Source organism: Cygnus olor, chromosome 2, assembly GCF_009769625.2.
Source record: "Cygnus olor isolate bCygOlo1 chromosome 2, bCygOlo1.pri.v2, whole genome shotgun sequence".
In the NCBI taxonomy this organism is placed as follows: Eukaryota; Metazoa; Chordata; class Aves; order Anseriformes; family Anatidae; genus Cygnus; species Cygnus olor.
Window position 1 is genome coordinate 6480013 of NC_049170.1, and position 288358 is coordinate 6768370.

Here is a 288358-nt window from a genome sequence, read left to right on the forward strand (position 1 = left end):
AACATCTCTCCCAGCCCGTTTTTACCTGCTGCAAAGCCTCCTCCAGGCTGATGGAAGCAGAGCTGCATGAGCACCAAGCTCGTGGTCCGTCTGGAATCCTCCCCAGACTTTCAAGTTGTCAAACTAACATTTGCATCAATTTAATTTTCACATGACTCATCACTAAATGATTCAGTCTCTCTCTGAGCAGCCTTCAAATAGCACTGACCTTTCTTTCAAAGCTTGACCTCAGGTGGGGATTTAGAGGAGGAACATGAGAGTGATTCAAACGCAGATGCCAGGGTCAGGCAGCTTGCAAAGGAAGGGAGCTGTCACTGCACAGGAGATGTTCATGATGCATGGTTTCCTGCTGCCTTGTATCAGTTTCCATAAAGGACAGAGATATGGCAGGAAAGTTATTGCAAGACAACAAAAACGTGGTCATAGGACCCTAATGCTAAGATGGAAACGTGTCTTTGAGGTGAGATCTACGAGTTGTGTGAGACTCACCCAAGTCCTGTGAAGTCTCTTTGCACAGAGCTCTCTTTTCTACCTGGAGCAAGCTGGGACCCACTGGTGTTAAATTTCAGGAGATGACACTATTGAGGAGTATTTGTGAGGGGCACACGCACTCTTTTCTGAAAGCATAGAGGTCTACCTTTTTTCTCTGTTAGTTTCTGTAGCCTTTTGCTTTGCCTTTAGACACATTTCTGTGGCACATAATGACTGAGCGATCACCCCAGCACTTGGTCAAATTGAAGACTGGTGCCTGCTAAGGTTGCTTGTAAAACCTCTCTGTCCCCACTGCTTCCAGAGGAGCACAGGCATAGCAGCCCTTGGGTTGATGGGGAATGCAAAAGCCAAATGTGGTGCTAATATTTGTGCATTCGTAGGGAGGAGGGTGAAAATCTGGTGGGAGACATACTCCAAAGCAGGAATCTGCCCACAACCTGGGTAAGATGTGCCAAGTCTGGAGGCATCTACTGACCTTCCAAAGCTAGTCAGGGAGCAAACATCTTCAGTAGGTGGTCCCTATGTTGTTGACACATGTCCCAAAGCGCTTAAATCGTTCCAGACAAGGTTGGGCTCAGCCTGGCAGTAACTCCTGAGTGCAGTGTGCAGGACTTAACTCAGCAGCAGCTAATGGGGAATCAAACAGCAGTTTCAAAGAGATCATCTGGCAAAAGACCTGCAGACAGGTCTACATGCAAGGGTGGCCCCTGCAGATCATCCTCCCCATCCTCTTCCCTCGTATTTGTCGCATAGTCCAGAGTAACAAAGGAACAGTGGCTGCTTCTGAGCATCTGCTTCTTTGCACCATCCCAACAGGATCAGAGGAAAACTCAGGTTGGAAGGGACCGCAGGAGGTCACCTGCTCCAGCCCTCCTCTGCTCTCCCAGTCGGCTTCTTGGGCGAAATTAAAGCCATGCCAGGAGTAAGGAAGACCTGCTGGTTTGAGGAAGTTCCCACCAAGATGGCCACCTTGGGCTCACCTCACTAAGCAAAGTGAAGTGTTCTTTGTTCTGAAGGTGGGGTGCCAGCCCCAATTCCCAGCATGGTACCTTCCTCCCCTTCTTTTCATGTACACACAATCATCAGCATCCTCTCCACCATGAAATCCTACTTTTCCATCTCTTGTATCCCCCCAAATACTTGTACATCTCAGGTCTTTGGCTTACGTCAGTTTTGGGAGCCATCAGCAGCTTCCCAAGCTCCCTGCCCTCCTACAGTCAAGAAGGGCACAAGCCTGACATGGAGTGTCCTGGCTTCTCCTGAAGGCTTATTTTTTTAGTAACTCTTCATTTTCAGAGATTATTGGCTTGCTTTTATCATGAAAGCTGCCCCTGGCGATATTCGTCCTTTCTTTGTGAGAAAAACATCCCGGGCCCGAAGTTATATAAGTGTCACATGGGTTTAAGGCATTTTTTCCCCACTCACTCATAAGTGTCAACTAGAGTTTCTTATCCACAGGCAGGGAGTCCAGGAGCAGTTTGTGTCTCTTTGGCTCCAGTATCTCATCACGGGGCACTTTTCACTTCAGAAATCTCTCTTCCCTTCTCAGGCTACTCCTCAAGTCAGGAGAAAGACTGTGAACTGATGTCTGAAGGGGGTCAGCACAGCAAGCAGCTTGTTTTCTTTTCCCTCTCCACAAAGCTGGAAGTCGGGAGTGTTTATAAGACAGAAAGATGCAAGCTGCTGACCCTTTCATCTCACATTTCGTTGTGAAGGATTTGAACCGTGCACTTAACAAGCAGGACACCAAGAAAAGTCCCAGTTGCTAAAAACCTCATAGCTGTGAGAGCCCCCTTGTTTGTGGAGTGATAGGACAGGATTCAAAGATAAAGACTCTTTATCAGGGGGTGTAGTGACAGGACAAGGAGTAATGGCTTTAAACTAAAAGAGAGTAGATTTAGATTAGATATTAGGAAGAAGTTCTGTACTATGAAGGAGGTGAGGCCCTGTCCCAGGCTGCCCAGAGGAGCTGTGGGTGCCCCGTCCCTGGCAGTGCCCAAGGCCAGGCTGGATGGGACTGGGAGCAGCCTGGGCTGGTGGGAGGGATCCCTGCCCATGGCAGGGGGAGGCCCTTAAGGCCCCTTCCATCCCACACCATTTTTTGATTCTTTGAAAGATGTATAAATAAGTATGAAAAAATGCTGGGAAAGAGATAGCAGAAGTTGGAGAAAGAAAGAGAGTGCCAGGCTGTCCTCATGCTGGGGAGGTGAGCCAGCCATCAGCAGCACAAGCGGACCTGAGCTGGAAAAGCTCAGTCTTCGTCCTTATCTTTGTTGTGGGCACCTTCCTCCACGCTGCCAGAAGTTCCTAGCAGCTATGGTCAAAGCCATAACAGCATGCAAGGATGGTCCCTGTCTACTCCAGACACACCCTCTGTACCAAAATCCAGGGTATTTGCTATGATTTAGCCTTAGACCATGAAAGACTCTCCCAGAGCTTTAGGACACCTCTCCAACCCCTTCCCCTGGATGGCTTTGTGGGAAGAGACAGTGGAGAAGTTTCCATGATTAACTCAAGGCTGGAGCCCCGAAGATTTCTAGTCATTAGGGCCAGCTTTATGAATCTGTGCTAATATATTAGCCTCCTAATGTACCCATCTACATTAATGGTCCTGATTTATATCAGTGTTGAAATGACTTTGTTTCACTGTGTTAGCCTGAACACAACAGATCCTGAAACATTAAGATCTCTTAAGGAGAGGACACTTCATCATTTAGCTTGCTACTAAGACACTTTTTCTAATATTCCATCAACATTAAAAATCTTTAAAATGGCCATGAAACTCAGATATAGAAACAAGAAAAGTAGTGTGAAGTCGTGTTGGGTCCTGACAAGTTCTGGATAACTGCAAGCAAGATTTTTGCTCAAATTTCACACAAACTGTGCAAAATAAGATGGAAAGATGTCCTCCCATTTTCATTTTTTTTTCTGACCAGAAATGATTCAGTTTCTTACAGTTTTAAGAAAAACACTTTCAGATGTAAAGCATGGTATTTGGACAAATGTCTCTTACACCTCTGGAACATGTCTTGCTGATCTATAAACTGCTCCCTTGATTCAGCCACAAATTTCAGCTATAGCTTTATCTAGGTCTCTTTATCCCCATATTACAAGAGTTTGATTCACTTCTTTCCCACCCATAAAATTTGTCTGAATACATGCAGTATCACAGAAACATAACTGCTGTCATACAAGAGGAGACTTTCCAGAGCTGAGATTTGTGCTCTTGCTTTCATTTTCTTTGAAGTACTTGAAGTGTATTATTTTACAGTGTTGTTAGCAGAGAAGTGTAGCACCTAAAATAAGAGTCTGAGCTGTGGACACGTTGATATTAAGGATTTAGCCAATGCACTTAATCCTTATAGCAGGGTGTGATATACTTCCTGGGTTTAGTTGAAAGAAATTTGTTGTTTGATTTTGTTGGTGGTGGTTGGTTGATTTGTTGTTTTTTTGTTTGTTTTTCTGATTCTTAGATCTTTTACAACAGCTTTACAGCCCACCCCCAGGCTCTTTTGATGAGAACTGCCACTGATCAGCACTGATAATGCAGTAAAAGAGGGACTTGATGGACATCTTCATATCTCTATCATCCAAATGCTGACGGGAACGCTTCCAGATCAATTGTATTGCTGTGTATGAAACCATCTGAAATACAATATTTTGATATACAGATTTTTTTTTCATAGGCTTGAGCAATGTATCTTGCTCAATATAAACTCAGAAAGAGGGGATAAATGCCTCCTCCAAAACCAAAAGAAAACCAAAAGAAACAGACCCCTTGGGTACCTACAGATTAGATGGCAGCTGAGTTATGGCTTTGAGAGCCTTGGTTATGTTGAAATTTGGTATTTGCTTTAAGGCTTTTGGTTAAAGTTTCAAGAGATTGAAATCCCCAATTCATTTTATTTCTCTAGAAGATATTCATGGATCATTAATACATTCAGTTTATTTAATAGACAATAATAGCATTACAACAGGAAAAGAAGGGGAAAAATCAGTACAATAATTTGGTTAAGTGGCTGAGCCTGCATGATGGGGCTGGGAGTTCTGGGTTTCATTGACCCCATGTGTGACCTTGAGACAGCTGTGTCCGACTATTCATTTGCCTTCTGAATAACAACCTGCATTACAGGGGTGATGCAAACTCACTGTTCCGCCTAGGAAGACCCCAAAGAGCATCTCATGAATGGTACCTCCCTCCCCTGGAGGAGCTGGCAGAGGATCAAGGCTAAACATCCCACCAGGACATCATCAGGGTGTGATACGCAGTCCTGCTCCCTGCCAGGGCATCATTGTGCCTGGCAGGTTTGGGTGAAGCAAAGGTGGGATATGGGAGTAACCAGAGAGATAAGCTTGCACTTTGAGCTTCTCTCTCTCAGAGCTTCATTAGCACACAGTAATGTTCATTAAAACCAATGACCACCCAGTTCAAGCCCCACTATTTCTTCATTTCCATTTCTTTAGTAAACTTGCAGCATCACCATTGAACATTTCATTAATATACGGCCATAGGTGACCTGGACTTGATCGATTACCTAACCAGGTATCATGCCTCATCGCCTACCTAATTGCATCCCTAAAAGAAATGGCACTTGGTCCTGTAATGTCCTATTTAAAAGTAATACAGTTGTGCTGGAAAGCTGTTAATGGTGCTGTGCCACATTTCAAAACAACACAGTGGCTAAAAACTCATTCAGGAGGAAGGCACTGATGTTAGGTAATGAAAGGAGAAGTGATGTAAATCCTCTGTGTGTGCTCTTCTAATTGTTTAATGCATGAAAATGGACAAACGCTTGTCAAGTGTTTCTTTGTTTCAAAGACAGAGCTGGTAATGCACGGGAGGATGGGTTGGCTGCTGCTGGCGTGGGCTGGCCCACTCCCGATGGGGTCACCACACTTCTGGCAGTTTTTACATCAGCAGCGAGTCTGGCTCTACAATTATGCCTCTTCTGAGGAGCTAATTGCATGCTTCGTATCAGGCCCTGCCTCTCCAGAGCAGTCTTCGGTACCGATTCCTAAATAAAAGTGCATCTCAGAGGAGTTTGATTCGGGAGGCTGCAGGCATGATGCGGATGACCTGCTTAGGTCCTTAACATGAGCACAGTGACAGCAAAAACACCAGGTGCCTTGCCATGCTAGGATGATCCAGACTGCCTGCATCGAGCACCTCCCGATGTTTGCCACCACCCGCCTGCGCAGGATGGGTATATTTTGGTGCTGGTGACCTGGGGGGCTGACAAATGGGAGATCAGGTTTCTAAGAAGCAAGAACAGACTCCATCCTACAGCTGCTCTATGCCAGCCCGTAGCTTCTCCATTCTAGCCCTGCCACAGGCCATGGGTACGCCAAGAGTAGGACTTTCTCCATGTCCAGCTCCAGAGGTGGAGTTGGGATGTCTAGGATGCACCATACCTAGGACAGAGAAACAGAGCTTGAGAGTATCACTCGCAGGCAGACAGACCTGCTCTGGTCTCTCATCTCAGGAGTATTCCTGAGTTTTTCAGCCAACAACTGTCTCATATAAAAGGAATAAGTCATGCCTGAAGGAGGACCGGCCATGAGGTGAGACTCAGCAGCTCCCCAGGGTCACCTGGGCCAGAGCATCACCCATCACTTTGCGGCTAGGATGCCCTTCCCTGAAGCCTAACTTTATTTTTCTTTGCTGGCAAAATACAGCAATTTCTTCCAGCTCTGCCCCCACAGACATTCCCCACCCTCCTAGATTAGAAATTCATAGAGCACACAATAGGACCGTGATTGCTATTTTCCACATTCTGCTCATCGTTTTCTTTAGTCACACCTCTGTGATGTTTAATAAGTCCTTATTGAATTTGACAGCAGTCGTATGCCAGAAGCACAGACACAGCATTAGTCATATTTCCTCTACTCTGGAGTAATCCAATAATGGCTAGGTAATTAAAGCCTGCCCCTTACTAACATGTTGGGCTTCATGCTTTTTCTTTTGTATATTCAAAATCTAGTCTTTTTTTTTCCCTGCAGATCAGCCCTGCCAGAATTGCACAGAACCTTGTGAGCTGTGTGGTGAAGGCAGTGCCAGAACATCAAGGAACAAGGAAAGAGCAAGTAAAACGAGAGCAAAAGAGGAAAAAAAGGAAGAAAAGAAAGATTGAGGGAGAAGTGAGAGGGGACTACCTGCAAGCCACAGGCACCCCAGGCCTTTGCCTGGTGCCTTGTTTTAGACTTCTGCAAAGTCACCCCGAAAGTGAAGGAGCAACACGCACCCCATGGTGCAAGGTAACATTGCAGTAGGACACACAGGCACATCAGGCAACGTGAAATAAGAGTGCTTTAGAAAAGATGCTGATCTGTACACCAAAATCCTTTTTTTTGAGTGTTGAGCTTTTACTTCACATCTGAAGAGAAGCAGCTATGAGGCAAGACAATTACATCTGCTGGTAAACCCATGATATTTGAACCTTTTTCTCACCGGTGCTCCTCATGGATTTCCTTTCTCATTTTGTTCTCCCTCGTCCTCTTTTACCTTGACTTTCTTTTGAAAGCCAAGGACAGCACTTTCATATGCCAATGCTTAAAATTAGGACATAAGCACACTTTAAAATAAATATCAGGTCAACAGCACAACTATATTATCATTAAGACTGACAGCAAACTAATGCTGTCCACATAAGGTGGTTTCTAACCATTTCAGGTATGAGGTACGAGAGTGAGGACCTGGTCGCACAGAGTGACCCTCAAAAGCCAGATAATTGGGGTATTTATCTAAATGTACCAAGTGGCTTTAAGACTTTTCTTGGGAGCCCTGATACATTGGCTTTCCCTAAGGGAAGGATCAGTGTGCCAAGGGTGCAGCGCTGTCCTCTGGCCGTGGGCAATAGCATCATGAACCTCCTGGGCTCCAGGCTGTTCTGTGGATGAGATATCTTTTTCACATTAGATGTTTGCTGATGAGAGCTCTGGGGACCCAAACATCATGGCAACATCCTGAGCTGGAGCTCCACTTGTTGATCCTGCTCTTTTCCTGCACTCTCATTTGCAGTGCCTGCTACAACAGCACAAACAGGGGTTAAAACCAGGATAATGCCAGAACCTGAAAGCCAGTTCAGGAGTGACTTAGCAACATTGGCAGGAGATGGAAATATAAACTATGAAGGAGGTAAGGTGGGTCAAGGAGCCAAGCACGGTTGACCATGAGTGCAGATCCACTTTCACCTATAAAAAATGCTTAAATGTGCCAACCCACTCAAAGAAGAGTAGCAGTAGCAGCCAGGAATACAACACTTGTAAAAACAGGTGCACTTTCTCTGACCCCCCTTTCACATAATACTGAACTTTCAGCCTAAATAATGCCTTGAAGGCCAAAATCCCTTTCACATAGCTAAAGTTGGGTATATGTTTCTGTATCCTGATGCTTCAGGGCTTTTTGCAACCCAAATATAGCTGAAGAGAGCTAATATTAGTGCTTTAATTTTTCAAAGTCTTGGCCGTCAAGCCCAATATATTAGTGTTTATATTGTTAAATGTCTACCCTAAATTATATAGGTGGTGCACCATGAGTGACTCAATGTTTTCATTTCCTGCCTTCTTAAGTCTAAGGAGGCAAATTTCCTTTTTATGAAGAGCCCCCTTTGAAGTCATTGAGACTACTTGTGTGAATAAATGTTTGTAGGATCATGCCTTGAAACCGTAAGTCTTTTGGGTAGGAGCCTCATCCTCTCACATGTACACAAAAGGCAGTAAACAAGTACATAATTCTGCGAAATTATACATTATAGCCAAGGCCTCTGCTCTGCCATGTGGACTCATTTGGAGCTATACTTTGCTCCATTAAAAAGAGTGTGTCTACTCAATAGCTAATGCTACATTGGTAGAAACTGAATATTTCATCCTGTGGTTGCAGATGTTATTGCGAAATCAGAACGAGAGGGACTTCATATTTGGGGTGAAACCCTCTAGCAAGACCATTCTTTCCTGAACTTCAAGGCACATTCAGTGTGTCTGTACTGGTAAATTAAGCAGTATGAGATCTGCTTACTACAAATGGTACAGGGGCTTACACTAATGTTTCTCTTTACCTCTAGACTGGCTGGTTTTATCCAGATTTCTCAGGGAGAGAAGTGCCTGGCTCACACCATCACCCCTCCCACGCCCAGAAGAATGCTGGGGGGCACAGGACAAGCCTGTGACAGAAACTGTGCCAAACTCTGGACATCCTGGATGCTGTTGGCCCCACACCAAGCCCCATCTTCATCCTTTGCATATTCCGAGCACGCTTTCTGCTGCCTTGGAGCCCCCCACAGCAGGTCCCGCAGCCCCCTGCCCAGCTCAGCAGCCCACTCCCTGAATAACAAAGGGGGGTGCTGACACCCTCAGAGCAGGGCATGGGGCTGCTACATTGCCATGGGGTATTGCCCTTGGGCATATCTTGCCTTATCTCCACCAAACTGTGGAGATGTTTGCTGCCAGCTGCCTGGAGGAGGTTGCTGGTGAGCCCTGTGAGGGCGAGAGCAACTCCTTTGGGGAACTGAGCAGGATTAAACCACCTCTCTCCCATGCCCCAGTTTAAAAATAAAATTGTGCTCCCTTTTTATAAGCCCACTCCTTCTTGCGAGTTCCCAGAGATCTCTGAAAGGTCACGCAAGCTGCAATAACAGTCTTTAGTAACAGCAAAATGCTTCTTTTCAAGCATTCGTGTGATGTGTCGGACATTGCTTACTAAAACATTCACCTAGCGGCGATGAAAACACCCCCTCAGACACACACACACACACCACGGATAAAAGCTCTTTCCAATTGCAGCAGGAAATGTGACATTTCAAACAGGACAGACGAGGGCAAGAATAATCCCTGGTGAAGAACAAACCTGTAGGGACTGAGAGGGGAGTGGGCAACCGCGCTGCTCTTTTCCAGCCTCGGTGCCAATATTCACATTTTCGTGGTTTAATCAACAGCCCTTCAACAAGCCCCCACCATTCCCCTTCTCCCACGGAGCAAATACAAAGTGGAGAAAAACCTGTGCTGGGACAAAGGGACAAAATCAGTTTTACAGTTGTTTGATAACAAATGTATCTTAAATATTGTGTACGTTAAACTCATGGCTTGCTGTCCACTCCCCCAGCCTGTCACAGTCCCTCCAGGAATTAACAAGGATGTAAATTCAGATCTTCAGCTCAGTGTATGATCACCAGGACCACCTACAAGCAATGCCATAGCACTTGTCGAAAGACACATCAAATGACGCATCGAGACATGAGCCCACAGTCAATAAATTACTCATCTCTAATTTTAAAATCCCATTTCCCTTTTCCCCTCCACCAACCACTCTTTCTCAGGCATGTGTTGGCTGCAGCATTTACCTGGATCATAATTATATGGTAATTATTCCTTATCCTACCCCATATGCAGACACAGCCCTCGGTGACACCAAAACTTCATAGAATCATAGAATCATAGAATACCCCGAGTCGGAAGGGACCCATAAGGATCATCAAGTCCAACTCTTGGCACCGCACAGGTCTGCCCAAAAGTTTAGACCATGTGACTAAGTGTACAGTCCAATCTCTTCTTAAATTCAGACAGGGTTGGTGCAGTGACTACTTCACTGGGGAGCCTGTTCCAGTGCGTGACCACCCTCTCGGTGAAGAACCTCTTCCTGATGTCCAGCCTAAACTTCCCCTGCCTCAGCTTCACACCATTCCCACGGGTCCTGTCACTGGTGATAACAGAGAATAGGTCATCTGCCTCTCCACCCCCTCTCGGGAGGAAGTTGCAGACTGCGATGAGGTCCCCCCTCAGCCTCCTCTTCTCCAGGCAGAACAGGCCCAGTGACCTCAGCCGCTCCTCATACATCTCACCCTCTAGGCCCTTCACCATCTTCGTCGCCCTCCTCTGGACACTCTCCAACAGTTTAATGTCCTTTTTGTACCGTGGTGCCCAGAACTGCACACAGTGCTTGAGGTGAGGCCGCACCAGCGCAGAGTAGAGCGGGACAATCCCTTCCCTCAACCGACTAGCGAAGCCGTGCTTGATGCACCCCAGGATACGGTTGGCCCTCCTGGCTGCCAGGGCACACTGCTGGCTCATATTCAACTTGCTGTCAACCACAACCCCCAGATCCCTCTCTGCAGGGCTGCTCTCCACCGTCTCATCGCCCAGTCTGTACGTATAGCCAGGGTTGCCCCGTCCCAGGTGCAGGACCCGGCACTTGCTTTTGTTAAACTTCATGTGGTTGGTAAACTTGGCACCATTAGGTGGGCCCAAGGTCCAGAAAAGTCCACCATGGAACGTTGATCATCACATTGACATCTCACTGTTCCCTGAGGCTTGAACACACTGAAATTGGGGCAGTCATCAGCACCAGTCACAACCAAAGACACCTTCCTGCAGGGAAAAAGCTTAAGGTGTCACCCTGGCAGGGTGAGGCACCTTCTGCCCTGCCCTTCGGGCATCCCAAGATGTAGGATATTCGTCTTGGACTTGTCCCATGCAGAAGAGCTGGGTTGGCTGCGTGAGCCAGCACAGGCTCAGACCTTGGGGACAGAAGTGTTTTTGGGATGCTAGCGTGGAAAACACAGGTCCCTGGGATATTTGCATCCCACCTTGCCCATTTTGCTCCTTGTCCACCCATGGCACCAGCAAACTTTGCAAGGGACATAGCTTGGTGGAAAAAGAAAGGAAATGGTGCCTTAAGACCCCATTTAAGGTGGTGGCATCACCCCCCCCAGTGTCACCTCGTGCTTCCCTCGCCCCCCTTCCCTCTTCACCTTGCCAGTGCTTTGCCTTTCTCAAGCTTCTCAGTCCAGTGTCCAGCTGCACTCGAGGAACGAATTTGTCATCTGGGGGAGGAGGGGGTGGGAAGGGTGGGGGGAGAGAGGAAATAAAAAAAGGAAGGAAAGAAAAAAAAAGTAATTTACTGTGAAGCACTGGCTGAAAATCATTTTCTGAACCACTGCACAATTTTAATCAGGCGACCATACTGTATCCAATCAAGGGAGAATTTGCGAGGGGAGCAGGGGGGGCGTTCACCGTGGTCTTCCCCAGAGGACTGTAAATCCAAGCTCTGCTCGGGAAGACAAGATGTCTTGGGCTTCGCAGCCTGCCCAAACTTAATTTGCACTAGAATTACATGGCCATTACTAATGTATACAGTGACTCGAAATGATTACTTTGCTATTAGTAAGAGCAAGGCGCTGGCTTTCGTGATGGCAGCTTCCAACAGAGGGGGAGCACCAGGGGGCGAGAACAAAGCCAGGCGGCTGTGCTGAGCCTGGAGGGGGGTGAGGAAGAGCGTGGGGATGAAGAAGGCCATGGGGATGGAGACGGCCAAGCTCGGGGGGAGTCTGGCACGGCAAAGGGCATGGGAATGGCTGGACTCAGTGTTTAACATGCTTAGCATATCTTGCATTAAATTTATATATATATATATAACCTGGCTATAAATATATAATTAATATATATTAATACACATATTTATATTATATATATATAATTAAATATATATATATATATAGCACCTGGCTTAATCTTGGGCTCACCGAAGTTTTACCATGAGCACCAAAGCTAGGGAAAGCAGAGAAGATTTAGCAGGAGAGCTCAAGTCCCACCTCTTCCTATACCCCAATGGTGACTGTGTCCCCCCAGTAGTGGGAAGCTGGGGTTCAAAGCCCTGCTTGCATATTGACCTCTCATATCCATTTCTGCTTTTTATGGACATTGCTTTTGCAAGAAGGACATGGCCTGCCTTGGACACCCTGTCCCTGGCAAGGGTTCAAAATGGGCAACTCCACAGATGGAGAGAGTGATGCTCTTCTACTGGCAAGAATTATTCTAAGGGCAGGAACATCAGCTTCTCTCCTGAAACCACCTACTCACTACAGCACAGATCTCAGGTAATGAAAACATAACCCTGGAGGCAAAGCTCCCTCTCGCAGCCACACACAGACCCTGGCTCCACACGAGCACACCCTTCGCATCCCCACCTGCAGGAATCTCCCCACGCACTTAAACACCTGAAGATGAAAGAGGCTGGGGAAATTTTGCTGCAACCTTTTTGCTGTTCCTGCACAACCACTGTTACAATTGCTCGGCAGACTACAGGGTGCCTGCAACAAAGCAGAAAGGAAAGGTTAAGAAGTTGTCACCCACGCTAATGTGCACAAAGCAATCGCTCTGCTCGCTCTCTGGCCCTGACAGGTACTCGCAGGGCTTCCAAGTGCCCCTGGCAGGGTGTGGGGACAGCGGGTGGCTCCGGGGAGACATACCCCATCACCAGCACATCTCTGCAGGTATCACAAGGGACCTGCTGACGGCACAGGGACACGGTTTGGCATCCCCCCTCCAGCAGCACCATAGGTTAGGTCAGCTTTGTCGCCTTGCTTTCACAACCTCATTGTAGCTTACCTTGCATCTTACAGGGCTCAGGTATTGCAAATGAATCCAAGCCCACGTCCACTTTCACAGCCACACTAATTCAGCTATGGTTTCATTTCACTATGCTTTCTGTCCCAATGCAGCTCCCCAGGTGCTCAGGCATGGCCAGCCTGTTCCTGGGGCAATGCACTGCCAAAGAGCATCAGCTGGGTCACAAAACAGCCATGCAGGGAGGAATGCATATTTTTCCAAAGGGGAGTAAAATAAGGCTGGACTACTAGAAAATGGGTATTTTTTAATCTGGACCTGAAGAAGAATCCACGTGTGATTTTAACCAGACTGAGATGTGTTGCCTTCGTTGGCTCTCCCCACTACTTTATAACGACTGTGCAGAGTTGTATCCCCCAGCAGGTGCTCAGTGACCACTGAGCAAACACCAGCTCCTAGTGCAGACTATGGCTCCCGTCCATCACAAAAGTGGTGGACCCAGCCTGATCCAATCTGCACGACTCACACAATGCCAGGGAGATGGGCTGGTCCTCCTCTGGATGGATGCACCATGAGAGGAGGAGATGGGGCTTGATTCTGAAGGGTCGCAGCTCCCAGTCCCAGCCGCGCTCAACGCTGAGCCCTGCTCCATCAGCTGCTAGAGAAGGTTTGCAAGGGCCTTTTTTTGTTGTCCCAGAAAACATTTATTCCTGGCACAAACCAAACTTACCTTTGTGAGCAGCCAACCACCTCCACTCTGCTTCTGAAGCAGAGCTGGAAGCACTTTGTTCCAAAAATGTTTTCTGCTTCTCTTCCCACCTGCCGAAGGCGCCGGCAGGGAAGCTGGGATGCCAGCCACTGTACCTCTTAAACCGACACCAAAAGCCTTGCATTCAGCAGTTTGAAGCGAGTATTTTGGGAATATTATGTCGCCACAGCCATTAATTTTTCACATGGCAGGTGGGAAACCTGCCCTGTTTGAAGGGCATAGTGGGAACTGCCAATTGCTCTGTAGTATTTTACACCATGGGAAAGGGGGGGACGTTTGTAGCCAGTGCTGAGCATCCATCCCAGGGCATCCATGCAGACAGTTCAGATATTTGAAGGAAATACTCAAATCTCTCATTCGGTCTTTTCTTCCAAGGCACGGCAAAGGCAGATAAGCCATTAATTGCACAGGCAGATGGCTATTAGGAAGCATATGAGAACTGGCTACACCAGCACTGTGTAGGTGGAGTTGATTAGATGGACCTGAATCAGAAAAAAAAAATAGAAAAAAAAAAAAGAGGAACATTTCCTACAACCCCGCCGATACTGGCTGATCTGCTTTGCTGCATGGTGAGAAAAGCTTTTCCTGTGTAACTGCAGGAGAAGACAATTCAAAATAACAGCAAAATTGCTCTTCACTTACCCATTGAGCCAGGTTACTAGTAAGAGTGCTTTGGGGTTTATACATAATTCCACCACAGCTTCACTGCCAGGCAACAAAACATGGGGACAGGATGAGGACAGAAGGATTTGCTTCACACCAGCTGCCATGGGTTTAACAGCACCAAGGGATTGGGTTGGCTTGGCAGCACCTCAGGGTCCCTCGGGCCCAGCCCCTGCCCCAGCAGGGCCACCCCGAGCAGCGTGCCCAGGCCCGTGGCCAGGCGGCTTTTGGAGCTCTCCAAGGAGGAGACCCCACAGCCTCTGGGCTGCCTGGGGGTCAGGGGAACCTCCTGGGCTCCAGGCTGGGCCTATGGCCTCCTGTCCTGGCACTGAGCACCACTGAAAGGAGCCTGGGTCCGTCCTCATTACACCCTCCCTTTAAGTGCAAACACAAAAAGAGTCCCAGGCGTTAGAGTACCAGAGGTGCCCACTGCTCTGGAAGCTGCCACCAAGCCCTAATGTCCCTCCCTGTTCCTCTGCCATTGCCTCTTTAAGGTGTGTATTTTGGGTGATGAACTCCTCAAGAGCCTACTGGGGGCCCGAGGCCTTCAAATTCACCAGGGAAGGCCCCAAGCCAGGCTGCTTCCCCCACAAGCAGCCCCAGGGGACAGCAAGGCCCAAATCGGCTGCTTTGGCAGTGTTGACATAAGGTGGAGGTTTCCACTTGCAAGATCGGTGGCTTCAAGGCCGTGAACTGAATAAAAGGGCCTGTGACAGGACTTCTGCTTGGATGTCTCACAAAACCAGGTGGCATACTGGCCTCTGATGGTTTTCCATGAAGGGGTTATCTAGCCAGTTCCATGAAAACGCTCATGACTGAAAACCCTCAGTGAAACCCAGTGCCCACCTCCCACAGCAGTCATTGCTGGAAGGTTTGCACCTTCCACAAATCCTGGTTTTTCTATCTACCTGTCTCCATTTATTCTACATCCAAGTGTCTCTGTCAGGGAGATGATTCCAGTAACTGAAAGGACACAAAGCTGGGTGTTGTAGAAACTGAAGCTCTTTTATGGGTTTCAACCCAAATTTCTGGGTGTGTAGGTTCTCCCCTTCCAGTTGTCACCTGCTGTATCCAATACATATTACATTTTCAGGACAGGGACTGTTTCTCCACAGGTTAGTACAGCCCTTAGCACAACTAGCTAATGAGACCCATTTTTTTTCCACTGAAGTGCAAATTGAAAATTGTAAAACAGCGCTCCGAAGCGAGCCAACCACACAAAAAATAAAGAGCAGAACTTAAAACTGCTCAATAAGATGCTTTTATAGATGCAAAGCAATATTATTGCAAGGCTACGGAGTTAAATCCTCACCTAGAATGAGATTCATGAAGAAGCTGGACTCAAAATTGTCTTTGGAGCAGATACTCAATTTGGCTGGTCAATCTAAAAGCACTTTAAAACATTGTCAAAACCCTTATCCATGAAAAATCATTAGCTCCATCCTGCACTGCTGTCAGTATAACATTTCAAACAACAATTCATTTTAAATGGATAGCATAGTATATCACAAGCAGAAAGAAAGTTATTATGGGCCAGATATACTCGATTCATATCCCCCACTATTTCTGGCCACCGAGGCCGACACTGCAGAAGCAGCCTGCCACCAAAAGGCCAGACACCAACAGCACACTGAGCTGGGACGGTGGCTGCAAACCCAAGCAGCACCAGCCCTGGTGAAGACAGGACCTGAGAGCCCTTGAGCACAGCAGCAGCTCTCACTGTGGTGTTTTAGACAGCATCGTCCTATTTACCACCACTTTCCCCGAGTCAAGATTAGGAGCAACAATCAGGAGTAGGTAGTCAGTGGAATATCAGAAAATTACTGTATCAGGCCACAGCCAGTCTAGCTGTCAACTTCCCTCACAAGTCAAGTTATTTAGCTTTAGAAACAAACATATTGAAATAGTGGAGGAATGAAGGAGTCTTCTCTGTTTCTGGAATTCCTGGCACGTAGGTGCATCAAGGGGTTCACATCATCACTAGAGATGCACAGCTGCAAGTGATCAAGCACGCAAAGGGAGTGACAGGTGGACGCAGACACAAGCACTGTTCTCATGAAGAATCTTGAAGCAATTTCTTGTGGAGGTGGCTCAAATTGGTGTTGAGTCAGCCCCCACACCCCCTTGCCATTACTTGTCCTGTATTTCTCGGTAAAAGAGAACGCATTTGTTTTGTTACATGCTAGACTCCACAATTACCTCAGGCAACATAGCCAGCCGAAGACGTGCAGGTGACCATATCCTTCAGCACGTGAACCTTGGTGTACAAACCTTTGACATATGAGCCACCATGGACGTGGTGACACAGTTCATCACCTGCTGCCACCCTCCAAGGAAAGCTGAGGAACACCAACCGTGCTGAAACAGCTAAAAATTACACAGGGAGTCGATGCGGTAAACCACAAGGCATGATAATTATGGTAGTTGGGGCTTGCAGGAATTCAGTGGGGCACAGAAGAACCAAGGAGGTATTGGGTTAGGGGGCAGCTGGTCTCCATAGCTGGCCTCTGTCAGGTGAGCCACCCTCAGCACTTCTCCTGCTGCCATAACAGCAAGCTGGCAGCAGAACAGGGAGATAAGAGTTCTTCACATACAACTGGTGCTGTCCAAACACAGGTTTTTGCCACAGTTGGACACGTACCTGTAGCACTGAGATCTGTTTCAGCTGTAGCTAGGTGTGTGTGAGCATCTGTACCTCTCTGTCCTCTCAGCTGAAAAATTCAGTGACAGAGGAAGAGGAAAGTGGAAGGTGGAATTAAAACCATAAATAACTTGGGTAACGTTGAAACGAGGAAGTTGATGCAAAAAGCAATGACCAAGTACCTTTTCCACAGAAGCTGATGCCACCACAGCACCAGAAGGCAGTTCTAAGGGCTGCCTGGACTCCTGTGAAGCACATGCAAGGCCCCCAGAACACACACGAAGCAGCAGGCAGTTTGTTCTTCCAGGCAGTAACACTGACATCTATATCCCACACAGTGAGAGGTGGCTTGTTGTTTTGCAGTTTACTGTTTTGTTACATTCAGTAAGATTAACAACCAAAATTCTGGGCTAAAATTGAAATGAGCAAACATTTTGTCAGGACTTCGCCCAATCTGTCTCTAATTTATGTGGGTAGTAAGCTTTTACGATGTCCTTAGCTAGGCACACTTCTCTGCTTTTAAATGTCTGGATTTTGTAAATGGGTTCTTGGCAAACACAGAAGTATCATGGGAACCATAACGACATTACAGCGATCTGCTTTTGGATCGTACAACTGAACTGAGATGAAGGAAACTATACAGTTTTTAAAACATACACGTCAATGATTCACAACAGCCAAATAATGTTCCTGATTCATCCTTTAAGGAAACAACCCAATTCAGCCTGGCATCACGAGACCCTTCTCAGAAATTATTAGTTCTCACAATAAAACTATTAAAGGTATTTTTACTGCACAACTCCAAATTTATATAGATGCTTTTCATTAAAAAAAATATTCTAAATATTGACTTTTTTACTCTCTCTTTCCAGACATAAAATCTCACAGGATACAAGTCACACTAATTTATGGCTGAAGCTAAGATGCATACGCAAGAAAACAGTGCAAAACTAATGAAAAAATTTATTAAAATCTCCCAAGAAGGTGAAAATCAGAGCAACTTCAGCTGCAGCTGGAACAGAAGTGGAAATGCATTTATAGTCAATCTGCTTTCATGTTGCAAAGCTGACAGACCAAAGCCTATGATGCTGGGCAAAAAGCCAGCGAGTGACCACCACAAATGAAAAGAGCAGCGTTAACCTCTCATATCAAACAATGAGCAACAAAACACATCTATCCAAACTTAGTGGTAAAAGTGAAATATCTTACATTAATTTACGAAGACCTAATCTACGCTGGCAGCAACTTGTGTAAACTCTGCCTCAGCTGTTTTGGTTTGCTTTTTTAAATTTGCAGTATTCTACGGGAAGAAGCCTGTTGCAGATGACAACAGTTGACAGCTACTGACATGCTACGGTATCCAAAGCATGCAAGGTCAGCAGAGGTAAGAGACAATGTGTTTTGTTTACCACAACTAACTAAAGACTGTAAGGGATTCAGATTATGCCTTACAAGCCTCTACTAAATGTGTTAAGTATTTCTAAACTAACTTAATTTTAAAAAATCCCAGAAACTACCCCCATTTCTACAGCATCATTCTGAAAGACAATTGCAGGCTGAATTACATTTAGACATGTTCCCGCTATACTCCCAAGGTGTCTACTGTCTATTTTTATAATATTCCTAGAAGGGATTCCGTACAAACCCCAAGTCTGACGTCCAGCTTGGAAAATAGCACAAAGCCTTTTCTGGAGGTCCTGTAATCTATTCATGCCAAAAAGGGGTCATTTTCATTTCCCACATCTAAATACTGCAGCAAGCCATGTGTGGGCATCGTGTTACACAAGAATGAACATTATTCCAAACCCATCATCTTCCAAATGTTTCTTTATTGTTTTCACAATTCAGAAAAGGATCATTTATAAAGCCCTGGTTTTTGTTTGCCTTCAGCTCCCCTCTCAAAGTACAAACACCAAGCATCTTCCTAAAGAAGTACTCAGCCAGCTTTCCCCTCTCTAGCTGCTGTTTGTTTTTCCTGCAGTAGTTCTTCCTCCTTCTTCTTGTGAAGCTTTAGGAGATATTCATCAGGCTCAATTCCTGCCTCCTTTAACTCTGACATGGCTTTCTCCAACCGGTGCAACGTACGGGCACTCTGCACTTTTCGAGTAGTGATGTACAAGGTAAATTCCTTGAAGCCTATCAGTTTACAGGTGTCCACCTCACAGATATTTTTAACATCTCTGGTTTTGTCCACCTGGGGGAAGAAAACTAAACCTGCCATTTTTTCCAGCTCTTCAATGTTTACTTGGAACTCAGTCAGCTGGTGACTGAAGCCTATGGGATCATTTGGCACCACAAAAGCCCCCAGCACCAAGGGTTCTGTCGAAGTTCTGGTCCGTCTGGCAAGGATCACCTTGTAGAGGTGGGATGGCACAGCTACGTCATCCTTTCCTATTACCTGTCAAAAGAAAAGACACAGATCTTATCAACTGAGGGGAAAAGAGAAGTGAGACCTATCCTACTACCTCTAAAAAGGTGTCACAACACATAACTACACATTGAAATCACGTGCAACGTTATCAGACCAGAAGCTGAGGTGGAAAAGCACAATTTCACTGCAGCTCCTCATATAGCTGGTCAGGACTGGACTAGTCATTCTACATCTGAATCTCTTTCTCAGACAGAAGAAGCAGGGCAGAGAACAGTTCACTGCAGGGTTGTTTGGCCACCGTTGGTAGAAGACTCTCCCAGAAAGTTCTCTGCATTTCTCACACCACCGCTGACTTTACATTGCACTATTAAAAGCAACGATGCAGACAAAAGGCCAAAGGATTAGCCAGTCATTGTCTACATATTTGTAAAGATCCAGAGCAAGGAGCTCTGGTAGGAGAATGAATTCAACTTAAATCTCCCAACCACTTGCAAACCAGAGCAAGTTCAGTTACAGCTGAAACTGAACTGGAACCGAATCTGAAAAACATATTTGGAAACAGGGAGTCAGCCAAGACCCCAGCTCCCTAATCCTCTGGTGCTGATCTGTAAGTGTAGCTGACATGAAGGCATGGTAGAGGTTCTTGTCATGCTGCGTCACATTGTTAACACTTTGAGCGCTGTGTTTAATAACGCTGGATCTATACGTTTTACATGAATCCTGATCTGACTGCTCCAAATCATGTACCTTTTAGCACCCATTTCAAATCAGCTCTAGCTTACCTTCTGACAGTCATTTTTCATATCTCTAATACCCTTACACAGGCTGTTTTTACAAGCTGTATTACCTAAGGAAATACGTTTTTGAGAGGCTCTGGATATGAAGTACATTCGGTGACTCAGTATCCTGAAGGAAGTCTATCCAAAGAAAATGCATAATTTGATGAATCTACTTCTTCCATGAATTCACTATGATTCAACTTAAGAGCTTGTATGTATTAGATTTCCTGCTGTGTCACTCAGATCCGGATCCAGGAATTTAACTGAAGCACCAGGAGGGGATGATCAGGAATCTGACGTCACATAAAGCCCACTGTAAACTCACACACGTATGTACACAGAAGATATCCCACCATGTCTCAAAAATTAGGGAAGATACCTATGATCAAAAGTGTAATCTCTCCAGTATTCAAAAAGTGATGCTCATGCATGCATTGTTAGGCTTTTCTTTTTTTCCTGCAGTGTTGCTGAACTGGGTCTGCCGTGCCGACAAAGTACAACAGGCTCACGCAGGGGAAGTTTCAGTTTTGCATAGCCATTCTGTATAATCACCCTTCCAAAATTCATGCTTTTATTCTAATGGCAACAGAAGAAAAAGATACAGACTCCCTGCAAGAACTACAAAGGCATCTTGTTTTTACATCAAATCCAGTAATTTGGTAGTATTTCCAGTACTTGCAATACCTGCAGAAGCAAAGACTGCCTATTTGATTTCTGACAGCTTTTGTTAGATGCAGTTAAAACACAATTTCAGAGAAAGCAGGCATTTATTTCGCTGCCACAACTGATCACATTAATTGCAAGTATTTTACAAGCTAAGTTGGTATATCAGTTCAGACATGCTTTGTCGATTTATATATACAGTATAACTCAACCACAGAAGAAATATTTCCTGTGCATGCTTTATTCTGATAGTAGTCAGTACTTCTGCAAAAGGAAACACATTTTTTAAATTAAAATTTGACTGTGGGTACTGAAACAAAGTTCACTTCAGTCTATTCCAACCATTAACTATTTTCAGTTACAAATTCTTTCAGTGCTGGACGGGCGTCTTCTACCTCTGATGCCAGTCCTTTCAGTCTTACTGGTTAGACTGAAACCAGAGAAAAGCACCTTTAGGAGAAAGGCAAACCTCTAAATACAGAGAATTTATTTCATGCTTTGTACAGCAATGTAGTAGTAACCTTACTACTGTCTCTGGCAAATGTGCTCTTAAGATTTCTTTACTCTGTTACCAAAAACAGAGTATGTCCTCCCCTCCCCTATACTAGGCTATTTAACAGCATTGCTGTAGTTTACACTTTTCTACAGAAATGATCTTGCTTGTGCCACCAACACTCTGCTAAATAAAGCTCTGCCTAAACATCTAGCAGTGATTGAAAACGGAAAGCAATAAATAAATGCCTTATGCCAAAGTTACTTTCCTTTTCTACGACAGATGTCTTGATAGGGAAATGAGAGCTCCCGAGTGTCAAAGCACTTTACATTTAGCATTCAGTGTGGGTGAAACCACAGTTACAGCTCCTCAGGATCGACTGCATAAATAATCAAAACCAACTGACGTACAGGTAATTTTAAAATACACTGAAAACTACGCTTCGACCCACTGTTATACCTGGTGGGCTACACTGAATTACAAAAACGAGGAGTGTCGGAGTGTAACCTGCTTGAGATAGCTGGCACTCAAACCCGGGAGCACATGCGATGTGTTGGGGGTGGGAGGGAGGGAGCTAAGCAGCATGAAAAGCCCCGAGGGAGAAAGGAGGAGGGCATTCATATTTCCATATTCACCTGAGCACAAGCAGTGACTGATGCTGTTGAAGGCTGGAGCTCTTTTTTTCCCGGTGGAGAAGGGAGCTTGCAGAGCCTGTGTTGCAGTCCCACCTCCTGCACGCTGGCAGGGCAGGGCAGAGGAGAAAGAAGGGGCTGTGCACAGCTGCGCTGCACCCTGAAGCTGCTGTGGCCTCCCCTGAGAAGGCAATACTGAGAATAAACCGTGCTCCCCAGATTCCCCTGGGCCAACAACCCCTCCTCAACATCATTCCTGTGCCTGCACTGCCTTCTCCAGGGCTCTTCGCAACCTTTTTCCTACTATAAATACCTGCATAACACCTTGGTCCTCCTTAGCTTTGTCCTCTCCCCTCCTCAACACCTCCCACACACAAACACACACCAGCATCCTCTGCCTGTTGTGTAAAAGACCAGAGGAAGGGTGAACATGTAGCTGGAGCTGCTGGGAGTACCTCCAATTAGGGGATATATATGGCATATGTAAAACAAACAGGTGAATGTGTGTGAGCGAGCTAGCAGAGGGAACAGGGGATTGAGGCTGAGGACTGAGTGGGTGGAGAGAAAGGCGAGGGAATGAACAGAGCTGCACAAAGACGGGTTAGGTATGAAATGGAAACGCTGAATGCCTGGAGTGGGTGTTAAGGGAAAACAGACCCTGTGCTTATGCGATATCATGCCCCCCCAAATATATATATATTCTATGCAAAATAATGCACATTTATGCATTGTATATGAAGTAAAGAGGAAAAGAAGGAAAGAGAGGACTAGTTCCAGAAAAAGGAAGGGTTGGCCTTTTGAGAAAAGCAGTTCTAAAGAACTCAGCTCAGTACAGGCAATGGCCATACGTGTAATTTATGTACCACTTCAGTTCCACGCAAGCTCTCTTTTGAGGATTTAAACAAAATTTAAGTAGTGCACAGGTTTTATACCGTATCCTCTGAGTAGCAATAAACTATTTCTGCAATTACTTTGCTGAGTTCTAAAACCGTTAAAGTGATCAAGACAAATTCCAGCCTGCCAAATGGCCAGAGTCCACGGCAGCGTCCTCTCCTTACACAAAATGGGGTGTAAAAGCTCTGCCACCAGCTCATTCTGCAGGTAGGAAATACCACCAAAGGAAAACGGAGGGTGCCCCATTTCTCTGACAGACTAAATATGCCTGACAAAGATTTTTCTGCACTTTAACACTTACATGAACCACACACAGGATGCATCACCAGTCAGCTCTGCTGCCAATATGATACAGTGATTCCTGTTAAAAAAAGAAGTGCAGTTCTGTAGCACGCCATAATATTTCCATCATTATGCTCTGTGATATACCACAATTTGCCTTTCTCTGGGAGTTGACACAGAAGCTGCAGATGAATGAATCCATATCACTGGCCCAGACACAGCCCAGCAGCCAGGGAACGAAGCAATGTGTGATTCTGCAGAAGTGAAGTTTGCAACAGAAGCAATTGGTAAGAAAAACTAACTCAACAAGTCATTTCCTAATGCCACCTAGAGGAATTTCCTACCTAACTACAGCAGCCTGAGTCACTAACCCGACCTGTGCCATCCCGTTTATACCAATGCATGCCTAACAGAGGCAGGGAACATATGTCCCTAATGCAAAAAAAGGGAAAATGGGTTAAGATTATCCATACAGAAGCTGACTTTGATTTGTGCTAGTCTATCCACAGGCAGCAGACGATCTTTTAGCAATCAATGCCTGCAACAGCTATCTGTCCCAGTTGGAAAAGAGCAACAGTTTTTAATAGTGTATGTGACTCAGAAATATCGCACGAACTAATACAACAATCTAGAAAATACAGCCATGGCATATTGAAAATCACTGCTGTCCCACATGCTTTCGCACCTTGCTGAGAGCAGGCCAGACGGAAAGTTTTCTCTATTCCTGTAAACTTTTGCTAAATCTTTCAGATTGTCAACAACCTCATGACAAGGAAAAAAATGCACTCTACCTAAAAGTCCTCTTTTTACAGCAGTAGAAGTACTCCTTTCCCATCATCGTTTGGGATACTGATGTGAAATTTCAGATATGACTTCACTTTTTTTACTTGTATTTGTTCAACATACAAATGTTCACTGCCCTTTTCGGAGCCGCTTATTCCGTTATAGTTTGCTTTGTTCTTGTTTTGCTTGGTGATTTGGTGCTGGCTATAACTAAACTGGCGTCATCTAATAATGCAACTTTATGACAATGTCATTTTCAGCATAGTGTTTATTGTTTGTTTTTTTCTTTTTTTATCATTATTGATATTGACATTCCACAAGTGTGTATAAATTTGTTATACTCAATGTTATGCCCAATTAAACATGGACAGCAGTCACAAGGACGGGCCATTAAAATGCACACAATTCCTGACATTTAGAGATACTTATATACTGCTAAAACGACAAATATAACAGCAGTTATCCAAACATAAACAGCTCACGTGGACAGACAAAGATGAGGGCAGGAACAACAAGATTTCTTAAAACAGAGAGAATTTAGTGAACTTTGATAAATTCAGTCTCATACCTAAGTCACTGGATGAGGATTCTTCCTAAACTTGTCTTTTTGCATAATATTTTTTGCATAACTATTCTTGCTTGCAGTTTCTTCAATTAGAGGAAGGACAAATTTGATAATACCTGCAGAGCCATTAGGTATCACAATAAAGAATGAAGGCATTTGCTAACGGCATCCAGGGTAAATTTAAGCATATGGCATTAAATAATGTCACCTTCATGGGGATAATTAGATAAAGACAGGAAAAAGCAGTCCCTAAAAATCATAGTTTGGGTTTTATGAGAAAGAAAATTCCATTCTTATATAAACTGTTTAATGGCAGAATACCTGAAAGATTGTATTAGAACAGTAGCAGAACTGTTATTCTTATTAGACATTTTAAAACAAGCTTTATCATATCTTCGTTTTACATTGTACTTGTTACAGCTGCCCAGAGCAGTAAAAGCCTTATCTTCTTTTGAAAGGGTAGGAATCATTTTTAAAAGTAAGGACTCATGAATGTGAAAGTAGTATTTTGCCACCTAGTGACTAGAAAATGAAAATCAACCACGAAGAGAATTAGCAGAAGGGACTAGCCTTTTATCAGCGAGTGCCAGCTCTCGGCTGGCAATTATCTGAGATTCTTGTAGAACCTGGTAAACAGAAATCATGTTCAGTCATGACTTAACTGCCAGCACTCGCTGAAGAGTCCTTGCATCAGAGGGTACCATCACAAAGACATTAAAACGATAACTGCAGATTTTCCCTCTGCACTCCAGTAACCATTTCTTCCATCCCACTCTGTCTTTAATAACCCGATTTTAGAACAAAGCCATGCTGCAAGCCTGGATGGACTGAAAACAGCACACGTACAATTCTCCAGGTAACAACACTTCTACATCTGGCCATTAATGAAATTAAGACGCCTGTCACATTTCTTGAAGTAAAAAGGGCATTCCTGTCACCCAAAATACGACTGCATCTCTCTCTGAAGAGAGGCTTGTTTCATTTTAGCTGTAACTTACAGCATGACACTGACCAGGCCCATCAGATGTTTTATTGTAGGTCGTATTCCTCCTGCTGATACGACCCCATGTTTGACAGTCAGGAACTCATTATAATTTGATATTGAATTCTATATAGAAGCAGACAATCTGGCAATGTAAAAAAATCCCGTTCCTATCAGTATAATTTGTTTACTTGATTGTTGTGACAGCTTTAACCGCCTTCACTCCAATTCCTTCTGGATTTGTGTTAGGCAGCACTGATTCTGCTGATAGTGTTTTTTCCCCAGTATTTGGGAGAACTCCATCAGATAGCACTGAGAAGAACTGAATGTTGTGAAGGCAGTTCTGGTAATGCAGAAAATAGAAAACATTACAGATAAAAACATATTAACGAACTGTTACAAAAATGCACAACTAAGTTCTCCAAATGTATGTATTTCTGAAAAATTTGTTATGGCCGTTTTGCTATTCCAAATCTTTGGCAATCTTAAAAAATAAATGAAAAAAAGAAACAAGAGATGGTAAAAAAGCTGTGCCTAAAAACACAATTACAGCATTAAAGGACACCCTCCGCCCTATTTTTTTTCTTTATTTTAATAAAGAGGATGTCTAGAGGCATTCCAATGCCATATTTACGTGATGACAGACTACTACTCCCACAAAATCCATTTAGGTTATACTCAACACTGAATCCACTACAGCCCCTAACACCACTCTTCCTATAATAAAAGAACCTTCAGCAGGGGTACAGTGCTAAATAAAAGCAACCCCATAAATCTACCCTGCACCCTTGGTGTCTCTTCTCCTCCAATCTTAACCCAGCGTCTATTATTTTCACTTGTACATCATGTCTAAATTTAGGGCTGACAGCGCTCTGGTCATTTACACCGGCTGATCTAGTAACTACCCATTTGAAGGTAGGTTTTACGGGACATGTATAATGGACCTACATCCCCTAGGTGGCTGTGCAGCCTTGAGCACATTTGGCAAAGCCAACAAGTAGTCCCCAGGTTTATTTCTTCCTTTAACAAAGATGCCTGCTCTCCTGGCTAAGATACTATAGGGGAATCTCTACCACTTCTGAAAGTTGACTGGGGAAACCATAAAGTACCATCTTATATTTGAGAGGTGCAGTTTGCGCCCCAGGGACTTGTTTGCCACAGAAATAGATGACAAGTAAGTGTATTTTCTGCTTCAGCTGTTGTGCAACTCAGGCCCAGCTTAGAAAAGGAGCCATTCCATTTTGAAAATTAAACCACAAACATGATTCCAGTATGAGCTCACTAAAAAGTACAGGAAAATGTTGTCTTCAAGCAATAAACAAAGTGTTATCTAAACCACAGTTTCTTTCATAGGAAACCTTTCTCACATTAAATGTTTACTACAGTGGCATAGGGAATAAGAGAGCGGGAGGGTTGAGCACAATGCGGCAGAATTACTGCAAAATTTGTATTTCCAACTCCAAATCTGCTGACAGAGGAAAATCACTGAAGTGACAGTCACTGAAGAACAGCAACGTACAAAACGAGACAATGTCATTTTGATTCGATCTGGACGAAGACGAAAAACCTGCATCTGCCTCTCCAACGACACAGAACAGATTTTTCCTGTTGGCATTCTATTTTACGTATATTCTCAAAATGTATTTTTCAGATACCAAGCGTGGTCATCAATCTACTCTTTGCAATAAAAGCCACTGCTGGAGACAGATGAAATGACAGAACATATCTGAGGATACAGCAAGTTCAGCCAATAGATAGAACAACGTTGGCATCTAAGGAGTTCAAGGTTAATTCCCTTTCTGGAATTAAACAGCAAATGGTACCAGAGTCCAAGCAGGAACTGGGAACAATGCCATGACCGATGTTCTGTTTTTCCTCTATAGTGATCTAAAAATAACCTTTTTGGATGTCTGATGAGAAAAACACCAGCCTGTAAAGCCACGGATACATATTTCATCACTCCTTTAGCCAAAAAACAAGGAAACTACAATTGAAGAGATGAACTGAAGCAAATCAACGGGGACACATTCACTGTAGTACTTCTGTGTTTTCTTTTTCCACGGCTCTAGTCTTGTAGGACGAGAACAACATCAGAAAGGAGCTCAGCCTTAACAGTTACGTTGCCAGATTACACGTTGCGGGTTTCAGCACTTTGGTGTATACTACAGCACTTTCCCCTAAACAGCACATACAAAGAAAAAGGACACTTCCCACATCAGCTTCATAAGCCCAAACAATGAGGAGTAAAGGCCTTTCATTTCTAAGTCATTTGTTTGAACCTTACGGAGTTTGCTCCTGAAAAACGGTTAAGAGGTACCTTCCCATCTCGTTCAGCTGCGAACTCTTTAAGTGTTCTCGTTTTAGGGGCAGAAGCCCAGACTACCAAAATCAATGGCGATGACAGCAATTGTGTATGTTTGAAAAGAACATCTCACTGTTTTGACAGGTGGTGTTCCCTCTTCTAAGAGTACGTGTTGATGGATGGAGGGAAAAAAAAAAAGAAAACCACAAAAAAAAATCCCTTGACACTCTACTCTGAACTCTCTCCCCCTAAAGGAGGACTTCAATGGCAAACAAAGGCACTTATGCTATAAAGAAATCTCACAATAACCAAATTCTCAGCCTGCATTTATTTATGCTTAGGAGTGTACCCAAACAGGATCCAACTCAAATAACTGCATATTCAACCCAAACTAGCCCTCCCCTTCCCCCAATCAACATTTTATTTTTCCACCTGCTGACAGCATTATCTGTTCTTAAACACAGCTTAAATACAAATCAATCTATATAATGAATCTCATCCTAGGAAGCTGACTGAAGGATTTATGAATGGCCAAATGGCGAAATGAACACGTATGATCGTTCCACCCTTTTCAACTCCACACTGAACTTCACTTCATAGTTTATATTAAGACCAAAACTGATAAAACATTCGTAAAAGACCGGAGTTATCATCAAACCCAAAGATGATGAAGACATCTTGGCAACAGACAAGAACAGAACGATATGATAACCAAAGCAGCACAGACATTTTGTGCAACTATTATTCCAGCACCAGATCCTGGTATCGAGTTACTTTGAATAAAGGCAGTAAGATGCAGTGCCTGCCCTTATTTTTTTTACCTGGGGAATGCTAACATTTACATTTCAAAACCAAAATGTAGAGCCGTAATTGTTTTCCAGAAAATGTAACCTGTCCTCTTCTAAGTAAACACTTTCTCTAGAGAAAAAAAATAGATAAAGACGAGCAGTATTAAAACAAAACGGTTGATAGATGCGGTTGATAAATGATTCAACTGCTTCCTGGAAAATCATTTTACTCTATAAAATTTTCAAGTCTGCTCAGGATTTTTAGCTCTTTGCAATGTAAGACTAAGCTGCATTTTTAAGGATAAATAAATGCAGTATCTTGACAACTACAAGGAAACAAATTCCAGCAAGCTATGTGCAAACCTGGAGAACTCTTACGGTATCATTCTGCACGACAGTAAGCCAAATGTTCAGCTTGACACTGTTGAAAAGGAACATTTCCCTTCTGCTCCCAGCTACGTGGTTTTGCCACGTATCTCACAGTGTCACCGGTACGTGCCGGACTCCTCTGTGTGCTGAAGTGTCCTTCTATAGCAGCAGAAAAAAAGCCAAGGAAACAAACAAAAACAACCCGGTGTGGATGGACCTCTATTGCACTACTTCACTAAGTACCTCGTGGAAGGACGTGCCAATCAGCACCTGCACACAAGGTAAAAGGCTGCAAAGTACAACGGGCAGTAGCGAAGACAGCCCTCTCCCCTTAGGTGGCAAGGAACCAGAGCCAGACTAAAGTCACCCTTGCCACTAACTTGTCGTGTGACATTGGTCATATCCTTTAACCATGATTTACTACTTATCCCCTTGAAAATAAGCACGGTTGTCACCTTCCTCACAAAGATATGGTGAGAACTGAAGGTTGCAACTGCCACCCAACATGAAAAAGATGAATTATAATTATTGCATTTTCATGTGCGTAACATAGGGCTGCCTGGGAAACAAACAAACAAACAAAAACCAAAGCAGTGATTTCATTACAGTCAAGGTTATAGACTTGTGGGTGATATAAGGGATAGGTTTTAAAGAAGTAAACAGGTAAAAGTGAACAGGAAAAATTACATTCTGTCACGACTGAGTTCCAAGTTCAATCAAACAGAACTGAATGTGCATTTAGAACAGAGAAATAGCGCCTAAATCTTTCTGCTAAACAAGCTAGCATTGAAAGCTGAACATCTCTCCCTTTCGTCTCTCTCATACCCCTCAGCTACAGAGGCTTTTTTATAGCAAGCTTGTTCATTGCTCCTCAGAGAACTAGCTGGACAGCTGAATCACTCGTGAGCTGAAGCTGCAGTTCATCTGAGCACTTATTTTCACGGAGAAGCGTTTTTTCAAGAGGTGCAAAATATTGTATTATTTGCATTATGCTTGCTAGCATCTAACAACTGAAAGCAGCAATAATATGTCATTACAGTAGGGGCAGAATTGCATAGTAAGGTTTTCGAGGAACCTTACAGATCCTACAGATGCCTAAAAGCACGCTTACAAGAAGTCACCACAAGCAACAGTAAATTCACCTCTCAACATGATAACCTTTCCCGTTTGTTCTATCAGTGATGGTTTCTAGAGACTGTGCCTGACCAAACACCTATCCGCAGAGTATTTAAAGCAAATAATAAAATGGGGGACCAAAAGAGGTACCAGTACCATGGACAAGCAATTATACTGCATTCACCTAAAAACTACCGAACTTGAATGAAGTCTTCCAATTGACTCTGGTGTTCTTAGAGAAGGCCTTGCAACTCGGATTTTAAGTGATGCATATGGGGTACCACCAAGCAACTGCTTTTGAAATTGCTTTTAGCGGAACACAGGCACTGCAATCCCCTAAACAGGTTTGAGAAACTCACATTACCTTTTGTAGTGCTGTGTTTCTAAAAAATTCATCAGTGACTGCATAATTGCAGTCACTCTACTTAGACATTGTCATATAGAAGTCAGAATATAGTTTTACTGCAAACTGTTAAGACATTCAATAGTTCTCTCATTGTAAATAAAACAAATAATTTAAAAATTTTTAACACGTAGGCAAGATATTTCTAATGAACCAGTCCCAACTACTATTGGACATATTGTACATAGTAGGATGTTTAATTTTGTTTTATCAAGCTACAATGATATCAGGCCTGTTCTTAAATTTTAAATAGTAATTTTAAAAAAGTATAACCACTGCACAATTAACCCAGCAACGTATGTACATACCTGGTAAGTAACACTCTTCTTTCCATCATCATTTGTTTGAGGCAAGGTCAGAGGTCCAGAAACTACCCAAACATCCTCAAATCTCTCGGTCAATTCCCGACAGTACATTTCCATTCTGAAACATATTTGTCAGAATGAGTAGAGCCAGCTCGGAAAACTTAATACAACAAACTTCAAAACAGACTATGAAGGGCAAGAGGACTTCTCCACACTCACACGACTGATTCACATACCAAAGAAGGTAAATCACAGGCCCAGGTCATACTTCCCTCTCATTCCAGTTTCACTTATACAGATAGGCATGTGTTACCACACACATCTGAAAATGATTTCTGTAGCCTTGCCACCTAACTTGAAAATCTGAATTCTCAACTTAATCCCATACCTGACATCAGAAAGATAACTATTGATTAGATCAGCAAGACACTTGTTTTAAGCAGGCTGTGGCATTCTTAATTCAAATGGTTCTACCACATTACTGGGTTTGTATGCATCCCCCAAGGAATTAATGTCCTGAACAAGCAGCTCTTTCTGTAGCTCAAAGAACTTTTAGTTACTATGTGCCAATCCTACCTAAGCCTCCTTACTGCTTATTTTGATATGTAACTAATTAAAAATAAAGTAGTTGGTCCAAAAATCTTAACACTTGTTTTTGTTTTCTAAACTAACTGATTCAGTTTACAACATAAAATACTTCTCCAAATAAAATGGTTTCCGGATCACACCTTTATTACAGAAAATGGGAGATTGTAGCCACTCTGATCTAACATCCCAAGTGTTACAGAAATTACATAAAATGAGTACCTACTGGGCCTTTACTAAAGACAGAACTGTACCTCACTCAAATGGACAACAAGACCAGAAAACGAGACAGAGAACTCCAGCTAACCTGGCTGCTTGTATGGGGCAAAGTTTCACCCCCTTCTCCCTCCTGTTCCTCATACCTCTCACTTGGGCTACCTTTAGCACTCCTCACCTGTCCATAACCCTGAACAAAATCAGACTTTTTTCCTCTGATGGGTTAGTGAGTCAAAAAAGCTCACACAAATCAGAATTAGCAGGAATTAGCCCATCTTTCTTTGGTGATAGTGCGCTGCCATGTGACAAGCCAAAGCACTGACCACAGGCTAATTTTTTTTTTCTGCTGTTAGCTTTGCTTCCAAGTAGCTCAGCTCCTCTGGACGTCTCCCTGCATAGCAATACAAACACCACCTGGCACAAGGGAAGAAGGGGAATAAAGGCAGCTAGGGAACAGACTGCTGTCAGTGGCAGCAGGGACAGAGATCAGACTACAGGGACCATGAAGTTACACTCAAGACAGAAGGGAAGAAAGAAGCATGTTGGTAGGAAGAGAATGACAAACAAACAGTTAGACCACATCAAGAAACCAATCTAACAGTTTACTATCTAACAGCTTCCTGAAAGACAGTCCTGCAGTCTCCTTTCCCCCTGCTCCCCTTGCCTGCCCCAGCTGCACTGTCCTACTCCATCTTCCACATTGGCTCTAGCATTCGTCTCACCAGTTGATCCAATTTTCTAATCTGGCAGAAATGTAACAAACCAAACCAAAACGTGGATCAGTTTAACTGGGTTAGTAAATGGAGTCGACTCGCTGTAGAGTAAGGCACGTATCAGAGCTGGAACTGGGAAAGCAGCAAAAACACGCAGCTGGAGGGCAAACACCACTTTAAAAATCATCAGACTGTTAAACTGTCTGAGCTGTACTGTCTGCACCTCAAAAGACAATTCAAAAAGTGATTAAAATAAAGAAAGGAAGAGAGTACTGAAGACAGGAAGGGATACAACACACATGAAGCGCAGTATCCTTAAAACTACATATCATTTAAAAAGTGACTGACAAAACAAGTGACACAAATACCTGGCTTGTGTACTTAAACTGTGGGGATAAGGTGCTGGGGTTAGGAGAAAGTGTTAACAGCAGCTTGAACTGCAGGGCTGATAGTGCCAGGGAAAATTCCGAAATGCTCCCCATGATTTCCTGATCAGGCACCAATCCTGCTCCAGAGAAATAAGGAGGGTTTCCAGCCTAAAACTGGTACCCACACTTAGCTTTGGTACAAGGAAATTTTATGCTCAAATACTTGAGGTATTAAAACAAAACAGAAACATCTCTTAAAATGTTATAGCGTTTTATTTGTCTATAAAATAGTGTAACCTTACTGAATGCCTCATATGATTTTATATGCATTCTTGTAAAACTGGAAAGCAGGTGTGTGTTGTTGAACGATGATGCATTTCTGATATACTTTTAGTACAATACTGTACACGATTTTGCCAACCTTCCCTTGAGTGAGCCTTGTGAAATTCATCACTCTCCCCTCCTGTTTCTGAGTCTTCACATTCTTTAAGCCCTATACAGGAAGCACAGAATGAATGCTCGTTTTATTAGGCTTTTTTTCTGCTCAAGGGAATGAAAGAATAAAAACCCTACATAAAGAAAGGTAAGATTTACTTCCACTCGCTTCACCTCCCAGCTGATCCAGCCAGCATTCACAAACGACAGAGAACTTGCCTGACTGCTACTTGGAAGCCAGCACTCCAAGAAATACCTAAAAAAGACCTGGAGTAGTCACAGCTCAGCAGGGAGCACTCAGTTCTCCTATTCAAAGTGAACAGATGTCCACGTACAGAGATGGGGCTACTCTGATACTGGAAGTGCTTTTTTGGAGATGTTAAAACTAGATCTAAACCCCTTCCCTGCTCCTACTTATTCTTCCTCAGGGACAGAAATGTTAAGCCTGGTACCTTTACCCACATCAGCCAGAATAAATGATTTTATTCTAAGTAAATGCCCTGCAGGGTTTTCCTGAATAAAGAACTAAAGCAGTCATTATACTGCTCTTGCATTGTGAGTACTGTGAGTTACCTTTCAGAGAAGGTTGACATGATCTCTACAGATAGCCTGATATTCTTCATTTAGTTAGTTCCCTTATAAGCAATTGCTCACCTGTTCCAAAATCCAGCATTATTTTCATAATTCTGAGGCACAATGTTAGAGAGATAAAATGTTTCAGCCATAGCTCTCTGCATGAAGAAAGAAAATGGTATCATTTCATTGAAACATCTGAGCTGTAAACACATTTTAGAAGTTTTTGGATCAGAAGCCATTTCTAGTTTAGTTTTACCATTATCAAAATAAAAGGTCAGACAAGACCTGAGTCAGAATATCTACAAAAATGTTTTGGAATAAGAGGTGTAAAATTAAGGAGCAAACCTTGCAAATTGGATCTACATTTTTTTTTTTTTGACAGAAACACAGTATAAGAATGTCCAATTCTAGAGGTACAGTAGTAATTGTTAACATGCTAACAGACTACCAACTCTGTAATGTCTTTGGAAGCAACTAGATACTCTTTATTTTGAAGAGGACAATGCTTTCACTTATACTTTTCATTTATTTGAGTGATTAATCACCAGCTTTTTCTTTCTGTTAGAACAGAAGATAGAATATTCACCTCTATCTTACAATTTTGCAAATGCATAAGATGCAGGTAATGAAATGATGAGACCATGATATGCCAACACCTACATACCTGTTTAATTTTATGCTTTAAAAGTGTCAGAAACCTCTCTGAATTGAAGCTTACATATCTCCAGATGTAAGGGATCTGGGGCTAAACAACTCCATATATGCAGGAAAATACAGTGAAAAAAAAATCCAAAATCTTAACCCAGAATCTTCACAGGTTCTAGAGCTGTCAATGTTTTTCAGGTACTTTCATCAAAGTGAAGGTGCTGACAGAACTTTTTAGAGTAATGGGCAAACACTGCCTGCACTAATTAAACTGCGAAATTAAGGTTTTATAACCCGGTATTGGAAAGACTGTATTATCTCACTGCATTTCAAACCAGGTAGAGAATCTCTCTGTGCAGGTAGCTCATCTGCTATAACTCCACAGCTAACACAAATAACCTCCCACCAAGACGCTTCTAGTAGAAGTAAAATGACTGATTCTTTGATCTGATACATGCCAGTGTGCTGTCACCGCCCCAGAGCATACGACTCTGCAGAGCAGAAATACAAATTCAAACTGCTTCTTAATTGACAAATTGCCTGCATTAGGCACATTTCACATGAGGACCCAATAAATCCAAGGCTGCCTTGTTAGTCAGCCAAGGCATTAGGGCATGCTTTTCTTGCAACTCAAACAAATGGCAGGTGAGGACATTTTATAGACTGAAAGAAGTATGGCAAAAAGGTTCTAATTTACCTCGTACACATTGCCAGAAAGGGAAAAAAAGGTTTTTAAATCATCCAGTCAATCCTCTTGCCAATGTAGAACAGTACTTAACAGCATCTTTGCTTTACACAATCTAGCCTTAAACATTTCAGCACCTGCTGGCTGAAATGAAGTCATCTCTCCTCATCTCCCTTTGACTGAGCTTCAGAAGACACTTGAGAGGTTTGGCTGGTGAAGGTTCTCACCTTCTTTGTTCCCGTTTGAAACTCTAACTTTCACTCAATTTAGACACCTGAATTAGACTGCATGAGCATCCTACAGTGCTCAGTCAAGAACAGACCTTGTAAGTCCGAGCTCAGGTCTGTGCTTCAACAACGAGGCCATATTCCATCTCAAAACAAACAGTGAAAGGAACATCATACATTACTCTTAAGGGTCTTTTTACCCTTTCTAACCGATAAACACAAATTAGAAAAAAAAATCCTACTGTTGAAAATTTGTTATCTCCTGCTGGTGCCATGTGTCCTCGCGACCACCCGCTCCCAAGGTAGTCTTCATTGACGGCACTGAACATTAGAGGGATGTTAGGATCTGGTCTGAATTTACAGTGCCTTCGGTCTGCATTGCCTAAGAAATAACACACTAAATTGTTATCATTAAACTATCAACAACAAGACATCTCACCAAACTGCCCATGGTTAAGGATTCAACACAGTAATCTGAATATTTTTCTCCTCAGCCATACGAGACAAGAACTCTACTTACAGATCCATGCTCCAGTTCCTACATTCATTCCCACTACCCTTCCCTACTACAGACTATGTTTACTGTTTTATAGAGAAAAACAAAAGCAAAATAGTTTACCCTTATCATAGAGGTCGACTAATATTAAAGGCAAGATTGATAAAGATATAAACCAGTATAGGACAATTTTTTTTTTTTAGGACAATTAAGATTTACAAATCTTCACCGGCAGCAGTTCCATTTTTTAATGTTTGAACCACTACAAGCATTTTGTCTTTTTCCAAGTCTAGCCTGGAAGTGGAACGGCTGTATTTTATAAAGTTACCATTGGTAATAAAGCCTTTCCAGAGAACATCAAGTCATTTGTTCTTCACGTGCATAGAATTAAGTGAAGAGCTTTCCTGCCCCTCTCTGGGATTCCCCTGCTGCCTTTCGAGACATTTGGAAATGATGCACAAAAAATGACCAGGCTTAAGCCTTCTGTAGGACAGTTTTTATTTTTATTTTTGCAGAGGGTTGTGGGAGGAGTTAACTGAACTGTTCCAGAGATGGCAGCCCACACTAAGCTGCTACCTCTGCCAGGGAGCCTGTGGCTTCTTTCTAGATTTCCTGGGCATACACCTTTTTGTGTCCTTGCACTGTGCGAAGTCCCTGTCTGCTCCTTGGGAAAAAAAGTTACTTAGAGTGCGCTGCAACTCTGAGAAAACTTCATCCCAAAACTGGCCACTTCCTTGAAAAGGTGATGGCCTGAAGAGACTTGCATGAATTATTCTGGCACTGATAACCTCCAGCAAGACACCATTTTTCTTAGGAAACAGCCTTGGATCCACCCACGAACACCCATTAAAGCAAGATGTGCCAGGGAGGTAGCCAAGGGACACCCAAGGGCTGACTTGGCTGTGTTTGTGCAACAGGGACATGCAGGTGGTGGGAGAGCTTCGAGCACCATCACTGATGTCCACTTTTTTTTTTTTTTTCCAAACGCCAATATAATTCAAAGAATCTCCAGCATACTGATTTTTCTTCATAAAATTCAGGGTGTCAGGCACAATTTCACACACGCAATATAGAGGACCATTACATGTTCTCTTTTCATTCAAGCATGAACCGGGGCCTGTAGACACAAGAATCTTCCTCAAACTTGGCACTTCATAAAGTACTTTCTCTTGCAATAAAACATGAAGGGCAATTTTCAATGATTACCACTGTTAGTTGTTAAAGTTAGTCTTCTAGAGCTGACTGTGCATATACATTCAGTGATACTACTGAGTGCATACACACCCTATGCACGCTGCGCTCCATGCTCTTCACTTGGCAGCTTCTCTATCCAAGAATATCTAAGGACCACAAGAAAGAAGGGAAGGAGTGGGAAATCAGTGTATATTGGAAACCAGTGTCTGTAAGCAATTTCCTCTTCTTCACTGGCCATCTGTGCATATGCCCATGGACGTAATGTCAAAACAGAGAGGTGGTCAGAGCATCTTTATGCAGTGCAGGTAGAAGGAAGGAGCTCTCACTTTTCTTTTTTTCGGTAAAGAATGTGGTACGATACTTTAACACAGGATCGATGCTTAGGAAGCAACACTGATGATGTTAGCAGCATGCAAAGCAACAGAATTATCATTTTAAAAAAAATGACACTTCATCTCAGTATTTAAGACAAAGCACAAAGCGTAATTTATCCATTTTTCAAGTTTATTGAAGATATATCATGATTTATTCTGTCCACTGTTTTGATAAAATGGAGAATTCCTTCTGTAATTAGACCTCATTTACATTTAAAGCTAATGTCTTCCCACCGTGTTTTTTAAATGCTTAAGTTCTTAACAACACCCTTCCCCCCTTTTTTTTCTTTACATCACACAGTTTAAAACCTCCATACATGGAAGGTTTTTGTGACAAATACCCCGAACAACACAGGTATGCCCCAAATTTCACTTACAGTAGCTCTCAGATATAAGTCTTGAGCTGAACGTCTCAAGATGCTTATTTTCAATTTGCAGTTAGTTGTATCTGATCATTTGGAAAAAGTTTTAACAATTTAACTTTTAAGGCCTGCTTGAAAGTAAGCCTGGAACTACCGCTTTCTTCTCAGAAAGAAGTCAGTGATGCTACTTAGGGGTGGGTTATAAATATTTTCAGGATCATGCTTTTAATTTTGAAAGGTAATTTGAAGACAGTGATAAAGATATATTTAGAGGGCTACTGCTTTCATAAAACATTTTATAATTATACAGTTACCTCCATTACTAATAATTCACCTTATAAAAGCTGAACTAATGCTATAAACTTGATTTATAATGACTGTATACCATTCACATTTCACTCAGCACTGACAGCAAAAATCACTAAGCCTGTCTTGCATAAAGAACAGGGAAGAGACTTAGATAATGCACATCAGAAAATACAACAGAGCTGCATCAAAGTAGGTAACAACTGCAGCGAGTAGGTATGCATTATCTAGCTTTGAACAATTATAACTGTTGATGCCCTCTGCTCCACTTTTATCTCAGAAACAGAGATTCATCTTTTCTTCACATTCTGAGCAAATCTATTCAAGATCTATAGGTGAAACAGTCTGGCTATTAAAGACATTGACTCATTTGGGGCAGTGCATAAACTGACATAAACTGTCGCACAGAACTAACTACGCTAGCTAAGGAAGCAAGAACAATTTGAGGAACTTGAGCAATGAGACTGAACTTTGCAGGTCTGAATAAGGTAAGAAGCTTAATTTTCAATTTTACTTTTTACTTTCCATTCACGGTTATTAGATGGAACATGACTTAGAATGTTTACACTGATACAGCTATACTAATCTGGTGCTTTTATACTGTTTCATAAACTCACAACAGAAATTTCTCATGGAAGGTAGCTCTAGTTCTTCTTCACTCCCCTTTCACACTCAGCCCTTGGGCTGTGTCTTGCAGACCTGTCATACGTGCAATACTAGACAAATCCCAGCAATATAAGGAATACTGAAGAGACCTGTCAACCAGCAGTGACAGATCTCTTTTAATTCACTACCAACATCAGCCTTAAAACGTGACGGAACTGACATCCACCCAGAGGCCTACTGCCTCCAGAAAGATTGCAAATAGGTGGAAAAAGCTATACCTCAAGATCACTACAGGGTTTTTCTCCCAGCCTGCTCCTGGGTCCACCTCCTGTGAACTGCAAAACCCATTCTCCGTGCTGTAAATCTAAGTAAATAAACACCTACATACCCAGTGTCTTCTGTTTTGAAATATGTTCAATCACCCATCTAGGCACACGTTTTGCCTGATCATAAGACAGTGCATGATTTGTGTAACATCTGGTCTCTGTTCCAGCTTCAGGGAATCCATATTTTTCCAGCAGGGAGTCTTCTACTGGTTCTAAGGAGAAAAATAAACAGAAAATAATCCAAAGGTGAAATGTGATCAGAAACAAGACAGTAAGAAAAGCATCTTGTTGGATGTAAATATACTGTATAGGGAACTACTTGAGGTTACTGCCACAATTAAAGACAAAAATAATTAAGAAAGCAATCCAGTGAAACTTCCTTCCATCAAAAACCAGCTGTGCTTTCCATTATGCCCTCACAGGAGGATCTGAGCTCTAGGACTAACTCATTCACTGTAATGCCTGCACACATCCACTTAGCAATCACCCTGGGCTGGCCTCTACAGGAGAAACCATCAGATATTTAGGGATGCATCAGCCAAGGAGGAGTTAAGGACACAGGATATCAATCAACACACAGATTTCCCCTTTCAGAGACTCAGCCAGAAATCAGACTCCTCCTTGCAAATCACAGTGTGTTAAGTTCAAGTCCTGCTATCACTAGGAATGGTTACACTCTGCTGAATGAACTAAAACTTCACTGTAAGATTTTTTTTTAAACATTTTTATCTCATGGAGGAATATTTGCATCCACCTTACTCACTTTTAAAGCCTTCAGACTACAGAGAAATACATTCACTGCTACCAGACCCTGAGGCACCCCCAAAACCCCCTCTCTACAAACCTGAAACCCTGGGGAGAGAAGGGGGGAAAGGGATGAAATTTATTTACGGCCTACCCGAACTGTGGGTTTACAAGTAAACATATGTGTACGTGTGCATGCTGTATCTTTACACAGACATGCCAAGTGACCAGACCACGCAGGGCTGCTGCAGCTGCCCACAGGGGCAGCCATCCTGTCAGCTGCAGGCACCCGCTCCCCTCACGCGCCACTTGGCTGCGAGCGGGAAGCCGCGTTTATAACGCTATTTTCAGCCCTGAATCCCCAAATATAACATCCCTCCGCCCTCCCGTGCCCCCTTCGGGCCCTCCACGGAGGAAGCAGCCAGGAAAAAGCAGCTCCGAGTGGGAACGGAGCGGCTGCAGGGCATGGGCAGCCATGGAGAGCGCGGCCGCGCTGAGGCGGCGCCGCTCCAGCCCCGCGTTGCGCTACGGCTCCGCGGCTCCCCGCGTCCCCTCAGCCCCCGGCTCTTACCCTCCGGCAGGACCCGCTCGGGGGCCGACTCCGGCTGGCTCTGGCTCCGGAGAAGCCGCCAGGCTGCCCAGCACGACGCGGCAGCACCCGCCGCAGCCCCGCAGACGAAGCCGCCCAAAAAGCGGCGATGGCGAGGCAGAGCCGCCATGGCGGAGCGAGGGAGGATGGCGGCGCCGCGCTGCGCTACAGCGCCCCCTGTCAGCCCGCCATAGCGGCGTCGCCTCAGTACAATAACGTGCTAATAAAGGGTAAAACGGGATTTCCCCGAAAGCTTTAAAAAAAAAAAAAAAAGAGGGCTCGCCCTCACGGGGACCGCGGGGACTGCCCGGAGAGGTGTGCTTAAACCAGTCCCCAGGCAGGGGACAGTGCCGCCATTTGGTGACTGGACATAAGGTGCATCATCAGTAAATCCGACAGCATGATTAAGTTTACCCCTCACTGGCATCCAAGCCTGTAAGCATTTCCTTCTCGGCTCCAATAAAGCAGCATTTTTGTTGAAAAGTAACTGGTATAGCAATGAAAAATGCCAAAATATGAGGGCTGGGACTTCCGACCATCTCTTGCCTGGAGAAGGCCAGCCATGCTTCAATTTGAAGCTGAGCACACCTTTCTGCCTCACGTTTGTGGGATTACATTACTCACTATGCTGGTACAAGTATAATAAGCTCTTTTAAAAAAAATATTTTTCAATATTTTTCTATGTCCACCCGCCACCCCACGTTATCTTTCAGGGTATTCAGCTGAAGCTGGGGCGGGGGGGGAGGAAATAAAGGCGATGAGTGGAAGCTCCATTACGATTCCAGGTCCAACGCTTGCTCTGAGCCATACCTCACACCAAAGCCATTTCCCCACCTGTGACAGACCCCACAGCACTGTGCCAGCAGGAAATTTGCCAACAGCTGCACCAGTGAATATCCAGCCGTCCTCGCACACTGTGAGCAGGGGTGTGCTGCCCCGGATCAACCATGGCTCTAAAACCAGCTTAGGGTTTGTGTAACTTCCACTTCCAGCAAACATTAAAGTGTTAGAGGGGAGGGTTTTGTAAATCCGGTTGGAACCATTTTAAGTGATTACTGTCCCTTGCTCTGTTCTGCTTCTCTGCTCAAGCTGGCAGAAGAGAAGACACTTTAGGGCAAGGTCCTGGGATTTAGCTTAACCCGCATCACTGACGCTTGCAGCTGTATGACTGGACCTTGTATTGATACAGCTTAGTGTGCACGTAGTGTTCTATTTGAACAGTTCTCTGGGAATAGTAAGCACTGTTACCACGGTGCTACAAGGGGCAACACGCTTGAAAGGACGCAGCTATCTGAGCTAATTCCCTCTTCCCCTTAGAGGGGTTTGCAAACTATGGATCGAAGTACAGGCCTCAGCTATGCCTCTGCAGGGATTTCGTTTTGCAGCAGAGATGCCATTAAAACACCAAAAGGTTCTATAAAAAGAAAATACTTCAGATAGATGCCAAAGATATTACCAAATAGCAATGAGTTTTAACGTCGCAGAAACAACAGAAGCAATTATTTGTAATTTATTGTTTATTTTCATATACAAAAAGATAAACTTGAAATAGTTCTTTCTAGCTTTTTTCCTCCTATCTGTTGGGGTGTAGCTGCTTCACACAGGGCAAATACTACATTCATACTGGTTTATTCGGACACCCAGTGCAAAGCTGAAGCAGCAAAACTCCAACTTGGCAGATCTAATTTCAAACTTGAGACTCATTTCTAAAATACCACAGTAAAAAGGAACAAAGATCCACTGCAAATTCATGAACTATGATACAATGTTTTTTCCAAAATGTCTTCATTTCATAACTGCAATACAATGGATGTCTGCATTAGGCCTTTTTATACATACATTACATATATACTTTTGCATAATATATATATAATATACATATAAAAATCAGCACACTTCAATCCAAAAGGGGTTACAGCAACGAGCTTAACTCTCTGTATACTTTTTTAACAGGATACTTTAGTATATCTTTTGTTAACTCAGTAGTACAAGCTATCTCTGTTCTACATTTTTATAGCTACAAGAGTGAAATATAACCTACAACATTTACATTTCACATATCTTGGTATACAAACAGTACTTATTGAATTTGAGCCAAGGACCAAAAGACTCTTTAAAAATTATTTCACCATCTGATAGAGCTTCCTGTAATTTACACTCAGTTTATTCTGCAATCTTCTAAATCATTAATGTAATCTCATAGTTTGAGTTTAAATCCATTCAAACTGGAAATCCTGGAGAAACAGGTTACTGCAAACTCTTATGTATACTCTATATATACAAGTTAAGTAACACAGCGTAATAAGACTTAGCTATTTATCCTAAAACTGATATACACATATTTCACTACGCTAGACAAGTCTTAGGATTTTTATTTTATTTCTTTAAATAAAGCACAAATTTAGAAGTAGCTGGTAAAACTTACAATAAGATGGTTTAAAAAGACAAATGGTTAGGGTGAGATTTCTTTCTGCTGGTGCCAAAACATTTTCTTGTGAGTTTTGTACTATGCTGTGTTGTTTAACTGTATGTGTCTAATGTTACATGCAGAAAGCTCTTTCCACAAGAATTGACATCAAACTGTACTTAAGTCAACTTTACAGTATAAAATTTGTCAAACTTAAGGACAAATGTGAAAATATTAACAGGTGAAAGATCAGGCTTTCAACTCTATCATGAGGATCATGCAGAATTCATAAGCAGATAGTTTGAGCAGATTGACAATGGCATTGTGCGGACTTATGGCATAGAGTAGAGGTCAAGAGTGTTACTTAGTTTGCAGTAACCACCTCCTTCAATTCTGATCCACTAACACATTCACTTTTGCATCATACTTATTCCATTGGAAGGCCAACAGCATTGCAAAATGCCTGCTTCTGGGAGATTTTAATACGTTTGCGAATTATTTACAGAGATAATCATAAACCATCAATAACCGCAGAAACATTAGATGAAGAAAAAATGGGGAAAGAGAAACAATTTCTTTTCTTACTTTAAATTAATTACTATTTGAGTTAGAAAGTTACTTTTTTGGCTAAGTAAAATGAAGACTGTAGTGTGCATCAGTTACATAGATACATAAAAAAAAAATAAAAAAAAGACTTTCTTGGGGGGAGATTTATATAGTAGACTGTTAATGAAAATAATGTTTTTTTGTTGTTGTCATTTTTCTCCAGAAAAAATATCCTGAACCCAATTCTCTTTGGCAAAGTACCATTAAGGAGAAGTAATTGTGGTTGAAGGCCTGTTTTTATGAGAAGGTTCTCCGGAGAAGGTAGTTGGAAAAAAGAAAGGGCTAAACAGGTATCAGGTCTTGCCAACATGTTTCCTGATACCCAGAAATTGTTTTGATGCTTAGTCCACATTCAGGAGCTATGAGTCCTCCTCCAATTTCCTCCTCCTCATGGTTGTTGTTTTTTTATTTGGTGTTTTTTTGTTTTTAATGGGAGTGGCAATCCAGAGATGCCAGTGACTACTGAATTAGAATTTTAATTGACTAGGATGGTTACTGATTAAACTTCAGTTCCTTAGAATGGTGGAAAAGTTGAGTAAAGTATGGCCAATGCCCTCCCTTTCACAAAAAAAAAAAAAAAAAAGCTAATGAAGTCTTCCCAGAATATGCTAAAGTTTTGCAATACTAACCTTACTGGAATGTTGTATACTGAGCTTTACTGTTTTTTTAACAACTGGAAAGATTAAGAGGCCCCTGCTTCAAAATGGGCCCTGAAATGCAGATATAGTTTGAATCACATCATCTGCCCCATTAAAATACTGAAATAAAAAGGCTAACAAAGGAAGCACTTTGCAGAAAACACTTTCTTAATATATATCCAGCACAATGCCATTATAGAGCTTCAGAAAAGCCCTTTTGGTTTCAATGTTGGAAAACAAAAGTTTTGCTTTTTTCCTTCAGTCCTTGGGGATCACTTTCCATTTATATATATATAGCACATACATGTATATATGTATATGATATATATATATAAATACATAGCAAGGTTCCTGTTTGTGTATGTTACAATATTGTAGTATCAAGGAGAATCCAGATAGCAACACTGTTTAACATGAGGTTTGAGGTAATCGGTTCTTGAAATACCTGGATCACAGACTGCATCCAGAAACAACAGCTGGGCAATGAAAAGTGTTTTTTCAGACAGAAAAAACTAGTAAACGAAAATAAAAAAAAAAAAAAAAAGAAAAAGAAAAAAAAAAGCTTACAGCAGTTGCTTTTACATGGAAAAATAAAGGCACAACAGAATAGCATTACATTTCAGAACAGCTGGATGGACATAACACAAGTATGACCTCTTTCTGTGGAAGTGTCCCGACAAAAAGGATTACTGCTTACTTGATTAGGTTATTACTTCAGTCAGGGAACAGAGCTTCACCCAAAGACTAGAATATTAGAAAAGAAGTCCCATGTTAGTGAGTGAGGGTATTGACCAGGTATGTTTAGAAAGTGCTCCAGGAACACACACACTCATGGTCCCACTGAATTAGATGCCAACTCTGCCCCGGGCTTCCACAGGGCCAGGACTTCACCAAGAACAGAGAAGTAGGATTCAGAAATCACAGGAGCTTGCTCTGAATCGTTCAAGCACTAATTTCAAAAGGCACACTGTCAGAACAGCTTTCAAGTAGCACAACATATTGTTTGGTTTTAGGTTTTATTCAGTTAACTTTTACCCTGCCGGCATTGTGCTGTCGAGATTAAGAGAACCAAAGACTGGAGTGATTTTTAGGTCCAACAGGCAAAGTTAGCTTAAGTGAAAAGAAAATATTTTAAAGTTGTTTTTTTTCTTTAATACCTTTAGAATACATTGGATTGGCTACACAAATTAGGAATGCTCTTTTTCTAAGTAGGACTTTGGACGTGACAGTGTTCCTTTTCCTTAGTGCTTCTGACCCAGACAGTAAAATCTGACGCTGGGAACACAGAGCACATCTGCATGTTCTGGTGAAGTCTGATTATTGGATTATTGGTGTCACTTCAGTGAGAAGGAACTTCTGGGAAATGCTTTTATCAAGACTCTACTGGCAACAGCTCCTTACAGATCATATTGTCAATGCAGCAAACGCAGCTGCTATAAACGGATATGGCAGCGAGTTAGATCAGCCCAACTATTTGGTCTCAGTAAATTTTTAACACCCTGACTTCACAACTCACTGCAGCATCATGGCATATCTCAAAAGACACACTGTTCACACATGGATACTTGCATAATTACATGAAAAAAATTCCTGGTTAAACTGAAGATGGTCATAGAAAAGCAATAAGCATTTTTAGCAGAAGGGACGTGACATGCACAATAACCTATTAAACATATACTAAGTGCCGCCCTCAAAGCATGTCCAAGTACATCCAAACTTGCTCCTCACACTGGTTTCAGGCTAAATTTGTTCTACCCTCTAGACTTTGATGTAGTGCACACTTATTTTAAACTATATATATATATTTATTTGCTGCGCGTACACAGACCTTTCTCCCTTTTCCCTGCAGAAACATATTAGACATTACAAAAATAATTTGTGGTATAAAAGAATTCTCACACAATGTAGAATTTTTGTTTGTATATGTAACTAAAATATATATATATATATATTTCCAAAAGTAAAAAAGTCAAAATGTCCTTATTTTTCTCTATTATATAGTCTATTTTATTTACAGTGTTACCAAACAATATTCTGTATGTAAAAGTGATAGTAGTTTGTGGGACACTTCCTGCCTAGCAACTTCTCAAGGGGAGTGTGGCTTGTAGAGGACTGCAACAACAGCACTGTCACAATATTATCAACCAGCACCTTTCTCTGCCATAGCAGTTTCTTCCTGACTAAGTGAAACCAGATCTCTCACCTGCAAAACAGGTAAATTCTGACAGTCTGCCTAGAAAGCAGCACAAGAGGAATAAAACCTGTGCTCTCCAGTTTTTATGCTATGATATTAAGGGGGGTCAGCATTCCTAATGGCAAACGCCTGTTCAACCAACCTGGAAACCCCACTCCAGCAACGCCGGCATTCAGAGGACCCAAAGCTGCTCCCACTGAACTGAACAACAGAAACAGCGGTGAATCACGAGACCTAAGCAAAATGCAGTAGAGTTACTGGGGGGTACTCACGTACCTTTTCTTTGAAACAAACATAAACACAAAGACCTTGGCATTTCCATAGGTGTAACTTTACCAAGCATAGTTTATTCTGTAAGAAAATTTCAGCCAAAGAATGAGGCAGAATAAAAAAGTGCTTTTCTTTTGTCTTCACTAGAGAAAACGTCATTATCAGGACCAGCTGAAATCCTAAATCAGAATAACGAGTAGGCCAGGTATCACTTAACTGATGGTTAGACCAGTTAATAGCCTTCTCTTAAGAGTGTGCACAGATATTTCAACAGGAGCCACATACAGTTTCCAGCCTTGCTGTACTAATGCAATTGCAGTAGCAAGTCACAGCTCTATCACCTCAAGAAAGCAATTTTAGCTCCTGTGGTATTTCCAGTCTCAAAACGTAAGCTTAAACTTCCTTCACCTAGGAAACCGACCCAGCCAGTGCAATAAATTAATAAAAGGAGTGAGACCGGAGAGAGGGGAATCCTGGCTCCTCGAGTCATAGAGAATTTTTACCAGGATATTCATGGTTAATATTTACCTAAGAACTGCTATACAAGAGAAGAAGTTCAACAATAAAATTCTGCGACAAAATTTTTAAGAGCTACTTCCTCAAAATCAGAATGGGAAGTGAAATTTACTGTTTGGGAAGTAACATAAGATGTGTTGTATCCAGCATTTTCAAGGGAGTGTTAAGAGGAAAAGAGTCACAATTGCTTATTACAGCTACACCTATGGATGTGCCCTGTTGCTGACCTGGAAAAAGCTTCTGCAATACCGAACAAAACCAAAATCATGTTGTCAATGAAAGTTCAAATGCTAGATTAGCGATGAGGAAACTATTTGCTTGACAGCTCAAGTGTTTAAAGACCAGTAAGTTAATCAGAGCTTGTCTTCAGTAATAAAATAAATAAATACCAGTTAAAAGAACAACTTTAGCTAAACCAGTACAAATTTGTAAATAGGTAAAAGTTCAGGATTTCCTTCTCTGCTGCGGTAGCAAGACACACATACCAACACACATTTAAAATTTGTAACCGAGCACAAATGCATTTTGGAAATTGTTTTTAAAATCAGTTTCTGAACCCTGCTGACAAGATGATCTATAAGGAACCATTACTCCAGGTAATACAATCAACATTCGGTCAAAGTTTGTACAGTTCCCCGCAGTAAGGTAAGCTACATGTGAGAATTTTTGTTTATGCTTTCTCAGAAGAGACGACTTAAGAGACTGTCTAATAGGCTATTAAAATCATATGGCACTTTCAATAAATACTTTAAAGCTTCTCAAAGAAATCAGGATAAAAAAGCAACTGCTGTAATAAGCCTGTTTTAGCCATTACACATAATGCTGAAGGAAAAAATCCAGAACAGCAAACAGATATTGACAGTTAAAAGACAGTACAGCTTTTTTCTTTCTGCAGCAGTGTGAACCAGCTCCCATTCCTGGGGAAATGGGAGCAAGCCCACCTCGAAACAAGCATTCACTCAGTCTTAACTCCGCTCTAGACTCCACCCCAACCCTTACATCACTTCACTTCTAAAACATAGTCACATTTTCATATAAATCTCAGTGCAGAAATGTATTAGAATGTGAAAAGCGCTGATCCTGCAAACCTTTACGACCATGCTTAACGTTAAGTGAGCGATCAATGGCATGCCACCAGAAAAGCCACCCACACGCTTAATGTTCAGCATAGGCACGCTGCAGCATCAGCCCCAAAGATGTCAGCCCTCACCAGCGACATCAGCTGGGTCAAACTGGTGTCCTTCTGTCCGGTTTTGTCACGGTGTTCTCAACAGAATCACATTAAGGAACAGAAACTTCCAATCCTACACACGGAAACACAATTACATGTGTGTACATACTAATATGCAATATACATTCAGTAACTTGAAAGAATAGGTTAAGACTTTATTCAGATAGACAAATTAAGGCAATTATCTTCATGTCTCTTCGAGATAAAGGACCGTGTCCTCATTTGTGACCTCTAGGTTTTAAAGCTATATTTTTCAAGAGATATATTTCAATTTACTTTGTATTTTCTCCATATTTTCTCCAATTAGCAATTTTGTTTGCTTAGTAAATTACATTTGTGCAAGGGTCCACATTGGCAATTTAGCAGTGACAACAAGCCCAATTCATCTGTATAGTACAGACTTTTTACATGTTTTTTTTTTTTAAAGGGTGATTAGTTCAGGACTGCGTTTTGGCTTAACACAAGAAAAAATTTAGAAGTTCTGGCCATCCCATGGACATAACTTTGTCAGTCTAGCAAGACACAGAATTCATGTTATATTCAAAGACCAAAAAAAATAAGAATAAAAAATAAAAATAAAAATAAAAATAAAACAATAATAACAATAATAAAAAGATGTACTGTCCTTTCACTAAAACAGACAAAACAAAAACAAAACAAAGCAAAAAAACACAGAATGGAAACAGCCTTCACAAATAAAAGTGAATAATGCCCAGGTACCTTATATAGGCAGTTATTCTACAACTGTATACAGTTATTTACAATGGTGCTTTATAAAACAAACAAACAAAAAAATGGTAGCACTTCCTAAAAGATTTTGGAACTTTTTTTCTTTTTTTTCTTTTTTTAAAACTCCCTTGTCATAAAAGCCAACTTACATTAAAATATACTTACTACAAGACAACACAACTAACAAAATATATAATAAAACTCATACAAGTAGAAAATTCTGAGGTATTTCTGGTTTGAGGTGGTCTGTGGTCATGAAGTTTTTAATTTTTTTTTTTCAGTTTAAACCTCGGAAGCCACGTAACGTGTGTGTGTGTGTGTTTTGTGTTTTTTTTTCTTTTTTTTTTTTCTTTTAACATTGCATGTATTGCAAATTAAAAAAATATTTCAATGTTGAATCAGCAGCATTAGGAACATTCACTGACTAGAGCGAGTTTATGGCATAATAAGAGTAACGGTATTTTAGAATATGCACCACTTGAAGACAAAAGAGTTTAGTCACAGAGTAAGGAGAAAGTAGCGTCAAAGAAACCAGTCTGCGAGATGCCGTGAGAATCGCTGCTGCTGCTCAGCTGCCTCGGCAGTCTGCAGCTGTACAGTTCCTAGGCTTCTGGGATGCTACAGGAGCCATCTGCCACTGGTTCAGGTAATTTCCACCTCCCTACAACCCCAAATTAAAAAGAAAACAAAAAATTTACAGAGCCAGTTTTCACACTTTTCCTCTTTCCACCATCTGCACCGGTGGCTTGGGCTGGCAGATAATCAACCCCGAGGCCAAATTGCCTGAAATGACTCACGCTTCAAGCGAGATGCAAATTTTTTTCCTATGTTCCAGTATTTTACCAAAGTGCTTCTGAGAACGCACTTTCCCACCTCTTCCAATTATGCTGCTTAAAAGCATCCTTCCCGTTACTATCCAGAGTTGAAAAACAAAAGGTAATCATAGTTCTGCTTTTTTTCTTTAACCACCCAAGCCCCAGAAGCTGGAGGAAGGATGAACTAGCGCCTTGCTTACAGCCACTGGCTCTTTAACTCAGCTTTCTCCATACGCTGCAGCCGTTAATACTCTGCCCAGAAATGTCCTTCCTCTCCTCTAATGGTTACCTGAGAAGTAGCTCCATAGCAAATGATGTTTCCCCAAATGCTGCCAAGTCCAACGTCACTCTCCCCACCCCTATTCTACGCTCCCCCCTTCAATTCTACCACCAAGAATTAACATTCTCTGCCCAGTTACTTTTTTTCCATGTTACAATGACACCCGTTAGATCCGTAAAAGACACATCTGCTGTTTTTTTTTGAAGCTCACTTCCAAAAAGAACCCTAAAACAGAACGGAACCCAAAAACCAAAACAAAATGGGGAAAAAATCCTTTTGAGGAAGGTGTAATCTTATATAACAGTCTTAAGTTTCCTCCAAAGTTTGCAGCATTGCATTTTCTAAGATGGTAGGTGATTTTCCTTTATGTCACAGATGCTCCGCTCAGAAGACAGACCGATCAAGAGAAACCCAGAAAACTGAATAAAAAAAAAAAAACAAAAAAAAAAAAACGAACTGAAGTGAGTTTGTTGAGGTTCTGAGGTACCTGCACCTTTTCTGCATTCATTAGTCGGCACCTGAATGCTTGCTGAAATGTCCATTTTTTTAATACAGTAGAGCAATGTGCTGGTAAAATTGATCCAATCCAAAAAAATAATAATAATAATAATAACAATAATAATAAAAAGTCAAGATAAAATAGCAGCTGCATTCACGTGTTTGTTGGATTTTTGCGGTTTTGTTTTTTTGTGTGTGTTTTTCTTTAAAACTTTTTTTCTTTTCTTTTCTTTTTTTTTTTTTTTTCAAATCCACTGAGTCTGGAAAGACAAATGTGAACCAGGACTTAGATACTAGACTCTTTGGGCGGCAAGTCCACGTTGGTGACGGACGTCACGATGGAGACGAGGCAGTCCGAGGTAGTGCCGTTTACGGATTTGCGGATCTGAGCGATGCGCTCCTCGACACAGCCCGCCGAAAGCCGAGCCTCCGCATCGTGGTCCCAGCACTCTTCGATGGTCACGCAGAGCTGCGCCAAGCCCTGTGGAGAATGGAAGAAAAGCTAAGCATCATTTCTCCGTGGTACGCAAATTAGCATGAGATTAGCTTTAAAAATTGCTTTCACTCTGTTGTTTTCGTTTTCTAAGCTTCTGGTTTCTAAGGCTGTAGGGTTTGGTCATATCCAGCTTTTTTCATAGACACAAAAGTACTTTTTTTTTTTTTTAATAACAAAGTATATCACGAGATTTAGCAGTTAAAGCCTTAATAGACAAGCCATGATTCCCATGATAACACCACCAGAGCTGGCAGTTCTGTATCAGTTACTATGAAGCAGTTGTTTTGTTTGCAATCACTTCTGTAGATATCCAAAAAATACCTGAATCCAACACTGCTGGAAGAGCACTGCTCATATTTGAATCCCACTCATCCAGAAACTGGAACAGTCAACTCTATCTACACCCAGCAGCTCTCCCTGACGTCTAGGCAACGAGTTACTACACCTGAATCTAGCCCAAACAGCAGCAGTTTGGCCAAAACAGAGGCATTTAGCTTCTTACTGAAGCCCTGTGAGATTTCATGATCTGCTCACTTTCCCAGTCTGAAAAATCAGCTCTTTTATTAAAAACACTCATTTGAAATTATCTACCTCTGGGAAACCCATGCTGCATTTTACCTCATTGTCTGTTTGCCTTCACTTCTAATTAATTTTTCCTCAAAAAATTGCTCAAGTCTTGCATGCTATCTGGGTTGTGAGGAACATGTCTCCGATGGTATGGATCATTCTCTCTTCAATATCAAAGGGACTTTATTTTCCATTCTTTAATCATATTAAATGAGTCCTACTAAACAAATGCACAGCACACCACGACACATTCCCCATTTATTTGCTCCGTCTGATTTTAATCAGCCAGTTTACCCTCCAAATACAAAAAGGGACAAACATAAAGGGGAATGTGAAGGTGCCATGCAAGCCCTCATTCCCTGACTCTCTCTGCAGGAGGCCACTGTGCTAGGACAGCACCAGGGAGTGGTGAAGACATGAAGGTCACCTGCAGTTTAGTTTGTGCCTCAGGGCACCTCAATCCTGCCAGATCACTAGAAGATTTTCCTGCAATTTTTCCCTTTGAAGCTAACACATGATGCATAACCGCATCCCTTGTGCCCCTCACGCAAGAAATAACTTCCCCCGTTAACCAGGAGAGACCTACAGGGTGTTTCAGCCAATGATCCTTGAACACGGGGCGCATCTTCTTGTGAACCACCACTTCTTGCAGGTCCTCAAGGGATGGGTGCTGACCTATTTCTTCTTCGAAAGGCAGCATGTATTCATCCACCGGACCTGAAGTGCAAGCAAAGGACCGGGTTAGTACAGAAACAGCCTCTGTAGAGCCACAGCCTCCACAGAGCCACATCTTCCTCGTGCACAAGCTGTGGCTCCAGAGCAACCTCAACCCACTGCAGCAAAATAACCTAAAGAAAGGTTTCAGCACGAGCATAATTTCACTTTAGGCACTGACTAGCAAGGTCAAGCATTTACAGTGCTTGTAATCTCTTCCTTTGTCATCTGGCTTGTTCATAGATTTAAGTCAGCCCTGACAGGGTAGAGCCAGATGCACTTGTCCCAGGTACCAGCTCCTCACTGCAAAATGATTTCTGAATGCTTTCGTTATACCTGTTACGGCTGTGAACTGCTCTGGGCTCCAAGAATAAAAAAACTGTTCTGAGTGCCAGTGCAGACCCTGGACTGCAGCAATAACTTCTGATCATTGAAATGTCATTTGGCCTCTGGCAATGTGGAGATGCCCTCTTAGAAAAACGCAGCCCACCTTAACAAATGGGCTTTCTCAGGGTGCTCAGTGGCATTACTTATGATTTCTCAGTAGTGAAAAGTGACCTCTTGCAATAGTGGGAGTAATTCAAGAGGGTCTTTCCAGAATAAAATAAAAGAACCGACCACTTTAGCTGGTCATGAACTGTGACACCAAGAAAATTATGTTTAGGTAATCTGAAAAAAAAAAACAGTCACTAAAACAGCTTATTCTTGTAGACACAATGCCAGTCAGTAAAACAAACTGAAGTGCTTGTTCCAACAGATGGCACGATAATGCACATGACCTTCCATTCCTCTTCCTCAAAGAGGAATCAAGACTATAAAGAGCTGCACTGGTGATCTCCAAGCCAAACCTACTGATAGTACAACCATGCTCTCCAACTAGCCTACAACTGGAATTGAGTCAATGCTCTGTTTCTGAAGTTACACTCACTGCCTTTCAACTTCAATGAGCAAGACAAGGCCTGTCTGTCAATGAAGTCAACAATGCTGACCATAATGATGCAGCAGATCTGTTAAATAAGGTTTTGTACAATATCACTTCTGAGCTAAAAGTGCAGATAGGGTTCGGCGTAACTCTCCCTCAGCCCAAAGAAAGTCTTCCCTCCGATTTAAAGGTGCTGTGTGTGACACTTGGAGTATCCTGGCCAGCTACTTCCAAAGCAAAGTTGAAAGGGGATCATAAAAATAAAAAGCAAAAATCCACATAGATATCTGGGGGGGCTCAACTGAGAAATCTTATTGCTGCCTCTAATAGAGACCTGCAGAGTGATCCTGGGTACAACTGCTTCACCCTGCTATGCTCTTACGTCCCTGCTCCTCTGGCATTTTATCTGGTTAGACAGGAACTTTTTGAAGAACCACACTCCTAGGCTCACATCCGAATTATAATCAAGTTCCTCTGTGCTCCTACAATATTAACGTCAATGTCTGAAGTGCAGGTAAGGTACTATTAATTCACAAACTTGATATTCAGTCCAGAGCACCCATATCTACACAAGTAGAAGTTGGAGCAGGCAGCTTTGGAGATAGTACAACAAAACGACAGCTTCCCTGACCAGAGGCAAAGTCCTGCAAATAGCAAGGATGTAACCAAAAGCAGATGGGCTACTTGGACAGAAAAGATGACCCATTTTGCAGCATCATTTTAGGATAAACCCCCCTGTGAAAGGGGACACCGTGAACTTTGATGGTATTAAAAGCACTTTGAGACTTGAACACTACAAAGGTTATTATCCACAGAAAATGACAGCTTACATTATAAACGAAGCAAATGAAAAACAGGCTAGCAGCCTAATAAGAATATGCCATTGATTATTATTTTTTTAATTATTATTTATTTTTAACAAAGCCAGGCCCGTTCTCTGAGCCAGCAAACCATGCTGAAACAGAGCCGTGCCTGGGGCAGATCTTTAGTCTTACCATCAACTGCTCTACATCTGGAGACTAATTCCCACAATACCAGTCCCATTGCATACATGTCTATTCTCAGGAAGGCGTCTCGTTGGAAGTTGATTGCTCCCTCTAACACTTCAGGAGCCATATACCTCCTTGTTCCCACCTACAGAGAAAGAAACAGCTCGAGTTAAATTCCAGTTGGGTCCGTCAGCCTCCGTTGGTCAGAGATGAATGACAGCTGCTTTCATTAGCCTTAAGGCTACTTCTGCCAAATTTGTACCTCGCTCGAAAGACAACCAAAAGGGAGCTGTTTCTTCTGACACCGATTCTCATTAAGCTCACTTGAGCCTAGATAAGCTACCTGAAGGAAAAAGCCAAAGAGCATGGCTATGTGTGTCGTATACATTCAGCGTACGCTATAGGTCTAATTCAGATGCAGCGAGGCACAGCGAGTGGGGATGAAATCCTTTGCATCCCACTGCATCTTGCTCCAGCAGCACATGCTGGAGGAGAAAACGCTGCCTTTGGAGACACACACAACACCCCGAGGTCAAGCCAGACTTGGTTATTGCAGCCGCTGAAAGTTCAATTCCCTTTCTCTAAAAATACATATAGAAAAAGAAAAAAGAAAAGAAAAAAAAAAAAAGAAGAAGAGTAGAATCAATGTATCCTGAAATGGTAGGAAAAGGTGTTGGTTTCAGAGCCCTGGATAAAATCATCCGCAGGAATGGTAAAGCACAAATCCCCCCTGCCCTGACTTACCAGGGTCTGGTTTGGAAAAGACTCCCTCTCCCCACCACACAGCATGCCTGGGTGCGTTCAGCCCAGGCAGAGCCATACAAAACTTCTCAGATATTCATGGCTATGTATGGGGCAGAATCATAGCCCATGATGTAGGAGAGAGGAGAGCACAGCAAGGTGAAAAGCACGTTTTTAATATGGGAGCTGAAACGCCTTTTAATATTTTTCTTTAGGGGTTTCTCATCTGATCTTACTGCTACCTGAGGAATTGGGCAGAAGGGGAAACGTAGATGTGAGAAAGCACGGGAAATGCTGGAAAAATCCAAAGAAAGGTGGCAAAAATGAGGAAAGCTGTGAGGAGATAACCTGAGGTAAGGGTAAAAAGGGGAGATGGCATTGGAGACATGCATTCCTAAAACCCAGGAGGTGCCCGGAGGAACGGCTGCCCTTGCTGCACCCCTGCCCAGAGACACGGTGAGGGGCCACTCGCTGCAGCTCACCGGTGGAAAATCCCAAACTGATCAAAACGCAGGAAATTGTTCACACAGCGCAAAGCCAGCACGCAAAGTTCACCGTTGCGAAAGGTTACCCTGGCAGCGAGCCTGGCTGAATTCTTGAAAACAACTCTACAGTTTTAGGAGTGTTAATGTTTAATACCGAGGCAATAAAAGAGTCATCACGTTCCGTGTTTGAAGGGAGAAGTCGCTTGCCACCAGGGCCAGGACAGGTTGCACCTCTACTTGTACAGAAAGTGCCTGTATTGGAGGAAATTAAATGCACAGAAGCGACACTGCAAGGAAAAGGTGCATGGGGGGACAGGGGAGATGTCATGTTTGCACCAGCATGTAGGGGTGGGTTCCCATCACACAGGGCCAGGGGCTGAGAGCTGCGGCTGGGCTCAGGGGTGCATGCTGCTCCCGTTCTCCTTAGGTCTCACTCTCCAGGGTCACGCTAAAGGGAAAAAAAAGGTGCTTTCCCCCATATGAATTACGCAAGGAAGAGGAAAACATTCCCGTAATCTCCCTGCCTCCAGTCTGCATCTGCACAAACCGCCTCTACGCACGAGAAGCTGACTTTTTACAATGTTATTTTTAAAGATAAAGATTACCTGTCCATGAGTGTCCCCTGGAGGTTTTCCAGGTTCAAACCGTACAGCTAGACCAAAATCGGCCAGCACTGCCGTCAAGTCGTTCTTCAGCAAGACGTTTTTACTCTTGAAGTCCCTAGAGAGAGCCAAGAAGCGAGTTTAGGAGGGTTTATTACGGCACGGGTCTGAATCACAGAGCAACACACCACTTTGTAACCTCTACATTTAGCAGCCCTGGGTGGCATCAGCTCCTTCCTTCCTTCCCCAGCTGGCAAATTCAGCTGCTCCCTGCTGCTGGGTGTCCGTGAGATGCCACCAGGCAGCCCCGTGCTGCTGGGCTGGGACCAGACCTAACCCAGGGAAGGTGCTGAGGTCACTGCTGCCACCCTGACCCCGACCACGCACTTCTTGGGTGCTTTTGTTGACTGCCATCACCTGCTGGAAACAGGGGTGACCAAGGGTGGCATCGGTGCTGCACTGCCACAGCGGTGGTGTCATGGGGGTGCTGGCAAACAGTTTCTCTGAGCGCTGTGCTCACATGGTGTGAAGGTCTCCAGCCCTGCTCTCTGCAGGAGCTCACGCTCGGCAGGAGGGTGCTTTACAGCATGTTTCGGGCACATAACCCTGAGCATCCTCAAGCCCTGGGTACCGGGGGAGTGTGATCGGTCCTCGATGCGCTGCCCAGCCATGTGGCAGTGCCACCTCCTCTCCCTGCCCAGAGGGGAAGCAGGGCACAGGGACAAGCAGTGGGGCAAAGGAGGGAGAGAAAGCACAGCTTCAGGACAGGCAAGCTGCAGAAGTCCTGAGGAAATTACCAGCAAAATAAAATCCAGATAATGAGTCTCCCACCCACAGCCTGTGTAGGCCTTTGCACCACCGGATAACTCCGTATCCCTCCCATCCCCTCCAAGAGGTATCAAAGGAAGAAAGAAAGGGCTACATATTCATCCCATTTAGAATAGAATAGAATAGAATAGAACAGAACAGAACAGAACAGAACAGAACAGTTTCAGTTGGAAGAGACCTACCAAGATCACCAAGTCCAACTGCCAGACTACTTCGGGGCTAACCCAAAGCTAAAACACATCAGCATGAGCATTATCCAAATGTCTCCTAAACACTGACAGGCACGAAGCATCAACCACCTCGCTAGGAAGCCTGTTGCAGTGTCTAACTACCCTCTCAGTAAAGTTTTTCCTAATATCTAGTATGAACAGCCCCTGATGCAGCTTTGAGCTATTCCCACGTGTCATTAATACAGAGAAAATCAGGACCAAGCCTTCCTTGGGAATCAGCCACAGTCTTCTATTACACTTCTGCTTTAATTGCAGGACTGACTTCCCCTGGTTGGAAAGCAAGCAGGGGAGGGGGTGAGCCCCCACGGAGACGAGCTGCCGGGATCAGCCCACGCAGCTGACCAGTGGGTGTCAGCCTCTGCAGCGGACAGGATGGCACTGTGCTTGAAGATGACTTCAAGGGGACATTTGGGTCAGCTCTGTGCTGCAGGACTGCTGTTTCGGGGCAGCTCAGGTGAGTCTGCAGGAGCCGGGGAGGTGGGGTTGGATGGCACCGAGATGACTAACCAGCCCAGCCTCGTTCCCTGGGCTTCCCACATTTTCATCTGAAAAGGAATGTTTGGCAATATAATTAAATTACAGACCTTAGACAGCAGATGGCAATTGTCCTGTATGCTCAGCATTATAATTTCCCTATCATCAATTCACTCAGTGACCCTGCTGATTGCAGGACATTGCAGGCCTGCGCAAAATAATTAATGAGGGCAGATACAATTGTTCCGCGCTAGAGAGACCTGTCAAAATTCCTTGGGAAGAGAGAAACTGCTGGACCAGAGAAAAGAGCTGCTGCCTGTGGCCTTGGAGAAAGCATCACGTGCAAAACTCATCCTGTGTCACCCAACCCTGATTCTTAGCTTAAAACATCAGAAGGTTTGGCCAGAGTGCAGCAACATAGCAAGCTATCTGCAGCACGAAGGGCATTGCTGGCTCGGGGATTAGCACGGGGGAAGTGGGTTATTTCCCTTACAGCTGTGAAGCTTGAGAGAGGAATACAGGCAGGGACCCCCAGCAGAAATCTGCCTGCTGTGGCCACGGGGTTTCCAGGGACACAGGGCAGTCTTGTAGAGCCTGCAAAACATTTGCACATCTCTGTTACACCTGAAAACACCCCTAACCTACTACTTGCCATCTTAGAGACCGGCTGCTTCCAGGCTATAGCAGTTTGCCCACAGGCTTAGAAAGCAGCCATCGCCCAATGACACAGATAAATGACTTTGCTCTGTCAGCGGTCAGCGTTAGGGGATTACACCCTCCAGGACGGCACAGACTGTGCACGAGATTTCACAAAGCAGTGGCTCAGCTGGGACCGCACGGAAATTGTGCAGCACTCTGCCTGAGCCACACCTTTCCCAGGTGAAGTGAAATGTAAAGCAGGATCATTGTATGGGTGCTTGCTGTTCCTGTCCACCCACACTGCCCTTGGGGCATGTGACAGCTACCTGCTACATCTACACATGGAAGGCAGGGATTTCCTTTTGTGCTTCCTTTTTTCCCCCATATTTCTATAAACGTCCCCATTTTTCCTTCCTTCCACAAACACCCTGAGCTGGCAAGAGTGAACTCAATGCAAACATACCCAGGACTGGGAGAAAGGCTTGATTCAACCCACACCCAAGAGAATTCCACCAACACCATTAGTAAGGACCCTAAAATAGTTGCTAGTAAAAAAGTGGCCTGAAAAGGAGAAAATACCCTTTTCAGTGTCATCCTTGAAATCAGGGAACAAGGGAGCGAGCGGACAACAAGTGGTCGGTGCGTTAACCTTATTTAGACACCAGAGATTTTATTTTCAGCTTCCACGTGGGGGCACTTTAGCACCGACGAGCGATCCCATAACCTCCATCCTGCTGTGCCGGGGCCACTGTCCTAGGAGTTTGCTCAAAGTCTGCAGAGCAGCGACTCAGGGAGTCCTAACCTGGCCTTCCAGCATCTTCGCATGCATCGTGTTAACCCGTTCAGTGACGCCCCACCTTTAAAAAGTATTCAACACTGTTTGTTTGTTTGCAGTACAAAAGAAAAGAATGGGGTAATCCAAGGAAAATCCACTGTGTCCTGAAATCCCGCTTCTGTAGGAATGTATTCAGTTCACCCAAGTGGCACGCTCTCCATCTTTTATCATTTATTAAATGGATGGGGACACTAATGAGCACGATCTGTTGCTTTAAAGCCTTTCTGTAGCTTTTCTTTGCTCCCCACCCTCAGGAATTTTCATGCATACACCGCAGCCTTTATTTTCATGGGGACAAATGTCAGGGCCACGGGGTCAGCCCCAGGAGCAGCACAAAGGCAGCTGCAGGCTCTTTCACCAGCCCCCAGCTCCCACCAACTTTAAGGTTCGGGGGGGCCCACAGGGGCCGGGACATCCTTTTAAAAACAGAGATCATCTTGCCGTATAGGAAGACGGCCCCATTAGGTTGGATGCAGATTGCTGCAGCTGGGCACAGGGTTTAAGTCTCTCCTCGATGAAGAGCAGTGGGGGAGCACGGCTGTGGATTACCATCCGCAGCCACACAACCGTCACAAATCCCTTCGGGAAAGCTCCCCCTCCTGCCATGCTGCTGGCGAACAACTCGGTAGCGAGGGGGTTGAAAATGGATGATCTTTAAGGTCCCTTCCAACCCAAACCATTCTGTGAATCTACGAGGTTTTAGCCAGGGCAAGGGACGTGGGACTGCAGGGATGTGCAAGGGCTAAGACAAGCATTGCTGCAACAAGGATGGTTTCACCCCCTTCATTTGGGATTCCTGCTGCCCCAACTTGTGGGCAGGGAGGTCTTGGAGGCACAGCGCCCTTCCTTTGCTGTCTCTCATAAGCACCCTGGCAAGATTTGGGCACCATAAAACTACCGTGAAAAATAAATAGTAGCTATTTTCTACATTTCTACATTTTTCTCATCAAAACCAAACGCTCAAAAGCTCTGTGGGAAGACATACAGTGGAGTTATCAGTCTAACACACGTAGGGAAGAATACGGTCCAAACCTTCAGATAGCCATACAAATACATGGATTATAATGTAACTCATCAAGCACAATCCCTGCCAAGAGAGGTTCTCCAGCAACCAGGTTCCCCTTCCTCATACACATCAAAAGAAGAGCAGAGGGCAGAGGGAAGCGCCTGCCCTTCAGACATTTGCCATAAACCACCACCAAGCACACGTACTGCTTCACAAACAAGGTGCTGATTACCTACTCTTTGCCATTTCAGATGCAGGTGAAAGAATTCTTGTCTTAGCACAGGATTTTGGGGGCTAAAAGGCATTTACTTTCCAAAAGCACAATCTCCTCCTCTGTTTGACAGCATCATTTCAAAGAGGTTGCGAGTATCTGAACAGGGAACTTAAAAAGCGTCCACAAAAGATGCCATACCTGTGTGCTATAGCAGGTTTGTGCCCTTCACCCTTGCACCAAGGGACATCTTCATGTAGGTAGGACAAGCCACGGGCCATGGTTTCTGCAACATGGCAGAGCTCATTCCAACTGATGATGTTGCCCTTCAGGTAATCTGTAAGAGACCCCTATAAAACAGGACATCGCATGTTCTTAACCACAGCCTCTGCTATGGACAGATGTGTAAACTCATCAGTTTAGAAAATGGTTTTCGTCAATGCTTGAGAAACGTGAACCTTCATTTGAGAGGGAAAAATATCACTAGCAAAAGTGAAAAGGAAGGAGAAATAAAAACCAGAAGCATTTATGAGTTCTGAGCCCTTGACAGCACAGAAAGTGTCTGATCTCCAAAACAAGCCCCAAGTCTACTCATCTGCCAGGGGAGGGAAGGAAGGGACAAAATGGTCTCAAAACAGAGCAAGTCTTACAGCTTAGGAAAAGGGAGAACCTTGCATGCAAGAAGATGTTGCATGGTATCAGCTGGTGGTGGAAATGATTGACTCAGTAGGCCTTGAATTAAACAGAGGGATAATGCTGCTGGCTCAACCCCGATTTGTGCATGTTTGTTTTATTTTAAGTATTAGTCATGTTTGATAACTAAAGCAATCCATGAAAGAGGAGGTATGCCCCGAGCTTCTAAAGCAAATACAAAGCCTATCTGCAAGGGCTGGGTTGGGATCTACGTGTGCTATGAGACGGCAACCACGGCATACAGGAGCCATGGCCTTTTGTACCACCTCTCTCTCCCCAGCTCCCACCTTTCTTCATTGTGTGTTTGTGCAGGAAAGCCTTGAAAGCTAAAGGAAGGGCCTTTGAAGAAGGGGAGCAGGAGCAGCCCTCCACAACCACCAGTGGCAGACTAACTGGACCAAGGGGGAGCTTCTGGGAGAATATTAGACACCAAATGCTGCTGCTTCACGCCCAGCCAGCCCTCTGCCTTCCCCAAATGTATGTGCAATGATACGTTACCTTGTCGTGGAAAGCTGTGATCAGCCAGAGCTCTGTCTCTAGGTTTGTCCCTCTTTTCTCTGCTGCGATAAATTGCAAAAGGTTTTCATGCTTCATGCCAGGAGTATTGAAAATCTCCCTCTCGCTCTGCCAAGATTGCTTATCCTAAAGCAGGGAGAAATGCACCATCAAAGATCACTCTTCCCTTTAAAGCAAACAGCTCCTTCAGCTCAGTCAGAGCTGCTCATGTTCCTCTTAATGCCATTCTCCAGCGTGAGGATGTGATGCATCCCTTCAAAATGAGGCTGTTTTTCTAAAGGGTAGGTGCTGGAGGAAGAATGGAAGTTGCTGTTCTCGGTCTCCCTTTTCCAAAATTATCCTCGGCTATTCCTAAAGCGCATGTTTGGGTTTAGATTCCACCCCCCTGCCCAACCTCACTGAGAAATAACATTTCTCAAGATTTCCGAAGAAAGAAGGCAGAGATAAAGCCTGTGCATGCAGCACCCAGATCTGCATTGTAGCCGTAATTGTTACGACTGCAAAATCTAATCTAGGCTCTATTGAATATTTACTAGTAGGTCACAGCTGGCATGGACAGAAGATGTGCAAATCTCCTTTAGCAACGCTATGACAACAAATACAGGGAGAAAAAATTAACAAATAAGGAGGTAGCAGAGGAGCACAAAGGCATTTCAGTCATTCTTCTCTCATTTGACTTTTGATTGCTCTACTCTTTCCATTTACCATTCCTAGAGAGTCAAGTCAGAAGCATTCAAAGGTTTCCTGGAGTGGAAGACGTGAGCTGAGAGACACGCTGCAGTGCTGTGAGCTTGCACAGTACCAGGGCTGTGCCTCTCTCTGTAAGCTGAAAATTGTTTGCTAGGTTGGGGTCTGGGTTTAGGATTTGTGTGCCAGGGCAGGACACACAAAGCCAGGGATTTGGTCCTTTGTGCACTTCGGGCATTGCAGACCGGTTTTTAACAACACGGCCATTTGCAGTGATCCTGTGGATTTCAAAATGTGCTTGTTTGCCCTTCTTGCAGCAACAGCTACCGCAGGAAGCATTCGGTAATGAGGTAACACAGAGAAAAGTATAGGGGAGGGAGGGTCCTTGAACTTTTTCCCCCAGCAGAAGAGCCCAAATACATCTTTGTAATGGTCTCGAAAACACCTCCACAGGCACTCGGAGTGTCTCAGCACTGGCAGACAGCTCTGCAAGTGAGCCCCGAAGGTGATGCCCTTCTCACCTGAATAGGGAAGATTTTCACTGCCACGTAGTCGTTCATCAGCTGAGCCTTCCACACGCAGCCGAAGCGTCCCCTTGCCTTGATCTCCAAGAGCTGCAGAGGCTTTAGGCCAACCAGGGGAGAAGGAGGTGGTGGGCCGGGGTCCTGCACAAGAGAAAAACACTGTCGCAAGTTGAAGTGGGACTGTAGAACAAAGGGGGAGGAATGGAGAGGCTGTGTGTGGGGAAAGAGAAGTGAAGAAGGGGCCTGTTATCTAATCCAAATTATTGAGATGTGCTCTTCACAGCAAGAGCAGCACTAAATTCCCTATTTCGCTTTGCAGGGTATTTGTACAGAACATATATAACAACTTGTGCCTTCAAGTGTCACTCTGTGTGTCAAACCACTGCCTGTCATCCTCTTGCAAAACCTGAATTCTCCAGTGTTTTCAAAGCAACGGCTATTTTGGGCTGTAAAACACTGATGACCTCAAGGCTACCTCCTGCCAAAAGTAGGAACTTTTTCACCTTTGTGACCAAACGGCAAAATACACCTAACACCTCCAACTGCTTTGCAGTTAATTAGGAGTGCTTCCCATAGCCCTAGCAATTGGCAGTAAACAGGTCTGTCAGCATTATAAAGATAGTATCTGTCGGGAGAACAATGCAGCCCCGACATGTGGCAATGGAGCTCTGTCCTATCTACTTTCAGCTTTGAAAGGCTCCCAGCATGGTCTGTACAGGGCAGAGGAAGCTGCTGGCCCCTTCAGAAGAAACCAGAAGGCTCAGGGCACAGCAGAGCCAGCAAAGACCAGTTCTCGATGGCTTTGGGCTGTGAGGATGACCTCCTGCATGCATTCTCTGGTGGCTCATAAAAACTGAGCTTCAACAGGGAAAAAACATCTCCTCTCACCCCATAAAACTGATAGGGACTTTCTAATCTCTACAATCTCCACTCCTCCGCAAAGTTGGCTGAAATTAGGCAATGGGTTTGACGGTTTTGGAGGACGAGTTGCCACCAAGCAGGGTTGTGTAACTCCATCCCTTAGGAATTTTGGAAATGGTGATAACCCGGTCTAAACCCACCAGCCTCACAGGGGGTGCTAACACTGTCATGGGGCCGACTGTAGCGCTGACCTCATAAAGATGGAGAAGAAAAGTTAGGCCACCTGAAAAGTGTGAAATTTGAAGAAAAATGATGAAATTGTTCATGGTAAGGGTGGTGAGGCACTGGAATGGGTTGCCCAGAGGAGCTGTGGGTGCCCCATCCCCAGCAGTGCCCAAGGCCAGGCTGGATGGGGCTGGGGGCAGCCTGGGCTGGTGGGAGGGGTCCCTGCCCATGGCAGGGGTGGCACTGGGTGCGCTTTGAGGTCCCTTCCAACCCGAACCAGTTGGTATTGTAGATACACTGAGCAGCCTCTGTGCCTTCCATAATGTACAAACAGAGGGAAACGACTTGGAGAAGCCAGAAATTTCTCCTCACCTCATTGATGTCGACGTGCCCGTAGGGGGGCTTGCGGTGCCGATACATCCAGAAGGCCAGGAGGATGGCCATTGACAGGACAGCAATGGGGAGCAGAGAGTACACCAGGATGTTGAGCAGAGAGGGCGTTGGTGGCGGCGGCTCGTATATGACTGTGAGGAAAGATCAAGGAGAACATGGGGAAGGACCCTTTAGAAGCGTAACCACACCGTGAGCTACCTGTCCAGACATAACCAAATACTGTCCTTTCTTCTGCTCCAAAGTCAACAAGGCTTAGTGGCATGTCTCATCACATCCATCCACAAGGCTCCACCATTTACTCTTTTCCATACTGCTATTACCAACAGTCCAGTGGTCCAAAGCACACTTTGCAGAATGAGCTTCCCTCTGACCTTTATTTAAGATGGGCATTCTTACTGGGATACGTAAAGGCAGAAAATTTCCTCCTCTTAACCCTTCCGAAGATATGAATCGAGCAGAGCATGAAACCCCTCACGGAGTTGCTTTGCCTTGTGCAGTGATTGACAAGACGTCAGTTTTCAGTAAAGTGCTGCAGGAGCCACAATCAAATGCACTATTCCCACAGTAGTTCTTGTTCCAAATTACATCAGTGCAGTTGAGACACAAACAATGGGAATACTAAATGGAGCCATGTTGCTATGTTGGAGACAGGGAAGGAAAAAATAGCAAGACTTGCCAAATTAAACAAAAAAACTGAGAGAAAGAATATTTGCTACTAGGTTGCTACGGGTACATTAATAACAGGAGATAATAAAAACCATGTAAACAATTAAAAACCTAACAGGAAAGCCCAGGAAAATCTGATAATGGTCTCTGGGAACATCTCAGTAAATGCAGGTAGTTGATAGCAAAAGAAATCATCTTACGGAAAAGATACACCTGCTTTAATAATTTTTATTGAATGATACTTGAATGTGAGCCTACGGCAAAAAGAACCAGCACTTTTCTATTAGCCTCTAAAGCAGGACCGACTATGACTTTTTTTTCCTTGAAGTACATCCAAAACCTCACACCCATTCCCTTTTAATCCTCAGACCAACACAACACCGCGTTTCAGCCAATAAAAAGCAAAAACTCTGGATGCCCGAGGTTTTTGGAGTCTTGTGAAATGAAAATTTAAGAAGTAGGTGTCAAAATGCCTTTAAGAGATTGAGTCTTGATCCCCCTTGTGTAAGTTACACTGACCTCTTCCTTGAGAGCTTGTAAGAGCCCACTGTGAACATCCACCACCAAGAAAACCCTATCCTCACTAGTGATGGACGAAGTGTTGGTACAACACACTTTATCCAGAGTTAAATTACACTAAAAAACTGTTCTTAAAGAACCTTAGGGAATTTGGGAAGTTTGTAAGCAAATGACAAGTTGCGTCCTGTCAGATGCATTTTTGTGCTCAGCATCCAGCAACCCAAAGTAATCACAAACTGGGTCAAGGCAAAGAGACCCCCCAGTTCCTCATCCACAGCAGTCACTCACCTTCTGGGCCGGTTACTTCAGGCAAGTGGGTGAACTTCTCATTGCAATAGTTGCCCTCGCAGCAGCAGAAAAAGACTTGAGGGTTTTCTTCTGTGGCTACACACTCCTGCCTGCGTCAGGGAGGGACACGCACACCAGCAAAGAAAAACAACGTCAGCCAACTCGTGTCTTTGGGAGCAAATGCGGACATCCCACAAAATCGTCTTCTCCACATGCCTTGTCCTGCCGGCACAGCCTGGCAGGCTCTGCTTACAGGAAACCCGGCACTCACATACCCCAGTGGATAGCAGGGACCCTTGAAAAGGCCATAAAGGAAACAAATGCTTCCATATGTACTGAAGGCATTAGATGGTGAATAATAAATAACAGCAGGCTCCGCTAAGTGAATGAGAAGCAGAAAAACAACGGAGAGGTGCCTCGCATCCTGAGTCGTGCCTCTCCTGCAGCCTGTACCTATGCTACCAGGGGAGAGAGGTGTTTGAGCATGCAATTAAAGCTTGCGCCATAAAGCTCGTATGAAGAGGGCTGTGCTAAGACTGCTCTCACAGGTGTTAGCATCCCTAACTGTACGCGCTGCAAGACACCTGCAGTGCCTCTGATTGCTGAAGGCAGGAGGGAGGCTGGAAGTTTGTTGGTTTTTTTGAGTTTTATCTTCAAGTGCCATCTCCTTCCCATTTAAAAAAATCCCATACCTGTACGAAAGCCTTTAAGGAATTCAGGTTGCAGCCCTCGCGTTTCTAATTTCCCCTTTATCAAGGCAGCCTTCTTGGCGCTGTTTCCCTCCCCGTTTTGCAAGGCGTGAGGGGGCTTCCACGTGCCAGAGCAACTCCACTTCCCCCCATCCTCCCTCTCCCACAGATCAATGCAGAAGAGATGATTTCTGCAGGGCTCCAGCAGTTCTTTCTTTCTGTTTCTTAAATACCCACTTCCCTTCCCTGCCACTTTTCGCGGCGTTGCCCTCTGCTTTTAGTTATTCCACTTGCAGAGCTGCTCTCTGCAGAGAGCTGTGTCAAACTATTTCCTGAAGACCAGCTAAATTATATGCATAACTTCCTTCCTTCAACCACTCGGAGGAAGTAGCAAAACAATCATATGTGTTTGACATTATTACTCATTTATGAACCCATGCCAAGCCTCCCTTTCTGTGGTATCGCTGACTTAATGCCATGAGGAGGATGGAAAGGGCTCTCTTAAATCGTCATGCAGGGTAGTTGTCAGGACTTTATTCCTTTCAGGGGAAAAAAAAAAGGCAGCTTTAGCTGAAATGCCTCACGCCAGGCCTCAGCTGGGAAGCACTTGGTTGGTTTGGGGGCCTTTTTCTTTTTCAACTTCAAAGAAAGCAGCTATTTGAGTTATTCAAATGGACACAGATATTTCAACAAGTTAAGCAATGCTTCCAGATGCTTTTCCTTGAAATCAGATAACAAGCCATTTGGATTTAAAAGCATCGGTATTGGAGTCTTCAATAGCAAACACATCCTTTGCTAAATCTGTTGGTTAAGAAATCAAGCTAATGAGTGAAAACAGCCTGCTCCACATCTGCAATTCATTATCCCTGTCTTTCAGTTGGTGCGCGCTCAGGGCAGCCATCCAGGTACATCTGACATGTTATACTTCGCAAATATTAAAAATGATATAGTGGGAGAGAATGACACATTTTTCTATGGCAGCAAGAGCACATTTCGAGGCAGTTCACGTGCTCTTCAAGGGAATGTGAGCACGACCTCTCCGGTGGGGCTGTGTAAATAAACAAATAGCACCCGGTTGATTTTTAACCAGTCCCCTTCCTCTACAGCCTTCAATGCACATGTGCCACGTTCTGGTTTCCTTAATATAAAGAGCAGAGGAAGGAGCCCTCATCCTCAGCATCCCGACTGTTGCTGTCCTGCAGTTGTCACCTTCCTGTGACACAGTTACATGCCTGTCTTGTAACACCAAGTGCTGCTGATGTGCTGAGCCCAGAGATGCTGCAGGAGGGCCCAGCAGGGCCATGTCCTGCATGCAGGGGACACTGCAGGGAGCTCCAGGTGCATCGCCCAAGGAGCTCAGCACCCAGGAGCTCAGCATCCTGCACAAAGGTGCCGCAGATGGAGAAGGCAAGGGCAACAATACAGCACCGCTGATTGCAAAAATCATCTTTTAAGCTGTTTTTGCCATCGTGGGATGCGACGCTACCTGCATGAAAGACTGAAGAGGGCACTCAAGGGAAAAAAAAAAAAGACTCGATTTAAACAGTCCTTATTTAATTAAAGCTAACCTTTATTTCAAATGCTGCTTTCAACACTTGCAGTGTTTGCTAATTCTCAGAACATCTTTTAGCTCTGCCCTGAACTGCGACTTTGAAGAATCGGGCTGCAGGATAATGGATGCTCAACCCCAGGGCTGAGAAAAGGCTTGTGAGGAGCCCTGGAAACTTTTAACCATTGTAACGGAGCAACACGTTATGACAAAGATTAAGAAGCACTACATCCCTGCACGGAGACTCTCAGTGACAATACAAGTGTCACTGCGTACGAGAGCAGGCACTGAAAGGAGAAATCTGTTTACAGTAAACACTTCTGCTTGGAAGTAGGGAACTGGAGTGACCTTCTGTTCTCAGAAGGATTGGCATTAAAAAGACTAATGGGCCAAGAAGGATTGATTTATCAGTTAAAAATAAAAAGTTAATTTTACACAGAGCCCAACCATGCAACTGGCAAGGGAATAGGTGTGGTAGGAAAGCAAGCCTAGCGCTAATAAGAGAAGGAAGATGAGGAACTAACTCACAGCTGGGATGTGCCAAGACAATAGGCACAAAACCAGGGACACCGTGCAATGACTAAGGAAAACTTCCAGCCATCGGACAAAGCTGGTCCCAGCTAAAGCCCACAGCTTAGGACCTGGTGTCCTAAAACCTTTGGAATCAGAAGCTACAAAAATGATGCTGTGATTGCACGAAGGTGACAGCAGCTTATGCTGGTGTGATACCGAGGGAAATCCTTGAATTTTGTATTCTGATACTGCTTATTGATAGGGCTGGGCTTTGTTTGGTTGGTGCTTGTTGTTTTGTTCTCGCTTTTAACAGAAACGCTGCCTGAGCTCAGAACTACTGAGCATTGTCCTTTTGAACCGGGAAACTTCAGAGGGCTGTATTCTTTAGCTGGAGTTATTTTCCCCTCTGTAGAATTGCATTAAGGGAAATGAGAAAAGACTAGCTTATTCTCCCAGCTATTTAATGAGGCCGGAGCCTTCGTACTACAAAGCTGCTCTGCTTTTCAGCTCGCTACAGGCAGCAACACGCAAACATGAGCTTTACTTTTGCTGTCCCACTCTTTCTCCCAGCCCATCTCTTCGCTCAGCCGAAGAACAGTCAAACTTTTTGCAACATCACAAATGCCAGAATATCTCAACCTCTAAACACCCCCAGATATCTGTTTTTTCTTTTTTTTTTTTTTTTTTTTTTTTTCTAGAGAGCTCCAAATGATTCCAAGTTTTCCTTTGTATCGCCAAATGCTCTTGGAAGAACATATTGCTCTTCGTTTGATGGTACAGGACACGTTTTTCAAAGCATGCCAGAATTATCAAAGCTTTGCTAAGGGAAAGGAGAAAAAAACACCACACAACAAAAAAACTTAAAGTGCATTTTGCAGCCTCTATTTAGAAACTAAAGTGACAATTTTGAGAGCTGCATTAGCAACAGAGGTAATTACTGGGGATGAATGGGCCAATTGACTTGGACTTGCTTTCTTTTCCTTGATGCAGAAATCACAAGCTTTTGCGCTTAGAGGAACAATTAAACCTGCCTTCAGAGCAACCGGTTAGGCTTTTACCTGTCGTAACAGTTGAAGTCGTCTAACCAGCAGCCTTTCTTCACCAGCTCGATAGAGCCCGAGTTGTTTCTCCAGGAGGCGTAGCAGTGGAGCCGCTTGTCCTTCTCCCCCTCGCAGCGCTCCACGCCACTCTGGTTGGTCTTCTCCAGCTCCCAGTTGGCGTTGTAGTAAATGCATTCCCTCGTCTCCGCCTCCCCGTGGCCTGGTCCTGCAGCAAAAGTCAAAGCCCAACCACGTTCAAGCAAAATCATTCACAGATCTCAGGAGGCGCATCTCCACGGGGCTTTGGTTTGGGTGACGCACGCGTTGGTATCGAACTATGCTTGTCATAGACACGAGCTTCAGCACGGCGTGTTCTCCTTTGCCAATTTGAGGTGGAGAGCAGAGATCAGCTTGGCCTCGGCTCACACCAGGAGCCTGTGGTGAAGTCAAGAGCCCAGCACAGGCCCCCCAGGTCCCCTCTGGCCAGTGCCTCAACCACAGGTCCCTAGCACAGGGAGGCACACAGCAACCCATGCCCAGTTTTTTTTAACCACAGAAGGCCTGTTTAGGAAAGAGAACCTCCTAGGGTGCTGCTTGCCACGTGCAGGGCTGTCACACAAGGTAGTTACAGCCTCCCTCTCCACCACTATTTCAGGAAACACCATGTAAAAATAAAGGGTTTATTATGCGGGTAGGACATAACTGGAAATAGAGAATATTCATCCTGCAGAGGAGGGCCAGACCGATACCAAGTCCTCACTTAGATCCCATTTCAGGCTTATTTCGCTAAGCCTCCTCATGCTAAATGCCATGTATTTATTTCATGCCGCCTCTCCACCCGAGCAAGACCCTCAGCAAAAGCAACTCCATTCCCCGAACAACTTTGGTCACCCCACATAGACCTCTGGCCACCACAAACCAAGGGCTCTCTATGGAGAGCCTGTCTTTTTACTACATCACAACCTTGTATCAAAGAACCAAGGAGTTCTTGCAGCCCCTAAAGTGAAGCAATTCCTCCATGGCCATCAGACCGCACAGCAGAAACACAATTATAGATACATCAGTTTAAAAAAGGAGTTAAGCAAGGACATGGTGATATCCACACATGACACGTTTTGTCTTAAACGTTAGAAATCCTCTCTTCATTTGGAAATACTCTGCATCACAGCATTTTGATGATTTGTTTAAAATGAGAGGAAAGAAGGAAACCAAACACACGAGACGTGAGCAGATAGCCAGAAATAGCACCATGAAGTGCGTGGCTTTCTGAATCCTGAGATGTTCTGCAGCCATCTGCCCTTGGGATCACCCAACCAAGGCAAGGTCAGACCAGGCTGTTACACTGATGGATCGCAATCACAAAAAAAAATGTAGGTATCCCAATAAACTGTGCGGACAATTGGGTAAAAAACACAAATGGGTCCCACAGGATGGTGAAATGAAAGTGCTGTGCTCCCAGAATAGCCAGAGCTTTGCAAAACACTGAACTACGCTTCTGGCAGGAAAATTTTGCAGTGTTTTTACGACTCTGCCTTCTCCCAAGGCCGTGTGTGCAACTTTTAATGTTGGGTTTAAGGCGGTCAGGGCCACGTCTGGATGATCTAAATGCAACTTCATCTGTGATTCCTGCTCCACAAGGCAAAGCAGCCACTTCTGAAAGGTCTCTAAAAGGTGATTCAATTCAGCTTTCAGGAGACACGGAGCAGTGAGTGGTTTACAGCTGGCAGAGAAAACACCCAGCCAGGCACAGACATCAGCTCCTGACCTTGGACACTCTTTGTCACATCGCACTTACCCCATCTGAACACCCATCCACCACCAACATAAGCACACTCACCACCCTGAGCTGGAGAAGGCAGCACTGCTCCCACCCGAAAAGCTGAAGTGTGAAGATTGAAGGACTGGTCCCATGTGAACAAGGAGGGAGCCTGAACTACCTTCCCACAGCCTGCAGCTCCTGAAGCCCCCACATCTCCAGACTGTCACCAGCATCAGCTTCCAGTTTTGCAGTGCACAGTGCACTCAGGAGACGGCACCTGAGCTGGAGATGGCAACCAAGCTATTGATGCAGCCTTCTGCTGGCCACAGGCAGCAGGTAAGGAGTGCACAGCGTCACAGCACCCTGCAGCTTGGAGAAGATCTTCGAGATCATCAAGTCCAACCATCAACCTGACCTACCGAGTCCCGACACCAAACCACATCCCTTAGTGCCACGTCCACGTCTCTTAACACCTCCAGGGATGGGGACTGCACCACCTCCCTGGGCAGCCCGTTCCAGTGCCTAACCACCCTTTCCATCAAGAAATTCTTCCTAATGTCCAATCTAAACCTCTCCTGGTGCAATTTGAGACCGTTTCCTCGCGTCCTATCACTTGTCACCCGAGAAAAGATGACTTGGTACAGAGCAGAAGTGTGACTACGAGAAATGTGACCACAAGAAGACTGACCACAAGAAGTGTGACCACGGTCGCTGCGTGGGCTGGGGGTGATGTGCCCAGCCTGCTCCCGGTACTGACACACCTGACCTCAGCGATGGGTAATTCTTGTGGTACGGAGCAAACCCATCGGACTAGGAAGATCTCTTTGCATTTTGAAGAGGTGTTCGATTCTTCAATAACTCTTTTTTGGGAAGAATGTTTCATCTGCATCATGGGAGAGACTGGAAGGGAGGAGGGGTACAAGCAAGTCATAAAGCTGACTTCAGGAACTGGAAATTACATTCAAAGCACACACGAACAAGAGCTCAATTTCAATAGCACCTGCAGGTTTTATCGGCACTTGCAAAGCTCCATCTGAGTTTTCCTCTGACAAGTTGCTTACTATAATAAAAACAACCTACCAATATCCCTCAACACGGAACAGTGTCAATATTGACACTCCTTGTTAAAGCCTTGATACTTGTTCTGCCGCTACTTATGCTGTGCTTTGTTAGGGCAGATTAAGTGTTTTTGCTAAATAAGAGTTAAATCAGTAGGAAAGTGGGGGAGCATCGCCTCGTGTGCAGAGGGGTTGATGTCTTTTTATTTATAAAGGAATGAGTAAATATCTTAGCATCATTGTAATACTTAACATGGCTTCCAGCTGATACTCACTGTTACCTTCTGGTCCATTCCTCGAATCCCATTTTGTAATATCTTTCCCATCAGCCCAACCCAAATCCTGCTTCTGCACTAGACGGAAATTTCCTCTCCCTCCCCCAACCAAATCTCCCAGAAAGGAGGAGATTTAATGAACCATTTGGCTGGGAAGAAGCCCCAAAATCTAATCCCAGCTCAGCTACCGCTGTCTGTAACCTCAAGCAATATTGGGCAGCCTCTGCTTTCTCCACCTGCGCCGAGGGCCGATACAATGCACAAAGCTGTGGGGAGATTTGAGGTTTCCGCTGTGCTTTGAAAAGAGAAACTTCAGCCTGCTAAATCCTGAGCTCAGCCCAGGCTCCCTTCCCCCAAGACAGTTGTCTTTTCTGGAACAAGTTTCAGATTAAGAGTACGATCTGCTTGCAAACACGCAAAGCGAACTCTGCAAACAGCAACCGCGCCAAGAAAACGGCCTTTCGCAGTTTTTTCCCCCTATCAAAGTTGAACAAAAGCACGTACAAAGTTTGGGATAGATGACTAAATACATGTACGTTTCCCTTAACACCGCTCTTAAGGATGCTCACCTTCAGGAGACACTTTAAAAATCCCGTGTGTTTGCTACCTGCTTTCAGATCTTCTTAAAAAGCCCCTTGGTGAGCATCCCCAGCCTGCTGGGTGCCCGGAGCTGCAGGAAACCCTTCTGCTTGTGCCCGAGAAGGTCTCAGCATGAAGGACACAGCTCCAGGAGTGGCTGTTGATGTGCCCGCTGCTTCAGCTCATCAGGAAACCCTCCCACCTTGCTCTGGGATGGATCAGGCAGAGAGCAAACTTTGCAGCTGGCTGCCTTATCTGCATTCGCTGTGTTAAAACCCCCTTGCAATGGAGGGAGAGAAGGGTTAAAAATGGGTTTTGTCCCTTGGAGGGGGAGTAAGAGGAGGAAACCTCTGCTCCTGCTTCTTCAAGGCATGAAGGTCTTGCTGCCTCCTGTTTCCCCCTTCCATCACGGACACATACCCAGTTCCCCAAATCCCCATGAGGTCTGCAAGAAATGCCAGGCTGGAAGCTGCTGCGGGTGGGAGAGGTGCAGCTGAGCCGTGCCCCGCTGCTTGCTTCAAGCTGCAAGAATCAGAGGGTTTGGGCCCAAAACGGGCAAGGGAAGCACTCTTCTCCTTCCACCCGTGCACACCTGATGCAACAAGGCTTGGCTTGGAACACGGGCTTCTCTTTGTGCACAGCAGCACCGACTGGTTTTAACACCACAACCTACAAACACCCATGCAGTGAATAAAATCTCAAGTCCTGCTTGAAATCGAAGAATAACGAAGAATTAAGGCTTTGCACCAGCGGCTTAGTTTCTGGCACCCTGCTGCACCAAGCTGGAGCTTCGGGGACGATGCAGCACGGCTTCTCCCCAGCCTTCCTCGAACAGAAGCCACACACAAACATCCTCAAAGCACCACCCAGCCCAAACAACACCCAGCACCCCAACACTACGAGGACAGAGGGAGCCCACCCACCAGCACTCAAATTCAGCCGAAAAGCTGTCATCAGCCTGATTCCCTCAGGCGGATTTTCTGCTCCAAATGAGCGGAGCATCACCAGGGTTTTGCCGAGCAAGGCCCCCAGCATCCATCTGAGGCAGGTAATGATGGAAGAGGAGCCGAGGCACCGTGCGACGCGGGAGGACCACTCCTGCACCTGGGAGCCGCCAGGCGCACGGGGAGCTCATTAAACAGGGTCCTCCCGACCCGCAGGACCTCAGCCTTGGGACCTTGATGTTGATCTGAGACTCAGGCTCTGCTCTCCTCATTTGGAGCGGCCGACAGATCAACGGGGCTGTGTCATTATCCGACAGCCGCTAAATTATAGCCAGGATCCTGTGCAGCAGCGCCGGGTCTAGGTGTTAGCAGTTGCTGGGCTCCTAACTCATAATTAGATACACAGGGAATATCTTCCCCAAGGCTGAAGGCTGCTATAAATTTCAGCTCCTTATCTCTGCCTGCCCCCTTTTTAAAACCTAAAATGAAAGTATATACGAGAAGATGGGATGTGTCAAAATAGTCTGCATAAACACGGAGTGATTTCCCAGACAGTCTGTTTGCCTAACTGTCAAAACCACCGGGCTTTATACATGAAACTGTGTATGCAACTGAAGTTATTTGCAAACACTTAGTTATGTCCCTATATAGCTATTTGTACATGTAATTTTATAATATAAAATGACAGAGATTGTACACCGAATTGGGGTAATTGCCCTCTAATTTGGAGGGTAATTGCATGTAGCAATTAAGCAACTGCGGATGCATTCTTGCATGTGTGATTATGAAAGTCGGGCCCTTTGTTTGAGGTTTGGTTTTGTTTCCAAGAGCTATCCCTCAACCCACGGCACGGTTTGGTTAGGCTGGGGACTGTGAGGCTGCTGGGCGCTCACCTGGCCGCACAGCATCCTCCGGGGTGAGCCACTGCAGCGCGGGCACACGCACGCCCCTTGCCCTTGCTCAGCACCCATGGGGATGCTCACCCAGCCACCAGGGCTGCCTTTTGGCACAGGGACATCATTTGGTTGGGGAAACAACGACATGAGCAGGCGTAGAGCACACCAGGAGGCATCGGGTGCGGGAGGGAAAGGCAACGAAATAGGGCTGCTGCCCCCAGCTCTCCCTGCCCCAGACACCAGCCCTAAAGTTTCACGCAAGTCTGGAATTTAAAGGAACTCCAGGTGTTGCTGCCAGCGTTTCAGATCACGAAACCAAGCCAGGAGAAGCTTGCAACTGGAAAAGTTTGGAAAACGTTGCTCTAGAGAGACCACCCAGTTGCATCTCTGCAGAGCCTATAACGAATCCACAATTAGTACGTGGTGCTCCAGCGCGTATTCCCCGAGCGCAGTGATTTCATTCCTGCCGTCCTTAAATAATAGGTCTAAATACGTTTTTAGGCAAAGCATCAAACCAGCGATGACATCTGTGGTTAAGTACGTAACCGTGCGTGAGGATTTAAAGACTCGCTGCTCGTATCCCCCGCTCTTTCACCAAAGCTTTGACACGGCGAGGCCCCACGTACCAGAAACAAGCCAAAATTTCGCTGTGCCCCTGGGGACCCCGGGGCTGGCAGCCCAGTCCCGTGCCCACGGACACCCAGGCGCAAGCCCCAGGCTCAGCCCTTCCAGGCAGCTGGGTGTGGGAGATCCTCCAGGGCAGCGCCTTGGCTAATTAAAAATCCTGGTAAAAAATCAACTATTTCAAAACGTTTTGGCTCTTGAGCTGGCTCAGGTAAAAGCAGCCCGTGCAGCACTGAGAACATAACGCCAAGGGAGGATATTACTTTGAATTCTGTTTTCTGTCAATAGATTTGGCATATCCCACGATAAAAGAGCTTCAAGTTTTCTAGTCAATCAATGGCTGTTAATCTATTATCTCAGCATCTATTGCCATGGTAACCTGCAATGATGCCATTGACAACCAGTCTCAAAAGGACAGGAGGCTTTAAGTCATTTTCTTTTAAAATTAAAAAAGGAACTTTTAATATTAAGAAATACATCCTCCCTGCTCACCAGGGATGACAACTCAGGGCTTCTATATTCACACCATGACTCACGCTTCACAGCTTCCACGGACATCTGTGTAGCAATCCCCTCCCCGTATATCTCATTTTTAACTTGGGCTTAAGTCTGTTAAAAGATAACAAGGAAATTATTTAAAAGAATTAGATCTTTACTACAATTTCCCCCCAAACTGCTAGTTAAACCTGTTTTGTAAAATAGAAGGAGCACGCTTTAAGTCATTACCACCGACCGGGGGAAAGGATGCAATAAAGATTTAATCCCTCTGAATGATTTCCCTGGCATTTTAAGTCAAATAGGGTGGGTAGAAAAAGGACTCAGTGAAATACGGAGCGCGCACGCACACATGCGTGGCCGGTGAGATTAATCTCTTGGCCCAAAGGGGAGGATCGGGCAGAAAAAGGCTTCGTAAATCATTTCTCCGGCCAGGCAGAGGGATCCAAGGAGGTTTGGCCAGGTCAGCGGCTGGACTGGCGTGCAGCAGGACAGAAACGTTGCCAGCAGTTAATCAATTTTTGGAAGCAGTGCATTTTTTTTTTTTTTAACTTGAACTCAGCTGGTCGTTCCTATATTTTATCTAAAGAAGAGATCATTTTAGTTAGCCATTAGAAAAATCCTATTTTGTACCATTTCGGTTAAGGACAAAGCCAAAATGTAATTAGATTTCTCCCTTTGCATTGCTAACTGTTTCTGTCTCCCCAAAAAAGGTTTTAGTTCTTTAATAAAGCCATCAGGGAGATCAATCAGAAGCATTTAATGCCATGGTGCTTCTGCAGTTCATGTTTAAATGCACTCGGGGTCACAAACGAGGCAATTTGGACAGCAGCGCTCAAACTGGATTAGTAATAACACACAAAAAGGCCCAATTTCTTTTCTCTTTTTTCCTTTTTTTTTTTTTTTTAACATAGACACGCACACACTCCTCCACTGCCCACAGGAGGATAAAAACAAAATGAAGCCAGCCTCAACCAACGTGACGCTACACACCAAAAACCGGCCCTGCACACGGGCTGAGCTGCTCGGCCCCAATGTGTCACCTCCCCGAAGGACACCTGCATGTCCAGGACCATTGCCACAAGTCTACCAGGAAAATGCCAAGCCTATCTCCACTGACTCCTTTGCACCACCAGTCTTAAGGATATGTCTTTCTTGCTATAGGATTTCCATAAATGAGAGGTCGCTTTTTCCCCTGATCTGTGAATTTTTGAACAAGCATATCGTTTTTTCGGTATTTTTTTTCTTAAATTCAAGATGCACATTTGTAAAAGCATTAAGCAGACAATTTATTTGCCTTTGGGTAGCAACAACTACTCTCTGGCATGAAAAAGGACCCTCTTGGGATATACGTTGTGCAAATAACCTACCGAGAAGGTTGTGTCAACCCCCAAACTTTGCAACCTTGGCGAGAAAATATTAGAATTTAATGACAAGATAAAGATATTTCCAACTACGCTCCTAAAAATCAAATAGAGGGCAGATTTTGACCAGATGCCACAAATCACTAAGTAAAATATGCAGCAAATTCTGAAATGACATTTAAAACAAAATCGTTTGTTCTCTCCCATTCTCCTCGGGAGACAGCATGAGGTCTCAAAAGAGCATGGGAGGAGGAAGTGAAATCATGTTACGTTCATAAATATTTTCTCCCTGCATGCCGAAGTTTTGAAAAGCATTCAAAGCAAGCCTACAAAACCAATTTCCTTCAAGGCAAAGGGATGAGGATACAGGAGCATCTCCTTGTGGAGTGCAGAGACTTGAAGAAGAGCGATAGCCATGTGGTGATACCTTTCCCAGCCATTTCACATGTGCCTACTCCATCCCACCACCTTCATCCTCCCATGCTGCTGTCACCTGCAGAAAAGCCCTTTCAGAGCTCCTTATTTCTCAGGTCTTCTCTAGGCAGAGCCTCATGTGTCTAACACACCATGCACACCTAAAATTATGGCGAAACAGCGCCCCGGTAAGCCACCGAGAGTTTTGGTACCCAAATAGCAGCACCTCGATTCATAATCTACACGTGGTCCTCTGAGATTTATCAGCAGGGACATTTCAAATATGCTTTAAAATGTGCTGAGTCTACTAAGATTGGGCCCCAAGTGCTTTTCTATTGATTCTGCTTGACATTTCCAAATACCACAATTCCAAATTTAATTCACTGGTAATTGGAAAAACTGTAATGCATGTAAATGGACAAGAAGATGTTGGAAGTCCAAAAGGTCAAGCATCAGGAAAGCATGCCCCCAAGAACTAAATGATGTTTGTTTGTCTTCTTGTCACCCTCTTCCACTTGAACGATCAAAACTTGGAGTTGGGCGGTTTTCTCAGCAGGATGGAGGAAGAATGAAAATAAAACAGCACAATCTTTCTAAACTGCCAGGACAGGGTTCAAAATCACTATTTTAAACTCCATCAGTGACCGAAATCCAAATGTACCCTAGAGAGGACTCACTTTATCAGCAGATTACACAAGTGAGTGGTAGACTCATGGAAGAATTAATCTCGTAACTCTTTGTCACTAGAAGATTCTCTCTGTCTGGAAATCTGGTTTGTAAGGTCACCCCCCTGCTCCTCCATGGCTTTACAGGTATTTAGCTTCTCCTTGCCAGCCAGGTGAAGAGAAGGCATGGGAAAATTAAAAATTTTACCAGATCTCCCCCTTTCCAATGTATGAGGACCAACCTCCATTCTAGCCTGATGATGAACATTTGTTGGCTGATCCAGAGCCTCCACTTTATCCCCTAGACAAAAACCAACTCCTGCACAAGGGGCTTCAGCAAGAGGAAACATTGTGGGATCGCACAGGGGATGCTCTTTATGTAGAGGCCTGAGTCACAGCAAAGCCCACAGTTCCCAGCCTGCTTAGATTTGCATGGTCAATGTTTTGATGGGTTATAAGCCCTTTTGGGCAAAGACTCATATTATACGAAATACAGAATGACAAAATCCCCATATTTCAATATGTACTAAAGAATAAAATGTGTAAGTTTTAGCCGCTGGTCCTACCTGCAACCACCAGTGCGTGAGCGATCACTGATGCTCTGATGCCCTGGTACATTTAAGCTCAAAAGGTAAGAATACAACCCAAGCACAGCGCACAAACAAGCACTAGCACGATTTATAATTTATATAATTTATAACTGATAAAGGACAAACACACATTACCACATCCTAGCCAGAGTTTCCCCAGTTCAGCCCACAGCATTATGTATGAAAATAGGTGATAACTCCTTGAAGCAAGCAACATTTATTACATTACTTAAATCATTCTACTTTTGGAAAAAAAAAAAAAAAAAAAGCCCAAGGAAACAAACAAACAAAAACAAACCCACAAATATGCTGACTTTCGAATGCCTTTTTTCCAGCATACACTGGTATTTCAAGAGTTAACAGGCCTCAGCCAAAGACTGAGAAGGAGGCTGAACCTAGGGAGAAAGAAAAGGGAGGCAGGAAGAAAAGCAACTCTCTAGCCTTTGCAATCACACACTAGCCTTAAGCCCTCCAAAAGGAAGTAAAGACATTCCTAAAATTCTTCACAGGATGAGAAGCAAGTTGTCAGCTGAATCAGAAGTCCATTTCTCCAGTCTTTATGCTCCTAATGGCAAATCCCACACGAGCAATTTCAAAAGCCTCCTTTACAATGGAGTATCTCCCAAGTGACTACAGCACATCTAGGACTTGTCTCTTGTTTACAGAAATATACCTTTCTCCTTTGGGCCTATTGAAAAAAGCAACCATCAAATGACCTGAGGAAGGAATGCAGCACAATCCAATAGCATCATGCAATTTCCAGTGATTGTTTCTGTTACAATAATGAAAGGCACAAAAGAAACGGCTGGATAACTACAGCGAGTCTCTAAAGACAAGTTATACAAGAGATGCTGAAGAGTTATTATGTAAAGAGACAAAAAAAAAATGAAATCACCTTATTAGCTTTTATCTTGATTACATGCAGTCACCAGCATTTGGATTGCACTTTGAAATAAATGTGTTTGAGCAGAGCTGTCCTAAAGAGCTGAAACTCTGCCTGTTCCAGAGGTGGAAAACATCAAAATAATTGTGTGCTCTTGGGCAGGTATTCTCCTTCCTGGTCTTTTACAGTGTTTTCAGGCCATAAGGAAGACTGAAACACTTTGGACCACTTTGGCATAGAAGCATTTACCTTCCATCCATGTCCAAGCTTTCTGGATGACAGGAGCTCAACAATTCCACCCCAGAAACTGCATGCATCCCCCTCCTGTTCAATTTTCTATTTAGATGCCCATTCCCATGGTGACTAAGCTCCAATATTACATAAAATGATATTAAATAATATTCTAGGATTCAGCAGTGTACTCCTAGATGACTTCCAAACCACAGATAGGTTTGGGAACCTCCACAAGCCCCATTTCTGAAGCTGCTCCCATATATTCAGGTGCTGACATATGAGAACAAGGAGATGGAGGAGCTCTTGCCTGGGCACTTTCAGGAACACCACGAGTATTTGGAGGGATTTATCACTGGAAATGTAATGAGAACCCAGGTGGTGGAGGCAGATGAGTTGCTGAAAGGAAAACAACAGTATATGGTTGGCAGCCTTGATGACACAACTGTTGCAGTGACAAGAGAAGGTTTTATCCCTGGTGATTCACATCATGTTGAGTGCTACTGGCACTGCTCTGCTGCCAAAGTCACCGTCCTGTTTCCACCACAAGTCACCCCTGACTTGCCATGCCTTGGTTTCCCCGTACATAAATAGGATGATCAACAGGCATCAATGTGCGAAGCACTACGTGAGAGCGGGCTGCATTTCTAAGCTATCATTTTATGCAGATATCTTCCCTCTACTGACCCGAATACTCAGCGGAGAGACCTTTCCTGATTTCAGAGAGCAGGTCATACCCAACCTTGACAGAGCAGACCGCTTCAGCCTGGAGATATTTTACATTTTTTTCCCTCTCACTCCTCCGGATTTCACTAAGAGGGCAACCAAGGATCAGTTCACCCTTGTTTAAAACACCCTGCAAAAATCAGGCAAATGCTCCCTCCGTACCCTGCAATATGTTCATTTTAGGCTGCAGACAAACCCTTTCCCTTCTCCTCAAGAGCTTCATCAGCAAGGTGCAATAATCATTTGTTTACCTCCGCATGCATGCGTTGTAAGACGAGAAAGGTGCCTGCAGGAACAGGCTCACGGAGGTCTGGCAGCCACACAGAGATGAGTAAACTGCAATCCTGAACACATCTTCTCACTGCCTCCCCACGCTTACATACACTCGGGGGGACAGGCGTGCAAACTACTCCCATCTGTCTAATAAAAAGGTGCAGTATGAGACATTGCTGCACACTCCTGGTAATCAGCGGGAGCAGAAATGGAAGACGTACCAGCAATAAACTCCGTTTTTACTCTAAATAAAATAAAACAAAAGAATACCAAGGCAACGTGAAAAGTTTCCCCGTGACGGCAGCCGGTGGAGCAATAAAACCAGTCGGCTACCCACTAGGGTTGAACATAGGGCTTTTCAGCCAGTTTTCATGAACTTTGGTAACGCGTGGCAGCTGTCCAAGAAGAGCAAACAAAGCTTTAGATAACTTTTTGGAGGGTGTAGGCCTGTCCATCTGCTTCACACGGACAAGCAGGTGAATGCACCTGCCCCAGGCAGACCACCTCTGACCACAAGGATGGAGAGCTCTCCACCTTTTATCTTTATTTTTAAGGTCAGAGTAAACATAGGACTATGGGAGTGTTTCAGCCCGCTGCTACATGTGGACATCTCCCATGGGCATCCACCACATTTCAAACTTTCCAATATAAATACTCCAGTATGGGATTTATGTTCTTTAATATAATAACCCCAGCAAAACATAATCTGTTATTATGTTATTATCCTAGGGCTTCTTGTGAGCGCAAAGACGCGCGCTCTTCTTAATGCTGAACTAAGACTGGAGGATAATATCTCTGATTGATCTCCTCCATCTCAGGGATGGCCCCAGCTTTGTAAGGGTGAAGCCACCGACGATGCTACAATCAAAGCTGGTGGGATGCAGGTCCAAAGCAGGCCTGGAGGAGGTGGTTCCTCACACAAAGGGCAGGTGATGTGGGGAACCCTTCCTACAGGGTGCTCAATCACGTGTATTTGCTTGTCCTGACATTCTTCCCCAGGTGTCTTTTGGCAACAGCTGGGGACAGGACACCGGGCTGGGTGGGCTTCTGTTCTGGTCCACTCTGGCCAATGTACATTGGTCATACTTCATGTCCTCAAACCAAAAAACACCATTTAAAAATATTCTGAATTTACACCTGCCATTTAAAGAGGAAAGTATGGTCATTATTCACTAAGGACACATTATAAGTGACCTCTACACTGAAGCAGAGGAACCCGTCCGTGCCCACTCCACTGCATCCTGGGAGAAGACATGGTCCAAGAGTTTCAAAGGCAGTGGAGACGCTCATGCAGGGCAGCCAGACTCAGCTATCTTAAAATGATTCTCAAGGGGGATGAAAACAAGTTTTAAATGTCTCAGAGTAAGCACTACAAGCCACTACATAGTTTGAAAATCTAAGCCAAGAGAAGTCCCCACGGTGCTCTGTCCGAGCTGGCATCTTGCAACCACGTTTGAGCTTGGCATATCGAGGATTCAACATAGTGTCTTCCTTGCCATAAAATGTTGGGATAACTGATGGGGATTAGCTTTCTCACCCTGAAATCTGAATTTACAGTGGCGTTTCTGCTGGAAACAGTTGTACAAATTGCACTAAAAGCCAGGGCAGACCTAGCGACCTTGCAGCAGGAGCTGAAGCCCTGCTTCCAGCAGCCTTTTCTAGTGGGATGGGGACTACACGTTGGTTGTGCTGATATAAGCCACATGTCTAGTGAATATTCAACTCCTGTCCCCGTGCCACTGCTTTTTTGGAAGGAGACAAGTAAGCTCCTTTGTTCTCAGAAGAGGACTAGTCCCGTCTTTAGGCTACAGTCTCAGGCGTGCATGGAAGCAGGTCGGAAGCAAAGCCCCACGCACCCATGTGAGAAGAAGAAACAAAACACACGCACACAAGTTCCCGACAGCAGAGTCATTCACGAAGTAAAAATAACGTGTGCATCCGTTTACATGGTACATTTGTACAATTACAATTCCAAAAAGCAAAAAAGTGTTAGGAAATGTTTTTGAAGACAGCCAGGAACGTTTTGCAAGGATCGCTGACTCAAACCCTTGATCCGGCTGTTTAGCTGATGACTGGAAATCAGCCCTGGCTGTGTTTATCCTTTAGACAAAGTCCAGCTAAAAATGCATCCAGGCTTAAATAATCTGTGTAACAATGACCTCAGAGCCCCAGATACAACATTGCATGATGTGCAGGTTTCCCAACAGCAGAAGGCATTGTCCGGGCTGATACCCAGCTCGCCCCTTCCGATGCGGGCTCTGCCAACACAGCGTTCTCGCCCGCACCACCACGACTGCTCTTGGATGTAACACGCCATTTCATTTCCATTTGCATTTCAGTATGGCCCCAAGGGCTTAACATACATCTGGTCCTCACTGCGTTAGTATCTTCTGAAGCGGCCATCGCCGGAACAAGGCGAGACAAAGGATGCCCACGCTCGGCCTCGCGCACTGCACTGGCGAGCGCAGCCTCCTGCATCCCCGTCCTGCGACGCCTCCTGGTTCACCTTGCAGCTCCCCATCCCAGCGCTGCTTTACTAACGGCAAAAAATATCCTCGTCCTGGTGTCATAGGTGGGGAGAACCGGAGCAGGAGGCACAGCTCCAAGCCCCAGAATCCAGACCAGCTATGAGCCAGCAGCGATATTTGACTCGTCAATGTCACAAGATCCCAAACTTCCCAAGTCCCAGTTGACAAAAGCTGAGCTTAAGACACTGTAATGCAGCTTGGGAACTGCAGCTCTTGCCTGCAGGCTCGTGGCTTTACACCCATCCCACGCTATAGCTGCCCCTGCACCTCCCCATGCAGCAGTGGTTTCGCGCACACTGTGAGCATCGCCTCCAGTAGGAGCCAAGGACTTCGTGTATTTGTAAGATGTTTTGCAGGAGCTCAGCAACACGGAGTGTAGCGCGCTTATCTCTCCATCTCTAAAATAAATATATAATATTCCAAGCAAGGACACATATCAAAGAGCACAGGATGCAGTGCAGTGACTCATGCAACCGGCAAAGTATAAAATTGGCTGCATGCATGCCCGCGTAGGGCATTCTCAGCTCTTCCTATAATTAGTCCTTCAGATGCTAGAGGGGAAAGTAACAAATTCAAAGAGGTTCCACTTCCCAATTATTCACATATTTCCAAATCAAATGGTTGTCTGTCAGAGAGCAACATGCCATTGCCCTAGGATATCAAAATGCAAACTGAAAAGTCTCTCCAGGAACAGGATTTGCTTTCATTACATTTATATCACCTAATTCATTTTAAGATTATATATAATTAGTCTCTCCCTCCGTTTCTTCACCCCCCCCAATTCAATATTCTCTGCTAAGCAATTTCAGAACACACCACACATGCCAATGGCCCTTCTTCTAAGCCTCTTGCCTTTCAAACAGTTTTAGTTTCTTTTTTTTAGCATTTTCTTTTTTTGCCTTTGAATTGTCAAACCTTTCGGGTGTGCACTAGCGAAAAGCTGCTTCCAAGGGATTTTATTTTATTTTGCTTGTTTAAGCAAACACCTCTGAGGAAGAACTTTTAGCTTCACTTTTCGTTTGCCTTCTGGCCTCCTGAAATCTCAGCCCGCCCTCCGTAATGCTCCAGAGCCAGTTCCCACCACCCTCAGACCAGCACACTGCCTTCACCTCAACATCTCCACTTTTCTTCAAATCCTCTCGTCTCCAGCAGCTTCAACATTACAGAAGCTCAGCCCAAATTCTTCGTAAAGCCGCATGTGTGCATGTCCTCCGTGGTTTTGGCACAGAAGCAGGTACCTGCTGTCAAACTGGGGATGTGGGAGCTCCCGAAGGTTATGGGGCAGCATGGTCCCCACCCTTTCCTCGGTGCAGATGGGGTCTCACGCTGAGTTTCTCCTTCCCACCTTTGGTGGGGAGAGCTGATAGCAGAAGGGAGTGACCTGGTTGAGGCACAGTGTGCATTAAACCAAGCAGGTAAACCCGCTGCCAGGTTTGATATGAGATCCTACAATCAGAGTCACAGAATCACCTAGGTCGGAAAAGGCCTTCAAGATCACCAAGTCCAACCAGGAGCCTGACCTACTGATTGCCATCACTAAACCATGTCCTTAATGCCATGTCCACGGGTCTCTTAAATACCTCCAGGGATGGATGAAGCCACTATGCTTGGAGCTCTCTCCCATCCTGACCAATGCGCTATCACAGCAATGTTCCCAACAATGAGAAATTTTCTTGATCTAGAATGAAGTGGGCTCTGCATCCTGAACAAGGCTTTTGGCAAACACCTGAGGAGACTCCTGAGATGTTCAAGGTATTTCTGACCATTAGTACAAAGGACTATTTCAGGACTATTATTTTTTTTCTTTTTAACGGGGAAGGAAGAGACTCTTTCCCCATCAGGGAGAGAGCATTTGCTGCTCTTTCCAGCTGGGCTCCAGCCTTCTGCTGAGATTTCCTTGAATTCAGGGGAAAGTCACATTGATCACCAGTCGTTTTAGTGCAGATGATGTTGGGGCTAGATGTAAAGCAAGGATTTCTGTTGGATGTGTATTGTAGAGCATAGTATTGAAATAAGGAATACGCCTGGTGGGCCACCACCGCTGCCATGCCGCCATGCCCAGTTCTCAGTGAAACCACCCAGCTGGTTTTGCTAAGATAAAATGAGCTGTTCCCTTATGGCCAGATGTCACAGGGCTGTAAGGACTCCCAGTAACCTAGGATCCTGCAGGACTTCACTGCTGAGCTACCCCCACCAAGGACTTCAGCTGCAGCCCTGGTCCTGTCCTCCCTCTGCTCTTCCCTTCCACCTCCTCCAGTTCTGCTTGTTCCCCACCAGTGATGTCGAGATGGATGGACACCTGAAATCCTCCCCTTCCAGGGCAGGAAAGCCTGGGTAACTGCTCTCTTTTGCAGCAATGAAGGGGGTTGTGGTTTTGAGTGACCCAGGAAACAAACTTGTAGGGCTTCTTCCAACTTGCAGAAGCAATTTATACGAACACCCAAAAAGCCAAGGGAAGTTTCACCTCATTCCCACCACATCCAGAGCCAGCTCTGTGACCACTGCAGTGGGTGCTGGGATGGGTGCTGTTTAGTACCCAGGCTTTGAGCCACCCTACAGGGCTAAGAGGAAAATATTGTAGGTCTTAGATTGGGTAATTCCCAGCCTGGGTGTAGAAATAGCTGAAGTACACCATCACAACCCCCCCACGAGAAGGAAAAAAACAAGGGAAAGGGAAAAAGTGTAGTAATAAAAAAAAAATAAAAAAGGCACATTTTTTATTTTGAAAAGCAAAATGTGGCATCCTGCGTTGCTTCAAAGTTGGGGACACGGTAGCCAGAGGAGCCCCACAGCCGCACATGGCATTTCTGCTCCAGCAAGGCCAGAGTGCCTTGAGAGTTTTGCAGGCTGCTCGCCCTCAACTGGGAAGCAGAGGTGCTGTTATCCCTCCCTCCTGGTCCTCAGGCATGACTGACACATCACCTGCAAGGGATTTTCTACATCATGGGCTCCCTCTTCAAACTGCAGCCCACGACTGCTGGTTGCAATCGCTCGGTGCTTTGTGCACGCATGGGGCGATTGCAGCAGAGCCGTTCAGGCACGGTTCTCCCATATATCTGCTAGCAAACATGCTTATCCTGGAATAACATTTCTTTTTCCAATTTAGCCTCGTGGATATATCGCAATGACACAAAAACAGATTAAAAATTAATCTCTGCTCCAGATTAGAAATATCCACATTGGCGCAGCCATTTAGGAGTAGCTATTACACATTACATTTATATCGCATTTTATTTTCAACAGCACATCTGACCAAATCGTTAGCAGCCACTGCTTAAAAGCTGCAAAGCTCAAGAGCAGGAAAGCTAATGAATTCCTGCAAATAGTTTCTGTATGCAGGAACTGGTAACACTTTAAACTGGGTAGGCAAACACAGGGTGTGCTGAGCGAGAGTGTTACCACAGCAGTCCAAAGAGCATTTCCCAGCGCAGCATCCAGAGTTTCTGGCAACAACGCTTTCTGTCACATACGTGCTCGGGTTTCCCTTTCCAGAAAACAAAACCGAGGTGGGATGGGGAGAGGGGAAGCACTCGCAGGTCACTGCTGAGATGTGGGGCGGTGTGAAGCTCACTGCAGCGGTGGCACCGCAGCTCACGCAGCCAGGTCCCCGTGCAGCAGTGGTGCTCCCGCTGAGATGCATCGAGCACATCACTCGAGGCTACCTTGTATAGCTAGGACAAGCTAAATTACGGCCAGAGCTAATTAAGAACAAAGTACACAGCCCTTGGGCTTTTCCCCCCTCCCCCCCCCCCCCCCCCCCCCCCACCCCGAGTCTTCCCAACACTTCTAAGAGCGCTGTTTCCCTGGGTTAAGGCTCTCTTTGTGACTCACCCTGCCGCATTTCCAGGCATCACAACAAACCACACAGAACATTTCAGGTCACCAGCTTCAAGCGTGCAAGCACCCAACTGCACCCAGTGTTTTGGTGCTGGGAAAACCAGAAAGCTGCTTCCCAGAGCTTATCCGCGTGGGAAACCCCACTTCCAGCTCCAGGGATGCTGGCTGCAACTTTCTGGCATAAAAACAGAAGGTCCCTAAAGAAAAAAAAAAAAAAATGAAGCCCAAAAAGAAGGTGCCCAAGAGGCTTTGGATCAGGGTCTTTCACTTCTAGCCATTGTCACTATAGAGGGAAGACGGATGAAGAGCTGCTGTAGAACGGAGGTACGAAGCCTCCAGGAATCCCAGCTATCTGCTACACACAAAATATTGGTTTAAAGAGCAGCAGGCAGCCTGATCAAAGCATATGTGCAAGTCCTCCCAGACCCGAGCAGTTCCAGGAGGGGTTTCGCGAGGCCCTCGGCGGATATCTCCCCTTGCAGGGCTGAGTCAATACTGAGTGCTTTGGGGAAATCCCGCCTCGCAAACTATCTGCCTAAGGGACAGGGGGAACAGAGCGTGTCACAGCAGTGCTAGAAAGCAAGTGACTCTTTCTCGTGCATTTCAATGCACAGTAAAGCCCAACAAAGCTGCAATATGATTTCTGGGGCACAGCAGGAATCCCAAACTCAGTGCATCCTCAGTAGGAGATGAGGACTTGACATATTTTTTCACAGAAGTTCTATACAGCGGCCAGATGTGCCTCCCAGGTATCTTCTCCCCATGCATCTCTCCCATCTTCACCCCCATTTCCCTAAGGTGCAAGATTTCTACCTCCCGACCTTGTTTCCATTCCCCATTTACATATGCATGACACAACTTCTGCACGGTTCCTCTTGGAAGCACACCGCCTTGTTTGGCTGGAATAGCAGGAGAGCTTGAGCAGACGGTTTTCAACTCAAACGCCAGCGTGGATATTAGATTTCACCGCAGCCAGATTTCTTGGTCCCAATTCCTTCGGCAGAGCTTCGCCTCGGTAGCAGCCGCCCCTGCCACATCCCGGGTATCCCCGGCGGATTTGGAACCGATGCGCCGAGTATCATTTCTCTCCTCAGCCAACCGTGCTGTTTGCAGCTCTGCTGAATGCTAAGCGGCCTGAGGGGCTTAAGCAGACTGTTATCTTGGAAGGGATGTTAAGCCCGAAGAGCACCTCGCAGAAAAGAGTCAGGAATCCAAGGATACGGTCCCGCTGTCCACGCACTGCAGAGGGTTCAATTAGTGCATCACAGCTGCCTCGACAACCTCAACGTCTGCAAAATCTAAAGGCCGTCACAGTAAGCTGCTGGGTGACTCCTTTGGGCAGCTGAACGCTTCCCCGAATGGTCAGCCTGTGGCTGGGGATCAAGAAAAGTCTTCCAAGCACACAAACACACCACAAATTCTGCTCACGACAGCATCTCTCTAACTCAGGCTGACCAGGGGATGGAGTAAGTTTGGCAGGTTGAAGTTTAGCCCTGCTTCTAAAACATACTTATCAGAAAGAAAGTGAGAAATACGCATCCTGCCCTCCGAAGTGAAACATTCAGGGGATTAAGGCAGGTGGCTCAGGTAGAAACATGCTTCATTTCATCCCAGAGCACCTCTTCCAGCTGGCCTCATGCAGTGCCACAGTTACCCCAGCCATGGGGGCATGGTGTGGTCACGAACTAGGTGCCAACCAGGCTGAATTATGAAGGAGGGCAGTGCCACAGGTGGCTCCAGCAGAGCAGAAACATCCCTCCCTGGGGCACTGCTCATGAGCTGAAGGAGACCTAACCACAGCTTCGGTGCTTTCCACGTGGCTATTTCATGGGGTAGGGCTCATTCATCCTCTCTGCAGCCACCACTCCTGTGTCCCAAACCCAAACCATGTCCCACCTGCATGCGGGAGCAAGGTAAGAGAAAGGAACAGAAAGGTATGGGAGTAGATGAGCAATCTTCTTTTTTTTTTTTTTTCCCAACCAGAACAAACCGCCTCCATTATTAGCGATGGGTAAGGATGAGGATGCATTTACACCCTCACTCACACAACCGCTCCACTTCAAGAGGATGAGAGGTGCAGAGGGTGAGAGAGAGACACAGTCCTTGTGAAAGAGATACTGCCCTTGAAACGGTGGCTGCAGTGATGTGTGGCCACGAGACCTACCTGGAAGGACATCGGAACAGCAGGAGCCCAGGCACTACCACGCAGTGACACAACAGCATTTCCTAACGGGACACAGCCCAAACAAGGAGGCTGTCGATGTCTGTGAGTAACACCAGGCAGATCGTCATGGCAATTTAGACAGAAGCAAGCCCCAGTTTGCAGGATTTCTCCCCAAAGCAAAAAAAAATCTGCCAGGTTGCTGGCTGCTATGGATGCTCCAAAGCCAGACCCCGCTTTACCTCCGCCCTAATAAAAACCATACTCCTTTTTCATTAACATTAAAACATTCCTGACCACAAACGCCCGTTCTCAATTTCATTTATAGCATACTTAGATTGAGAGTCGCTGGCCAAACAAAAGCCATTAGTAGTCTAGTGCTCAGAGCGCTGGGAGGGCTGATCTCGCCGTATACTGTGAAATGCAGATAAATCATTCCCATATTTTAAATGCAATCTCCTTCACCTTTCACATTTTATTTTTTTATTTATTTAGCCGGAACTAAATGCCAGTGGCAGGTGCTGTTACAAATGGTATTTCACATTTGCCAGTCAATGGATGGATGCTGCGTTAGTTCGCCCCTCGTCACCAAAACTGAGTTTGGCCAACCTAGCCGTGCCAGGACGACATGCAGATACACCTCAGGACAAGTCACAAGCTCAGGGTATGCTATCTGGCAACATAAATCACCGAAACAAAAGATTTCTGCTGGTTTTTCCTTCTGCAAATACATTTCATCCTACTTTTTGTTGATTAAAAATGAGGCGGTGTCCATGTACAGTACCGGCTTTCACCAGAAGAGCCTCGTTCCTTGCCCACAAACAGCCCCAACACATTAGGTACCGTAGATTAAACTGCAGCGAGCATTAGAGAAATTAATGTAAAGGCAGCTCATATCCATAATAGGGGAAGAATAAGCCCGGATAGAAGCAGCACATCTGCTCCTAGCATCCTCAGTGTATCCTTCAAACAATGGAAAGAAAAGCCTAGAGAAGCACTGACCCTCGCTTCATTCAAAGAGTGCCCCTGCTCAATTCATGAAAGTTTGCCTTTCCTTTTCAAGTGAAAAGGCCAGAAGAATACTTGGGAAACCAAAAGATTGCTTGAAAAAAAAAAAAATCATTTTAACTGTAGGAGGCTTCAAACCATCAAACCCCATAAACTTTATTTAAAAGATTTACAGCAAAGTAGTGTGCTGGGAATTTCATTTTTTTTCCTTTTCTGGGTTTTTAGGGAGCAAAGCAAATACAGTGGGTTTTTTTTAATCAGTCCTTCCACAAAGAGATTTACGACACTAATGTGCTGAAGCATAAACTGATACAGTGACAAACCCCCTTTCTCCTTAAATGTGCTAATAAGGTTGATCCTTTCTCCAAAGCTTTGTTCTTGGGAGGTTTCTGCAATGAGTTCACGTCTTTCACCGGCACAGAGCCCTTCTCATGTGGAAATCATCGGGCTGAATGCATTCGCTGCCTCATCTGCCCCTCCGCATCAGGTCTCAATTGGGGTTGGGGTGGTGGTCGAATGACCGGCCAGCAATGGGGAAAAAAAAAAAAGAGAAAAAGAAAAAGAAAATGAGGGGGAAAAAAACAGGAGGGAAGGGTTATTTTTACAATGCAAAGTAAGGCGCTATTTAAAATGATCTGTCTGGGATGGGGAGCAGCTAGCACACGGCGTAGCCCTCCTCGTGTACAACTTCCCAGCGCCTTAGTGAGACAAACGAGGGGCGAATTTTCCATCTATCAGGGCAGCAATAACCCCACACCAGAGACTTAAGAAGACTAATGGAAACACTAAACTGAAATTACCTGCAGAGGTGAAAAGCCTTCGAGACTTCCCCTTCTCGCCCTGCACGATGGAGGCTTGCAGCACTAAACTCTTGCACTGACGGGGGTGGAGATGCTCCATCCTGCAGCCACGCAGGGGCAGCCCATCTCAGCACCCTCAGCCCATCTCAGCACCCTCAGAGGGTGCTGCTTTTGCAGGCAACCACAAAACCAGCAGCCTCCTCCAGCCCACGTTGAAGATAGCAGCCCAACAGCTCAAGCCTGCATCCATTTTCCGATGCACGGGGAGGCTAACAGGGATTTTAGCTCCCCTACCACCCCAGGGACACTTCGGAGATGGGTTTGAAGCGCCTCTGGTCTTCAGCACAGCACCGGAGCAGCTCAAAATTCTCAAGCAAAGTTTAGAAAACAAACACAATCCCTGACTTTCCTCACTAAAACCTCCCCAGGAAATCACGTCTTCCCATAAGCTGCTCCCCCCTGCCAGCGCGATGGCCGAAGGAAGCTCTGCCTGCAATATTTTAAGCCGAACAAGCTCTGTGTTTATTTCTTGAATAGGAGAAACCTCCTCAGGGCTGCGTTGATGAACACATGTAAGCCGACATTTAATTCTTTCCGTGAGACAAATGTGAGGATAAACATCGCTGCAGACATTTGGCAGAAAGACAGGGATTTCCTCTAACACCTCGCAGGTTTCAGCTCCTGCAACCCCTCTTCCTCCATCCCTTAACCAAGAGGCACCTGCAAACCCCTTTTACTTAGTCTGCTGCCCAATGGCCAGCTCGTCCCTACGTCCCTAGGAGGAAAACAATTAAATTGTCCTGTTTCAAATGAAGTTACCACGAGCACACAGGTGCCCTAGCCTCTAACCCTGGTCTGGGTTGCTCATCCACACACCGCTCAGCCCGGTGCTCTCTCCTGGATGCTGCAGGGGAGGGAACGGTGCAGGATAGGGTCCTCAGGAGGTGCTGAGTCCCATGGCAGCTCCTTCCCCAGCTGTGCCCTCTGGCCATCATGCCCTACAGCCACCCCACACTTGCTGTGGACGGGTGGTTAGAGGAGTATTTATGGCAGAGGTCTTCTTCCACAAAACAAACACGACTGACTTCCCAGCACTAACGCAGGCTGGGCACGCAAGGCAGAGAATAAATAACCTGCTTACCCTTAAAACCTTCTTCCAACACACCTATGCCAAGTATTTCTGCAGAATCCCTGTCCTAATTTAGAAGCCAAGTGCATTTTGAACAGGAGCGAGCACTGAGCATCCCTCACCTCCCGGCCAGCTGTGCCGGTGCTGGTGACCAGCAAGGAGCTGCTGCCCTCGACCTCATGGTTTCACGTACCCACTGGTGGGATACTGCAGGGAAATACAAGGAATAAAAGCAGGGATGAGCACAACATCTTCTACGTGTCTTCTCCTTCCTTTGAAACAGGAGCTGAAAGCAGCCCGGAAAGGCAGAGCCCCAGGCTGGGCGGTAGCGTGGGGACAGGGGCACTGGGATTCGTGGAGGTGACAGTGCCACCCCCCTCCCCGCCAGCACCAGGGCACAAGGACCTGAGGCTGGCCCCAGGCAGAGCCCGAAACCTGCCGGCCACCTGCGTGCCAGCCCAGTTGGGAGCTCAGCCGTAGCCAAGGCTCTTAAGGACAGGAGCTCAGCTAATCCCGGCTCATCTCGCCCAGAGCCACCGGAATGATTGATCTCAGCCTGCGGGCAAGGTCAGCGAGGTGCTGCCGCAGCACCCAAGCACGGGGTACAGAATGAAGGAGCGGGTTTGGGTCCCTCGGGCCCAGCCCCTGCCCCAGCAGGGCCACCCCGAGCAGGGTGCCCAGGCCCATGGCCAGGCGGCTTTTGGAGCTCTCCAAGGAGGAGACCCCACAGCCTCTGGGCAGCCTGGGCCAGGGCTCAGTCCCACGCTGTCTGAGTCCCACCTCATTTTTTCATTCTGTTTTTGGTTCTAGGCCTCTAGCAAGAAATATTTCATTAAAGAAAAAGAGTTCTGAGTGCTTCGGGAACCCCCAGGCTCTTGGAGACCCCATGCACACCTATCCCGTGTGCCTTTTGAGCTGTGCGACATGGTCCCTGAGCGACTGCGCCGCTGCTCCTGGCAAAGCCTTGAGCTGTCGCAGCGTGGGGACACCAAGCTGCTCGAGAGATGGCTCAGCACGCCCAAATTTTGGCCCCTGGTAGCAAAAGGTGCAAGGCCAAAACTCCATTTATACAAGCTGAAATTCTATTTACTTCTGCAACAGGAGACGAAGGGGGCAAGATTATCGCGAGATAATCACTCCCTTGATGAATACAAAGCAAAGCCAGCTGCTTCCAATTCCGACACAGGAGCCAGCCAGCATGGGAAAGTTTCAGTTGTGGGTCTCCTTGATGGTTTAATTTTCAACTTAAGAAAATACTCGCCCCGCAAACAGTCCCACATCCACCCCCAAAAGCACTCAAACTGAATGGACCGCTGCTTTCACGCGAACAGCAGCGCTGTACAAAACCTGTTCGTTCAGGATCCATCTGCGCTCAATTAAAGAACACGGGAGCAGCTGATGAATGCGTTTACAAGGCATTATTAAATTTTACAGAGGGGGAAAAAAATAAAACAAGCTGAGAGGAATCCAGATATTCAAATTTTCGCAAGGATTGATTTTTATTCCACACGCACCAAAAAAAAAAAGAAAAAAGGAAAAAAAAACAAGCAGTCACTGTAGAAGGTTGTTTTGCCTCACCAGAATTGCTAAGTGCAGCTATCAATAATCACTGCAATAAATAAAACATTTGCAGGAAAGAAAATACCTGCATAATGATAAATTCGATGAAAGTCATCTTTCGTGTTAGGGACTGTGCTAAGCACCAGGCAGGCTGCCTGGCACAGCTCGTCCAAATAGCAAAGTAACCTGGGACTCGTAGTCCGGAGGGACGTATGGGAGCTGCACTTGTAAGAGCAATGGAAATGGGGAAGACCAGGATGGGGCCCGTGTCCCATGTCCCATGCTATGGGGGCAGCCAGAGAAACCCCCCAAACCTGCTGCGTTTCTTCCTATCGAGGGAAAGCTGGCAATTCCCCAAAAGCCATCCTAAAAGGAGAAAATCCCCTTTTGCCTCCTTCCCCACGCAGCCCTCGGGAACTGGCCCTGGAGGGGACCGGGGTGCTGCCCACGGGCACCGTGTCCCCGCAGCAGCCCAGGAGCTGATCACGTCTCCTCGTGTCCTGCTGGGCGCTGCTGCTGCCCCTCGGGGGAGAAACGATCCCAGGGGGAACAACCAGAGCAGGTTTTTGTGACCGTGAATTCACCCGGGAGGCTACACGATGCTTGTATGAAAGGGAACCTGCGCCGAGGAGCGGCGGTGGCAGGGATCAGGTGAGAGCCCTGAAAGCATCCCCGCTCGTGTTTCCTTAGCAACTTCAGCTCCTGCTTCCCCTGGCGCATTCCCTTCCTCTCGCTTCAAAGTAGGCCAGGACCGTCCCCATCGCTCTGCTGCAAGAAACGGGAGCTGGGGGAATCCGGCGAGCCCTGCTTGCGTTTCGGACTGGTTTTTGACACGGGATGCTCTCGCATTGAATCCTGTCCCTGCCCAGGCGACCGCAGAGCTCCCCCGGGCTCCCCTGCAAACACAGGAGGATCCCCGTGGAGATGTGTCGCAGCGTCTCACCCCAAGCCTCTTAGCGCTCAGGAAAAAAAGCAAGGAGGACCAAACTCAGACACGAGTATCGCCAAAAAACGACACTCACCAACACCTTTTGAAAAAAGCAGCTCTAAGGCTCAGAGCTGCCAAGACACTGAAACACCTAAATGCCTTTTGGGGATGGAGATGTTCAGCATCTTTCCCATCCTGGAGGATGGAGTGCAGCCAAGGCAAGCACCTTGGATCCCTGTCCACCCGTGCTCCTACCCAACCCCAACACGTCACCAGCTCAACCAGCTCCAACCCCAACGCATCACCAGTTCAGCCAGCCCCTGCAGCTGCTTTTTCTTTCTTCCCCATAAAAACGACTCAGGAACGAATGTCCAAACCCAAGAGTGGGCATCAGTCCACATCCATCCATTCAGACCTACCCCATGACGGAGGAATCGGTTCATAAAGCACCTATTTAATCATCCCAATTTGTGCAGCTTGGTGGGAACAGAGCACTTCTCCTCCTTGGCCACTTTGATGCTGACGGACCAAAAAGGGTTCTGTGTCTGCTACAAGTGACATCTCAGGGAAATGTGGCAGTTCAGAAGGACCTAAACCCTCCCATCTCCAAGGCATGTGGTTAACTGAGGCTCGGAGATGCTCAAGCTACTGGGTTTTGTGGAAGGCACACACTTAAAGAGAACAAAACCGACAAGAAACAGAGCAAGAAATGCTACGGGGGAGAGGAGGCAGACAGCTTTCTCATTAGGAAAAGACACACCAGATTGCAGCTGAATCTCAATCCACGCTGCAGGAACACATCTTCCTCAAGCCAAGAGCAATTTTTGGCCCCACGGATTAAAAGAAAACCATCAATCAATCTAAAAGAAAAACAACTCCAAAACCAGTCCCCAAACAAATGAATGGATTTCAGGATATTTCTCCTGCTTTTGCACCAATTCAGCAAGAAGGGACCCAACCAAGCTATTTTGAGACAGCCAGCTTTAAAAGAAAATCCACCGCAGTGCTGGGGAACCCGATACTGCAGGCACATGGGCTTTGCCAACCGGAAAGATTTTCAACGTGCTCAACAAAACGCGCTCAAAACCTGGATGCTGCAGCTAAAAATCACCCAGGTCTGAACCAGAAAACACTGATGGAGTGGGGAGAGCCCGTCAGCAGGCACCTTTGAGAGGCACTCCTCCATTTGTCTCCTCAAACACACAAAATTCATTAGGGAGGGAGAGGGAGAGGGAGAGGGAGAGGGAGAGGGAGAGGGAGAGGGAGAGGGAAGGGAGAGGAGAGGAGAGGAGCGGAAAGGGAAGGGAAGGGAAGGGAAGGGAAGGGAAGGGAAGGGAAGGGAAGGGAAGGGAAGGGAAGGGAAGGGAAGGGAAGGGAAGGGAAGGGAAGGGAAGGGAAGGGAAGGGAAGGGAAGGGAAGGGAAGGGAAGGGAAGGGAAGGGAAGGGAAGGGAAGGGAAGGGAAGGGAAGGGAAGGGAAGGGAAGGGAAGGGAAGGGAAGGGAAGGGAAGGGAAGGGAAGGGAAGGGAAGGGAAGGGAAGGGAAGGGAAGGGAAGGGAAGGGAAGGGAAGGGAAGGGAGGGGAAGGGAGGGGAAGGGAAGGGAAGGGAAGGGAAGGGAAGGGAAGGGAAGGGAAGGGAAGGGAAGGGAAGGGAAGGGAAGGGAAGGTTGGTGCGATCACCCCAGTGTTGGGCGTGTCCCATCAGCCAGAAGTTTGCTATAACTGGCCACATGAGCCACATGGTTCACACCCCAAAAGCCCAGATGCGAGAAAATATTTGACAAAAAGATGGCAGAAGCACATCTCATTCAACCCAGCATTTTTTTCTCAGGGTAAATGGAGAAAGACATGCTGCCTTCAAAAAATTCATCCGCCGAGGAGCAGAGACCAGAACAGGTGGACACGCAGCGCTGCCAATTAACGTCCCGTTAGGAAACCTCTTGGGATAAGAAGTGCTCATGGAAGGAAACACCAAGCTCTGCAAAATTATTTCAACAATTTTGTTGAAAAATGGTTAGTTTTCAGAACATTTACTGTCATCTGCATCTGGATACACAAATGTGGAAGATGAACAACTATGTCTGTAAGCGTTAGAAAAGCAGAGAATGATAGGAAGAGCTTCCCCTCCTACGCTCCATCTGGATACGCCCCCCAAAAACAGGCTGCCGAACATCTGGCTAATGTTATTAAAGACCCAGATTCAGAAGAGCATTCAGGTACATGTGTTAGCCCATATCCTTCAGGTAAAGGCCTTAAACATGACATTTGGACAATATTTATAAATATATGATGGGTGTAAACTAGAATCACAAGATGCGCTCCACTGAACTGGGGCCAAAACTCAGAGACGGGAAGATTTCAATCAAAATCTCATTTTCTTTGAATGAAGCAATTGTCTTCAACGGCAGGGAAAAAAGATGAAAAGAGCGAAATTTTGCTTTGGAAAAAGCAAAACACTCAGTTTTTTTCGGCGCTGCCTCCTTGGAGAACAAACCACCACGCTGCCCTGCAGGGAAGGATCCTTCAGCAAGGATGCTGCGATCCCGCGACTGCAACTCTGACTTCAACAGCATGACAGGCACAACATATTTCAGCTGAATTAAAGCACTAATGTACCATAAGTAGCACTGGCAGTGAATACGTGTTTATTTTATATTCACATATTGTATTTATGTGTGCATGTGTGTATATGCGATCTTTTTAAAATCCAATAGTATGCGTTTAGCTGGTCACAAATCTCTTTTTTTCTTCAACAGAAATGAAGTATTGCCCGGGTTAACTGGCCACAAATCTCTGCAAATTCTTGTTTTTTTCAACAAGAATGAAGTATGATGCAGGTTTGAAGATGAGGGCTGTGGATCCAGCCCGGCTCCATCACACGTGAATCCTCCTCGCTGGGGAATGCTTTGCATCAGCACCGTAAGGTTATATAGGAACATAATTAATAAGGTGACTTCTCCCACATAAATAACTTATGAGAAGCCTGCGGTGTGGAAAAGAGATGGCAGCCAAAAGGTATCCTAATTCACTCTAATAACGGATTAGAGAGAAAATACAAATACCTGGATGAAGCGTTAATCTTGGAGCTGCCAAATATCCTCAGCCAAGAGGCATCTGCACATCTGCCTGGAAAATATTCTGCTGTTTTTTGATCCTCTTTCTTCCCCGTCACCCCCTTTTCAGGGAGTGAAGGCTTGTATTTGGGGCACATTACAGGTATTTTCACAGGAGAAGAGTTTATGAGGAACTTCTAGAAGCTGCAGAGCAGCTACTGAAAGGTAGAAAAATCTATAAACTGTTCCTCCAAATAAATGGATTTGCTTTTGAGCACAGCAGTCTGACATTCCTGACACACAAATGCCATCCTTCGTCCTTAAAAAAAACTTGAAGGCTTTACATATCCCCCATATTGGATGCTAAACAATTCTGAAGTCATCTAGTTTACACCAGAGCTGGCTGGTTCCCCTAAGTGCATCCTCTTCCCTCCCTCTGGAGCCCCTCTCTTTCTCCACAGGTTCTTCCTTTCTCCCTGCAACCTTCTGTCTTGGAGTTGCCACCACAAACTCATGGAAGCCACCAACCACCCCAGCTCCCCCTGATGCCCAGGTCTTTGCACCCCTTTCCTGCCTTCATGATAAAGGCAACTTTTGCTGGTTGCTTTGGCCCATCTGAATCTAGCCACTCTTTACCTTTCTCTTTCTTCCTGCTCCTAATGCTTTCTCCTCAGAAGATATTTATGTCTTCCATGAGAAAATGAGGTAGGAAATAAAGAGAACAAAAAGACAGAAAAAAACCCTCCCCAGCTTACACCCACCAGCCCGTCACCCCCATCACTGGAAGCCCATCCTCCTGCAGCCCCCTCTCTCTGCTCCCTGCCCAAGGAACACCAAGGTTGCTTCTGCCCTCCTTCCTCCCATCTCCTCCAGCACGATCCTACAGCTTCATCAACATGCCCACAGGAAGAGGACCCAGAAACTCGTTAGCATCGTTGTGTTGAAGCCACATTAGCTTCAAGTGATGCCAGAATTCAATTTGCTCCATTGTGCTGGACCATGGATGGGAGCAGGTTGCGCTGAGAGCTGGTGGGAGGGTATGAAGAAACCACCAGAAGGTCCACCAGAACATCTCCCCTTCTGAAAGGGCCCGGAGGCATATATCACAGAGGTGACATATTAAATCTGCAGCTATTACATGGAACAGCTCGAGATTATTTGCTGTTTTATAACAACGGAGCATGGGATGCTCTGGCACCGCTCCCACTCTTTGAGTGTAACGAACCTCCAAGGCTGCTCAGGCTGTCAGGAGGCTGATTACATGAAATAAAACACTGCATTTGACTATTAATTAATATTGACTTCACTGCTTGACCCCCCTAACATGTAGAAATTTATAGGATCACTGTCCAGGTTTATTAGGGCACTATTAATAATTTTGGAGTCAGTCACCTTAAAGCACTGAAGAGAGCTCTTCGGTACAAAGCAGGCGCATCATCCCGGGCTACTTTTGGCTCGCGAAAGCATTTGGCTAATTTTCAATTTGTCAAGCGAGTCCTGACAAGCTGGTAACATACACCAGAGCCGATCTGCGGGGATCTCCCGCAAGCTTTTTCACAGCTGTGGCCGGCTGCTTGCATGGGGGTATCACACGGAGCCAGGTACCAACCCGGCAGAGCGGTCACCTGCACTATCCGGGTACCTCCTCTGCACGTGAGCAAGACACAAAAGACAAGGAACTCCAAAATGTCTGACACATAAAATAGTTTTAAATAGAAGTTCTTCTTTTCCCACATTTTCCCTAAATACTGGGACTTATACAATATTCAGATTTTTTTTTTCCCAGCAAAGATGTAATTAGCCACTTCAAAAAAAATTCAAAGGGAGCTTTCAAGTATGAAACATTTTCACTCTATTAAAAAGCAAGAAAAATTAACCACTTCTGTTAAAAAAATGTTGTTTTTTTAAAAAAGCAGCTTTTCCTTGAAAACTAAAAAGCATCTTGGTTTCTTATATGTAACACGTGTTAAACCATAAGAACTATATTTTGAGTAGTTTCTTCAGAGACAGGGAGAAGGACACTTACAAAAAAGTCTCCAGAAATCTCACTTCCATGCCATCACGTTGTTTACAAAACCCAACATGCTTTTAGAGAGGCCAAATCTGTAAGTATCAATCTCCAAACATTAAAAAGGGTAAATTTAGCACGCGTGCTCTCCTCAAAAGAAATAATAACAAAAGTATGCACTGAGACGACTAACAGCCTCCAGCATTTTATCTCATAAATCTGTTTGTGACTTACAGATGCTTAAAAGCAACGGTCCAAGGCCTGGGAGCACCGTGCCGGAGATGTTAAAAGCACTTTAAATCCTCTAGGCTGCTTTGAAAAATCTCAGCGTCGCTGCCATGTGCAGATGTTTTGCACTCCCAGTCAGGAATCAATGCGAGTGTTTAAACTTCCTTTTGTCAGGAATGACTTACAGGGGAGAGGACAGGGGCTCGTAAACAGAACTGCTGACACCTCCTGCTCGCTGCAAGCAAACCGTGATGTGGCACCGCTTGAAGGAGCGCCTTCAGTCCCTCGAGTGGCACAGCACCGCTGGGGCTGCTACTGGAAGGGCTCTGCTGGATGCTGCAGCCCTGAGTGTCCTGCAAGGAGCTGTGACACTAAACGGGTGGTTGTGATAGCTGGAGACCTGTGACTGCGTGTGTTGGGCTTACGTGGCAAGAGTTTGGTAGCTGGGGGTTGCATGGGTGGCCTCTGTGAGGAGTTCAGTCCCATGTCAGATTAGAGCCAGGTCCAGCTGCTCCAAAGGGACCCACCGCCGGCCAGAGCCAAGCCATGAGCAACACTGTTTGGGCCTCTGGGAGAGCAGATTTAAGAAAGGGGGGAAAAAAACCTGCTGCTGAACAGCAGCTGGGAGAGAGAGGAGACCCAGCCCTGCAGCCCCCAAGGCCAGTGCAGCAGGAGGGCAGGAGGTGCTCCAGGCACGCAGCACAATTCCCCTGCGGCCTGTGGAGAGGCCCCTGGTGGAGCAGGCTGTCCCCCTGCAGCCCATGGGTCCCACACGGAGCAGATCTCCACGCTGCAGCCCGTGGAGGAGCCCCCGGTGGAGCAGGTGGATGTGGCCTGGAGGAGGCTGCGGCCCATGGAGAGCCCCCGCAGGAGCAGGCCCCGGGCCGGAGCTGCAGCCCGTGGAGAGGAGCCCACGCAGGAGCAGGGGGTCTGGGGGGAGCTGCCGCTCGTGGGGGACCCGTGCTGGAGCAGTTTGCTCCTGGGGGATGGACCCCGTGGTACGGAGCCGTGTGGGAGCAGGTCTTGAAGAGCTGCTGCCTGTGGGCAGCCCCCGCAGGCTCAGTTCGGGAAGGACGGCATCCCGTGGGAGGGACCCCGTGGGGAGCAGGGGCAGAGAGGGACCATGAAGGAGCAGTGGGGACAAAGCCTCAGGGACTGACCGCAGCCCCCAGTCCCTGTTCCCCTGCACTGCTCGGGGGAAGGAGGGAGAAGAGGGTGGACGAGGAGTGAGAAGGTATTTTTAGTTTGCTTTTGGTTCTCACTGCTCTAGGCTGTTAGTAATAGGTGATAAATTATATTAATCCCCCTCCACTGAGTACAGCCCGTGATGGTAATTGCTGAGTGATCTCCCTGTCCTTATCTCAACCCATGAGCTTTTTTTCATCATATTTTCTCCCCCTGTCCTTCATAGGAAGGAGAACAGCATGCCGGAGCTCAGCTACCTACTGGGTTTAAACCACCACAGGGGCCACCTCAAAGAGATGCAAGGACCAGCACGGCCTCTTCAGGCAGCCTGGGCATGATCAGCAGCACCTACGTGGCTACTGGGGGTCTCACAGGACCTGGAGAGCTCTCCCTTTCCACCCCGCAGACCCCACAGTTCAGGCTCATCCTGACACAAAACCCAAATATTTTCCTTCCAGCACTGCAGAGTCACCACAGCCATGATGTTCAGTTTTGCGCAGCTTCCCGTGAAGACATGGAAGAGCTACAGAACAACAGAGCTTAAAAAAAAAATACAGAAACAGCTTCAATAGAGGAACATGAAATTGAAGGAAGGTCTGGGCTACCACGTCGCGACCATTGCTTCAGCTGAGATCCTGCCATCTCTGGAGCAGAAAACAAAATCTAGCTTAAATGGCTCAACTGCTTAAAACCACTTTACCATGTGAGCAACCAAGGCTTCCACTTCCCTGCACGTTAAAACAAAAGAGGAATAGGAATGAATAACAAGATGCTTGATTTTCAACCTCATTCTCCCACTGCCTTTACCCTCTCTGAATAGAGGAGTTGTGTTACACTTGTTTTTAAGTAAAGGGTTAGAGAATGACATCTGCCTCTTCAGCAGAGAAAAGAGAAATATGTAGTTCCAATTAACTAATTTAAGAGAAAGTTTTTCATTAGCGGGGCTCTAAACTGCTATAAAGATGGGATTATAAGAAAATCAAGACCCCAGCACAAGAGCTACCCTCCCAGGGATCTTCTCCTTTGGTGGGAAAAAGCAGAAATCAGGCTTTTTCTCTTTGCTCTGCTCTTCTCTCCGCATCCAGCCTGCAAGCCTGCCAGCATGAGCTTGTGATGCCCAGGAGGGCAAGAATCAGCAAAACAGACTGATACAAAGCTCCTTTCTCCCTGAAATGACACAGCTTGTTGCAGGTGGAATTATTGTTTAATAAATGATGGTTAACCATCAGCAGCAGTTTTTTGGGGAGACAGCAGAGCCCTGGGAGGGGACATGATGCTGAGCAGCCAGGATGAAAACCTCCTTCTGCTTTAATGTGCACATGCTAATTTGTGTGTTTTTTGGTTATAGTTTACCAAAACAAGTGACAAGAAGGCACAGCCTGAAACTATGCCCATTTAATACAACCAAAACTCTGATCAGCAATGAGCAACTGATTGTTATTGTCACTCCACTGATGGAAAGGGTTTTTACCTTTCCTTCTAACCATATTCCATCCTCTCCACTTCTTTAAGTCACAGTGTTTTGCAGCAGGAATTGGAATTCTACTTGGCACTAGAATTAATTCTCCCTACTGCCTCATCTTTTTTGTAAAAACCTGTAAGTACAAACACTTGAATTGGACAGACATCTGCATTATTGGCTCTTGCAACTCTAGGTACAAGACCCCTCTCAACTCTCTCTCAGAGCAAAATTACTAGTTTTTTTTCTTAATTACACCACCCGTTAATGCAACCCCTGACAGAGGAAAGGTTGAACATTTAATTTGGCAAGGTTTAGTGCCAATCTGCATCAGGCCACTGCGATTTCACCTCTACCTCCATGGCAGTGTGCCTGCAACACTCTGCTAATAGCTGGCGTCCCTGCCCTGCGCATCTCATCGGGGACCTGCGGCAGCTCAGCCCCAGCACCCTGAGCCAGCAGAGCTCAGTGCACGAGTCAGGGACACCCACAACCCAGCACATCGACGTGCATTCTTCCCAACCACTCCTTTGGATGTCAGAACTAAGGCTTTCATTAATTAGAAGGGTAATTACACTGGTGACTACACTGTGCACCCAAATACTTGCTTTCCATCTCTCAAAAAGACAACTCTGATCTCATACTCCAGTATGAGTTTCAAATACAGAAAGAAAACATGCGGTAGGAATGCTTGCAGCCCACTCTCTCCAGTGACTACAGGCATCCAGATCACTCAGGGTGTTTTGCTCCTGAAATAGCCCTGCAAAACTGTGTGAACTCCTAGCACACTTTCCACGATTTCAATGCACGTATGTATCAATACACACAAGATGTACATAACAGTAGTAACAAAGACAGAGACTTGCTGATCGGGGATGACGCATCCTGTTCTTCGCATACTGAACGCACTTGTCATGACCTGGCAGTCCTTCAACCCAGCCCGAAGTGATGCAACCTGATCACCTAGGGCAAGGAGCACCTTATATACACGTGGTTTGAGCACAATGGCAGTTTCTTGTAGAGCCAGGAGACAATTTCAAGTAGTACATGCTGGATGCATACATAAGCTCCATGTGATGGCTCAAATATCTTGCAAACATTGGTATAGTATTTTCAGCCTCCCAGTGCAGCATTTTCTGTGCTTACAGACTAGGAGGTCTCAATACAGTCAAAACTGAAAGAAAACAAACAAAAAACTGTGAAATGTAGAGGTACTGTAGCATAATAAGCCAAATTTCAGCCTCAGGGCTAGCACTAACTCCTACCAACTCTTGGATTTTCCAGGAATTGCACAGCCCAGGAGTGCCCTGAGCTCTGCATGGGGCCGGCAAACCCTGGAGTGCTTTTGGTGCTGATTTCTCATGCAGCGCCTTCCCCACTAATGTGTCCTTATCCGCTATCTCTCAGTTATTAGAGGACAACACTTCCCTATCAACAACCCGTGCTGCCACGAACGTGCCGACGCCGCGAAGGAGGGAGCTCACAGGGACTGGAGCAGCAGGGCTCCAGCCACCTTGCTTTGCTCAGGTCCCTTAAAACGTCTGTCCTGTGCTGAACCATTTAACTTGTGCAGTTGTCGTGACTGTAAGGGGAGCAGGCTCTTTGCCAAAACCAACAGAACCAGAATTTTATCACAGAGATAAGAGCGTTTCCCTGGATAGCAAGGTATTGCTGTGGAGAGGCTCCCCCGCTGTGCCTCGGATGGAAACCTCCCATAGCCAAGCACGGTGCCAGCAAAGGCAGAAACCACAGCTCCGAAGTCTTAAAACCGTGGGACTGCAGGCAGTGCCCTCACCTCCTCTTCTTTGCAGACACCCCAAATCATCATCTGCAGACTCCCTGCTCGGGCTGGCATTTGGTCTCTGACCTCGGAGAGCAAACCCCAAGGAGCAGAACAAATCACCTACTTTGAACAAGGGAAAAGCACTGCTCAGTGTCATCCCAGAGGGCTCCTGTGGACCTCGGTCACTCCCGTTGCCCCTAACGGCATTCCCAGCCTGCAGCCCTGACCCCAGCCCCTGCCTCCAGAGGGTCCCTGTCTGAACCAGCTGCCCGAGGAATGCGAGGGGCTGCAAAAGCCCCCTCGGTGTCAGGAGCATCCCTTCCCCTTGCAGCATCTCGCGTTTCACCGTGGGAGATGAAAGCAGCCCCCGTGTCACGACAGCACAAGGGAAAACGTGGATGTTTTGCATTCTCCCCCACCAGAAGCACACACACAGACGTGGCTGTGCCACGCAGCTGTGCTGCTCGAAACTTTCCGCCTCCTCCTACAGAAGCAGAAACGACAAAATCCAAACCTGGAACTCCATAGAAGAAGCCTCAGCAGTTCACATGAGGGAGAATTTTTTTAGTCCTTTTACTCTAGCTACATAAATCAGCCCGTTAAAAATAAGACTCTGACACAAAGGACCACTCATAAAAACAGTCCAATTAATTTTCCACTAAACAGTTCAAATAAATAGTGTGCCGTTTCTGCATTTTGAGACTATTCAATTATAGAAGAAAAAACTAGCCAGCACTATAATGCAGCGATAGCACATGAATAGGTATGAAACCAAAAAGAGGGGATTTATTTATTTACTAAACTACTGCTCCACTATCTATATTGCAGGACTGTCAATGTAATTAGAATGAAGCATCCAAAAAGAAGGTCTCTAAAACATTTAAGGGAGCAAGCACCACAGCGTGAGGCTTCTCTGAAGCAGACCCTGCAGGATCTCTGAATATTTTGGGCAGGGATGGTTACTGCTCAGTCATAGCACAGCAAAGACGACCATAAACATTGCAGTAGATGGGGCTGCCATATACACAATCATTAACTCATTACCAGCACTATTAAAAACTAATGCTGCCTTCCTCGGCATATCAGCTGGTCCCAAATGCCCTGCTTACTTTTTTTTTTGCAGTGCTAATTCATCAGTTTTGAAATTTTAGGAAATCTTGCCCAGTTAAGTAAATCATTGACTGTACTTCTTGAAGGATGTCATTTTTTTTTTTCAGCAGAAATGTTCCTCGCCGACTTTGCAGACAAATGATAACAGGGAGACAGAAGAATTAATAAATTGCCTAAACTCTTCTACTTCTTCCCCACTTGTGGCAGCTTACAACCCATTGAAATACTCCAGTTTTAGATTAAAAGTCGTGAATTCAGTCTGTACTCAGAAGGAAGGTTTGGTGGGGTTTTGTGCTGTTTTTCCATTAGCACACGGAAAGCCAAAATCAGCAGCCTCAGCCCTCGTCCTGCCCTCCCACAAAGCCAGCCCACGCCAATGGTAGCTCTTCCTCGAAAGCCCATCGGTGCTGCGGGAGGAATGGTGCAGGGCAAGGTCAGGGTTTTCCCATTCCAGCTCAGTCTTCATTGAAAAAGTGGCTCTGAGTGTTCTGGTAGAAACCCACTTACCAGTAACAGTGCCATTTAATCCCTCCTTCTACACATGACACTTAAAAGGTGCTTTACTACTCTTTAATTTTTCTTGCAAATATATGTAGAGATAAAAGACTAAATTAACAAAATATATTTAAATTGGGTATCTATGCAGTGAGGGAAATAGGTGTGCTTATTTAGGGTGATTTTGAGTATTTCCTTGCAGTCTCCACTCGCATCAGCACCCTCTCGGTGCTGCCATAACACCAGCATCCTCCCCATTGCCCCGGGCAGAGCCTGGCCGTTCCCTTTTCCCTTCCCCAAACCTACAGGACTTAAAGCTGGGCAACAAGCAGGCAGCACCCCCCCTGCCTCGAGCGCTGCCATTCAGAAAAGGCAGCCGAAGCCCAGACACGCACCTCTCACCGGAGAAAGACCATCTCGCTTCCCTGCTCTCTCCTTCCCACGCTACCTCCGAGCGCTCGGCTGCTGAAGCAATGCGCTGCCTGGCCGGCGGCCAGCTGGAAGCCAAAAGGGGCTTTTCCTTTCCTGCCGCTCAACCTCATTCAGGCGCTTCTTGCTTGTACACAAGGCTATTTATAGCCGCTGGCGAGCGCCCAGGCACAGCTCGACCGCAGAGCCCCAGCGGTTCCAAAAAAAAAAAAAAAAAAATTAAATAAATAAAATAATCGTCATCGTAACAGCAACGGAGGCAAAAGGAACGGAGCTGAGAGAGGGCTGGGGTTCTGCTCGCATGGGCTGCGTCGCGTGCGGGGAGGATAGCAGGGAGAGGAGAAGCACGGCCGGGGCTGTGCCTGGTTAAAAATAACCCGGCCAAAAAAAATCACGGCAGGGAAGCGCGACCTTTATACTACTACTACAGGAAGAGAGCGAGCTGCGGCACGGCTGACCGGGTGGGTTGTGCTGCTTTGCGAGGCAGAATGCAAAATAAAAATGTTGGGGTGAAAGGGAGATGGAAGGAAAAATTAAAAAATAAACAAGTTGCAAGCAAAAAAGCTGTAGATACTGCCCCAAAACAGGAATGGTCCGTTTCTTCTGATCTCCAAAAATGCAAAACTCCCCTTTGGAAACTTCTTCCAGAAATATGTTTTCAGGGGGGTGGAGAAGGGGAAGAAGCAGCTTATTTTCTTGTAGGATAATTTTATTATTATTATTTTGGAAAATGAAGATAGTAGAGAGGATGCAGCTGCACTCGAAGCAGAGCTGGCCCCAGGCAACACTGCAGCTGGGGCAGTCACCTTCCTGCAAGTGCCACGTGCCATAGTAAAACCTACCCAAATCCTCCCCTTTTACACCCGTTTTCCTCCTGAGTCACACTTAATCCTAATGAAAGAAGCTGCTGCCCACGGTGGAGCTGCTCACCTAGAGCAAAAACATGGTTTGACCTAAAATGACCACTCAGCACTGACCTGTCCCCAAATCCTTGAGTTCCCCCCCAAAAAACGAAGAGGCACATCAAGTCTTGCTGAGGATGCAAAGTAGGGGAGCGACTCGCGGCGGGTGAGCACTGCCAGGTTTGGACTCCCCCTCTCTTCCCCTCCTTCTCCCCTTTTTCTTTTATTCCCCTAACTGAAAGCACTTTGATTTTGCCAAGACAGGTGTTTCAGATACAGCTTGAAAACTAATTAAATCATATCTGCAGCTTGAAAACTAATTAATCCTTTATTCCCTATTATAATAGATAATTACAATGCATGATAGGAAACGACTTGTCAGGTTTTCTGTTTAAAATGCTTGCACATTATGGAAAATAAAATGGGGGAAATGGTTACAGGGCCTTCCCATCCTCCCGGAGCCCACCAGTTGAGACTGCCACACAGGTTTTTCAGACGTAGCGCAAACAAAGCCTATAGTCACTGAAAATAGCTTTGAGAACAAAAGGCAGCGGTAGGTCACATTTCTTGAGTTGCTTTTGTTCATTCCAACGTACGGTCAAGGAGCTCCTGCTAGAGCCCTGCCCCCATGCAAATGAAAGGTAAAATATTTGTAATTAAAACAATGAGCAAGGCAGGATTCAACGTCGTCCTCAAGGTCCATGCTGCGGCTGGTTCTTCGTTCTATTGGCTTCCACCTTCTTACTTTCTCCTTTTCTCACTTTCTCTGAACAGCACAGATATTGCAGAGACTTGAACTATCTGCAAAATATAACCTCCTCTCCCAATAGTTTTTCTTAGTACACAGCTACAGAGAAGATGGGTGGAGAAGCCAACTGTGAGCAAACATCCAAAAACCATCAGTTAGTCAAGGCTCCCGAGAACCCACTTCCCCCCAGATTTCTCAAAAATGCTCCAGCATCTTTACTCCCACTGCAAGATCAGAAGTGCGATCATGCTGAAAGTTTCCATAACTCCTTTGCAACACAACCAAGTTTCCAGTCTTCCTCTGCGTTTAAAGAAATAAAGAGCTGAATGGGACCCAGTCCATCAGCTGAGGCACCACTGCAACGCAAGAGATGAGGAGTTTCAAGCTACTGATAAAAGAAGCCGTAGGATATTGGGATTACTTGTGAAGGGTCCAGGAAGCAAACTAATAAAAGTAAGTCTATCGACAGAATAATTAAGTGTTCCACAAGATCTGTAAATCTAGAGCAAAAGCAGGGAAAGGTCCACAAACCCACACAGGACAAAACCCACTGGGTACCAAAAGATAAATCATGCCACCAGGCGAATGAAATGAGATGATGTGATACGCATGTGATGGAAAGCTGCCTACCCCACAAACACAGTGGATGCCCTTTTTTTTTCCTTTTTTTTTTTTTTTTTGGAAAACCCCGAATTAATCAAGGTCTTTTTGCATTCATTTTCCCCTTCTCCTCCACTTGGTTACTATTCTGTGAATCTTGTAGCTCTGTGCGGCACCATGCTGTCATGCACTCGTGTTTTGGGGAAGCAAGAAAAAACACAAAACGCAAAGCCATCCTGCTCCATGCTTTTCTCATTTTACGCTTTCAGTTCTGCTTTGCTTTTAGAAACAGGTTTTGCTAAAGTACCAAAGGTGAGAAACACCTTTCAAGTCCACCCCATCCTTCCCCTGGGTTTAGCAGGGGCTCCCACACCACCTCCTCAAATCCCTCCCAACAGCACCAATGAAACAACCCTTGCTGCATAAAAGGAACTAAAATATAGGCAAGACTGTTTCAAGGAAACTCTTTGCCGTTCAGGAAAATTTCCAACCCCGCGTGCCGCTGGCAGCAGCAGAAGGCTGACACCAGCAATTAGCACCACGGACAAAAATCTTCAGCACGTCCTGGTGCCAAACGCACTTATCATATACTCCTTTAGCAGGATATCCTTGGAGTGATTGCCCAGAGATTGATTGAGACCCCGTGCACCGTATTAATGAGGCTAATTATAAACTCTGTTACCAGCAGGGGGACTAAAGGGTGAGAAAACAACTCGAAAGGACCAGCTCCCCTTTTCCCTGCCCTGGGAAGCTGCAATCCAGCCTGGTTTTCCTCTTTCCCCATGGTGATGACCAAATGTCCCACACCCAACAGCAGTTTCAGACTGTACCTTGTCCCATCCTCTGCCACCAACACAACAGAGCTCCTCCATCTCCTCCTTCCCTCTTAAAACTGCGCTCACCCTGCAAATCACCACCTTCAGCCACCAAAACCATCCACATGCTGCCCAATTTTACTATAGATAATCTGTCGCCAACAGGATGACTGTGGCAAGAGATTGGGGAGCGGGAAATGGGAGGAAAAGAGGAGAAATGGGTTTTAAATCAACACAATTAATTGCTTTGGTATTTGTTCATATATTAGATTAGTAGACTTGAAGGCAATTAAGCATCTTTGACAAGAGGATGCCCCGTGGCAAAGCTTACCCAGCTTTTCCAGCCATATATGAGCTCAGGAAGAGATGGATAGAAGGGAGGGAGTTAATTCCACTACTTTGGATAAGGTTTTGATCAAAGAATACCATATGTCTAAACTTTGCACATCAGGTTAAAATATTAATTTGGAAATAATCCTTTTTGATTACCACTTTTCTTTAGAAATATGAATTTTGAATAACAGAACTAATACTGTTTATGAATAATGAATATTAGAGAGAAATTAAACTCTTGACCTTACTTGCCTACACTGCTTTATTTTCTGTTTTTCACCCCAACCCAAACTAATGTTCTTCTAATAGCATTTAATAAACCCACCATGGGGAGCTGTGTTTCTTCAAGCATGAAATCATCTGAGGACACTTACGCTGACCTTTTATATATCCTAGAGCCTATCAAAAAACCTCATCTCTTCACCTGTTACTGACTTTGTTTTCATTGCCACTGTCAACATGTCACAGACTTTTCCACCTATGCAACAAATAGACCCTCCAAGGCCACCGAAGCATAGCTTTGGGCATGGATTCAAAATACCACTGAGGTTATCTCCTAGTTTTGATTACTCAAGCACAGCTCTCCCTCCACTCCCGTATTAATCTCCACCACAATCCTAAACTTGTTTGTCACCCAAACACTCATTTACTACTCTTTCAGTAATTAAGGTTGTAATGGAACAGCCTGGTAGCATTTAATGCTGTTTTTATTAATGCTGTAATGACTTGAGTTACAAGATATCAAGCCATTTTCATGTTTCTGCAAACAAGCCTAACAGTTCCCCACGCTGCTGCCGGGTTTTTCTTTCTCCATATTCCTATTAAAAATATCTTCTAGATTCCAGTGCAGTGCAGGCAAAGCCCAAAAGGCTTCTGAGTTGAACTCATCTCTCTATGTAGTCCAGGGACAGAGAAAGATTTTTCAAAACTATTTATATTACAGCTTTGAATTTTTCTGACGTCCAATTTGCCTGACGTTAAAAGGTCCCAATTTTTTAAGAGAGTGCCAGCTCTTTATCCTCTGAATAGAAACCCTTTTAAGTGATACCTCAAAGCCCCTGAAGTCAGTGACTATTTGCAAGCCCCTGGCTCAACACCTTGCCGTTACGATGAGAGATGCTCAGCGGCATTTTGCTTGGTCAGTAGTAGCAACATTTTCTTTAAGAAAACTTTGAAGTGGTTTCAGGCAAGTTACAAGACATATTAAATATGACACGCCATCTGCTTCCCAATGCGATGTTTTGTATTGTGTAACTAAACCAATTTAAGAACTGAAGTCTATTTGACATCTAATTAGTCTGTTTGGTAGCCTGATCACTTGTAGATGTTTTGGAGGGGAAGAAACACTCTAACAATCTTGATCTTTTTTATAAAGAAAACAATTAAAAATAATTAGTCACAGAACTGTTTTTCCTTCCTAAATATTTTCTTCTTCTCCATTTAGGAATCAAGGCATATGTTTCTCCCATGCCACCCTCTCTCTGTTTCCAGTAAAATCTAAATCTAACCATCTTTAGCATCTTTTTTTTGGGGCACCACAATCTCAGAGCCTTACCAGAGCCCTGGGAAAGGGGAAGGAACATTTATCGGGTTGTAGAACCAAAGGCTCCATCGCCATTGCCTAACATCACAAGGCGATTTCCCAGGTCATTCATTTGTTTGCTTAAGTTAATTGTATTTCTCAGGAAATACATGGTCACCTCAAGAGCAATTTATCCTGGCAGGATAGCACTGGTGTATAAAAGTAGTAGGCACAATCCAAACAGAAATAAAACAACTCATAACAGCATTCGGAATTCAAAATCTAGACACCAGCTTGTGTGCTGCTCCAGCTTCCTCACGCATTACAACAGCATGAAGAGTAGGACTGCAGACAGCCAGCATCGTGCCACATCCCAAAGCACTGAAGCAGGTCAAACTCAAATCCAGAAGTACCTGGTAGCATCTGCTCAGCATGGATGGGGATGTTCAGATCCATTGGGAAAGTGCGTCAAGAAAGGGTTATTGTGAGCACCTTGAACAGGGTCAGTACATAAGGTAGTTGCACCAAGGAGAAAAGACTATTTTTCATTCACACACAGATGATGGAGAAGGAAGTACACATTTAGAGCCACAACATCTCCAGAAGCATTTCAAATGTCTTGTAGAAATCAAATAAAACAGTTTCCAGTGCTGTGCGTGCACCCACACACCAAATGCATACGCACGCTAGAAGACCAGAGACAAAATCTGATTCGAGCGGCAGCCATAAACAATAGCTCGCAGAAGCACAGCGCTCCATGCACCGTTTCCCCAGGAAAGACAAAGGGGAAAAACATCAGGCAGTTTTAACCCCTGACATTTATGTCAGATACAGTCATACTCTGACAGCTGGGCTACGACAAAGTGCAGAGCAGCCACCTCCAGCCACACTTGGAGCTCCTACGCCGGTGCTCTTCGGAGACGATCCTGACTCCTGCAGCCTCTGCCCACAAACCACATCTGCTGCAAGCCCTAAATGTTGTGGTTCGAAGGTGTTTTGGGTTGGGAGCAAGGACAAACGAACGAGACCTACAATTAGAAAAGGGTGACAGTTGCAGGGAGGGTCAGATCGGGTCACTCCCAGAGGATGTTGTTTCTGGAACCTTCGCATTTATGATTTGCAACTTTTATCAGTTCCCGCAATGAAATACGACCACTCTTCTGGCCCCTCTTGTTTTCCAAGTTTTATTTGCTATTGTTCTGTACGAAGTAACTGTCGGCTCTTATCACTGCTGCCCTGGTCCCGCGTGTTTTCCTGTTACCTTCCCTTGCACCGCGCTGATTTTTCAGCTGGGAGTTTTGGAAGGAGTGATGAGCTCCATAGCCTGATCTAATCACCGCCTCCCAAAAAGGAGTCAAAAAGGAGAAAAGAAAAAGACCATTTCAGTTTAGCATGAGCTAAATGGCTCTAGTTAAACATGCTGCTGCCCAGGAAAAGAGCTGGAAGGAGATAGGGGAATTTACTAACTTTCACTCGGCAGCAGAGCAGAGCTGCTTTCAATGTGCCATATTGACTTACCGCTGCTGGAGGCACAATAAAGGCAGGCCTGGGAGTCAATGCGGGCTCCTGCGGCTCTGTGTAAACTCCGCTTAAAATGTATTTCAAGGAACTTGATCTATTGACATGGCAACTGTGAAAACTTGAGGCCATTTGAAATTTAAATAGCATTTCCACCCCTCTCTAAATGCCAGCCGCAGGGTGGGCCCCACGGCCGTTGTGTGGAAAATGCTTTCACTGGAAGACATCTCCCCCAACAGAATGCCTCCAGACACAACTGCTCTCCTCAAAAGCAGCCAGCACAACTGATTGGGACCTCTTTTTGATGCAAATTCATATTATTCTGTTGGGGAACAGCAGGTGTTCAGCCATGCTTTCCTTTGGAAAAATTAGGACCTTGCTTTCTCCCCCTCCTCCTCACTCTTGGCTCCTGGTTTGCCCCAAGTGCTCACGCTCTGCACACACTTGGGTGCCTCCTGGGCTAGGAAGGCCAAATCGGTGATATTCAGGATGGGGATGATGCAAATATAACGTGATATGACTTATTGGACACAGCAAAAGCTACGCGGCGAATGCCCACAGCAGAGAGCACTGGCTTTGGCTCATGGAACTGGACTTAGGCCTCAACCGGCAACTGTGCTAAGTTATCTACTCCAGCGTCAGGAAGGGGCCACAAGGAAATAAATTTGATCATTGTTCAGTAGCTGAAGGACATTGTTGTCTATGTGAAGGACACGTGAAAGCTCCAAGAAGGTGACAATGGACCGTGGTGTTGGGGAATCGCACGTGGCCCTCAATGGAAAGGGCTGTGTTAAATTAATATCCAAAGGTATGAACAGGGCCCAGCTCTCCCTGTGCTAGAAGGCATTTAAGCACAGAAGGAAAGGCTCCTGCCCTCCCTCCTGCTCTGCACTGCCCTGCCATCCCGTAATTTGCAATTTAATTTGAGAAGAAACAATGGAAAGGGATGGCACTATAGACAAGAACAGAAATCCAAAACAAGACACATGGATAATGTGATTTACATGGGCACCATCTAAAATTCATGGGGCTTGGCAAGTTAATGCCCTCAGCCTCCCATGGAACCACTTCTCCGGGATTCTCTGAATTATCTATTTCAGCAAATCCAAAGGGCCTTTCTCCTAGCGTGTGTGAATACCAGCTCTCTGTGGGAGCTGGGGAATCTTAAAGAACAATTTGGAGGAAAAAGAAGCTGCTTCACAGACCCGTTTAAGAAGCGCATGAAATTGCAGCCAAGGAGGCCCACAGGAGAACCAGACAAATGGAGGGCGAAGGCCGGCATCGCACCAGCAACGCAGCAAAACACCCCATTACCTCAGTGCTTTAAAGATGAGGAAAAGGAGATTAAAAAAAGATGGGTGTGATACTGAGTACAGAGAAAATACGTTGAAAGGGAGAAGGAATAGTAGGGGGTGCTGACAGACATGATGCCATGGGGGTGGCTGTAACGGGGATGCAAAGCAACAAGAGGACAAAGAGGCAAACGCCAGGGGCCTAGACATGGGGAGTACATAGTATTTACCTATCACTGCAACTTACTTTCAAAATATAAAATAAAATAAAATTATTTAAAAAAGGCTCAAAATCTATATCTCATGTCTTCAACTCAAACCTCAACTCAAAGCTGCTATTTGCAGTCGAAAGCGCGTATTAAAACCAACAGTACCAACATTTCATCTGAACACATTCACAATATTTCGAAGCTGTCGTTTCAATCCTCTTCACTAATAAAAAGGGAGGGGGAAGAGTGATAAAATGAAGCGGTTTTATTTCAGCTCTTCAAAGTCAAAACAAACATCATGAAACTTGTAGGAACATTAGTCTAATTTAAGCCTTTGATTCCTAATTTGAGACCCGTTTATTTAAGCATAATGTAAGGAAAACATCTGAAGTTACAAAATCACAATACATTTCCAGTGATTTTGCCAGTTTTTATTACTAATAATGATCACTGTCTCTCTTACGGGCTCCAGTTAGGACTCTTTTATGCTGAACTCTTTATAAAATACAATCTGTACCATTAAGTCTACCTGGCTGGCTTACAGCAGCTGGATGACACAAAGAGGAATAGCTAATAAGGAACTGAAAGAAGGTTTGAAAGTCTTCTATTTTCTTTTAAAGAAAATTTTAATCAGACAGACCATTACTCAGCGGTTGTATCTGCAATGCTAATAAATACATATGTAGGCTGAGCGTGCCACATCCGACCAGATTTCCTCTCCTTTCTCATTTGCAGAAAGCTCAGGCAGGTTCTCGTTTGGAGCAGTTGGTGCAGATACGCAACTGGAGCACGCAGAGACAGTCCCAGCACTTTAGCAGAGATTAATTTTGCAGATGAATACAGTCACAGAGCAAAGGCAGGCATGTGCTGATGCAAGCTAACTGGTTTTAAACTAGTTTTAGAACAACCCCTCCTGTATCAAGCTTTTAGCTCTCACTTCCCACCATGGGCTCAATGCTCAACCCTTCCACAGCTTCACTTGGCTCTACATATTCTTATTGCAGCAGCAGAAGGTACTCTGAAACAGCAGGGCACTTCTCAAGTGAGGAAAACAGGCAAAAAAAAAAAAAAAAAAAAAGTAAAAATGCTTTTTGAGGAAATAAAAAGGAGGTTTGCTGCTAATATTCTTCAGGACAAATTGATATAGAGCAATCCCTGTAACACCCTGCTCTGTCAGGAGGATTTCTTCCCCTGTGCCCAGCACACATGGAAAGGATGCGGAAAGAAACTCAGAGTGCTGAAATGTGGGATATAAATGTGCTATTGAAACTGGAGGTTTTCACTAAAAGATGGTGAAAAAAAAATACTCGTGTCCCCCAGGCGTTTCATATGCCTGCCTAAATATCCTCTATTAACACAAAACTTCGAAAGAGTTGCTGAATCAATGTCAACGTCAAAGCACAACACTTGGCACTTGTTTCCCAGAAATTAGTTATTGGCAGCATCTAAAATGCACTGTGCCACCCCAGTTAACAGCTCGGACAAGAACTACAGTCACAGAATTCACTTCTTAGCTGCTCAGATCAAGGATAACAAACATGCATTTGTCAGCCACACCACGGTTCGCGCTAGCAGCATTCCTGACGTCCGATTATGTTTCATTCTGCCTCTGGCAGAAGTTTGGAGTTTCATTCTTGAAGTTGTATAATAGATACTTTTGATTTGTAATTGAATGGAAGATTATAATCAACCTTGGGATGTTCACTCGCTCGTGGAATAAAGCCACTAAGTCCACTATAAATATTTATAAATTTTTCCACATTTGTTAGTATAATTAAAGGGAAGGAAATTCAATGCAACAGTTGGGGGAGGGAGGGAAGTAAAACCTGTTATTTACAGTGTCCTTTAAAATTAAATGTATAGGCATTAATTGCTTATTATACACACTGTTATTCAACCAGCAACGTGCAGAAAACCGAGCCAAAGAGAAGGGCCCACTGCTTACAAACACCCTTCAATAATCTGTCCCAGCCAGTCATTCAGACAAGAAAAGGCACAGAGCATCTCATTCGCTCCATTTCCACCAGCAGAGGATATAAGATGCTACTGCAGCGGCTCGGGATCATTTTACACAGCGCAGCACCGTGTGAATGACTGTGCAGTGTCAGATGCTACCAGCCCAATTTAGGAGCATTTTATACTGCTACGTCCCAGGCAAGACAAACGCAATCGGCCCCGTTATCACTATATATAAACCACCCACGAGTCCCTGGCAGAAATGCAAGGGCACGTAGTGGTTAGGAAAATGCTGGCTCCAGCTCTATCCTTGCTGCTCCTCTTGGAGGAAAAACACCCATCACCTGGGAACTAGATTTGCGAAGGCAAACAACAGCCTTGTCACCAGCTGAGAAATTCCAAGTTTTTACACTGCAGTTCCAGAAGAGGAGCACCCATTTTTAAAAACGTTGACTGTTTTGGCTTTAGGATTTTAAAGCTCATCTTCAAGCAAGAAGATGGGGTATTTCATTCCATTTCTGTCACCTATTCATTCTTCTTTTAATAATACATGCTTCCGTTAAAAAGGGCAGCGTTCTAATTTTAGACTATCCTATAAGATATAAGAAGGCATCCACCAATTTTTACTTCTGGTACCAGGAAGGTTTGGGAGTCTGTAAAAACCGGGCACAGACAGGAGCTGGTCCCAGTTTGCAGGGAAGGATGTGCACACTAGATGAGAAAGCGCCGAAAACGTGCCCGGCTTTCTTCGACTGCCTGAAACGTGCTGCCAGAAAAGTGGGGAGAGAGGAAGAAACAAAACAAAAACACTGAAGTGCTATTGCTTGGAAACCACTTTAATGAAAGCCGCCGCAGAATATGACAAGATACCTAACCTACGCTGACAGGGGAAACAGCGAAATGAAATCCACACAGCCACTTTTACATGCCCTCCGCTATAAAAATAGCTGGATAATAACCATTTCGCAGCTGAATACGTTTGAAGGATCCGACACCTCTCTGAATGTAAAGACTGCTGCAGAACGGGGAGAAGCCCTTCTGGAAGCATCAGCTTTGAGGCAGGAAGATCCTTCTCCACTGCCTCCGTAAAGGACAAAGAGCTTACTGGAATTAAGGGATGTCTCAGTCCTTTCTCAATAAAATACTCCCTCTTCCTATTTGCTTTGCTACAAATAGGCTTAGTTTTTTTTTCTTTTCAACACAGAAGCATGGTACGTTCCTAAAGGATGCTGCCTGCGTGCTCATTTTGGGAGCCCTGCATGTTTCCCTGCCCGGGAAGAGGTACCACAGTCGCTGCCCAGCCTCCATCAGCTCAATGCCCTGGGAATAGGAGCAGGAACAGACTTACGGTCTCTCTAATTTCTCTCAAATTCATTCCTCTGCAAAAAGGAGTTTCTCCTTCTGGCACTGAAACTGAACTCCTGCCCAGGGATTTGATAAGCATTGCTGAGTTGGTCTGATAAAACCCTGACTCCTGCTGCAAACGCGGGACAGTCAGACACCAGGCTGTGTGGCAGGATCACATCAGGAACAACAGACATGGAAAAGGTCACGGCTCCAACCTTTACTCATTAAGCCCTTCCTAGAGCCCAGCAGAGTTTGTTTGCTGGACATAATGGCATCCCCCCAAAACACGTCAGTGATACACGGGCTTTAAAGTGGATCGTTGAACCAAAAAAATAAATGCCAAGTCAGAAGCAGCAGCGTATGCCAAGGGACGTTTTGCTCAAATAAAACCAAACGCATTTTAAAACCTCCCCATTGAGTAGCTGTGTCCACCTACACTTCTGAACTCCTCAGCACCTGCCTGGAGACATTTACTGTCCACACATGAGCAGTGAGCAGCTACAGGGCCAATATCATCTTTAGAAACCCAATGACAAATGGAGAAAATAGGGAAAAAAAGAAAAAAAAAAGTTTAAAACTGAAATGACTGATCTCTAGCCTAATATTTAAAAAAGCCCAGCTGTGAAGCATGCCCAGGTCACACAGGCAAGCTGCCTTCAGATTTATGCCCTAATCTCACCTTCATTCCTTTCAGGCTGTACATTTATTTATTTATTTATTTTTAAGAAAGCAGAGTTCAACAGCACCATGCTTTATATCACTCTTGTTTTATTTCAGCCAAACCATGGAGTGACCCAGGCAGGTGGTAGCACTTCAGACCCTCAGAGCCCTATTGCCAAGCATCACGCCCTGTTTGCTGGAGCATTTGCAGGTACTACTGCACTGCAGTGCCTCTTCCAAGAGGCTACAACCATATGCTGCACTTCCAGATAAAAAAAGAAAGCCCATTTTTCCTTTCTCTCTCTCTCTCTTTTTTTTTTTTTTTTTTTTTAGCAACACCCAGTACTTGCACCCTGCTGCGGTGTACACAGCGTGGCCAGCTCAAGCTGGAGTCCAGCTAAGCACCCTTACCTGAATCCCACCAAATTCATCCATGGCCAAAACTCACCGGTCAGGGACATGGGCTGGGCTCCCTGAATTCATCTCTGTCCTCAAATCCCTCCTCTGCCACTTGCAGCACAGAGATGGGAGAAGCCTCCATTAATCACTCTTTATTTTGGAGGCAATGTATTAGCTGGGAAAACTGGAGCCCAGGAGGTTCCCCTGACCCCCAGGCAGGAGGGTGGAGGAGCCCTGGCCCAGGCAGCCCAGAGGCTGTGGGGTCTCCTCCTTGGAGAGCTCCAAAAGCCGCCTGGCCATGGGCCTGGGCACCCTGCTCTGGGTGGCCCTGCTGGGGCAGGGGCTGGGCCCAAGGGACCCCGAGGTGCTGCCAGCCTCACCGGGCTGCGATTCTGTGAAAAGCTATTTTCCAAGGCACTGGGCATAAACAAGGGCACGGGGCAGCTGGCCCCACACCACTGCAGGAACCTTTAGGGCACGGTGAGTGGAAAGACTCGGTGAAAGCATCTGCACTGCCACATCCACAAGGGAAACCTTAACCTGGATCGGGACCAGCAACAAGCCAGGCTACCCGGAGGTTACTTTGTGCAGGGCACCAGAGGAAACCCCCATTTACTGCACAGGGTGGGTTTTTCCAAGATTTTTGCCCAGCCAGCGATGGAGAAGCAACAGAACAGCTGCAGCAAACGAGGAGAGATGGATACTCTTTTTTTTTTTTTTGGTCCAGTTCCCTATCACAGTGTAAGTAATCTCTGCTCTCATCACCAAGAATGTTTGCAATGACTGCAGAACAGAAACCCGATTTTCTCCGTTGGATCCCTCTCTCCCGTCTTCGGCTAACGTCTATATTAAGCTTTCGGTTCCTGGCCTGGGTTTTCAGCTTTTGTGTTTTTTTAAATTGATCCTCCCTGTACTACATACAAGCCTTCCACGTAATGAAGTAAACAGCACCACAATGCATTCCTCAACACTAGCTGAACCCGCTAAATAGCTGCTTGTAGTTGGAGGCCGAAGCAGCTGGGTGTTGGATTACAAACGAAAAACAAATGCCAAGGCATGGCCGTAATATGTGCAATACATTGATGACCTACTGCACCGAGCTCTCCGCGCTTAAATAACTCCTCTCAAAGCAGGCTGCCCATTCAAAATGTTTTACAGCTAAGGGAAGAGAGCGCGGTTCATGCTTGCGAGGCACGCTTTAAAAATTCAAGGCAACATTTTTGCGTGATTTCTGCACAAACAAAAATTTCACTGTCCAAAGAGGGGGGGCAGGGGGAAAATTCATGCTGCTGGACAGCATTTCACGCTCGTGAATCGCTTCCAAAGGGCAGTGGCCCTCCCCACCGGATCCAGGCTCAATGCGGTCGGGGGGAGGATTTGTGAGGCTGTCCACAGCCACTTGAGCCCCCCCCCAGAGCCTCCTTTTCCAAGCCTGCCTGCCTGGAGAAGAGCAGCGCTTTTCGGAGTATGCAGAGTACACAACCACAGCCAAACAGCACGCACAGCATTTTCAGGCACTGTATCAGCATAGCACAATCTGGAGTGCACCTAGTAAAACTAGCCACGTAGCTCCCCGAGTGCTTTTAGGTTTCAGGCGAGGTATGCAGGGTCTCTGACCTCGTGCGCAGCAGGAAGAAATGGGTGTTTTCCCTCAAGCTACGACCGGAGTTAAGTTAAAGCAGCTAACAAGTAAAGTCTCCCCGAAAATTCTATTTTTTTCCAATAAGGTAACAACTGCACGATAGTTATGCCTCTCTAAAACTGTAGCAGGGAAGCTCTCATCCACAGTTAAGTGAGGTCCTGGGAGGTCACCTAACCGTGTTCCCGTGAACAACTCTTACATCTCATCTCCAGTAAAATTCCTAGCAGAAGGGGAGGACGTGGTAGCTCATTTCACTGCAACAACACGCCTACTCAGCCACGGAGCCGCAGCTCCCACTTGCCTTGTCTTCCCCCAAAATCAGAGTGTGGCCTAGTTTAAAGCTGTCGTCTAAAGCCGCACATTGCGGGACCACAAGCAACATTTCAAAAATTCATTTTGGTGCTGCAAAGTTAGCTGTAGGAGCTTGCACTGCACAACGGCAACTCTGCAAGGAGAAATGAATGGCCAACACTCTGAAGGACCCCCATGGGAAGAGAGACCCAGGGGCTGGCACCCACCTGCTCTGCTGCCTGCACATGGGGAGGTCTTTGCAGAGGAGACGTGCCTCCACTCAGGCAGAAGGATGTAGTGGCTTGAACTCTAGGAATGACAAATCAGCCTCATGATAAAGCTTAAACCCTACTTGTAATAAGTACAAGTAAGTGTAAGACTGCCTCTGGCTCTGAAGAACTGCTCACTTCGGAAGAGGGGGATCCTCATAATACTTCACTCGACCTTGATTTCTCTTTGCTTTTTGTTTGTTTGGTTTTGTTTTAAATGCTGAGTTCAGTGCAGAACAGGAATATCTCACTCCGCAAAGACTAACTAACTCAAGTTGTCCCAAGAGAGTCAAAACTTCTTGGGCATATTAGCAGTGAGTGGGACACAACCATCAACATCTCATCAGCTCTGCTAACATCTCAGTCACTTGGTTGCAGAAAGTTGCAGACACCTGAATACATCTCAGGCAGGACACATGACTGCAGACAAAAAGCCAGTGCAGCAAGAAAACAAAAACAAAATTTCACCTTATTAAAAAGTTTATGGATTAAGAGGTGACTAAAACAGGAAAGCAGACCGTTTAAGAAGGGGGTCACAAAGGACACATGCTTTATAAATCAGAGTAGTGCAGGCTGAGGAAGTTGGCTCTTCGTGTTTTGTTTTGTGATCATATTCCTCTCCAAAAAGAGGGGAGATGCTGCTGGCAGAGTTTTTGACTACACATCCAAAAGAAAAACAAGTCAGAAGCCACTGGCTGCTCTGCACTTGGTCCTGACCCATGCTGTTGGTTAGGCAGGGAAGGCTGCAAACAGCTCTTCATAACCTGTGCATAAACCATAGGCTTAAATCTAAGAGTGCCTAGGATATGCTCTTATGAATGCAGAAGCTGGATAGGGCCCAAGAGTATTAGACTGAGACAGACCTGGAGAAACCTCTAGAGGAAGCAGAGACATTTGCAAGTGCCAGCCTAGATTAAGATCAGTGCAAGTGTACCTGTCCCCGATGGAGCTCTCCTGCTCCCCATTCCATCCTCTTCTGATTTATCTCATTCATTGAGAATTTGTCCCTTACTCCCTTCTCCTGCCGGGACAACTGTTGAGCACAGTAGAGTCAGCTCACAAAGAGGTGAGGACAACAAGGAAAAGTCCAAAATCACAAGAGATGTTCACTCCACTTTCTGACCCCTCACATGTGCTGTTGTGGAATAAGGGAAGGAAAAAAAGCTCACTACAGCAAAACGCTGTTTCTTTTTTGGGGTCTGTTATGTATGAAACCCTGGCTAGTTTTGCCAGCAGCTGGACCACAATCTGCATGATATTTCCAGAAGTGCTTCAAGGACGATCTACTCAATGGAGCTAGAGCAGTTCACTCATTTTGTAACAGCAGCTGGAGAGGTTTGCAGCACTGCTGCTTTTAAGAAGAGGAAAAGTCTGGATGACTTTTAGGAATGCAAACACACACACAAGAAAAAAAAATAGAAGCAAGTTTGGTTCAGCTGTGATTTCAAATTAGAGGGCACTCTAAAACTTGGCTCCTGTGAGGATAACAGCAGCTTTTCTGCACAGGGATTTTAACCCAACTTCTAGGAAGGAAAATCCTGAAGAGCACTGAAAGCCACACCAACAGCACTGCAGGAAATGATGGACCTGGGGAGCCACCCATCAAAGATCCCCAGATGTCCTTCGCCTTCCCACTGCCACAACCATGTCCCACCAACGCATCTCCTCCTGGCCCATCCTGGCGTCTGCTCCCATGGTGGCCAGGCTGGACCTCGCCTTGGACAGCGTCACCTGTCCCACAGCCTGGCTGGTGGCCCGCAGACCAGGCGGAGCCACTGTTGGGATTACAGTAGGTTTTAAAAAGCACCCAGCGGGTTATCTTGGAAAGGAGCATTGGGCCAAGGAGAATCAGGAATGTTGGATGAGATGCAACTGCAGGAGTGCATGCGGGCACGGAGCCGCATGGCGAAGTGCCTGGCTCACTGGCTGTCCTGGCAGCGTCCTCCTCCTTACGTCCTGGTGGGAGAGGGCCGTTTCTTCTGGCTCTCCCCATGCTTTGGTCACTTCCAGAAGAGAGCACGGTAAGAAACGTGCTGTTTCCCCAAGCAGGACATGGAAGGGCAAGGGGAGCAGCCGCCTCACCATCCAGCTTCTGGAGGCTGGAGGGAGGGGATAAGTGGAACAAGATGCTGCTTTTCCTCCTGGAGACATCAAAAGTTACAAAAATTCAACCTTCCAGCAACTCTTTGTCCCAACGACAGGCTTTGAATCGCCTTAACCAACGTCTCTGCAGCCTCTGCACCTGTCCTGCCAGTCCAAGTCCCAGGAGATGCAGCAAGGGCAGGGCACGCAGCAGCTCCAGTGCTGAGGCTCGGATTTGTCCTGTGCTGACAGCATGCCCAAAACCCTACAGTCATGGAAATCTGTATGTCAGGCTGGAGAAACCTCTTCCTGGCGCAGGGTCAACAGAAGCAGACGTAGGTGGACATGGAAGGAAAGTCTTTACTGTAGAAATAAAAATACCCTTGCCTTATAAAGCTGTCATTCACCCTCAAGATTAATATGTCACGAGGGTCTGTAGCAACTCAGAACTAGCCATTTCCATGCAGAACCACCTCTTTTCAAATAAGCAAAATGTCAGGTAACATCAGGTCAGCCTCAAATGGGATTTCTCTTTCCCTGCTTTGACTGGTAGCCACTTACCCAGCTTACCTTGAAGGGCACGCGATACAGAGCAACTGAGGTGAGGCCTGACAGGACAAAGGTTGCTTGGTTGCCTTCAGAGGCGGCAGGTTTGCACACACGCACCCTGACCTTTGTGTTTTGTGGAAAAGATGATTTTTTTGCTTGGAAAATCGGTCTTGTGTCAGGCACCATCTCGGGGAGAGGAGCTTGCAGGGTGCTCAGGCAGGCAAGAAGCTGCTGCTGGGTTTTGGAGCGACATCCCATCACAGAGGCCTTCCCCACCTGGTTTTTGTCTTTTCCTGTCTGACTTGAGGGCAGGACTTCCAAAGTTTGCACTTCCAATGACAAATGAGGGGAATTAGCTCATCAGTAACTTTCAGAAAGTCTCTCTCTTGCCCTAAAACCTGGTCTTAGTTAGGGTCAGTGTCAGCCCTGCTTACAGGCCTGGCTGGATGCCACCACAGCTCATGACAGGAGTGGGCCTCATGTCTTTACAGCTGCAGGTGGAAATATTAAGAACAACTTAGGTAGCTACGTTTCATACAAAGGTACCAGCCTGAGACTTTTAAACACCTTCCAAGCTATTTTTTCCCTGTGTTTTTCTAACCCAGGGATTCCCAAGTGGTGCTCAGGGACCCACCAGGCTGTCAGTGCCCCACAGTCAGTGCAGGTTTTCAACTGCACGTCTGACCATAAATAGGAATTTCTTCATGAAAAATTCAAAGGGGGCATCAGTGTTGAGAAAGCTCAGGAGCATTTCTCCATTACACTACAGCCGCATCTGAATTATTTCCAGCTTTGGCCTCGCTGCACTGAATCCATCCTTCGCAGAGCTTGTACGCTAAAATCTGCCAGGACTTCTGTGTAAATGGGTCCCCAGGTGCTCAGCAAAGGGCCATACATGCCACCAGCCTTCCAACCCAAACACCACGTTTTTAACAGGAATTTAACAGAGGGACACACAAACACACCAGAGACGCAGCTATCCAAAGCTTTAAGTCGTGTGATACCAAGATCCGGGGACAGAAGAGGTGCAGAAACAAAAAAGCAAGGGAAGTGCTGAAAGGAAACATCAGCAAGCCTCCTTGTCTCTCTTCCTGCAAATCTTCCGACTACCCCACTCTTTCCTCTCCAAATCTACTAATGTTTGGCATTCCTAAAGGTCCCCTTCCTCTCCTCCCCTGGGAACCAGGCCCTCCACAGCTCCAAAAACAGGATAATTAAACAAAACAAAACAACAAGCTTTGCATGCTATTAAACTCCAGTATTATTGTAAACATACACTTTCTGCCACTTGGCCAGCTTTGGCAACAGAAAGGAATTGATCCTTCCTCCTCTCAGTTTCATATCTGGTAGAGAAATACCAAAAAGCCAGGGAAAAAAGTACTTCCAGGATTTTTTTTTTTTTTTTTTTTTTTTGAAGCACCACTAAAAATAAAAACAAACACATTACTTTCACGAAACTGACCACAACACTTTGAGCCCTTGAGGCCTCAATAAATATTTTTATGATGAAACTGGCAAGAAAAGATAATACTTGAGACATTTATAGGGCTTTTTTTCCCCTCTTTGTAAACATACCACGAAAGTTGAAGCGGAAAAGACAGAATGATTATTTCCCTAATTCTCCAAAGTTAGAACAGAAGAGACAAAAAGAGATGCCTTAACATTTTATTAAGAGGCGACTTCGTTGGGAGACCTCTCTCAGGAGCTCCCATTAACTCATTCTTGCAGCTTCTTTGAAGCAACATCAGCAATAGTAATTTAATTTACAGTCCAGATAAAAGGCATTTCCAAAGATGTGACAGTAAGGAGAGCAGGCTTGGTAGGGCATTGCCAGCTGAATTCAGCGCAGTTACCTGCTGCCTGCTTGTGATTTAACTCCTGACAGCTCATCCTCCACAAAACCCCAAACCACTGCAGAGCATCACATCCCAGATGCCACTGGGGAAAAAGGGGGAGCAACAAATGTGAATGTCCATATACGTGAGTATGCCCTGCAACGTCTTTAAATTGCAGATGAAATGCATTGGATCAAAGCAGGCAATGCCCAGATTTTGCAAAATCTGTATTTTGTATCAGATTTTTGTAATTTGCACGTCAAGGTGGCTGGGGGAGCTACCCTGGGCTGCAGATGCTCCATCCCCGCAGGTTTGGTTTGACCCCTCTCCAGGGCCCTTTGAACGGGAGGAGCAGCAAAAGAAATATGCATAAAGAATTGCAAGCATCCACCCCAAACAGCCACTTGGGAGAAAGATAAATAAAAAGCCTTTATCAGGCATGGGGCTTAAGGACTCCTGACTAATAGCAGGCCGTTTGTCACTCAGGCTCCAAAGAGCGGGCTTGGACAGGGCCTTCCCCTCCACAGAGACAGGACAGGGAGAGCTTCCTCCGTTTCCACTTGGGATCCTCCAGCTGTGAGGAGCAACAAACGTGTGTGATGGCAAGGGAGCAGAGTTCATTGCAAAAGCAGAGAGACTGACATGACCATCGCTGCAGGACAACTTTACTCTTGTGAGGGAGAAGCTGTGAGAAGGCCCCATCCACAGCGTCCATCACCTCCTCTATCACGCAGGAGGACGTGTCTGCTGCCAAAGGTCCTGGAGGGGCGGTGTTTACAGCTGTCACCTCCACTGAACTACCAGGACTGACTTCAGGCTACCCTTCCCTGCAAACAGGAGATAAACATCTGTGGAGATATGTAATCTGTAAAGGAGCCTGGCTTTCCCGGCCCAGCCGCCGCTGACAAGCTCTGCAGCGCTGCCCGTAAAAACACCCTGACACATTCCCTGCACACACACAAATAAAAAAACTACCAGGCTCACCTGCTTTTGTTCTGACAAGTGAGAAAACGTTTACTGAAGTCGGAACAGACAATTTCTTCTGAAGAGAGAGAAAGGTGAAGAGAGCGCACCCAAAAAGAAGCAAGAAAAGCCGACAAGTTGCATGAGAAATGTTAAAAGAAAAAGGTTAGTAAAAGTGAAAAACACAGCCCAAGCCCCTGTATTACTTGCTACTGGTCACATGTCCCATTAGGAGAAACCTCCTGTAAATGCCCCAGCAGCAGCACACAAACCTGGATGGACGCAGGGACAAGGAGGAGGTGACCAACATGAGGTATAAACAAGCCCCGTGTCCTATAACAGGTGCCTGATCCTACAGCCTCCAGGATCTGAAGACCTAAGAACCCCACCTGGCAACTGAACAGAGTAAATCTCCCCTAATTGAGGCTATTTTTCTGCAGAACACAGGGATGACATCTGGGGAAAATTTCAGTGACTATGAAGAGCTCAGGGACATCATCCATATTCCTTCATGGAGACCATGCCCTTCATGGAAAGCCCCAAAAGGACCAGAGCTGCTCACATGAACCCATCCTTCAAGCGGAACCTTAACCTGCAATACTGAAAGAGCTGCTAGCAGCTGGGTTACACCCCAAAAAAGACAAGAACCTCTTTGTTTGAAGAAATCATGCAAGGACAAACTTCACGCATTGCCATGCCCAGCTGACAGCAGCCAACCTGTCTCTGCAGATGTGGCAGCATCAGCTCCTGCCTTTTCTTCCTTTGCACGGTTTCTCACTACCCTGTGAAGAGCTGGATTTTTGTCTGCTACAAACCCATCTCTCGGAGACATTTACAGGAGATGTAAAATGTTACCTTCCATTTAAAGAAAAATACTTTCCAGCCCTCAAGCAACAGGAAAAGAAATATGAAAAGCACAAGAACGCCACCAGCACGCATTCTCACACCTGAAGCCCCAGATAGCAAATAAAAACAAGCCAGTTATATTGGTGGTTGTTTGCTTTCAATTCCCAATATCTAAAGCCAAGTCTGCAGGTTTTACTGAGAGGGAGGGAGAGAACAGGACAACGAACTCATCATTTTTAACACTGACAATAATCTGCTGCTCAGACCTGTTCGTCCGGCGCGGCAGCGGGATGGGAAGGAGCAGTAGTATTTCACGCTCCCAGACCCACAGTCTACATCCATAATCAGCTTTCCAGCACCACCACACGCTTCAGGAGAAGACCCAAGCAGATTTATAGGAGGCTGCTTCTGGATTACAAGTCCCCAAGGAAATTTTCCTCCCAACACCCACAAGTCAGAGGTTGATTTATACCCAACATATAATAGACTCTATTCCTCGGAGACAACTCCTTGTCTTCAACCTCACTACCATTGCTGCAATTGGAGGTTCAGTTTGTTTTAACAGTTGTAGAGTTTATAAATACTGAAAGCAGCACTCAATTTAGGCTGGAGACAGTTAAACTAGCCTACACCAACAGGACGCCAAGTGGTAAAGAACAGTAATGAGATGATGACACATTCATAACCTAAAGCTTTCATTAAAAACTTGCAGCCCAAGAAAGCTCTCCTGTTCTGAGCCGAAATGTTCGCTTCCCGTAATTGCTCAAAGAGCAAATTTTTGCACAAACCCGCGAAACCTGGAGAGAGCTCCTGAAGAGCACATGGATCTGTTTGACAGAAACTGGGGAAGCACCAGCTGGAACGGTTGTAAATGAGGTGGGGTGCAAAATATTTCAGACGCCACCAAATCTTTGGCGTGCATCCACACAGCAAGGAGCCACTGACAGTGGTACCAGCATGAAGTCGGGAGCCCTAGGAAAGCCAATTCAGGAAAAATCAGGATTCCTGAAGAGGAGTTGCTGGATGCCACAAGTCCCTAGACAGAGCTTTCTTCATCCATAAGCACATCACAGTCACTTCTCCAGATTTTGGTGGGTTTAATTATTTTTTAAAGGTAAAATACGTAACACTGGGGTATGAACTAGATAATATTTCAGATAATATTTCAGATAATAATTTCAGATAATATTTCAATTTTCCTTCTAATCCAAACCGTTCTGCAACTCTATGAAACTCTGAACAAAGCCATGGCACACCCACCGACCAACTGCAAAACCAGGAGCTTGACACAGAACCTGAGCTTGAGGTGAAGATACCTACGTGGTAAATTATTACAATGATAACAACCTTAGGTATTTACCTCCCAGCATTTTCCCTGGCCTAACGTATGATGGGAACATTGAGATGATCTAGAGGTTCAAAGCCCTGCCTTTGGGGGTCAGACTACAGACTTCAACTCACCCAAACACCACCAAGGGTGCAGGCATTGCTCCCATAGAGCACGTCCCTGCTTTGGTCCCATCTGTGCGGGTGACAGCAGTGTGTTCACACCCCACTGGTGTGGTACACCCAGAACATTATCTTCAGGATGTCTGAAAGCTAAGCTGGCACTTCCATCGCAGAAGACAGCCCTTTACAGAGATGATCTGATTGTGCTGTTGCTGCTTCTGCAAGTGTTTCTGACACCAGTGAATGTCTCAAGGACACAGGCACTTCCAGAACATCACAAACCCAAATACAGGGGGTAGAGAGGCACCAAGATTTAGTCTCCAAAACCCTGCGAATGAAGCTCTGCCAAAGCACGAGTTTAACTTTTATAGCTGTGCAAAATCAGATCAAACTGTCCAGTAAGTGAGAAAGATCCATTTATCTATCCAACTAGAAAAATATCTGCTGGTTAAAGAAACAGCAGCCAAACAAAGAGATTTTAAGCTCTGGCTATGTTTTACAATGCAGAAGTCAGAGCCTCAAAACTATGTCCCTGGGAGTGCCAACATGTGGCACGAATGAAAACAAGACCCAGAATACAAAAAGGGGGCAACAAAAAAGGGGCAAAAGCACAAAACCTCATTTCCCCCACAGTTCTGCCCTATGACCACATGCCACTGAAACAGAGTTTTGTTTGGGTTTGTTCTTTTTTTTTTTTTCCCCAAAAAAATAAACCCTTTGGCTTGGGCTTAAGGAAAGACAAAATTAACCACTTTTACAATTAACTTTGGTTTCATAAAGTTTTGTGTATTTGTTTTTTCAAACAGCACACACCAAAAGGAACAGCTGTTCCTTCCAGAAGGGCCACCCCCCTAGATCTTCTCAATACAAGAGGAAGAGAAGAGGAGGTCAAACACCTTGGCTCTCAAAACCATGGCCACAGATGGGAACCATCTCCATAAAGAACATCCCAAAAGGGGGAAAAAAAAAAAAAAAAGGCAACCAACCCCATCTTCAGACCCTTCCCCTTTGCAGGATTCTCGGAGAAGAAGAACGGAAAGTCATAACACAAATTCGCATAGAGAAATACATTTAAGAAAGCAAAGCACAAAGATTGATTAGAGTGTTCCGCTGCTTTAATAAAGAGCCTAATGATGTCCAAATTATAGCAAAGCTCAATTGTGTAACCAAGGAGCCAAGATTTCATCCTTGATAAGGACATGGATTTCTGTCTCGCAGGAGAAGCCTGCAGTTCACTAACAAAGATGACCTTTTATATTATACCCTTCAAGGCCACAATTAGCTGGAGAAATACTGTACTAGCTTGGCAACATGAGTTTTTGTACACCGTGCTAATTTTTAGCAGAATCTTGCCAAGACCATTACCATCTCCTAACAAGAAAAAAAAAAAAAAACTACAAATACAAAACCCACTGCTCTCCAGACCCAAATTACTTTCCACAATTCAATGCAATTTTAATTAAGATGATTAAATTACAGCAAAAATGATTAAGATGATATCCCACAGCAAACCACTAAAGGTATAACACCTTAATCCAGAAGAAGCTGGCATGCACATATCCATGATAAAGCATTCACGAAAAGCTAGAATTTTACACATGAACCAATTTTACATCACTCAAACAATACCTTGGGAGATATTTGTCACAAGTTAAAAAACAGTGACATCCATCAACAGAGCACAGTTTTTCTTAGACTACACAGAAAGAAATCTACACAGAAAAATTGAAAAGGCTACAATTACTTTGACAATGTTTCTACAGCTCAAAGGAATTTGGGGGTTGAAATAAATGGTTTCCTTCTCCTTCCCAGGGCTCCCAAAATCAATTTTATATATAATTCTTTTCGTTTTTAAACAGAAGTCAGATCAGAAATACATGTGAAATCAGGTCAGCGCAATCATCGTGTACATGGTACATTTCCACTATTGCCTATTAACTACGAGGGTTAAATGAATGAGGAAAACCTCAGATCCATATTTCACCAGTGGAAATTATTAATAAAAACATAGAGCCGCTCAGCTGCTAACCCCACAACCCAGCCGGGCCTCTTCTCCTTCAGGGCGGGGTAAGTGGCACCGAAGTGGTGAGCAGGGCTCAATGCACAGAGCGATGCACCCCATTGAGACTTCACATCCACAAATCCTTTAGGGCTTACCCACACTATCTGTTAGCCCTCAGAGTGGGTAGCAATGTGGGAGAAGAAAAAGTCCCTAAAAAGTGGAGGGGGAAGAAAAAATCTGCATGTGACACTAAGCAGCCAGACTAGGATGCCATGAATAACCCTGCAGGGTTACCCAACGGCACAAGAGCTCAGGACACAAAAAAGCTGAAGTGTTCTTTAAGGACAAGTGCATTAGTGACACTTGGATCTTTTTATTTATTTATTTATTTTTTAAAGATAACTCTGGCTGCTCAGTTAAGTGCTGGCTTCCTCCCAGTAGTAACTAGCTAGAGCCAGCCCAGGTGAGAGGTTAACTTTGTATTTTTCTTTAATAGACGAAGATAAGTCTAAATGGAGAAAGATAAAATTCCAGCGTAATCCTCCGCCACGGCTGCTATGAAATAACTCTTTTGTTTAATTATTATGAGCTGGATGGGCAAACACTGGATCCCGATGGACAGAGAGCAGCTGTTACTATAACAGAAAGACATTCATCTTCCCTTCCCGGGACCCTGAAACTCGACCAACAATGCCTGTAAAACGACTCTCGCCTCCCTCCGAGTTTTCAACCGCCTTTCATATCCAGGCCTATTTTTAGCCGACTTTATCTCGTCGCACTGCGCTTCAAAGTTTTGCACGTTGGCTCTTTCGAAATCATTTCCATGCACAAAAAGTGTTGGTCGGGCAATAACTGGCCCCGGTTCTCCCACAGGAACGGCGCGTCCCTCGGTCGGGTTTCTTCTTTCATCAGCCACTCACCGGGAAGGAGCCTGCAGACACAGGCACACGGCGAGGTACGCTCGCATCTGACTTTTCTAGCAGGGTAGGAGCAATCTCATTTACCTCTGGGGCTTCCCGTTGCCTTTGAAGGGCTTCTTGTAGCTGTTATTTACAGAATAAGTAGTCAATCCGCACAGGATTGCGTGGGAAAGGAAATTCTATCATCAATCGAAAGAGGTTTCCCGTGTTTGCTTTTAGCAGCACTAACTCCGTCCCATTAGACAACAGCAGAAGCTATCTACGGAAAATTATCTATAGCCATAAAAATTATCTATAAAAGACTTCCCCGACTAGTTCAGGTACAACATAAATGTTAAAATGCCCCCCCAGGAAGGGGTGCACAGGGACAAACTCCCTGCTGATGCCAGCGGGCACAGGGCCAGGCGGATGACGCTACGGTTGGAGGGAAGTGTTTATTTTTATTGCAGGTTTTTTTGCGCCTACCACCTTCCACACAGAGGAAGGAGGAGCTTTGTGCCCCCCAGTTTTGGCCACGAGGGGAACTGAGCTGCCCAGCAACTGCAAGCGTGCCCATCAGAAATGCTCCATCAGGTGCCCACGTGAAGAAGCCTGGCAATCAAGAGCACGCTCCGAGACACTAAAAGGTGATTAAATCTACAGGGAAATTTCATGTTACGGCGAAGCGTGCCAAGCCTGCCCCCTGCTTCATGCTTGCACTTTAAAAAGATGCACCAGGAGCTCAAAAAAGGGACTATGGTTTATCGCAAGGCAATAAAACAACAGTGAGCAGATGAAAACGGTCACCTCCGTGAGCTAATGTTTTGCTAAAGAAAAAAAAAAAATTGTCTTTGGACTATGTAGAAGGAAGCACAGAGGAGGAGGCTGCACGGCAGGGTGCACAGAGTGACAACATCCCCACCCGAGGGCACCCACGCATGTGCACAGCGGTTTGGCTGGAGATGCTCTGGTCCTGTAGTATCCCACCAAACCTACCCACTGCCAGACCCCAACAAGGCAGCACCAAGTATCAGACACAGCATCTGCCCTTCTCCTTCTGGCTGTGCTAAGCTTGACATGAACAGGAATCTCACGGCAGGACATTCCTTAAGGTCTCTATCTCAGCACCGGTGCCTGCTGGCACCACCTCAAGCTCGCTCTGTAGCATCTCACTGCCAAGCGGGTGAGCGCTGGCAGCGCGACCACAGTAAGTATTTTGGAAAATGTGTTGTCCCAGGCACAAGGCTGGGCCTTAGCAGAAGTTTTCCTACCAAAATAAACTGCCTGGTGAGTTGTGAGCGCATGTGAAAGCGATGTCGAGTTCAAACTGGAGTGCACCAGAGCGCTGCCCAATAGCTGCTGGGCTGTAACTGGATACTCCCACCACGAAAACCCAAGGAGAGCTGAACTTCTCAGCCTGCACATCTATAGGAGAATTAGCATTCTGAAGCGATTAGTTACTCTCGGGAACTAAAGCAGGAATACAAAAGCCGGCTGTGTTTCGGTTGTCACATTGGGGAAAGAACCAAGACACCCACGAGCCGCGTGCGCCCGGGTTGTGCTGCCATCTGGGTAGTCCCAAGTGAGCCGGCCAGGACAAAGTTCCCCACAAGGTTACCTCACTGAGCAGCCACGGCGTCACCCTGCTGGCTGCTGAGCCTTCTGCGAGCACACGTGGTAGCATCCCGGTCTCAAACAAGCAGCAAATGCCCAGCGCTCGAGCACAGGAGAGGGCAGCTCACAGCTCTCCTGACACCGGTACCAGTCTCCTTAACAGCTTCACTAAAGGAGTGCTCAGCTTTCTGCCTCAACGTCAACTCTGCGAAGCTTGAACACCCTCGTTTCCATTAAAAAAAAAAAAAAAAAAAAAAGTATCGATGGCAAATAGAGCCCCAGGAGAGCGGCGGAGTTTGCAGGGCTCAGCTGAACTGCAAACAGCACCAGTCAGCGGGAGCGAGCTGGAGACTGCAAAACACAAGCAGAGCACTAAAAGGGCTTAAAAAGCCTGAAATGCCCTCGTTTTATGAAACACTTTTTTAAGAAGTCGCAAAAAGGAGACAGAGCTTGATTGAACACCTCTTCCCTTCCGACCCACGTTCCAATTCCTTCCTCCCCACGAATTCAAACCTGTCTGCAGAGGTAAAATAGGTACATGTAAACTATTCCTAAAAGCCAAATCAAAAAAAAAAAAAAAGTTTCACACGTTATGTGATGCATTTTAAGCAGACAACATTAGAGCAAAGAAGAGTTAGCTGCCCAGATTGACCATTTGATAAATCAGGCACAAATGGAGCTAACTTTATCCCTCTCATCCACTCAAGAGGCTTATAATCTCACACCTTGGAGCCATAAATTAGGAATAAGCATTGCATTAACACTACAGTCACCGCACATAAAAGTTCAACTTTTGCCACCAGTTAGAAAGCCGGTTATATAATGGGAAAAGCTTTAAATAATAATAATAATAGTAGTAGTAAAAAAGAGAGAAAAAAAAAAAGTAAAAAGTCACAACACCTAGGATACTACTGTGCAGTGGCAGCTACTGTGCACTTGTTAAAATGAGAGCCTTTGCTGCTGTGCTGGGGACAATTCGGCACAGGCCTGGGATGTCGGATTGCCCTGACAAGTGCCAGGGACATGCTCTTCCCTCCCAGTGTTGGTTCCTTTCTCTGCTCTTGTAGAGAACTCGACTCTTCCAGCTTTACTGGATTCATGCACTGCCTCTGCTGCTGCGAGCCTCTTCTTCTACTGTTATCAAATGAGGGTGGAAATCAGATGTGAAGAGCAGAGTTCAAAACAAGTCTGTATTTGCACAAGCATCCACTTGGATGGAAAATTAATACAGCTCAGACTGCAAAGCACCGCATCTTTTCATGAACACACTTTATTCTTCTTTAAATAAAGAGCAGGAGCACATGTATGGACATGGCAGTATGAGACGGCGACAGGAAACAACACATTGATACATCTGGTATCATATGTTAACGTAGCACTCTGTCTTTTTTCCAGCAAATTTAATTCTAGGTGGATGAAAAAGGCTTATGTGGTGGTCAGAGCTTGCGCCATGGGCCCACGAGCAACACGCTCGCCAGCATCCAACTCTCAGCACCTCAGGACAGTCATGGAAAAGGGCAGATCCCCCACTGCAAAACAGCAGTAGGTCTCTGCCTTGTTGGGTGTTAAAACAACAAATACAGGTTGGTAAACGTTTGTTGTGTCCCATAAATTGCATGCTGTAGGAATAGGACACAAATATACGCAGAGAGGGGTCGGACTCCTGTGCTCCCCTCAGCTCCTCCACCTCTGAGGCCCACCACTGCAGGCCGAACCCTGTGGCCTCCTCCCCGAGCCTCCCCCAGCCCAGAAACCCAACCTGCCCTGAAACAGCACACCACAACAGGCTGGCCACGGTAGAATTATTCATGACTGCAGGTAACTGGTGCCTTCACAAACAAGCTCAGCCCTTCCACCTTGCTCCTTTTCTGTTCAAACTCCCAAACCTCTGCACGCAAACCCAACCCTGCTCACTGCCAGCCCAACCCAAAAGGAGCGGATTTTCTCCAAGAGCAAATTTTTGGCGGGACCTTGGGTGAACCCTTCCCTGTTGCAGCGATTTCTTACCGTGCTTGTCCCCCAGGGCTCTGTGTCTTTGGGGCAGGGACCCCCTCTCCACACAAGCATCGCCTTGTAAAAGAGGAGCCATTTTTTGCCAAAGCACCTAGACATCAGTAACGCTTTTTTCTTTTTCTTAAGTACCATGATGGACTGATGCCACATGCAATAACATAATCAGAGCGACAAAACTCGAATACTGGCAAAATAAGAGGCACTTGTGTGCTGGAGGGAAGTATATTATTATTTTACAGTGTACACTGACAATTGCTGCTCTTAACTTTTAGTTTGAATTGATACCATGCTGTACTAAAGAAGGAAGATGACAGAGAGAAAAGAACATGAAATTGGTGGAAAAGACCAACAGTTATATTCAAATCTAAGCATAAAATGTGCTGGGTCTGCAGAACGCAGGCAGAGTGTTTCATCTTTAATTTACTTCTCTGCTCCCTTGACTTCAACGGCTCCAAGAAAACTTACGAGGAAGGTTTAGGAAAGCAGGAAAAAAATAGCGATGTGTTTTTCTTTAAAACACCTGAAAGGAACGAACGACTAATGAGACTCAGAATTATTTCAGAACGAAGGACTAATGAAGAAAGGATATTAGACATCAGTTGATCCTCAATGGTTAATGGAGGGGAAAGGCAGGGGAAGGAAGAACTTATACTGGTGCAGGCTGCAGCCACAAACACCTCTCTTAAACACATCCAATTTCACTGATGTGAAAATCTCCACATGAAGGAACAGGCGAAAAAGAGCTTAAGTGGGAACAGGGCGCAGAATGCCAAGTGCTACACTGAATAATTCAGGTCCAGGCAGCGCTATTGGCCAGGCAAGAAAATCACACCCCCCTGCTAGTTTTAAAATCAAAGGCCAAGGAGGGATAAAAGGGAAAGACAACACCTCTTTAAAGCAGAGATTTCACCCCGCGGTTCCCACTTCCCAACTTCCCACCCAGTTCTGGAGCACCCGGGTGCTGCAGGGACGCTGTGCGCGGCCCCGCGCTGCCGCACCGCTTCCTGCAGCTGTCTTTGAGAAGTGTTTCCTCCCTTCCCACCCCGCTCCACCAGCCCCAAAGCGAGGGGAAGCCCACCCCGAAGCAAATACCAACCCTTTGATACCAACCCTTTGCAAGGGACAAATCGCCCTTCAGCGAAGGAAGCTGCCCAGGGAAAACCCATCAGGGCTTTCACTCGGGTCCTGATCAGGGCTGCACTCAACAGGTCATCAGCTCCCTGCCTCCAGCCTTCCCAAATCGCAGCAGGCTCCTCCAGTGCTGGCTGCGGGTGTCCGGCCCCAAGGGGAAGCTGCTCTGCTTCTCCCTGGAGATGGGATTTCCAGCAAACTGCCTCAAGTTGGCCCTGTGCAAGCAGCAGCGGAGGTTATCGGGCGCTTCTGCAACTTTCAGAGCGGGGCTGTGATGTTAAGCTGGAAGTAACGGGCCTGGGTGCACTGGGCAGGTGGTGCTGGATTTTAACAGGCCCGAAAGGTGCAGTGCTACCAGAACCACATACAGTCCTTGCTCTGTCCTAGCGTGGCTCCAGGTGGTCAATAGTTATCAACAATAGAAAATTTTAGAAATCCTAGAACCAGGCCCTGAAACACGACAGCCAAAACCCTTGTCACTACAACACCCAAAAGCCCAATAACTTTGACTTCTTCCCTTTATTTTACTTAATTATTTTCCAGATGCCCTGCCTTTTGAGGAACAAACACCATGAGCACAGAGCACGTAAGGACGCCTTCGCTGGATACCCAGTCTCAAACCACCTCTCTCTCCCACCTCCTCTGCTCTCGATAAACTAGGACAGATGGCCGCTGGTTCCTTTCACACCTGCAGCACTCCTGCAAGGGAACCGACCCCGCAAAAGCGCAGCGGCTCAGTCCCTGGGCTGGTCCACCAGCAGTGGGGCTCCAAAAGCTGCTGCTGCTCCTCCATCCACCCACAGCACTGCATCTTCCCAAGGGCTGGCGAGGCCAGGACACCCCTTGGGGCTGATCTGCAAAGCACCGTGTGAGTGCCAAGGAAGGATGACGGTGGCAGGGAGGGAAGAGAACAAAAGTAAATAAATAAAAAGAAAAAAAAAAATTAAAAAAGAAGTGAAGCTGGCCGGCTTCTTTCTTCTCTACCATCTATTCAGTGGCAGCAGGGGAGGTCTACAACTGTTGCGTCACGCCAAGCACAAAAAAAACCTGACAAGCGTGTTTTAGCTGATGGAGACCAGACTGGACAGGAGGTTGGTGACAGCCCTAACGCGGAGAGCAAGAGCCCGCCGCTTTAATTGGCTGCCTCTCGCTGTCTCATCAAGCGAGCAGGGGTGTCACAGCCCCGATGGGCTGCTCGGAGACACGAGAAATGGCAGAAATTTCGGTGCGTGGATACTTGGGCTGAGCCGGGCTCACATCAGGCTCTCGCCCTGGTCCAGGGATCCCGAATTTGTGACCCTGCCCGAGCAGCAGAAGCATGTGCTGAAGGAACAGTGCAGGAGATGCTCTGAAATGGGGAGGGGGGAAAGGGAGGGGGACTAAACCCAGGCTGCGCAGGACCCAGTTTATAAATAATGCCACTAAAAATAATGCACCGCACCACTCGCGCCTTTACCATGGCATTTTCTTCTCCACGGAACTGTGACAATGGTTATCTCTGTGGTATAATTATCTGGATTTGATGACAGATTAAAAAAATATATATCTCAAACACCTGTTCAAGAGTTTTGTGTTTTTAAAGGCCATTGCCATTAACCTTGGGCCATACACTTCATTGTGTTTAATTAGCAAGCTAATGAAGCCAGTTTTATTCCCTTTCTCAAGCACAAGAGGATAAATACAAGACAGTGAAAGAGCAGACCAGATCCATTTGCAGCACAGTTCATTGCTGCATGGCATTACTTAAACTTGCACCAAAATAAAAGTAATGTAATGGCTCGGAAAAGCGTGCTAGCAATGCATTCTGCAAGACAAATCCTTTTACACCTTCTGTATTTTCTATAGCTCCTAGATTAAAACATGATTTCTGAACATTTGGGCTGCAGAAAATTTGCAAACAAAGGGCTAAAAATGAACATAATGTTTTCCTCAATGAATCCTCAGTATTCCAAAAATTAAGCATAACAGATTTTTTTTTTTGATTTTTTTTAAAGAATAGCAGCCCGTGCTTGCTTTGTTACAGCCAGCCAAGGTAGCGATGAGAAGCATCAACAATGGAGGTCAAGCGATTTTCGAAAAGCCCACCACTTTCGCCCAGTCCTGACATGTACACACACAAAAGACATACTTCAAGCAAAGCCCAGCGCTCTGAAACCCCAGCAACACGCTGCAACTTTGCGTATTCAGGTTTGGTTTCGCTCCCTTTTTTTTTTTTTTTTTGACTGAGCAGCTTAAGGAAAAACTGGACAATAAAGATCACGTTGATAAATGCTCATAAATATCACAAGAAATGCAGAAAAGGCTTTAAAAGAGAGGGAGGGATTTACAGAATTGCTAATGCACTGATTGAATGATCCAAGGGGACCCTTCCAAACAAACAGAGTAATATTCATTTTCTGGGGTTTCTTTATCATATTTTAAGGGGGGGGTGGCAGAATCAGCGTAGGTATGCCCGATCAGATTATCCTTTTTATAACATGATACATTTAAGAAGCTTTCAGGGTTATTTTTTTTTTTTTTAAAGCAACTGTGGGTTTGTTTTTTTTTCCCTCCAAGTTAGATTTCTGCCACTGTACGCACAGCTATAGGAACAGGCTAAAACCAAACCAAAACAAAAAATCAAAAACAAAAACCCACCAAAACAAACAAACAAACCCACCCCAAACAAAAACAATAACAATAACAGAAAAAAAGAAACGACCCGGAAGCCATCTCTTTTATTGAATCACACGAGATAAAAGGATTCCAAGATATATGGAAAGAAAATACATTGACCATAAATCTCCTTTATGCACATAATAGAATTTTCCAGCCAAGAGAGCTGTTGTGCTGATAGCAATGCCGAGCCCTGCGACTGCTGATGGCACCGCACCGCCCGCTGGCTCCCAAATACCTGCCCTCCCAGCACCGAGATGGAAATCCCAGCCCCTCGCCCCCCCCCCTTCCCAACACACGGAAACAAAGCTGCGCACAAGTGTCCCAGCCATCAGATATTAAAAAATAAATAAATAATAATGACAATAAATAAAAAAAAAAAACACGCTGGCTTTGCCCATCATCAAATCCACTCATTATTTTTTTTTGCTTCCCCCCCCACACACCTTTCCTTTCGCTTTTCCCCTCCCACCCCTCCTCCGGTTTTGGGGTGAGTTTACCAAAAAATGGTAATAATTAAGCGATGGCACCGTTTGTCATGCCAGAGGCAGGCGGTGGCAGCGCATATTTAATGGGCACTCGGAACAAAGGAAGCCCGGCTGCAGGAGAGCCCCGGGGCCGGCCCCGCTGGGGGGAGGGGGGGGGGAAGGGGGTAAGGGGGGGGGGGGTAAAGGATGCGGGGACACCCCCCCAGCCCCCCAAAGCACCTTTTTGCGATGCAATGAGAGCGAGGTGTTGGCGCCGAGGGGATCCCCCCGGGTGCAGCATCCCACCCCCTGCCCCTGGGAGCCCCCAGGAGGAAAGGTGCCCCCCCTCCTCGGGTGGGTGCCCCCCTCCCCTTGATGTGTCCCCCACCTTGATGTGCCCCCCCTTTCTGTGTATGGGTGTCCCCCCCCCCCCTCCGGGGGGGGGGGGGGGGGGTTGGAGAGTAACAAGTTACTGCCCAGCGCTGTCTCGGGGCAGGGGGTTATTTGGGGGGGGGGGGGGTCACCAAGGGGGGGGGGGGCAAAAGAGCTGGTGTCCGTACACCGCCATAATAAAGAGTGAGGTAATAATAATAATAATAATAGTAGTAATAGAGGAGGGAAAGAAAGCGGGGGGTAAAGGGACTTCAAATGGAGGGGGGGACACAAGAGGGGTCCCCCCCTTCCCCAGGGATGCTCTCCGCGGTGCCGCGGCCCTTTCGGTAACTTCCCCCCCCCGGCTGCAGCTGAACTTTGGGGTTCAAGCCGGTCCCACAGAAGCGGAAGGACCGAAAGCAATCCCAAAGCTGACCACCCCCGTGCAACAAAAGCCTGCTCCCCCGGGGGGGGCGTGCTCCCCCCTAACCCCCCCCCACACACACACACACTCACACCCCTTTTTCCCAACTTTCTCTCAGCTCCCCGCAGCGCGGAGCGGCCCCATTAAATGCTCGCTCCGTGCAAACAGCCGGCGGCCCTAAGGGGGACCCGTGGGGGTCCCATGGGTGCTGGGGGGGCTCTTCTTTGCCCCCCAAGGCTTACACAACCGCAGCCCTACAGGAGCGGGGCGCACACACGGCACTACCTGAGCAGCTCCGGGGCACCCCAAAGGTCTCCTCCCGGTTGCTCCCAACTTCTTACCCCCCCGGACCCCCCCAGCACCTTCCCACCTCCCCCGCCCCAGGACCAAATACCCTTTTCTTTCTTTTCTTTTTTTTTTTTGTAAAGTTTCCTCGATATCTCGCCGTGTTTACATTGCCATTAATTCCCACAGCCTGCCTGAAAGGGAACAAAAAGCAGCACGGGAAGGCTCGTCCTGTGAGCGGGGGGCAACCAGGAGGAGAGGGGCGAGAAAAAAAAAAAATAAAGGAAAAAAAAAAGGAAAGAAAATGAAATTCGCGACGGGGGGGGGCTGTTCCCCAATGGGTTGGGGTTTTCCCCCAAGTCGGCCGGCCCGGAGGGTGGCTGCAAAGAATTGCACGGCCCATTCAATTCTGCATTTGGAGAGGCGACCGCAAGCCCGAGCGGGAGGTAAACACGCCGAAATGCTCTTACCTGCACAGAAAGTTCCACAAAGCAAGGCGAAAGTCAGCCACGAAGCGATCATAATTCCTTTTCCTTTATTTTTTTTTTTCCTCGTGCGCCCCTCTATCCCCAAGGGGAAAAAAATAAAATAATAATAATAAAAAAAAAAAAAGAGAGAGAGCGAAAGGAGGAGGGAAGCGAGGCTCTGCCCTCTTAAAAAAAAAAAAAAAAAAAAAAAGAGAAAAAAGAAGAGAAAAAAAAATCCCGAAAAATCGGATTTAATTCCTTCGCAGTTGCAAAATGTATCCAGTGGAGAGAAGCAGCCCCGCTCGCAGCGCCCGGCCGCCTCGACCTGCTCCTGCCCGGCCCCGGCGTTTGCTCCGAGCTTTCCAAGAGTTTCTTTCCCTGGGCTTTTGTGCTGGGAGCGCGGCGTGCACCACACACCGACTCCCCCTCCTCCTCCTCCTCCTCCTCCTCCTCCTCCTCCTCCTCCTTCTTCTCCTCCTCCTCCTCCCAACCCAACCCCTCCGGCTCCCCCAGCAGCCCGAGCTCCCCCGCCCGCCTGCGCGCACCCCGCTGCGCTCCGCGCAATGTGCGCGCCGCCGTGCGCCAGGCGCTCAGAACCCCCCCTCCTCGATTTTTTGGGATTTTTCCCCCCCCACACCTTTGTTTTTTTTTGCAAGGCACGCTCGTTCCCAGCGCAGGCAAGAGAAACAGGGGAAGCGGCGGCGAAACTTTGCGAGGTTACGGCCCCTGGAAGCCCGGGAGGGTGCCGAGCTGCAAGGCAAGAGCCCGCGGAACGGGCGCGCAGCGGGCGCGGGAGTTGCCATGTACATGGGGGGGGGCAAAAATAAGATAAAATAAAATAAAAAATAATAAAATAATAAAAAATAAAATTAAAGAATAAAAATTAAAAAATAATAAAAAACAAAGGTTAAAAAAATAAAGATTAAAAAAGCAGAAAAAAAAAATTAAAGCAGGTCTCGGGGGGAGGTTTAAAAAAAAAAAAAAAAAACTGAACCGAGTCCAAATGGCTTCTAAAAAAAAAAAAAAAAAAAAAAAAAAAGGAGAAGGCGAAGCGGAGCCAGCGGGGGAAACCCGGATGTTTGATACAAAGAGGCTGGAGGGAGGCGGAGCGGCGCGGGGGCTCCGCGGCCGCTGAGTGGGGAGTGGGGCTGCCCGTCACGGCCGCGCCCCGTACGGGGGTGTAGGGGGGAAAAGGGGGCTCGGGGCGCTGAGCGGTGAAGCTGGGGAATGGGGGGAGGTGGTAGGAATAAGCTGTGTCCTGCTCGGAATAAAGCCTCGTCGTCCAGGCGTAGGGGTCCTGCTGCTGGTCAGCCTGCCTCGCAGCACCCCCGTGCCCAGAAATGTCCCCAAGGAGGCTGCAGGAGGGATGGGGACGGCAGCTGGGGATGGCAGCGCTGGAGAAGCACCTCGGCAGCCCCATTTTTCAGGCCCTTTCAGGGTTAATAGGGTTTTCTCTATTGCCAGGGCTACAGGAATTGAACTCTGCCTGCAATTTATTTTAATTATAACTAAATAACGCGGCATTAGGGAGCCTGAAGAAATCTTAGGGGGAAGGAAGAGGAAGGGAAGATGCCAAAGTTCAGCCATGCCCAAGACTTTGGGGCGCAGAGACCGCGTCATAGGACAAGGCAGGTCAGCCTGATGACTGTCTGATTGGGAGCAAGGCTGAAAATATTCGTAAAACCATTTGTTTTTCCCTCTGGAGGGAGATAAGAGTAAATATGAATCACTCCTTTGAAAGTTTGAGAACCATTTTGGTCCAAGAAGAAATACCTCAATGTTTATTTATTTGTTTATTTACGATGAGAAGCTCGCAGGAAAGTGCGGGAGGTTTTTGTGAGAGCTTGTAACCTCTTTGAAGCTGGAGGTTTGTTTTTCTGTCTGTATAACACCTGTGTAACAGGCTCTTAGCTGTGAATGGGATTCTTAGGTGGAGTTGCAATAAACTGATTAATAGTATCGTTCACAGTATGTTTGCTGTACGTACAGCGGAGTACCTCTGCAGGAATGCAGCAGTTGTGACTTCAACACCAGACTCTCAGGGAAAAGTTAGAGGTAGCACACATGGGGCAGGGCAACCTGTAAAGCTACAAAAAAAGGGTCAAGAAACTAATTTAGGTGTTGTGGGGTAAGAAGCAGCAAAGGCAAGCCCATGAAAAGTTGTGATGGGCAGGTGAGGAGGGAGCCAGGTCGTGTCACCTCGCTGCTCAGAGTGCAGGGAAAGCAAGATAGGGATGTGTCTGTGACGGGGCGGTCAGGGATCCATCCCTGGCCGTATAGAAACAGCTCTCACACATTTGGGTTGGTTATTTTTTCTTAATCTGGAGGCACCCAGGGCTCGTTTTGTCACTGAACCCCTGGGGGACAATGTGCTGAGAGGGCCCTGCAGGGTGTGACAGGGACAGCGGTGCAGGAAGAGGTGGATGGCCTGGCCAGGGCAGGGCCTCGAGGGGAGAGACAAGGAACAGGCCGACATTTCCTATAAGGCTGCTCGTTTCATTCGAGGGGTGCATTCTTAAATGAAACAGCTGAAGTGTGGGGAGACGTGTGGGACAGGAAAATGTGATCTGTTCCACTGTGCTGGTGTCCACATGGATAGCCACAAGGAGATGTTTGGGGCACAGGCGGCCTGGCGTGGCTGAGGCAGCACCCGCTGAAACACTCCCCGGCCAACGCCGCTCCTATTTCCACACCCCATAAAGAAGCCCCTTTCCCAGCACCCGAATTTGTGCTCTACAGGCAAAGAGCTCCACACACAGATATCATCACTTTTGAGGAAACAGGCCCGGTGTTCTTCGGCCATTGTCCTGAGGCCTCCACACACGTGGCCATTTGTGCCCGGGCACCCTGCCACGGGCACAATGAGGAGCAGAGTCTGAGAACCAGGCCCCAGGGTGATTTTCTCCTCGGTGTAAATGGCACCCCAAATTTTCCTTTGTCCCCCAAGCAGTGCGGCGGCTGGCCGCCTTGCTTACATTGTTTCACAGGGAGGTGTTTACTGGACTGAAAAGCTAAAATGTTTTCTCCTCTTGCAACCTGAACACCCAGGACTGAGCATTGCTCTGGGGATGGTGTTACAGCCTCAGCCTGATGACAGTTGAAAACTTCGCCAGCCTCCAAGAATTTCGGAAATAGCGATGAAGAAAGGTAGCAAGCTGTAAGAGCAGTGCCCTTACAAGCGGTGTTTTCAAGAGCTTTTTCCTGTTTCCAGTTATCATTAGAGCTGTGCAGCTCAGACCGTTTTTAAATAATTACACTTAGCAGTTAAAAAACCCTCCTGCGCTAAAATAAATTTTAGCTGATGGTTTTATGCTTCACAGCATCATATGACACTCAATCTTTCTCGCGTGACTGTCAGAACAAGTCAAATTCATGTATTTTGATACCCCGCACGTGATAAAGATACTTGGATCACTTAAGCCTGTATGAAACTGCAGTGCTCACATGTCATTTATCTTAAAATCCTATTGTAGCTCTTGTGAAATGTAATTTCTTCAGCAAATGGAAATTTATACTGACAGAGGTGTTATAAAGCGTGGAAAATACTGGGGTAAGGGGACCCAATGTTTCCCTTATCCCTTCCTGTGATCACTGGCATGGATTTATTTTGCAGCTCATGGTTCATTGCAGGGTGCAGAGCCCTAACGCAGTAGCAGTGACCCCTCTGCAGGCCTGTGAAGCCAAACCTGTGCTCCTTGCAGCAGGTGAGAACCACGTCCTGGGGCCCCAAGACAGCAACCTTGCTTCCCATGCTGGTTTCTAAAGGAGACACTGTTTGTAGGAAAACACCCAGCCTAAAGAAGCTACCAGCACCTCTCAGCCTGTACCTTCCCATTTCAAAATGCATGGGTAAGAGAAAAAAAAAACCTAAAAATATATATATATATTATATATATTAATAACTTTGAGTAAATAAATTGTCACTTTACACGTTGTATTGTAATACAGCTCATTGCAGTAATACCCAACCCACACTACGGAGCGGTTTCTCAATATAACAGTACTCGAAGTTGTCAGTTGTAATTAGGAAGGTTTTAAAAGCACAGGTCAATTAATACAGCAGGGCGGTGTCGCATGCTTATCAGCACACTGAGGAAAGGTGGTTTTGCTCCAGGTCTTTATCTGTGCTGTGTGGCAATGCAGGAGTTGCGCAGTCGGTGCCTCACCTGCAGGATTTCCCAGGAGGATGCATACCTGCTATCGGCCTGACTCTGCTCCCGGTGGCTTTGCATAACTTTAAAAGGCAGATTTAAACCTTCCTCGGCTTTCGAAGGAGCTGTGGTGTCACCTCTCCGTAACGCGGCTACAATTAACTTTGCTGGAATTTCTATATTTGAAGCAGCTTTAAATTAGAGCCTGGACCTCCAGACGTTCCTGCATATGGTCTCTGCTGCTGTCTGAACGAGCCCTTGATTTTCGCACTAAAAAAGCCCACCCACGTTGCCAAACTTGCCCTTTGCGGTCTGGCTTCAGTGAGGCCGGTAAAAATAGTGAGTGGTAGGGCAGACAGAGCGGGCCCTAAGCAATACGGCGCTATTTTCAATAGCTTTTCTTAGCTCCAGACTAAAGAGCAAGGCATCAGATGTTGACAGACCGGGGGGAGACATACCAAGAAAAGGGATCTGCTCCCAAGATACCCAAAACCCAGTAGTTTTGCAGGTCACCAGAATTTGAGCTCTTCCCTGTTGTTTTTTATTATATTGAGGTGTAAATTCCAGCAGCCGGCACGTGTCTCCTGGCACACGATGAAGCTTTGTTCCCGTTGGATCCTTAGCGTCACTTTACTCATCCATGAATTTTGCTAGGGCTTCTGGGGCATAGCTCGTTATTTTTACTGCTGTAAGCAGCAGCATCGCCATGTAATTATTTCCCTTTAAATCCAGGGACACTTGCCCGGACTGTGGGTGGGGAAGTTAATTGCGAGGAGGCTCCAGAGGGCTGCCAGCACTGGGTGCTGGCAGCACTGTTACCGTGTTACCTCCCCAAAAAAGCAGAGTCCCAGCTTTAATCCCTACCTCGAGCCCTGCCAGCTAGCTGGGAACCAACCATACCCATGCTCAAGTTGGAGACTTCTGCACTCAGACAAGGATTATGGACATCATATGACTAATTCTGCAGTGACGGTATATGCTTAATCGGTAAAGGGCTGCATTTTCTATCTGTTTTTAACCTAGGACATAGCATCAAAGTCTGCCTAATACTTGAGGTTCCTTTCAGGTGTTTTCTTCATTGAGATTCACTGTACTTAAGGTTATGTGGTTGCTGGTTTTATCTTATTAGGCTTTTGTCTGTCAGGCTTTTTAGTGATGAGATGACAGCCTTCAAATTACCCCAAAACACCGGGCTGTGCTGCTCTCACCATGGGGGGAACGTCCCTGCACTGCATGGACTAAAGCTCCTTTTGCAGCAGCTGGCCAGGGCTCAGAAAAAGCTGAGTGGTTCTGGAAGTGGATTCCTGTACCTCACTTCAGACATTCCCATTAACATCTTGGTTTCAAGCCCTCTGCCTCAGTTTCCCTGTAAAATACAAATACGATTGTTTCACTGTTGTTGATGTTTACCTCCTGAAAACTAAACCTATCTAACTTTCCAGTGTGGGTGTTGCAGAGTTGAAGTCAATGCTTCTTAAACTCAGTGGAAGGAAGATATTTCTAGCATCTTAACCATTCAAACAGATTACCAAGTGCTGTGGCAGTAAAACCCCTTCCACTCAAAATGTTTAAGGCTGCCTGCATGTTCTGAACAGGTGGTTGCAACACCAAAACCAAGTCTTTGGGATAACCATAGTGAGTGTGACAGCCTCTAGAAATGGGAATCTATTAATGTCTTCTCTGTGCCCATAAAGCACACCACACTCCTTTCATGAAAGGCTGAAGATAGATAAATAAACAGAGGTCCCACCATCAGAACTTTTTGCTCCCATAGAGGTTATCTATGAAGCCTCTGCATGAGGTGGGCAAGCAGCAAGGACAGAAAAAAAATCTTCCCATTGCCAGCATAACGCCAGGATGCAATGCTGGGAGCCTGGGGCTGGGGTGAGGACCCCCCAGGTCCCTCTGGTCGTTCAGCTCTGCCTTATGCAGCAGCTGCTGGTGCTGACACTGGCTGGGGCAGCAGGCAGAGGGCGAGTGTGAAGCATCCTCTGGGCTTGGAGTGTGTTAGGAGCAGGTCAGGGCAGCATTAAGTGCCACGCTCATTTGGGTGCCTGCCAGCAGATCCTGCAGGGTTTAGCAACACCTAAAAATGAGCCTGGGAATGCAACAGCCCTTCAGCTGTGAGAAGAACGTGTTTGATTGCTGCCCATAGACTGGTCCCTGAAACTCCACTTGGGTTACCACCCTCTATAAAAGAGGACAGTAGGTATTTACCCACATTGTCTTTATCTGTTGATATTTTACCTGAAAATGCAGGTGTTTTAAAGTGCATTCGGGAGCTACAGGGCCAAGACCTGTCATCTCTCCAGCTCCCTCGCCCTCCTCCCTCCCCAGGTGTTCAGCTGGCAGAAGAACATCTTTCAAATTCCAATTTTTATTTAAAAGCCGAGACTTGGCATTTTTAAACCACTTGCAATTAAGCTCTAACAATGGGAAGGTTCGTACAGAGGCGCCGTGCCTCTGAAATCGCTCTGCCTGCAAAATGCTAGCAGGAACATTTCAACGAGAAGCATCCCCATCCCTCCTGCCGCCCGGCCAAAACGCCCGCAGCCAGCTGGACTGCGCTGGGGGTTTGGCTTTCAGCACCCTTTACCTGTGGCCTTGTGCCTCCCGACACGCTCGAGGCATGCATGGAAGGACCAATAAAATATGTCCCGGAGTGTTTGGTGTATTTTTAGAGTTTGTCCCGGATTATTGGCCCTTGTCCCAGATTTCAACGGTTAGGGTATAAGAATGCCCGGTGGGGCCAAGTGCTTCCTGCATTGCTCTCATGAAGGCTTGACTCAGGAAAAATACCCTCTTGGAGAAGGCAAATAATTAAGTTTTTGTGGCAAATACTCTGCTGCCATTAGCAGGAGGTGATAAACACTCAAGACCACAGTATAAATAGAGCAAGGCAGATGCACGGAGCTTTAAAGTGCAACATTACTGTGTTACATGGTATTGAGTAATAAATTGGGCATCTCTAGCGTGGTGGTTTTCCTTGGGTCCAGGGGTTTCTTTTACAGCATAAAGTGGCTGTCTCTGCTTATCCTCATGGGGGAATGCTGGTGTAAACTGCCTGGAGGAGGCTCGTCTCCATGTACTGGCAGCTGGTGACGTACACGTGGGGAGCAAGCATTGAAAGAGATCTTTCTCTTTCAATGGAAAGGGCTCCCTGCTGGGCTCATCCCAGCAATTCCCAGGTTTCACAGACCTCCACAAGGGCCTTACGTCTTCACCGTCCTGTCAACTGCTTCTTGCCCAGATGCTCAAATGCATTGTCTGAGCAAATCTCCATTTGCCTAGCTTCATACCACATGTCATAAAAGTACCAAGTGTAAAAACTATTCTGTTAAGTTTCCCATCACTGGTCTGTCAGTTTTCCAGGCAATAGTGACACATTGCCAATACGGGTGTAGGTAAAGCACTGCTGCTTGTGAGAAGAACCTGGTCTCCTTCCCAGCCCTCCGCAGAGTTCATCTCTTGTACATTTTGGCCTGTTATCGGTGAGAAATGCATTCACGAGTGAGAGCAGCCAGCCCTGCTGGCTGCGATGCCAGGGGATCGTAGGTTCCTGGCACGGGCAGTGCCTCTCCATGTATTTAGCAAGAACCTCAAGGTTTAGTCTATTTTTAGGTCTCTTGGTGTCCCCTAAACTGGGATCAGGTCCTTTGGAAAGAACATTGCACTTCACACCTTGACTTTTCTGGCCCCATATCCACTCGGCCGCTCTTGCTCCCAAAGGCCACTGATCTCATTCTTTGTTTTTGTCACCAAATGCCACTCACTTGTGTTGAGAAGCAAGAGCTGGAAGCAGGGATGTCATCAATAATCCATCGTGACCAATGTTTCCCCATTGTTGTAGCCTAGCCATGCTGAAGGATAGTGCACAGACACTTAATTGTCTCCCCTAACATAATTTAAATGATTGCAGCTGCTAACATCAGATCTGAAAAGATTTCAGTAATAACAAAGGGAGGAGAAAGATTCAAACCCTATGCCAGGGATGGCATGGGACAAGGATGAGAAGGTTGAAGGATGTATGGCAAAAGAACTGGGGATGTTCTGGTGGCCTGGGTTCCAGCTCGAGGTTCTGCAGGATCTCTGATAAGCTTTGCTTTACTTATCTCTTAAGTCCTGATCAGAATGGGAACAACGGGCTTTATCCACAGAAGTAATTAAAATGTTGCACTCCCTGTCAGGAGAGTTAAAATCAATTTCTCAGATACAAGACGAGGAGCAATTGGCTGGACTGCTGTCGTGCAGAAAGGATCCAGGGCTGTGATGCTTACGAGCTCTGCAGGAATCCAGCACTGCTAAAATCCTGCAGCGGTGCTGGGATCCTGTTCAGAGGGGCACCCCACAAGAGGCACGGGACAGTCTCTCCATTCAGCCTGGCAGAGGCAGGGACTTGGCTCAACAATGATTTCCACACCTCGGGAAAGATACGGCTCAGCTGGGAAAAGCCCAGAGAGGTGCAAAAGGAACAACTGGAGGTGTAGAAAACCTGACTTTGAGGAAAGGCTGAGGGAGAGAGAAGCGTGTGGTCTGACGGGGGGACCGGAGTGAGACAAAGCACGTTGCCAAATACATGCAAGGCACAATGTGTCCTCGTATCTTCGGCTAGTAGGGTGAGTGATGGGCTTAAGCCTCAATGGGTAAGGTGCAGATAAAATATCAGGAAAAACACCAGTGCTAGGAATGGTACAGCATGGGGATGTACTCCTGTTGTCACTGCAGGTTTTAGACAAAGACCATGCAGGGATGGTCCTGGTGGTACTGAAATCATTGGAATTCAGCACTGCAGTGCTTGGGAGGACCTGCAACAGCAGTAACCTCTATTTGCAACCGAGGAGATCACCCTGTGCATGTTCAGCTGCTGTGCAGCTCCCAGGGCTGTGGGGTACAGGCACAAGTTAACAGATACATGTGCCATAGCCACAGAAGTTAGTTATTTGAGATTATTAAAAATCCAGCCTCTCTTTGACAAGCAAACACTGCAGATGAGCAGAGCATTTCCGTGTGAAATGCTGCAAAGAAATATCAGTTATGTTTAGTGTAACAGAGGCACAAAGAAAATCTCATTAGAACCCACTGACAATGATCTGTTATAAAAGGAACAGAAGCAATTTGTGAGCTCTATGAAAAATAAAGTACATCTCTGTTCTGCCCTGTTCTCACAGTCTGCTGCTACTTTAGGACAGATTTCCAGTGAGCAGGATCTGTGCCTTCTTGCTTAGTTAGCTCTTATACATCACATTTTATTTGCTAGGAGACTTGAACGATAAACAGCAAACACTCTTGTTCCTATTTTAAACACATGGTAACTGCAGCACAGAGAAATAAAATGACTTGTTCAGGGTCACAGAGCAATTTTGTGGCAGAGCTAGGACCAGAACCCAGCTCTCTTGTTCCCAAACCCATCTGCCAGCCTTCAGCTTTCCACTGACCCTGGATTTTAATCGCCTTCCAGGGAAGGCTGTTGGTGTCTTCCAGTTGACTTCCATGGGAGTAATGCCAGGTACCAAATGAAGTCACTGGGAATATCAGTGCAAAAGAAGCCAACGTTAGATGCAAGGAGAGAACTGATGGAAGGGGAAAAAATAGATTTTACAGAAAAAGGAATAAGTTCCGATGTCGCTTCCATAATATCATTCTGCCTTTAATTTGTGTCTGGTCAAAATTAAAAAAAAATAGATTGCTAATATTAATAGATGAAATGAATCTTGAATTTTATAATAGTGGAGGAAATGAAAGGACCAAAGTGATATTGTGTTGTTAACTGAGATTTTAATAATGATTCTGTCCCCAGTTGGTGCATTTATTCCACAGAAAGTAAATCATTAATGAAGAGGGAGTGGAAAACAGTTTTATGGTGATGGATTTTTGCAAGAAAAGTTGAATTTTGCTGAACTTCTAGAAACTCTGCAATATGCCTTCAGCTCCAAAACCGAAAGACAAACATCTCAAAAACAGTCCATAAAGATGGGATTTGGCATGGTGTCTGCCTGGGTTAGGATGGAGCAATGTCTGTGGCTCCTCTCCAAGAGAGCTGAGGTGGATGGAAGAGTTAGGTTGGAGATGTCGTTTTCGATGGAGAAAGGAAGGTTTGAAACACCACGGGCTGGTTGTGTTCTTATAAGATGGCCCCTGGAAAATCTAAACTGAAGGAGCCCACCAAATGGGGCTCTTCCTACAGTTTTTATGGACTTCTATGAGATTTTTCCACCTTGTCCCCTACAGAGGATGGGTGGACTCCAACCACGCTTGGTCCCGTGAGGGTGTTTGACTTCCCAGGTGAAGAAAGAGTCTGCCAAAGTCACTGTGTCCAACGGCAGCTCTTGTCCTACCCACCTCTACCTTCAACTACCTCCAAGAATTCCCCAAACCAGCCCCACCCCAGAGCAGCAGCTCATTGCACACCAAGCTCCTTGAACTGTCAAGTACAGGCTCAGAGTGGTGGAGAAAAACATCTCTGTAGCTGGAATTTGGGGCCTGAAAAAAACAAATATGGAATATACATGCCTGGGTGTGCATGAAAGAGATGGGGGAAAAGAGAGAATTCCCCTGATTCCTTAATGAGCACAGCACCCCAATGCTGAAAGTAGAAATTTGCAAATTAAACAACATTTTTGTATTTAAATTATCAAATCAATAAAGAGATACAAACATTAAACAACATTATATGAGAGCCTGGAGTGTCACCACAAAAATTAAGACTATGTAATTAAAAGTACAATGCAATTTATTTTTATATCGTTCTTCATTCCAATCAACAAATCTTATTACTTACCCAAAAATGTAAAGCAGACTGCAAACTAATTTAAAAGATGAAGACAAAGTGGCTACTGAAAAACCTATGTTTCTTGGTCCCTTAGATCTGGCAGCTGTCATGATTTAATATTTTAACTACTGTAATAGGTTATAGTGCTGAAGAAAAGTGCATTAATTACTATGGGAAACCTAAAAAAAATCTAATTAAGAAGAATGAAATCATTCTTATTGACTGGGAAAAATAAAACTATGTAAAGGGAAATGAAGGATGAAAAAAACAAAGACAAATACTAATAGATGTGGTCTGCATGGGGTAGGAAACACAGTTCTGGTGTTGCTGGGGGTGTGGATCTGAATCTGGCGAGAGACCGTGGTGTGCCATGGCTATAGCATTTCTCCAGTACCTCACCAACTGGAGGCACCCTCTAATCAGTTATAGGGTAGCGATTTGCGTTTGCTCAATGTGTCCATGCAGAGCCAGCCCCACTGGCTGTTTCTGAAACACCAAGCCAAGAGCAGGAGATTGCCCTGCATTGCTAGATACATTACAGCTAACAAAATAGTAACCTCAATAGTTGCCATCCTTCCAAAGGGTCACAGAGGATACGTTTAAGAAATCAGTCCTGTGTCCCAAACCATGCAATATGCCATGCCCGGGGACACAGTAAGGTTGAAACTCCATTGGCAAATGCAAATCTCCCTTTCAATTAGCCATGGATCTTTAAAGTGATGTAAATGCAGCCTCTCTGTGTGAAGTACCCACCACCTCCTTTGCTCAGGCCTGGCTAAGGTTGGTTGGGTTGCCGGTGTGTACCTGCAGGGGATGCCCAGGGACTTAGTTTTTTTTTAGAGGCAGGCACATCATGTAGCTTCCACAAACATCAGCCCAAAATGTTAGGAAGTGTTTGACCCATTTTTCCATATATGAAGCTAGGTGGGCATGTGGTTTTGTCATTTTGTCTGACTGGATGCCGGGGCTGTGATTCTGAGCTTTCATCCTCACGTGGAATAAGGGTGGATTTATTTCATGACCTTGAGCATTCTCATGATGGGCAAACTATTTCCTGTCCAGCTTTAACTGCCCTCATTGCCAAAGATCCCACGGATTTTGAAATATCTGTGGATGTTAAAAAGAAGGGCGCCGTAGGGTCAACAGCTACACTAAGTGTTTAAACAAATACTTGCAGTGTCATTACTTCAGCTGATATCGGTAGCATTAATGCATTCTCAAGCCAGAAGTTCTCCTTTGATCAGTTATATTTACTTCACAGATAAAATAGGCTACAGCAGCTCAGCCAGTTATCTTGTACCTAATCTGGTAGCTTGTACATCATTAATACCTTCAAATATGAAAAATTACTGGTATAAATTTTGAAAAACCCTTCCAGGATTACAAATCTTCATCCAAGGCAAGAGGACTTGTCTGAGGAATAAGGACTTCAAGATTCAATGAGCACGTACCATGCCAGAGAGGAAGAAACCGAGTGAAATCTTTGCAATGATGCTATTATGGATACGTGCTTGCATGGAAAGCCAGTAGAAGGGCACTGCACCACCTCAGCTGTACTCTGGTGATATTCCTGACACCCACAGTTGCACAGCTCTTTGCTCAAAGGTAAGCACGTTCCCCTTTCCCACCCTCACCCACAGGAAACAAGGTCATGCAGCAGTAAGTGTAGGCAGGGATTTTCTGCAGGGGGTTTTGGTTGACTGGGGGTCATTTCACAGCACAGAAACATTTGAGCAGTGATGGCTTTTGATTAGCAAAAAAAAAAAAAAAATTATGTCAAACCTTGCAAAACACACAAGGATTACTCATGAAGGGTATCACATAGACCATATGTAAGATATCTACACAAGGGTTGCAGAAACAGCCCTTAGTTATGAAACAAGAAAATAAGCAAAGACTCAATTCACATCTGAGGGAAAGAGAAAAGTTGGGTGTTTTTTTGGTTGGTTCGGTTGGGTTGTGGGTTGTTTTCTGTTTGTTTGGTTGGTTTGGTTTTTATCTAGTAGTGTCCACAGGCTTCAGCCTCCTCAGCAATGGGACCACACTCTACCTTTCCAGGACCTGTAGACATTAGAACATTGCATGGTCTGGCCTGAGCATGACCAGACACCCAGGACTGATGTGATCCCAATGCAAAACCCATTTTGAGTCCTGTGTCCTTGACACGTGAGTAGGTCTGGGGGGGTCTGGGGACACACTGGAGGACCTGGGGCTGTGGGCTGTTGACTGGGGTGGTATGTTTTTGAGTGTGGGACTGCCACCTGTCCTCTGCTCTGGCATCTCTCAGGCCAATAGTAGCTCTCTGTGTGCACCCCACGACTCAGAGGGAGTTGCACTGGCAAAAGCCCTAGATGTGCACAGAGCATGAGGGCAGGGCCAGGTGGGATTAGACTCACCTCACTTCACTTCAGGTCTCTACAGAGTAGATGTCTACATGCAGACAGTCACTGGGCTTTCCAGGCAGCAAGACGAAATACGTGTTTTTATTATGCAATTCATCCGCTCTGTTTTAACCATCTACTTTAGGATGAGGTGAATCACTGTAGACTCCATTGACTGTATTGACTGGCTCTCCATTGACTAGCAAGGAAGCCACGGGTGACCAGCTCAAATACAGATTTCTGCTTTAGTCGGGTGAATCTACCCAATGCTTCATGCCCGTGGTATAAGAGTCGGCTGCTCTGAGCAGTTCGGGCTGTGGCATTTCAGTCAATAATTTCCGCAGCAAGCACAGTATTTCTGGAGGAGTGACACCCATCAAGAGGAGTTTGCAATAAAAGTAGGTAAAAGAAATAGCGGTTGGGAATCAGAGCAAGGGTGGACAGCAGGAAATACAACCTACACCTCCTGCTCCTGCACCCCTGAAACTCTGCATCTCTTTTATAGCAGTTTTGCAAGTCTTCAGGTTCAGGTATTTGCTAAATTTTGTTGTCACCCCTCCAACTGAAGGGGGTCCTGTTGAAGCCCTCTCTGGTACCCCTGTGGCTACTGCTGCACCATATCCTCAGCACATCAGCCACTCCTGAGATCGTCTTGGATCATCAGAAGAGACACCGGCTGCATCAACAAGAAAACAAAAGCTTGCAAGAGAGAAAAAAAATTCTGTCTGTAGACGCGTATGCCATTAAAAGCAAAAAGCAGCCTACACGTGTAAGAGCGGCAGCCTCTACAACGTGGTGTATGTCCACACACTTAGCCCGTTGTTTCAGAAACTCCGTCTCCCTTTGGCTGTGATCACTCTTGACTGTTTGCAGTCTGTGTGCAGGGACATGCATGGAATATTACTATGAAAATGTGCATTCTTGTTAATAGGTATAGTTTAGGATGATTGTTAGCAGAGCATAAGGCCTTATTGATTGAAAGTGGCATATGGCAAGGATGTATAATGATTCACTTTGGCTGCTAGTTTGAAATCCTATTCACAGGAGAAAAAAAAAAAAACACTCTCCTTTGCAGTCAGGCTTCATTCTTTCTGCAGAATGTTTTTCAAACTGGGCCATTTTACAAGTGATCCATAGGAGAGATTTCCTGCTCTCCTGGGTGTGTGCTCAAAGCTCTTTTCAGTCTGGCAAGGGCAGGTCACAGGAACAAAAGCTGAAGTTATCACACACCTCCCTTTGAGGAGCTCTCTCCTCTAAAATTTTTTTTTGGGGAATTTAGTGTTTGTGAAGGGTGGAAGACTTGAAAACCTGATGCAGGGTAGAAGTCAGGGACAGGTACAGCACAAGCAATGCCCTTTTTCCAGCAGCACACTTTGGTGCCTGGTGGGACAGCTCCTGGAGCAGAATCACGGGAACGATGCTGACATTTGTACCCACCATATTTTTGAAAGATGAAGCAGGCAATGTGCTGAGAGCTGCACTGAAGGTGAGCGCTTCTCTGGAATTAGCTTGTCTTCACCACGGGGAAAAAAAATGCATGTTTCTACATGGCATTAGCAAATACAGAGTCATTAGCCGGAGGTGAAATCCCAGCGAAGGCAAAGCAGCCAAAGTATTATTACATGTGAACTGACAGAAATAAGCCCTGAGGACCTCGTCCATCTTCCGTGTGTGCCAGCAGGTCCAAGTGAGGCTGGGGTTGTCTCACCTGGTTTGCCAGGTGGGGGCTGACAAGGTGAGCACTGACCTTGTAGGTCTCTGTTAGACCCAAGTGCTCCTCGCTGCCACGTCACTGGTGCTTCTGGAGGATGTGCTGACCCTCAAGAGACGTGTCCCTAAGGAATCCATGAACAATTCAAATGGCATTCCCATCACTTCTGGAGATATGGCCCTTGTGTTTCCGCCCCAGCAAATGAAGAGTGGAGCCTTCATATCTGGCTTCTATATCTTCACATCTGGGAACTGATGCTTTCTAGGAAATGCATACAAAGAATTAAGTAACCCACTTGATTGTCATCCAGAAGCTCCATGATCTTGCACGATTCTTTTTTTTTTTTTTTTTTTTTTTTCCAGAGAAGTACATCTTCAAGATGGTCTCGAGGATTTGCCTGTGGTAGGCAAAACAGAGGCTTCCTTGAATAAAATCTCTCTGAACAAGAAAATAAACTAATGCCTTTCATTATACCTGTCACCAGTTTATTTACTCCATGGCCTCTTTCTGCCATAAAAGTCTTGAGTGATTTCAGCATACTAAAACATCTGTACTCATTTTCAGAAAATAACAACAACTGCCAGCGTATGAACTCACTATTTTCTCAGAATGCCTATTGTTCAGTGTCCAACCCTCATTGTTTCTCATCTCTTGTGAGTGGTTTGCAATGAAATCAACTTTATTTACAGTGGAAAGCAAAGTACATCAGAGCAAGACAATTGACTATAAGCTTTCAGTCAATAACAGCTTAGTTTCGTGCATGCAAAAATGTAGCTGTTTCTTGTATTCGTTGAAACTGGTGGCAAAATTCCCATTCTGAAGCGTCTGTTAGGTCCTGGGCCAGATCCTGGATGCCTGCTAGCCATAAGCTGGTGTTCCTCATCCTGCACCTTCCAACACCGAATCCATCCTGCAGACTTTGCAGACTCCATAAGCCATCCTGCAGCAAGCGTTCACAATTTAAGACCTCACATCAGTACAATTCTTGAGTATCACTCAACTGGTTTGCTGATTAGGAACCTTTGTAAGAGACTGAGCTATTGACAGGTGAATCATCTCTGTCCCACAATGTCCCAGTCTTTATTCTTGGTTTGTGGCCAATGTCAACTCCCACCGAAGGTCTTTCTTATGTAGTTTTCCAGTGAATGCTTTACATGGGGTCATCACATCTCCGAGATAGACACTGAAAAGCTGAAACATGCTATTAAGCTTCTTAAAATATTAGAAAGACAATCATTTCGACAGAATTGATGTTAATCACGCTTATATAAAAGCTTTTCATCTTCAAAGCATTTAACCAACATTAATTACATGTAATTGGCTTTTCCATGTACGTCACACAAAATGCACCTTTCATGTCACTTGTCGCTGCTATCTTAGCCAGGATTACTGAGAAAAAAGCTGTGCCTGTTCAATGCAGCACAGCTTCCTGAAGCCACCTGAGGCCTCGTCTTGCAAATCACAAAGGGAAACATTTAAAACAGCAGTTGCATAAAATAGAAACACCTCAGCTGAACTGAGTGATCTGGGATAAAGATGATGCCATCCCACTTGGGTGCCTGTAAAGTTGTAAGTCTCCATTTTCATGGCAAACGCTTCATAGGAAGCTCCTTGAAGATTTGATCTTCTCTGTGTCTGGGGACGTCTTGTCTTCACTAAGGTAATCCAGGTCCTTTACCCAGATGGATGTTGGCACCTGCAAGCACTGATGCTTGCCTGAAGTGCCCAGGGTGTCCAGGATGCAAGGTGCCTTCTGGACTCCAGAAGCATTGTATTTGAAAGGACACAGTGAAAAGAGAAGGAACCACATTTTCCATAGTAATCTTGTCTTCAGGCACCTACCCAAGAAGTTGAAGACTTGGGTCTATTCCCTTCCTCAGCCTGAGGACATCTGAAACCTTTATCTGCCACCACTCTGCCATGATTTTCTTGCATGGCCTTTTCATTGAAATAACTGCTATATTCAGCCACAAGCAACTTGAAAAAGTTAACATTTTTATTCCAATTTATGGTGTGTGGGGGACCAAAAAAAAAAAAAACAAAAACATTTCTTGCCCAGTTAACTGTCAGGACTCAGCTAGGAAATATGAGTTCCATGTGTCCTCAGAAGAGCTGGCTAGTGTTCAGGTTCCTTAGTGCTCAAGGCTGAAAAGGATTTTGGAAGCATCAGTCACAGAAAAAATAAATTCCACCAGAAAGGGTAAGTGAAGAATATTTCCAAGGAAAAAAAAGAAAAAAGAGTAAATGTATGCAAGGACTAGGTCACTGGGAATGTTTCCTGGAGGTGAGCATTAGATTGAAGATACAGTTGAAAGCAGGTAAGAAACCCAAGCACTGACTGTAACCAACACCACCTGGGTCAGAAGCATAGGACCTTTCCTAACAGCAATTAGTGCAGGTCCTAATAGGTGTCTTCACTCTGGCTGTCTTCCAGAAGGCAGTACTGTGGGTGATATTTTGCTTTCATATTGCATGTAGTGCCATTTACAAGCTGATCACCTCTATCCCTGTTCAGATATGTAGCATTCCTGCACTGTGCTGCAGTAAATAAAGGTGCTTTTCCAGAAGCCCGGGATTTTCTTAACCCTCAACTTTTATTCTTAACCTTAGAGGACTACTTAGGCCCACGCCTGAGTTTCCAGCTGAGCTGTTCAGGTCTGGGATAACAAGGTGCAAAACTCTTCAACTGTCTCACCCGTTGAAAGACTCTCCATCCATCATTAGCATGCATTAGAGAAAAATATGCTTATGTGGTACGGTCAGGATGAGTGGAAAAATAGTCCTGCAGTGCAAAAGAGAATTCAAGGAGCCAGGGGACCTAACCCAAATCATCAGAAGGGAGGTTTTTAGAGAAGCATTTAAGCAGCAGGTTCCACTGCAAGTAAGAACTGTGCTCATAAATCAACAAGATCCTTTAAAAACCCCACAGTGTCACCTGCCCTCCGTAGTTGGAGTGGTTGTTTATTTTGCAGACATCTTCACAATTTCATTCTCAAGATTATAATTCAGTTGGTGGTACTGCAGCTCTGTCAGACTACTCCTACCCTTGAAGTTAAGTAAATGGTTAAGTGCTTTAGTGGTTCAGAGCTAGAAGACTCTCCATCTTGCAGGATTGAGCCCTGTAATCTATTCGTATTTCCTTTTCAATTTCTGCAAGTAACCCCAAACAAGCTGGAAACACTAAGTGCAAAGTTACGGGAGATGACTGTGGCAATTTCTGAATGACAAGAGCATTTAAAAGAAATGTCAAGAGTCTGTGGGCTGCAAGCTTTTATGTTTCAAGGAGAAACAAGAAGAAAGGAGGGACAATAAATCAAATGCAACAGCTTAGCGTGCTCCATCTCTGAGAGTTAACCTCTTGAAAGCCATGTCCCTGACACAGAGTGGGCCATGCTCCTTTGATCAGGTCCTTTATTTTCTGCAAATCAATGGAAGACGCATGGTGGGCTCCTCCGTGCGTGCCCAGGGGCCATGCATACTCCGCCTTGCTTAACATGTGCTACGCATTTATGGGTTAACATCAAACATGAGCTGATTTATAATTTTTAATCAAAAAAGGATTATAACCTAATAAATCCTAATAACATATTCTGTCTGGAGGTTGTGTGATGTAGTTGTATAATACACTGGTAGCCTTGCTCTGCTGAGTCTGGAAGACCAAGTAAAGTTTTTTACTTGTCAGTAAACGGCTCCCTGGAAATGCTGGATGGAGACTCTCTAAGAACCATGATGCAAATGGTCATCCCTCAGGATGGAGCCTTTCTTGCTGCCACAGGTTCTGAAGTCCCTAGACAGAAAAATGCAGGGAAGTTTGCAGTACCCTGTGTACCGTATGTCTCCTCTCACTTCAGAGGCTCGGCAGAGCTGGTTAAGGGCTAATTCTTGGTAGTTAGCTAGTTGAATGTAAGCATTAAGCATGTCAAACACATCAATGATGATAGAGCCCTAAGGAGACCTCAACAGCAAACTCCTAGAGGCTAAGTGTCAGTTTGTAAAGAACCATTGTTTTCTAAAGTTAAAAATGATGACTACACAAAGGGAAAATTAACACTATCTATTGGATTTCCTGGATTTTGGATCTCCCACCTAGAAAGACAGGTATTATTGCAGGGAGTCTGTAAATAAGCTGGTCCTGCCAATTATCTAAGGGGATTTCTGAGCCTTCTGTTCCCAAAGAATGATCATCTCTCCAATCCATACTCTGCCTCCCAGCAAAAGGCTGTCCTGGAAGAACATTTTACTTCCCGGGAGACCTAATTAACATTGCAAGACTAATGGAGGCTAAGAATAAAGAATTATTTTATAAAGTTCTTTGACTGCAGTGCCATTTTAGAAACTCATCCTCCCTGCTCTTTGTTTGCACACAATAGCTCAAACACCGCAGTGGGGATGCAGCAGCGGCCAAGAAGCCCATGGTAGTTTCAAGCTAGTTGTGATGATCTTTCTGCTGCCTCATGCTTCCCTACTGTGTTTGTACTCATCTGGTTGTTGTTGTTGTTTTTTGTTTGTTTGTTTGTTTTCCATAGCCAGGGATGGTGTATTTGTATGTAATGCAAGTGCACAGCATGATGAAGCTCAGGGGGTGGTCAATGAGCAAGACCCCACCAGAAACTCCCAGTCTTGCTCCATCTTCCACTGGAAAACGGTGTCAACGGGAGCATGGCCCAAGGCACAGTAACCTCAAAAGGGAGTTGGAGTCATTCCTTCATGCATTGATTTACTAATTAAGGAAAGATTTTCAAACTGATCAGCCAGAGAAATCATTCAGTACCAACCAAGCCCATGTCAGTAGAATTGCTCTCACTCAGGTGTGGAGACCATGGACAGGATATTTCTAAGAGGTGATCCTCTTGCAACTGTTTGGGTTGGAAAATTTCTCAGGACAGCTACAACCCTGAAGACGTGTACCTGACAAAGGTACCTCTTTTGGTCCTTTTCCACTGGGCTACAGTTAAAACTCCTAGTTTCTCCAGGGCTCAAATAAAACAAGCCCAGGCTGACAGCCCTAGGTACAAATTCTTGTAATACTCTTCATCGGTACTTTGCAGTAGGCCCTGAATGTGGAGATTGATACCCTTTTGTCTTAATCCATTACTTCTCAAAACATCATCAAGTACTACTTCTTCCACTGGTGTCTGTGGAAGGAGGAACACCCTTACAATTTTTTTCCTTCCATGGTTCAAAAACATCTCCTGCTCTCCATTTCTCAACTTGTCTGAGCATTTCGTGGGAGAGAGGAATGACTCTGTGAACCAACAAAGCTCAGCCAACTTCTCAGAAGAGGAAGTTTTCTGAAACCAGAGTGAGATTTATCCAAAACACTGCCAAAAAAAAAAAAAAAAAAAAAAAAAAAGAAGGGAGATTTCCAAGAACAGGACTTGTTGGACCTGACAGAACCCACCCCAAAATCCTCTAATTATTAAACTGCTGTAATTAAAAAATAAAAATAATAATAATAAACTGCCAGTTGCATGCAAGGCCCAGCAACAAAACAAAGAAATGAGAAGCAGGGAAATGTTCCTGATTCAGACAAAATGCTTCCAATACAGAGCAGCCTCACTCACCGCAGTCATTCTCCTTCACCAGCAGCTTTCTGGTATAATAAATAAGAGTTTGGAGCACGGATAATTCATAGAGCCAAATCAGCTTTTATTTCTGCTTAGCCCTTATCACAGCTCGTCTCGAACCCTGGTCTAAAAGAATGGATGTTACTACAACGAATGCATTAAACAGCTTCATGACCTCCTTCTTCCACTCTTCCTGGTCTCCTTCTTTCCCCTCCAGCCAGTCTTTGCCGTATCTGCAGCATCTGGCTGCAATCTTAATAGGTAACTTGATAAGTCTATCTATTATGACCACAATCTTTGCCAAACCTGGAGGCTTTAAAGCCTAAAATGGCGATCTGCCACAGCGTGGATTAAAGACACCAAAGGCTGTCTGGATGGAGCTGCAGTAGATCTTTCCTCTGAGGATGAGATAGCAAGAGAGTCATGCAACACACACCTAGGGCTCCTGCCACCCAGCTTCCTGACTCAGCCTCTTCGAGGCATTGCACAGCCAATGTTTCAGGGAGCTGGAGATGCAGTTCCAGGGTACTCGATGGTTGCTGTGATCCTGCTCAGTAAGATCCAGAGAGCTGGAAATTCCTCACGGAGGTTGGTCCTGCACCCATTGATGCTGCGGGGAAAAAAGTACCTGCAAGATTTAATGCTGCAGTTTTAGGTTCATAATCAAAGCCTGCATCTGTATTGCAGGTCTTAAGGAGTATAGCTGGTTTTCTCAAGAACTTCTTTAATTGCACATAAGCACCGATTTTTGCAGCTCCAGTTTTATAAAAGTCTGTTTAGCTCTTATTGCCTTAAACCATCTGAGGCTACACAATTGTCCCCAGTATTTTAAAGCCCTGTTTTTTTCAGTGGTGTTTTAGTGTCCTGAGACTTTTTGGAAAAATGAGAGTTAGAATTGCTAATAAAGAAGTGGTAATAATTAGAAAATCTCTTGCTCTGTGCAGATTTTATAGCTCCACAGATACCATGGTATTAACATTCTGTTTGTCCACCTGTTGGAAGAAACAGATCTGAAGAGTCATAACTCTAAAACAGTGGGTGACAATTTAATGAAAAATTGAGCTCTGCATTTAATTTCCTTTTAAGTTCGGTTGAGCATTCTGCAAGATCAAAGGGGCTTTGTGGTTTGCAAATGATCTACGATATCAGAGAAACAGATTATAACCCAGGCACAGTTTGGTATTTAAGTAAGTATCCGCTTTTAATACCAATGTTTAAAGTAGGCTAATGGAACTAAAGCGCAAGTATAATTTCCTATGATACAAGTCTATAATCCAGTTTAATATATCAGCTGAACGCTAAAAGCATATTGTGAATTTAGTTCTGTGGTTTGGCCCTGTTTGTGACACCATAAAACATTATTTTAACTAAAAATAGTCCTACCTTAATTTGTAAGCCTTTGGGGCAGGGACTGCACCTATGTGCCTGCAAAAATGAAGCTTCTGAGTCCAGCATATTAAAAATAGTTAAGCAATAGCAAAACTACATGTCAGGGAGGAATTATTTATTTGTTTGTTTGTTTATTTTAAGCCTAGATGCTGGAGTTCTGCCCAGGAGACATCCTACGGCTGACTTTTCCCCTTTCACATCCATGCAATGCTACTGGGTGCAGCGGACCTACCAAAATAAATAAATAGAGTTATAACAAAGTTATTTCAGGTTAAAGAGTTCCTCTAGATTTATTTTATTTTATTTTATTTTATTTTATTTTATTTTATTTTATTTTATTTTATTTTATTTTATTAACAAATTCCTGCAGTGGCAGATCCTATATTTTCCCTTTCAGAAATGTTCATGCTCCTACTCCAACCTAACCAGAGTTTTCCCCTCCCCAGTTCAGAGCAGAGGCTGCTCTTCTCTGAGAAACTCACTCCTCCTGTCTCTTGCACACTTCTTCCTATTTAGTAGTTCAAATATATGCCCAATTTTTTCCTGCCTATTCTTGTGATAACATTGTCCTGCAGGCTAACAAATCCATCCCCCTTGATGTTTACATCCCGGATATGTTTATAAACAGTCTTTATATATGTTTGGCTTTCCCAGGCTGAAGGAGTCCAATTTGTAATCTCCTCTGGTAAAACAACTCGTCCATTTCCCTCCTGATCAGTGGTCCTTCATGCTTCGGTCTGAATTCATCAGCTGCGTGCACCAGTGAAGGGAATTGTACATGCTGTTCCAGGAGAGGCCTCATCAGCCACCTGTACAGTGGCATTAGTCCAGCTGTACCTCTGCTAGAAATGTGTCTCTTGATACACATCAGGGTTGCATTAGGCTGACGTGACGTGATGTGACGTTGGTAGCTCAAACATGATTAAACGGTACATGCAGGTCTTTCTCATCTGCAACCTCGGGGAATCCACAGAATTTCTGATTACGGCAGAAATTAGTGGAAAGTGCAAGGTCATACATCCAGGTTTTCACAGTTTCATCCCATTTCTACTATTCCAGTCTGTGAGGTCATCCAGGCTTTTCTGTAGGAAATCTGGATCCCTTTCAGTATTGATAATGCTTCTCAATTTTATGTTACCAATAAATTTTCCCCCTTTTGCCTTTGGGGCCAAGCTCAATTTGTATTTTCTGCCCCATAGAAGAGGTCACCATCAGCACAACTGATGATCATTTCTCCTTAGCATAGTTCCTTGACCTTCTTATAGTCTGCTGCTCATTCTTGGTTTCTCCAACGAACTCATTATTTTCAATGTGTCATTGGACAAAAAGCAAAATGAGAGAGCAGTTTAGGTTGATGGGGTAACACTGGAGGTCCTCTGATTAAAGCCCCACTCAAACTGGTACCAAATTCGGAGTTAGAGGCATTTTACTAATGCCAAGAAGGACTAATCTGCTGCACATTGTTAGTCTTGAATATGAATTTTCTTTGCCATGAAAACAGCAACAACAAAAAAATGTTTCCCTGATTAGAGGTAGATAAGAGATGCTGTTTGCTTATCACTGATTTGGAGAGGTGAACATTTTTGCTGGATTTATGATTAAAGCAGGTCTTCAAAACCGGCTCAAGCAAGACTTTGTGGCCAGTTTGGGATGCCATGCTGTTGATGCTACATGTACCAATGTTACCTCAAATGGGTCCTCAGAAGGAACATGGCTGTTATCTTCAAACAAACTCAGAAGAATAAACTGTACGTTTATAGGAGTTGCTCCTTTGCTTTGAAAGACTAAGCTTACATCTACAATGCTTCCACGCCCCAGTTTCTTTTACTCATATCCCGAAGTGAAAGAGAAGGCATCCAATCAGGTACAAAAATACAGGATTCCATTGCCAAAAATAAGTGATGGTTAAATGGATGTAGGGATATCCATGACTTCTGTATGGGCCTAGTAGATACAATGTAAAATCTACTTATGTTCCTCAGGAACAAGAGATGGGAGATGCTAGACCATATAGCATAGAGGTCCTGGGAGCAGGGCAAGAAGAAAGAAGATTTAGATAGACCTCAAATTGCATCCCCAAGACTTTTTCTATATCCATGACCCTACTGACCAGTTTTTAACCTAGTTCCCCTTTCTGAAGCTGGACAGACTCAGGGCAGCAGCTTTGCTTAGACAAGAGGAGCAGGAGAAGCAGAAGGTGAATAGTAACTTAGAATAAATTGAAACACTGAAGTATCAAAATTAGGTCATCAGCTGTAGTATAATAGGATAGGTGCTTCAGTTTTCACCCTGTTAATCCACTTGCCCCATTGGATAAACAACTCTGCCTTGTACTTAATCTTCAAATAAATATGCTCTTAAAACCCAGTGGGTATTTATCTAATATAGGATAACTGTCTTTAGTGAAGTTAAATGAAATGCTTTGCGGTAAACTTAATTTATCATCTTACTGGAATGTGTCCTGAATGAGGTGAGGGAGAGGAAATGTTGTGCTCCTGTCCAGAGCAAGGATGGTGGCACCAAAGGCTTTATGCTGGGGACCAGTTCCTCTTGGGGAACTCAGCATGCATTATGTGACAAAACCATATAGATAAATGGCATCTGTAGGTTGCTTTTTAGTAGTGTATCACCAAATTTTCAAGGGGAGTCAGTATCATTAATAACATTTTGCTTGTGGTATGGAGAAGAGCACCTAAGGAGCCTGTGGTGAAGCTCTGAGCACCCCAGAGCTCCTGATCTTCATTCAGAGCTGCAGTGCCAAACCCCACTGCTTTCCCCAAGCCATGAGGAAATGTATAAATGTCATGAGAGTTGAGCTTCCTGGAGGACAGCCCCTTCCATGCAAGGGAACAGGCAGCTAGTCACACTGAAACTATCCTGCCTCCATCCTGCTGTGGACCTTGCCTCAGACTATTTCATCCCAAGTGCAAGAAGAGAGATCATGGTCTCTGTGGGGACCACATTCCGCATGAAGATCTCAGCTCCTGATTGTTAGGAGATGGCTTAATCCCCAGAGATGGAGACTGTTTGCTCCAAATACTCCGTTCATGTTCACTGTGGCAGTACTGGGTTTAATTCCTCATGGGAATGGTCAGCCTCTCTTTGAATCTTGTTAAGTCCTCTGCATCTACAACACACGGTGGAACTGAGCCCTACAAACCCATCAGGTTTCCCACAGTTGCTTTTCTAATTAACCTCAAGTTTCTTGCCTTCTACTCTCTTACTTCATGCCTTGGTTTGGTTCAGGAGACGTGAAAAAAATACGGAGCCTGCTGAAAGACTTTTTACTGTTCCTGAGTTAAGGCAGGAAGTTTTGGCAACCAGCATGTGACTCTTCCCTTTCCAGCCCAGGTCACATCCTCAGCTCTAGCAGGGTTTCTGGCTCCTTCCCGGTGCCCCCAGCTCTCCCACCCCCTTCCTGACTTCTTCCCTAGCAGAGTCGTGGCACCGCTGCCCACGGGCTCGGGCACGCTCACATCTCTCAGGTTCCTCTTCCCCATTCCCCCTCTTTCCCTCACCATGGCCCTGACAGCATGAGCTTTTATTACAGCCCTTCTTATTTAGCTCCCTTCTACCGTAAACACCACTTATCTTTTCAATCTCTCCCTGTATAAGATTATTTTTCCTCAGGTCTCAAATTATTCTTGTCATCCTTATCTGAACATCCTTTAATTCCCTTGGCAGTGACATATAGCATTCCAGATGAGAGAGAAGCCTTGGTTTTATACTGTGCTGAAATTTACTCCGTCCCATTTCTAACACTCCCTCACCCTTTGTTTGGCTGCTTGACACAAGCTGTACCCTAAGCTGAAGACTCAGCGGAGAAGGGTGCAATAATGATTCAGAGAGATTTTCTGCTGGTCACTGTTGTTACTAAGGTGCTTCTTTGTTTCTCAAGCTTTCTCTCTTCTCAAGCTCATCTACTCCAACCAGGGAGCTGCTAACTGCCTTTCATTGCTGACAGCAGCTTGGTCCTCCAGGGTGGGAGAGGAACAGGCACCTGTAATTAGTGGTTGAAGGGATAAACACACGCTAGCCCCCACAAAGGACTTGTATTGAGCCAGTGTAAGTCAACAGAACTCAGTTTGTTTTCTCTTAATTAATACTTTTTAATTAATAGAAGATTTTTGTAAACCTTCTCTAGTCAACCTTTGAATTATCCTGAGATCCCCTGCCATCTATCACTGCAAGTCTTGTGATAGCACAGCATCTGCAACTAACAAATGTACTCAAATTCCTTTCCACTTTTGATATGGCTGATTTTACATTCACCAATGGTTTAACTGAAGGATAACAGGGCAAGGACTCTCACCTTGAGCTGAGCTTATATGGTGTCTAGCAAAGTAAGACCTTGATCCACAGCTAAGCCCACAAAATAATGCTACTGCTAACACTAACTTGTCATGTGCCTTCATGCTGTCCACTCACCTAATTCAGTTACGACCTTCAGAAATTCTTTATCACCTATTCTGGACACAGGAGTGATGTTAGCTATAAATTTTACCACCTTGCTTCTCCATCCTTTTTCTCTATCACTCTTTCTTCTCTTTTAGTTTGTGTCTTCTTGCCTGCTGGTTTTAGGTTTCAAGTTGTTTTGGATGTGAACGTTCCCTTGTTGAATGTATGGTCTAACATGTTATGCGCTCTTCCAAAAATAAATACAAATGAATAGCATATTGTAAGATGAACCCTCCCATTGAATTTAAGAGAAGTCGTGGTGGGAAAAGGTACAAGACAAATAACAGTAGTAGAATCTGCCCCTAAGAGTTTGTCCTAATTAAAAGTATAACTACACACATTAATAATTTACACCTGAAAAGGTTATGAATGTGTAATGTTTAATAACAGTAATGCAAAAAGGTGATATTTAGTTTCCAGCAACCGCCTGAATGCTCAGCCTGTGAATTTAGAAATAACTATGGCTGTGTGGTTTGGACTATAATTAAGATTTGATTAATCCCTAAAGCTCAGTTTAACTTAGATTAGACCTATATTGCTTTGTATTTCTTTACAATTACACTCTTAGTACAGCAAACTTTCCTGCTTATCATGCTGCTGTTCATAGTGCTAGTGATGGAATAGAGTCTGATCTCCAACTAGGGTGTCATATAATAGAAAAAGTGTCCATGTAAAGGAAAGGCACTCACTTGGTTATACATGGCATTAGGAGAAATGACCAATGTGATATGAATGGAAAACACCATTTCTTCCAAAATTAGCTTCTCTCTGTGGGGCTGTATGGTATGAATCACAAACCACAGTCCACCAAAGCCAAGGAGAACTTTTTCCCCTTAATCTCAAACACATGGCTGTGGGTCTTGCCATGAGTTTACCTTCTCACAGAGGAGGCAAAAAGCCTTTTATGGCATACTGGTTTCACTGCCAATGAGATGTGTTTACAAGAAACGTATGAAGGTACAGCTGTATGAAGGCGAAGTTCAACACCAGGACTTCACAAGGTAGGATTAGACCAATAGTCTTCGCATAGCCTCTGTTGAATATCTCAGTAAAAATTCCCTTGGGGACTCACATCGTTACAGTCATTAAAGTACTAAGAAATCTTGAACCTGGTGTAAGAAAGTCCAATTTTTCTAGCCTTAGCAGAACGGCAGTAGATTGTCATGGCTTTCCTCCAGTGAGCTCAGTACTCAGTCATTCAGAATAAATATACAAGGGTGCAGACACTGTCTGTATTAAAACGAAATAGGGAAAAATACTGTTCTTTCCCTAAAATTTACAATAATTCTCCCACGTTAAGATTAGGGAATCAAATAAATGAACTTTTTTCTAACCCTGGCCAAGGACTTGGACAACAGCACTGTCCCCAGAATCCACAACTACCTCTGTTTTATATTTTGGTGGCAGAGTTTTGGCCTGGGCATCTTCTCTCATGCCCAACCTTGCTGCCTGAGGCTTAAAGAAGCTGGGCCCAGGTCTGTTCCCCAGAACTTGTCCCCAGGGCTGGTCCCGAAACCTGGTCCCCAGACCTGCTCCCCTGATCTGATCCCCAGATTAGTGTAGCCTGTCCTCTTCCTATAGCTAGAGACCTGGGTTAACCAAAGTTGTAGTGTTTCCTGACCCATGTAATTCCATATTAACCATAACCTTCAGTCAGTCAGGTTCAGCGACTAAATCCAGAGATGTGCTGAGTTTGTAGGCTACCTGAACACTCAAAAAATCCTCATACGACTCCTTGTCCTGTATCTAGTAGGCAGCCCTTCTTACTCAGCTCAGAAAGAATCTGTCTGTTAAACAACTCCCCAGCTCCACATCAGCTCTACGGGTGCTGTGGAATTACAGTTTCAGTGAACCAATGCATCCAGGCTTAAAACGTATTATTAGGAGGATTTGCAATGACTTCTTAATATCCAGAGGAATTCTGCCTTCTAGAATTATGTGGCTGAATATTTCTTTTTGGGCCCTGCAGGCTACCTGTTGGCAGCATGTTACCCTGAAGTGGAGCTTTTAAACGGCCAATTAACCTCCACAGGGCAGTCAGCATCATGCCCACAAGAGGATACCTGGAAGGTGAATAACATTTGTTTCACAGGTAACGAGGAGTGGTTGCAGCCATTACAACCACAGTGGCCAAGTGTTAGGCTCACCCATCTGTTATTGTCTCTTTTTTTTTTTTTTTTTTTCCCCTGATTCCCTCTATGTTTTACAGGAGGTTTCAGAACAAGGTAGCAAAAGTCTTCAGCAATGGCAACGGAGCTGCTGGGTAGGGATGGCCCAGAGGCAAACACTGGGATATGACCCCTAAAATGTGGGGAAGGGAATTATGAAGGCACCCACGTGAGACTTTGAAGATATAGCAGTGCTCCCTAGTCACTGCTATTCCATTCAGACATGCAATGTTCTTAGTTTCACACTGCCTCCTCCTCAGCCTGATATTTAGACCTCTACGTCATGCCTCCAAAAGCAAAGTCTTTGGGGTTGAGCCACTCTCCATTACCTCAAAGCCTCAAGCAAACACCTCTGCCCCCCACGCAAAACTGGAGAGCACATACACCCTCTGCTTCTGCAGCACTTTGGGATCCCCAGGTGGTTTGGGATCCCACACCCATGTAGTCAGCAGTTTCCTGTGATCCCACCCACTGGGGAGAAGCACAGAAGTACCTGCCTTGGTGCAAACACAAAACACGGACCAGAAAGACATGGTTTCCCCTGTCTGAGTGTGCTCTGCTTGCCAGACATGAACCCGTCTGCAGCTGGAGGTGATGGCTTTCTTGCAGGAGATACGAGCAGCAGCTCCTGAAAATGGGGATGGAATTGCTCTGTAAAGACCTGGGAGGCTGTGTTGTGCATCTTCCTGAGGCTGGCCTCTTCATTTCTGCTACTGTTTATAAGGAAGGATCACATTTGCGGAAACAAGACTATGCAGCTCCTTTAATCTTTCTGGGGATTACTCAGTGGCTCTGCCTCAGGAACATAAGGAGAGACAGTTCTGGGGAAATCATATAGAAAATATGTGGTGAGTGGGTTATTAAAGGAAAGGCCTGATTGCTATAGGGGAGTCAATGTAGTGCATGTGGTATATAACTTTATAAATAATGCATCCTGCTGCCATAGGTACAAACGGGAACATTGCACGGGGAATAGGACTGATGCCATCTCACACACCAGCACACAATCCAAGCAGGCAGCTATGTCTCCAATAACAGGACAATTTTTTTTTTTCCTCACATGCTACATGGCAGACATGGTTATGGGCTATCGGCACACATTGACTTCCAAGCTCAAAGGCCTGTTTGGTTTGGGAGTAAGATTTAAATGTTCCCAGCTCAGGTTATGTAGAGTCCTGGGAAGATCAAAGCAGTCAAGCTATAAAGAGTTTTGGTTTGGGTTCCCTCTGTTCCTGTGGAGTCTGAAACATGGTGCTGTTATAAAATTTTCAGTTTATGGCCCCTTCTGCCTCAGGGGTTTCACTAAAGCAAGTTACCCTATATACAGACATTGCCCCCATGGTTGCATTCCCTCTCTGATGTAACCTGCAAGGCTCATGCTTTTTGCTGCTACTCAGGATGGGAAACTGCGGTCTGAGAGGGATATTGAGCTTTCAGAGAGCAGTCAGACTGGTTTGTTACATGTCCCCATACATCTCCAAATTTCACTTTAAGTAAGACAATTGGTAGGGTTTCCTAAAGAGCTGTCATCATGCTATTTTGTCAAACCCAAGCTTTGGTCCATGATCATTTGAGCCTGTTAAGACCCCTTTAGCCACAAAATCTGAAGGTGACCTTTAAGCATTGCACCCCTTCCTGCTCTATGTGAGCTCTGAAGACCAGTTTCCATATACTACAGAAACAACAGGACCTTCACCCTCGCCAAAAACTCTTGCCTACCATCAGCAGAGCTCCTGGCCACCTTGAAAATGTGAAAACAGACAAAGCTGTTCATGCCACATTATAACAACACTCCTAAGCCATGTGCATACTTTACACAATAGTTATACACCTGCAGGAGCATCCTGAAGATGTGAGTAATGCCTTCCACAGAGACCCAAGCACTTCTACACGTTCTCCTTGACCCTTTGTTCTGCCTTGTGTAAGTCCCACTCACTGGAAAGAGTTTTAAGTTCTGTAGTAGTTCTCTTTGCTTATAGTGGTGACCTTTATCAGATAACCACTTGAGATTATTCTGAGGCTTCTCTTTGGTAGCTTGCCCCTGATATCCATGACAGAAGTCCAGCCTGGAAGAGCAATGTTGCTCATGGTGGTAGCTAGACCTCCACACCAGAGACTTCCTTCTGAATAGATTGCCATGTTTATTCATTTTCTGTTCTGTTCTGGGTATTCCCATGTGTTTTCCCTAATATTTCAGATCAAGTGCCCCACACTTGCCACACCATTTCAGATTCAGATTGAGGTTTTTTTTTCTTTTTTTTCAGAAATGAAGGCAGAGTATGGTTTGGCAATTAAAGTAGCATTCACAAAAAGTGCGAATTTCTCAGCACATGTTCATCTGCCAAATCACTGATATCAATGCTGGCCAAAATAGGTGCACAGGGGAAGAAAAAGAACAACTTGGAAGTTCCATTCCTACTTCTGTCTCCATGCTGGTTAAACCATCAAATCTTTCTTACAGTGCAATGACTCTAAGACAGCAAATGAATAAAAAGGCATTTCTAGGAGAGGGGGAGCTAAAAAGCATCCAGAGTGACAAGTTCCTCATTTCCATAAGTCATTTCTTTACTGAGAATTTGGAGCTCCAAAACAAGTACCCATTGGTGATGAAAGTGAGGGTAATAAACGCTGCCACGTAACCTTGGCTGTTCCCTGCACACTGCAGTTACCCAGAAGCCCAGCCACCTAACATAAAAGGAAACTATCCACTTTAATTAGCAGAGCAATCAAAAGGCTCTTACGCAGGAAAGCATTTATCACCAAATAGAAAATGAATGATACTTTAAAATTAGAATATGCAGAATTTGTAGCCAAAGGCACTCAGGAGAAAAAGAGCTTTGCACCAAACCAGACTGGGATTTTTTTGGCTTCAGTCTAATGAACTTTCACAATAGATATCAAATTCTGTCTGGCAGCACATTTTAGCAAAGGGGCTGATTTTCAGAAATACTCAGTAGCCCTCACCAGCGTCAGGAGGAGGAGACGAGCATTTAGGAAACCCTTATTAACCTGTATTCAGACCTCAGTGCCGGATCCATGGGAGTTTGTGAAAAACTCTTGATTTATACTTTCAAATACAGTACAAACAAACAACAGGATTTTTTATATTTTATTTTATTTTAGTTGTTCATGCTGATGAAGACTTTATTTTATCCCACCTACAGCCAAAAATGCCTCTCAGGGCAGGAACCAGACAACAGTGTATTTCATTATCGGCAGGATGAGCAAAGCCTGAATTGGAAGAAGAGGACAATTTTCTCTGAGTCTTCGCTATATTTAATGAAGCAATTGAAATGCTCAAAAATAAAGAAAAGTAGAGAGATAAAAATACCTTCCTGTCACCTTGGGAGCTCACAGGGATTTTGAAGTACGGGAGATCAGAAAAGTTCTGAAGACAGTAGAAGATGCTGTCACTAAGTGGTCAGTCTTCCTAGAGCTAATTAAAATGTAAAATACAGAATTTTTCATTATGTTTACAAATCTCATCTTGCGAGGAATCTGAAAGATGAGAGGATGGAGGTGTAGCTCAGCCAAAATGCATCCTACCAAGGAAGTTCCATAATTGCTGCAAAAAGGCAACTGTAAGTCAGCCTGCTACAAACTCCCAAGTACAGATGGGATTATTTGATTGTAACATTTCAAAATGCACAAGCTTCTGTTCATATGAACACAAATTACGCAAGCCGTCTTAGGTCTGCAAAGTTAGGATCCCACAAGCGGCAGCCAGAGAAAAGTCAGTTTGAATGCTAAGTAAGGCCATAATGACAGATTTACTCACGGTAGCTACTCAGCCATTTGAAGTATAGAGAGCATAAAGGGAATGAGACAGGGTGTGAGCCCTGATAATCAGGAGGGAGGCAAATCAGGAAGCCAATCCATATTCAGCCTGTTTGTTTCTGCTTTCTTCAAAGGCCCTCCTCTGGTTTAAGAAGATCTGTGATTTTATAGACCCACTAGAGTTGCCATTGTCTGCAGACTGCAACTGCTAGGGCCTGGCTTGAGATATACAAAGATTGCTTTGAACTGGGAATGTAAGATGGGTCCCCAGTCTATTGCTCCAGCCACATATTCTGCAGAAATAACAGTTCTAGCTGTGGTCAAGGGATATTGGTGCCCTTGGCTACTGGTGAAGTCTCTCAGTTCTTTTGGCTATTTGGCTATTACTATAAGCAGGCACTTGCATGACTTAGCTACAAGGGACTTGCTGGCTCAGAAAGAGGTAACACAGAATAGTGCAAACAAGAAAACCACTGTCTGACGAGAAGGTCCTCGTCTGAACCCAGCCTCACTTCACATCTCTATGCAATGAAGCAACCCTAATTCCATCTACTTCCAGTTGGTACTTGCCTTTTGAGTTTGGAATTCAGGTTGTTCTGCGCTTCAAGGACACAATAACTAGCAAGATAATTCTTGAAGGTCTATGCACTAAAGAATTAAATTTGTCTATGGAGATTTTCAAAGCACCTAATAAAACTTGTTTATTACCCCCTTGTTTACTTAAAAACCTCTCTTAAGTCTGAAGCACCCTTGGATATCGTAGTACCAGGGTCAACAAATATATGCATAGAATAATCTAAAGCATCTGTTCCTACATTTTGGTGGAACAATGACCAATCACCTCATAGTTCAGCAGAAGATTTGAATAACTTTGTTCACCTTGTTTAAGAAATGTGGCTCATCTATTAGCTGGCAGCAGTCATAAGCCAAGGTCCTATACTGGAGTAGGGAGAGAAGTGCCTGGTAGAGCCTTGTTGATAAAGTCCAGTGCCATCTGCCAGGAATGGCCTCAGAATAGCTCAGGATGTAAAATCCATTACCATTTTTCCATCCATGGTTTTGATGGAAATCAAGCTGGAAGATGCCTTGTGGGTGGTCATATCCTACTGCTGATCTTTATCATTTCCAGAACTAGATTTAAATATCCCAAACAATAGAGCTTCCACTGGAAATCATTCTATAGCATAAGAGATCTGCCTGTTAAGAAATAGCCCTGATTTCTAGGCTGCTGTTCCTTTGGCCCAGTCTTACTCTTTGTTAGATAGTCCTATAAACACCAAGGTTTGGACATCTTGCATAATGTGAGATGCCTGATCTCTATCTGAACAGTCTGGCTTGACTATACAGCACTGGACAACACACATTAATGCACCAACAGGGGTATGGTGGTCTGCCCAAGCTCATTAGGCCTCCATCTCAGTTGCAGTCACATCTCTTGGTATAGGAACTCTATGTCCTTCTAAACTTCTAATCTCTGCCTTAATAAAGTCACCAAGGTTATTGGTATAGAGACAGTACAAAGAGCATACCTGAGTTCTTTTTTTTCTTTTCTTTTGTGTCTTTGTATAGGCCTCCAGAAGAAACAGAAACAATTGTAGCTTGAATGATTTCTACCTCATTGTAAAGTGTTGCATGCATCTCCATGGTGAGTTTGCACTGATTTGATAGTAGCCTGAAAATAAAGAAAATAGAAACCCATGAGAGCAATGTTTAAAAAGTGCATAGGTTAAAAACAGTTGCGGAAATAGTAGGCTGTCTATTTATGGCCTAAAAAGAAACATTGAGGTTCTGATGATGGTTTACATACATGGAAAGGAGAAGAGAAAGACAGTTTTAAGAGATGACTGGAGGTAGGTGGTGCTGGAGGAAAGGTTTTGTTGCCCATATACACAGATGAACTACAGGTAACTGTGATCCTGGGAATTGGGCACCTCCTGACACCCCTGAGCGCCTAGCCCTTGAGCTAGACCTGGGCAGAGGACTTGATTAGGAGCAGTTGCATCTAACCCATGTTTGCCTTGGAACCTACAGTTTCTCAACAGGGATGGTGAAGGAACACAACTCTGAGAAGTGTATCTGGGGTTTCTCCCAGAGATATCAGTAGGTCTAACAAAAAAATTGTCACCACTCCCTCCCCCTTCTGACTTGACTGCACTAAATTCTTGTCTGGAGATTGGTTCAAGATATGAGCAAATCTATCTTGGCTCTATATCAATCAGAGCTTGTCACACTCAGGTCCTCTTATACTCACTGCCAATCCAGATGGTAGAGCCAAGGGAGCCCAGGACACTCTTCACTTAATCTTCAACTTAATGCTGGTCAGAAGAACCCCATTTACAAAGGTTTACTTCTCTCTCTTCCATTATGCATGGTGACTGGCTCAGGGGGGACATCAACAATGCAGACTACTGCAAAGGTAATTTGGGTGAGCTTCATCTTTCTGTCTCCTTGGAAGTAGATTTAGGAAAGGATGGAGTATGGAGGTTTTAGGAATAAGTTCCAGGCAGGAAGGAGAAAAGAAAAGTTAATAAAACCAGCTCCACTTTTTAAAATCCTGGCATTGTGTTTGCATTTCAGCCTTGGGTCAAGGTTTTGGACCCCTTTAGCATTGCTTTTGAGAAAGCTCAAGAGCTGAAACAAGAGATTTATACAGAAATGAATAAATGATGATTTATTAAAGGTATTTACTCTGCAGGCAGATGCAGTTGGTCAAGAGTGGTGAGGAACATGTTGTTCATTGGTTTCAACAACTCTAAGATCAAAAGGATTTGGTCTTACCTCCCACAGAATGTAGGCTGGAGAACCTTACTGCTGGAACCATGCTTCAGGCTCTTAACTTGGAGCTGATTTGGAGCACATTATCTATGTACACATCCAGACTTGATTTACAGATGTCAAATGATGGGGAATTTAGGTCAGTTGTTCCAGGAGCTGAACATCCTTATGGCTAAGAGTGTGTTCTCATTTTCAGGTTGAATTTTGAGAGATTCATTTTCCACCTACTAGATGTCATTGTGGGGAGGGAAAATCCACTCTACCCCTAATATGAGATGTAAACATGTAGCCCACTGTACTAAAGCTCCTTGGAGTAACTCTCCTCATGACAGAAGACTTACTGCACCTTGAAAGTGAAATGGCCCACCCTGTACTTACTGAGCCAGGATTGCTAATGCACTCTTTACCTTTCTGTGCAACAGCTTCCCCAGGTAGCCTTTAATCTGCAAGATGAAAGAGCCTTCTCTTAGTGTATCAGGAAATTTACCTGCACACTGTGATTAAGTCTGGCTTAAATTTCTGTTTGTTAAGCTAAACAGAATAAACATTTCTCTCCCTCCCTCCCCCCTTATGGCTAGCACAGAAGCTATGGGATGTTCCAAATCCCAGAAAACCCTGATCGTTTTCTGTCCCAAAGGCATCTAGTTCTTTCTTCCTTAAGTCAGAAATTGCTAAAGAAGTACATTTTAAGATATACTGCAGACAGGGATTATTTTTTTTTCTACACTACATAAAATAAGGAGACATGAACAGAATGTCTATTAGGAACCCATCTAATATGAAAGCATAAAATTCTTCTTGTTGTTAAACACTTATAAGATCCTGTAGGATCACAGGCTATTTACTCTGACATCTCTGTAAAAGTTGCTGAAGCTGCCAACATTTTTTAAAAAAATAAAAAAACTGCAGAAAGAGTGTCTTAAGGGACTTCTCCAATGATAGTTCTTTATTTATGACTCCATTTAAAAAATTTAACTCAGCGCATTTGTTTGCTTATGATGGGACTGGCTTTTCCCCATCCCACATGCCTTTGTAGGGGAACAAAGGAGTGCCAAGAGCTAGCCCTATAGCAAGCAGCCCTGTGGGACATGTTAGTGCTCTCTCTCCAGCATTTTTCCCATTACACCCAGGGCGGGGAGAAAGTCACAGCTTGGCATACAGGAAGCCAAGAGGAAATGAATTCCTTGGGCTGACCTTGGGGGCTCATGCTTGTGACAAGTGAAACATCATCGAGCGGACCCTTATGGGCAAGGCCAACATTCAGCATCAGGGGGCTCTGGGGTAAATTGCTACAAGGGAAACAACCCCAGTCACAGCCTGCAAACCCAACAGGGAGCAAACCCAGGTGCTTCCAGCATCCCCATCACCCCAGAAGTGACACCTCCTTTTCAGTCCCACCCTGCCATGGATGCAGACCGCCACCACAGCCACAAACAGAGGACTGCCTCTTCTCCTTGTCCCCGAGAGGAAAAACCTCAGGCCATTCGAGCGGTCATAGAGCTAAAATTTAGTCTGAAAGCCAAAAACGAGCCAATTTGGAACAGTGAACAGAAGAGCTATCCTGATTTGGTCAGCATGCAGCAGATCACTGCGACCTGCACCCACTCAGATTTCCACATCAACTACCAGCACTGAAAGGATCAACTGCCTCCATCATTTGGTGTTGAAATTGTCCCGAGATGCTCAAGCAGAGAAGAACCAAAGCTTGTTGTTAGATCTTCCTATACCTCAATACCCCTGCAGTTTGTGGTAGTAAATGGGTGCAAGTTTTCTGAACTAAAGATGGAGTGAGAAGGTTTCGAATGCACTGGATTTGTGCCTGGCTGCAGGACTGGATTGTGTTAGGGATACTTCACAGAGCTTTAAAAGGGATTGTGTAAGGGCAGCCATGCCCCTCCGAAAAATAAATGTCTCTCCAGCCCGAGCTTTGTTTCCCCATTGTCTCCCTTCAGCGGCCCAGTAATCCCACTGTTTCACTGTTTTGCTTTGTCCTATTCAGAAGGACCCCCCTTACACAATGAGAACCCTTTGGCACAGGCGAAACATTGGGGGTGTTGAGCTGTGAAGAGCTGTGTCAGTTGTAAGCCTGTTCAGAAGTAGTGTGGGTTTTTTGTCCCCAGAACTGGATAGAAACAGGGGAAGAAAAAGAAGGAAAAGAAAAAAAAAGGAAAAAAAAAAAAAGGTAGGGGTCAGAGGACTATGCACAGACCTCCTGAAGTCTCTGTGATTGTAGGAATGTTCCATTTCCAGGTGCTGTTTGCGAGTGCAGCTGCAAATATCCTGATGCCAGCTGGAAATCCCAGTGCTCTCCTCCATGGGCAGTGTATGGCCAGGCAGATGCCTCCCGGGCTTCCAAACCCCCAGCTTCAGGGACTGGAGAAGGCTAAGCCCTCCTATGGGCTCTCAGAGCTGGACATGTTATCACCAACAAGAACATCAGCACAGGATGCCCCTTTTCCATCCATCCTCACTGTGTTTTCGCCACTCACAGACTGAATGTGAAGCTTGAACATCTCAGAGCAACACTGATTTCCCATGCTGGAATAAATCTGTGCGGTGGCTTTTGCAGAGCAGCAGGGCCCAAGCCGAGGGGCTGTTTGGTTGTCCCTATTTGTGAATGGCAGAAATTGGTATTCATCTCTCCAGGCAGGTTTCTGAAATGCATACTGTCCTTTAAATGATTCCTTAATATTTAATATCATGGTAGGATGAAGTCTGATTTTATGGTTAAAAATGTCAATTTTCACAGCTGATTGAGCTTGTTTAAATGGCAAGCAGTTTACTTGTATTGAAAACCATATAAACAGATCAACTTATTTACTGACATTAAAAGAAGAGGGTACTTTATACTCCAAAGCCATTCAGTTTTGAAACTGAAAATGAGCTCAGATGACTAAGTTCATTTTGCAGTTTCCCCCCAACGGCAGATTGATTGTAGTTTATAAAACAAGCCCATATATCTGGCAGCAAAAGGAATTGCTTAAGATGCTAAGCCACCCTTTCAAAAGTTCCCTATAATTAATTATTAGCTGCTTGCAAGTCCATTCTGTTTTTCCTTTTGTTTGTATTATTTTGATGGTGACTATAATGTACATATGATGAGAAAAGCAGCATCTTGTAAACATACAAAAAAATCTTAAGACTTTAAGCAGGATTAAGCAAGCTAAAAGAGAAAAAAAAGAAAAAAGAAAAAAGAAAAAAGAAAAAAAGAAAAAAGAAAAAAGAAAAAAGAAAAAAGAAAAAAGAAAAAAGAAAAAAGAAAAAAGAAAAAAAGAAAAAAGAAAAAAGAAAAAAAAACATCCTGAAAACCAGATGCGTGGAATCACAAAAATCAGCTTTGTTAATGCTTTCCTAACTCTGAAGCCAATTAAAGCATTCATGGACGTGAAGGAACCAAGATTTGCAATGGCACAGATTTCCTCTGCCTCTTCTTAAAAATAGCTGCAACATTTAGACCGATGTCTGCGCTATTAAAATATATATACACTTTATTTTGATTCAAGAGAAACAGGGAATAGAAAGTGGCTTAGACATGGATATTAAGTCTCCTGCCTCATTAGTGGGTCAAAGGACTAGATCCTATGAGCAGTTCTGCTTGGATGAGGAGCTCAGTTTGAAATCTATCCATTAGAGGGCAATGCACTATCCACAGTGACATCCCGGAGACAGAGAACAGCAGCAGGAGTTTGAGGAGGGGGCAAGAGAAGGGCAGAAGTGACAGCTGAAGAGCAAAAGCAAGAATTAGGTCTGTGCTTTGGGTGGTGCCTGGAAGATGCTCTGGAAGACGCATGATGCGAGGCAATAGCAAACACACAGAGAGGGAGGGTAACGTGGAGCACTGGAGCCCTGGCAACATCAGGCTGATGGGATCTACAGGTTTGTACTTAAAGGATAACAGCCCAAGAGGGTAATTCTTTACAGGCCAGTCATCATCACCGGCTGGGTGTCCCTACATGCAGTGTCCTTGGGCAGTGACCAGTGGGAACCATTGGTTCGACTGATCTATGCGATGGGTTGGTAATATCAAAAATGCCTTAAAAATTTGAGCTTGCAAAGGGAATCACAGTTTTTCTCTGAATGCTGTGAACACAATGAAACAATTTCCTTTCTACCAAATCATGCACAGGGGCGTGGTGTTTTTAAGGAGCCCTTCCCATATTTGCCCCCAAGGCAACCACTGACCTTACCATCCAAGGCAACCGCTATGGCATCCCCCAAGGACATCAGTTCCCCACCTCCTGCCCTCTGTACTGACAGATCTACTCCTTTGGAGGCTTTTCTGGGGGTACACCCAAGGTCAGGGAATCACTGCCTTCCTCCCTGCTACACCTGGAGACCCCCTGGTGCCACCCATGCCATGAGATACCGTCTCAAACCCCAGCCTGGCAACATCAGCACTGTCCCCGTGAGCATCCTCTCCAGCAGCTGGCAGGGCTGCTCCCAGCGGGATGTGGCCACCCTGTTTTTCAGAAGAAGAAATTTTGTCCAGGCAGGTGCCAGGGGGGCAGTGCCAGCTGGCCTGAAGATCAGAGAATGGATGGAGGGCAGCCTGCTTTTGCTGGTTCAGGGATGTGCTGGCTGGGAGCAAAGGAGCTGCGCTGTAATTCTTGCTTACCGACCACCTCTTTGTTGCAAAGAGCCTTGAATGATGGTGCAGAAATTGTGCAGTGAAGAGCGAATGAAGAAGGCACTTGGATATCACCGTGACTGCTGCTTTTGAGAGAAGAGTAATTTGTCTAATATACAATCTGTCATCCTCCATTCGTGCTGAAAAAGTGAGGAGCTGCTGGAAACTAACCACACATATGGTGACATGGCTCCATCATTAGCTTGGGTAGGAGACAAATCTCCCTACATCGCTCTGGCATGCTGCATTGGAAACGCATCTCTCAGGCTTGTGTTAAAGGCTGGCCAAGACGGACCCTTCTTTCCACCTGCTCTGCCTCACAGGCTGTGTTGTCACCACACAGCATCCACCAGCAAGTAAATGTTTCTCCTAACTCAGAGCAACTTATCGGTGGTAAAGTTAACTGGCTATGCTGGGGCTCCCCAAGCCATATATTCAACGATGCAAAACCCAATATATATAGATATATACCAACAATTTTAGCTGACTCTTCCCTAAATCAAAATAGACACCAGAAGAGGTATATTCTGCAATGTTTCAGAGTGTTCAAAAATTGCCTTCTGGGTGGGTATGGGTGTTTCCTCTTCCTCTTTTACTAGAAAGTTTTTTTCTAAAAGCTGCCTCCAACTGGGGCTCATTCTTCTTACTGGGATTTCCACAGGCTACATTTTGCAGGGCCAAGGAGTTCAAGATCTATTGATTGCAATAATAATAATAATTAAATAGCTACTAATTCAATTACCATGTCTAATAATGATAACAATAGCCTGCAAATTATCATTTCAGGTCCCTCCCTACATTGATGAAAATATTATGGCAACCCTTCTGAGGACACTTAAGGGGTCCTGCAGAAATATTAAGAGGAAGAGAGGTCTGGGTCTTCCTGATGGCACCAAAATGTTCGGTCCCACTGGACAGAGATTTAGATGCACCATTTTTGGGGTGGCTGATATCAGCCCAGTTATTCCAGATTTACACCAGTGCAGCTGGGAGCAGAGTCAGGCTGGGAAATTTTAGCAGAGCATATAAAACAGTGGCGCATCCACCTGACATACCCTGAGCCTTCACATCAATATTTATTCCCAGCCCTTCTCCCTTCCCCTGGGCATTTAGATGTACGGCCAACCCCTGCTGAAAAATTTTATTTGTATTGCACGTAGCCGAAACAAGTGTATGCTAAGTGAGGAATGGTGGTGTGTTTGAATGCATGCCATCTCCAAGGGCCTTCTGCCCATCATGGTGGGGCTGGCTCCTCTTGCCACTGCTGGCTGCAGTCCCAAGGGAGGCTGTGATGCAACAGGAACAAAAATGCTTACCTGATGATCCCATCACATCCCTCTGCCAGAGCCAGCAACTAATTTTTAACAGGCCCATGGGATGAAGACCTCAGAGGAGACCCTTTTGGAGGGCTAGTTGGCTGCTAGCTCTGTGGCCACTAGTTTTTTGCCTCCAACATGGGCCACAGGAAAGGTGTGAGCGCACAAGCTAAATGATTTCCAGGACTAAATGAATGATGCTTTTTGCAATAAAAGACCACTGAAGAGACATAATGTGGTAAAAGAGCATCATTTTTCCATCCCCTCAGCCTTCCCCTAGTCTCTCCTCTTTCCCAAGGCCCAGGGCAGCAGGCAGGCAGGCTTTGCTGCTTGCCTGTGACAACCAGGTCTCAAGTCATTACCACACGCTGCCAGGTCCAAGGAGCCGGCTCGCATAACTAAATTGTGGATGAATTTTTATTTCCCTGATGCAGAGGCAGGTTTCTCTTTATGCTAATCCCTCGTGCTTCAGGATGTCACAGAGCACGGGAAGCACAATATCATGCTTTATGAGTACGATCTGTCTGCAGATGCAGTACCACTTCCCTCTCCATCTTACCTGCCACAGCCAGCTAGGGATCATAAATACACCCCTAATGCCACAATTAGCATACGCTCTTGAAAGAAAATTGTGCTTGTAGCAAGAGTCCCCAAGGGCCAATACCAACAGAGAGACATTACAGAGCAGAAACCGGAGATCAGGGCTGAGCTTTTATGTCTGTGCTCCCGCGCTTGGCAGGTCTCTGAGAGATTGCTCCTGCCTTTATCAGGAACAGGCAATGCAAGAGGACTGCACGTGCTAGCCCTGCTTTGACTTATGTTCACACCATCTTTTTGGTGGGGCAGTAACCAATGCCAGGCTTTCAGCTCCCCACTTCACTAAATTATTCTGGCTGAATAGCTGGAAAAAGAAAAAAAAAATAAAAAATAAAAAGAAGAAGAAAAAAACCAATGACCTAATATTAAGCTTCATTTTTCTTTTTGCTCTTCTCCATCAGTTTTCTAAGCTGCTCCTGGCAAAGGGGACTAGCTCTCTTGCCAGCTCTGATGGGATAGATTGACAGAGTTCCTGCACAAAGCAGAAGGACAGATGAAGGAGACTATTTAGAAAGCAAAGGTAATGAACAAGGCCTGCCTCTTTGATTTGCACATGTCTTATCAAAGCTGGTCCCCAACTTTCAGGGACTTGCACGCCTTTTTTCCTAGGAGTAGAGTTAAGCACCTGCTTAGGGGGTTGCAGCAGGGTACAGTGCTCTGCAGACTCTCCAGAGCAGGCTCAAAAGAGCATGGGTTTGTCTACTGCCTTCTCTAACAAGTCTTTGATCTTGCCGAGTCTTCTAATGGGATCCAATTGCAGCCGTAATCATAAATAAGTGAAAAACATAAAATAGGTAACAAAAGCAGCACAAATGTGTTGCCACTTGAAGATTTTGAATTCCTCCCTTGCCCAGCATGGTTCACAGAAGTAAATGGAAGCAGCGGACCTGCTGAGGAGGAATACTGACATTTTGTGGCAGCTGATCTGCAATGCGATGGGAAGGCTGGGGGGCAGTGGGGACAAATTTTCACTTTATATTCTGCTCAAATGAGACAAAGATTACAGTTAGGAGTCAAGCGCTATCAAATTATTTATCGAATTCTGTTGGGGTGGAGAGGGTATTTGCTCTTTTTTTTCCAGAAAAAAATATCGATTTTAAGGATGGCTTTGATATCAATTAGGCTCAACATGAGAGACAGGCAGTCACTTTGTATAGGGAATTTAATTAGAAGCTCTGTACTTAGTCAGAAGAGTGTTCTAAGGATAAAATTGTTTTCCCCCTTTGGGTCAATTTTCTGTTATGTTTGTATAATGCAATTAAAGAAGAACCCATGCCAAGCAATACTTACGTCTGGTATAAAGCCGTCCATACATAATGACTGGCTCCTTGGACTTCCAGTAGATAAACAAGTGTTAGCCACATCTGGATTTTGTTGTCTTTGCCACAAAAACTCGTCTTTATGGGTGCACACCTCTGATAAGGCTCTGTAAATGCCAAGCAAGGGTAGAAGCAAAGAAACAAAGGGTGGTATTTCAAAAATCTGTTTCCTCTTGGAAAATTGGAAGTAGTAACTGACTTGACCTAGAGCTGTTCAAGTTCATAGGTGGTTACTAATGAGAAGTCTGTGTCAGTGCTTGTAAGATTAGTCCTTAGTATAACAGCATGTAAACTAGCAGCTTTTTGTGAACGAGCTTCGAGGGACACAGAGCTAATGTCCACCAGCCATCCTGGAGCTGAATCGTTAACACTGGTTGATGAAAGCCTCGCATGGAGCTGGATGCCAGCCCAAGGCTCCCCATCACTTCAGTGGGCTTTGGGGCACCGGTGGTGTGGTTTTCCCCAGGAAGAAGCCTGGGAAGGATCACAGAGACCTGCTGGCATGAGGCTGAACAGAGAATAAGCCAGAGCCAGCCTCAGAGCATCCTGAGGTCTGCACATGCTGCAGTCCTGTGACTCGCCACAGCCTCCAGTTGGCACTCCAAATACGAACAAGTGGATTTTTCCCTCAACTTATTTATATGCATGGGAGGTTGGGGCTGTGTTTATGATTCCAAACAAAGTTTTGAATACAGCTAGTTTCCTTTCTGTAAATTATATTCCGTTTTCAAAAACATATATCTGTCACAGCCGTTTTAACTCCTAATTAGAGAGGCAACAACTGCCTTTAAGCCTGCCCAGGTGGGAAAGCATCTGCAGAGTCTCTGAAGCCCCCCTGATTTTCTGGAAAAAAAAACATGATCTGCTAATTTTTGCTCATCATAGGATGAAACCCCAAGCTATTTCTGCTGTAGGGCAGGATACCCAGAAAAAAAACTCAACCCGGCTCTGGATCTACTCCCATGGATGCTGGTGGCAGGCCCTTCATCTGAGCTGAGCTAGAGCAACATCTCAGAATAACTGAAAATCCCAGCCGCAACTTCAGAGGAAAAGTGCAAAGCCAAACATGCACAGGAAAGAAGCCAAACGAAATTGGCATTGTGGAGGATGATTCCTGCCTTATACATTGCAGTGGTGGGTACTAGGGAAAATAAATACATAAGACAGATATGTAAACAGCTAGGAGAGTTACAGAGACAGACGTATACGTACACAGGGCTGATGCCAAACCTGCTAAGTCAATGAAAAGCCACAGACGGATGTAGCAGATGACTCCAGAGCAGGTATAGATAATGTGGGGGACAGGAGAAAAGACCCTGCTCAAAATCAACCTATGGCATACATGTAGGTGCTCAGAAGACTGGAGCAGACTACTGAGCCCCTCAGAATGATGCACAAACATCTCTTGTATCCACTCATCCTCTTGCTGTAGCACATGCAGTCTTTACACATCCTTCCAGTAGGGCAGAGCCCACAAGAGGCTCCTGCGTCACTCAAACCCTCCCCACACGCAGATCCTCTGTGCCGGAGAGCTTCACTCAGACCAAGTTTATTTCACAAGATAAAGCCGGCATATACTTGCTCTGATGTAATTATGTTTTTGCAGCAAGAGGCTGCAAATCATTCAAAAGCACTCAGGTCTCACTTCTTAATGGTGCTAAAGATTTCAGGGGCTGGTACGTACCTAAGTACCTTGAGGGTTGTTCATAGCCCATGTCTTCTTCTCCTCCTCCAGCAGTGATTTTCAGCCTGTGCTGCACCAACCCCTTTCCCCCGCTGTTACGGCAGCAACAAGTTTCTGGACCCTTTGCACCCATCAAAGAACGTATGGAGGCTGTGACCCCACACGAGGCCCCGTGTTCCAAGTGATTTCTCACTTGAATGCCATATGGATATGCCAGCACATACAGTCTTTTTTTTTTTTTTTTTTTCGTTCAATTTCCATCTGCTAAGAGGGAGCTAGAGTGTAGGGCTTTGCAAGTAGTAGATGAAAATGTTAAAAACCTGGGGAAAAAAAATGTTATTCAGGGAACATAAAAATTATTCTGTTCATTGGCTCTGGGTTTTATGTTGTATGAAAGGAAAATAGCTTTCCTTTTACTCTTGTACCCTGTTCTGTAAACCCCTCAGTCTATCAGAAGTGGTTGCCTTAGGGACACTCACAGGCATATGCAATTCCTTTGATTTTAGCAGGACTTTTCCAAATTTGCCCTTTTTGAGGGTTGAAATGTGGCCTCACCAACTTGTCCAGAAAACCACAGGCTGGCCTGTTGCTTTGGCTGCTCCAAACCTCTCAATTATTGACATTTTGATATGACTTTTGAGTCTCACAATGATTATTTGCACTCACTTAAGTTATTTCCCAAAAAAATAAAAGCGGGCAGCCTGGCATTACAGACCTATGCCTTCCCATCATAACATGGAGCCCGCAGCAGTCCTAACCCTTGGTTTAATGATAGGCCACTTCTGGCACATGGTCAAATTGGTGGATCTAAAAGATGAAGTGACATACAGCATTGGTCTGGTAGGGGCTCAGTAGTTCAGAATTATTCACAGATTAAACCCATATCAGAAGTTGTTCTGCTAACCATGTATTTATTCTTCCCACAACTAGGGATATAATTTCCATCCTGCCCACTCCTGCCAGTTCATGGCAGTGCAGGTATGTGGCTGCTCAGCCTCGGATCTGTAGCAGGGGCTGATCTGGAGTTGCACAGAGCTGACCTGGAAGCGTGGCTTTAGATTTGGGGCAGCCCTTCCTAGGTTGCACTCTCAGCATGTTAAGTCCCGGATATTTTGTAAAAGCAGAGTTATGGGAACAGAGGCAGCACCTGAAGGCATTTACAGCCATGTGCACTTGACTGGCCTTAGAAATGAAGGGAGGATGAGCGATTTCTAATGACAGGCAATCTGCTGAGTGCAAAAGCGTGAGATGATCCCGTGCAACCCAGCCTGCTCTGTGGAGTGAAAATGCCCATTACTTACTGGAAAGAAGAGACTCATTTACCTAATCATCATATGCAGTTAAGACAGCAAGAAGGAGGTTGCACAAGACAAAACAGAGCATGGCAGAAACCCTCCCTTGTGAAAAGAAGTTCATCAGTATAAATGGAGCCTTGTGTACAGGCCTTCAGTGCATTTCAGCTGCTCACTTCAGTCAGAGCTAGATAAAAGGGAAAGCATCTCACTACCGGTAATCTTGGGAGCAAGTAATTCCCCATGACCCATCTCGGCGAAGACCATTGAGCATTATGGGTTCGTACTAGCTGGCATGTTACCCACCATAGGAAGCACCACCCCAGTAGCCTCTTTGCAGTGGGACCCGCCCTACCTCTCCCTTTTTGCTGCCTAACACCTCCAGGAGCCGCCCAACTCCCCCTCTTGGCATGGGACATCCCACACTGAGGGATGGAGCTGCTGGTGCATGGATGCTCGCAGTGCTCAGGCTGCACCTCTACAACCATTTAGCCCAAAATTCGGACCCTTTCTGCTCCTTGAGCCTGAAGCAGGAGGAACAGGAGTACCCTCCTCATGGCAATTGGGAAGCAGCCACTGGGAAGGAAAGTCCCATAATGTTGCTTTATAGGGCACTTTTCTACCAGGCACATGTAGTAATTTGTGCCCCATCTTTCTGCAGTCTGGTAAGAGCCCCTGCAGAGCCAGTGAAGGCCCCAGTCTCTCCAAGTGGTGCAGCAGCACCCCAAATCCAGCCTCCAGCAGAGCATTCTTCCCTGTACCCAGCACCCATGGAGGGCTCAGCCAGCAAGGACCACATTGAGGAGCCACGGGAGGGCTCTGCTCAGGTCCTGTCCAAGCCCACGCAAGTCAATGGGAGTTCTTCCATTAAATTAGGTCTCCAAGGCATATGCCTTAATGGCTCATGGCCTTGCAAATGGATTGCTTTCCTGTGCTGGTTACAGGAGGCCCAGCTAGCGCAGTTATTTCAAAAGATGCTGCTACAGGCATGATCTTAACATTTAATTACATAACATTTTAATAAGCGCTTGAGAGCATTTGAATATGTCTGCCACCCTTTCGGATTCTGCCAGGTTTGTTTCTCTTACAAAAATAATTAAGCAAACACAGAGCAAACCAAGCTCTGTTTGTCTCCAGCTACTAAAGATCTCCTTAAATTTCCCCAATGGGTACAGGCTCTCTGCATCAGACAGATCCTCATTCACACTGGGGAGAAAATGGGGGAGAAGAAAAGACAGAGAAAAAAAAAAAGAGAGGCTTATGTTTCTAAGATCACTACAGGCCAAATATTCTCAGGCACCCTGGCTTTTACAGAGAAATCCATAACAGTGTAAAAATGGAAACACTTCAAAGATAAAATAAATAATTTAATAATAGTCTGCTTCTCCAAAGGGTTTTGAACAAGTTTTAGATTTGCCAGTGAATGTTTCCCTTAGGCAGTAGGCCAGTGGAAAAAAAAGGCGCAGTATGCCTCTTCTTTCATAAGATGCGTTGTGCATTATTTTATTTTTTGACAAGGTCCCAGACCAATTCTTTTGTCTTTCACCCTCCCTTCACCTATACATATATATATATATAATCCTTTTTTTTCTTTTTTTTTCTTTTTTTTTTTTTAGATAATAAGCCAAAGATGGTGCAGATGCAAATGATCTCTTATATATACCACACACCAAAATAATTGCTGAAGTAGATCCAACACCATCCAGATTGCGTCTTTGCCTTTCTGGTTGCTTCATTTGCTATCATACACTGAGGAAAACCCCAAATACTCTAATGAAGTATGTGTAAAGGGAAACTATTTGAAGACCCCAGTTGCCTTCTGTGTAAGACTCCAGTATTTATAGGCAAACCTTTACAGTATTTATAAGCAAGACTCTACAGTATTTATAGGCTTGTAAGGAAAATGCACAAGACTAGACTGTGGCATTAGTGGTTGTAACATTCTTGATAAGTCAAAAGGCTCCAATTCTAGTAAGACAATAATTTATTTGGCAATCACACAAACACTAGGAAGGATCTAACTGCATTAGCATCTTCTTAAAATTGGCCTCTACATGCCAACTAGTTTTATCTCAGTTTATACAACATTTCCTGTAATTATTTAAAAGGAGGAAAAAAAAAGAAAAAGAAAAGAAAGAAAAAAGAAAAAAGAAAAAAAAAAAAAGAAAAAAGAAAAAAAAAGTAGTATGCCTAAGTAATTCAAAGTAATTCATTGCTGGATGTTGTGCTGAAGGATCTTGTCTTTACTGGTAAGTCTTGCCTCCAGGAATTCCAGGACCCTGAGACCAGTAGGAAATCATGGGGCAAGGAGACCCACCCTTGGTAGAGGAGGATGAGGTTAGGGAACATTTAAAGTTTGGACATACAGAAGTCCATAGGAAGTCCTCCTGGAAGCCATTTTCAGACATATGAAGGACAAGAATGTGACTGGGAGTAGGCAGCATGGATTTATGAAGAGGTAATCGTGCCTGACCAACCTGATAGCCTTTTGCAATGAGGTGAGAGGTTTGGTGGATGAGGGGACTGTGGTGGATGTTGTTTATCACCATTTTAACACGGCTTATGACAGTGACTCACATAGCATCCCCATTGACAAAGTGATGAAGTACAGAGGCTGGGAGAAGTAGCTGACAGTGGTGCTGCAATCAAAGGGATGTCAACAGGCTGAAGAAATGGACCTACAGGGACCTTATGAAGTTCAGCAAAGGGAAATGCCAGCTCCTGCACCTGGGGAGGAAAACCCCAAGCAGCAGTACATGCTGGGGGCTGATCAGCTGGAAAGCAGCTTTGAAAAGAAGAATCTGGGGGTCTAAGTCAAACATAAGTCAGCAAAGAAAGCCCACAGCCTCCTGGGCTGCTTTAGGAGGAGCATCACCAACAGGGCAAGGGAGGTGATCCTTCCCCTCTGCCCAGCACAGCTGAGACACATCTGTTGGGCTGGGTCCACTTCTGGGCTTCCCAGTTAAGAAAAGGATGGACATACTGGAGTGGGCCCATTGAATGATGGTGGCCAAATGATGATGAATGGAGTGGTGAGGAGAGGCTGCAAGAGCTGGGACTATTTAGCCTGGAGAAGGGCAGGTTCAGAGGGGTCATATCAATGTGTATAAATATTTGATGGGTGATGTAAAATAGATGGACTCAGACTTATCCCAGTGCTATCCGGTGACAGGGCATCTTGGCAATGGGTATGAGCTGAAATACAGAAATTTTCATTTAAACTAAATATATATATATGTTTATGGTAAGGGTGGTCAAACACTGAAACAGGTTGCTGAGAGCTTGTGACATCTCCTTCTTTGGGAGATATTCAAAACCCAGCTAGACAAGGTCCTGCACAACCTGCCCTTGCTGACCTTGCTCTGAGCAGGGGTGTTGGACCAGAGGGTCTCCAGAGGCAGCTCCCAGCCTCAGCACCTCAGTGATTTTGTGCTAGGTGGGGGTGCAAGGTCTGCATCCATCTTGGAGCACAACCTCACCAGGTTGGACATGGAGAGCCCTCACTAGGAGTGGATCGTCTGCTTCCGTGGTTATGAGCATTACAGGCTGTGGCACAGACTCCAGCAATGACAGCAGTAAAAGCAGTCTTTTCCAATGATTTCACCACCACTGTATTTGATTCTGTGGTTTTCCCATGTTATCCAACGCAGATGCCTGTGATTGCTTTTCTTGCTCCATTACCTTCTCCGTGTTAACTTCCTCGCATCCAGCAGCTTTTCTTGACCCAGGTGTGGGCTGGAAGACACCTGGGAAGTAAAAATCATAAGTTAAATTATAATATATCCAAGTTCAGGGGTGATATTGAAGTCTATACTTTGGCCAAAAGAGTGACAGTGGGAGGGGAACAAAGCAAGAGAAGTGAGGAATGGTGAGCAATAGGTGAGACATCCCCCTTCTACTGCAATATTTCTTTCAGTTAGGTTTCCACGAGCAGCAGCATTATATGCAGCATTATACACATCACTTTTGATCAAGATTTGTGTGAATGGGATGCTGACAACCAAACACGGGGTCTGACTCCTTTCTAGGGGATGCTAATGTAATGCAGGAGGACCTTCCTGCAGGCACGGGGGCTGTCAGAGCAGGGGGCCCACAGGCTTCATCCACGGCCGCCTTGGGAAGGAAGAGGTTAGATTATGGCAAAAGGAAATGAGAGGGTTGGACTAAGAAGTTTGGGTAACTGCCTGACCCTCTTGAACCAGCACAAATCAAGGATTATTCTGTTGCCATCCGGTGAGTTATGTGGTTGTAAAACTGGTACGAGTGGAGAAACAGGCTTTACATCTTGCTGACGCTTTGTCAGTAAAAAAGCATTTTGAGTTATTTCACCTGTGTCACACTGATATTTACATCATATCCACTTCCTTGGACTTTCGCTGCTTCTATTTCCCTTTAAGGTATTCTATACAGACACACAATATTACTTTTAATGTGCAAGATCATCCTACTTTCAAGGCATCTTTCACCAGGGAGATGACATACAGCTAAAATGGGAATTTTCACTTCTTTCTTTCCTGTCTCTTGCATCCTACTGAGCATAGGATATGCCTGGAGATTACATACTGGGCCCAATCCTGATCTCAGTTGCAGCCTTGGCACTGATCCGGATTTACACGGATGTAGCCGAGCAGAATTGAGCTTGCCGTCTGTCTCTCTTTCATGCACGCACATCACGATTCAGGATTTTGTTCTGACTTCAAAGAAATGTGGTATGTAGATTAATATGCTCTACCTCAAAGGAAGTTGTCACCAGGCACACAGAGTGCTTCTTCTTTTATGGTAACTCATAATTTATCAAAGAAAATCAAATCAATTTGTTGGTAAAAGAAACATGTTTTTCATGAATTTAGACAACACCAAAGGTTTTGAAGACAAAGCAAGAGAAAGCTGTATTAATCAGACTTAGCACCTAACACTTAGTGGGGAAGCCCACAAAGCTCATCTGGAAGGTTTATTCTTTTGCGACCTCAGCCCCCAGATGACAACTTTGTCCCCTGGTGCCACTCACACTCTTTTCCCACCTTCCTCTCTATACAGGGGCAACTGCTGCTTTGCAAAGATCAGTAGCCACACAGCATGGATACAAAATGCTGGTACACCCTCATGCAGGTCACTACTCAACGTACAGGTCATTGGGAAATTAAGCCAGAAGGCTTACATACACAGATTGCACTCGTCTCTGTCCCTGTATGTCCAAGGTGGTCTCCCTTGCTACAGGCAGAGAAACAAAGGCCAATTTCATAGCATATCCTAAGAACCAGAAGTCATGTCTCAAAGCTGGGCAGCGTTTTCCTCTCACTTCCCAGCATTTTGGATGCGAGGTTTCCATTAGTAACCTCTCTGTTCAGGTCAGAATCAAGAAACATTCCTCAACACAAAACAAACTAAAAGCTGGAAGAAGAATAGGACAGATGACGCCATCAAAAGAAAGGAAGAGCAGAGCAGCATCCTACAGCTTGAATAGAAAAGCAATGGCTAAAATAGTCATGTCTAGTACACATCCAGTACTGGGGCTGGATCCCGAGGGACACTGGATGCAGACGTACAATACAGAGATTGTTATTAACAAGGATTACTTCACCACCTCCTGCAGCCACTTCAGAAGGGAGTTAAAGGTAAGACTTGAAAAACGCTGAGAAAAAGCGTAGCACATCTTAGGTCAAGAACTGTTATATCTGTAAACTAACAGAACTGAAAGCACTGGGGCTGGAAGAAAGACACCCAGTCCCAGTCCCAAGGCGGGCTCAGGTACAGATAAACTACTCCTGACTTTTTTTAACTTGTTCTCTGAATTCTCCCTTAATGAAAATGCGACTCCTTCCCCAGGACAGATGAAGGCAGGGGTGGCCAAGAGGCAGCAGAGCAGACCTGCCTGCTTTGTTGCAGAAGCGTTTAGCTGCACACTTGAAAGCTGTGCTGTGCTGCCTGTCCTTGGAGACCCAGCCCATTGCATTTGCTAGCACAGAGGGAGTCTCCTTCCATTAAAACCTTTTAATATTTGTAAGCAACCTTCTCACCTTTTTAGTACCGTTTATTTGTAGTTCTACTGAACCCTTCTCAAGATTGGGCTGGACAGCCGGAGCTGCACAACAAATAAACGATGTGGCCAAACAGCACCTCTTCAGCATGCAATTTTTGGAAAGTTTTATTTTTTTCTGGCAAGCATGCCCATCTGTAACACCCATTACATTGTTGGCAACACCAAACAGTATTGTTGAAATCTTGATAAGCTTAAATTTAGCAACTGCGCACATCCTCAGATCTCTGGTAATTGAAAGAATCTAGTTACAGCAACCTATATGAAGAAAGGGTGGTTTTCCTTGCTGGCAAGTTTTTATGTCTTTTTATTATTAGTTGTTCCTTTCTGAAAATAATTCAAATGAAATGTGCCCTCTCATGATGCATTTTTAACATGCTGATATAATTCCTTAAGTACAATATTCATGGCACCAAAATGCTCTTCACCGTTAATTACTGTGACAGCGACATGGACTTTTTTTGTCAAATGCCTTCACAGCTTATCTGGTCAAGGCTCCTTTTAATCATTTATACGCTCTTCTCCTCACAGTAATTCCTGCTAAGCTTGTGACGCAGCCTGAACCCAGCGGATGGGCCAGGTTACATCATGGAAGAGCAGAAGTACAAAGCTCTTCAGCTCAGAAGCCTGCTCCGGAGGCAGACACAATGCAAGAATCTCGTCAGGGCGAGCGCAAACTACATCCTCTCCAATTTGCTCTTGCTAATGAGAACTTACAAGACCAGCTGTAATTTATATGCACTGTTTGGTCATGATTTTCTTTTTACAAACAGCCAACATATGCTTTCAGTCTAACATCACCTAGTTCAAAGAAAACAATAAAAACAGAACAAATGTCAGAGAACCATGAACATCAGCAAAGCAAGAGTGTCTTGTCTGTAGCAGGCAGTGGCTGTGCCAAGGTTTCGGCGACAGCCCCTTGCCACATAAGCAACATGCTTGGAGATGCAGGGAAGTGGTACATGAAGACAAGGTACTGTAATTTCAGCCAGAGCCCAGAGCAGTCTCTCTCTTTCCATGCTGAAATGGTAATCACTAACATGCAGTTCTTAAACTTTAGGCAGTAGTAACAAGGCCAAGATCAGCTTTGTGCCAAGATTGGGTTTGTTTGTTTTTCAGTGGGAATGCAAGCCTCCTCACTATTTTCCTTATGCGAGATCCAGCCTGCTGATTATCTTTCACTTGTCTGGGCTTGGGACTCCAGCCATTCACATTTTGGTTCCCCAGCGCAAGTTTTTAGTCTGTGATTGTTTGTGGCAAGTCTCCCTGCAGAAACATACTCATTTACACATAGTAATATTAATGTTAGTATTCTTCCACCTCCTCTCTGGGCTTCAGTTCAATGCTCATGTCTTGCTTAAAGCAACAAACAAGTTGCAGATATGTTAAAAAACTCTTGGGTGTTTTGTTCTCCTTCTTTCCTGTTCTGGTATTGACTGGCCTTGTGAAAATACTTTTGATTTTGTCTTTCAACATGTTTAATAGTGTCTTCCAAGCTGCTCTGTGTGAAGGTGGAAGGCATAATCTGTGTCTCATTAATGCTCGGATCTCTCAGAGGGGTCTCTCTCCCTTGGCTGAACTAGCTGATGCTTTAAGAGGCAGGGAGCACCCTGGGGCATAGCAGTGAGGACACAGTGGGCAATTTCACCCCTGATGTATCTAAGAAGTAAGTGAACAGCATATGGCCCAAATAACACGTGAGAACACCATTTTCTTAGGCTTATCTTTGACTGCACTACTGCAAAGCACGGCTAGCTCTGCAGCACAATTGCCAGGCAGTTCAGGGTTAGTTGCCAAGTGTTTCCAACAATGCCAGGGCCATCAATGTGAGCGTGGTTTAAGGAAAAAATGTGGGTGTTGCAATGCCCACTATTTCAGATTCTGAACTAACAAGGTCTTGAAGTTGCATGGAGCTAGTCTTCTGAATGTAGTCAGAGTCATGCCAAAATGGCTTCCAGACAGAGATAAATGAATCAGGAGATAAATTTTAAACAAAAGCCATAATGTACGTTAACCTATTACTCTTCAATCTCTAATCTTTCTTGAGTATATCCCCTTTATTTTTTTTGTCCCTAAAATATGATATGCATGTAAGTTTCGAGATCAGCTCCTACCAGCTGCACAATGTGGTTTTGTGTCATAAATTCTCAAAAACAGAAAAGTCACAATATCAAGTTTATAATTTACTGCAATGACTCTTACACACCTCTTTCACCCCATGTTCACTATACCTCTTTGTGACATTCATCTTTGCCTTAAGAAGACAGAGTAATGAAACACATATGTAAACACGGAGTGGAAAAGTCAAACCCACCAAACAGCTTTTCAGCAGTGCTCTCCTTGCTCCAAGCTCAAATACAACAAGGTCTTTTGCAGTCCTCAGGCTTCTCAGATTATTTATGAAGCAACAGCCACTACACTTATTGTACCTCCTGCTCTCAATGGGACTCATCGTTCAGAGCTGTTGAGCAGTTGGGAACAATTACAGAGGATAAACTGAATGAAATATGCGATGCTGTGAATATGTCAAGATTTTGACCAGTGGAATTTACATACATGAATAAATATTGAATACTGTTTAGTAATGAGACTCCTTGCATAGCCTCTGTACTGGGCATCCTGCAACGTAAAAATAATTGCTACTTTTATTATCAGTTACCAGCTTTAACAGCAAGAAAGAAGCAGCTTCAAGTCTGCGAGGCAAAGAGGGAATTAGGAGATGTATCTCCATTAGTTTGTGCAAATAGTAAAAGCTCCTTCTTAGCCTCTCGTTCAGAAGGGATGGTTTGTAGCTTTCTCTTTGTGGACTGTAGCTTTCTCTTAGCCTAAATTTAGATTATGACAAACAGAAACATGAGCATGTTGTGGATTAAGATAAATTCTCCCAAGATGTTGTTGTAGAATTATTAGGACAAAAAAGATGGATTCCAAAAGTCAACTGAGCAAAGCTGTTATTCACGGAAGAGGAGAGATCTCCAGACACACAGTGATTTCACAATCCTGGCTGGGGCCTCAAGGTTCAGGGAGGTTCATTTCCACCATGACTCAAGCCCCAAATAACTCTTTTGCTCAGCCAAGCATTTCCTTGGCTCACTGGAACTTGGCTAAGTGTCTGGTGGGTACGAACACACCATCTGAACTGGAATTGACTGTGTATGTGCCAGGAAAGACATCAAAACTTTTCCCTCCCCAAGAGCATGTGCTATGTAAGATGGGCAGCCTGGTGGGTCCCTAAAGCTCACAGCTTTCGGATGGGTAGCATTTTGTCTACAGCTCCTCTTTGTAGCTGAAGCAGCAATGGATTGTTTTTTCAGGCTCATTCATGCACCCATGTTTTCATGACTCCTTCCATCACAAAGAAGGAAGGAGACATCACTCCACATGAATGTGTTCAGTGTCCTAGCCCAGAGTGCTTCCCAGATGCATAAGCTTAACATTAGCAAGAATAAGAAGAATATGTAAAAGAAAAGGCCATAAATGAATCAGATTTTATGATGAAGATCATAGTGTCCCAGCTCAGGGCAATATAATCGTTCAGGGTAAGCTGGAGGCATTCCTGATTCAAAAGCAGCTCGTCAGTGTTGACCAGGAATGAAATTAAACAAAATATCCAGTGGGTTGAAGATGGCTTGAAACCAGTTTCTGAAAGAGGTGTGGTCACTTAAAAAAGCAGGGAACGGTACTTCTTGTGCATGAGTTCCTAGTATAGCTCTTAAGCTTTTGAAGGAAACTTCAGCACGTGTATGAAGTTAAACAAGTAGAGTTAAATGTGAGGCTTAGTTCAGTTCAAAGCTCTGTCATGCATATCCTGCACAAAGGAGTGTAGACTAATTCATCTGAGTGGAGCTTATGGAGCTTTGAGGATAAAGATGCAGTGCTTCTCATATCTCTTCTCTGCTCCTTTAGGTACTGCAGGTTCTTCAGTTTATATCCGATGACGTGTCTGTACATTTTGTAGGTGCTCTCCTCTTTGCCCACCAACCCTTGCAGTTCCACCTGCTGTGTATACACCCACCTCTACTGAGACATTTGTGCCCTGGTAGCAACTCTTTTGGAGGCAATAACTGTACAGCTCACAGAATCTCCAGCCACAAAATATAACTCCTTATGAAACTGAACTCCCAAAAACTGACCTGACATCTTCTGGCCTATGAACCTAGTCAAGGTGAAAACCAACCATGTTACCACCTTGTCTGTCAAATGTGCCACCTGCAGATTTAAAAAGTGGAAGTATTGGTATACCTCACTACATGTATTCAAAAAAGATTTCCTCATCAAACCTCTAACCTCTAAATGATAATTTTCCCCATAAGCCATGTAAGCTCTCTGTTTTACTTTTTTTTTTTTTTTTTTTTTTTTCCCAAATTGAGAGTAAAGGGTGAAAGGAATTCTCCCTTTCTCCTGTTCCCACAGGTAGTTCTAATGTATAGAAAAATATATGTACAATAAATAGACGTATACAGATACTTTGCTGTACAACCTTCAGCAGCAACAGCAGAATGGACTTGACCCGATTTTTGGCTCAGTGTTGTTCCCTGGATCAGTGAGGACTAATGAGGTTCCGAAGAGTTTTAAATCCCTGTAATGACAAAACTAGGAGCAGCAGGAAAAACACCCAAGCTACCTATCTGACCCAGGAGCTGGGAATATTTTCAGGTACCTAGTAATTGTTCAGGTTCCAAAAGGACTATCTAGAAACCTGTGGGTCTAGGGATTTCTTTCCTCTTTAATGAATGTTTAGTTTGGTAGGATTAAAAGACAATTTACAGAGAGAAACTTCCTACTTGCCACATGCTATTGGCTTTTTCATGTCCTGTTTGTATGTAAGTTGGATGCTCAGAAGTATTATTTAGGTTTGGAGGGAGAGGCATGCTGTTTAAGAAGCATGGTTTTCACAGACGAGGAGTGTGCCATGCTTTCTGAAAATTAACGCTAAGGTATTTCAATTTGCACACCCAGAAATTATGGCATCCAACCACCCTGAAATCATTGCATTTGTAAATCTTGGCCAAGTCTTTGCTTAGTAATTATTCTAATGCAGGCTTTTTTACTTTTCTTCATTTTTTTTCCTGTAATCTGGCACGTACAACCACCATCTATGTTAGACTAAAGAGACAAAAGATTACATGGGCCACACACTGGATCTTTCACTCCATATATTTTCTTTCATCCCAGTCTGGTCCAACACAGGCTTGAAACATATTAACATGACGGTGTCTCACCCTGCCTGCAGTCTATGCTGTCACTGTTCTGGCAACAAGCAGAGTTGTCAATCTGGCACTTTATACCAGCTCTGAGTACACTTGAAAACGTATAAACACCAGCAAGATAGAGAAACTTCCTTCAGTATTTATTTAACAGATAGAATGGGAGATGTCCCCTCTCTTTCAGTAAGCAATATGCATTTTATGACCTTCTCATGACAGTTTTATGCCTATTATGATTGGTTTGCCTTTTTTATTAAATAAAGAAAAGCAAATGTAAAGAACTAACATTCAAATAACATTTAAAACAGAGATAAAGTGACAAAGCTTGGACGAGTGGAAGTTATGACTGACATTTTGTCTTTTGTTGGTGGCAAAAGGAGAGAAATGCAAGAAAAAAAAAGGAACTCACTTTCAACATTCCATTTAATTATCTGGGCCTCTGTCAATTAGTGTCACAATTCGTCATTTTAAGGGTAGGCCCCCAAAGACGTGGTAACAGCTCATCTGTGAGCATCACTGTGTACTATGAGCATCACTGTGTGTTGACAATCTCCTCATGCTACAAGTGGGGAGCACAGCTTGGGGTTTGGGGCAGGAAGGATTTGGGGCCAGGGGCTCCCCAGGATGGAAGGGGCTGGTTTTAATCTTGGCATGGGATTAGTGTGCAGTACCTAAGCCCCAGCGCTGGTGAGAAGGATCATGTGCAGGCTGGCCCCAAGAAGAAGGGTTTGTCTAGCTACTCTGTTTTTTCCCACTCAGCCTTGGGGATCAGGAGGAAATGCAGCTGATTTTCCCCTCTTCTGAGTTAATCAAGAGCCTTCCAGAAAAGAATCACTATACCGAATATTCTGGGTAGTGGAAAAAGTCAACACCAGTCAGAAACCTCATTTTTATTCCTGCCTTCTTGGACAAATCACTATTCCCGTTCTTAAAATGGTGATAAGGATCTCTGGCTGAGAAAGGGTAAAATAAGGATGACACTAGAGATATTGGTAACTCTGGAAAAAAATGTTATTGATTCATGCATTTTCCCTCCTCCCTACTTTCATAATTGAATAGTTATAAAATAAAGTGTTCTTGCCCCCCTTCTGTACTTGGAACATGGTGATTTATCAACATAGACAGTCTGAGGCCCAGCAGATAAAATGCAAAGCGTGAACTGAAGTAAATAACTGAAGTTCACAGCATGAACTAAATCATGTTTTATTACCTTTAATATTTCAATTGCTTCTTAGCATGAGAAGCAGAGACCAGGGTACATACAGCAGCTCACTAAACCTCCCTGTACTCTGCATTGCTTTAGCCTTCCTTCTCCCTCTCCCGGGGAGCCATCCCTCTCCATATGGAAGAGCAATGATCTAAATTCATCCTCTTCAGGAACCAGCTCCAGGTGAAAGCAATCTCACGATTCCTCGCTGGGCATCTCCTTAGGGCATCTGAGTTGGAAACTTAATCACCCTGGGCTGCTTCTGTAGCTGAGGGAGACAGGACTCTGCATTCAGATCTCACATATGCTGAATTTTTGCCCAGCAGGTGCATTTTTCTCTCTGACATTTATCAAGGGTATGTAAGGCACTCTGGCCATCCTACCTACAAGTCTACATGCTTGGCAAGATCAAAAATCACCTTTTCTCCTGCCACTTTTCCAATAGTCAGGTTATTAACTAAGACCAGCCCTGGTTTCCATTTTGAACCTGGATGATCCCAGAGTTTTCCTCTGGGTTTCAACATATTCTCTCCTCTCCAGCCAACCACCTCTAATGTGTTCAATCCTCTTCAATAAATCAGTGTCTCCTGGAGGGCTGAACTTTGCAGCTGCATGCAGGCTGAATGGCACCACATCTTCTCACCTGGATCTTGCATAGTCCCTCAAGAGAAATGAAACACATGGGACTTAAAAGTACACTGCATGAAAAACTGTGGGCTGCAGCTCATTAGCAGGGACCCTGACTTGATGATCTGCTACAGGAATTTAAGCGTGGAGCAGTTTGCTGCAGAGAAGAAAACCCTTTTCGTTCTGATTTATAAACCCTCCATTTTTATATTCTACCACCACCAAGTCAATTATTGGATTACTGGATCCACAAAGAAGTAACCAGAGGAAATGTTTAATACGCTACTTCACACCTTTCAGCACCTGAAAAAATCACTGCATTAGACATTGGTATATGATCACTGAATAACATTTTAAGAATTTCTGCCCAACATTTTCCATTTCTTGTGTTTAGGAACAAATTCAACTCTAGTTTCCAATAGAAATTATGTAAGGCAGACTAATTACTTTAAAATCATCAATTTTATCAAGCACTTAAAATTACCAACTTTAGCAGCAACTTTTGAACTAACGGGAAAAAGAGGAGGTGGGGATTATAGCACAATATGTTTGGGAAAATTCCGTATCTCACAGATCAACAACTGTAAACTTTAATTCAATTGCTTTCTCAAAAGGCTTTACAATTTCGCACACCAGTATATTGGCAGTCTCCAGTGAATGAATATGAGGATGATTCTTTTCAAAGAGTTTCCTGGAAATGCCACCTTTGGTTGATATTCTTCTTTTCCAGGAATGCTGAGAATTTACACAAAAGATGCAGTGGAGCTATACACACAGAGAAGCGAATGTATTATTCTCAAACCACTCTGCTGCTACTTTCTCACCATTTTAGGCTTTTTACAGAGCCATTCCGATCATCTTTTCATTATCAGACAAATCCTTAAGAATTTCCTCTGGCAACTCAGGCACTGCAATAAGAGGATGTTTTCCTTGAGCAAGGACGAATCAACATTAGGTGAAAGCTTCAGGACTTCACCAAGGCTTTATAAGGCCAGAGAACACCAAGCTAAAGCACATGTGTCTTTTGAACTTCATTCTCCTTTCACCCTTAATGCTAGATGCAGTTCTGCTGGTTTTGTATCCATCACACCAAGAAGCAAAGCTTGATGCTGTAGAGGTGCCGAACATTTGAAAATCCAGCTGAAGTCATTAAACAGGAAGATCTTAGCATTTCTGAAATTCAGGGTGTGCCTTTTATTACTTCCTCTTGCTTCTCTGATTGTTAGCAAGAAGATCTGCAGACACGTCGCGTCTCCTGCATTATGCACAGGTCACAGCTCACAGGGCTGGTACCTCGGCACTGCTGCCATCTCCTCACCCAGGTGTCCCTAAAACAAATGCCCTTGCTTGGAGCAGTGATTTGGCTCTCCGGCATCCTCTAATTCATTTTCACGTGGGCTGCTTGCCTGTGCCTATGCCTGAGTCTTAGTGGAGGAGGAAGATGGCAGCACTGAGAAAATTGCAGCGGGACCAGGCAGAGGATGGGTGGTGGGTGGCTCTGTCCATCATGTAGCTCCTGCTGCTGCAGGGGGATGGCAATGCCAGTGACACAGGAACTCTCCTCTGGGAAGGTTCCTTTCTTCTCAGAAAGAGCAGTCAGGCATTGGGACAGGTTGCCCAGGGAGGTGGTGGCATCACCATCCCTGGGGGTGTTCAAGGAAAGGTTGGGCGTGGTGCTTAGGGACATGGTTTAGTGGTGACATTGGTGGTAGGGAGACGGTTGGACCAGTGATCTCGAAGGGCTTTTCCAACCCTAGTGGTTCTATGATTCTATGATTTTTTTCCATTTACATCAGGGGATCTTTTTCCTAACAAAATCACTCATTTCCCCAACCCCAATGTATGTTTTCCTCCCCAGCTCACCTCCTCCAAGGAGGAAATTATTATGGTGACAAACAGTTTTCAGCATGAGTCTAGCTGAATACCAGAGTATGGGCTGAAAAACTGCATTATGCATTAAGCATTAAGTTATTTTAACAGCACTCAGAATCGCTTTGCTTCCAATCAGCTAGAGATCCAGCAATTCTCCTGCACTGGGAGCACCGGTAAATATTTGATCTTTTCAGTCTGCAGCCAGCCAGCCAAACAGGGACTGACTGTTCCACCAGCCTCCTTATTTTCTTATCCCATGCTCTTTGGGAGGATTCTTAAGTCAACAGACTCTCTCTCCCTCCTTTCTCCTCCCTCTTTCTCCCAGATAATGCTTCTCTGCCCTGATTCACATTGCTGTTAAGCTCCATTTCAGGGTAGAAAATGCCAGCCACAAGTGTTTCTACAACATCGTTACACTACATAAGCATAACTAATTCCACACCCAAAATTTCAGGGGTTGCCATATAGCTTAATGCATAGGTAAGTGTTAAAAAAGAGGTCTGAGAGCTCAAGGGAGCTCTCTGATACACGTACATCTCTGCTCGCAGCCCCTGTGTTGTTTCTCAGCACTTAGAAGCACTTGTACCTCTAAGTTGTGGTAGGAGTGGCAATAATTTCCCACAATACAAATTTCCCCACAGTACAAATTTAGCAATTCATTCTCCTTTGAGTGGTCAAAAGAAGCTCGCCAACAGTAAGATTTTATAATTAAAGAGCTGGAATAAGATTCAAGAGAGCTAGGCTGATTTGTCTTCTTCAAACTTGCATAGTCTCAGGAAACACTTCAGGTTCTCCAGCCGATGCTAGCTGATATGACTACTGATTTTGAATGTTCCTCTTGACACACGTAGGTTTTCAGAAGCTGCAGAGCACCTGAAAACTTAAATCCCTGCCTGGCATCTCCAGGGATCCATGGTAAAAATTAAGAAGTTCAAAACATCCAGCCACCGAAAAAGCAACCCTACCATCGCAGTGGTTCTGCCCAGCAAAGGATTAAATACGTCATTGAATTTGGACTGGTGAGACATCCAGGCTCCATGTGAGCCCATAAATAAAGTCCTGGGTTCATGCAGCGCCCTGCAGTGACCCACGCAGCTGCACTGGGAGCCCAGACCCCGGGGTGGCTTTTGGCTGGTGCTCCCTGACTCTCCCCCAGGCACAGCTCAGGGGTTCCTGCTCCTGGCTATGGGTGGGAGGCAGCTTGGACATGGCCACCCTGAGGCTAGGGGGAGAAAAGAGAGAAAATAAGAGGGTTTAACACAAGTTATGCCACTCCTCTTGGCTTCAGGAATAGGGCGCAGTCCCTTCTTGAAGTCAATGTCACAGCCGCAGGCACCACCCAACATGAGGTTGGGCACAGGTTCCTGGAGCGTGTGGGACCCCAACGCACATCTAAGAGGGTCTGGATCAGGTCTTCCTCTTCAGAGAGTTGGTGCCTGGACAGACAGGAGACAGCAAGGCCAGAAAATATATCTGATCGTGATTTTAAGGTCTCTTCCTTCTTAGGAATTTCTTCTTTAGTATTTGCAATATTTGAATTTCTTCTTTATTTCATCTTTAATATTTGCATTTTTGCCATCATTCTTTCCACACTCTACGAATGAACAAACCCAAATATATAAATAAGTAAATAAATTAATAAATTAATTAATAAATAAAGTTCACAACCTATACCTTTCTTCGGGAGACAAAAAGTTAAAAAGCTGAGAGATGTTACACGTACAGACAGCTGGTACATTCTTTTGCTGTCAGTTCTCTCCAGCAATCAATATTATGAAATGTTATGATTATTATCAAATATCATTATGTTAATTCTGAATCTGTTACGAGTCCCATCTATTGCAGTCATTATGCTTTGAATAAATGATCATCTCGGTTTAAAACAAAAATTTAAACATATATATAAGACAAAACTCCCAGCCTAGCTATTAGCTAGCAAGGAAGATTTAGGTAGGCAGACGGATCCGCTCCTAGTGGTGTTCAGTTTGATAAATTGTGGCTTTCCTCCAAATAGAGGCAGAGTTCAGTATTTCACACCATGACAGGTTCTCTCTGTACTTTGTCGATAAGGTTGCTTGGATCAGAACCAAGCTCGCAGCGATTCACGGAGGTGGTAGAGTTTCCAAAGGAGCATGTCTTTATTGCATTGTGGTGCTGCTTCCTAGAGGCTCGGCTGAGCCCCGAGCCCTGTTGTGCTAGGCACTGTGTAAACACGGAGGAAGATGCAAAACAGTGAAGAGTGGCAAGGAACAAAGCTGCATGGAGAAGCTGGAGAAAGACCACAGCTGGGCTCCTGATGCCCAGTCCCATGCTCTGTATCTAGCGGACCAGAGTGTTTCATACAACCTCTCAGAGCTCCAGCAGATAAACACGATGAGCATTGCAAGGGCAACAAGAACATGCTGAGTTATTTGAGCTGCTGCAGTTTGGGGGTTCAGAACCATGGGAACCAGCAGAAAGGAATTTTAGGAAATCATCAAGGGCAAAGGCTGCTCTCCCAGAGCTTTATTACATCACCACTAAGGATCTGGAGGCTCGCACCGTTGTGTCTGCAGCCCTCCAGCTCACCTGGATTTCATTTCACACTTAAAGCTCAGCTGTGCCATGTCAGGAGGGTGGTGGAACAAGGGGCTGGCAGCTGATTTATGGCTTTGCGGTGCAGAAGCCAGGTGTAGACTTGCCAGGGGGTTAGGGGCTGCTGGCCCCCTGCTCTAGGGCTTGTTGCAGCAGGATCCCTCCCGGCCACATGAGGCAGGAATGCCTGCACAGCCTCCCTGTAGATCTGTGCTGCATCCACTGCTCACGAGCTGGATGAATCTTGTGGTTTTCTGGTTATTTGCATGCCAGTGCAGGAAGAATGCAGAGGACAGAGCTGAGATTTGCTCCAAGTTTGGGATTTGCGAGAATGCCAGATTCAGAGATGCTCCAAAGGGCAGACCAAGGGTGAAGGCACAAAGGTTAAACAAACAAAAATAAAAGTGTTTGCATCAAACCCTGCAAACAAAAACCACCCAGCTAACTCCAGCTCTGAGATGCAAGTATGAGGCTGGCTTCTCAGGATTAACAAATATATATATACACTCTGCTATTTCAGACAGAGAACTAAATAAAGCCTTTCCTGCTCTCCTTGTCTCAGATGCTAACGAAATTAATGGCTGCGTTTTTTTTGGCCGACGATTCATTAGCTTCTTTTCCCTGCTCCCTAAACCTTCGTAAACACAAGCCAAAATCCTCCCTGAGAGAGATCTCGACTACAGTCAGGTTTTGCTTCTCTCCGGGCTGGTGTGAGATTATAATGCTTCTCAAGGTGTTCCCTTCCTCATAATGAAGCTCCATCTGTTCTACAGATGGTAAAGATCACAAGAACCAGCACTAAATATCCCTCCCCCACCGAAGAGTTTTTTACCTTATGGTAATGTTGCTCTTTGTTTTCCCTGGTTTTCCCAGGAGCAGAGGCGCGTGTTGCAGAGCACGGGGACTCGCCTATTGCCCCAGCTAGCCCACGCTATGGTGGCTGCCCCTGAATGAGGACGGATTCATAGATTTTGGCTGGGGTTGAGTCAGAGGAACAGCTCTCTGACTGACTTTTCAGGAAACTCTGCGCCCTGGCCACCTCTGAAAACTCCAGCTGTATTTTTCATCCCATCACCCCTTGACTGCCACTTGCACCAGTCCCAACTTTGCCTCCCGGTACATAATTCTCCCTTTTCTTCTACCTTTTGCTGTCACGTACTTTGCTTTCAGGGCAAAATAAAATCTGCTGCAGCAAGGATCTGCCATTGGAAGCACAAAGAGAATTCAAGAGGTCAGGTCCCAAAGGACGGGAAAAAAATTTATAGGTCTTTGCTGCTCATTTCTGTGTGCGTTTGGCTTGGGAACAAAAGGATTTTTCTTCAGATATCTGCACGAGAATTTGAGCCTGTAAAGCACTCAACAGGGGTAAGCTGCTGGACATGCTGCCAGCCTCTGAATTTTGGCCTCCTCTGGTGTAACCTATCTGAGCACCAGAACCCAAAGCACAGAAAGTGGAGTCACCTTCAATGATCTTCCCCTCCATGCATAATCCAAATAATTGGATTCACCTAGCTAGATAAACAAGTTTTAGCTCTGCAACAGGACAACCGCACTGGATCTTTAGACAATCCTCTAAGGTAGCTGGCAATGGACTAACTTCATTTATGTGGTTTAACATTTGCCTAACAGAAAATACCACTGCTTTTCTCTTCTTGACAGGTAGATAATCCTAAGAGGTTTGACTGCCATATTAACATCCAAACCACAAATGATAGGTAATATGAAAAGCTGGATTTTCTGACACACACAGTCTTTACATCTGCTTTCTACATCGGAGCCAGAATTAGTTCTAATGCTGTGTTTGTATTAAAAATGTGGATTAATGGAGCTCAACAAGAGTGCTGAATTAGCTCTTCCTGTCTCCAGTGGCTTTGGACTGCATCTCTCCATGCAGAGACAGATCTGTAGCTTGTTATTTTCTGTGCTTTGCACTTGGAAAAACTGCGGCTTGGGACTAAATCAACAGTTGCTTGTTCAAAAGAAGTGACTCCAAACATCTATTAGAGCTAAGCAAATTTGGGCTGGGGGTGCAACAGGGACGAAGTCCTACAAGGAAACATTTTGGTGATGTTGGCTCAGACTGTAGCCCACCAACAGTGCCATTGCTCAGGGAGAACTGACCCCTCTCATGCATGCTTAAGACCAGAGTCCTGATCCAGGAGGATTTGATGGCACCAGCAAACCCAAACAACGAAGATATTTTGTTCCTGTATCCTGGCTCAGTCTCAGGTCAGGTAATCATATCCCACTTATTTAAATTTCTTCCTCAGTTTTCCCTGGCATTTAGCAATTTTCTTCCCTTCCTGTCCAAAACAGCAGTTTAAGAGTCCAGCTGGCTGCTGAATAGCTACTGTCCTTTGACCGATGGCTAAATGTCCCTTCTGTGCACATGTATGTGCACTTTGCAAGGCACCTTGGGACAGTATGAATTGGGGAAAGGAGAGAAGCGGTATAAGATGATGGGTTTTGTTTTCATTTTTATTGGTCTCACAACTGGGAGCACTATTGGCACAAGATCTTAGAAACCAAGAACAGGTAAAGCAGCATTTCCCCAAATTAATAACTCCGTGGAAATAAAGCCAAAATCACAATAAGCTTTTCCATACCACTTCCCTCTGGCAAATACCTTGCTGAAATAATAGTTTCAGCAAGATTGGGACCCAGGTGAGCTCTGAGTCCCAGAAAGGGACGTGCATGTCCACAGCTGAGGTACCCAGAGACACATCTCTGGGTGCTTGTCTGTTCTGTAGAAGCCACAGCTGGGGTCCAGCATCACCCAGGTCAAGCCCAGAGGTTCTTTGTGCTCCAAAGAAGCTGAGCAAGGCACCACAAAAGAGTCACCTGGCTGCAGATGTTGGGTCACGGACTAAGGGCCATGGACAAGGTGGCAGCAATGCCACCTCCTGGACTGCATGCATAGAGCTGGACATAACCACAGGGACTGAGCTGAGGAGGACCTGCAGCTGGGAAAAGACAAATTGGAAAAAAACTGTTTTCCATGCTTTCCTCTGCAAAGTTGAGTCTGCAGCTCCCCGTTCTTCACGTTACAGCAAGACTGGGTTGAGGGGCTCTCTCCCTTTCCTTCTTTTAAAAAACACAGACAAACGGGCAGGAATCATGGGACCAGAGGAGCAAGCAAAAGGGGCTTTGGTTTCACAGCCCAACAATTGGGAAGGAGAGATCTGCACTGTCATGACTCATTCCCTAAAAATACCTGTGTCTCTCCATTGACGGTGCAGGGAGCCCAGGGTGACCAGCTTGATGTAGAAGTGTGCTGCAAAGACGTCTGAAATTAGATGAAGTGAATCCCAGCCCTGAAGCCAGTCTGGGTGGGAGGTAGCGTAGGACGGTGCAATGCAAGAGTCTACATGTGAGCTGGAAGTCTGCACTCCCACTGCCGGCACTGGGGATCCAGTCAACGTGGTCGGCGGAGCCTAGGAAGCGATTTGTCTCACTGTAAAGCAGACTCCTACGTCTGGTCAGTGAATCACTCTCTATACGCCCACATTTCAGTGAGATGGATCCTATCCCCGAAGTTAGGAGAGATGAATCTCACCCCTAAGTCTTCTTCCTCCTTTTTGTATCTGCTGCTAAGTTTCCAACGTGCTATAACACTAAATCACTTGCTCAAGTTAGCTATTACTTCACTTTCCCTCCATCCCCAACTGAACTATCATAAACTAACATATTTTGGCGTTCATTTTCCAAACTCCATTTCCAAACTGGAGTTAAAATCTTCCAACTTTTCCTCAGTCTCGGTCAGGCTCTTCACTATCTACATACTTCACCAATACCTTAGGGTTTTATTCTCCCTTCAATTTCCATAGAAAGCTTTTGTAGCGCTCCATTATTGCAGGCAGATCAACCTGGGCATCTCTCAGGCAGCGATGGAAATATCCCTCATTCTTCCACCATTTTTTCCTCTTTTCCAGATACTGAGAAGCAATATAAATGGAGAGTTCCTGTCAACGCTAGTGCCAGCGTGGTTCTCAAATAACTGCATGTCAGGTGTACAAATTAGAGAACTAATAGAGGTTGTGATTACATTTCATGTATGGGTTCTCAAGGCATATGATAATGAATATTAATAGAAACTATTTCTCTTGTAAATGATTATTTTCTAAATAGTTGGTATAAATAAAACCACTTGGATAGGAAACAGATTTTTTGATGTCTCTATCATAAACGCAATGATGTATTTCCACAAGAAAAGGAACACCTGCCAGTATATACTAGTAGAAATGTAAATATTTGCAATTTTTGCAGTAATTAAATCCAATCCTCCAAGGCCCATCTTGCAGCATCAGAAGACAGAATTTAGGTTCACGAGCTAACAAAGAATGAATGAAGTGACACCAAACCAGACAGAATGAAATTAAAGCTCAGAAATCAGTCGGAGAAGGCAGGGTCTGTCTCACCAAACTTCAGATGCCTGTAAGTAGATGGCTGCAGGTGAGTTAGTCACTCTGCCAGTTATTCCCGTGTAGTCAACGGAGAGAAACAGGCACCTGAGGCGTGATTCTCTCATCCATTTTAAGCATCTAATTTTGGATGGAATGAATCACTGGCTCCCTGGACTAGATCTCCACTGACTGCAGAGGGAGCTGGGGGTGACTAGCTGGGATTCAGAAGTTTAGTCAGATGAACACAAGACATAATAGCCTACCTTAAAAACACACTTTTTAAAAGAAGTCCACGGAAAACAAGTATTACTAATTTAAAAGAATTACAGACCCCAAACTGCTTATCTGGGAGGCTGTATCACAGCCAACTTTATCCTCCTGCTGCCTTTTATTCCACTGTAAGGCCAGTGCTGTGGAGCTATACCCTCCTCTGAATTGCTTCACTTGGCAGCTAAATCCCATATAAAGATGGAGTTATGGGTAATGGACAACAACAGCAACTCCATGAGGATATCAAGAGAAAAAAAAGCAAGAAGGGAAGACAAGGCAAGGTAGGGCTAAGGAGGAAAAGAAAAAAGAAAATGGAAAGGGAAAAGGAAAGGGAAAGGGAATTTGCTTGAAAATATCTGTGTTTTTCTCCCAAAATGGAAGTCCTCTTCAGGAAGCAGATATTATTCCTAAAGTGTTGTGTTTACTGAAACATCCAAAAAAGAAAAAAAAAAAAAAAAAAAGGAAAGGAGTTTTGACAGATTATTTCCGGCCTCCTACAGTTTAGTTGCAGTCAAATCTGTCAATAAGAAGTGGACAGGGGACTTGAGGGAATATCTGCAGACATCCATTCCAAAGGAGATCAAAGGGAGCTTTGCTGATGAATTTACTGTCCTTCTGACTTATTTTTTTAGAAATCCTAGACACCTGGAGAGGTGTTAAAAAGATGAAAGGGTAAAAAAAAAAAAAAGATCAACAACATGCTGCTCTTCAAAAATTCAACCTATTACATCCTCCAAACCTAGCTTCAACACCTTTTCAAATAACAGAACAAATATTGAAAGAAAAGAAGAAGCTGTAACAGATCCATGTGCTTTTATACAATTTACACTTGTTTGTGATGGCTTTTTAAAAACAGCTAATGGCCCAGCTAAGCCACCACATGTTCTCCTCATCGTCTCTGTGCAGCTTCATTCCTTTTCACTCTTTCTTTGCAGCATCTTTGCTGCATCATCTTCCATTAGACCATAATCTCTTCAAAGCAGGAATCCTTTCTTAGCATTTGTATGAGCAGGAGAGACCTCAGCCATGACTGAAGCCCTGAGATGTTATCATGGTACAGATGAAAAAGAAACAAGAGGAGTGAAGTTTTGTAAGGGAAAGTAAGAAATCAAACAAAGCATCTTGGTATTTTTATTGAATTATGGTGTCAAACCCTCTGACGTGTTGCATTTGGATCGCATAAACTATCTGTGGCCTGTATCCTGAACACTTTGCAGGCTCAAAGAGGTACAGGAAACAAAAAGCAAAGATACTCAGGGTTAGGTTGCTGTTTTCTAAATAGCTTCAAGGAGCTCAGGTGGACTTGCCCTAAAACCAGCTGGGCTTTATGGGTAGAGAAGGAGAGCACCACAGTCTCAGTTTTGGCAAGTTACTTGAGTACATGCTTAAATTTAAGCATGGGAGTAAGATCCTAAAGTTAATGGGATTAATCAGAGGTTGTGTACACTGGGCAGAGCAAAACACGTCTTTCCTTACGTCACTCTAAAATGTCACAAAGATGAAGCTTTCTGAGGGAAAACATCTCCATCAGTTTTTTGTTTGTTTGTTTTTTGTTTTGTTTTGTTTTGTTTTTCCCAGCAAAAGGAAAAATAATCACCCCTGACTTGCTCAAACCCTAAAGTAAGTGCCTTTCACAGTCATCATCTCCTTTTTACAGAAATACAAATGAGGGAAAAACAACAACAACAACAACAACAAACAAACAAAACCAAAGATACAGACACAGAAAAGACATCTTTATAGGAAATATTTGTCCCAGCCCTGCTCATGCCAACAAGTACTGTCTTGTGCATACTGTCCCTGGTTCATAAGTCTGCCTATCTCTGGTTTATATTAACAAGACCCAGCCCCTCAAAAATAATGCAATTCATAAATATTTTCTCTCAAAGACAGTGACAGTGGAGCAGTTAAGGCCCTTAATGGGAGCCAAGTTCCCTCCCTACCTGGGGTGCTGGGGTATGAGTCCACCTGTCCCAGGTAAATGGCTTGAAAATGTCCCCATTTCAGGAATACAAGTTTCATGAGTCAAAAGAACCTTATTCCGTAGCCTGTTGGTAAGGGGCAAAGACATCTAGGGGTCCTGGGCTGCATTCAGGCATAGTTATGCCCTTGATATTAAATGATATTCCATAAAAACACACAATGACTGCACGAATACATGAACAGGAACCCAAGCTTCAGTGGTATGATTTATTTTTGTTTTTATTTTTTCCAGCTGAACTGTGAAAAAGGAAGAAAAAGACAGGAGCAATATAGAAGCGGTGAAGCAAAAAGGAAAATTCAGCCTCATTTCTCCACCATTTACAAGAAAGATTCAAGGAGTACTTTGCTTTGGGTTGGTAGGGGAGGATTTCAGGGATACTTTAGCCTCAGTGTCAATGGTCTGACACACAGCTGAAATTCACACACAGCTCATCCTCCTGCTGCTTAACTGACAATACAAAAGATACCATCTCTACTAAAGGAAGAACCCAAAGCTTAGATTTTCAGGAAATTGGTAGGCAAAGCTGTGGGAGGAATAAAAATAAAATAAAAAAAAAAATAATCCTAAATTGGTTGGTGGATGTGGTAATGCAAGGGCTGAACTTCCTGAAAGCCATGCTGAAAATCATAGTCACTTTTCCCCAGGCTGAGCTCAAGACTGTATGGTCTGTCCTGTGAAAAGTAGATGAGAAATCCAAAAATAAAATAGCTGACAGCAAGTTGCGATCAGCACACTATACATATGTAAATCATTGCTGACCCTGAGAAGAGCTGCCTCCGCATTATGATAAGGTCTGAAACCTGATTGAAATTTTTCATAAAGGGCATTATTTTGGAGGTGAGCCTTAAATGAGCAGAGAAGGAAAATCATCAGTCTCTTTCCTCAATAGTCAGAAAAATAGGTTACCGATGAGAGGGACTTTAACCAAATGAGTTTCTTTAGAATTCAGCCGCTGGATTTTCTATCTCTCAGAGTCCTCTTTAATGACAGAATAGTTCTGGGACACAATTATATAATTATTATTGTACTGATAATGTGCCGGCATTTCCTAATGTTACCACCACTGCTGCTCTAATCTAGCTGATAAAGGCCTTTCACAATACAATATTAATAATACCAGTGTATGCTGGATGCAGTAGTGCATCACTGTCCCTTACTGGGTCCATTTAGCATCAGCAAGATGACTGAACAGAACAGCACCAGCCATCTCTACAGCACATGCATTTAGGCCATTAGTATTTTTCCTTATTAATAAAGAAGGCTGAAACAACAGAAAGAAACAGAGTTCTTCCCACATTGCTCAGTCACAAAAGGGCCTTTTCTATTTTTTTTAAAGAAGGGAGAGGATTTTCCCAAAACTGAAAGCCACAACAATTTCTGCTTGCTGTGAACGTGCCAGGCTGACAGCTGGAAGGGCTTGCTCTGCTCTACATGTGAAGGGTGCTCCTTTAGCTTGGAGGAGAAAGGGGAAAGCTTGGTATTTGGAGATGCTCTGCTTACGCTGGTGCCTCTGCAATTCAGTTGCTCAGAGATATTCAAATCAGACCCATGTTCAGAAAATGGCTTTCTCTTCACTCCTATTACTGCAAATCTTTGGCTCAACCACATCCTTGCTGTTTTCCCAACACCCCTGCCCATCTGAAACGCTGCAGATGTTTCAGCAGCAGCATGCTCCCTGAGCAGGACGGTCAGGACAAGCTTCTGGGCTTCCCTTGCTGTGGTTGTGCTGCTCTCTGTGCTGGGCTGTGTGTCCCTCAACAGCTGTGGACTTTACCTATTCCCTTTCAAAAGCCCAGTACATGCAGTGGGACGGGCCAGGTTGCCCGGGAAAGACTGGCCAAGTACCAAAGGTCACTCTGCAGTCTCTAACCAGCGACTTTTGTTGCATGGCCTCTCAGAGTCACACACACACACAAAAAAATGCATTAAGTTCATCCCCTCCCACCTCAACCCCTCTCAACGTTGCCTAGTTGCTCCAAGGAGAAGAAAGGGAGAAGCAAATCTTTCACCTGGCTGACTTATGCTAACAGCTAGTTTTTTCTCCCAGTTCTGTCTTAAATTACAAGATCTCAGAGGGGGAGAAGATGGAGGATATCCGAGAGGGAACTACTCTAGGTGCAGGGGAAGGAGGATATCTTTATTTCTTCACTTGCAGTCATGTTCTGAAAATGCTCTTTTGAAGGAGCTTTATCTTCCACCCCAGGCACTGATAAATGTTTCTGCGTGCTGTCCCTCTGAGTGTGTGTACGCTGTGCTAAGTAAGTCATCCTTCCTAAATTAGCTTTGTAGCTTCCCCCCCAACACCTCTCCAGGTACATCTTCTTCCTTTCCATCTCCCACCTACAAAGAAAGAACGTTCCTGATTTAGTCGTCTCCGTGTTTCTGCCTGTGGGAGTGTTTGTGGAGCTCACAAATGGAAAGGACAACTCCAGAGTGTGAGCATTCGTACATCCTCTCCTCTACTTTGGGGCCAAGGCTGCTGGAGGAGAAGGAAGGAGGGTTGGTTTTGGGTTCAGCTGGGGGCAGGCAGGTCTGAATGTTATCTCCTATTCAGGATAAGGGCAGTGAGACCTGTTGAATACATGGAGCTTCCCTCAGCTTTCCAGAAAGACTGTCCCCAGTCCCTTCTGTCCCCTCCTTTAGCTTTATTCAGATTTTTGCTTGTCCTCAGAAAGACCAGGCACTGTTGGCCTATAAATTCCAGCCATTTTTGCAATGATGGGATTCTCTGGAAAGGCCCTTCTTTCTTCATCTATTTTGGGCAATAATCACCCAGGAGTAAACACAGGGGATGCCAAGTGTTCTGCCTGCACCAGCAGACCCCGCCAGTTACATGTGCACATGCGTGTAGCATGGACCCGTGTTCTCCAACCCATCATTCATGAAGCTTAACACGCACCTACAGACCGTGTTCACCCCACACTATGAACTATTACACAGACCTGCTCAATATTTTGGTCACTATTTAACTCTATTTTTCAACTGTTTGCCAAGCCATAGAAAAATGTGCAGCGGGAATCTGACACTGCATTGTTTGTGGTGAAGATCTTCTGGTAACCCCCTTACAAACAGACCAAGTCTCCATCTCTGCCTTAGCTGGTGCTGTAAAGAATCTTTTCCAGACACCACCAGAGTGAGACCTGTACCTTCCTTCAGACAGGAACTGGACACACAGTCTATGAATTTATATGGGGAATGAAAAGGAAAAACTTCCAAATAACCTGTTCACTGTAAAAGGACTTGAAGAATTTTCAGATGAAAGCATTTCAAGGTGGAACATAGCTTAGCATTAGTTTTTATAACAACTAGCAGTAGGTTAGTAGACATTTAACACCCACAGGAATTTAAAGGAGTAGTTTTATCTGCTGAAAGAAACCTGTACTATTCCACAAGTATGGTCGAAACAGATTGAAATTTATAGGACGAAGGAAGCAAGCTATTTGAATTGGATCAAAATCACCTAAAAGTTCCAAAGAGTTATACATACAAAATTCAGATCTTTACTAAGATCTGAATTTTGATGCTTTGTGTCACATAACACAAGACTGGAGTCTGGACAGAATTTCTTTTTGTAAATCCAATATTTTGTTCACAAATGTAACTAAAGCTGGTGTATGTAATCCAGTAATATATTTAACTCACATTAGTTTAAGGTGTTTTATAAATAAATAAATAAAAAGAACTTGACTATGAAACAGCTATTGCTTCTAGACAAATCCTCATCAGATTCAGTCCCTATTATATATCATATATAAGAACATTAGAGCTTCTTTTACCCTGGCTTCAGGTAACTACCCAGACTCTCAATATGAGAGTGCTTCATTTATTACCTCCAGTTAGACATATTAAGCACATTGCTATTCTCATTAACAAACAGTGGTTTCCCTGTACATTACTTCAATGACCAACTATTTTTATAATTACCTTGCAAATTTTAGCTTAAAGCAACATTCTCCTGTCTTAAGCTGTTTTAACAAATTCAACCCCTTGAGCTTGATCCAAGTGAAAATCCAATGAAATCAGTGGAGAGGCTTTCCTAGACTTCAAGGGATTTTGGAGCAGTTCCTATACATATGCCATAATTTGTACATAGAAATGTGGTTATTCTTAATCTCATCCTTGGATGAACAATATCAGTGTTAGGGAAGCTAACTCTGCATACTACTAATCCAAGCCAATGTTTTTCATTAAAATGTCCTGCTTTCCATTTTGTACAACTCTGCAAACTTCTGGTCGTATAAGAAAATATTTTCCACACTAAAGGTTGCCTCAGGTTGATTCCTTTCAATATAATCAAAAGCAGTCCAGATTTTTCTGAGAACACACCTGGGTGAACAGGGGAAAAGAGTCCAGCTTGCTAAAATTAAATATTGGAACTGATTTTTTTTTTTCCAACACTGTATTACCACCTTGTGAAGAAAGACTCACACTTGGGAAGAAGGGTGGCATTTCTGATGGCATCTTTTCCGTTCTATAATTGCTTGTGATTTTTACATATCCCTTGTTTCTTGTTTCTGTGTTCTAATCTCTGCCTGTAGCACTGTAGATTTTAGAAGAGAAAGAAATCTCAGTCAAGAATCTCTTCTTTTTGCTTTGTGCTGGGTTTATTTAACTTCTGCTTTGTATTTTGGTCTAGGTGGACCACCGACCTGGCATATGCTGTGATACTGTGTCCTGGAGCAGCAGCACAGGCTATATAGCAGATAAAGCCATCTTCCTAAAAGCCTGTGAATGCTCTGAATCCCCTTCCCAGGAGTGTGCTCTATGTTTTGAGAAGCACTCACCTTGCTGTTATTTTGATATTTCTCCCAAAACCTGAGGCTGCCATTCCTCTGGATCTGCTTGTCTGGAGAAAGCAGAAAGCAAAATCTCTAGAGAGCTGCATTTGAGATTGCTAAAGAGCAAACAACATATTTTGATGGCTCTTTAGTTCTGGGCTGCATATTGGTCAGGCATTTGTTTCCGTACTTGTGTGGTAACTTGGCTATCATTGCCTTTTCTGTGATAGATCTTCACATCAATAGGGTTAGCCATGACTGCAGGTTTTTGTGTACCATAAGGTGGCTGGACAGACAGAACATTGTGACAGGGCAAACAAGAAGTGACCAAAGGATGACATTTTACCTTATTGCCCAGTTAAGACCAATAGCACCTCAGCAGAAAATATGGGACCCTCACAGACACCTGCAGTGTGATAGGACTGTGAAAGAGAGGCAGATAGTTGTGGAGCTGCATGGACATTCATGCTACTCCAGCTAAGATTAATCCAGTTTCTGAAGTTGCTTGTTTGAAAACCAATCATCTGTTCATTGCACCACAGTCTTCAGAACAGCATTCAGATGCTAAGGATTACAGAGTTTCAGCAGGATTTTTGCAACTCATATTTTTATCCCACTTGTAAATTATCACAGAAAAGCTCGAGGGAGTAGGATATCTCTGATGCCGTGACCAACACTCCTCATCTCTATAAGCTCCACATCCACCAGTGAGCCCTTGCTGAGCTGACAGTCTGAGCAGTACAACTGTATCATTACTTCTATACCAATCAATTACTTTGCAAAGCATACAGAGAGTGTACAGCTCTATATAAAGCCAAACTCTTCCCTGCTGTGTGGTGCTGAATATGTCAAAAGAAAGCAAAAAAAAAAAAAGAAAGATAAGAGAATTCCACTATAACTGCAAAAATGTTTATTGTTGTTACTGTTGCACAGCTCTGCGCCCAATGGAAGACAATTCCTCTCTCATTAAGTCATGATGAATGATAGATATGGCCAGCAGCTAAGACTAGTTCTTAGATTAAATGTTGTGAGAAATGTCTCTCTACCACCAGGCAGGTGAGATCATTTCTTTTTCCCATTATACTGGTTTCTTCTCTCTGTTTCTGAGTAACACAGCATGACTTGATAGTTTCTGCCTCTAAACTATTGACGTATGTTTGCTTTGAGAGGGGCCTCCTAAAGTGTGAAGAATGGGCCAAAGAGCTCCGAACTACTAGCAGTGAGTGTGGCCATTAGGCTGGAGCTGTTGTAGTGCTTAACCCTTTGCCAGGTGTTAAAGAATTAGGTCCACCAGGTCTTGTTGGATTTTCCTCTGGAGAGGCAGGACGGTGGCTTTCCTGCTCTCTGGTCTGATCAGCTGCGGTCTCTCTTGATGCCTAGATGTTCTTGAATTATTTGCCTGTCCCACCTCAGAGCTTGTCTTTGCACATCTCCAGGTGTAAAGAACCACCTGTAGCCTCTCTCTTGGAGAGGACTACAACCCTTCTTTATTGAAGAAGTCACTTGTGAGTGCTTAGTGGACTGATAGTAAGGAGAACAGAATTTTGTTCTTGGAACAGTTCCTGACTGATTTTGACCAAGAGAAAGCTGCTCTGTCACAGTACTTATCTCATTGTTCATTCAGATCCTGACCCCACGCAGATTTCTATGTACATCAGGTTTCTACATGCAAAATTGAGCAAAGTATCATTTTGGATCAAGGTCTTAAGATTACAGGGGAATACACAGCAAATCAGAAGAGGGCTAGGGAGGAAGCACAAATGCTGTCCCCTTAGCCACCCATGTGTTAATTGTTACCTTGCATCCTGCCTTGGTGGTAGTGTCCAGTCAGACCTTAACAGATACAAGTCCTAGGATTTTTTTTTTCTTTTTCATTCTTAGTTGGGAAAAAAATAATAATAATAAAAAGAAAATCCTATGTGCCATGAGCCTTCCTCCATGCGCCAGCTCCTTGCACTTTACTAGCAAGCAGGGCTTTTATTCCTATTTCAAGACAAGATAAGGAAAGAGAGAGTGGTATGCAATGCAGAGCTTGGAAACCTTGGGTGTCTGACTAGGAGATGTTTGCATGGATTGTTTGCAAGTGACAAAACAGAGTTGGAGGCTAAAGGACAGATTCTGAAGCCTTGTGTTATTTGAAGAAAACAACCATTCAATTAAAAATACCTTGCAATCCCTTGGAGAGAGATGTGAGTTGCAGAACTTTGGTCTGGATCTCAAACTCTCCAACAGTTCCAGGATATTTATTCCTGTCCAGAATTTTGGCTTAGATCATTGGAGGGAAGAGTCGGCCATGAATTTTGGATCAGATCTTTGGAGGGAAGAGTCAGCCATGAATTTTGGATCTAAATTCAGACTGTGCTATCATAAATCCAAAAGAACTGGACGTTCTCATCCAGAAATTCATTTTTTCCTTTAAAATGTGATTCACTCAGCATGACTAAGGGCATGTCTACATGGATGGACGAACAACATCTTCCCACTCACCCCACTAGCCAGCTCTTTTCCAAGGGTTATATAGCCACCTTGGCTTGGTGCTGCATGTGGCTTATTAAGAGTACTACCAGAGAGAGGCCTCACTGTAACTGCTGTGAAGTGGACAATTTTCTCCCTTTAGATCTGACTTTAATATTCAGTAATTAGAGGATTGCTTTTCAAGAATTTGACAAAAAAAAAAAATCTGGATTATGTGCATGTATATATGTGTATTTTCACATACATACAAAAAAATAATAATTAAAAAATAAATCCCATTAATGTATACCTCAGCTGTGATCCTATAAGATTCCTGCATATTTGGATGGGACTATTCCCACATATAAGTGCTTTGCTGGATCAGAGCCACTGCCAGGAAAGTGGAATATATTTCCTATATTATTCTGATTACAGTGCAAAGAGGATTATAATTAATATCTGCATTGCATTCCGCCTTCTTCAATCTGCAGTAAAAACAAAGCTCTAGTAGAAGTGCCTACATGGGTTTTTCAGAGTGCTTTACCTATTAGATGCTTAGTAAATCTCTTGTTAACACCATAAAGGTCAGATATAAAGACAGAAGGAATGTATATATAGAAGACATCACTACCCATAAGTGAATTTTCACACTTTAAATAGAAACTTTTCAATGTAAAGAGAGAGTACCAGTCACTTAAGAAAAAGAGAACTTAGAAAGAAACACATAAAGCTCTTATTTTCATCTCTGATACCAGTGTGCGTAGGATCACACCCAAGGTGTTGGCTGGGTATCCTAAAAGAAACAGAGAAAGTCTCTTTGACTTGAATTACAGCCATTTCATTTTCCTAGCAAGAAATTTCAAAAGATTTTCATTCACTAGCCCAATATCTGTGAATCTTAACAAAAGATAAAAGATTACGTATTAAGGCATAAACTCATAAACTGATCTTAGTCATTTGCGAAAGAATATAGCTAGCCCAAATCCTGCCTCAAGTGAGACCTAAATACTTGAAGTCCATCATAAGTCCCAAATAGCCTGCGTGTATGCCAGTCTGCCTTGTCCGTGGGGGGGTGGGGGGGGCGCTAAATCTACTAAACCCGAAATATCCTTGGTTGTGTAGCTGTGTTCACCCACCCATCACAACATGCCCTTAACCTAGAAGACAGTGGCCATATCCAATGCAAGGAGATATACTAGGGAGTATGGTGTGGTGGAGGTGTCACCAGCCTCTGGCCTATTTCTCTGGTGGTTGTGGAATCCACAGCGGGGTACCATAACTTCTGTCTGCTTGCTACAAGAGACTGACTAATTTCCCTCTCACTTATCTCCTGAGGTTCTTAACCAGTAGGCCATGAGATAGCCTAGAAATGCCTGCTCTTGAACTCTCTTCTCTTCCAGCTGTGCTATTTCTGCAGGCAGGAGAGCAAGAATTTACAGGAGAGGAAAGGAGACGGAAGACTAGTACCATGGACTAGATGAGTGGGAAAGGAGTGGCAGGTGGTCAAGAGAAAAGACTAGGCTTCAGGTCCCATACTTCTTCACTTACCCCAATGACCAGCATTGCTATTGTCACCACCACACCTCATCTGTTTTTTTCATTTTTATTTTTATTTTTTTTCAGACTTCTGGCTTATCATTGCCTCCTGGTATTGTCAGGCAAACAGGCAAAAGCAGATTGAATTGTCCCCTGGACATAGGTATGATCCAGAGAAAGTCTCCTGAGTATGGAAAAAGAAAGTACCAAAATTAGGTAGAATGGACTCTAATCTGAAGGTCTTCAGAAGGGTCAGACTCTACCACAGGAAAAGGTACTTAGGTACGTCAGGCAATCTGGACTGCACCACCTCCATCCTCCTTCAGGGTGGGTCACACAAAATCCGATGAAATAGCATACAAATCGAGTAGCCAAACATGGCCAGAAGTGTTCCACCCTACCGTTAAATGCTAGGAGAGAGAAGTGCATCTGCTTCATGTGTATTCTTCACGTAAGAACAACAGCACAGGGAATGAACAGAATACTAAGGAAGAATTGCACACATCAGAGAAGCCATCATCCCCTACTACTTTCATCTTTTTTACCATTCAAAAGGAGGAAGCAGAGTGTCAGACTCCCACCTTATCAGTGCCGCTGGGCACTGGAGGAAGTCATTTTCACTTCTTTACCCAAACAGGGCAATAGTCTCTGCAGGGTTTCAGGAAAGTTCCCAGAACTGAGCCTAAAACTGAGCGATCTTGATGATAATTATGCAACATCAAGCATTTTTCATAGTGAGAGAACACCAGGTTCTAAAGGGCTTTGTAGCAGAGAAATGTTATCAGCTAGATTTGGTGCCTGTATGTTGAACTAATTTTAAATAGATAAATGACCCTGCTCCTTTCTTTTCCTTTCCTGAAAGCCAAAAAATGCAGAAATTTATCAGAATATCGAAGATAAAGAAAGATTCACCATAGACTGAGTTATCCAGGTCAAAAGTAGATGTGTTTTTGGAAGGAATTTTTAGCTGGATATACCAGCCAGGACTGGTATGGTAACAATGAGATTTTTTTTTTTCCTTAGCTGTTCTGAAGGTTTTCTGGCCTTGAAATCAATAATATTTGGTCCCAACTTCTATAGTCACTGAAGGTTCAACAATCTTATAAAGATAAGGCTAATTCCAGTTGATTTTGTTTAGGCTTTAGAGGTCTGCCAGTGGAAACAAATATTTGAAAGTGTTGGTCTTACCTTAAAACAAACTTCACAGTATACCTAGGCTGAAAGGTCATGATTTGTGTTGGGAGGGCCACTACAACATTATTTTTCCTTCTTTATTGTAACTTATGTAAATATTTTCCTCATTCCCAATGGAAAAGTATTTAAAAGTGTTTTTTTTTTTTTTTTTTAATTTCATTTAGGAAAAAAGTATATTCAGAATTGTTTCAAAACAAAATTGCTATTTATAATTTAATTTGGTTGCTTTTGTCTTATTTCATGACAACTCATTAGCAGCAGTGGCTTATACCTGTCGTATAATGGGGTCACAGAACAATTATCAAAGTGTATATTTGTGTCTTTACAGTCCTGAAAAGCACTTGTGATTTAATATTGATTGAGGCATCCTATTTAGCAGCCCAGCCTCTTGGAGTTGTTACAAAATAGCTTCATACTTTGAACAAGGAGTGAAGATGAGAATTCAGTGTACTAATTAGAATAGTGACTAGTTTCAGTTTCTTTGAAAAGATTCCTGAGTATCACAATAAACGATACAGAAGAGGTATATTTTTCCTAATTATTTGAAGTGTATAAATTGTGCTTCTCTCACCTGAGTATCTTGGTGGAGCAGTTCTGTTTTCCCCATTGGTTGTGAGCAAGTCACTCTAAGCGTGGGAGGGAGCCTCACCCCAGTGCAACAAGTTGAAGACAAAGAAATACTCAGGATGTATTCCTCTGGATGCCAAGCTTCCTGCCGTACATATTAACAGGATTTTCTCTTGGCTCTGCCCATAGGTCTTGCCCCTGCTATTCACACAGCCACATTTTGACCCCTTCATAGGGAAGTGCCAGAAAACAGCTATCTGGGGAGATGCTGGAGATTTTGGGACATTCAGATAGTTTAGCTGAGGTCCAGCCTACAACTACCAGGTCAAACAAACCCCTCATTTCTTCAAATCATTCCTTTCATGCAAGGTTTATTCCTGTTTCACATGTTAACCAAGACTTCCTATTTCCACCTGGAGCAGAATTAAACCATTGAACTGAAATCCACTGAGGCCGCTCCTCCAGGGACAATTAATTCCATTCCTGAATTTAGATGTGTGTTGAAACCTGGACAACTGCTAACACGAGTGGGAGAGATGAGGTATAGACATTGGGCTTGGGCAACTTTGGGAAGATTTTTTTGGACTTGGTTAGCTCTGTGCAAGCCCTGGTCCAACTCTGATCATACAGGGCTCAAGGTCCTGTAGGTCCACGGTTCTGGTTTGATTCTGCCTTAGCTCACATACACCTTCGAGGAAACATTAGCTTGAACAATGTCATCACAATTCCCATACTGGTCATGATAAGAGACAAGACAGTGGTTTGTGGGCCCTTAATCTGACCCAGTAGGTTTCTATACTATGTTGCAAGCTGCATGCATAATAATATGCAGAGAGAATACTAAAAATATACTGCTACTGATAAAATACAGCGTTTTTGTCAGGATTTTCCTCGCATCTTACCTTCCCCCCTTCCCATAAAAAAGAATTGGCAGCAAAATAAAAATCAAGATTCAGTGTTTATCTTCAGAATGCATATGGTTTAGGTAGCTCCAATGTGACCTTCTACTCAGGTCTGACCTATGAAGAACACAGCTAAATTATGTATAATGGTTTTGTGATGAAATGCAATGCCAATTATAGGAGTGAGATGAGGCCATAAACATACTGCACATAAAAATCAGAAAAGGAACTTAAATCCCAGTCCCAGAACCAAAAGATTAGTGTTCTAACCACTGACTGTAGTCAAAGCTTCCTTCTGGAAATTAAGGTTAAATTTCTTCTTGCATTCCCGCTGTGTGGTCAGAAGAGTAATTTAAATGCTTTCAATAATATGGAGGTTAGAGTTTTCATCCTTTTTCTTTAGGAGGTTTTCTACATTTAGTACAATATTTTTTAATCAAAATTCAGGCAGTTTGCTTGTAAGGCTAAAAATGGATAATGACTTTTCGGTCAATTGCTTTTGACTGTCAATATGAAGCCTGCATTACCATTCCACAATATCATTAAACAATCAATAGCAATTAGTGTCTAGTCAAGCCTGGTGTTTTAATCATTTAAATCAAAATGCCCATAATTGTTATTGTATGTAAATATTTGAAGATGTTTATGGTGGAGATGAATTTTACCCATCCATCCAACAGAATTAGAACTGGTGAGCACAAAGACGGGCTCCAAGCTTCACATTCCCTCCTGCTGAAACTGGGGGAGAAGGAATGGGAACTTTCCACATCTGGGGTGCAACCCTGTGCTAACAAGGGCAACATGGGTTTGGTGGTGGGACACCTCTGTGTGTTGGGGCTGTCAAAGCTTTGTTTTCCCTAATTTCATAGAAACAGAAAATCCAGAGACTGCACTGTGCATTCTGGCCACAGGCTGAATTCACGCTGCGTACCACAGACTAACACGGACTATTTACACACAGAAGAGCCCCTTGCTCACAGACATCATTATTTCAGACCAAAACTGGAACTCACGGCACTGGTACTGATGTATTCTGTATCTCAGCTTACACAGGGCATTTTCTGTATTCGTTCTCCAGAGCATGTAAGAGGATTTCCTAGTTAAGGACATTTTGCTGGCAGTGTTTTGTGCATGTAGCAGTGTAATATAAGCAATGACAGAGTGGCTCTTACCACTGCTGGCTTTAGCCACAAAGATAGCAGCTGTGCACAGTGAGCTATATGCAGTGCTGGTACAAAACTCACCGAGGTCAGGCAGAGAATGAATTTGTCCTATTAAACAGACCAGGAATCTTACTGAGGAACAGCATGTGAATTATTTTTAAGGGATTGGGCTATCCTCACGAGCATGGTTGCAGGAGCCGACCATGTGTCTCCCAGCCTGCCACATCCGTGTTGTAAGTACAAGTCACCAGTTCATTTGGCCTGATACATTACCCATTCTCCTCCACAGAGCAACTCTTAATTGCTGTGGGAGAGATTTGCCATCACTAGAGATTGTTCAGGCTCCTGGGTCTTATTTCTGAAGCCACATGAGAAACAGTGGCAGGAGAAGGTGCTTGGATTTGCCACTGTTAATAATCTCAGATGGTTCAAAAGGCATTAGTAGAGAATTGGCTGGACATAGAGAAGTTTCGAAGAGGGATACATCACCCATAATGCTCTTATTTTGGGTTTAGTAGGGCACATTGTTTCAAAGTAGCACAATCAGTGCTAACATTAAAAAGCAAAAAGATAAGGCAACAGTGAACCCAGCAGAAAATGACCCAGGAAAAATGTAAACCCTGTTAGCCCATTGCTTGAACTGACATGCAACCAGAGCCGTGCCATGAAGATGAACCAAGCTGCTCCCCCCAGGCAGTACATTCATTTTCCAGCTAATACAAGGAATAGAGATTAAGAGAGTGCTGAGGGAACGTTAAAAAACCCTGTGTCATACAGGTCAATTCAGAATATGGAAATAGAGAATCAATTTTCTTTGGATTCAAGTCCCAGACATCTAAATATTTTAAACCAGCTACTTGGCATTCCAAGTCACCACTGACAGTTTACTGTCCTGGTTACTAATCCAAGCCCTCATCTCAGGAAAGGCTTGAGAGAATGTTTAACAATAAGCTCAACTAGTCCCAACTAAGTCAATGTCTTCAGGAGGCTGAGCCCTTGCAGGATCCTTCCTTAGACCTCCTGGATATTTTGTCTGTAGCAGATCTCTACCTAAACATAAATAAATAAATAAATAAATAAATAGCTCTAGATAAATGATAAGACAAAACCCAGAAAGCAGTTTTCACCCATATCCATCACAGCAAAACATTTAGCAGGATGAAGTAATATAACCCATGAGGAAGTGGTGGCAGAAGGACATTTTGTATTTGTCATTTAAACACAATGCCATCTCCATGGCTCAGATGTCCCTCATGTCACACAGACATTTTCTAGGGTGTCTTTCTCTTGCCATTTGAATAATTGTCCCATTGTTAGGGCTGACATTGTTGAAAGTAATTTGGTCCTGATTGCTTGAGAAACCCAGTTTTTGCTCTTCAGGGTATTCTGGGAGGTCTGAAAAACCTATTTCCTGCCTAGTGTGAATGACCAGTGACTCTCCGGAAGCCTAACATTCACAACCAGCGGGGAACCTCTACAGAATTGGGATTCCCAGCTCTCCCATTACATACAATTTCTCCTGGGTTTGGTAGTTCACGAACAATCAGGTTTTAAATGTCACTTTCTTCAGGCTATTTTCTTGTGTAAACTGCAGCCTGAAATAGGTTCAGCAGAACCTATGCAAAATATCAAAGCAAGCCTCCTACACCCTCGAAGTGTTAACAGCAGAGCCTGCATTCAGACTGTGAGCCTAACAAATTTCCAAAATACCATACCAAGAGATGCTGCTGCACCAGGCTCTGATGCCCCAAAAAGAGACGTCTGGGAAAAAAAGAATAAATGAATAAACAAATAAATAATACATTTGCACAACAACATTTTGTGTATCTAAAGGATCTTTTGGAAGCTTTGGCATAGTTGCAAATAGGAACTTTCTTCCTTGAATCTCATGATCCTATTATGTTAAGTGACTAAGCTAACAGTGACATTCATTAGATTTATGGACCAAAGGCAAAAGAAGACCTGGTTAAAGAGTTGTTCCCCACCTCCCAGTCCTGCAAGCAAAGAGTTTTTCCACTTTCTTTTTGTTCTCTCCTTCCCTATCCCTCTCCTTCTATTGCTCTGCAGCATGTGCAGTATCTCTTCACCAGTTCAGCATCTGGGTATATCAGAAATGAGCCTGAAAGACTGTTGAATTCCTCCCAGAATTAGTTCCCTAATAGATATATCATCTAAAATTTTTCATCTGGTTCCAGTCAGCAACCAGGTTTTAAAAAAGACAAGCCAGTAGTGCTGGACAATCAGTTCTCAAAGCTAAAGGCTCTCCAATAACATGCCAGTGGAGGAAGAATTTTAATAGAACCCACAGGAATTTAGAGACTACATTTTTTTCTTATATCCTTTTTTTTTTTTTTTTTTTTTTAAAGACAGGTTTTCCCTTCTGGTGAACTCAAGCAACAGCAATTTCCATTCATCTCTCAAGGAGCTCAGGAGCTCAGCTATTCAGACTAATGGCCGAGTTGCACATACACTATTTTATTTTCCAGCTAAAAATGCCTTCCAGTTCCAAGCCAGCCCATGGGGTGATGTGGAAGATTTCCAGTAGCGTTATCACTCCTAATTTTGGGATACCCCTGCCTTAAAAAACGTAAAAGTAATGCAGCAGGACTGACATATGCTGCCACAACCAATTTCCCCATCACTCTGCTGAAGAGAGCTGACATTCCTGCGAGCAAACTTCTCCCATGCGGTGTGAGGTCAGGGGCTGCATCCACCGAAAAGCAGGGGGAGGAGGAGACTTGAAGATCCTCTAAACCAGAGAAAAGACGTAATGAAAGATCTTCAGCATTTTTCTAATATAAAACAGCTCTGCAAAACTAGAGAAGTGGCTGTGGGAAGCAGTCAGAAATCTGCTCTTTATCCCATCCCAGCACTGCTAAATGGTGAGAAACTTGGCAGAGGGCCCACACTTTTACTTATCTCCTAAGTCTAAAATCATGCTGTTTCTTTTTTTTTTTCTTTTTTTCTTTTTTTCTTAATTCTATGCTAACCGTCGCACATAGAAGGGAAAACATTGCTTTAGATGTGAAACCGGCAGCAGAGTCTGCGGCATTCGGGTGTTTTATTCCATCAAAATGAGCTTTTCTTCCAAGGTGAAATGTACAATGTAACATTACTTAATTGCCCGCGCTGCTTGGTGGATGCTGACATATATTGTGGAAATGTTAACTGCTTTACATTTCAATGCATTCCCTCACCCAAGCCCTTCCCCTCCGCTGCTTTGCTAGGATGCTGCTGGCCAGCTGCCAGATGGGAAGCTTATTTTTCACTGGTGATCATAACTCTGGCTGCTTGTAGCAAATAACGCAATGCGTGGCGTTAGGAGGTTTACACAGGAAGCCCTGCTGTGCCGCCTTAATTGGGATCACTCTTCTAGCAACAGAGTAAAAAGGTATTAAGTTAAGATAAATGAACTGCTTATTGGAAACTACAAATGTCTCTCTGCATCAAGTTCACAGATAGGGAAAACGAATGCCGCTCCTCTCCTCTTTCCTCCAGGCTCCTCCTTCCATTCTAGCAGCTCCCCAGCCGGGCATTCCTCTCCTCCAGCCTAGCAATGCTGCTTTTACAGTCCCCACCGAGGCTATGTGGATTTGTCCGCCCTAAAGACCGGATGGCATCCTACAGCCAGCTCGGTTTTCCCTTGTTCTTGACGCCCTGCTTCCCTGACAGAATCAAACCATGGGGCTTTTCTCCAGCCTCACATGCATCTGGCCTATGGCTCTTTTATAGCACTGCTCTCTGGAGGCCTTCCTTGCTGCATGGCTTGAAACTCAAAACACAAACCGCAGGTCCGTGCAAAGAAGGCAGTAAACATTTACATCGTGTGGCTCCGATGGTGGTACGAGACACAGAGAAGAGTCTGAGGTTGCTGCAGCCAGGACCAAATTTTGTCCCCGTGTTGTGAGGATGCTGACTCCAGAGATGCGCGAGGCACATCCCATCAATCCTTCATGTTGTCATCTCATTGTCTGCTAGGTCCAGGCAAATTGGATCCAGGAGTCTGGCCGGTTTTCAAGGGCGACTTGAGTAAGACACATTTACACAACCCGACAGAGAGGAAAACTTTTACATAAATGCATTGGTCCAGCAATTAGTGCCTGCAAGAGGTGCTGCGAGCTCTGAAAGAACCAGATGAGCTACAGAGCACAGCAAGGCAGAGTCTGCCTGAGGAAATGCAAGGAGTTTCCAAATGCTCCCATCCAGATCAAAAATAGCTAAGGAGCTCATAGGTACTGATTCCCCCAGTGGTGACTCAATTTCATTTCTTTAAGCAAGGTCTGCTTCAGGTCTCTCTCACCCTCCCAGCAAGCTGATCCAAATGTGCACTTGACTGAATTCATGCTGACACAGGGAGGTAACATCTGAAACCTTGACTCATCACCCATGCAGTTCATTGTCCCTCCTGGAGCTAAGAAACACAGGAAATGAAGAAATCCTGCTGGCATTATTATTGAAATGCCAACACATTGCTTCATTCTCAGACTTGTAACAAGACAAAAAGAGAATAGGCCAGATTTGTCTGATTTGGGTCTAATCACAAATACCTTCTGTAAATTGGACATCTGGTCCAGACCTTTCCCTTTGTGGTAGTGAGACATGAACACAAGTGTTACAGGGACTCTGCAGACACCTCTTGGAGGGGCTGAATCCCCTTTTCTCCCTCTCAGCTATAAAGGAAGCCTGAAGTGCTTCAAACTCAGCCTCTATCTTTTAGATGTATATGCTATGCCAGGTGAACCCCAGATGAAGTTAGATGGGTGTAAATCCTGACTTAGATGGGTGTAAATCCTGTTTAAAGTAAGACCTTGCTCCCCTCTCTGGGCACATCAGCCCCAGAGGAGCAGCAGCAAGAGGTTTTCCTACAGGTGACCACCCCTCTTCCAACTCTGTGGGACAACAAAGCACAGTATGCAGAGATGGACCCAGGCAGAGTTGGACCTCACATGAATCTTCAACCTCTTGAATGCAGGAAGAGAGATCTGAGTGACTTTCCTAGGACTAAATTTTAGGAAGCATCTGAAGACTCAGCCCACTTTTCTGTAGGACAAACTCTGAGAGCGCACAGCAGAGCATGCCTGTTACCCACAGCTGCACAGAAAGCCCTGTGCTTTCCAAGCTGGCTGTGCTGGTCATGCTAAATGTTCATACTTCTGTAGGAAATTCACTCATCCTTCTCGCAGGACACAGTTCTGACATTCTCCTTTGGCTTTAAAAATAGGAGGCATGCAAGAGAGCGTTTCAAACTACAGCAGGTGCTACCTTCCACCTTTCTAAGTGAAGTATTTCAGTTTGCTCTCTGTGATCAAGGGACACAACTGAAACCTGCCTGACCCAGCTCCCATCTAGCTTCCCCTGTCTCATTTTCTGGAGGTGCAGCATAGAGGTCACTTCATTCAAAGCCCGGCACAACTATAAGCTGGTGGTTTCTTTAGTCATGCTATTGTCCTTTCAAGACGTGACGGCAATTCAGCGTTAGCTTGTTTCCAACCAGCTTTGCCAGCAACCCGATGGATTTGATGAGTGCTGCTCTCCCATTAAGGCTGCACCTATAAATACCTGCAGCTCACTGCTGCTTCACCTTTCAGAGCTCATTGCCACGTCAAGGGCTTTGGGTGAGGGGATGAGTGGTAGCAGGATATATGGGGTCTGTTCCCTGCTCTGATGGAGAACGTGCCATAATAACACCAGCAGGCACTGGGGAGCATCTCACCAAGATACGGAGGATTTGGATGAAATATCCAGCTTGGTCCTTGGGTGCTGCAGAGCTGTTAGTGATCACTCACAGCCAAGGTCCCTGCCAGAGCTTGGTTTCAGCTGGGCTGCGTGGGTCCATCAGAGCTGTGTGGTGTCACCCGGCGGCTCACCCCACATCAGCTCCCTCTGGCCTGGGCCAGAGCATCCTAAAGGAACAAATACCCATCTCTTGGACATGCTTAACCAGGGGTTTATGCTGGAGATGTGAAGTCTTTTAAGAGCAGGATCCTAATAAGAGACAAAAATGCAAGCTGTTTGCACACAGAGCTTCTTAGGTCAAGGAGGCTGCTTGCTCTTTGCTTCCACTTTACTTAGGGAAACAGGATTCTGTTGACATCGTTTGGTGAATAAACAAAAGAATATCAGTCTGGTACCTGGCCCAATTTGCTGCTTGTTCTTCCTAACAGAAACAACCTTGCAAAGCCCAAACAGTGACGTGCCACTGGATCACACGGCAGCAGCATTATTTCCTTCTTTTTTTCTTTTTTTTTTCGGTTTTGTTCTTTGAGGCAATGTCAGAGATCAAGAGAGAAGACTTTTCTCTGTTTATTCACTGCAGAAATCAATACTGATATATCCACAGTGGGTTTGGCTGGGATCTTGGGACTGGGTTCTGCTCTGCGTGCTTCTGCGCTGTGGTTGGGAATCGCATCACCGTGGCAGGGAAAGGCTGAACCTCATCCTCCAACCCATGGGAGACACCTGCAGCACTCTGAACCTCCCCAGTCATGTTCGTTTGCTGCAGAGGATGAGAAAAATCTGGAAGGAGTCGTGGGGAGGTTGCCATGAGCTTGAGGATCAGCAGAGCAGGGCAGAGGTGGGCTGGGAAGGAGACCTGCACGTCATTGTCACCTGCTTCCACTGTGACAGCACGGTGACAAACGGCGTTGTGACATTCCCGTGCACTGCTCTGACAACCCATCAGCAAGGTGCAAACAGCAAAGTGTTGCATGATAAGGGGCCTGGCATAACGGCTCAGGAGAATGTGCAGGTAGGCAGTAGGAAAGCCAGCAGTTCACACGTAACTTGTTAAACATGACAAAGGTGTTATATACACAAGGCTTAGAGATCTCCATTTTGGTGGAAAAAGAGATACCAATACCTTTTCATTTTCAAGGCCGATAACATCATAGCAATACTTACTCAGGATGCATCAGCAACGTCAATATAACATCTCCAGGTAGTCCCTGACCCCTCCCCTGTGGACTGCTGACCTCCCCAACCCCATGCACAGCACCACTGCCCTCCTGTGTATGACCCCACAGATCCCACCGTGGTCTACATGCCTCACATGCCCCCAAAAGCCCACCCACACATATCTTCACCCGCACAACCCCTCAGCTTACCTCCTCCCAGCCCCACATGGCACCCCATAAACCTTATCCACCAGGCCTGGACTGGGATTCACCAAGAGGAAGGGATGGGATGGATTAAAGCTGCTTCCCATGGGTACCCCAAAGCTGCTTCTGTTTGGGCTTCCACCGTATCTAGTCCCAAACACTGCACTGGGACCAGGGTGACTGGTCCAGTCACCCCATTTGAGGGGTTTCTTGGAGGCATCATATGGAAGATCCATGCTCCTGGAAGATCCAGGAGCTTAGAAAAGTAAAAAACAAGGAGCTATAACATTGTTTCAGGGAAAGCATACTTTGAGCTGGTGGTAATTTAGGGACACTAACATTTTCCTCAATAAAGGGAAGTTGTAGACAGTGAGGAAGGCTGTGGAAAAGAGATTTGTTGAACCAAATCCCATGTACATTAGTGATGGGAATGGAGAACTTGTTGCCCTTCCACAAGCCACAATTCCATTTCGTATAGCTCATGGACACATTGTTTCTTGGCATTATTATGGGCTGACATTCATTTCTGGTCCACCAAATGAGTCTGATAGGCTGAGTCAACTCTTGGAAAAGTTTTCTAACTCTAGTTTCAAAACATGAATAAAAAGCACCTGCCCTGCCCTGAACAGTTCACCTCGTGTTGCCAGAAATCCTTTCAGAGCAGACATCAGTTCCAGTCCACGTCTCTGTGTGATTTTCCCCTGTTTGCAGAGCATTGCCCCATACATGCTTCTGTCTAGCTGCTTTCCTAGTGCCTTCTCAGCGAGATTTGATCTGGTCGTTTATTGAACTTTGTCCAGTGTTTATTATTTAAGGAATTCACAAGATAGATGTGAACACTTCCAGCCTAGCTGTGCTTTGGATTACCAGGACGATTGTTTAACAAGTCCCAGCCTCCACAGAGCTACTTGCCAAACAAAAGGGTCCCAGTGGGCTCCTGTTAACCTCCTTGCATACTAAAATAAAGCAATTTCTCTCCTTATTTCCTATATTTCCACCAAAGCTCTTCAGTCATGCCCAGATCCGGGCAACCTGCTGGCTGGGAGCTGTCTCAAAAAGTCAGCTCCTTTTCCTGTTTTTCCCCACTAACACTGGCTGATCTTTCCCAAATCCACACTTATTCACAGCTCATTACTTTGGCTGCTTTATACAGACCTGTGCTGACATCAGGATTGTTCACACACTGATCATCGCTGCTGTGAACAAAAGGATCCCGGCCCCTCATCTGCTCCCCATGCTGCCAAGACTAAGTGTCCCATCCCACCCTACAACTGCATGGGGTGGGACAGGGCATGGAGATGTCCCATGGCTTCACCAGTGCTTCTTGCATGAATGTGTGAGTGAAAGTGTGCTTATTCATGTGTTGATATGCAGAAATAATTGCACACCGGAATGGCAGTTATACTACATGGTAATATGGTTTTCCGGGTTATGTTCATATGAGCTAGGGTCTGAAAGCCCATCCCACTGTTCAAGACATTTCTGTATAACTGGCTGGCACAGCTTGGAAAAGTCCCTGAGAGATCACCAGACACTGCAAGTCAGTTCTGAAGCACCCTGCACAACCAGTGTAGCACGGATGAATCACACAGACTTGGAAGTATCCTGACAGCAAGGACTCTTCAGTCACGTATGGGTATTTTTGACATATCACCCCTCGTTCCACAGGATTTTGACAAAAAAAAAAAGTATACAATAGAGGTATTTGGTGGATCATTACCCAAACTAGTCTTTTTAGTAACTGACTCTTATCATCAGAGGTGCAGCATGAAGAGGTAGACACCTGCATTTTGGCTGTACAAGGGCTCACAGCTGGTCACACAATGGAGGAAGCAGGAGGGCGTGAAGGGAGCATGGCCACTGAGCAGCTCTATTTGGGTCCAAAACCAAAAGCCAGGCTCCACTATTCAGTTTCTTGCTCTCTTTTCAAGTGAATCAATGCTCCATTTACCTACATATCTCAATAACTTCATCTCTCATTCTCTTCCAAGCAACATCCATGACATCGGTGAAGACAGACTAAGGAGACACCCAACATTTTGTCACTCAGGGGACAGTTTTCTGCATGCCATGACTGGCAGGTGTCTTGTAACATGACAGGAGGTGGCAGAAGACCTGCTATGAGACCTGACGTGCGTCAGTACTGCACTCCTAACGGAGTCTCCAAGGGGAATCCTAACAAAGTAGACTGCCAGAGACACTCACCTGGTCCACAGCTTTGATAGGAGCAAGAAGTCATGGGAGAAGGGTGTGAGAAAACAGGTTATGAACGGGCTGAACTTGCCCACAGGCCATGGCGTGAGCATCCCTGAGCTGTGGAGAAAGCTCAAGTCCTGGAACATCAGCGTTTGTGTCTGAGTGATACGGGCTGGCAGGCTGCACAGATACCTCCAGCCCTGCCTTTTTGCACATCCAGCTGCAATCGGTATGTCACAAGAATCTGTAAACAGTCAAAAAAAATACAAAAACATGATTTTTTTTTTCTTTCTACAAGCCACCTGCTGCCTGTCAATGTGGAGCACAACCCTTTGTGTAGCAAGTCCAATAAACAAAACCGTAAAGCATCTGTCCTGCAACTGGATCCCAGCCCATGACAAAGAGCAAATCTGATCCATGACAAACAGCTGGGAAGAGCACTCAAAGCTCACACTGTACTTCACAGCCTGTCTGCAGTTTCCTACCAAAGCCAAACACAACTTCTGCTCAGTGCCACAATAAAGGAGAGGGGGAAAGAAAAAGGTGAAGTAATTCTGTAGCACACAGAGCTTACGTATGATAAGGGGAGAAATGGTGTTTGCCACAGCTTTATTATGACTGAAGACCACAGATGAGCAGTCCAAGTTTGTTCTTATTAAATTAAAATGCAAATTTCTGAGAGCTTTTATGAAACTAGGGAAAAAACAAAACAAAACAAAACAAAATGCATAGGCCACCTTCACCTATATGATTAAGCAGTGTCACCTTTAGTGGACAGAAAGCCTTGACTTAGTCTTTCATTCCGAAGAGTTACAAGTCCTGGTAGACCAGGAGCTAAGCTTACAGCATTCAGGGCTAGATTTAGGGAGTTGCCATGTCAACACACCTCCACCGTTAGCAAGAACACCTCAGAGACTGGGATGTGAACTAGAAGCCCTATTTTTAAGTCTCCATATTCAAATTCAGTGCAATACAAACCTCGGACTCAAATTCCCCCGACTGTGGCAAAACACTCCCTGCTTCATCCAAAGTGGGATTTGGCCAACGACCCCGTGTCCGTCTTGGGGCAATAAGGTAAAAAATATCCTTTCTGCTGAGCAGCAGCTAGAACATCCGTCTTCCTTAGAAGAATACCAGCCCATGGAAAAGTAAATTCACTCAGATATAACATTTCCAAGGGGGTAATTCTTCTCTCTCACTCTCAAAATGGGGGAAAGCTCTTTGCCGGTATGTAATTTCTTTCCTAATCACATTGCAGTGTCACATACCAGTGAGCTAAGGGCTCCCGCAGCAGCGTTATTCTCCAGCATATGTGACTTTGTATAACATGTGCTTCGCTCGGCAGTCATCAGCAACAGAGAGCAAGAACATACTTCTTCCTCTATGACATTATTAGGCATTAAGAGCACTATATAGCAGTGCATTTCAGCTTCTTTATTTTCTCCCAGTAAAAGCAGCTTGGCCACCTGGTGTGCTGCACACACAGTTAAATTCCAAATGTAATGTATTTTGTAGCGAAAGAGATTAGAAAGCTGCTGTAATGAATCTCATTACCAGTGTCTTTATATCCTCATCTAGTTGGAAGAGAGATCCTCCAGACCTAGGTACTGTACTTATTTAAAAGAATATCATCTACCTCTCAACCCTGTCATTACAAGACAAATTGTTTCCTTTGGCTTGATGTTCCAGCCATGCTTTTCTCAGTCTTAAAACATGTTAGCAGACAGATTTTCTCAAGAACTGAAGGCCAGATTTCTAACTACTCAGCACTCACAACTGGGCTAGATTATTTTACGAGTGTTTGATTCCCATTTAGTCACCTAAAATAAGAGCCAGATTTTCAGACATGCTCAAAAGCCTCCAAGATCTTCTGAAAATCTGGACCTAGACTTACTCCAGCAACTTGCCAAATTAGTGGAAATTAAAGTAGACAACATCTCATCATGTTACTCATTGCAATGATAAACACAATCTCGCTGTTAGATCCATTTCCAAGACTTAGCCCCCCCTTCCAAAGGCAGTTATTTGCTGGTCTATTCAAGCACAGTCCAATACGTCCAACTGTGATTTCCATCTTAAAAAAAATAAAATAAAAATCTAGATTTTCATGTCTTCATATGTTCTCAGAAGAAGAGAAGATATCATTTAGGCTGTATTTTCTCAACATTTCCAAGACAGTTCATCTAGTGGCAGATAGTGGCAGAGAGACACTACCAAGAAATTTCCACCCAGACAATGAAGATTGGGAACAGAATTGCAGAGGGCTAGAGGGAAGAGTCCTTTGTATCTCTGCCAGCTGAATGCACGCATCCTCCCCTGGTCCACAGCTGGGCTGTGACAGACAGGACCCTTTTTCCTTTCTCTTGTACGATTGCTCAAATCTATGTAAATACATCACCTTTGCATGCTGTAAGTGCTTCGTGGGACTATGGCTGAAGTGGAAGAAAACCTCCTCTTTTTCCAATCCCACCGCCGTGCAGTTTGACTGACCTCAGGATTCAGGATTAGATGTGGCCCAAAACCGATCTTCCTCTCTCAGAAACGTTTCCAAACATTTTCATATGAACATGACAGAAAGCCTCCAGACTGAAAATTATGGAGGTGCTCGGTCACCAAGGAAGAGTCACGCAGGAGACTCCTTTAACCAGTGCCAGCCAGACCAGGGACTGCTCCGGGCTAAGCCTCAAACTCTGCCAAAGCTGCTCCTCTTTTGTACAAGTAACTTAGCATTTATTAGGCAATCAGAAAAGATTTACTATCATTTGGGTGGTCAGAATAAACAGGACATTATAATTTCAGGGATGGAGACATGTTCCCTTCTACTCCTTCCTCAGTTTGATGATTTACATGCGTAAGGATTTCAGCTCAGCCAAGTTCTGATTTGTGTCTCTATATATCTAATTATTAATTTGAGCTGATCTGACCTGGCTGTTCTTGCAGGTGCTGTCTCAAATCTCAATATGGATGAACCCCTCTATTTATTCCAAACTCTTCAGACCAAATACACAAATTACCAAAGGAAATCAGGAGTTATCCACACAGGATCTGCTGACTGGATGCGGAAGCGTCCCTTACAAATATTCTTTGTAGGGAAGTTTTACCTGTTGTAGAGGTAAATAATGGATTTCAGTTTGAAAATATAGCAGATCATGGATGATAAAACTTGTTCTATGATCAAGACTCTGGAAAAAAAGACCTGGTTTTAGTTCTCTGATCTGACGACAAAGACTTTCTGCATGACCTTGGGCAAGTTACTTAATGTGTTAGTTCCTCAGATGAGGATAAAGTCACCTCTTTCCACCCACTCTGTCTGATGGTTATGGTCTGCTCTCTTCCTATTTGTTACAATGCCAAAAAAATAAATCGAGGACCTCAGCCCTATTATTCTAGAACAAACATATTTTAAGGAGAGCAGAGAAAAGGAGCCAGCCAAATGTGCATGCCCCATTAAGAAAATCTGAGGCATTTCAGGTGACAGATTCAGTGCCAAATAGCAACAATACTCACATACGTATTCTAAAGAGAGCTTTCAGGTTTCCTCAGCAGCCTGTTCTGCCAAAGCTGGCTCTGGGAGCACCACCCTGCAAACCCTAAAGGCAAAGATATGCTTTGCAGCTCCTTTTGGAGTCACACAGACAGGGAGGAGATCTGCTGGAAGATTCAAGCAAAAAGCCATGCGAGTAAGAATGCCATCATTTACAGATAAACACAGAATGCATTTTATTTTGGAATCAATGAGGTTTGGTAGGCACAACAAGTCACCCATTCCCTGCTGCTATCCTTCATCTCTCGCTCCAGCCTATCAACATTGTAAGTCAGCATATCTGGATGGGAAGCACTCCCCACATGAATGGGCCATTCATCTTCTGACACTGCGCAGGCAGAGCATGCGAAATGTCGGGAGATTAGACACTGCCAGAGTGAGAGATTCCTCGATGCAATTAAAGTGTGAAGAATGCATAAATCACAGATCCAAATGACTCCATCCGAGCAGCCGCCGCTGTAACCAGCCCCAAACCCCACAGAGGAGCTGGATCTTGCAAGGAGGGGTGAGCACAGGGATGGAGGTGTCCTCACCTAATGGGCTGGGATGGAGGAGGCAGCGATGGGCTGCTCTGACAGGTGAGGCAGGGATGGCAAAATAGCCCAGGGAAGCAGGGCGAGGAGCAGAGGCGAGATGAAACAGCAATATTTGAATAAAACTGGTGTCAGAGAGGCGGCCATGCCGATATAATATCAGCAATGAGAGGGAGAACGTAAGAAAAAGTACATGGTAAATTAAGCACCAAGGCTGTTAAAGGTCCAGTTATTTTCCAGCTAGTTGCCTTCTGATTGTTCATTAAAGTACAATATCCAGCCCTGAAAAACAGCCAGGGAAAGTTCACTCGTTTTTCCTGTTGGCAAGTGGTTGCAGGAGCTGGAGGCAGCCTGGCTCCCCAGATCCTGACACTCCGCGGTGCTGCCTCGGTCATTAATATTCATGCAAGAGCTAATGGTGCAGAGTTGGGTGCTCGCAGTCGTCCTTCCTGGTTTTTCCTAGGCTTGGATGTGGGCAGTTTGCACATTTTCCGTGGGAGAGGCACGAGACGTAGTGCGGTGCTCATGCCCTGCCTGCTGGAGACGAGCCGGGAACCCCATTTTTTATTAAAAACAAACATGATACGAGAAACACATTCCTCAGAGCCGAGGGCTGAAGAGTGACCTCTGTGTCAAAAACACCAGAGGGTGAGGGAAAAAAATTGATTTCTGTTTTGTAGAAATCTCATGATTTTTAAGCCAGTCTCCTGATTGTGGCAGTGCTGAGCGTGATGTTTTTAGCAATTTCTGAGTCATCAATCCTGGCTCTCCCAGCAGGAGAAGAAAGGAGAAGCAAAGCAGCAATGTCCTAAAACAACATATTTTCAGAAAAGAAAAGAAAAGAAAAAAAAAAAAAGGAGGTTCTGGGGTGGCTCAGGAGGACACTCATTAAAGCTGCCATCTCTTTTTTGGTCCTTGACCGATTCATCCCACATAGCAGGGACAAGCAGGCGCAAGGTGGTGGCACCCCAGGCTTGGCAGGGTGCTACCTCCCCTGTGCCCACCACACCAGGGGCTGGGGCTGGGGAGATGCTCATTGCCCAGGTGCTTAACACAGTACCACGGGGGGACTTGGGGTTCCCAAAACTGGCACTGGGGATGTCCAGGAGAAACCCATCAATGCCCTTGTAGAATGAGTATGACCCAGAGGCTAAAACCCCCAGCATCCCTCCCAACCCCGCCAGCAGCTAACCCCATCATGATGTGACCATGGCAAAGCCGACTTTCCTAAATGTGCTGAACTGCTGGGACACCAACATGGGTCTGCAGGAGCTGTCAGCATCATGCAAAGGGTGCATCAACAAAGGGTCCCCTACCACAGCTGCAGACCTGAGCCCTTCTGTGCCACTGCAGAAGGGTTGTGACATCCCCAGGGTGAGCCACCACAGCTGCAGCCCTTTATTAACGGGGACAGGGTGAAATGCAGGAGCTGAGCATGGGTCCCCAGTGCCCAAAAGTCACTGTGTGGGCACCGTGAGATGCAGCACGTCGGCAGGTGGCGAGTTATCTGTGAGCGGCTGGATCTCTGTCTCCAAGGATGGTGAAGAAGAAACCAAGCAGCTAGACACACAGTTTGGCTGGAGGCACTACCTTGGAAATACGGGACACCACTGTCCCTGCTTTTGCCTGGCATCTCTGTTGCATCTGCTGCAGCTTGTTGTGCTCCAAGGGAGGACTTTCGGGGCAGAGACCTGCTCCCAGCTGGCATCGATTCATCTGCTGCTGTGTTGTGGGGCTGTGGGAGCTGGCAGAAAGCTCCCACACTGATTTTGTCGGAGCGCCGGGCAATAATGGAACGACACCTCGGCATGTTTGCAAACAAACACTGACTCCCTTCCTGTTCAACGCCATCTGCCACCCAACCCAATTTCCCTGCCCCCGTCCCTCCCCAAAAATGACAGCCAGAGACAGCTCCAAAAAGCAGCTGCTAAGACGATCAGTGCTTCATCTCTCTCACTTTTGAAAGGTGCTGGCGAGGAGCAGGCTGTGCTCTGTACACACGCTGCCCCTGCGTGCACACCAGCGCACACGTCAGCACCACTCGGGCTGGGGGCTCTTCCTTGCTGCTGAAAACAAAAAATGACTCAAAGAGAATTTTCCCTTGAGCTGTGCCATGGCACGGGCTTCCTCCTGATCTGTTTTTGCCTCTATGCGTGGTAGCAAGAGCTGCTGTGAACACACTTTGACCAAGGTGGGGGAAAAAAGCAGTTCTTTGAGTAAAGAGACTGTTTGGTTGAAGAAACCAACCACTGCTAACAGCATCGCAGGTGGGAACCTGCTGCCTTATTTAATGGTATCACAGAGCCGCAGAAAACATAAAATGAGTGTGTTGCATCCCATAATACCCTGGATAAGATATTAACACTTCCGCGACCTCTTTATTCTATCCCTCCCTTACCATTAACAACCAAGACTGTTAATTAGAACTCACGTGCTTTACTTTAAAAATCAAAGCCTGCTTAGTGCCTGCTCTCCATAGCACTCACATCTTCACGTGGCAGAGGTGTCCCTGCTGTCAGGCCCAAAAACTGAGGAGCTGCCTCCATTTTGGGTCCAAGCACACGTCTCCTGGCCTCAGCTCCTTCACAAAAGCATGGAGGCACCCAAATTCCTGTATTTAACCACCACCCAATAGACACACTGTCCTGATAACAGCTTAAGCCACTGCTTAAATAGAAGGAGTCCAATTACTTTGAAGTAATACCCAGAAATAATGTAGACTGTCAACTGCTGGCATTTTTACGTGGCTGGTCTTTACACAGTGCTCATCCTTTGCATGAAAGTGAGCGGTTTGTGTTTTCGAGGTTTGCTTTATTTCTTCTCCTGCGATGGGATAGATTAAGGCCAAATGAGTGTTATCTTCCTGCTCATCAACAGCTAGGCCAGGCTCGCATCCATTGTAATTTGAGGCATAGTTCAAAAGAAATCTATCTGGATCTTTTTCCAAGCTCCCATTAATCATCTCCTTCACACCCTCTTTCTAGCAGCTCTCCGATAAACCATTTGGAGCAGGATTGTATTAAAATGCTTGAGCATATTTAAGTCGATTCTTGCTCAGAAAGTCTTCCGTATTTCCATGCTCACTGCTTTTCAGACTCCACAGCCCCTGTGGGTGTTTTCTGCATAGTCACAGCAGGTCTATGCCTTCTGGGGACAGCAGGAGAGGTTTCTGAGGTCATCGTGGACACCTCTGGAAGTGTAAGTCCCACAGTATGAATTTTTAAATCTGGAGAGGTCAATCTGACTTGCTGGAGGGGAGGGGACATGGGGAGAGACGGGGGAGATGGCCCCTGATGGATGCTGATGGACTTCTCATCTCCTCTTCACCTCACCTAAATTTTAAGATTTTAGGCAAAAGTGCCCCATGCGTTTGATGTAATTCTTGACCTCTGAGTGTGCAGAAATGTATATTGCTCATGCAGCATGTGGTGCTGCACCTGAGCCATCCTTTCCCTTTGCTGGGGAAGGGTACGTCCTCGCTTGCTTGTGGCCAGTCTCTGCAGTACCAGCAGTTGCCAGAGGGAGGACGTCTACGTTAGCCTTCACCCTACAGACCACCACTGCCTACACAGAAAAGGCTAAATCCCAGCAGAGCAGCCGTCCGCGTGCATTGGCCAGCTCACCCCTGCTCCCATGGAAGAATCCTTTCAGTGGGCTGCGATCTGCCAGAAAAATGAAGTACTTCCCATCTAGGCAGCGATGTTTTATTCCTAGAACAACAACGCGCCTTTCTTTCACCGGCTAATTTAGTCATTTCTGCCCTAGTCACTGACCTGGAGATGAAGCCATCTGTCCACCCTTCAATAGCCTTCACGGTACATACCACAATGTCACGGGATGCAGCACAGATGATCTTTGCAAGGGTCAAAATGGAAAACGCTTCCCATGACCTCACAGCATTTCAGATTTCTCATAATCCTCTTTTTGCCTTTTTTCACCGGCAGCAAGTCACCTCCGATTTTCATGTGATTGTAAAGGGATTTAAATATTTGAGAGCTACTCTGATAATAATTTTTAACCAACTCAAGTATGTTTCATAATTTAGTGTGGTGGTTTTACCCAGTACAATTAGTTGCCCCCTAGGTGGCTGGACTATATAATGACCACAAGAAGGGTGAATCCTTGCCTTGCTCATCAGGTAGCCCAGGTATCACCAGCTGGTGGGTTATGAGGTCTTGCTACCCTCAGAGGCTAAAATACCTCCTCTTGCACTGGGGAGCATCACCTCTTCTCACCACAAACCACAGGGTCCCTTTCAGTGATGTTTCATTCATGCTTAGGGGATCTCCAAGGCTTGTCATTGCCTATTTTACTCTCCTGGGACTCAGATCCTCATCCTGCCCTGTCTGTGCACACTGTACATTATGCTTTCAACCCCTACCTCCCCTGCCCTGACAGTGTGTGTCCCAAGGGATGGGCTGCTTGTGTCCTCCGGAGACTTGATTCACTGTGGCTCTATAATTGCAGCAGAGGGAACTGGCTTCTTCTGGTTCAAATACAGGGACTCGAGGTGCAATCGAAGCAGACAGGAGCAGCTGTGAATGATGCCCTCCATCCTCATCCCTCCTCAATCCTTCCTCCAAGGGCACGGGGATCTAACCCTACTTGCAGCTATTTCAGCGTGAGCCCATCATCGGCATAAATCCCAGTTATTCCCCCTTCTAAATGTCCTAGCCCTTTATAAATCCCTGCATGTATTTTCATGGAGAAGTAGTATATCCATTGGGTTTACTTTGACATTTCCCTTCTAATTCTTGCAAACAATTTCTACCTGACAGGTTTTGGTTTTGTCCCGGGTATCTAACACTAATATATTTTTATCTCTGCATTTGTGTTTTAGAGGAACAAACCAAGAGCCAGAAGGAGTTCTCCAAAGCAAGCCCACATATCAATGTGGCACTCAGCAGTGGATTCAGTCCTCTTTTGCCCTTCAGGATATATATTCATTGATGGTTGTTGTATGAGCTTCTGTTGAAGCTGACAGGCAGTTTAACTCTACATTTATGCTGTAAAGTCCTTCATTGCCTTTTAGTAAACATATAGTGCATGCATCTTCTGCCTCATCAAAATCAAAAGCCCCCTGCTTCCTTCCTTCACCTCTGGAAGAAATACTGGCTTTTGGAGGCTTTTATTGAGAGCTGCTGTTGCTTTTTCTGGCTATACATCCCATCCTGAGGCATATATCACCCTGGGCTACTTCATATGTAGATTTTTCAGCAAAACAAACTCCTCTTTCACAGCAGAAGAAAAAAAAAAATTCTCATCATAGTTTTCCATTTTATGGTTGGCCAGCTCAGTTGTCTCTGCTTTCTAAATGCCCATCTTTTCAGCATTTCACAGCTTCCTCCTTTGCCACTGCTGACAGCCCTGTTCTGGGCCAGGTGAAGTTCTCCTCCACCAGCAATCAGCAGTGGTTTATGGCACTCGTAATGATGAAATTCCATCTGTCTCACAGCAGATCCCTCAGGAGGCTGCTAATCAAACAACATTCAATTAGCCCCTCTAGCTCCGCCACATATTCAGCTACTTCATCTCTTCATCCTACTATGAAGCTCAAAGGAGCCTACAAAATTGCTTGGCTGTGGTGCACAATACTCTGTTACATCTTTTGCAGCTCTTCTAAGCATTTATCTCCTGGTTTCTGAGGTTGTAACAAACTCCTTAAAGGTGAGTGGGTTTTATTGCTACAGAAATCAATTTTGCTTGGTGTCTGTCGGTTCTTATCTATAATCGTCTCTGAAAGAAAATAGTGGCCCAACTATTCACTGTATTGCTGGCAATCCTTATTTTCTTCATTAAGGACTTCCATTTTTCCCAGAAGTTTCCAATTCTAGTTGTATAAAAGGACTTCTCGGGTCAGAGCAAACTCTCTACTCAGTTTGGGAAGCTTCTTTGTTTAACCTGTCACTGTGTTTAATTCGTTTACTGCTATATGAACTCCTACCCACGAAACAGAAAGCAGTATATCGAGGGGACAGGGCTTGATCCCAAAAATACAGAACAATCCCACTTCAACCTTTTTATCTTCATTAGTATATCCTGCACTGTTGTCTCCAGAGATCTGCTGCAGTGATTGTAGTGAGGAGACTCAGAAACACGTGAAGGCAGAATTGAGCCCTCTCTTTGCTTTAGTACTGTTGGGGCAGAGTTACATTGATTTTGGGGAACATCAGCAGTGCCGTGCCTGAGTAATGGACAGATGATGTGTTATTTAGGATGTCAATTGAGTGTCTTCCAGGATCACTTGGTCTGAATTAGAAAAAAAAAAAAAAGGAAAAGAAAAAAAAAGTCATTTGTCTGAATTGCTGACTGAAAAGCCACGATAAGATCTGGAGGTAGATGATATAATCTAGGCTCTTCCCCACAACACTGCTGGATTTTAACAGGACTTTAACAGGACTTTGTCAAACCTGTTAAGTGAACAGGATAGAGCTAACAGGACAGAGAGATTATGTCCTCCCCACCCACCAGAAATACCCTCCGAGAAATCAGATAACAACAGATTTTGAATAAGAATGGAAATTTTGCCAAGCCTGCAGAGAAAGTCAGAACCGGCTTCATAAAGACATGGTTGCTGCCTGGATGAGATGTAGTCTGAGCAACAGGAGAGGTTTGGGTATGCCTTTCCTTTTACACAAACCTGTTCACCCATTGTTGGGTTCAGATGACAACCTTCCATAACCTACACGCTGGCTTTGGTTTGGAAGCAACGTCCCTTGAAAGAAGCTTTACAAGCAACTTTCCTGTCTTGCATGAAGCAGCTACAATGGCATGGCTTTAGGTGGTGGCAGGAGGTGGACAAGTTGTGTTGTGTGTCATGAAAAATTTTGCTCTTCAGTGGTTTCTTATCCTATATTACTTGTCATTAGAAATAACAGGAAATTTCAGAGAATAATACAATATTGTGTGCCTTGTGTAAATAGTAGACTGCTCTCAAAGGTTTAGAAAGTGTGGTGCCAGGGTCTTTTTTAGGTACAGCCTCTCTTTTTACTGCCAGACAAGGATGGATGGATTTAATGAAGTGCAGAAGTGGGCTCAAGCAGAGCAGGGTCTGACCCACTCCCTTGCTGAGGGTCTCTCCAATCCTGATGTGTGACATGTTTTCTCTGTGGCTCAAGCTGCCATCACAAAAAAAGGGGCACGATATTTCCTTCCCCCGATGCCTTGCTTTTCATGGTTTAACTTAAAGCTCTTCAGGCAGTGGCCTACTTCCTACCTTGTGTTTGCTGTGCTGCCACCACCGAAGAACCCTGTCTCACTTCAGCTCTCTAGACATGACCATGGTGTAAATATTAAGCAGCACTGACAGCTGAAAGCCTGCTTCCATCTTATTTCCTTAGATGTCAGTAAATGTCATGGCATAGGGGATGATAAACCATGGCCCAACATAACAGAAATGGCACAACATGCTGGAACCAAGACATGACAGAAATTCAAGGTGTTCCTGAATCTCTTGTCAGTCGGCAGGAGGAGGCTGGAGTAGGCCCTGGCAAGCACATCACTTGTTGCACATCTTTCAGAACCTCTAACAGATGAACAAAGTGAACATTTGGCTTGGCTGGGTTTTGCCTTCATCACTAAACTCCCCTGAGGAACAGGAGAGCAGGTCGCTGGACAGAAGGGGATGTGAAGTACTTAGCTTCTAGGTCACTATTTCCAGACAAGACATACAGACCCTTGTACGCCCATACCGAGGTGGTCCTGGCTAATCTTCTCTCAGTGCTATGAACAGCTACACAAAAACAGACTTAAAAAGAGCTCATCTGTGCCTCATGCAGATCTGCCTTGCCCTTTGCCCGGGACCCCTCTGCCCGCAGGCATGCACCCTATGGGGCCAGGAGCCAGCGTGGGGCCGGCAGTCGCTTGCCTCTGCCCACGGGCAGCCTCGTGTTGCTGCCTGCTGCTGCTGAGGCTGTTTTTCTTCTGCAGATCAATAGAGAACTCCAGGTCCGCCTCATCCCAGCTGCGATAAACAAGTGGCACTTCAATACCATGATGACAGCTTCCTGAAATACTTAGAGAGAGACAGATAGGGCAAAACCCATGGGTTAGCATAGCGTGGGGTGGGAGATTAGCACTCATCCAAAACATCCAGCTTTCCTCAAGAGTGCCCTACCTCTGTCCCAGCCCCAAACACAGAGTTTTCCCCTGCCAGAAAGTGCCTTTGCCATGTGCAAGGTGCAAGTAGGCAGTCAAGGCTGAATTGGATTTCTTGTCCCCTTAACCAGCACCTCAAAAGTTGAAGGTAAATCCTTATGCAGACAGCAGACAGGAAAGGAGCCTTGTAGGTGGTGGCCTTGCAGTTGGAAACCCTCTGCCAAACACAGACTTGCTGCCACAGAAAGCTCCTCCTTGAAAAGAAATGTGCCCATGACCATTTTGGAGCAATCTGACCTTTTTCATGGAGATATATGCCTCCCTGTCAATGGCTCATAAATGGATGAACAGCTCAGCTCTTTTTAATAGAGTTAGGCACAGGGTAATAATAGACTTGTGCAGCTCTCTCTCTTTGCTTAATTCATCTTTCTACAAATCATTAACATTGTTGGAATAACTGCTATCATTAGCTTGGATCCCTGCTCGCAGCAGCTATCAGCAGCGTTATGGTGCACAGTGCGTGGGAAACGGGGATCCCTGCTTGTGTTTGCCCAACAGAGACTCGGGTCAGGTCTTTTCGTTCTCCTTTCAAAGAAGGAAAGGTGCAGACAAAGCTCCTTTCCTACTCCATGAAAGAGGGGATCCGTGCAGCAGGTGCAGACACAGCAAAGACCCTGGCTGCAGCATAAACCCAGCACAGGTAAAACCCATGCAAGCATCTCCCACGTCCCATAAGATGCCACTAACCCATCTGAACGAACCTGCAGTCTCCTCATGCAAGCAAATGTTGCTGTCCTGTTGTCACGCTTCCTGCGAGGCTGATGCTTACCAACAAATAATGGTAAAGCTGCTCCTTCTGCACTCACTTTCTTCATTTCTGAGCCAAGAGCCAAGTGCATATCAGGATCAAGGCATTGCAAGGCCATAGCAGTGATCTCCCTGTATAGCATCAAATGGGTTCAATGTACCTTAAACCTTCCAGGCTGATATTCCTTTTGAAGTGTCAGCAGCTTCTGTTTGCTGATCTGGTCCTTGTTGCTGTTGGACAAGGCAAATCCAGTGCTGGTCTGAGCTGAACTCACCCTGGTCATAGCCTGGCACTGGATCAAAGCACGCTGCCTCCAGTCCTGCTCTGGGAACCTCTGCTTGCTGCCATCACCAGCCTTGGGGACATTACTGTGCAGGGGGGAGCACTCCTTGACATGTAAAAACATGCTTCAGTTCAGCAGCAGAACACACCAAAGCTCAATCCGACGGTTCCTCTGACCCCAAATTATTAAGCACATCCATGGCAGCAGATGGGGCCCGATCCCGTGGCTGGGATCTGCACATGTATCTGATTAGCGTTGCGGGATCATCCTTTAATTAAATTTACTGTATTTGGTTTATAAGCACAGCGGTCTGGACGTGATGACAGCAGAACACAGGATGGGGTCCGCAGCTATTTATGCATGTTGGGGCACAAGGCATGCTCTCATTTGTGCAGCCCTAAATGATGTCCCTGGGATTACACATGTGCAACTGAGAACAGCAATTGGCCTGGGTTTGAGAGTGTTGTGTGACTTTTCCAGTAATCTGAAATGGTCATTTCCTAGCAGTCTGTTTGTTTCTGTGTCAAGGGAAATAAACTAATTTGAGCGCTGTAAAATTTACAATTATTGTGCAATGATTTTAACAAGGCGGGATGGAGGGAGGGGATCGTGGGAGACGGCAGGATGAATTGATGTGGTGTGAAGGTGAAAGCAAGCAAGAAAGAAAGCTTTCTCCCGAGAAAGCTGAAAACAAAACCCACCACTCCCATACAGTGTGGCCATCTGCAATTAATGAAAGCTCGCGTGTGACCCCCATCCTCACGTACACCAAGAGTGGAGCAATGCAAAGACGAGAGACCTGAGAGGCACATGGCTTAAAGGTGTCAGCATCCTCGCAGCTCAAGCTGTGTGCAAAGCACTGGAGTGTGCTGCTCTGACACAACTGTTTCCAGCAAAGCGTCTGAGTCAGCTTACATGTGTTATCAAACCTGCTCAGACAACTCGGAGTCAAAGGATCCTGAGCCAGGTCTGTGCACATTGTGTTCTTTCATAAAAGAGCTCCATGGTGAGTCCTGTCGGTCCTGCATTCAGCCTGCCACGAAATTATCAATTTCCAGCACAGTGATCCCAGTTTGGCGATGGTGCAGCAACAAGGCTGTGTTCAGGTCTGTGCTGGCCCAAGGATGTGGGAAGTGGCTGCACAGGCTTCCCCAGCAGCACATCACATCCAGATCTTGCTCACAGGGAAGCATCCAAAGACCTGAGCAAGATTTCAATGCTGCAGCCATGAAATTCTGCTCTGCTCATCTCTCCATATGCTAAAAGCCAGGGAGACCTCTTGTAATTTAAACCATGTGATTTAAGTGCAGGGGAGAAAGTGCTGCAGAGATGACAGAGATGGTGAAAAGACAGCCCATGCTGATACAGAGGAACACAGCAAACCAACCACAGTGAAAAAACTATCCCCGGGGTGACTGTGACAGGAGGCTGGGGTGGGAAACAAGTGGACTGTTGTGTCCTTGGGAAGGCAGGGGCAAACCTCAGGGTCAGGAGACCTGACCAGGGCTTCTCACTGCCAGTGTCAAGAGAAATCAATGCAGAGGGCATGGCTTGTACCTCCAAGAGCACAGAAGGAGCCAACACTGCAAAGCTTGGTCCTGTTTCTCTGGGAAGGAGTTTTGCTGGTTGTGCTTCCTGGAAGAAAAAAGTTCTGCCCTCTCCACCACCATTCAACTGTGTGTTAGATATGTCCCGTGTGGCCCAGGACCCATGAGCACCAACTGAAGGATCCCAAAGAAAATTCTCTGGGGTACCCATTCTCTCGGCAGAATGATGACAAAGGGAGGACAGGGGTATCTGCATAGTGTATTAAATGTTTCTGCTCATGATTCCCCAGCAGCCTTGTGCTCATTCTCCTGGGGAGAGTCCTCTCTGTGTTTTGGCGTTGCCCATGTCTTGCAAAAACCCAGACTGAAACCATCTTTCTCCAGCCATGCAAATGAGCCTCTCTGGGCTCAGTTCGTGGTGGCCATTCCCCAGTTCCTCCTGTCTCTCCCAGGTGTCAGACAGAAGGGGAACCACATCCCAGCCACAGCTGGGTGTTGTGTCTCATTTAAAGCACGCCCCGAGAGGACACTTCACATTGCTGCCTGAGCCACTTTATTCCCAGCACACAAGCAGCACTCGAGCTAATGCACAGCGAGTGCCCTAGCGGGAAGTTCTTCAGGAGGAGGTGAGAGCCAATATGTAAAGTGGCTAATGAGCTTGTCAGACAGCAGCACATCAGGTTGCTGCCACCAGAAGTGGATAGAGCCAAGCAAATGCCCCTCTTCTGCAGTGGTGAGCACCTTAAAACGTGTCCCTGCCCCAGGACCAAGAGCACTAAGAGCAGGCAGGGCTGAAAGGAAGAGCACATCTCGTGACCCAGTTGAAGCAATTACCCATTGTGCCTAGAGGCAGCAGGAAGAGAAACAGCCCACCTCCATGCCAGGACCTCTTCCACCTCCCTCTTCAGGGACTAACAGGCTCTGCAGGCAACTAACTGTGTGTGGTCTCTCCCGAAGCTTTGGGGTTGAGAAAACAGCACCAAAGTACAGGAAAACATGGTCGTAAAAGTGAAAAATCAACTTTAGGAGTAGGAGAACCAGAACCAGCTCTCAGCGCTTCTTTTAGGTAGTCTAGGTTAAGGTAACAGCATTCCCTTAATAGTAACAGGTCAGTAAGGGTGTACAACTTCTAATAGATAGCACGTAGCTCACAGGATGAATTCAAAAGGCTGGAGGAGAATGGCACTTGGTACTGTGTGTAATTCAACAACTGCACGGTGCTGCAAGAAACTATGATGTCTTGACCGAGGCTGAGAGCTCAGAAGGATGCAGGAAAGGGGAAAAGCATTTAAATAGAGAGAGCTCAGACTGTGTAGGCTTGCCATGAACTTGGTTAAAGCACAGATTTTGGAAGCGGAGTGGAAGTGAAGGACATTAACCTGCACCAGGCAAGGTCTAACCAAAAAACCTGAGGTGTGAACTTAGCTAGAAGGGGGATTTGCTGGCTGCCACAGGGCTCTTTGTCCTTTGCAATACCTGGTGCCAGTCACTGCCATCTGGTGGAGCCTCCAGTTTGACCTAAAGGTACCTCTTCACCATCACACCCCATCCTGGCCACGGCATTATAAAGCCCAGCTATAAACCAGAAGACACTGCAGCTAGGGGTGGGTGCAAGGGGCATAAACCAGAGCCCAAGTGCCACTTTTAAAAGAAGAAATCTGAAAGGCAGGTCTGGCACATGGGTTCAAGTTTTCAACACACTGTAGTGTCACTGAAAGCCCAAAGAAGTGTGTGATGTTGAGATGAAATAGATATGGGGAACAGGAGACTCCTGACATTTTAGGACAGTACATTTTTTTAAAGATGACAAACAAACAAACAAAAAAAAAGGAACAAAATTGCCAACAACAAAGCAGTTGCGTCATCACCTTCAAACAATGGGGGGAAATGCAAGGAAAAGCTTTCCTGTGACCCAGGCTACTCTGAGTGTGATGAAAGTGCAGAACTCACCTAAAGTTTTTCTCCCCATTTCAAAGTCCCAGAGGCCTCTTGAATCCTGCCACCATTCCTCTGCCTTACTCACTCAACCTGGTGACTACAGCACAGTGCTGGACTGCAAGAGCACCCATCACAGGGGTAAGAACAGATAGTTTTGCATACCTTCTCCTTTCCTCATTCATTTCTTTTCATAAGTAGATATAGCCCAGGAAACAGTCACTGCTCAAAAGGTGTGGGGGGAATGGAGCTTGACCTTTTCACGTCGTTAATGTGAGATGAGCCTAAATCAAGGATCCCATCTCAGCACCATGCTAATTTCAACACATTATTCTCTTTAGGCCTTCAATCTTGTTCCCCATAGAAACCATAATTCATGGAAACATGTAAGAGATGGACTTCAGGCAAAGAACAAGGACAGGACAAATCATGCTAATTTAATTTGCTTGCTTAATTACATTTCATATCTCATTCATTTGAGATATACAGATGAGTAAAATTCATATGGACACAGACATTGAAATGCCAAAAATAAAGTCATGAACAGTTTCATCTTTGAGTTGTGCAGAAAATGAAAGTGAGAAAAGAAGAGAGAGAACGTGTTAGTTAGCAGATGCAGTAAGGGGACAGGGAAAATACAGTTTGTTCCTTCTGTAATGTCTCTGACCTCATCTTTCCCTTTTCCACACTCTTCTGTAATTATTTTGGTCTTCCCAGTTCTATCGCTACATTTTCCCCTTCTCAGGTTTGTTTTGCTGCACAATCCATCATTCTGCAGTAGCAGGTTCCCTGTGCCCGTCGTGGTCAGCTGAAATATTTCCAGTAGATGATCAAAGGGAGGTACAAATAACTATAAGTTCCTCCACTACAACCCAAATCCTTCAGCGGCTGAGCTCTAACTTACATGTATGATTCTAAGGAACTGCTCCGACAAGTGGGGTTTCCCACTTTTCCTTTCTGAATTGATTAGGAACAACACCAAAGAAAAACAGGGATCTGCCAGTTGTGTGGCACTCAGAGCTTCAAATCCTAACTTTATTGCTGTGTTGTATCTTGAAAGCAGCTGGGAATGGCTCAGAATCTGGGCTTCTATCTTCACACATCCAAATATGTCTTTAAACTTCACTTCTTCAAACAATCTCTCCTTACTTTTTTTCAGCATCTACAGGTTACAGGTGCCTCCATCCTCTTCTCTGATGCCTGCTTCTCATCTTTAGAGTTGTTCTTGCATTGGAAATGGACTAATTCTCATCTGCAGCCTCACTCTTCCACATCACCTACTCACAAGATATTATAACTATCACTGTTTTTCACTGTTGTTACCAATAAACTTGACTATAAAAATACATTCTTTAAAGTATCAGCCAGTGACCAGATGTAAGGCTTCACAGATGTAGAAACTGAACATGGGTTCAGCTAAGTCAGACACCATGAAGTTCTGCATGCATTCTTGCAGAACCACAGGATTATCACTGGAGGAGTCCCCAGTGCTTGTGGCTGGTCAAAAAAGTCTGGATAAAGCAATGGGAAGTTCTGGCTGTGAGAGTTTAGCTACATGGACAGGAGCCATGTGATGCCAGTGGCTTTTAGGAACAGAGCATGGGCCCTGGTCTCTTTTATTTGTAAGCATAGGCATAAGCATTAGGTCTTTAACCGTAATGTGTTTTTTTTTTTTTTTAATTATTTTATTTTTTTGCTTCTCTTCATCTCAACCAATCCCATTGAATACTCATTTTCATCTGCACAGTATCTCAGGATTGCTTTCAGCAACACCTTACACAGTAACTACTTATACTTGACGTCACATCAAAACACAGTAAGAAAAAGTACAATTTTATTACAAAGTTGCTGAAATCAACAGCTGAAAGAATTAACATGCAGGAATTGTCTCAGGGCAGTACTGCAAAGAGCGCAGCTCTCAGAGAAGTGAGTGGCAAATTGCAAATCATCATCTTTGGCCCAGGCTAACATCGCTTGGCCCAGCCACCACATAACAGCCATCTGAGTGAGCTGTGTCCAAAGCCTGGTGGGAGAGATTCGTCTAACCCGGCATTCACCCTGGCAGTGTGAATGTCTCCATCAGAGCCGAACAGCCTGACTCCTCCGTATCCCTGCAGAGAAGCAGACGCTTTTATTGTGCGCTTCAGCTCACCCTCAAATGGCCAGCTTTAGGGCCAGATAAATCACACCATTTCTCTCCGTTGTCTCTAAAGGAAGCCCTGGGTGGCTAGCTCAGCCAGACACCCCCATATCGCCGGGTGAGTTGCACCTCTCTGCTCTGCCTGAGCCCCATGGGCACAAACTCATCTCCTTTGGTGAAAAAAACTGCTCTAAGTGCTGGGCCGTGGACACTTTCTTGGTGGTGGCCACACTAGAGATGCACCCTGCAATGACAGTCTCTGCCTCTGCTCTGTCCACTTTGCTACCTCCTGTGCCAGGCAAATCCCCGAAATACAGGTTTGATGCCTTCAATCAAACTCTGTAATGAGCACCCTGGCATTTATCTTCAGGTAGGTCTGGATCAGAAAGGTATTTGGCTTTTCCCCAGTAGTTTCTTGAACACACAGCATTCATAGACGTATCGAATTAGCCTTTTTTCCTGTCCAGGTCTAGCACCATTAAGCACATGGAGCAGACTTTCAATATCATCCAAACAGAAATGGTTTCCTTAAAAAAATGTCCTCACATGCTTTAAACTGAATCAGACCCATGCTGGACTACATAAAAATCACCGTTATGCCTTGTTCCTATAAAAACAATAAGTATTGGGAGCGTTGGTGTTTGCCCAGGAGGTAGAGCCTGTGCCAGGCAGCGCAAGGCAGGCTGCCAAGCAGAAGGTAGACACGGCTACAGAAACAGCCTTTTCCAGATCTGGCCTCTGAGACTAGTGAGAAAGGTTTCTGGGAGTGAAGGAGGTTTCCCATACACATTACATGTCAAAGGCAGGCACGTGCAGAGGGTGGCTGAATGCTACACTGATTTCACAGCTCAGGTGTGTTACAGGTGCACGCTCTGTGGTCCTTTGGTGAAAACTGGGGAAGGCAAAATAACCATCACCTCTAATTGTGCCTAGAACAAGTTCAAAACTCTTCGTCCCTATCCACATGTATGGAATTGTCTTGATTTTTCAGCGGAAATTGACAAAATCCACAATTTCTTCAGAACTTTGTCATTTTTGATCTGGAAATTCTGCAGTGTCTTCTGGAGCTGTATTTGATCTATTCCACACTTCTATTGCTGTCATCGTTACCTACAGACCAGCTGGATTACATCCTGCATGACAAACCTGAGCTACCTTTTGGGAACCCTTATTTGTGGCATGCAAAGACAACGCAACAGAGGCTTGGGCCGTAGAGGGCAGTGGATGGAGTAAACTGCAATTTCCACAAGTTTCTCCAACATTATTTCCAAAAAAAAAACGTTTTTATTTTCTGCTAGTGTGTTTTTGGGTACGGTTATTAGAAATTTTAGAAAAGAACAACAACAAGATTTTTTTTTTTTTTTCTGGATTCTGGAGTCTCCTTCTCTAGAGACAGTCAAAATCTACCTGGAGGTGATCCTGTGCAACATGTTCTAGGTGACCCTGCTTAAGTATGGGGATTGGATCAGACAATCTCCAGAGGTCCCTTCTAATCTCAACCATTCTGTGATTCTGTAATTCTGTGAAAAATTAGAAATTTTGTGTATTTTTTTCTTATCAGAAAAAAATAAAGTTAGTATTCTCAGAAGCATAGTTTTTCCTGAAAACAATGTAAATACTAGTGCCACATTTATCTTTTATCTTTTCCCTTTGGCAAACCATGCAGATAGGCTAGTGAAAACAGAATGACCAGTGATGGTGACATCAGAAGTATCTGAAAACCTAACTACTCAGTGCTGAAAAGATCAGGGCAGCTCCCATCTAACGTGCTTTTCCAGGCCACCTACAGGCGCAAGCAGACATTTCTGAACTGATTTGCTCCTCTTGTGGTTTCAAGGGTTCCTTTAAGAACACCACAACAAGGAACACTTCTCGTGTTAAGATCTGAAAGATTTGGGAGACTTCTAAAACAGTCTTTTTTCCCACCTCACCCCTTGCACCCACCTGGAAACACTGAACTGCTGTTTCTGCAGCCACTGCAGCCATATACACATCACTTGGTGAAACATTTCAGGCTGCTGCCTGCTCCTGGGAAAAGCTCATGGTGAGGCACAGCAGTTCTCAGCCCCCTTTTGCAGACATTTCAAGAGAAATAAGAGACTACAAACAATCAGGTCATACGTGCCAGTAAGCACTTAGGAACTATAATCTTGCGCTCTGGCAGAGAAGTAGAGTCAACCAAACTACGTTTACAGTATTTCCTTCCTATCATGCATATTTCAGGCATAGTAAAAAAGAAAAAAAAGGGCATCAAAACACAGCCAAGTTGTAAAACCTGACCATCTGCAGGGTGGCTGGTGGAAAACCATTTTTGCTTTGCCTTGAGAGGCATTTTTCCAAAACTGTCAAACAGCTATCACCAAAGACCACTAGATTATTTACTAGTCCAACATCTGTCAAGAAATAATTAGGTTGTTAAAAGGTATATTGTTAGTTACCAGCATTAGGCATCCATTAATATTAATTGAACTCCTCAGAATTATTTAGGAGCAAAGTCTGGCCCCACTGAAGTTAATGGGAGTTTTACCATTAACTCTTGACTGCCCTGATAGATTTGACTCAAGGTAGACAGAGCAATCGTTTTTTCTTTTGTTCAAGCCACGTACCTGTGAATGGAGACATCTGCTGTGGGGACATAATCTGAGAGAGGCTGCACAGTGAGGGATTAGAGTATTGGTAGTAGTGTGATGGTTGGACCAGATGATCTTGAAGGTCTTTTCCAACCTTAATGATTCTGTGATCCTATGATTTTACTTCACATATCCTGACCATTTTGGGGTATTCATTAGAATCTCCTTCACCCCTGATGTGTCTATTCTTCACTTAATCTGGACACACACACTGGACAAGCAGATGTTTGCTTCTTAGTGAGCCTACAAGTCCACACGTTCACATCAAGACAGGGATCCACACCGTGTTTTAATAATATAGTTTGTAAAATTCATCATCTTGAATCCAATGCAATCCTTGGGGAACATGAACTGCAGCATTCGGAGGCTGGTGTGAGGGGTAAGTCAAAAGCCTGTGAGGTGATCCAGCCCTCCCTGGCCTTCACATGCATTTTCCCCTACTGAAGCTAATGTGCTTCTGGTCTGCTAACAAAAGTGGCTGTGGTGACTTTATGGTATCAGGGGTTGACCCCTCTGCAACAGCAGGGCAGAAGGAAAAGTGGCCCCTACACAGCTGAAATTCAGCCCCTCACCTACACTAAGACACGTTTTCAAAGCCACGTGTGTCAGGAAGACACCAGTGAACTAGTTGGTGGGTAATTAACATTGCTGATATTTATACCATTAAGGATCCAGAGAAAAACAAGGCTACACCATACATTTGCTGATTGGAGATGATTATGTTTCTGCTGATGTCAACATTTCAGTGCAGCAATTTGCCCCCTCCGTTCCCCCGTCCACACACCAGCTTTGCAGCCCACAGGGATGGGTTTGATGGGGTCTTTGGGTCTAGGTGAGAGAGTCTAACCTCGCTGCACGTGCAGCAGGTAACAACAGGCTATCCAACCTTAGTTTTCCATTAATACAGACTTCTGGACTTCGCTGCTAGGTTAAGAGTTAAACTTTTAGTTATTGGATCCCTTGTGTGATATAAACTATCATTATGAGATACATTTTCTTTCCATTATGCTGTAATAAAACCCTCCTCCTTATGATATAAATATATACATTTCCTCCGAGGCATCCTATTTGCTAAAGAACATCATGGAAATCTAATCTCCTTTTAATCAATAAAACACCAAATGATGTTTCTATTTAATGCAAACTTTGCTTCTTACCATGTAACGAACCTGTTTCTATTAAGAACACAGCCATTAATGGAATAAGTAATGCATTACTACGATTCCACTGCTACAGTCAGGTTTCTCTTAGTATTTCCATTATACACCCTGCTATTTAAGGATCTGCAATTTGCTGCAAGCTGAAGTTGTGCCTATAAAATCCTTTTATACTGCTTGAGGGGCTGGGGTTAGGGCTTGGGTAGGGAAGAAGGTTGCAGTTGTCGTCACGTGCAGGGGCTCTCTCTTGCTCAGACACAGGCTCACAGAATGACCCTGGCCAAGTTGTTTGGCCTTTTAGAGCTTCAGTCAATCCAAATGGAAAAAGGTCTGAAAAAGAGAGAGGCCTCAGAGATGAGAGAGATCCAAGTTTAACTACATTTAAAAGGATGGCTCTAGGGACTGATAATGGACTGAAGAGACTTTTGCTTTTGGGACATCAGTACAATTTATTGTAGGTCAGTAATGAAAAGAAAATGGAAGCATGGCATTGTGCCAAGAACAAGAACTATGGGTGGCTGCTCAAACCGCTTGTGATGGATAGCTGTAAGAACAGATAAACAGCTGTAATTTGGGCCAGAAAATACTTATGACCCAATCTACGCTTTTGCAAAGCAACTCTTTATTCCTACGCTTTTGTCAAGCTTTTGCTGAAGGAAGTTCAGGACCTTTTTCTTCACAAGATGCTCACTCAGAATATTTTATATCCATATTGGGTTGCAGTTCATCTCAGTCATACTGTTTCTATTATCTGATAAATGACAGGGCTTTCAAGGAAGAGAATAAGAAACATGTATTAGGAAACCCTGAGACATGTAATCACTGGTGCAGAAGTTGAAGGGAATTTGAGGATTAACAAACATTTCGATGAGCAGACAGCAAACTAAAACAAGGGGACAGACAATTCACAGCTGAATTTCACGCTCACATCTCCACGAATGCTGTCACTTCCTATGCAAGCAGATCAGACTGGGAGATCAGAACCTCTGACAGGACGTGAGGGACGTGGCTACCATGAAAAAGGTGGCAACATCTAGCAGGGGTTGGTGAGCAGAAACAGCAGTTTAAGGCAGCAATAGTAAAACAGTTTGGATTTTAGGCTGATTTAGCAGCTCTAGCTGAAGCTGAAAGGAAAGATGTAGTGGAAGGGATGCTGCTATCTGAAGCTAATATCCAAGTTACCTTCCATTTGATCTTGTTCCAACCTGGGTGAAGAACTTCCTGCAAGTTGCGTACGAAATGCCTTCAGTGTATGAGGAAATCCTGGCTGCAGGAGAACTGGGACAGACATCCTCAGCTCCCCTTTCTTTCCCCCTCACCCCTGAATAATGAGACTGGATAAAGGTAAATCTGGGCCTGGGAACACTTCAACAGAGGGACACCAGGGCTCCAAACCCTTCTAGATAGCTGGCACAGCAGCCTGGAGAACACTTGTCCAGCACCCCTGGAAAAAAAAGATGTCTTCTGTAACCCTCAAGGCAAGGTATTGAGGGTCAATAAAAGGTCCTCTGTTATTAGTCCAGTAACCAAAGCGTATTTGCTGGGACTTACTGCCATCTTCAGTTTTCAGGCAAAGCTAAGGGATGAATGACAGGGCACTGAAGCTTCGCAGTCTGGTGGGGGGGCAATGATCCTCTGGTCATGAGCCTCAAAACTATCGTGCCAGTTACCTACACATGCAAATAGATATAGTTTCCTCCACTGTGTTCAGTTCACATTTCTAAGTTTTGCTTCACAGGTGTGAGTGTGCAAAACACCTCTTTAGACATGGGAATAAATCTCACTCTGATCCAATTGCCTGAATCCAGAGTCATAAACAATCCCTGCCTCTAAATAAGCAAGAGAAAAAGCAAGAATCACTTTCTCCTGGCAACTGGGGGAGCATGAAGCGTGAATGGTGTTTAAGCTCATTTGGGAACCCCATAGTGGAGTCAGGAACCAAAGTTAGTTCTCCAAATCCCAGCAGAGGTCTTTGGTCATGGGATGGGTCAGGTAGCACACATGATATGCAAAAGTGTTTGATAAAAAATAAAAATGCAATGTCTGAGGTGTTTCCTGTACCTGAAGCTCAAGGCAGAAGGCTTGGGGAAAGGCCCAGTCCATACATATGGTCTGGTTGTCAGCAGTGATGGCACTGGCAGAGGGGGCAGAGGAGGAAAGAGCAGAGGAGGAAATTGGCAGAGAGAGCCATCACATCCGGAGGCTTTATCCTAGCACAGGTAACACATTCTTTATTTCACATTTATTTTCTTGCCATGTTAGGGAAGGGGAAAATAGACACGCTTATTTCTCCTGCTCATTTTCCTGGACCATCTGGTGCTGAAGCAGAGATGACATATCACTGCGAACAAGGGGAAGATGTCACAGTTTTCACTAATAGCTGTGGGAGGAAAATAATTATTTTAAAAGTATGTGGGCTGTACAGACCGTACTTGTTAAGTCAGACTACCAGCAAACTTACTTCAAACACAAAATGTTTGATATTAAATAATCAGTGATGTTAGAGATCAGCAGTCCCAGCCATAAGTGCTGGGCCCATCTCTGCCCCTACCACAACCGTAACTCAGGCACTGCCTCGATGAAGCTGGTGCACAGTTTTCTGCACTTACTGGATCCAGTCAGAATGAGAAATTATAGACAAGGCTATGCCACAGATTATTCACACCGTGTACATCAGTGATTGCAATCAGGTAGGGAAATAGGTCAAGATGAGAGGTGAAGCCAATAATGTGACAAGTATCACCTTCCAAGCAACGACAAGAATGTATTGATTTTGTTCCCCTTAGCTCTGATCACTTCTGTATTGTTGCTGTGAAGTCCTCAGGGCATCTATATAAGCTTACAGCTCCCGATAATTTCATAATAAGTGATAATTAAACTTTGAAGTACTAAAGATGTGAAGAGAAATGAAATACTTCTCCTATATAGGGATTCTCAAGAAACATCACTCTCACCAAGTAGACAAACGTGGAATTCACAGCTGTTGTTCACCAGCTTTAGGGGCCTTTGGAAATGTCTTGAAAACTATCAAATTCAGCACAGAAACCTGCAAGACACGTGGAATAATAATTGAAAATAGAGCTTTTTGAAAATCAAATGGAACAATTTGACTCATAAGTAGTCTTCTTTTTTGGAATGAAATGAACATTTCCTCTCCCTCCCCCCAAACAAATCTGTTTCACTGAAATGTTGGCATTTGAAAAATGTTGATAAACTCTAGTTACAATGAGAGCTAGTCAGAAAATGGAAACAGATTTGGTAAATAAGTATAAACAAAACAGCTTGAATTTGATTCCTGGTATTTTGTAGAATTGCTTTGCTTTTTCTTTGCAAACAAGTACAGCAACAACTTCGGGCATTCAGAAAATAAGCACAATGCCCAGAATGCTTCCAAATTCATGTCAGGATAAAATAATAATATTCATTATTCAGTAGTGCACAATTCATTATAGTATTATTTCCCCATTTAAAGCGTTCCTTTAATCAGATAGCAGCCAATCACCCAATGGAAGTAATAGATAGGCAGAACAAAGAGTATATAAACTAAACTCCTGAAAATTGTTTTCCAGAAAACTTGTTGAACACAGAATATTAAACACTCATGGAGACATTTGGGCCACGTGTACTTGTAATGATGAACTTCAGATACAAAAGCAAGAATGTGTTCACATGTCCCCCTTTTCCATAGACACCAATGGAGCTAGATAAATACTGTACATCTACTGTACATCATTTTTTTCTCTAGGAAACAAAGATCATCTCAGTGGTATTCTGGACAGGTCTATGAGTGTAGTTTACATTGCAAAACTAAGTTTTAAGTGTTGTCAACCCAGAATTATTTATCAATACTAGTTGGAAGGTATCTTTCATTTAAAAAGAAAAAAAAAAAAAAAAAAAAAAGAAAAAGGAACCTAATTCAATAGGACTTTGTTAAAAGTTCTGGAGACAAGGTCACAGATGAGACCTCCAGAGGTTTTTGTTGGAAACACTGTACTTTGTTCTTTCACGTAGAAGGGAGCTGCCATATCCAATTGGAAATAAAAAATGTCTATTGCAAACTTAATGCAATTTTATTGGAACTAAATTCAATCTCTTCATTTTTGATGCAGTAATGGGTCAGCAAACAGAACTCGGGAGCGTAGCATCAGACAAGTAATGTTCCTGCGGTCAGAGATGCCACCACCAGAAGTATACTTTATAAACAAACAAGCCCTGAAAATTTACTTAGAATATTTAAAAGAATGGTGTTCTTCTCAGATGCTTACAGACCCACATTCGCCAACAAGCTGTTTCTCAGTCATCATTACAAGCTTAAGCTTCAAACAGAAAATCCATGCCCTAGATAAAGAAGATCACTTCTCTAATGTTATTTTTTCTCCTTCCTCAAATAGGTTATACAGCAAGCTCTCTGCTTTGGCTGATTAAAACATACCATGCATAAGGGAGTGGGAGACACACATGGAGTCAGACCCTCGATTTATATAATCTTCATTGACTTCAGTGGAGTGACACCAATTTATAGCAGGAAGGGGCTGCCTACAGACTCTTAAAGGATTGATTGGTAACATACAACAAACCATTTTCAGGGAATAAGGTGTTTTTGTGAGAATGATTCTTCCTCTGTCTTGACTATGAGACAGAAACTTTGCTAACACAGACAGGGGCTACACTGTGATATTTATGATACCCAAAAGGAAATACTTTGTATCTGAGATGCTCGATAGTCTAATTTACATGTTTATTGCACAAAAGAGCAATTTATTTACAGGAAGAAAAGTACCTATACATTTTAAAGCAGTTTTTAAAAGGGAATGATTTTGAAAGTGCAGAATAAGAGGACGTTTTTCATCTGTTTGGGTCTGTTCTTCCTCTTCTCTTCGTCGCTAGGAAGAAATACTGGAAAGAAACACTTCAGATAGTAGAGATCATTCATAGCATCTCCATCCACCTTCCACGCCTGCTTTGGCAGCCTGGCTTGTGTCATAACTATCTCAAGTTTATTTATAGTTCAGCTGTGTTATGAGAGGTCAAGCAAGGAGGAAGATAAAATCACCAGGGAGTCCAGGGAGGAAATTTGTTGTGCTGTTTTGGGGTGGGTTTTTTGTTGTTGTTGTGGTTTTTTTTTCTCCTTTTTTTTTTTTTTTTTAATGTTTATCCCCAAAATAACATGCTTTGGAAGCTGTTCCTTCCTTTCATTTCTCCATGTTCCTCCTCCATCCCCATGGCTATTTTGGCAGGGGTGCACTGGAAAACAGCAACTGCTGACACCTGTTCCCAGAGCCTGCACTGCAGGTCGCGTGAGGTTTCTGTGTCGGTGGCCCTGGGAGTTAACAGAGATGGTCCTTGGCTGAGGCACTGGGGACTCAGCCTCAAGAAGCGCTGAAGTGCCGCCCTCAAAAGTGGCTGGATTTAAAAAACTGCAGTTGTGCAGGACCAGAAGCGATGAGCTGTGCTGATCTGGAAGAGTTCATGGGCAGGGTTTGCCAACAACTGGCCTCATGGCTGGAGGAAAGATGCTACTAGCCCAAAATACTGAGTGCCTGCTCTCCTGTGCACCTGGGAAAGCTGCTTCCCATTCACTGGCACTGAGGAAGCAGATGGATGCAAATTCCCCCAGGACTGAACCAGCTTCTTCCTCTCTTTCTCCTCCACATCATTTCCCTTTCTTGAGGGTGTGCTGGGGTGCTCTGCAGAAGGATGGAGCAAGCATAGATGTCCTCCATGTGGCAGAGAGGAAAATTTAAGACAGAGGTTTGCCATGAATCTTAGAGGTACCCAGCAGCTCTGGGGCAGAAGTGAGCACAGCCCAGGAAACCCAGGCTCTCCTGCCATCCCATGCTGGCTCAGTGGTAAAGCAGAGCTCTCTCTGAGCTGGAACGGGGAAGATCAAGGACTCCTGTGAGCAAATACAGGAGAAACAATTTCCATACCCCTGCATGAAGGGTGTAGTCAGGATGCTGCTTCTTCAGCAGAGGCAGTAATGCAGCGATGGCAGGTCAGAGCTGGTTAATATATCACCTTCTAACTGGGATTGAATAGATTCACTTGGTATGTGCAGCTATAGACAAGGCCCTGATTTCAATATCATGCTGCCTATAACACATGACAGGGTCAACAGGCTGCTGTAGAGATCAAGAGAACAGATCAGCCTTCCAAAAATTTAATATTAATTATTGAATATTTATGTTTACCGGGGAGAATGAGTGATCAGAGTCTCTCTCCAAGGCTGTGTATGAATCTTCGTATTTCAAGAACAATATAAATCAGTCCTTTTTATTTGTCATTTATGTGAGATGATAATTAACATCACAAGCATTATTAATAAGGCATGAGAGACAAAAAGAGAGGAAGCAGAGCAGCTCACTCCCTACAAGTTTCTCTCTCTGCATTACGTAGATTTATCATGTACCAATTCCCCATCCTACCCACCACTTCTTTTCCCTTCTTTCTAGCAAATTCAGGCTTTGATAGCATTCGTACACCACTGATTAATAGACCTCAGCCATCAAGTTATAGCCCCTTACAAATATTAACGAATTCATCCTTGCATCAAGCCTTTTATCAGCAGCACCAGGTACCAGATCCACCCTCCAGGGTGACACAGGGGGAGGCAGATGGAGGTCTCCAGGGTGGATGAAGGCACAGAAAAACAATATGTCAGGCCTAAAAGAGAAGTTAAAGGATCAGTACAAAGAATGTGCAGAAGAAGGTTATACAGACAACACCTATCGATCACAACGGTCCTTCTGGCCTTCAGAATCCATTTAATAAAAGTTAACTCTTGTTGGCTTCGAGCCCTTCAGCCATACATCTCAGTCTGCTTCCAAAGGGAAATTATCGTCCTCAGCCTCACAGGTGAGGAAAGTGAGGGACTGAGAAAGTAGAACCACAGCCTAAGGGATACTCAGGTGTTTGATTTAACAGGGTTTTGCCTAACACTGAAGTCTGTCAGGTGTGTTGGTTGAGAGCTTAATCGTCAGATTTACAGTTCCTTTGCTCATGCTGAGCACAGAGGCAGCTGGAGGTAATGGGAAGGTGGAAAGAAATCCCCCTGTGCCTTGGTCCTTCTGGGTGATTGATGCACAGATGCAAAAACTCTGAAATTCAGAAGCAAACCCAAACCCTGAGAGCTGATGTTATGAGTTTATCACTGCTTACCGCCAGCTGGAGAACTGTGCTGAGCCTTTGGTGTGGACACCCAGAGGTGGGAATGGAATTGCCTCCCCAGAGCAGGGAGGAAAAAACTGCAGAAGGCTACATGGACCACTCTGAGGACACGCTGGAGATCATTTTTGGTGCTCAGCAGTGTAAAACCTGCCTTTGAAGAAAATACACTTGGCTGAAGCATTGCTGTTGGTGAGGTGGTGGTTTCCTTACAATAGATAGTTGAAATCATGGCCATTCAACTGCCAGATTTTCCAATGTCCTGTTTAGTTTTGTTTTGTTTAGTTTTGTTTCCAAATGCCACTTTGTTCTGCCTTCTCACCACTCGTTACAAAAAGTCCATGCAAGCCAGGTTACCACCAAAACAGCTTTTTGGTTTCTGTCCCCCAAAGCATGCACCCTTTGGACCCCTAGACCAGATCTGTGCCCGCTGGGTTAATGCATCTCCAGATGTGAAGACAAAATTGCAGCGGCTGCTCATTTTCAGCTCACGTTTTTCACACTATTTACCGTGCAATATTGATATATTAAAATATTACACCTAATCATAATTAACAATGATACTTAGCAGCATCTATATGGCTCTTCACACCTTTGAAGTGCTGTGCAAACACTCATTAATTAATCTTTGCTTCGGGGATCCTGCACGGCAGCCTCTTCCGCAGGGCACCAAAACCTGGTCCCCAGGTGTGGAGCTGCGCTTGCTGGGACATGCTGAGGACTGCCCATGGAAATGGAAACTGCTCTCCCAGGGGAGATTTACCTCTCAACATCTCCAAGGTATCCAGAGCTGCCTTTCTACCCGCAGGGGAGATATAACAGCAAAACCGTGCTGGAATGAGCAGTACAGACCAGAGAGGGACAAATGGTTGTGATGCTCGTAGTCCCCAGCACTGGTGCTGGTTCAGCTTGGTGACCTGAAGTCATCTAGTAAAGATTGATGCCTTTTCTTGGGTCAGCACCAGTCCTGCGTGCCCATAAATATGGGGTCCCCATAGCTTGCCTGAAGCTGGGGGTGAGGAAGGAGGGAGAGGTAGTGGTGCGGGAAAGGGGAAGGTGACAATCACAGGACCTGCTCCAGGAGCATATCACAGTAGCTGCCCCTTCCTGGATGTCCTTCACACACCACTCACACCTATTCAGATTTGGTCCCTGTGGATATCTCTCCAGTCTGTATTTCTAAGGTGAATGGAGGTAGTCTTTTTGTGTCTTGTGCAGCCTGTTCAGTGCTGGTATCTCTGCCTGGATGAAATGTATCTTTTCTCAGCTTTTCACTGTCTTGCTCTGAAATCTCCACTCCCATCCCTCTGTAGAGCTCAGTAACAGCTTGCTTCATCTTCCTACTGTCAGCACTCTGCTTTGACCCTTTAATCAGGGGACTTGGCTTTTATCTGGAAGACATATGCCTTAGGTGTCTTGTATAAGGTGCCACACAAAGCAAATTCAGCCAGGCCTGCCAATAACACATCATCTAACCAGATGGGGATAAACAGACTTGAATTCATTTGCTCTCTTTTCTCCACTCAGTAGTAGCAAGCACTAGAGAAAAGGCTGTTACGAGCTTCATGCAATGTCTCTGGGTAGAGGGATTTTGTGCTTTGCGTTTGAGGAGAGCTCAGGTCAGCCTCACAGCTTCTTTCTAACAGGGATGGTTGGCATTAATAAAGCGAGAAGCTTTTTGCCACTTCGTCCCTGTGACATTGTAGCTACCAAAAACGAATGGTGTCACAAAGGTTTTTTTTTTTTTTTTTTTTTATCTCGGTGAAATCTGAGTTTTGCTTTTTTTGTGCAATTCAGATAAAACAAGGGGGAACTGTGAGGCCCCCTAGGCGAAGATAAATGGTTTGTGTTGAATCATCAATGGAGAAGTGACCAAGCTCATTTTTTTCCTTTGGTGACCTCAGCAAGATTGATATCTAGATCTCATCAGCTGAAGTGAAAGAGTTATTATTACAGAGCCTGGAGCAGAGCTGACATACTTGCAATGAATGAAGCTGTTTCAAGCTTAGGGAATTCAAATAGCCAGGCCAGGGGCATGCTCTGTATGGGAAGAGCAGAGATACCAGCATTCAAACCAACAAAATGGGTCTCAGACAGTCAAAAGATCAAAGAAACACTTTTGAGCAGAACAGATTTTTTTTCCAAAAGTGTTAATTGGAATATTTGATAGTGGCATCATTTTCTCTCTCTCAGTTCTCATTTTCCCAATGCTTTTTAAAGCTGTTATTTTTCTTTAGGTTTTCTCAGTCAAAATTATCCATTTTTCTCCTTGGGGAATTTACAGAGAACATCCTTGCAAAGCAAACAGGTTTGATCAAGTTAAGAAAAGACAGACATGGAGACAGTTGCCTTTGTGCTAGAGGACATATCCCTCACGTAACAAGGCCAACTTATTCCCTGTTGTGCTCTCTGCCTTGGGTGCACTAGGTATACAATTTTAAGGTGTGGACAACGACACACTATGAAAATCCTGGACAGGAGCATGTCCATGGGAGAGCATCCCTTGGGGTGGGTGGTAGGGCTTTGTTTTTATTATTGGGTATAGGCAATCCTCAAAGTGGCACCAACCCCCACGTTGTTGTCCTGGAATTTGCACAAATGGCAATCCTGAGGAGTTTATATTTTAAATAAAACAAAGTGTGTGCCCATTTACTGATTGGGATTACAGGCACATGCAGATTAAGACCCTGATCAGACACCTACTGAAGTCAATGAGGGGAAAAAAATTGCAACCAGCCTCAGTGAGCATATGGCAGTCTCAGATTCAAGGTCATACGGGTAACATGCAACATCGCTGATATCTCACACCCAAGGTGAATGCATTAACCCTGCTTGGAAATAGTCGTATTTGCTCACATACCTTAGCCTGAGCTGAGAAGAGCCAGGTCTGTGATCACGCTGCCTGCCAGCTTCAACACAAAAAATGACAGAGTGAAAGAGGTCTCAAAGACCATGAAACTTTAGGAGCTTAATTAAAACCAGCATCTGGGCAATTTAAAGGAGAGAGACTGAAATTAGTGCCTCTGCAGACAAAGAGGCAGGCAGCACCTTGCTGCTACACATCTGCCTCTGCTCCAAGGGGACTCCGCGAGGACCTGGAGACACCGCAGGGACAACTCCATCCATCTCCTCCATCACCACGCACAAAACCACTGGCTCTTACAGGAGGCTGTGCAGCTGCACATGTACCTGAAGATCAGGGTTTTACTTCATGGATAATTTTGTATACATGTTGGGAAAAAAGTTGCATAAAAATGGAAAAAAAAAAAAAAAAAAGGATATTTAGGGTAAAAAAAAATTATGCCTATTCCAAATATCCTGGTGACTCAGAAGCCAAAAAAAAAAAAAAAAAAAAAAAAAAAAAAAAGCCAAGTAGGGCACTCTTTTCCTTTCCTTTATTTTTTTTTTTTTTTTTTGTTATTGTTCACTCAGGTGTCAGTTCAATCAGACTGTCCACAATGGCCTTTTGAGGTGTGCCACAGCATAGTTCAGCCTTGGGCTTCCTTAATCTGATAGAGCAGAGTGGTGAAAATAGGCAAGGACAGATGTTCAAATACTTTCGCTTTGACAACAAGAGGAGCAAACGCAGTGAGGAGGTCAAGGGCCAGCAGAAGAGAAACGGAAGAAAGGCCACAGCTCTCAGTAAAGAGAAGTACCACGGCTCAGAGCTGCATGGAAGCGAAATAATGAAGTCAAGGACCTCACATGCTTCTGCTGCAGCTGGAAAATGCTTAAGCCTGAAAAGTCGGATTTAGATCTGTCATAATAACACCATGCATTTCAGATTGATTGAATTATAACTCACAGGTGCTCCCTGCTCCGCGCATTTCATCTTTCTTCCCTCTACAACAGGCTTTAAACTCCAGCACGCGAGACAGATGAAAAAGATTGCTTCCCTGCATTCTCCTTAACACCGCGAGGTCCCCGTTGCATTTATAAACAAGTATTTCTACATGTAACGTTCTGCGGAGGAAACCCAACCGCCGCCAGTGAAGGCTGTTTCGATGGACTGAGTAAACATGATACTCTGGTGACAGGTAATTTTCATACTCCGCTGATTAATTCCAGAGCACGGGAACAATGGGGCTTTTTCAGCTGCTGAATAATGCATGTATGGCATTGCAACTGGTAAGCAGCAGGGTTCCTGGTTAGCAATAGAAATTCACACACCCATGCTATTTTAATAAGCTATCACTGTTAAAGAAGTCTATTTACGTTATTCATCTCCAACATTTGCACAAACATGTCAACTGGGGAAGTGTGTGGGGGGAGGTAGGAGGGAAAAATGAGGTCATATTCATATACACTTTCTTAGCTGTTTAATTTATATAAGCCTTAAAACAAGCAAAAAACCCTACTTCCATGGGAAAGAAGGCACCATGACCAACACCTGAAACCTGGAAAATATGGACACAATGAAAACAGACTGTAGCACGAGAGAAAGAACAGGACAAGGACATGCACAGGGAGTTGGGCATAGGATGTTACAGAGCTTTGTGAGCCAGAGCTGTTCTGGGATTCAGTCACCAAGCTGGTCCGTGGCACTGGCTCCTATTAACCCACCCCAGACCCTTTGGAGCCATCTGGAAAGTGTCCCCGTCACTGTCTCCCCTTGAACCAGCCACGAGCTCCCAGAGGAACCAGACCTGACACGTTTCCCTGCTGCAATGCATTTGGGTTTGGGACAGGGGCCACCAGGCTGGAGTTCAGGGCTGCTTCACTTGGGTTGTGAAGGTGGAGAGAGCAAAAGGAAGGAATCAGCTCCTAATTATGGGATCAAGCATCGACTCACTCTTGAATTTTGGTGTGCTATGAGCTAGGTGATTCATTTCCTTAATTGTCAGTGGAGACCTACTCAATGCTGAACATGTGTACAAGTCCGTTTTTCTTGACTCCACTTAATATTGATCAGGGGAGAAATTCATTTGCATAACAAAGATGCATTTAGTATTGTCAGAGGCTCCGGGGTGTCCTGTTTGGTTTTCAGCTGTGCTCCAGAGGGGTGCAGGTTTCCCATAGGTTCTGGGTAATGTTTGCCAGCCCCAAGGGGATATCTTGGACACTCAAGGTTATTTAAAATGGCACTAGGTGCCTATGCTTAGACAACTGCATCACACCCTTGACTTCCATTGATTATAATGGGAGTTTGGACAGCTGGACAGCTGAATTTGTTGTGCCGTAATCTGTGAGCTGAATACCACCCAAAGAAAATGTCAAAGTCTCCTCATTTTCACTGGAGGCCAGATTTTCCAGAAAGCAGCTCCTATTTTGGCATCCGTTCAGCTGCCAATCTTTCAAGGGTGATCAAAGGGAAGGCTGAGTCCCGCTGGAGAGGGGGGTCTTGAGCAGGTGAAGTGTGTTTGCTACATCAGCTCCTCATGCCCCACTGCTCAGTACAAAAATGGAGGTAAAGCAGAATCTGAAGACAGACTTGCAAACCTGGAAGTCCCAGACCAGGGAATTTGGTGTGCACGCAACGGATCTCTGCACGCACAGCACAGGAGACACAACCACGCGTGATCCCACATGTTACACTGTCAGAAATCCAGCAAATCTCACCACAGGCAATAGCATTGATGGAGATGAGCTAGTTGTTCCTTTTCTCCTTGTCTTTGTGTCCTCTATTCATATCCCTCAGAAATAAAGTTATTTTAAAGTGAGGAAAGCCCCAGGCAGTTAATCTCATACATGGTTTCCACTTGCCATTATTTTGCTGGTTGGGATCTGGATGCTGGTACTGTGTCATCTCCTACAACTTCACATCTAAGTTTTTATTTGCATGGCAAGTATTGCTGTCATAACATGCATTCTTTTAAATGATGCTCACAAATTTTGTTTCTCCTTAGCTGTCTGCGAGGTTTCCCTCTCCCTTTTTGGGGATTCATCTCTAGAAGATGGTGGGAAGAGAATTTCCTCTGTTTTAGAGAGCGGGGCCGTTTCCCAAAACAGCATAAGAATTGTATATACGTGTTTTTCAGGATGTGACTATTTCATTGCATAACAGTCCAAAAATTTATATCGTTATACTGGAAGCTTTGAGCTTAATTCATTTTATTTCATTTCTTTTGGCTCTGCAAATAGAAAAATAGGGGGAAAAAAAAATCTCCAGATCTTTGCTGTGGGACACCCTGGCTTGTATTAACGCATGTGGGGGTTGAGGAGTGCCCAGCTACGGGAGGAAGGAGGCGGAGCACAGGGCGGCCCCAGCATCACGTTGTGCAATGTGTTATTTCAGCCTCCCTGGAGGCTGGTAATTACGCACGTCAGAAAAACTTTAAGGTAACCAACATGCAGGGTAATGGCTGCATAAGGAGACCAACTGGCAGAACACATTGAACCAATTTTCTTCCAGCCTTCCCCCCAAGTCTTTCTTTAAAAGACTCCCCTTTCAGTCTGGGGAGAAGCATAAGAAAATTTGCCCGAGGTTTTCTGAGAAGCCAAAGGAGGAGGAGGAGAGCCGGTGATGGGTTACAGAACCTTGTCTCCCCTTCATGGCTCCCTCTTCTCCCTCAGCCCAATTGTAATTAAACTTGCTGTTGCACCCACTGTGCTAGACACTAATGGGAAAATGCAAATAGACAGCCTTGCTCTGCGGGGATTATATTCCAAAAAGATAAGACGAGGGAGTATTATTCTCCTGTTAGAGCAGCAGTGGTAGGCAATGGGGATTTCTAAAAAGTTATTTGCCAATGCTTCCAGCCAGCTTTGTAGTGTCTGCAGAAAAAAAAAAAAAAAAAAAAAAAAGAAAGAAAGAAAAGAAAAAAAAAAGGTGTTTACTCTTCTCAAACAAAGTTTTAAAGGAGCTGATTTCATCAGGACTGATTTTGGTTGTTTGCTGTGAGATACCACAGAAGTATAGCATGGTTTTCACTGATTTGGCTTCTAATGCTCAAACCTAACTTAACCTGGCTCACTTTTTTGAATATTTGATGAGCACCCACAGAGCCCCACAGAACACTACTCTGCAGTGATGTGGAGGAGCAAAGGAAGAGGGAGCTGAAGGAGAGCAGAAGAGGGAGCTATTTTGAGCACAAAGCCTCTAGGCAGATGTAGCTTGTGGAACTATCACACTCTGCCTGAGTTATTGGAGCAAATCAATACTAATTATTTTAAGGCTGAGGCCTTATGCTGGGGCTTCTCAGAGTACTCCTGGTGATCTTCTACTGCTTCTTTTGTAAACTTGCACTACAAGACATTATCACAGTGTGAAGAGCGAGGATGCTGTAAGGCAAGGGGACGTCCCACCAATTAGCCTCACCATGCTCTCAGGCACCCATGCAGAGCTTCTACCTGCAGCAGGGCGTGTGGATGCTGGTGGAGGATGAAATTCATGCTGTGAGTCTTTTGTGGGATGGGAGAATCCTCCAAACTCCTCTTTCTTATGGACAGGACTATGCTTAGGCTCCTTACTTTAGGAGATGAGTAAAGAACCTCATGGTCTCTTCAAGCAATATCAACTAGAAATTAGGAACCAAATGAGCAAGGGATCCACAAACCAATCCCCGGTGACATCTCAAAGTGAGGAAGAAGACTACATGTTGCTAAATCAGGTGAGTTTGTCGCCTGGCCAGCACAGCTGAGGGCACATTTCACCTTCCCCAAGCAGCAATGAACGTGTTTCCTCCTGCTCTTGGAGAAGCCATTCTCTCACCATTGCCAAGCTCATTTAGAGGATACAACTTGTGTAGTTATCAGCCACAGCACAAGAACAGGATGCTACAGAGGATCCAAGCCCTCCCTTCAAACAACATAGCTGTTCGTTGTGGCTCCTCTGATACTTAAGATGAATTTCAAGCTCATATGTGCAACCAGCTCCCTGAAGCTCTCAGCCCAGTGGCTGCCCAACCCAAACCTGAGAGCTCTCCTGTGATGAAGGCTGATGCTTCAGATCCCAGTCCTGTCTAGCACAGCCTCTACAGGGTTTGATACTTACCTGTACCTGGCAGGATCACACCACAAAACTGACCAGCAGCACCCGTCCCACTGTATTTTTATTATTTCCAGGAGCTTCTGCATCCCTTCTGCTGTCTGCTGATCTTCACACAGGAGAAGCTCAGAAACACAGATGCTCTGCAAACTGACTCCTTCAAGGGTCCTGCTTTACACAAAACGAGGGAATGCAGGCTGGAATCTCAGCACTCTGCTTAAGAAATCGTAAGCACAGCATAGCTGGCTTTGATGCATGACATAGGTCTGGGAAGGGCAAGGGTAGCCAGAAGGTCAACCATAAAAATCAGTGCAATGATATCCACTACCACTCAGTTTCTTCACATTGCAGGAGGGGTTATAATGCTTTTCTCTTATAAAAGCTCTTCTCAGCATTGATTTTATTTTTCTTGATTCAGTGGCTGAAACAGCAAACATAGAAGTTTATTTCATTTCATCCAAAATGAAATATTCCTTTCATTGTCTGTTTTGTTTTGTTTTGTTTTTATTTAGTGGGCTTTTTGTTGTTGTTAAAAAAAAAAAATTAGTTACTTTCCTAAGCAAAATTCTGGTTTGACATGCAATGTTTTGGTTTTGCAAAGATCAAGCTTAGGGTTGTAATCTTTCCAAAAATATTTTTTCTTTCATGCTTTGGGGGTGAAAAACCTTGAAAATATGGCATGATTTTACCACTCTCAGGTTAACCAAAACCGACTTGTTTATGGCAAGTGAACTACTGTCTGAGAACTTGCCTCGTGTAGCTCCATTCTCCACTACCCCTTTTTTGTCTTTTTAGATTTGAAATTCTTCAGGGAAGAGACTGACTTTCCGTTTGCACAGGGGAGAGCACTTTGAAGATAAAAATTGTTAGAGCAGTGCTAAGTATTGTGTAGCCTCGGAAGAATGTGTTATCAGCTTACAAAGCCACTTTGAAAAGTAGCATACACTCAAAGGCACCGAGATCTGTCTGTAAAAAGAAAAAAAAAAAAGTGTAGGTGGGATTTACTGTCTGCTATATAACTTTCTCCTAGACCTTGACTGCACGAAGCACACTGCAAGCGAGGCAGAGTTTTTCGCAGTAACAACTGCTCTCGATGAAACTTGTTTTTAAGGATTCTGTGGCAGCATGGGGACGCCAAAGCTTTCTACACCCAGATCCAAAAGACCTCCCCGGGTCACAGCATATCAACCCTGTCTCTGCAACGCCGTGATTCATCGGATCAAGCTTTATTAACAGCCAATTTGCAGGTGACTTTTCTTCTCAGAAATGATTTGCTAAGAGCATTTGTGGGGGGAGAGGGAAGGGTTCCTCATGGGTATCGCTGCAGCAAACTGAGTCATCAGCACAATCAGGGCTCCAAAGCTGGATACAAGCTACATGAGACCCAACTGCCTTTATGCGGGAAAATAACTTTATGCCTTTATGAGGGAAAATAACTTAAGACTTATGCCTTCCTGGCTAGACAGTCTCTCTAAAAGCTCCAGGGATACCTGATATTCCTTTAATCAGAAAAATGGAAAGCTTCTTACAGACTCTCCCAGGCTTCCCCATGCCTCTCCACCACCATCCTGGATCTCAGGTGTGTGCATGAAGTCCAGATGTTCCTCCTACGCTGGAGTCACTCATGCATCTGCTAAGAGGCTCATCAGCCTAAATAAATGGGAATTTCCCTATCCAGCCATTGCAAAATGGCATCCACTCTTAATTGGTCTTCCCCTGCCCCTGAGGGGACTTGGCCTCCTAACGAGGTATGTGAAAACCTTCCCAATGCATAGACTTGTTTGCTGCTCCTCATTCCTACTCAAGGATCACCCATGCCCACAAACAAACACCCTTCCTCTTCACTACAGCACCAGCTTGAGAGGGGCCCGATATGTTGGAGTCACTCTGAAGAAGGCCCCTTTTAGCAGATCTCTCTAAAATAAGCCTGGAAATCTGTGCCGAGGCTCTGCTGCTGGGGAGGACATGGAGCATCACCTCAAAAACAGCAGCAGGCAACGAGGCAAGCTCTGGGCTCCCTGGGTGCCTCCATCCCACGGGGGCTGCATCCCTGCTATGGGGTGCTGCTAGCGGTACCCCTGCCCTGCGGGGCCTTCAGCTGCAGAGGAGGAGGAGGAGGGTTTGTGGGAAGGGATTGTGAGTCAGGGCTCCCTCTGCTACGGCACCCCACTGCCCTCTGGCTCACGGTGAGCCTGGCTGCCTCCCACCTCCAAAAAGGGATTCATCTACCTAGAGGAACGTTGGGAAATTCATTGTGAAATAAGAAGAAACATCTTGAGACATAAGCTCTTGGCTAAACGGCAGCCGACCAGTTGTTATTATTTTTATTTTAGTTCCAAGGGTACCATTAATAGCAAAAGCATATCCTGGGGCATGAGAAGAGCTGAACATGAGCCTGTGAAGCTGCTCACCTGATGGAGGACTTCATCAGCACTTTTCTGGTCTCAGAAGAAAAGGTTGAGCGTTTCCCACCTGGCACATCTTCCCCTCCAGGATCTGGTGTTTGTTTTCTGTACCTGGAGCAGCAATTTTGCCTGATCCCAGCCCACATTTAACTCCTGACTTGCCACAGATAAGAAAGGCCTTTGCAGCCTCTCAGGGTCACTCCCTTCTCCCTTTTGCTCAGCAGGAGATTCCAGAGCCATCAGTGTCCATCTGATGACACGAGGTTTTCAGAGTATCGCTGCCCACAGACAACAGCTGAACAATTTTAGCTGCAATTCCAGCTGCAAATCCAATCCCAGCTGCAATTTTAGCCACCTTCTGCTCTTAACAATTTCTGTTCTTCTTCCCAGTAAGAGACAATGGTCACGGAGTGCTTCCCAGTTGAAAACCCCAATGCACCTTGCAGAAGGTCAGCAGCAGTACGTCATTTTAGCAAAGGGAAAGTGTAGCACAGAGAGTTTGGAAGCCTCCACCCATGTTGCCACAGTCCCAGCTAAACGTAGGCAGCTGTAGGCCATCATATTGCCATTTCTTTCAAGCCACCCATGCTGCAGCCCCAGAAGGTGACCACATGTTCAAGGTTATCATAGGATGGCCCTGTGAACCAGAAGACATTTTCAGGATGTCTTAAACATTTTCTGGGATATATGGGCACAGAGTCAGTTTTTTTTCTGTTTGTTCAGATCCTCTTGCTGCACCACACTGACTCCATGTGGTGCTGGCTGAGGGAAAACTACCCAGGAGAAGGAGGGATGGCTGTGATGGGCACTGCTCCACGAGCAGTGATGTTCACTTCAGACATTTCCTTCACTCAGAGCACGTTTGTGGTACTTATGGAGCATTTCCTACTACACATATTCAGATGTTGAGTTAGTGGAGAAAAAAAATATAAATCATGCTTTTGTAAATTTCACTCCAGCTTACATTGGGATGGAAGCTAGGGGTTGTGACCCTAAAAAGTGATTTGAAGAGCTACTTCTAGCTTGTTTTATTGTGGAAATACTGTTTACACAATCATAGCTTGTGTGTTTTCATCCTAAACAACTTTTAAACCTAATGGTCACTTCCCACCAAGTACAAAAGGGATGAAGCATCCCCAAACCTAAGCAGTTCTCCCGACTTCCATAAAAATGGGCAGCCAGCAGTTGAGGGAGCCCCAGGCAGAAGGAAGTGTGGAGACCCCCAGTCAGCATTAGACACGAGAGAGGCCAAATAGAAACACGCACACACACATGCATGCAAACATACACGGCTTTCAGTGTCCCGGTTGACAGAAAATCCTAACCTTGTCCCTGTGCCAGAGAATACAAACAGCAGACACGAACCCTGGAAATGAGGCCGCTTTGATCCCGCCGCATGCTGAATCGCTGATCTCCTGTGGAATTTGCCCTCCTGAGGCTGCAACAAAGAAGTCAGATGAATGCGAGGAGGCAGGACTGCAGCAGCCACCTCCGTCATTCTGCCCACGTCCTCCCTCACCCCTCTGCAGCTCCCCTTGTCATTTGCTTGCCATGTCCTTACTGCAAACACTGCTTCACTTAACTCGTGACTGCTCTGCCTGGACCAAAGCAGACAGCATGGTGGGAACCCCTAAAAGGACAGAGCCTTCCCACGGTGACACATCAACTCGAGCTAACAGCATCTCTGTGAGATGCTAATGAAACATATCCTGCCAAGGGGGGTAATCCCAAGGGCTGTTAGGGCTCAGAAGTCCATCGCTTATGGGTCAAAGCTCTTCCTTCAACCCTTGTGCTTGCACCTAACACATCCTGAGCCCCAAACCTTCATGAGGTGGACCCAGCATGGACCCAGCAACACTTCTAAACCTGCCCCAGATTTACTGAGATGAGACAGGGAGTGCTAGGGAGTCTTAAGCCCTCCTTTTCTCACTGCACACTCCTATGTATTGGCAACAGTCCCATGGACACAGCCTGTCCCCTTTTCACGTTGGGCTTGCATCCATCTCCAGCCTGAGCTGCAGGAATGCACGAGGGCCAAAGACCTGGGATGGTTTCTCTAGCCCCTTCTAGTCTCCAAGGTGGGAACTCAAACCAGTGCCATTCTACCCATACTTACTTTGTCTGTAAAACTGCAGGGACTTGCAGAGCATTGAGCATAGTAATAAATAGACCTGCTCTTAGCATGGCATTTTGTGGCAGCCCCGAGAAGCCAACGAGGTACTGGCCCATTACTCTCAGAGCTGTGGAAATCTACAGTCAATGACAGCTTCTGCTGCAAAGACCTGCAGGTGGTGGTTTATGCATCTCCATCTCCACCTCTCTGCAGGCCACCATCTATCCAGCTGGTGGGCGCTGCTGCTCCCAGATTACGATTCTTAATTTGGAGAGTCTCTTTTGACACTTTTACTACTGCAGAACGATGTTTACATGCTCACGGGAGCAAGCTGTGCTCAGGGAGGATGAAATTCAGCTCCTCCAATTGCACCCAGTTTCTCCCTCACACTTTCTTTTCTTCCCTTCCTGATTCATTTATACTCAACTATGAAGAATGTCACTGGTTTCCAGGAAAAGCGAGGGGCTGACCAAGGCACAAGTCAACCCTTTAATTTAAAACAGTTGAGGAGGGGGGACACAATTCAGCGAAGCTGTTCAGCTAATGCACAAACAGTTTGTAATTACAGGAGCAGGCTGGGAAAACAGCACCTACCTAGGGAATATTCTTATTAAATAAAGCAGAATTCTGTCACCTTTTTAATCATGAAATATTGATGAAACTGTAAGCAGCCCCTCTGAGGTTTTAGCCTTTGCCCTCTCCCTGTGTGTGTGTGTGTGCCCACAGAAAGACAAAGGGGGGGAAAAAACTCAATGCCTAACGATGGAGTTGCAGAATACAAACCATGCTGCTCCGTACCAGTGGATTTTGCTGAAGTTGCATGGGTGTATGGATTGGAGAAATAAAAATTCTGCACTCACCACAACCAGAAACTTCTTTTAGCTTGAGTGTGAATAATGGAAGGGCGATTAAATGGAGACAAGTAAGAAAGGACTTATCAAAGGGAGGACGGTCCCAAAAGTCAGCAGAGGAAGTGCCAGCTGTCGATGCTCTTCCTCACCTTGAGCCACTCCGTGTGTATTGGAAGCAGCAGGGGGCTACTGCACTCCAGCTGTTCCGGGGTGTTAACTCTTCCTCTAGCCTTACAAAGCTCTGTTTCCAGCCCTAGTGCTTTATCCTGGGTCAAACAACAGCTGGCAACAGAAAAACAAGCACTGGGACCCATCTTCATCAGCCAAAGGCCAATCAAGACAGCAGCAAGTTTGAGCATCTGAGCTCTGAGCATCCCTGCCCTCCTTTGGGAAGCCTTGGGGTCCCAGGGAAAACAGTACCCAAGAGACTGCAGCTTGTGAACAAAAGCTGGATGCACTCAGTATTTGCAGCTGTGCTTCGATATCTGAGAGGAAGCAGCCTGGCCATACCCAGGGGTGGCAGGAGCTGGGATGACAGCCCTCTGCCACCACAGGCGGAAAAGCCCTGAGCAGTAAGAGGCAGGGATGATGAATAATATCAGTGAAACCAAGAAGTTTAGGGAAGAAAAGTCACAGCCAAATTTTCTTCCCTTCACGCTTCTCTCTGCAGGGGGATGGGACAGGAATTCTTTACAAACCATACTAACCATGCTCCACTCTGCTTCTTTGACTCTGTGCCATGGTCCTACCCCTGATGAAAGAAAGAAGGAAAGGAAGGAAAGGAAGGAAAGGAAGGAAGGGAGGAAGGAAGGAAGGAAGGAAGGGAGGAAGGAAGGAAGGAAGGAAGGAAGGAAGGAAGGAAGGAAGGAAGGAAGGAAGGAAGGAAGGAAGGAAGGAAGGAAGGAAGGAAGGAAGGAAGGAAGGAAAGGAAGGAAAGGAAGAAGGGAGCTTCCCAGAAGAAGAGACTTTGGGAACCACAAGAACTAGAAGACCAGTGCATCACCAGTAACAATCCCCAAAAGCTGGGCCTGGGCATTCAGCTGGGCCTGGGTTTTTATCCCTTCAGAAAGGGGTGGATGAATGACGCTGGGGAGAGAAAAATAGATGGGAAAGCAGGGCTGACCACAAGGATTGGCCGGGAATAATAGTTGCTACGTGAGGTTATTGGGGCTTTTCTCTCACAAAAGCATCGCCTTTGGGAGGAGAAAGTGATGGTGAATGAACTAGAAAAAGGGACCGGGGCCAGACTGGCTGGAAAGCAGAAGAAGGAAGGATCAAAGCACTGGAGGAGGATGGAGGACAAAGATGGGAAGGCTGCAATAGCTTAGAAAGGGAGAGATGCATCAAGCAGCAGGGGAGCCTTCCCTCTGCTCGCTGCGGTAATGGGGCCTTTGTTCTGCTCCTTTCATGTTCACGCACACCCCGGTCCATAAGGGCAGCCGACGGGAGCGGCATCAATCACTCGCTGGTCCCAGCGGAGGGCAGGGCCTGATTGATTTGCTCTCCCCGATGGTTGGCTCTGAAAGGACGCGCTCTCATTACCGCTCGTTTCTGGGGCCCGGTTATTTACTTGAGGCCTAGTCGCTGCAAACCCTCTGACTGGAGTGGATTCTGTGCCGTGACTTCATCTCAACTGCCCGAGAAAGCTGTGGGAAAAATAAATAGATCCGTAATTAAAAAAAAACATCCCTGAACTTTAAAAGTTGCTGCTGAAACATCAAGCTGGAGCTGGAGCTGTGGATGATTTTAGTTCTGGTCTGCTCCAAATTCCAGTCATGCCTGTCACAGGCCCGCAGCTGCTCCAATTGTCAGGCACAGCCCTTTGTGTTCCTAATCACCCCTGAAAAGCCCTCGCTTCCCCGATATGGCCGGGCACCCCGGCGTGGTTGCATTTGGGGCCATGGGGTAAGGTGGTCCTGCCCCTGCTCTTGCATGCCCAGATGCTTCAAGAGGGCCTGGAGAGAACAGGGCTGGGCTCTGGTCACCAGAGCCAGAGATGGAGATGCTCTGCCCGCGAGTGAGAGCTGGGAGATGGTGGCACCCAGACCAGCCTTCGCCTGTGGTCAGCTCAGGTCCACCAGCTCAGGTTACATTGTACTTTCTGCAACAGACAGTGCTGCAGGATAAGTCAATTAAATGCCTAGGGCAAAGGATCATCCACTTCAAGAAGTTTTTCCCATTTCCATATACCTTAAGCATCCCACCAATTCCAGCCATGGGTGGAAGCTGTACTATTAACTACCAAGCCCATTACAATGATAAATAAACAGATAGTTTAACTGCAGCCTCTAATTATTCACCATTTTAAATCCTTCCTTCCAACCTACATGCTCACGCATCCTTCAGTCACTCTTAGCTTTAAGCAAGTTGGCCTGGGCAATGCTACATTCTCGTTTAAACGTTGCTCATGGTGCCGCAACAAGTGGCAGGCACTGCCTTCTGATCCCTCACCTTGCTAAAGCCCACCCAGTGGGATGCAGCTCAGCATGATGCTGCTCAGCTGCTGCAATGAGCTGAATGCTGTGGAGGATGCAGAGGCTCACAGACAAATGAGCTTGCTCTGAAAAAAAAAAAGAAAAAGTTATGTACCATCCCAAATCTCCTGCATGGCTTGGCTGGAGGGGAGAGAGTCTCAGAGGCTTTGGGGGTCAGCTAGTGATGAAGATGCAGAGTTTGGATACAAATCAAAGTGCCTGCATACTTGGGAAAAAACAAAATTAGAAAATTGCAGTGAGTTTAAAGCAAGTTAGCACCACCACAGACTGAAACAGCTTCTTTAGACCTGGATTCTGCAGGTGAAGTCCTGCTGAGCAGGTCCTTACAATTATCCTGCTCCCTTTCCTGTCCAAGGAGCTGGGTACAGTACCAGGTCTGCAGCCTGATCGAGCTCTGGTTTCTGGGACAGAGCACACCCTAATTTCAGTACAAGGTGCATTAGGTAAGGACCGGCACAGCCCATGCTTCCACAGACAGCTGTCAGCTGGGCTGCTAATGTGGGAATGTCTGAACTTCACCTCCAAGCTTTGATAATTCACTATGCCTTTTCATTAGCTGCATTTTCCTTCTGGAAACTACCATATATCTATGGCACTACATCTTTACAACACAAAACCCAAAGGGTTTTATACCCTCCCACGAGTGTTTCTAGCTATTCCCAGCTCTCAGTGCTAGGAAAATCTGCTTCTCCAGGCTGCTTACACTGCTCATGTATGCAATACATTTTCCAGATTCCTTCCACCTTCTACTCCTTTTTACTAGAGATGTGCTCCAGAATGAGACAATTAAGCTGAAGCAGAGGAAACACTGGGAGCAGGTTGGCTCATCGGGTTTATAGTAGAAATCTATTCTGAAATCTGTGCGAAGAGACACAGTGCACAGACATTAGTACAGCCCTTCAGTTTGCATAACTTCAGCCTTGCTTTTAATAAATAAGCATCCAATAGAGGCCACCATCCTCAAGAAGTAAAATCCCTACTTTCACTAAAAATAGATGATATAGTAGTATATTAACCAGGATATGATGGTGATTTCATCTTCTACTCTATGACAAGGCGCAGCAAGAGCCAACTGCTACCTAAGGGATGGGGAGCTCTAGGATAAGGGTAACATGGAGACATGGAAAGGTACAAGCTACATCTTACCTGCAGCACCACCCTAAACACAAATCTGAAGTCACCACTTCCAGACAAAGACTTTAAGCTGTCATAGCTGGTCATTTCTGCCCTGTATCTCTGCCTGCTTAGTCCTGGCTCCAGTAGAGCTCACCTGGTTTGTCCCAGTTCAGAACTGGGCTCTCCAAGCTCTGCTAGGATTTATGCTAGCACAGTAACCAGAAGTAATGACAGGGAACAGGTCCTGTTGCACGAGGCTCTGCAGAAACATGAGACAAGAGACCATATCTGCCCCAAGGAGCTCATGAGCTTTGTAGATGAAACAGCAAATGGCACAGAAGAGAGAGGAAGACATTGATTGAACATGGCATAGTGTTGCAGGTTGGGTGTCTGAATGCCACACAATGATTATACTGCTACAACACTGCTTAGACTTGTATTTCCACCCCAATGCACTAAATCCTTCTGAGGTTAAGCTCACTCAATTTAGGAATACAAGTAACCTCAAAAAGCCCCATTTTGGAAGCCTCTGCTCCTTGGGAAGCCAGTGACAGAACGATGACGTTGCTCTAAATTCACCTCCAGGCAAAGTAGGCTTAGTCACTGCTGTGAAATTGTTGCCTTCTTTCCTGCCTCTCTCCTGCCTTTCCCGACTGCTCCCCATTTGACACTTTTCACCGTGACAGTCATCAGCCTGTGTATAACGTAATCAAAAGGCTGCTTCTGGCTTCAAGCCGTTCCAGAAAAAAATTTTCCAAGCAACCTACATTAAAATGCAACCCCTGTCCTGTACCTTCCTCCAATGTAACTTTCTGTTCTTTTCCTCCTCTCCTTGCTTTTGGGTTTAGGGTGTTTTGTTTTGTTTGTGTTTGCTTATTTTTTTTCTTACTATCACATTATCCCATGTTGCAATTGTAAAACCACATTATAAAAGCAGCCAATATTGAACTAATTTTATCACAGGGCTAGTAATAAAGTTTAACACCAACTATAATATTGTTGTACAACAGAAATATTGCAACAGAACAGTAATATCCTGTTAAATTCATTTTCCATCCAACACCACAAGATCTGTTGAAAGATGTTAAGGGTGAAGGGTTTGTAGGTTTTTGTTGTTGTTGTTTGCTTTATTTTTTGTGAAGCACCACAAATGTTTAAATTTCATTAAAAAAAATACATCACAAGTTTGGCAGTAATCATTCTGGTGATATGTCTAATGCCTTCATTGTCTGAAAAGTAATGGATGGCCAGTAGCTAACCTGCAAAGCAATGTACATCATTAGAACCTGTTCATGGAGAGGAAGAGGCAATTTTAACATGGTCCCCATCACTGCAGTATCTTGTCCCCTCGTAACGCTTAATATATTTATTCTTAGGCACCCCAGGGAATTAGAGGCAATTATCCTTTTTTTTCGTGGGAAAAGAAATGGGTAAAATGTTAAGCAGCTCGCCCCTGGTGACACCACAAGTTTTACGACACTTCATGGATCTGAATCAGCATCCGTGGGGCAGCGGCTGGGCTGTTTGCTCCTCCCATTAGAGGAGGACAGGGATGGCTAAATGCTTTACCTTGCAACCATCCCTGTCTGAAAATGATGGCTACTTTCTGCTGCCTCCGAGGAAGGCCTCATCCACCTGTAGGAATGCTCAAGATTAATTAAAGGCATTTTTTTAAAACCAATTAATTTAAACAGGTAGAAACCCTTGTGTAGATGCTCTCAGTGGATTTAAACCTTTATAAAAAAAAGTCTGTTTAACTTGAGGCTGTACATTTCCCAGTTTTGTCCCAAACATCTTTTGCATTATTTCAACTGCTTCTGTTTTTAAGCCAATTTTAATTAAGCTCATGCACTCTGTGTGGTCAAATCCCAAAAGGTCTGTAAAAAGACAGGCAGAGACACTAGGAAGAGGAGCCCAAGTTGGTTCAAGGCAGTCCCAGGCATCACAGCACAGCTCTTTGGAGGTGCCAACTCATTTTAAGTTCAGTATGTGGACGGTGAGACATGATGAATTTACTGCCTCCATAGAAATTAATCTAGGTATTAATGAGTTAATTTGTCCACAAACAGGAAAAGTGAGACTCCCCCCGAAAAATGAGCAATGGTGAGCAGCTTGTTATGGAAAATCAAGAGCAAAGCAGGAGGACACCCTATGTCTCCCAGAGGACAGTGCTGCTGGCTCCCTGCCTTCTCCCAGAGCAGGGCTAAATGTGGCCTGAGGACAATGCTCAAGCCTGAGCTTTTCAAGCTCTTCAAAAGCTACTCTCTTTTTGAAAGATCATTTAGTGGTTCTTTATTTGTTAATGCATGTGCCTAGCAGACAGTAAGTAGACTGAAGCATGGAAGTCCTCTCTGAGCTCTATCCCACTCTTTTTCATCTTGCTGTAACTACAGCTCAAGGACACTACTGCTCCCAGGGTTTCATTGTTTGGGTTTGGTTTTGTGGCTTTTAAACCCCCTTCCCTCCACTGAGCTAAGCCTAGGCTTTGATTTGTCAGTCTTTGATAGTCCCCAGAATGGAGATGGTCGTGCAATAGTTAGTGACTGTCTCTCACTGTTGTAGATCTTGTTTCTGAGGGCAGAAATGAAAGCCCATGGAAATCTCCTGGTCAGACACTCCATGCAGCTATCTCTTTGGATAGAGGCATTTCTATTACCATGAAATAGCTCTGATAATAAAGCCTTTTTCAGTTAGGAAGTTAACAAGCATTGTCTTAAGCCTATGCCCTCAAAATGCCTTTAAAAAATCTGCTCTCCTGCAATCAGAGGCCATTTGTCCTGTGATGAGGTTTACTTTGAGAGCTGATGTGGGCAAGGAATGGTCTCCAGGACAGCACTGTGTGCATGCGTGCATGTACAAACATTAAAGCCCCAACCAGTATGCCCTGGTGCTCAAAATAACTTCCCATTTCTAGTAGGAATTGTAACCTTCATAGGAGCTTTGCTTCAAGTAATAGATGGAGGATGAGAGGAAAAAAAATCCACTCTGAGGGATTTTTTTTGCATTGTTAGTTTATTCCTCCAGAAACTAAGAATTTTGTGGTGGAGAGAGATAAAAGGGGAGAGGAAAGGTCTTAAGGACCTGTGAAAAGCTGCAAGAAAGAGAAGAATCAAAGGACAAAGTCACAAACCAGAGAAAAACAGATTTCAAGAAGATTTTCAGAAATCAGGTGATGATATATTAGTGGAAGGATTTCTCATGGCCATTCTCCAAAAGATGCTGGAGAACATGAAAGTCTGTGAGCCAGGTAAGCGTACATGAGTCAAGCAGAAGCTTCATTGCAAGTGGAAAGCAGAAAGACAACAGGATAGTTGAGCTGGTGAAAGTTTGCAGGTGAACTCTGGGAAGGAGGTGGAGGATTAAATGACTTCAACAAAATGTGACAAGAATCAAGAGGTAATAGGGGGACTATCACCAAGCAATGATTTTCTAAATCTTTTTTAATGTTTTCTAAAGATGTGCTTTGATTTCTGGTGGGAACAACAATGAGGGGATTTCCTGCCGCCTTGCATCGTAAAGCACTTTGTGATGCAGTGACAAGTGGACGTGAAAGGGACCTTTCTGAACTGCCACAGGTTTATACACATTCTGCAAAGGTGGAAATAACATCATGAAAGGGACAAGGTTGGAAATAAGTAAGTCCACTTAAGACATTGTCAAGCTATTGTCTACTAGAAAAAAATAACATGATTTCCTTTCCTCTTTCCCCAAATTTACTTTTCTACCAGGATAATTATTTACTTAACTTCTCTTAAACTATCCCAGATTTGCAACAATTTAAATGAGTAAGATTTTTACATTATCCCCCTACAGAGTGATTTACCCTTGCTGAGAATTTTGAACATATCTGGAAAGGTAAAATCAATCCAGCTTTAAGAATGGCTATGTGCAATCCCATAGTGCAGCCCGAGGGAGGCTAAAGAAAAGCGTATGAGGGTGTGAAGCCAAGACACAGGTTTTAAGGCCAGGAGAGACTGATAAAATCAGCTCAGTTTATCTAATAAAAGGGCATAGATTTCCGGAAATGCTCCAAAGAAAACCCCTGAGATTACACAGCACATCTGTGGTGAAGGTGGAAAGTGAACCCAACATGTCCTGCTGCAGCAGGTTACCTGCAAGACCACAGTTGAATTCTTTTAGACAGAAGCAAGCTAGCATTTCCTTTGTATCTCACATACATGGGGTTATCCTTTACTTTTCCTGTATCTCACATGACTGCGACATGGGACCATGCCCTCAAGCAGGCAGCAGAGTAAACCAAAGAGTGCAAATTGCTTGAAAAACTTGTGCAGGAGGATAATGAAAAATGGAGCCAAAAGCAGTTTTCTATGAGGAGATACTGAGAACAACTTTTCCTGAAAATGGAATTATTCCTCCTGTTGGCATAAGCTGTTCTTTCACTGTCTTTCCTGAACCCCGATATTCAATGCAAGAAAACTAAGCAAAGTCATTATCTGGATGGTTAAACCCAAGTTGTCTTCTTCTGAATGATTTATTTGTATGGTTTCATGTTGTCCTACAACCAGACAAGTAAATGCTTTAAAAAAAAAAAAAAAAAAAAAAAGTAATTTACTTCTCTTGTCTTTACTTACCAGAAGAAAGTTTCAAAGTTGTCTTGATAGCATGTCCTTCTCTTCCCCCTCCAGCTGCAAAGCCATGTACCTCATGTCTTCCACACCTCTTCTGCTTGCTGCCTTGCTTTCCTCTGATCATAACTTTGAATAGATGGTACCTTCACCTGAGTATCACCAATTCTCTTTTAAATGCTCTAAGTGGCTTTTAAATGTGAAAGCTACCTTGCTTTTAACAGATTGTGCACACAAACAGAAGGGACTTAAAAAATGCAAAGGAGTCAACTGTTAGAGATAAGAAAGAAAAGCCCTTATCCTGTCTAAGGTCTCGCCATCCTCACTAGCTCTGGACACAATCACGGAGCAGAGGCACCTGGATCCCATACAGGTACTGCACAGAGTTTTTCTGCCAGGAGAACCTAGAACTTAATTTATTGTACATGTTTACCAAGCTGTCTTTGGGGACGTCCATAATGATACTGTTTTTGTCTGGCAGCAAAAGAGGACAAAGGCACAGCAATGTGAAGAAAGATACATTAGCTGTCAGAAGACAAGTAACACATCTTGCTAACATTCTCCATTCCATTTCCCCCCAAGTAGCTGGGAGCAGTGTTTTCCTTTTAAAAGTATCCTATCGCCTCTGACAGATGGATTAAAGCTTAAAAGCATCAATATTTTGGGAAAGTGGTACCTGCTAGCAAGGTAGATATAGGTTTGTCATTCAAGGGGTTTTATATTTCCTATGAGGTCCTTTTTCTGGAAAGCAGCAACCATTTATTTTAAACTTTATCTACTGGTAGAGGTTTTTCTTTTTTTGTCTTTTTTTTTTTATCTTGTTTTGATTTTTTTTTTTCAGCAGACACCTCATCTGTCAGTAGTGGGGAAGGGTGGAAGTTCATTTCCTTGGCTATGCTGAAAAGTGAGCACTTAAAAACTGCCATTGCACTTGCTCAGAGTGGGTTACCAGGAGGTTATTTCAAGGGATTAGATGACAAAAAGGACAAACGCTACCCCAGAAGCAGATTTAAAGAGTTCTGATAACTGAACTTTTCTTTCTCTCCCAAGAAAGACTGAATCAGTCATGTTGTTCGTATTCCCCATCACATTTCTGACGGGCTGTTTTGCTTATCTGGCGTTTCGGCTCAGATGCATCCCACCAAATAGTAGGCAGAGACACCAAAGTTAGGACTGTCATTATCCGGGTGCCAGCTACAGTCACTGAGAAGAGAGAGACACCTCAGGAGGGGGATTCACATCTGAGGAGGGTGAATCATGCTCTCAAGATGCCAGTATTTCTCCATTTCTCAAGATGCTGCTGGCACAAACAGCAGTAAGTCAGTACAATGAGGCTTCTAATTTAGGAACCTTGGTGAAATGCCTCAAGTTTGATGGGTGAATGTAGACTGGTGAATCTCTCTCTCATCATAACTGCAGCTTGATGGAAAGAGAGATATCAAAGATACTCACCTCTTTGCCGCACAGGACTCCTATGAAGGGAGATGAGCAGCTGAATAAAGGAAAAGAAGAATAAAGAGAAGAGAAACTTGGAGCTTTCTAAGAGGAAGTGATGAAATCTACCCTGCTATTGTCTTTTGGCTTTGTGAGCTGAGTTACATGGCTTCTTGTCTATGCCACCTCCACAGCCAGAAGGCTGCTCAAATACAGCATAGGATTCTGGCCCAAAGCTCAGGCGGGAGCATAGCTGAGGATTTGCACGCTGTTTTCATCTGCTCCCCAACAAGTCCTCCCCAATAACTTCATGCAGTTGAATGGCTGCTGTCCTGGGAAGGTCAGTGCTGGCATGGCCAGGGTCTTTGGCCCAAAGACTCAGGGGGGCTGGATATATTCACTAGAAGGATGGAAAAGCATTGGCAACCTCAGTGCAATTCCAGAAGAGAAATTTCCCTCCCGGAGACTCTTTGATCTACAAAGTTTTCTCATTCACAAGTATTAATCAAAGTACTAAGAGTTAAAGAAACTGAAGCACTTTAGGGGTCTAAACTGTGTTAGGAGGTAGAAGAGCAGGCACAAGTTGGGAAACAGCACTGAGCAGCTCAGCAATGTGATCTTATTTGAAGACCCCAGCTCCACGATGTCCTGGTTGCTGTCTTTGCATTGCTCTTCTTTCAGCCTTGATAAGTAAGCCTTCTCCAGAACGGTCCCAGCTCTGCCACTTCCTCAGAGCTGCCCCAGAACCATCTCCAAATTATTCCCTACTGTGCTCGGGCCCACAGAAGCATCAATGAGATGCTTGGCAGAAGCTCTCTCTCAGCTGTGTTCAGGTTTCCCAGCTCAGCCCCTCTGGGCTGTGGCTGTATTGGCAGGGCTGGTGCAGCTCTCCTCCCGTTCCACTACCTTAGGGAGATGGTGGCTTCCCAGCACCCTGCTTCCAACCATCCTGAGCTCAGAAGTTCATTTTATCAGATCTGGAGCACTCCGTTCTTTCACACATTTGAAATGAAGGTAGGAGATGGATAATTCAGGATTTTGTCTTTGCTCATTAACCAGTACTGGCAGACGGGTCCCTGCAAACATCAGGACGGCACATTAGGGTCTATGAAAGACACGATGCATCTGAGCACAGTCACACCAGATACCCTTGGTACTAAGGAAGAGGCATTTATAAAGGGCATTCAGACCACTAGAGATCTAAATCATGCAGCACAGGCTTCTGTCATTCTTCATAAAGAAACCCCAGAACAACTGCGCTATGGTGGGACATGAATAGGATGAAAGGAGGGTACCGATGCCATGGGGACATATGACATGTTTTGGGTCACAAACCAGACATGAGGGCAAAGCCCTTGTTTCCCATCTCCCCTTACCAATCACTTTGGGAATCCCAAAGTCATGGCTTAAAAAAGAAAATCCAGTGTCCAGACTGAACATGGGAGTCAGGATAGGAGCCTAAAGACCATGCTCAGAATAGCATGAACTGGGACTCCAGAACCCTCATTACTCCAGGATGGGCTCCCAAGTGCCTTGTTTTACACAACTCAAACCTGTGGGTGACTATAATTATCAGTGTTGCTTGGCTGCAAGAATCCCAGGGAAACGAGCATTTACAGGGAGATTGTGTACCACCTACTACCACTTGTAAGCATTCACATGAGAAATTCCAGTGAAGCCAAGGATGCTACATGAGTGGATAGTGTTGAATCTCCTGGAGAAAGAGGTTTGCAGCCTGGTCCAGAGAATTATTTCAAACCTCTCACAGGTCCTCTGCAAATCACTCAATCATTTCTCTGCTCACAGACATGCACACCGCAAGTTTTGCCCTGCACCTAATGGCTTTCCAGTTAATGGTTGCATGAATTAAAAATAACGTATTCACTGCACTGTCATGTCCCTGCACACATGTGTAATAGCAAGACACTACAGGCACCATAATACACAGTTTTCCAGACACACTGTAGTAAGATCTGATAGTTTCAGTACCTTTTTGGTTGCCATTTTTCACCTGAGTGACATGCTTATCTGTTTTGGTATATAAACTTCTACAAGGTCATCTAGGATGCTGTGTTTTACCTTGATTGATAGCACAGTGCAAAGAAGTGTGACTGATCATAGAATCATAGAAAAATTAAGGTTGGAAAATACCTTCAAGATCATCTGGTCCAACCATCCCCCTACCACCAAATCACCCCCTAAACCATGTCCCTAAGCCCCATGTCCAACCTTTCCTTGAAGACCCCCAGGGACGGTGACTCAACCACTTCCCTGGGCAACCCGTTCCAATGCCTGACCACTCTATCTGAGGATAAGTCTCCTAATTGTGTAACTGTTGAAGAGTAGTGCTCT

At 44.9% G+C, this 288358-nt stretch overlaps 2 protein-coding genes and 1 long non-coding RNA gene across 4 annotated transcripts; all 3 read right to left on the minus strand.

Annotated features, from left to right (window-relative positions):
• Positions 1 to 9114: 9114 nt before the first annotated feature.
• LOC121065830 lies at positions 9115 to 13068 on the minus strand. The gene is made up of 3 exons (XR_005817345.1): positions 12517 to 13068; positions 11235 to 11306; positions 9115 to 9665 (listed from the first exon to the last, which is right to left on the minus strand). It is a non-coding gene; the product is annotated as an uncharacterized LOC121065830 (long non-coding RNA).
• A 5642-nt stretch (positions 13069 to 18710) lies between these two features.
• EXOG (exo/endonuclease G) lies at positions 18711 to 40639 on the minus strand. The gene is made up of 7 exons (XM_040550233.1): positions 40622 to 40639; positions 40058 to 40295; positions 38805 to 38954; positions 35321 to 35460; positions 33600 to 33676; positions 30632 to 30746; positions 18711 to 19299 (listed from the first exon to the last, which is right to left on the minus strand). Exons 1-7 carry the CDS (start codon positions 40637 to 40639, stop codon positions 18838 to 18840), a joined length of 1200 nt encoding a protein of 399 aa, XP_040406167.1. The 3' UTR covers positions 18711 to 18837.
• An 8156-nt stretch (positions 40640 to 48795) lies between these two features.
• Positions 48796 to 141693, minus strand: ACVR2B (activin A receptor type 2B). Of its 2 annotated transcripts, none has more exons than XM_040548886.1 (11): positions 141196 to 141693; positions 69180 to 69387; positions 65371 to 65480; positions 63877 to 64028; positions 62416 to 62559; positions 61190 to 61333; positions 60200 to 60348; positions 55779 to 55893; positions 53954 to 54092; positions 51909 to 52039; positions 48796 to 50740 (listed from the first exon to the last, which is right to left on the minus strand). In XM_040548886.1, the coding sequence occupies exons 1-11, from the start codon at positions 141245 to 141247 to the stop codon at positions 50546 to 50548; spliced, it is 1539 nt and encodes a 512-aa protein (XP_040404820.1). In that variant the 5' UTR covers positions 141248 to 141693; the 3' UTR covers positions 48796 to 50545. The 2 variants fall into 2 exon arrangements, with proteins under 2 accessions (XP_040404820.1, XP_040404819.1); XM_040548885.1 differs by having other exon boundaries at positions 62416 to 62577; positions 141196 to 141638.
• Between the last annotated feature and the right edge of the window lie 146665 nt (positions 141694 to 288358).

Bases quoted from the DNA above. Each gene is read 5' to 3' on its own strand.
- EXOG (XM_040550233.1), bottom strand. The intron at 38,955-40,057 runs GTAAGAGCCGGG...TTTTCTCCTTAG, and splicing joins CGAGCGGGTCCTGCCGGAGG to AACCAGTAGAAGACTCCCTG. The intron at 30,747-33,599 runs GTGAGCAATTGC...AATATGTTTCAG, and splicing joins AATGCTGGATTTTGGAACAG to AATGGAAATGTACTGTCGGG.
- ACVR2B (XM_040548885.1), bottom strand. From the start codon at position 141,247: ATGATCGCTTCGTGGCTGACTTTCGCCTTGCTTTGTGGAACTTTCTGT. The intron at 65,481-69,179 runs GTAAAAGCCTAA...TCCCTGACGCAG, and splicing joins GACTTCAACTGTTACGACAG to GCAGGAGTGTGTAGCCACAG. The intron at 55,894-60,199 runs GTATGGCATCTT...GGCTCTCTCTAG, and splicing joins AAACCTGCTATAGCACACAG to GGACTTCAAGAGTAAAAACG.